Below are 288,358 nucleotides of genomic sequence, written 5' to 3'. Positions count from 1 at the left end.
ATACTCCTTAACATAAGGCGGGGGGGCCGGGATCAAGGGGGCCCCTTGTTAAAGAGGGCTTCCAGTTTCCGATAAACCAATGGCCAGGGTTGTCTGGGAGAGGCCCTTGTCCTCATCAACATGGGGACAAGGTGCTTTGGTGCCCCAAAGCAACCGTCCACCCATGTTGAGGGAATGTGGCCTGGTCCGGTTGGGGGGTGGGGAAGCACTCACTCATCTCCACCCCCTTTCCTGACCTGCCGGGCTGTGCATTCAGATAAGGCTCTGGTCTAAAAACGGCTTGCGGGATTCCCTTAAAACCCATGCCAGACCGAAGGGCCTGGTATGGTCTTGGAGGGGAACCCATGCAGTTTTTTTTTTTTTGGTGTGGAGTTCCTCCTAAAAATTCATACCGGAGACAAAATGGCTGCATTGTCGGGATCAAAGTCGGACTGATGTCGTACTTCAAGTTGCAGGGCAAAGTCGGATTCATAGTCGTACGACATGTTGTACCAGTGTGAACCCGGCCTTAATAGCCATTCAAACCCCTTTGTGTCAACTTGCGTGCATGTTATCAGGCCAAAATCACCAGGGTATGTAAACATTTGATCAGGGTCATTTCGGTTGCCATTATGATTTAAAAAGAGTAAACACAGTTGATTGATAATAAATGGCTTCAGCCAAACACTAACCGTGCGTGAAAGTAAAGTTTTTGTGTTAGCATTCATATTCTCTGAAAAATGGCTAAGAAATAAAATTCTGCCAGGGTATGTAAACTTATGAGCATGATAGATACTGTTGTAGCTTCCAAAAAATCTGTATATCAGTTCCATCTTGTCTTTTGATCCAAACACCCTGCCAGACAACACAACCTGGTCCTGGGTCGGTCAGCATATTACACTACAGTTAAAGGAAACCTGGCATAAGAGAGACATGGAGGCTGTCTAAGCCAAGCTCTCATGAAAATCCTAATATCCTGGTAGTCATGCTGAGCCTCTTGTTTCAAAACTTTTGAGTCACTGACCCAGAATAAGCATGCAAGTTAGGAAATTCAGATTTCCCTTTTCTGCATACTCGTTCCAGATTAGTGGCTCAGAAAATATTTAAGCCATTGTGTCATAATAAGCCCAGCTTATGAACCCAAGAAAGATTTGAGCAGTAGCAGCCCCTAGGTTTCTCTCAAGGCAGGTCTACTTTTAAATAATTTTGTTCAACCTAGGATCCTCACCCTGCGCCTGTGACTAGAAAAGCAGTCTCCAAACTATGGCCAGAGGGCCAGATGTGGCATGTTGCTTGTCTATATCTGGCCCTTGGGCCATCATTCCATCCACTGATTCCAACAGTGCATTATTCTTCCCACTGACACCAATTATGGGACATTATTCCTTCCATTGACACCAATGATGTCCTCTTTTGGAGGACACTGAAGTCTAACATCTGCCAGACACTGCTGAAGATGTTTTATGAGTGGTGGCCAGCACTGGGGAAGCAGGCTTAAGCCTCATACACACGATCAAATTTTCCGCAGACAAAACTTCGGACTTTTGTCCGAAGGCATGTGCCTGGATTTTGTCTTGCATACAAAAAACGGCAAGGAATTGTCAGCCAACAAACACGAACTCAGTGATGTACTACATGTTTTTTCAGCTCTTAAGCACCACCCTTTGGGCGCCTTCTGCTAATTTTGTGTTAGAAGTTTGGCGAGTGTTGATTTGCTCTTTTCATTTCACGTTTTTCAGTTTGTTTCTGAAGCGCCATTTGTCAACCAGACACGTTGCGGCATCGAAAGGAGATAACATGTTATTTATTATTGGCATTGGAGTTATTGCCAGTCCAGTAACAGGAGGAGGATTTCTTGCACCAAAAATTGGTTTCTTTTTTTACCCAATTACGTCACATGCCATTGCTGCAGGAGCTCCAGGAGAATAATCCGGATGCTCCCTGATTGTGGCTTGCATGTGGATTTTGTGGACACAAGTGGATTTTTTTGAACTAAAGTGGAGAGTTAATAACCAGGAGTTGTGCTTTGACTGCTTCTGCTTGACTGCTTCTGCTTGCAAGTGTTGTTTTTGGGGGTGTTTTATTTTCTCCCCTCCTTTATTTGATACATTTGCTAGCAGTTTTTAAAAGACCTTTTTTCTGACACTTTTTAAACAGCATTTTTTTTCCCCTCTTTCTTCCTGCCAAATTAGGGGAGGGGTTAATTGTTCACAGGTGTATAAAGGTAGTTATACAAACTCCCCCTTGAGCTTGCTCCCTGATTGTGGCTTGCATGTGGATTTTGTGGACACAAGTGGATTTTTTGAACTAAAGTGGAGAGTTAATAACCAGGAGTTGAAAACAGGAGTTAAGACAGGAGTCTCTAACCTCTATCCTACCTCCATTTTAAAGATCCCACTGCAAGGGGCAACCAGACAGCTTTCCAGAAACGTCAGGCTGACAGCAAGCCAGATTCACCGGAACCAGAGTGTTTAAAGGGGACAACCGCAGCCAGGTAAGCTTGCACCTCCACTCCCCCCCCCCCCCCAGTGATTGTTCCAGGGACTCCGTCCGACCGCCTACGGGGGTCAGGAAGGAATTTTTGCCCCACTGGTGCGTTTGGCTGCTACTGTCAGGGGGTTTTTCGCCTTCCTCTGGAACAACCATAGGTTAGCATACCCCTACCTCCGGCCTCCTTTCCATTTTTTACGCTATCCTAGGACGACTATTCCAGATCACAGCCAGACTTCTTTTCTGAGCGGAGACCTCCACCTTAAGTAAAGGTAGCTGGAACAGCCAGCAACCGAATACAACAACTCCTTCCGCATCCATATAGGCATCCCCTGATCAACTTGCGCGCTAATAGCCTCAAGCACGGCGGCAAGTCTGATACCTAGCCCCACCTCAGGATCAATACCCTGATCAGGATCATCATCTTAGGCCCATAGTACCATCAACAGCATCCACAAACCATGTGCTACTTCAAATACTCAGCTGAAGTTCTGCACAGACTAAGGAACATCAACACCACATTGCCATCTTCCATACAAAAAATACTTCAAAGAGAACAACTATTAAAAACTGGACGACAACCAGCTCCCAACCACAGGAAGACATCTACTCGACCACTACAATTAGATTGCGCCTTGATTAACGCCAGGTCTGCAGTCAAACATAGACTGGAAGTACACGACTTCATCATCGAGAACAATGTAGACTGCCTCTTCATCACCGAAAGCTGGTTAACCTCTGACTGCAACACCATCCTCACCGAATTGGTGCAGGAAAACTACAGGATCCTAACCGAACACCGGATAGGGAAAAAAGGAGGAGGCCTAGCAGTGATCTTTAAAGGTCACCTGGATCTCACTAAACCATCATCTCAGAACCCAGTTCCTTTTATGGAAACCCTGATGCTACATCTTCAACCAACACCCCATGACACCACTCATATTCTACTGTGCTACAGACCACCGGGACCAAAGTCCAATCTTCTTTCACCCCTCACAGAATCCTTTGCAATGCACACCCTAAAATTCAAAAATTTCCTGGCACTCGGAGATTTCAACCTTTGGGCAAACGAGCCTAAAGACCCCATCGCGACTGCCTGCATCAATCAACTAGAAGAACTGGGTCTACAGCAACTGATAAAGAATCCCACGCATGGGTCAGGACACACCCTGGACCTCATTTTCAAACAGAACATCGACGTCAACATACTCGACAACATAACTCTGCCATGGACGGATCACCACGCCATCAAATTCAAAATCACTACCAACATCACCAACGCAAAACGGAAACCTGTAACAACGCACTGGACCAGATCGCATAAAAAACTGTACTCCGAAGCCTTCAAAACCACTCTGTCCAAAAAGATATCTACAATAACCTTAAACCACTCTACGGAGGAAACACTCAACTCCCTGAACAAGGCATTACTGCAATCAGCAGACTCGGTAGCACCAAAACGCAGGGCACTCATCAGGAAGAAAAATGCTGGATGGTTTAATAGCTCCCTCTCCGTACTAAAGCATAAAAGCAGAAAAGCGGAAAGAACATGGAGAAGAAATCCCACCGAGGAAAACCTATTTAACTACAAAGGTCTGACAGAGAATTATCGGAAAGCAATCTTCAAAGCCAAAAAGGACCACTTCTCATATACAATCTCAACGGCCACAAACCAACCACGGGAACTGTTTAAACTGGTTAATCAATCAATCAATCCAGTGTGCCTAGAACCCCCAGAAAGTGAATCCCAGGATTACTGTGACAAACTGTCGGATTTTTTCATCGATAAAGTCAAAACCATCAGGGAAACAATTTGTCAGAAGAAAACATCCAACCTCAGCCAGCAAATACATAAAGAGGATGTCTGCACCAACATACCGCAACCGCCAAAATTTTCACTATCCCCAATTACCGTAGACACCGCAAAAAACATCATTAATAAACTGCGTGACAGTACCTCACCTATTGACATCATCCCCACAAAACTACTGAAAAAATGCTCCGACATCGTGGCTCCAACCATAACCCACCTCATAAACCGATCATTCCACGAAGGGATTGTTCCCAGCATCCTCAAACAAGGCATCGTCAAACCTCTACTCAAGAAACCAAACCTGGACCCTCAGGATCCAAACAACCGTAGGCCGATTACAAGCCTCAACACCATTTCTAAGATCATAGAGAAAGCTGTAGTACATCAGCTACAACTTCACCTGGATACTCACAAACTCCTGGACCCGCTGCAATCAGGCTTCCGCCTGGGTCATGGAACAGAAACAGCTCTCCTCAAGATTTGGGATGACGCCCTCGAAGCGGCAGATGACGGAGAGCCGTGTCTCCTCGTACTGCTAGACCTAAGTGCAGCGTTTGATACAGTAGATCACAATACTCTACTCGTCCGCCTCACAGAAGTAGCCGGAGTCCAAGACATAGATCTCCAATGGTTCGCGTCCTTCCTAGGAAATCGGTCACAGACAGTGAAACTAGGAAAATTCCTCTCCGAAACTCGGGCAGTCACCTGCGGAGTCCCTCAAGGCTCTCCGGTCACCCGTTCTCTTCAACATTTACATTCGCCCACTCCTTCAAATCATCAGATGCTCAGATCTCTGCTTCCACTCTTACGCTGACGACACGCAACTTTATTTCCGGATCAATGGAAAAAAAGATCACCAACAACAACTTGAAAACTGCCTCAAATCAATAGAGGACTGGATGACCACCAACTCCCTCCAGCTGAACCAATCAAAGACAGAGCTTCTTATCTTACACCCAAATCATAAGCCCGCAACCAAAACCTCCTGGTCTCCACCAACCGTCTTTGGGCAGACTATCTCCCCAAAGACCAAAGCGAAGAGTCTCGGGGTTATTTTAGACGCACAAATGTCAATGGATGCGCAAATAGGATCTGTAGTCAGTCGATCTCACCATCTGCTGCGCATGCTTCGCAGACTCATCCCTTTTATCCCAAAGAATGACAAAGCAGTGGTAGTTGGAACAATCATTAATTCACGACTGGACTACGCAAACTCGCTTTACATAGGATTACCACAATATCAACTTGCGCGATTACAACTGATCCAAAACACGGCGGCAAGGCTGATAACAGGAAAAAAACCCTGGGAATCCATTTCTCCTTCACTGAGGAGCTTACATTGGCTAACCGTAAAAAATCGGATCACGTTCAAGACCCTTTGCCTCACCCACAAATGCGTGCATAGAGAAGCTCCGCAATACCTAATGGAGAAAATAAATCATTACACACCAAACCGCAGTCTTCGATCAGCCAACAAAAACCTCCTCCTCGTGCCCAAAGCCCGGTATAAATCCAAGGGTGATCGGAGATTCGCTGTCCAAGGGCCTCGGCTATGGAATGCTCTACCAATCAACATCCGCCTGGAAGAAAATCACCTGGCTTTTAGGAAAAAACTCAAGACCTTCCTCTTTTAGCAGATGATCAAAGCTCGCCACAGCGCCTAGAGGCGATTCAGTTCGCATTGTGCGCTATACAAGTATTTCATTCATTCATTCATTCACGGACCCCTGCTTTCACCAACTCTTGGCATTGCTGACCCCCTATATTAACAGCTTCCCGACCAGCCGCCGCAGTTATACTGTGACAGGTTGACTCCCCTGCGCAAGCCGTCGTAGCTATACATCTGCTTGCGAGGTCGGGATAGCCTGCTGCACAGCGGGGTGCCGATGTTCATGGCCGACGATCGCGATGACTGCCGGCCACGAGCGATCATGAGCAGGAGACTCAGAACAGAGACGAGTGTGTGTAAACAGGAGCGACAGATTAAGTGTTCCTATTAGCTAGGAACCACGATCCATCACTTCCTCTAGTCAGTCCCCTTCAGTTAGAATCACCTCCAAGTGAACAGAGTCAACCCCTTGATCGCCCCCTAGTATTAACCCCTACACTGCCAGTGACATTTTTACAGTAGTCAATGCATTTTTATAACATTGATCGCTGTATTAATGCCAATGGTCCCAAAAATGTGTCAAAATTGTCCGATGTGTCTGCCATGTCGCAGTCACAATTAAAAAAAATTTAAAAAAATGCAGATCGCCGCCATTAGTAGTAAAAAAATAAAATAAAAATGCTATAATTCTATCCCCTATTTTGTAGACGCTATAACTTTTGCGCAAACCAATCAATATATGCTTATTGTGATTTTTTTTTTAACCAAAAATATGTAGCGAAATACGGTCTAAACTGAGGAAAAAATTAGCTTTAAAAAAAAAAAAAAAAAAAAAATGGGGATATTATAGCAAAAAGTACAAAATATTGTGTTTTCTTTCAAAACTGGCGCTTTTTTGTTTATAGCGCAAAAAATAAAAAAACTGCAGAGGCGATCAAATACCACCAAAAGAAAGCTCTATTTATGGGGGGGGGGGGGGGGGGAAGACATCAATTTTGTTTGGGTGCAACGTCGCACGACAGCGCAATTGTCAGTTAAAGCGACGCAGTGCCGAATCGCAAAAAAGTGCTCTGGTCAGGAAGGGGGTAAATTGACAAGGGACACCAACATAGTTTGTATCTTTGATCTTAAAAACTACGGGACAATGGTGTTGTGGTAACTTATCCAAAAAAAAAAAGAAAAAAAAAAAAGCATAAATATTATTCTTGATATCACTAGGAAAAAAAAAGCCTTTGAAAATTAGTTTGCAATAACTCCATCAGTATCACCACCAGCAATGCAGCTTCATTATGATCCCATTAAAGAAGAGAATGTGCGCTGCATTTCAAGATTTCATAATCTGCAACGTCATGAAAGTTAATTCTCCATTATGAATGCTAGTTTACAAGACCGACCGCTTCTGGCTCGTCCTTGCCTCCAAGCATGCGTGTTTGTACTTTGGCCTTTTGTCAGACGGACTAGTGTACACAAGCTCGGAAAATCAAACACACATTTGTCCGCGGAAAATTTTAAAGCCTGCCATCCAACATTTGTCTGCAGAAAATCCGACAACAATTGTCTGATGGAGTACAAACGGTCGAATGTTCCGCCAACAGCCTGTCATCACACAATTCCCATCGGAAAAATCAGATCGTGTGTACATGGTTTTAGGGTATCCGTCACCAACAAACTAATTCGTAGGCCAGTGATGTTGTTGGATTGAATTTGGAGTCGCTTACAACAGTGTTGGAGAGGAAAATGTTGTTTATGTTGCGTTCAATCTTGGACAACTCCTCCCACCCTCTCAACAATACGCTGGTCAGTTTGCGGTGCATCATCAGGGACAGATAGTTACACCCACGACGCCCCACAGATCAACACAGGAAATCATTTTTGCCTGTAGCGATCAAGATATATAAACTATTGTCTGTGAGGGCTGGAGATGAAGATTTAATTCTGGTTTATGGATTTTGTGTTTTTATAGTATGTTGGTATTGTGTTGGTTATTATTTGGGGTGGTGTTAGAGAAAGTGGTATATTATTTGTATTTGCAAGTTTGTCTGTTTTTGATCTGTGTTATTTATTGTATGCATGTTGTATTAGTAGTGTAGTTTTAATTTATTTTTTTAAATTTTTGGTGCCAATGGCTCTTATTGATAATTTTGTTGCGTTTTTGCATCTTGTTCAGATCTTGTGTTGTCTTTGTTAAGTTTTTCTGCATCGTAACAATTTCACTTTGGGATTTATAAAGTATTGTGTATTCACTGACCCCAATGAAGGGGCACTATTCCTCCCAAAATACCAGGGATGGGGCCTTTTTTACTCCCACTAGCCACAGTACGACCCTCCTAAGGTCTAAACAATAAAAGGAGTAGCCGCACACAAAATCATTTCTGTAATTTGAGTTCATCCCATATAAAAAAATAAATTAAAAAAAAGTATTGTCTTTCCCCCTCCCAATCTGTAATGCTAGCGCTAAGCAAACATTCCACAATGCTTTATTAAAGCCATAAATGGATTTAGGGCTGGGCGATTTTCCTCACCAAAAAAATCTGCGATTTCTTTTTTATAAAAAAATCTATTTACGTTTCGAAGCGATTTTCTTTTTTATTATATTAAAGTGCATCAACAAACAAAATTGCAAAGGCAAACCCTTTCTCTAAGTGAAAAGTCATTGAGCAAGTGGCACGTTAATACATATACTACAGGAGAGGGTCAGAGTGCGCAGACATACTGCAGGAGATTATCAGAGACTGTGGATATAATGCACGAGATTATCAGAGACTGTGGATATACTGCACGAGACTATCAGAGACTGTGGATATACTGCACAAGATTATCAGAGACTGTGGATATACTGCACGAGATTATCAGAGACTGTGGATATACTGCACAAGATTATCAGAGACTGTGGATATAATGCACGAGACTATCAGAGACTGTGGATATACTGCACAAGATTATCAGAGACTGTGGATATACTGCAGGAGATTATCAGAGACTGTGGATATAATGCACGAGATTATCAGACTGTGGATATAATGCACGAGAATATCAGACTGTGGATATAATGCACGAGATTATCAGAGACTGTGGATATAATGCACGAGATTATCAGAGACTGTGGATATAATGCACGAGATTATCAGAGACTGTGGATATAATGCACGAGATTATCAGAGACTGTGGATATAATGCACGAGATTATCAGAGACTGTGGATATAATGCACGAGATTATCAGAGACTGTGGATATAATGCACGAGATTATCAGAGACTGTGGATATAATGCACGAGATTATCAGAGACTGTGGATATAATGCACGAGATTATCAGAGACTGTGGATATACTGCAGGAGATTATCAGAGACTGTGGATATAATGCACGAGATTATCAGAGACTGTGGGGATATACTGCACGAGATCATCAGAGACTGTGGATATAATGCACGAGATTATCAGACTGTGGATATACTGCACGAGATTATCAGAGACTGTGGATATACTGCACGAGATTATCAGACTGTGGATATAATGCACGAGATTATCAGACTGTGGATATAATGCACGAGAATATCAGACTGTGGATATAATGCACGAGAATATCAGACTGTGGATATAATGCACGAGATTATCAGAGACTGTGGATATAATGCACGAGATTATCAGAGACTGTGGATATACTGCACGAGATTATCAGAGACTGTGGATATAATGCACGAGATTATCAGAGACTGTGGATATAATGCACGAGATTATCAGAGACTGTGGATATAATGCACGAGATTATCAGAGACTGTGGATATAATGCACGAGATTATCAGAGACTGTGGATATAATGCACGAGATTATCAGAGACTGTGGATATACTGCACGAGACTATCAGAGACTGTGGATATACTGCACAAGATTATCAGAGACTGTGGATATACTGCAGGAGATTATCAGAGACTGTGGATATACTGCACGAGATTATCAGAGACTGTGGGGATATACTGCACGAGATCATCAGAGACTGTGGATATAATGCACGAGATTATCAGACTGTGGATATACTGCACGAGATTATCAGACTGTGGATATAATGCACGAGATTATCAGACTGTGGATATAATGCACGAGATTATCAGACTGTGGATATAATGCACGAGATTATCAGACTGTGGATATAATGCACGAGAATATCAGACTGTGGATATAATGCACGAGATTATCAGAGACTGTGGATATAATGCACGAGATTATCAGAGACTGTGGATATGCTGCACAAGATTATCAGAGACTGTGGATATAATGCACGAGATTATCAGAGACTGTGGATATAATGCACGAGATTATCAGAGACTGTGGATATAATGCACGAGATTATCAGAGACTGTGGATATAATGCACGAGATTATCAGAGACTGTGGATATAATGCACGAGATTATCAGAGACTGTGGATATACTGCACGAGATTATCAGAGACTGTGGATATAATGCACGAGATTATCAGAGACTGTGGATATAATGCACGAGATTATCAGAGACTGTGGATATACTGCACAAGATTATCAGAGACTGTGGATATAATGCACGAGATTATCAGAGACTGTGGATATAATGCACGAGATTATCAGAGACTGTGGATATAATGCACGAGATTATCAGAGACTGTGGATATACTGCACGAGATTATCAGAGACTGTGGATATAATGCACGAGATTATCAGAGACTGTGGATATAATGCACGAGATTATCAGAGACTGTGGATATAATGCACGAGATTATCAGAGACTGTGGATATAATGCACGAGATTATCAGAGACTGTGGATATAATGCACGAGATTATCAGAGAGTGTGGGGATATACTGCACGAGATTATCAGAGACTGTGGGGATATACTGCACAAGATTATCCCGACCCGGTCCTGAGCTCGGTGACCGTGGCACCAGCGGACCTGATCGCAGCTGGTGTCCCACGATCGGGTCACAGAGCTGAAGAACGAGAAGAGGTCTGTGTAAACAAACCTCTCCCCGTGCTTCCTAGTGTGGCTGTCACCGACCGTCTGTTCCCTTTTATCGTCTGTTCCCTTTTATAGGGAAAGACGATCAGTGATGTCACATGCCAGGCCACGCCCCCTACAATAAAAAAAAAACACACACATAACGTCACACATAACCCCTACACTGCCCCCTAGTGGTTAACTCCTTCACTGCCAGTGTCATTTACACAGGAATCAGTGTATTTAAATAGCACTGATTGCTGTATAAATGACAATGGTCCCAAAAATGTGTCAAAAATGTCCGATGTGTCCGCCATGTCGCAGTCACAATATAAAAAATAAATAAATAATAATCACTGGTCGCCGCCATTACTAGAAAAAAAAACACGCTATAAAACTATCCCCTATTTTGTAAAAGCTATAACTTTTGCGCAAACCAATCAATAATCGCTAATTGCGATTTTTTTTTTTAACAAAAATATGTAGAAGAATATGTATCGGCCTAAACTGAGGAAAAAAAAAAAAAAAAACGCAGAGGTGATCAAATACCACGAAAAGAAAGCTCTATTTGGGGGGAAAAAAAAAGGACGCCAATTTTGTTTGGGAGCTACTTTGCACGACCGCACAATTGTCAGTTAAAGCAACGCAGTGCCAAATCGCAAAAAGGGGCCTGGTCCTTTGGCTGCAAATTGGTCCGGGGCTTAAGTGGTTAAACACAAAGTGTACTAACAAAATGCACCAGGTGACAACAGTGTGAATGTACCCTAAAATAAACCTAGGTCGCAACTGCATACATGTGCAATCATCACAAAAAATGTTTAATATGTTAGGGCTCATTCACACTCAACCCCGCAGGGGTGTGAAAGTGTGGCCCTCCACTTGTTGCAGAACTACAAACCCCATCATGCCTCTGCCTTTGGGAGTCATGCTTGTAACCATCAGCCTTGCAATGCCTCTTGGGACTTGTAGTTTGGCAACAGCTGGAGGGCCGAAGTTGGACACCTGTGCCGTACAGCATGAATAACCCTTTGTTTCGTTTTCAGTCCTAGCACTGAGCAGCATGCAGGCAGACCATATTAATGAATGGACATGCATTGACTGTATGGACTCCCCTGCACAGCCAAGTTAAAGCAGAGTTCCTGCAGCAAGATCACTCGGAAGGCCCCCCCCCGCACGCGTAGTAGGAAACCAGCTGTGACACCAAAAGGGTTTACTGACGGTTTTTCTTACAGACAATGGTGTCGGCAGCACCTGAGAGCCACTGAAAACATTGACTGGGGTGCCAACATCGCTGGATTCCAGGACAGGCAAGTGACTCATTAAAAGTCAGCGGGTACAGTATGTATAGCTGCTGACTTTTTATTTTTTGCTGGGGGGGTGGGGATTCTATGAGATTTGACCCATTTATAGGCATGCTGGTTGTACCCATGTCAATCCATCGATTGGCTTTGGTACAACTAGCCTGCAGATTTTTTACATTTGATTACTGCGGGAGGCTATAGTCCCTAGCAGTAATCATTGTGTTGTGCCAGACATGAAGGCTCCCCACACACCCCCATCTATTGGTTGCTTTAGACAGGTACACAGGGATGGGTGACCAGCACTGAATGAATAGACAGTGTGTAGGTCTCCATGCACCCACCCTTTTATCTGTCAAACTCAGCTGTGCAGGCGAGCCCGTAGAGCTGATGCACATCCATTCACTAATATGGTCTGCCTGCACTTAGCTCAACGCTAGAACAAAACAGTAAATAGGCTCTTCATGTTATACGGGGCTGAGTGTACTTCGTGTTATTTCCAATATTTATAAATTGCCAGCTCCCTAAATAAAAAAACACTGTTCAGGTACTTCATATTTTAGGGCACCACTGTCCCCGACTTCACTTAGCTCTCATGCATTGGCACCCTTTTACCTGGATTTTATTATATATTTTTTTTAAAACAAACCAGTGGTCATTTCAATATTACACCGACATTGCCCAGTTACCATCACAAACCTCTCCCAGTTGTATGGCCATGCAGCCATCACTGAAGTGCATGCAAGGGCAAGAGATCAATAGCACTGAGATATAAACCCCTCTCCTCTTCCTAAAGAATGCCATTTGGCCATATCTCAACTTAATATAGAGAAGAAGTGGTTTCAAAAGGGCTGCAGAAGATGAGCAACACTGAGATGAAAAAAAGGAAAAAACTAGTATATTTTTAAAACAATGTCATATGTTTGTGACACACCAAGCTAAAAGCAAGTGACACAAGTCAAGAGTTTACATTCAAGAAGAGCAACCAGGGTGGATAAAAAATAAAATATCGACGATTTAAAAAAAAAAAAATTCTGATTTTATTTTGATTTAACCACTTAAAGCGGGATTCCACCCTAAAGTGGAATCTCCGCTGATTGGATCCCTCCCCCCCTCCGGTGTCACAATTGACACCTTTCAGGGGGGAGGGGGGTGGAGATACCTGTCAAAGACAGGTATTTTCACCCACTTCCGGGCATAGACTCCCGTGGGAGTCTACGCCATTTCCTGCCCTACCACGCTGTCTGCTGGGACACACACGGGTCCCAGTGACAGCGCGGAGATTTCCTATTGCGCGGCGCGGCTGGCGCATGCGCAGTAGGGAACCGGGAAGTGAAGCCGATTCGCTTCACTTCCTGATTCCCTCACCTAGAATGGTGGCGGCAGCAGCCGAGAGCCGAGCGATCGATCGGCCTCGGCATCGCTGGACCCCGGGACAGGTGAGTGTCCATTTATTAAAAGTCAGCAGCTGTAGTATTTATAGCTGCTGGCTTTTAATATTTTTTTTTTTTGGTGGAATCCCTCTTTAAGCCCCAGAAGGATTTGCCCCCTTCCTGACCAGCCCATTTTTTGTGATACGGCACTGCGTCGTTTTAACTGACAATTGTGCGGTCGTGTGACATTGCACTCAAACAAAGCATATGTCATTTTTTTTTCCCCCCCACAAATAGAGCTTTCTTTTGGTGGTATTTGATCACCTCTGCGGTTTTTATCTTTTGCGCTATAAACAAAAAAAGAGCGACAATATTAAAAAATTAAATTTCTTCATCAGTTTAGGCCGATATGTAGTCTTCCACATATTTTTGGTAAAAAAAAACGCAATGAGCGTATATTGATTGGTTTGCGGAAAAGTTATATCGCCTACAAAATAGCGGATAGATTTATGGCATTTTTTTTTAAAAAATTAATTTTTACTAGTAATGGCGGTGATCTGCGATTTTTAATCGGGACTTTAACATTGTGACGAACACATTGGACACTTTTGACACTGCAGTGTCATTCATACAGCAGAGCTAAAAATAGCCACTGGATTACTGTATAAATGTCACGAAAAATATGTATAAGAATAAATATTGGCCTAAACTGATGAACAATTTTTTTTTTTTTTTTTTTTTTTAATTGGGACTATTATAGCAAAAAATTTAAAATTGTTTGTTTTTCAAAATTGTCGCTCTTTTTGTTTATAGCGCAAAAAATAAAAAAACTGCAGAGGTGATCAAATACCACAAAAGAAAGCTCTATTTGCAGAGGGGGGGGGGAAGGGCGCAAATTTAGTTTGGGTACAGCATTGCATGACCGCGCAATTGTCAGTTAAAGCAACGCAGTGCCGAATTGTAAAAAAGTGCTCTGGTCAGGAAGGAGGTAAAATCTTCCGGGGCTGAAGTGGATAAAAACGATGATTTAAATCGAGTTGATATAAATCAAGCCTTTTTTACTAGTGATTTAAAGCAAATCTACCCTGAGAACAACAGATGAGAGAAGTAAACTAGCGCGGTGCACTCCTACACATGTGCACCAAGCATGGTTAAAATGGAAAATATAATCTGCTAAATTGTAACTAGAAATCAGAGACCTCCACATCGTGTATTGTACAAGAAGATCTAAAACTAGAACACATTTTGACAAAAGTTAATTTTTTTGGAAGCTGTCTTAGCATTGTGCAATCAAATGCCAGTATCCCCATTCTACTATAAAACATTAATATTCAATACACTCAAGTTGTATGACAGGTGCACTTTAAATTACTAGTCGTTCAGTAGAAGTACTGATTGGATGATAAGGAAATCCTGTTACAGGGGGTGACATGTAACCAGCAACTCTCCAGCTGCGGCAGAACTTCCCGTCCTCCATTCCCTGTTGGCACACATTCTGCACTCTTTGGCTGCCAAGGTTTGTTGAGATCTGTAGTTCTACTCCAGCTGAAGATGTACTGGTTGCCCAGCATTGCTGTAGCAGAAGACTACCTAGAAAATCTCTCATCCCTGACTATGTTCATATATGTCCTGGAAAAATCCTTCTGAATGTGAACACTCAAGGACAAGTCTAGCAATGCTTTACCAATGCGGTTCACTCACAATGCCTGTGCAGTTCATTGCACGTCCAATGCACACTCCCAGCAATAGCAGCAGCTCTACACCTCCTCCCTGTATAAAGCCAGTGATTCTGGACTGTGTCTGTCATGTGACTCTGATGTCATGAAATACAGGGGGATGGCAGGGACAAAAACTATATGTATTCACATCTCACTGTACTGCAGTGGTCTCTGCAAAATCTAGGAGGCATTCCAAGCCAGATAAACCTGAATAGCCAACACAGAGCACGAGACGCCTGACACTTTCATTCATTCTTCATATCCAAGGGAAAATGCTTCTGCGAAAGCTTTGATAGAGAGCAACACAGACAGCATATACACAACATTATTCTGCCCATATATTTGGGGGCAATGTAGGGAGCAAGAAGAAAAAAATAAATAAAAAAAGGTCAAAGGAATGCAAGATGGTCTATAGAAAGTAATTACATGATTATGCATGATTTCTATAGCACCACAAGTTTGGGTAGCACTTTACAGAATAGTAAGTGGTACAGTTACTGTATAATTATTTCCTCTGCTAGGAAGAGCTTACACACAAACAACTGAAATTGTGCTGGGAACGGCTTCCAATCACCACAATATCAGTCAAAAGACATTTCCAATCAATTTACACCCAATAACTGATCAATTGGTCCAGAAACCAGCAAAACCATTTTTCTCAATCAAAAGCGGCCAGAAAGCATCCAAAACAGTGTATGCTCAGCATCAGAATGTGGAACCCGCAGAATTAGTGCTCATGCACACGGACGTTTTAAAAAACTGGCTGCAAAGCTAGCTCCGACGCCTGGAAAAATCGGCGTTAAAAACTCGATTCTTACCGCGTTTTTAACGTTAGCGTTAAGTAGTGTTTTTAAAGAAACACATCTCTTGGCTATAGCACTCAGAAAACAAAGAAAATATGTTGCGCGTTTATGCGCGTTTTTTAACGTTTTCCCGCAATTCGCGTTTTACAGCTCTAGCTCCGCGCCACGGAACGCACTGGTCCTGGGTTTTTTTTACAGCTTAAAAACGCCTATGCCATTTGCAGCTCAAAAACGCCTAGGTGGGCATGAAGCCATAGACTAACATGGACAGGCGTTTTTAAGCTGCAAAAAACGCTCAAAAAAGCGGCTGTAAAAACGTCCGTGTGCATGAGGCCTTAAAGTTTAAAGGAGAAAGTAGTACAGCCAAGCTTCTGCACTCCTGTCCTGTTTTCAGCAGACAGCAGGCTGATGCCCGCTGTCGGCTGACGTCATATGGTCGGGATAGGCCCACAACCCTGGACCAGCGTCTAGGCCCCGCCCCCTTCAGAGCTGGTGACTGACAGGGAGCTCTGAGAAGCTAGCAATCAGTGATGTTTGATCGCTCGGTTCCCAGTGTGAGAGCCGGCGTGGGACAGATGCACATCAGATGATGCTGCATCCACCTGCGCAAGTATGATTCCTAAACAAAACAAAACCATACTTCTCTTTTAAAAGACTCATTTCATTTTTGTTCCCAAACAGTAAGAGCTGCCTCCTACATAAGTTGTACCCGTTTAACCACTTCAGCCCTGGAAGGATTTACCCCCTTAATGACCAGGCCATTTTTTGCGATACGGCACAGCGTTACTTTACCTGACAATTGCACGAGCATGCAACGCCGTACACAAACAAAATTGACGTCTTTTTTTTCCCCCACAAATTGAGCTTTCTTTTGGTGGCATTTGAGCACCTCTGCGGGTTTTTGTTTTTTTGTACTTGAAAACCAAAAAATAAAAGGATGGCCAATTTAAAACAAAAAAAAAATAACCATTTACTTTCTGATAGAATACATATCCAAAAAAAAAAAAAAAAAAAAAAAACCTAAAACTTGTTTTTCAGTTTAGTCCAATATGTATTCTTCTACATATCTACAAAAACACACACAAGTGTATATTGATTGGTTTGTACAAAAATTATAGTGTCTACAAAATATGGGATAGATTTATGGCATATTTTTTTTTTTTTTTTTTTACTAGTAATGGCAGTAATCAGTGATTTTTAGCGGAACTGCGACATTGCGGCAGACAGATTGGACACCTGCAATTTTTGACACTTTTTGGGAACCTGTGACATTATTAGTGATCAGTGCTAAAAATATGCACTGTCATTGTACTAATGACACTGGCAGGGAAGGGGGTTAACATCAAGGTCGATCAAGGGGTTAACTGTGTTCCTTTTTATGATTATTAACTGCATGTGGGACTGTGTAACTGGCAAAACACACAGATAAGCAGGAAGACGGATCTCAGTGTCATCCCCTGACAGATGGTGAACGATCGCGGGCGGCCGGCGGATATAGAGTCTGCCGTACCCACTGGCCAATCGAAAAGATGGTGCATGAATCATCGTACTGGTACGGTGATTTGCATGACTGAGCCATCCTTGCCACAGTACATCTGCGGCGGGTGGTCAGCAAGTGGTTAACTAGAGCAGTCTTTCACATGCATCCATTCTAAGTGCAGAATTTATACAGGAGCTCTCAGATCTGAAAAACAGAGCTGAAGTTACATCAGCGAAAAGAGCTTTGAGAGCTGATTGGAGGAAACGGACACACCCCCTTCACACAGCACACAGATACAAAGTCGAGGCACAAACACAGAAATGGATTGACACAAGTACACACTAGGGATAGGATTTGTTCATATTTCATGTCTGAGGTTTAAAACCACTTTAAAGCGGAGGTCCACCCTAAAGTGGACCTTCCGCTCATTGGAACCCCCCCCCCCCTCCGGCGCCACAATTGGCACCTTTCAGGGGGGAGGGGGGTGCAGGTACCTGTACAGTACAGGTATCTGCACCCACTTCCGGCGTAGATTCTGCAGAAGGTACGCCCCTTTCCGAAGGTCCCCCGCTGCCTGCTGGGAAACACACAGATCCCAGAGGCAGCGGGTCCATCCTTATTGCGCAGCGTGACTCGCGCATGTGCAGTAGGGAACCGGGAAATGAAGCCGAAAGGCTCCACTTCCTGATTCCCATACCCAAGATGGCGGTGGCAGCACCCGAGAGACGATCGAGAGATCGGCTTCGGGTGCCATCGCGGGCGTGCTGGGCAGGTAAGTGTCCTTATTTTAAAAGTCAGCAGCTGCAGTATTTGTAGCTGCTGGCTTTAAAAAAAAAAAAAAAAAAAAAAAACGGCGGACTCCCGCTTTAACGCTTATAGCAGAGCTCCAGCACCCCCACCAAAAAAATTTAAAGTCAGCAGCTACATTGCAGCTACATTTGGCACCCAGAAAGGTGCCAAATGTGGCAGCGCAGGAAGCAAACAAGTGGAACTTCCCCTTTTGGGTGGGGCTCAGCTGTAACTTCAGGCACAAATGCAGGTATCAAAAACGATTAAAATGCAGCTAGTATAACTACATTAAATTGACTTGATATAAGCATGTTGCAGTAACCTGTACAATAGAGCTGAGACTGGGAGAGGGAGGGGCAGCACAAAGGAACCGGTCAGCTGTGATGCAGTGCTCATGGGCTTGCAAGGAACATGATGATGGGAGGAGCGAGAGCAATTACAGATTAGCTCATCAGTCTGCTTTTCCTCCTCCTAAAAGTCAGAATTACAGACATAATATAACCACCACCGACAATCTTCTCTTAAAGAAATTGAAGCTTATCAAAAGAATCGGCATCCATCATTGTGAATACCATATTTAATGAAATCAGACCGCTTTTAATTTTTGATTCGGCAGAATGTTTTACATAATAAAACAAAATGCCATAGAAAAAAAATTATGAGAATATTAACCCAATATTTTTTGTAAAACATTTAGAGGCAATCACTGCAAACAAGGAATTTCTGTAGCTCTCAATGAGATTTTCCAAGCTACCAACAGATACTTTGGCCTACTTTTGCCTATTCTTGAGCAAAGTGCTCCAGCTTGAAGGGTGCCTTCTCCAGGGGCAACATTTCAGCTCTTTCCATAGATGTACAATAGGGTTCAGATCAGGGCTCATAGAAGGCCAACTTTAGGTGCTTTCAGGTCATTATCCTGTTGGATATACCACGACCAGTGACTGAGAAGTATGTTTCACTTCCTTGGCAGATGGAGATTTCTTTGTGCCCTGCATAGATTCAAGGCGCCCTGTGCCAGACCCAAAAACATAACTGAGCCTCCTTCACGTTTCACAATAGGTAATGTGTTCTTTTCTTTGAAGTGTTGTGTTTTTTTTTTCCCCATCTGTTAGCCGATATGACTTGCCAGAAAGCTCCAATGTTGTCTCATCTGTCCAAAGGATATTCCTAGAAGCCCCGTGGCTGATCAAAAGCAGTGGCGGTAGGGTGGTTCTGGTGCACTTACCCCATCTATGGTGGGCAGCGCTTCTCCTGGGCTTCACCAGCGGTGACGGCTTTCCCTTCGCCTTGCTCTCCACGGGCATCGTAGCAGCTTTCGTTTTCTCCTTCCTCCTCGATGGCCAATTGGGACTCTTCTCTATTCGGCCAATCGGAAAATGGGTTTCAGACCTGCTTCTGACTGGCCGGATTGAGGATCAGTGTTTCAATAGCAAATATTCATTTGCTGTTGTAGCACCTGGGTGGACTCCTGGCACAATGCTCTGCGCCACAAGCCCACCCTACTTTGAAACCTATTAGAGCCTCTGGCTCTAATCAGGTGCTTCTAAAAAACAAACACAAAAAAAAACACCCCCGCCACTGTAATTCAAGGGCCGGACGCATGTGGCACAATGCAGTGTCCTGTCAGAATAGTGCCCATGGATAGAGCATGGGGGTGGTGGCCGTGGATAGAGGGAGCGGCACTCCGGTGCCCCTAATGGACAGGTTGTTACTGATCAAAAGGCATTTTGGCACATATCAGTGTGGCTTATTTATGTTTTGTTTTTTATGCAAAAGTTGAGTCTCTCCTGAGTCCTCTTCCTTTGTGCCCATTGTTGCTCAAAAAAGCAATGGATAGGGCATTCAGACACTTCTGCACCTTGATCTTAGAGTTCAGCTTGTATCACTTTAAAAGTTTTCTCTTGGCTTTTTATCCACCATTCACACTATCCTGCTGCTCAATCTGGGGTCATGTTTTCACTTGTGGCTCCATCCATAGCAGTTGGTTACCCTGGCCCTCAACATGGGAGGGGTGATTTGGGGTGGGGGGGGGCATAAAACATAACACCCAGCATCAATCTTGGATCACTTGTTTTATGCACTACAATTTTATCACCACTATAAATTTGTGGGATGGGAATATTGGCCTTAAACTTGGATGATAGCTTTCTTTTTTTTTGGGTTAGCTAGGTTTAAGATGGTTTCTATAGGGGTTACTTTTAAGTGTTAAGATTTGGGGGTTTCAGTGGTTTTGAAAACCAAAAGCTGAAGGCAGGTATAAAGTACAGATACCCTTAAATGCCCTCACATACCTACAGAAACATACCTTGTGTCTAAAATGCGGCATTGTTCTAAACCGGCAAAGCGCTGGCACTTTCAGGTAATGTTGGAGTTTGCCTGCTCCTTCCATCCCACCTCTCCACATTCTTATTGGCCAATAGCAACATGTGGCAGGCAGGAAGGGGCGGGCAAGCTCCTTCACTACCAGGAAGTGTTGGAGTTTTACCCCATTAGAAAGTTTTTGCACACTTGAAAAAGTATACTTTAAATGCAAAATATCCCAATTTGTCCAAGGTGCATCCATCAGACCCTGTGCTGAATTCAGCTTGGGCCACTAGGGAAAAAATGTCATTGTGTGTTTATGCAGCCAGTCCAGTGTCATTTATTGGTAGCTGTAAACAGTGACCAATTACTATACAAAAATTGAAATGTTTCCAATTACCCACAAGAAAATACACAGTCTGTAAAAGCAAAACAATTAAAAACTCACCAATAACTGGTTTGGGGCTGCTCAGCTTTTATCTTCACCTTAAAGGCCTGGCCACAATACTATACTGTAATTGTAGTCCAAGTATAACTGTGTCCTCTGAATCACTGGGCTAGCCTCGGCTCCAATGCTGAGGAAGGGGAGGGGAGCTGCCAACGATTCTCAGTACTTTGTGGGCATACTAACTTCCCCGTTTTCAAATATTCATGAGTTTTAAAGAAATCCAGTGACACGGGGTGATCTCTGTCAAAGCTGATGTTCTCCTCAAGCAGGAATTGGTGGTGTAGGATCCAAGGCCTGGCACACCTCTGCCCAAAAAAAATGCATGGATAGTGGGTGCTGGATAATGGCAGCATCCCACACAGCAAGGAAATATTAGCCGTATGAAGGTACTAACCATCCCGGTGGGTTCCCTTCAAATGAAAATACTGCTGACTAGATACGATACACTTTTGTATTCTCCAAGGATAGTGCTGCTGTTGCTATCTTCTTTGCCAAGCAGCTTCAGTTGACTGAAATCAAATACAGAAGAAGCTGGATATGAGCAGTGTGGAACCTGAGCATGATGGCAGAGCGCCCAGAGAGATCTAAAAACTCCTTTTGAGTAAACCGGACATAAGTGCAGACTTTCTGAAAATTCTAGTTGTCTGGCCGTAATGTTAGGCCTTTGGTTTTAGTACTTGGAGTCAATGACCCAGAACAAGTACCCAGATCAGAAAAGTCAGACATTTTTATTTGCATGCTTGTTTTGTCAGTAAGTATTGAAAGACGGATTAGCATAACAGCCAACCAAATATTTTCAGAAGGAAAAGAAATAAGTAATGGCAGTGTCTACGCACTCTTGTGAAAGGTTTCCTTTCACTTACACCCACAATAAAAGTTCTCTTAATAGGTTTTTATTTTAGTGATCCACTTTATCAATAATGCCATCACACCATAAACAAATACAAATTTTAACTCTGCTCTCTACACTGTGGTTAGTATTTAGGGAAACAATTAAATTTGACAAAGGAGTACCAGATTACAATCCGATAATGAGACTATAGGGAAACTGAAGTCATGTTACCCAAAACAAGCAACAAACAATCTGCAATGCACTCTTGGCAGGACACAGAGCTGTACTAAAGGAGAAGTTCACCGTTACAAAAAAATAATCATAATAATAATAGAAAATTTTTTGCAGGTAAACAAATTGTACATTTTTTATTTTTTTGTTAGAAGCCTGTAAAGCATTACACTCGTAACCAGCAGATTGCAGATGTAATGCCACAGTCCTGCAGAGTGTCTGTACATCTAAAACAGGCAGCTACACTCTAAGGCCCCTTTTACACTGGGGCGCTGCAGGTGTTAGTGGTAAAGTTAAAGTTAACAGTGCCCGTGTTGCGGTGCTTCGGCAGCACTGCCCATTCATTTCAATGGGCAGGCACGGTGGGTGAGCAGTGTATACACCGCCCCAAAGATACGGCTTGCAGGACTTTTCCCATCCTGCAAGTGCACCTCCCCAGTGTAAATGCACTCGGGCTTTCACACTGGGGTGGCTTGAGAGGCACTTACAGGTGATATTTTTAGCGCTAAAACACCTGAAAAGCTCCTCAGTGTGAAAGGGGTCTTACAGGAAGACTCCATGAACTATCACACTGCTCAACAGTGCCCTGGTGGTTCATTGAGAACTGCAAGTGGACAGCTACAAAGGCTGTCAGTACATTTAGTCTTCACATTCATAGAACACTGTAAATGAAGGACGCGGCCGGGTAGGGGAAGATCCCCTGCTCGCTGTCAAAGGGGGGGGAGGGGTACAGAGGCTGCTGCATCTGTAACATGTTATATGAATACGGGTGTAAAAAATGGTGAACTTCAGGCAAGCAGCTAAATACACCGATGTGATCTCCTTTACCTGACAAAGAATCTGTATTTTTGTCCATTAATTTCTGAGATTTACATTGGGTTCACACTTTTCTGTTGCGGTACATTAGAGCGCATTGCAGTGCCATTCATTTTGAGCGGCCCCCTTATACAAGAATGTAAAACACAGCTCTAACACACAAATGTTGGCTGCCTACTGTAACCCACATTAGAAAAGTGTGTATCCAACCTTACACAGTCCAGAGACTTGACTTCTCTTTACTACAATTTATTAACACATCTGGGTCAAGGTAGCTGAATAACTGGCTCTTCCCTCGGTCACATTTGCTTTCACATTTGCTTTCTCCTCCTGTCAGTATGTTCCCTGTTAGCACGTGAAAAATGCAGCACAACTGACTGGCGGATCCTATGTCGAATCAGTGTGAATCGAACCTCAAGTCGAAGTAAAGGCCAAACCTTTTTTTCTTTTTGGATAAAGCAAGGGAAAGTTATAACCTCCATAGGTTTTTTTCCCCAGCAGTGTATATTTGGGGAGACTTTCTGTCCTATAGCCAAAACAGGAAGATGAGAGAAAATCCTACCAAAGTGAGGGAATCCCTAATTGTCACCAGGATCACCAAAACCAGCGTCTCCATTAGAAGATTTCCCCGTTATTTTTCTTTTACTTTCGATGAGAATGGTGAGCCGGATAAATAGAGGGGGTCCCTAACAGCGGATACACAGCAATAAAAACCTGAAAAAGGGTTCTTATTTCTCTCTACCATAGCCAAAATTTCAAAAAACCTTATACTTTAAAATGGAACTAAGGGCTGTTAATGAAATCCATAACATGTCGATAAAATTTCCCCTAGCGTGCAAGTGCATAAAATAGGATTTTTATAACAGCTTACCTGTAAAATCCTTTTCTTTTGAAGTACATCACGGGACACAGAGCCATAGTAATTACTATGTGGAATGTCCCTGAGCAATGCCAACTGAGGGGAGGGAGACACAACCAAAGTAGGGCAACATGAGAACAGAGAATATATACTGCTACCTGCAGCACACTCCGCCCAAAGGCGACATCCTGGTCAATGCTCTTCTGGCCATAATTCCACTGTAGGTCACAGGAGTGCACTTAGTTCTGCAATTCTGTGACCCAGAAACACTGCTGACTTACATCACCGAGCCAGCGCAGGCTCTGCAGGCATCCTGACAATAAATGTTGGGATGTGCCCAGGCGACTGACCGGCAGCTGGCTCAGCCTCTCAGCACGCTGCTGGGGGGCTGAGCCAGCCTCTTCTGTCCCCTCCACAGCCTGGCACTCCAGTGAGCACTGAAGGGCCAGAGCACAGAGCTAGTGGGTATTTTACCAGCCCTTCGCTCTGCACATGCATAGTGCAGTGCGCAGCCTTTGTAAGATGATGAAACGTCGTTATGAATGTGTAGCACTCATGGCTTTTCTGTGATCAAACTAGGATGACGATGGCCGAGGAAGAAGCTTCAGAGAAGATGGAATTGCCAGCTTTGGAGTGAAAAGAGAAAGTGCAGAGTCTTCAATACTGAAGCAAAACAAATGCAGAGGTAAGTTTGCCAAATTGTGCATGTATGCCCTTCCCCCCCCCCAATCCCCACCATTAAAATACTTCAACATGTCCAATAACAGGGCACCTACAAACAGGAGAACAGCGACAATAACAGGAAGACAGTCAATCGGTGTACGAAGCAGGTGTCACAAATCCATTCTCTCGCTATGTGCTTGGGACAATAGAAATTGTGCACTAGCACATTCAATGCATTCAATGCCAGCACTGACAAGTGAAGGAGCAGTTCCAGCCGTCTCCCCTTTCACTTCATGACTGAATGGAAGAGATCGCTCATTCACAAGGCCAACATGTAAACATCAATAGCAAGTAATCAGCAGTGCACAAAACACTTTGTTGATATTTATATGATGGTCAGTAGCAGCCATAGGTTGCGTGAACAGCATACAGAGCACCTAGCACTGAAATTTAGACCCCCGATGTCATTTTATGCTGCTCAATGCAGAGAAAAATGACAGCCCTGGATGCAATTGTGTGAAGGGACCCTTAGATTTGTATACAGCTGCATAAATGACTAGACACAATATGCATCTGTAGGAAGGTTTTTAACGCCTGTTATTGAGCCCTAAACGTTTTCATATGAATGAAAAAAAAAAAAAAAACGATATGCTGAAAAAAAAAAAAAATACAAAATATCCCCTCAGCTCTGGAAACATTTTCAGAATGAGTGCTAAATCTGCAGAACATACTGTATGTTGCAATGGTAACGCTCTGATCGTAATAAATTATACCTTGGAGTGAAAATATACCATTTTCAAATGCATGTAACATATTGTACAATCCGGCCTGTTCATATCATTACTGTGCACAATCCTAAAGTGAAGTCCCGGTGCTTGGAAGTACATTACCTGCGTGAGCACGGCCTTCTATCTGCAGAGAGCTGCACTTCCCACTGCAGTGCTCACAGTCACACAGTCTGCTTTGTGGCTCCACACTAATCTGACTGAGAAAAAATCCTACTTCCCTCACTACACATATACAATTAACTGACCAGTGACCTCAAACAACTCCGTGAGCAACATTCTCTATCCCTAAATAGCCACAAGAGAAAGAGAACTGCAATTTAGAATGTGCATGCTATTATACGGTTCTTTACATCCCAGATCTCCCATCAGATTCACATGTGAATGTGCGTCTCCTACAAAACCAAAAAACGATATTCCAGTTTTGGCCGGACGACAAGCCTGTGTGCATCACAACACTTTTTTATTGGAAGTGTAATTGAAGTGTCTGGCCTCCTTCCTCTTTAGAAACCAGATATACCTGTGCTCAGATCCCAATAGCTTGTACTTGCATATAATCTACCAGGTGCTAAAGGGGTGTGACCACACATTAACACTAAAAACACTGGGTGAACCCTCTGCACACCGCTATACCCTTTCAAGCAAACGTTGCAATAAAAAAGGAGGGATATTTAGTTCACACATATTACAATACATGTTTAAGCTGACCAACTGCATCCAAGTAATTCCTCTATAGCCAGTCCTACTCTGCTCTGCCACTGCAAATGCTACTGTGGACACAATGCCAACCTGGGGCAGACAGACACAAAATGGGGGCAAGCTACACGGTTAACCACTTAAGGGCCGAGCCTCTTTTTGAGATGATGTGTTTACAAGTTAAAAACTGTTTTGTTTTTTTTTTTTGCTAGAAAATTACTTAGAACCCCCAAACATTAACTTAGAGAATAAAATGGCGGCTGTTGTAATACTTTGGCATACCTTTGCACAGCAGTCTTACAAACACACTTTTTTGGGAAAAAATACACTTTTTAATAAAAAAAAAAAAATATGGCAACAGTAAAGTTAGCCTTTTTTTTTTATATTGTGAAAGATAATGTTACGCCGAGTAGATAGATACCAAACATGTCTCAAAATTGCGCCCGCTCATGCAATGGCGACAAACTTTTATCCTTTAAAATCTCCATAGGTGACTTTTTTTTAACCACTATATCTGTATCTGTGCAGTGGCCGGGTGGGAGCTCTCTCCTGAGTGGACATTCAGGCACATCCCTCAGAAGGAAGGAGCGTGATTGCGTGCATTCCCACGCAGCGGCACAATCCCGATGCGCTCGTGTTACCCGGACATGGCGCATCTTAGATCAGCAGGAGGGCTCTGTGATTGGCCCTCCCAATCACGACGGCCGTGTCCAATCACGGCCATCATGTGATGTAAACAAACAGCCAGTTTCTAGGTGATCGGCTCTCCTCTCCTCATGCGGAAGTTGTCGCTGAGGAGAGGAGAGTGGATCTCTGCAGCCGGCTGGTGATCAGCGAGTACGAGTTGTTTTTTACAGCTTTTTACTCACTGATCACCAGTCTAGTGTCGCCACAGTAAAAACACACAAAGTAAACACACATGTCCCCAAAACATATGTCCCCACATAGTAATGATCCCCAAAACACGTCCCCCACATATATAACAGTAAAATCACATGTCCCAGTGATCATTTTCACACATATGTCCATGGTAAACTGCGCACATCTGTACATGATCATTTGCATATTAAGTGCACTCCTGTGACCTACAGTGGAATTATGGCCATACATGTCCGTGATCACGCAAACCAATTATTATACACTTAACGGGATTTTTTTTCATTTTTTTTTTACCAAAAACATGTAGCAGAATATATGTTGGCTTAAATTCATGACAAAATTAGATTTTATTGGATTTCTTTAAAAATAGAATAAAGAAAATATTGTTTTTTTTTCCAAATTTCCGCTCTTTTTTCACTTATATCGCAAAAAATAAAAAACTGAGCCGTGAATAAATACCACCAAAAGAAAGCTCTATTTGTGTGAACAAAGTGATAAAAATTTTATTTGGGTACAGCATTGCATGACCGCGCAATTCTTATTGAAAATGCAAGAACCCTGAAAGCTGAAAATTGGTCTGGGAAGGAAGGGGGCAAAAGTGCCCTGTATTGAAGTGGTTAAAATTTCTACAGGTTGCATGTTTTGAGTTACAGAGAAGGTCTAGGACACATGCGTTCACTTCTGCATGCGAGCACAATGGGACAGGATCCGAATTTTATTTTTTTCTGTGATTTATTTCAACTTTTTTAATTTTAAGATAAAAAAAAATAAAAAAATGTGTCACTTTTATTCCTATTACAAGGAGTCAAAAAGGCCGCGTTTATCTATGCCCCTCTTCCTTCAGGGGCCACGGATTCCGGCACTGACTGGCTGGAGCCACGTGACATCACTCCCGTGCATGTAGCGTCAGTCGCACTGGGGGAAGAAGGGGCACGGGGGTCCATTTCTTCACAGCGCATGCGTCGATTATGACATTGACGCACTACATGTGAAATATCTCCTTAACGGTGCACATTTAGGAGATATTTCCACTACCTATAAGTAAGCCTTATTCTAGGCTTACCTATAGATAAAGTCACACAAAAGGGTTGCACTGGTGCGAACTACACCCATAGGATAGCTTGGATTTTGATCCGTCTATGCAGTTGGAGTACAGTTCAAAATGCATCCAACTGCATCCCACTGCGTTAGGTTGACATCCCAAAAGCAGGTTGCAAAATGCAGCGCATTTGCCTAAACTGCATTACATGTGTGTAAACACCCAAGCAATCCGATTCCAGTGCATAGGAAAAAAAAAGCTGCCCTGCACCTTTTTGATGCAGCTTAAAGCGGAGGTCCACCCTAAAATGGACCTTCCGCTCATCGGAATCCAGGTAACTGCACCCACTTCCGGGATAGCTCTCTGCGGAAAGGGGCGTAGATTACGCCCCTTTCCGCAAGTGCCCGCCCCCTTCCGCAAGTGCCCCGCTGCCTGCTGGGAAACACACGGATCCCAGAGGCAGCGGGACCGTCCTTATTGCACAGCGCGACTCGCGCATGCGCAGTAGGGAACCGGGAAATGAAGCCGAAAGGCTCCATTTCCTGATTCCCATACCCAAGATGGCGGCGGCAGCACCCGAGTGACGATCTAGAGATCGGCTTCGGGTGCCGACATCGCGGGCGCGCTGGACAGGTAAGTGTCACTATTTTAAAAGTCAGCAGCTGCAGTATTTGTAGCTGCTGGCTTTTAAAAAAAAAAAAAATAAAAAAAAAAAAAAACGCGGAGTCCCGGCGGACTCCCGCTTTAAAATGAATGGGCTCAAGTTGCACGCCACAAAATTGCGTGTGATTTGCACAGTAATGTGGTGCGATTCCTGTGCAGATCACATGCGGTGTACAGTGTGAACCAGGGCCTAAAAAATTTATTGAGGTCAATGGAGGATAACAACAGGGTAAACAGCAGCACAAGGGACGCACCCTACTGATTGTAGTCATGTCCCTTGTGATGGCTTTAAAAACACATAGAATATAAAAAAAATTTAAGCAGCGAGTCTTATTTAGCACCTTTCACAGCAACATAAAGTCTGAAAATTACAGTTTCTGGTGTCAAATGATTTTTCTTTAAAAGAGATTACTAATGCAGTACCCAAGGAAAAAACATAAAAACATAAAATCACAATCGGCACTAAAGATCACTTTAACTTAAAGAGCAATTTTATTTTTTCATTATTTTAATGAAGATGTGATTTGTATATTCCATGCATCAAATCTGTTATGTTGTACAATAGACCAGCAGCTGTCTCTTTATTCCTGTTGCTTCAGACATAACAGACATTCAGAAGAATGTAGAGCATGTGAATCAAGCCTCTATTGTTTCAAAATCGAAGTTACTTTTTTTGTCTACATGAATCTGTATGTATTCTATGCACTGAGCAAAACCACAGAGTGAGTAAGGCCATCACGAGGAGATGATTAACAGTCAGTACTATTCTATGAGCGGTATCCATAAGCGTACATAAAAATAGACAGTCTCTGTGTCCACCTTCTTCATATAAATCTGATGTGTCAGCAGTTTTGAAGTCAAGTCACTGCTTTCATAGGAAAGATTGTTCACAACTTAAAGTGGAGGTTCACACAAAAATGGAACCTCCGCTTTTCAGAACCCTCCCCCCTCCGGTGTCACATTTGGCACCTTTCAGTAGGAGGGGGGTGCAGATAACTGTATAACACAGGTATTTGCACCCACTTCTGGGCACAGAGTCCCGCGGGGATTCTACGCACCCCCCCCCCCCCCCTGCTGTCTGCTGGGAAACGCACGGGTCCCAGAGACAGCAGGGACCATCCGGATTGAGCAGCATGACTCGCGCATGCGCGGTAGGGAACCGGGAAGTGAAGCCACAAGGCATCACTTCTCGATTCCCCTAACGAAAATAGCGGCGGCAGCACTCGAGAGCCGAGCAGCAGTTCAGCTTTGGGTGCCGACATCGTGGGCACCCTGGACAGGCAAGTGTCCATATTTTAAAAGTCAGCAGCTGCAGTATTTGTAGTTGCTGACTTTTAAAAAAAGGCGGGCCTCCACTTTAAAGCTGAGGATGTATATAGACAATTTAGGGCTTTAAAAACACTTTGGATATAGTGGAGAGGAATTAGAACACCTGTCATGTTTTATTGCCGCCTTTGCCCCCATTACGGAGAGTTAATCTCTCTATTTGTCCTGTTTACCATTATCATTGAAAGGGAAAGTAAAAGTAAAAAGAAAATCCCAAATTTTGGATTTTCCCCTGAAAAGTAACAGAGGGGAAGTCCTCCAATGGGGACACTAGTTCTGGTGACCTGGAGTTCCCCAAAGATTTCCCTTAATTTGCAGGAAATTCCTCTTCATGTTTGACTATGAGACAGGGAGTGAAGGGAAATCTCCCCAGTGGGACAAAAATCTGACAGAGCTTATAACCCTTCCTTTGCGATATCCAAAATGAAAAAAAATTATAAATAATAAGGTTTTGCCAATGGTTCTAATTCAAAGTTATGGGAGGGCATACAATAGGTTAAAGAAGAATTCTAGGTTTAGCTATTTTTACATAGTTATATTGGTACAGCTTGGACCAATGTAACTATGCATATAACATACATGTGGGATCCAGCTAGAAAATGGAAATCACTGTAGTATACACGTCTACTACAGTGATCTCCACTCAGTCAGTGAACAGTTAGCCATTCAGGGAACATTTTCCATTTTCTCAGTGAATACAAAGCATTCTCTGATTGGATGAGGTTGAGAGAGAGTGACCGCACCACCCTGCCTCTCCACCTCAATGATTTCCAGCTTCTAGATCCCACAGGTTCGGCATAAGCATAATCACATTAAATTGTAACCATGTAAAAATATTCACAGCTTGAATGCTTCTTTAACCACTTTCTGCCCCGCACTGTAGATGAAAGACATCTACAGCACAGGCTTCCAGTGCCAGGAGGGCATCCATAGGCAAACTTGCATGATTGAGTGAAACGCTCTCCCACAGATGGAAGGGGGGGGGGGGATAAAGGGTCAATCACAGTGGCCCTTTACTATGTCAGCCAATAACAGCTGATCACGGAAGTAACAGAAATTTCGACCCCAACAATGCCCACGGTGCTGCCCATCAGTGCCACCTATTAGTGCTGCCTATCAGTGCCTCATCAGTGTCACCTACCAGTGCCCATCAGTGCCACCTTTGTGCCACCTCTGTGTAGGCTCATCAGTGCCGCCTCATCAGTGCAACCTATCATTGCCACTTCATCAGTGCACATCAGTGAAGGAGAACAATTACCTGTTTGCAAAAATTTTTTTATTTTTCAACATTTTTTGTTTCTTTAGGAAAAAAAAAAAATCTAAAAACACAGTGGCATTTAAATAGTACCACACTCTATTTGTGTGAAAAAAATTATAAAAATTTTTGTTGGGGTACAGTGTTACATGACCTCGCAATTGTCAAAGTGTGAAAGAACCAAAAGCTGAAAATTGGCTTGGGCAGGAAGGGGGTATAGGAGCCTGATCACACTGACAGCGCAGGTGCATCAGCGGTAAAGCGCCGCTAGTTTTAGTGGCGCTTTACCATTGTTTTAGGGGCGCTTTTTGGCCACCGGCGGCCAAATAAAGGGTTAAAAAGCTGCCCATTGATTTCAATGGGAAGGGGTGCTTTTATGAGCGGTATATACAGCACCCCAACGATGCTGCTTGCAGGACTTTTTTTTTAAACGTCCTGCCAGCGTGGCGGCCGAGTGTGAAAGCACTCGGTCTTTCACACTGGGACTGCAGACGAGGAATTTTTCAGACGCTTTACAGGCGCCATTTATTAGCGCAAAAGCACCTGAAAAAGGCCTCCAGTGTGAAAGGGGTCTAAGTGCCCTGTAAGCAAGAGGTTAAGAGGACGTGATCTGGTCTAGTTTGTTTACTTGTCGACTCTTATTTGCAGGTTCAGTGCTATTCTAGACAACCTTTCTAGGTGGGAGTGCTTCATAGATTGTGAACAAGTAAGCTCAAAATTCCTTGTGTCTTTTCTATGGGTGACACACAGCACAGGGCAGCACAGTGGCTAAGTGGTTAGTGCTTCTGCCTGGCAGTACTGGGGTCATTGGTTCAAATCCCAACCATGGAGTTTGCATGTTCTCCCTGTGCCTGCATGGGTTTCCACGCACACTCCAAAGACATGCTGGTAGTTTAATTGGCTCTTGCCTAAACTGGCCCTAGTATGTGAATGTGAGTTAGGGGCCTTCTAAGTTCCTTGAGGGCAGGGACTGATGTGAATGTATAATAAATATGTACAGCATAAGTTGACGGCACTATACAAGTACCTGTAATAAATATATCAAATAAATTCCACCATGGAATATTCAAACAAGACCCTGAACTAGACAGCCCTCATACCAGAAGATGAATTGATGATTTATTTTTTAAACCTAGGATCAGAGATGCGGCACGCTCATGCGCAGTGCTGGACTTATGCTAAGATGCAGTCCCACTGGCCATGCACAGTGTTTTAGTTTTAAGCAGTTCCATAATTTATTTTTCCACTAGTTTTCAGGTTATATATGTCTTGAGGGAATGTATACACCCCCATGTTTTTATATTGGTGTGGGTACTGTGGAAGTGCAAACAACCTTCCCAAACTATAATGCCCTGTACACACGGTCAGACATTACGACAACAAAATCCGTCGGATTTTGGCCCAAACTTGTCTTGTATACACACACGCAGAAAGTTGTCGGAAAATCCGATCGTCCAGAACGAGGTGACGTACAACAAGACTATAAAGAGGCCAGTAGCCAATAGCTTTCATCTGGTAATTTATTCTGAGCATGCATGGCACTTTTTGCATTGGAATTGTCTGCACACACAATTGGAATTTAAACAATCAGATTTTGTTGTCGGAAAATTTTAGATCCAGATCTCAAAATTTGTCGGAAATTCAGACGGAAAAAAAGTCAGATGGAGTCCACACACAATCAGAATTTCCGACAACACAGTCCGATCGCACATTTTGCAACGGAAAGTCCGACCACGTGTACAGGGCATAACTGAGCAGCATATCAGGGGTTGTTCATGTTCCTTCCCACAACTGCCATGATCAGGTCATAATCCAATCTCTTAGCCCTTTCTTGCCAGTTTATCATACTTCTTAAGAAATCTTCAAATGGATACATGAGCTGGATATATTGCAGCCAGGAGGATGTATTATTGGCATTGCTTTGAATTGTTAACGAAAATTTAATGCGAGTAGATAAGGTATTACAAGAATTTCCCTTTTTAAAAGATATGTTTTTTTTAGTTATATGACTCTAAGAGCATCTTTTTTTTTTTTTTATAAGGTTCTGGTTTATTTTACATATTTTATGTCGAGTTCTGCCTTTTAAAAGATTGAGATTTGGTTACAAAGGTTAACTCGTTATTTTGGCCTCATGGCTCATATATTTTTTTTCCCCCTCCTGCTCATTGTTTGGAAACATTACAGTACTACAGTTTATATCTCATTTGCTGTAACTATTAGGCCCCTTTCACAAGGGTGGACCTGATTGGACCATCCATTGCCCTCCATGGAGCGGTGGGTGTCAATGAACGTTTGTTGACACCCGCCCAAAACCCAATCCTATCCCCCTAAAAACAGACAGCTGGGGGTCCATTCCCCATCCAGCGGATCAATAATTGGATGACTTTATCCTGTACAGTTTATGCTTGCTAGCAGTCTAGGTGTGGCTGGAGCTGGAATGGCCTAAAGCTGAATGAGGTGTGCTCTTTAGTGTTGAGAATCACACACTGTTACAATGTTACGTTGAGTTCTTAATAATGGTTTTAATCAATGGAGATTTTTTGTTCTTTGCTTTCCACCAGTAATTGTCTGGTGGTTAATGAAAATCCTGTGGATGTTTTAGGAGTCTGTGGTGGTCAGTGCTCTCCTGTATGCAGTGGCATGCTGGGGAAGTAGGCTTAGGGTTTGCCGACACCAAGACACAAACTGATTCGTAAGGCCAGTGATGTTGTTGGATTGGAATTTTTAACAACGGTGTAGGAGAGGAGAAGGTCATTCAAGGTATGTTCAATCTTGGACAACTCTTTCCACCCACTCCACAATACGCTGGTCAGTTTGCGAGTACCATCAGTGACAGATTGTTACAACCACGATGCACCAGAGAGACACAGGTAATCATTTTGCACGCGGAAGCCGCCTGTCACGGCATGACCCCTTTAGAAACGGCACAATCTGCCCTTTCTAAAGTGTGCATGCACCGTAGACATTGGCACAGGCTTATCTTAATATAGGCTTACCTGTAAGTAAAAGTGGTTGTGCAGGGTGGACAACCACTTTAAGAATTTCCCTTTGGGATTAATAAAGTATTATGTATAGACAATAGGATTTTATAAGAGCTAACCAATAAAATACTTTTCTTTGTAGTACATCACGGGACACAAAGCCATAGTAATTACTATGTGGGTTATAGGCCACCTTCAGGCGACTCCTTATATAACCCCTCTCACTTCTGGGAGTACCTAAGTTTTTGTAGCAAAGCAATACACGTGTATAACAGAAAGAGTGGAGGGACCTGTGTCCCGCGATGTACTTCAAAGAAAAGGATTTTCCAGGTAAGCTGTTATAAAAATTCTATTTTCTTAATAGTACATCACGGGACACAGAGCCATAGTAATTACTATGTGGGATGTCCCAGAGCAACGCCAACTGAGGGGAGGGAGACACAACCAAAGAAGGGCAACATGAGATCAGAGGACTTATACTCCTGCCTGCAGCACACTGCACCCAAAGGCGACATCCTCATGTCCATTTACATCCACCTGATAGAATCTGGTAAATGTATAGACTGAAGACAAAGTTGCGGCCTTGCAGATTTGAGCCATGGAGGCTTGGTGATGCACTGCCCAAGAAGCAATAACAGCCCTGGAGGAGTGCGCTTGATTTTAAAGGGTGGAGCTTTAAACCATAAGCTAGAATGATTACTTGTTGAATCCATTTAGAAATAGTAGATTTCGATGCTACCTGTCCTTTTAGGACCTTCAGGCAACACAAAACAAAACATCTGTTTTTTAGAATCTGAGCAGTCGGCTTTAAGTAGACCTTGACTGCTCTCACCACATCAAGAGAATGTAGTGATTTTTCTTCCATAGAACAGGGTTCTGGAAAATGAAGGTAAAACAACATCCTGGTTTAGATTAAAAACCTGACACTACCTTCAGTAGAAAGTTAGGATGAGGATGCAATATTACCTCATCCTTGTGAATAATATGGCCCTTTACAAGAAAGAGCAGCCAACTTCAATACCCTTCTTTCAGAAGATATGGTTACCAGAAAAAATATTTTTCTTGTCAAAAGGACCAAGAGAATATGTCGTATCGGCTCAAAAAGGCTGTTTTTGAAATTCAGGCAGAACTGAATTCAAGTCCCAAGGGTTCAGGGGTGACCTAACCAGGGGATTAAGCCACGTTACGCCCTGAAAAAAAACTACGAACCAAAGAATGCGAAGCAAGTGGTCGGTGAAACAATACCCATAAGGCCGAGACCTGGCCTTTGAAAGTACTCAAGGCCAGCTTAATTTCTAACCCCATCTGCAGAAAGTCTACCTATGACATACTGTACTTCCTGGGGTACCAACCCCTGGATTCATTCTAGGAGACATATGCCTTCCAGACTCAAAAATATGTGATTCTGGAGGCCGGCTTCCCTGCATTAACCAAGGTAGAGATACCACTGAACTCGACAGCCCACGTTTCTTCAGAATGTGGGTTTCAATAGCCAACCCGTTAACTTTAGCGTTTGTAAGGTAGGATGGCATACCAGACCTTGCGAGAGAAGGTCTGGACGTGGTGGTAGGGTCCATGGGACCCCTAACGCCATCCTTATGATCTCTGCATACCAAGATCTCCTGGGCTACAAGAATCACCGACTTCCCTTCCTGCTTGATCCTGCGAAGAAGTCGTGGAGGCATAAATCAGTGAAAACTGATTCCACGGGAACACCCAAGGCATCTGTTCCACATGCTAGCGGATCCTTTGTTCTCGACACAAAGTTGCAGATTTCTTTGTTGAACCTGGACACAAAAAGATCTACATCTGGGGACCCCCCCATCTTTGACATATTGACTGGAAGATATCGGGGAGAAGGAACCATTCTCCTGGGAACAACTGCTGGCAACTCAAGTAGTCCGCCTGTCAATCTTCTATTCCTAGAATGAAGACCGCCGATGGGCAAAGCACATTGTTTTCTGCCCAAGATAAGATATGATTAACCTCTCTTGTGCCCACTTGGTGATGGATATAGGCCATTGCTGTGGCATTGTCGGGTTGGATCCTGACAGGATAATTCCGTAAACTGAACGTTCAGGCCCTTAGGGCCAAGTGCTCTGCCGAATCTCTAGAATGTTAATGGGCAAGGTCATTTCTGATCTGCACCACTTCTCTTGGACAGTTGCCTCTTCCAGGACTGCTCCCCAACCTAAAAAAGGTTGGCATATGTTGTTACCACTACCCAGGTAACCCTTTGCAGTTTTTTTGGTTATTAACCATAAACTGAGGCTCTGGCGCACCTCTGGAGTCAGACACATTCCGAAATTCAAAGCTTGGACCTTCTTATTCCAAGCCAATAGGATACTGTTTTACAGCAGCCTCGAACGAAACTGAGCATAAGGAATGCCCTTGAATGAAGCCACTATCTTTCCCAACAACCTCATGCAATGCTGAATAGAAGGATTCTTCTTTGCTTCGACCACCTGACTCAGTTCCTTTATGGCGCTGATCTTTGCCTGGGGCAAGAATACCCTTTTCTGGGTGTAACTATGATCAGACCCTAGTATTCTAGCCTCCTTCATGGTTTTAAGGAAGATTTCTCTAGGTTAGAATCCAACCTAGGTATTCCAGGTAGTTGAATGTGGTGACCATACTTTGGTCTAAGCAGGCTACCGACTAGTCTATCAAGAGCAGATCGTCTAGGTAAACTATAATTGTTATACCTTGGGCCCTTAATCTGGCTAGAGGAGGGGCAGGAATCTTTGTAAACACTCAAGGTGCAGTAACTAGAAAGAAAAGCAGAGCTACAAACTGAAAATAAAGATGTTCTACCTTGAAAGCTAGATATTACTGGTGAGCAATTTGACGCCAGAAGTTCTCCTCCTTGTAGGATGGAGACAACTGATTGGATTGACTCCATGCGGAAAGAGAGCGGATATTCAGGAACCGGTTTAGATCTTTGAGATCCAGAATGGGTTTGACATCTCCATTCAGTTTTGGCACAGTGAAAAAAGGTTTAAACAAAACCCCAACCCCTGCTCTTTCAGGGGGACCACCATGATCACTTTTTTGCCAAAAGATGGTCCAATGCTTGAAAGAAAGACTTCCTTTTCTCTGGATCCTTAGGAACGTTGATCTGAGAAAACGAGGAGACAGGAACAATTGGAAATCCGGTTTGTACCCTGGAGCTATTGAGGAAGTTCACCATCTGTCTCGACACTCCTCCTAACAGACCCTTGAGAACTGCAGAAGTATTGCCCCCTACTCGAGTGTGCAGAAGCGCCTCCTCATAAAGGAGGCTTTAGTATTTTGTAGGTTTCCTCCCCCAAGACTTCTTTGGTCCCTGGGGTTGACCCTGAAGTTTACCTCTTGAACGTGACGGCGGAGGCCGTCATGACTGCCTGGAGGCTGATGCCCCTGGCACTGGAGTAGGAGCTTGCTTACATGAAATATGTTTACTAATTTTCTTAAATGGCAAAGGGGTACTTTTCCACTAGAAATTCTTTGTATGTATTACCCAAATCATCCCCAAACAGCCATTTCACTGCAAAAAGGAAGACTAGCCAGGAGCTTCTTGCATGTCGCTTAGCAAAAGGCAAGAGGCCTGAAGGATAGAATCTCTCATATCGACTACTTTAGACATAAATCTGCTAGTAGTTTGCCAGATCCTGGGCCTGCTGAACAGGATAACCTTGAGCAGTTTAACTGGTCTCTTAGGCTCCATGCACACTAGGAGCAGAAAAAACGTCAACGTTTTTAGCTTAAAAACGTGGCATAAAAGACACAAATTGAAAGCATGTTGGACAAAGTTTAGATGAGTCTATGAGGAGTTTAAGAGCATTTAGTTTATAGGCGTTTTTTGCACTACACACCCCTCTGAAAAAAAGCCAGGAAATTGAAATTGACAACACCCTTTTTTTTTTTTTTTTTTTTTAAATAAAAAAACATTGAAACTTGTTCAGAAGAGATAAGAGGAGTTTAGGAGAGACTGACGTTTTTACAGCTCCTAAACCTCTCCAGAAAACGTGAAAGAGAAGGTTTTTTTTTTCCTGCCTCTGAACGTCCCTGACAGAAAACGCCTGTAGTAGTCATAATGTGCAACGACACACAGAACACAATAGGAGTGCTTCTAGAGGCAGGAGAAAAAAAAAAAAAACGTCAAATGCCTGTAGAATAAACTTTTTTTTAAGTCCAGTGTACATGGAGCCTTAAGGATTGACCAATTACTGTCAGGGCAGGCTGAAACACTCAACCTAAGCATTTGAGCATTGTCTGCCGGGCAAGTCAAACTTATTCACAGAGGATGTAGCAGCGTCAATTGCTGGTATCCCCATCTTTAGTGAATTTTTTTTCCCCCCCATAGGATAAAGTGTGAAAAAAACTTTTTAGGAGGGAAAAAAATAAAAAATGCTTACCTGGGTGATCCCACTCAGATACAAAAAGGTTTTCCAGCAATAAATGAACAGGAAAGGCATGCACAGCTTGAGGAGGCTTTAGCAAACCCAAAGACTCAGTTAAGGGTAGCATAAATGTGGAGCGGACCATTCAGTAAGAAATTGCACCATCAATCTTATAGATTTTGAAGCTGATCCCTCCCATTTGACCCCTCAGAAGAGGAGTCATCAGCCTCACCACGGTCCCCTGAGGGAAGTCATCTTCTCCTGCCCCCAGTTTGAGGGTCCTGGGTAATGGAAGGGAACCAGTCGCATTTTGTCCCACACTGGGATGCGATTAAAGACGCTAACCTTTTTTTCCAATCCTATCATGGCTGAGGAAAAATACCTCTTTAGTAATATAGACAGGGGGCTGCAGTGTTGAAAACAGTCGGAAACATTTCATGGCCCCGATGCTCACTCTGACCAGCCACCCCCTCTCAGGGGAGGGTGCCATTGTAGAGATGAGTAGGCTTTCCAGAGCTTGAGAGAGACCCTTTTAACCCTTTTTTTGGACCTTAGTGGGAGGGGTTCTATAGGGAGGCAACTTCCTGTTTATGGTGTGCCAGTGTCCATCACCTGAAGGTGGCCTATAAACACACATAGTAATTACTATGGCTCGTTAAGAAGGTGTAAAAGTGGTTTAAAAAAAACAAGCCATCACTGACATCTGTAGCTGCAGGCAGTGTGGAGATATTTTGGCAATAACAAAGGGTAAAGCTGACATTATCTTAATCTTCTGCAATTTGTTTTTCCATCCTCTTTTCACTATCCTATGGTGGATGCATGGCTTGCATGGTGGATGAATGGCTTGCAGGGTCCTGCTAGGACTACTTCACATGCACGCTCACAAAATACATGCACCCCTGTCTGCGCTGGAAACACACTGGCAGCCCAGAGTGCTAGAAAGAATGACGTCACAAGAGTCCTGAAGAGACAAATCAGTGGCTTTTGTTACATGAACATGCAACTTAGGATGACATCGTATTCTAATTTGCACTCATTTGCTGTCAATTTTGATTAACATTACATTTTTTGCCATTTTCCAATATGGCGGATGTGGCGTCACAAGTCCGCCATGTTAGTTATGTCTCCATCTTCAGCTCAGATCGAGGCTTGGTTAACATTATTATGTATTTAAACATGATGCATCAGCGCATCGCCCGTACTCCAGACAATGTCATCCTATGACGAAATGCGCGTTGGGCGGCTAGGACGTGCTGACGCAATCACATTGGCACCCTGAGCGAAGGGGCACTCGTTTGCCGGCCGGCATATATGCTGTTTTCTTCCTGTGTTTTGTAAGTGTTTTTATCCATATTTATTAAAGTGGTTTAACATGTTTACACTATGGGAAGTCCCTTTTGTTTTTTTCTCGGTGACAATTGTCTCATGATTGAGAGTCTCCTCAGTCAACCATTGGGGGTTTGTGTTCCTGACCTGCTGTTTTTTTAACTTATCATATGGGATCTGCCATTGGGACCCTATCGGGGTGTTGATTGCAAGCTGGTTGAGGCTTGCCTCTTGTAAGCATGCATTCTTTATGGTGGTCAACACTTATTGGTGACAGAAGATTGCATGAATTCATCACATTCATTCACTTATTAAATTTATCACACACACATATATATATATATATATATATATATATATATATATATATATATATATATATATATATATATATATATACACATATACATATACATACAGTGCCTTGCGAAAGTATTCGGCCCCCTTGAACTTTTCAACCTTTTGCCACATTTCAGACTTCAAACATAAAGATATAAAATTTAATTTTTTGTGAAGAATCACCAACAAGTGGGACACAATTGTGAAGTGGAACGAAATCTATTGGATAATTTAAACTTTTTTATCAAATAAAAAACTGAAAAGTGGTACGTGCAAAATTATTCGGCCCCTTTACTTTCAGTGCAGCAAACTCACTCCAGTAGTTCAGCGAGGATCTCTGAATGATCCAATGTTGTCCTAAATGACTGATGGTGATAAATAGAATCCACCTGTGTGTAATCAAGTCTCTGTATAAATGCACCTGCTCTGTGATAGTCTCAGGGTTCTGTTGAAAGCGCAGAGAGCATCATGAAGACCAAGGAACACACCAGGCAGGTCCGTAATACTGTTGTGGAGAAGTTTAAAGCCGGATTTGGATACAAAAAGATTTCCCAAGCTTTAAACATCCCAAGGAGCACTGTGCAAGCGATCATTTTGAAATGGAAGGAGTATCAGACCACTGCAAATCTACCAAGACCTGGCCGTCCCTCTAAACTTTCAGCTCAGACAAGGAGAAGACTGATCAGAGATGCAGCCAAGAGGCCCATGATCACTCTGGATGAACTGCAGAGAACTACAGCTGAGGTGGGAGAGTCTGTCCATAGGACAACAATCAGTCGTACACTGCACAAATCTGGCCTTTATGGAAGAGTGGCAAGAAGAAAGCCATTTCTCAAAGATATCCATAAAAAGTCTAGTCTAAAGTTTGCCACAAGCCACCTGGGAGACACACCAAACATGTGGAAGAAGGTGCTCTTGTCAGATGAAACCAAAATCCAACTTTTTGCCCACAATGCAAAACAATATGTTTGGCGTAAAAGCAACACAGCTCATCACCCTCAACACACCATCCCCACTGTCAAACATGGTGGTGGCAGCATCATGGTTTGGGCCTGATTTTCTTCAGCAGGGACAGGGAAGATGGTTAAAATTGAGGGGAAGATGGATGCAGCCAAATACAGGACCATTCTGGATGAAAACCTGTTGGAGTCTGCAAAAGACCTCAAACTGGGACGGAGATTTATCTTCCAACAAGACAATGATCCCAAACATACAGCAAAATCTACAAAGGAATGGTTCACAAATAAACGTATCCAGGTGTTAGAATGGCCAAGTCAAAGTCCAGACCTGAATCCAATCGAGAATCTGTGGAAAGAGCTGAAAACTGCTGTTCACAAACGCTCTCCATCCAACCTCACTGAGCTCCAGCTGTTTTGCAAGGAAGAATGGGCAAGAATTTCAGTCTCTCAATGTGCAAAACTGATAGAGATATACCCCAAGCGACTTGCAGCTGTAATCGCAGCAAAAGGTGGCTCTACAAATTATTAACGCAAGGGGGCCGAATAATTTTGCACGCCCCACTTTTCATTTTTTTATTCGTTAAAAAAGTTTCAAAAATCCAATAGATTTCGTTCCACTTCACAATTGTGTCCCACTTGTTGGTGATTCTTCACAAAAAATAAAAATTTTATATCTTTATGTTTGAAGCCTGAAATGTGTCAAAAGGTTGAAAAGTTCAAGGGGGCTGAATACTTTCACAAGGCACTGTATATACACACATACATACACACACACACACACACACATATATATACATATATGACTAATATTTGATTTTTTTGTCTTTAAAGAATTTTTTACTATCACTCACATTATTTTTATTGATTTGCACATTGTTGGTATCTCACATCTGATTGATTGTATATTTATTATTTATTTACCTCTGATTTAAAAATAGGGGTGTCACTGTCAGCGCAGCTACCTTCCTTTATTTTACTGCGTTTTTTGTGTGTATCATACATAGAAGCTGCTACTATTCATGATTTTATATTTATTTAGTTAGGAGCGCAATATCTTTCCCTTTTCCATAGAATGTAAAAAACCTTGAGCCTTTACAACCACTAAGTGCTACCAGCTGATGGTAGGTGAGTGACAGAAGACCTCAAACACTACATGCTCTAACAAATATATCACTGCCTGGTGCAACTAGTTTCTGCATCCAAGCCAATGCAAGCTTTGATGTATTAGTAATCAGGGATAGTACTGCAGACGACACATTACAAGATTGTTTGTCTTAATATTTAGCAGGTTCAGCACTTCTCCGGCACCCCACACAGTACACACGCCCTCATTCCTGCTGCAAAGGCCTGAGCACATATGGCAGATCTCCGGGAATACAATAACTGGGAGCCAGGCCCAGGGTGCTGTCACTGAAAAGACAAACAGGCTGAAAAGCATGATAACCCATAAGACACAGGCTTGAGAACTTTTTCTCTGTTAAACCAACGTGCCATTGCATTACACATTCATTCTTCAAATAAATATTTAAAAGAATCTTCAAAAATAGAAGATGTAGATGTGTGTCCATCCAGACATTCTACACACAAGAAGTATATTATTATAAAACAGACACTTTCCTGACTTTGGATCTGCCTTGGTAGATTCATACCAAGGGGTATCCAAACACACGACACTGAAATTTATCTTACTAGTTTTCAATTTTTGGCTCATTCACACAGAGATCAAAAACGCACACTGTGTATAGTCTTATACACATCTGTAAGTAGAGGAATAGAAGGCTATGGGCACATTCACAAAACTGCATTGGACAGCAGAAAAACATAAATAAATCTGAATTCTGGTCCATTTTTGCTCTGTAATTTACACCATAAACATTTATGCTAAAGCTTACATGGGTACATCCTAAATAGACCCCAATGACTGGTGCTCAGAACGCCACTGCTGACTACACATTGACGTTTACATCACCCCGTGAAAATATCATGCAGCAGAGGTGCAAGCGCAAAACAACCTCAAGGTTGCATGATTGATTTTTTTCATGGGGTGATGTAAACACCAAGTGTGTAGTCAGCAGTGGCTTTCTGAGCACCAGTCATTGGGGTCTAGTTAGGATGTACCCATGTAAGCTCTAGCATAAACGAGTACAGTGTAAATTACAGACCAAAAATCAACCAGAATTTTTATTTATTTTTTTCGCTGTTGTTTTCTATGTGCCCTTGCATTGAGCCTGTGTTGCTCTATGCAGACCAACTAAGAGTGAATAATAAGCCCTACATTGGAATGATATCAGATTTCATGCAGCCCGTTCACTCTGTTTACAGCGTGATGCAAGGTTCCAAACATGCCTGTGTGGCACTGAGAATAGTAAAGACCTTGGCAGAGCAATCTTTTAGGCATATATCAGCAATTTAAAAACTTTCTCACAAAGGGCAGGGCGGCAGTGGTCAATAGTCCACTCTTTTCAAAATATACAAGCAGGCTAGTGGTAATATGAAAAAGCCTATAGAAGAGCAATTTAAAACTGTAAGGGTAGACCCAGGTGGAGACTGATGTGAAAAGATGAAAATTCTCTTGTAAAACAACAAACAACATTGCTGTATAAGAATTGGAAATAAATAATAAACAGGGTTTAAATTGGGCAGCAGAAGTTGGCACTTTGCAAACATTACCTTGGACAGTAAATTACTTTGGCCTGCCTCCGGGTTAATGGATAACTATTGAGTGATATCCATGCTCACACAAATCTTTAACACATATCTCATGGGGAAATAATGGAAAAGATTTCAATAACATATCCAAGCATCTTAACTGCAAATGGACGAGTATGATCCTGGACTATCTTCCACGGTGTGGGAATGTGGTTTTCAACTAAGAAAATGCATATAAGAGCAATTCCCTAGGAGACAATTGATCAGAGCAAGTGCTTATGGGAAATTAGAAATTAAAGAGACACTGTCACTTTGCCCAATTAGAGAGTGTCTGCACGTAGCTCTCCCCTTCAGATCTGTATACTTACCCAGCCATGCACCTTTGCAGCATTCCCGCCGGTCTAAGGCAGGCCATAGATGGTGCGGATTGCAGGTACGAAAATCACACAATTCCCTCCCACGGAGCTATTGTGTTCTTCTGGAGGGGGGCAGCGCAGAGAGCCGATCTTGCCAGGTGAACACAGTAATTATTGGTAGTGGCTATAACCGCTGGCAATAATCGCATCCTCATAATCCAACATGCTGGTTCTACCCAAGTCTATTGCTGGATCGATTTGGGTGCAATTAGTCTGCCCATACATGGTTTGAACATAAAACTAACTCTAAATATACTGGGAGGCACATCATAAGATTAGTAAACGATACTAAAGAATAAAATCGCTCAATTGCATATTTAGAAATTGTCCAATTTGGTTCTCCAATACCTTTTTTCAAAGAAATAGATAGTTGAGTGAGTACATTTACATGGAATGGAGCCTCCCCCCATTTGGCCAAAACCACGCTGTCCCACCCAAACGCGGTTGGGTGGTCTTGCACTACCTAATTTTCAGGTGCATTTTTGGGCGGCAGTCTTTTTGTCCGCCTACTGATGGGTTCAAAGTTCCTGATCAAATGCAGCTACTTGCCTGGAGGCAGCGTTCTTGGTATCATTATTGGATCTGCGCAACCTAATCAATCGAGGACCACTTTTATTCCAGGGCAACCCGTACTACCTGGAGAGTATGGAAAGCTGCCACGAGGAGATTTAATAGTCCTGGTCAGTTAACACCTGCTCAATCCCTCTGGGGCAACCCTGTGCTTCCACACCTTCGTACCATCCCGGACCCCCAATTATGGGCACGGTATGGAATTACAACCCTTAGGGACATAATGCCTGATGGTACACTCACATTTTTCACAATTGTCTCAGAGGTTTGGTCTGCCAGGCTGGATGCTATTTAGATACCATCAGCTACGTCATGCTGTTGGTGCCCAATTCCCACAGTCACCCACTCTAAAAACTGACCCCAACGAGGAAGTGCTGACCCAGGAGGCCTGGATAAACCTCACGACTCTTTGTAATGCTCTCCTCTGTGTAGACTCACCCAAGATGGAAATATTGTGGGAGTATTGGAAGGGAAATATCCCTTCCCTTAATAGGGAAGATTGTGTGCCCTAAGTTTATGATTTCTTTTAAAGATAGTAAATTATTATCACCCAATTTGGAAAAAAAAAAAGTACTTCTAGCAAGTATTGCACTTGTTTCATATGGCTTATCTTTTTGCTACAAAATATAATGCTTTATATCCAATATAAACTTTATTAGAGAGTTGCATTGGAGTATTACCTCATAAAAGAAAATAATCATCTACTGTAAATACAAGAAGGAGATGCACTCCTGAATTATGTGCATTCCAGCATACGGCCTTGTGTTTACCAACACTGATAAGAACAATTTATTAAACGATAGTAATAAGAACTTGGCTAGAAGCCAAACAAGAAGGCAATGTGAATGCAGAATCTCTTTATACTCTTGTATTGTCATACCAAAGACCATACTGACTCAAACAGCCACAAGTCAGCTTAGGTAAGAGTTTTTAATGTTTATGGCACATGCTACTAGACGTTGTTGGTTTAAAAAGTAAAAAAAAAAAAAAAAAAGTTTCCTTGAACTTAACATAATGAAGTTCTCATATAATAACCCGCTGTGCCTCTGCTTGGACTAGAGTGTGGTAACTGGAAGCACCCCTCCAAGCCTGCTGACTGGTCTCGTTACCTCCCCTAAATATTAATACGGCCAGCGCCCATGTTGTCAAGAAGTAACACAGAAGGACCCTGACACACCATAGACCAGAAAGCAGAATTGGGACCTGGACAGTGAATGGAGTCTTTGATTAGATTTAAAAAATGTGTGCATAATATATATTTTTATTTTAATGGAAATGAACAATCAAGCGAAACGTAACCTCCAAGTAGCTACTTATTGCAGCATGGACATGCTATGTCTCTTCTGTAATAATACACACTTACCTGCCTATGCACATCTTGACATGCATTCCCAGCACACTCTAGCAGTGCCAGATCAACTGAGTCCCAATCGCATTTGCAGGAAGACATCCCATACCAACCAATCGAGAGGATGAAAACCCAGCAACCGGGAGAAGATGACAGCAGCCAGCAAGGGAGGTACCCGCTGCATTGCTGGAAGGTTGAGGGGGAGTATAGTATCACTTTGACCCATTCAACACTCAGGTCAAGCTTATGCTAGTTTTCATTTCCTGTTGCACCTCCTCCTCTCTTTTTCTAAAACTTCGTCAAGAAGAGTCTAGTGGTAATTTATTAGAAATGTTTTCAATATTTTATACAGTTTCATTTATTTTTTCTGCCGTTATAGAAATAATACATTTATTTTTTGCCAGCAGATGGAGCTGCTTTTCATATGCGTCTGTATATAAGGCTACTTTCACACTGGGGCGTTGTGGGTGCTGGCGGTAAAGCGGCGCTATATTTTGCGATGCTTTACCGACGTTTTAGTGGCGCTATGCAGCTGCTAGCGGGGCAGTTTTAACCCTAGCGGCCGAAAAATGGTTAAAACCACTACGGGAAGGGGTGCTTTAGCAGTCAGAGACTCTGTTTAGAGAGATTCCTTAACTGCCTATGTGGCAAAAAAAAATAAAGAAATTGTCCCCAGGACAGGAATCTACAGACACAAAGGAAAAAATAATGGGGAATACTAGAACCTCTGACACCTTTCCTTGTCTGGTAAAACATTGTCCTCAGAGAAGAAGGCGGGGAGAAATCTCTCTAATGGTGCCTGGATAGCAGGGAAGCCAGATTGGTTCTAAGTTCTAACCCATGCCCATTCTATCCAAAACTAGATAGAACACTTGTATTATGTTATTTATTGGTAAGATATTTAGATCTAAAGTTCAATCTCAAACCCAAAGAAAATGGGGTGAAGTTGAAATGAAATGTATTCTCACTGGATCCCGTTACCAGGCCATTTATTAAAGCGTCACTAAAGGCAAAACTCTTCTAGTTATAGTTAAAGTAAAGGAGGGTTATAACCTCTGTTTGTTTTTGTGCCATCTGTGTTTGACCGGAGAGATTTCACTTTCTGCTTCATAGTCAAAACAGGTAGTGAGGGATTCCCGGTGTGTCCCCATTGGAAGATCACCCCTCTATTAGTATTCTGATATCAACCCAAAATTTGGGATTTTTTACTTTCACTTGCAAATGAATGGTAAACAGGACAGATGGAGAGAGCGAATACCCCAAATGGGGGGCACAGACCGCAATAAAACCTGCCAGGGGGTGTAATCTCTCTTCACTCCAAATAATCCAAAATAAAATAAAAATGTACTTTTAAAAAATCTATAAGAATATTTGTACATTTTATGGATGCCATTTACCTGTAAAGGCACGTGTAGACAATGAAAAGCCCTGTGACTGTTGCTGGGCGCCCCTATCTGTCAGCAGACTCCGAGCTGTCAGTCAAGTGACACTATAGAGCTACCCTTCACCCCTCCCCCAACAGTTACATAAAAGGTTATATAGGGAGGTGAGGGTAGGGTTGGAGGAGCTTGGCCAACACACACAGTAATTAAACACTCCCAGAAGGGAGGGCGCTGTTCTAGGAAATTGACTGTCAAACAAGTTCAAAGACATTGCAAGTAAATCATTTATTTTACATTTTATTGGGAATGTTTTATAGCAGAAATTAAGGAATATATATAATTATTTTTATTATTCAAAATTGCTGCTCTTCTTTTTTGTTTTATATTACAAAAATAAAAACCACAGAGGTGATTAAATACCAAAAGAGGGCTCTATTTGTGGGGGGATAAAAAAAAAAAAAGGGCGTTTTAGCTATACTCACACACTTTAAACCACATCCTACTAGCTGCAATACAGCTAAAAAAGGTGTACATATATTAAGCCCTTCTTGCCACCTTCTGGCAGTCCTTTAGATGCACTTTAGGCTCCATTTACACAACTGCAGCAAAGCGCACATTTGGATACTCAAATGTGATGCAATTCTGCCTCGATTGAGGTGCAGCACGACAAACCACACCTTTAAAAAACGCACGAAGCTCATCACCCAAAAAAGGATCAGGAGCTACTTTTCAGGGGACAAACACGGATAGAGCAACCCATTCAAGTGAATAGGCTGACAATGCGAAACACAGAATCGCATGAAAAATAAAAAGCGCTCTGTCAAATGTCAATGGGGCTTTAATGGCGGGAGGCAGCGGGGGCTTCTCCATCTTGTAAACACCGCGATTGGCTCTGCCATCCTGCTGGCTCATAATCAGAAGCTGTGAATGAGAGATGCACACTTTTCCTGGCATTGCATATATTGCATTAATCTGCGAGAGTTTAAAATAAAGTTCTACATTCCCTGTATTAAAAGAGTTGTAAAGGCGAAAAATTGTTTATCTTAATGCATTCTATGCATTAAAATAAAAAATCTTCTATGTGTAGCAGCCTCCCCCAGCACCCTCAATACTTACCTGAGCCCCATCTCTCTCCAGCAATGTCCACGAGTTTCTCTTCCTGATTGGCTTCCATGGCGGTCAAATTCAGTTAGCAATTCAGGGGAGAGAAGGGGCAATGCCAGATTGAGGCTCCGTGTCTGAATGGACACACAGCTGTGACTCGGCTCGGGTGCCCCCATAGCAAGCTGCTGGCTGTGGGGACACTCAACAGGAGAAAGGAGCGAAGATGGACCAGAGAAGAGCAGGGTCCGGGCTGCTTTGTGCAAAACCACTGCATAGAGGAGGCAAGTAAGACTTTACAATCACTTTAAAGCAGAAAGAAAAAATATATACAGTATGTCTCAAAAGTAAGTACATCCCTCACATTTTTGTAAATATTTTATTATATCTATTCATGTGACAACACTGAAAAAATGACACTTTGCTACAGTAGTGAGTGTACAGCTTGTATAACAGTGTAAATTTGCTGTCCCCTCAAAATAACTCAACACACAGCCATGTATAAACCCCTGGCAACAAAACGGAGTACACCCTTAGGTGAAAATGTTCAAATTGGGCCCAAAGTGTCAATATTTTGTGTGGCCACCATTTTTTTCCAGCATTGCTTTAACCCTCTTGGGCATGGAGTTCACCAGAGCTTCACAGGGTGCCACTGGAGTCCTCTTCCACTCCTCCATGATGACATCACAGAGCCTGTGGATGTTAGAGACCTTGCACTCCTCCACCTTCATTTGAGGATGCCCCACAGATGTTTAATAGGGCTTAGGTCTGGAAACATTCTTGGTCAGTCCATCACCTTTACCAAGGCAGTGGTCGTCTTTGAGGTGTGTTCTGGGTTGTTATGTTGAAATACTGCCCTGTGGCTCAGTCTCTGAAGGGGGAGAGTTATGCTCTGCTTCAGTATGTCACAGTACATGTTGGCATTCATGGTTCCCTTGATGAACTGTAGCTCCCCAGTGTCTGCAGCACTCATGCAGCCCCAGACCATCACACTCCCACCACCATGCTTGACTGTAGGCAAGACACACTTGTCATTGTACTCCTCACCTGGTTGCTGCCACACCCGCTTGACACCATCAGAACATAATAAGTTTATCTTGGTCTCATTAGACCACAGGACATGGTTCCAGTAATCTGTGTCCTTAGTCTGCTTGTCTTTACAAAACAGTTTGTGGACTTTCTTGTGCATCATCTTTAGAAGACGCTTCCTTCTGGGACAACAGCCATGCAGACCAATTTGATGTGCAGTTTATGGTCTGAGCACTGACATGCTGACCCCCCCCACCCCTTCAACCTCTGCAGCAATGCTGGCAGCACTCATATCTATTTCCCAAAGACAACCTCTGGATATGATGCTGAAAACGTGCACTCAACTTCTCTAGTCGACCATGGCGAGGCCTGTTCTGAGTGGAACCTGTCCTGTTAAACCCCTGTATGGTCTTGGCCACCGTGCTGCAGCTCAGTTTCAGAGTCTTGCCAATCTTCTTATAGCCTAGGCAATCTTTATGTAGAGCAGCAATTCTTTACTCAGATCCTCAGAGAGTTCTTTGCCATGAGGTGCCACGTTGAACTTCCAGTGAACAGTATGAGAGAGTGAGAGCGATAACCCCAAATTTAAAAACACACCTGCCACCCATTCATACCTGAGCTGTGCTCTGAGTGTCTAAAGACACACACAGCCCAACTTTTTTTTTTTTTTAAACCTGTACAACCTCCAACTTGAAATAGCTACACCATGGAGGTGCTTCAGGGCAGCCATTACTGGATCCCCAAAAATGTGTATACATTGCAGTCCTCACGGAAACGAAGTAGGACACAATTCACAAAGCAGCCAATCATTAGACAGCTCAGCAAAAACAGAACGTGGTGACAGATTGGGGCCTATTGCTATGACAATAACTGAATACGCACACACAAGTAAAACAAACCAGATGCAAACTAAACCCATTTCCAGACCATAAAATTATTACTGGCACAGAACATTTATATTTAAGTGGAGTTACAGCTTTTAATTAACGAGCCTACATTTCTCTCAGAAACGATTTCCTAGAAATCTATGATAGAAAATTGCTTAACACGTCTGAGGAATGAAACTCACTACATTACAGAAAGCCGCCTGCAGGCTGCAAATAGATTAATGTGTGACAAAGACATACAAAACACAAAGAGAAGCCAGAATCTACAGAAAACTAAAGCAGACTGCCTCATTCATAAGCTTATTCTGATTTTCACGGTCGTTTATTTGCTTACAGAATCCATAAATAGTCTTTGCGTTTGCATACTTTGCTTATTCAAGAGAACATATCTAAACCCAGAAACAAAACTAATACATTGCAGCCTACTATTCCTTTAAGTATGTTACCCCAACAGTTCATATTCCTGATATGTGCCTGCTGTACCATGTACTTGTATGAAAAAAGTACCCTGTTCTCTGTGTTGCTTCCCTTGTGTGAAATACCTGTTTTTCCCCAGAGAGTCCTCTGCTTTCTTATCAAAAACTGACCACACTTAGCAGGAGAAAACACCAATGGTTAGTTCTTCAGCTGTGCTGGGAACTCGGCTTGCTCTCTGCCAATGATCAGACTTGAAGCCTTTCACTGGGAAGCTTAGTGCACTGCCGTTTCTCCTCCCCCCAGCTCTTATGCAGCAGAGAAGAGAGGGTATGTGATCACTTACCCTAAAAAAATAAAATACATTACAAAATCTATACACAAATGTTGTTTTACCTTTCATTTCTATTTTAAAGTGAATGGGTTGTTTTACAAGGTGAGGGTTCACATAGAGCTGGGTGATTTTTTTATTTTATTTTTTGGAGAAAAACACACTAGAATCACGATTTGAATCAGGTATTTATTTATTTTTGATGGACACTGCATTGGTCCCGAGGAGCTGTGGGCAGGAGTTTTTAGGCGAGGCCGTGGCTTCGGCCTAGTCCGCAGCATCCGGCCTCGTCTAAAAACTCCTGCTGAAACTTTGAATTGATTTGACCTCTCGACTCGATTCAAGGTTTAAATCTATTTTTTCCCCAGCCCTAGATTCACATACTCTGTAAAGTAAAACTAGGAGACAATTAAATAAAGTGCAGTTATTTGGGGTTTTGTATACTGACCTGCTGCAAGTTGCCTTAAGGCCCTGTCAGTTTTTCCAGGCAGACCTGATCGGACCCGTGTCCACTGACACCTACTGCTATCAGATCGGATTCTGCCCACAAAAAAAAGATGATGGTCCTATTTTTCATCGGTCTGATGGAAGCAGACAGGGGGGTCCGTTTCAATCTGATTTCCCCATAAAGGAGAGCAGGGCTGTGTCCATGTCCGTTCTGCACGGCGGAGTGGACACGGACCCATCATCCACCTGCTCAGTGAACTCGCCTTAGACTCTTGTTTATACGATTGAAAAATAACTTTGGGACCGGAGCAACTGAAATCACTGTGGGCATTTTTACACCCTTACAAGCTGATCTACCAAACACCATTTAAATGCGCGCACAGGTATGTTAATAAGCATTGCGCTAAGACAGTCCATTCACTTTAATAATAAAAGTCTGACCTGCACCGTCTTTTCTAAATACAAACGTATTGGGGGATGGGGGAATACAATTAGCTAAGTATATCCCAATAAGATCCTTTTACGTACCGCTCATTTTTACGCTGCAATACATTCATGTGTGTTTTTCAATATTATAATCCATTGTTAAAGCAGGAGTCCACCGGGACTCCGCGTTTTTTTTTTTTTTTTTTTTAAAAGCCAGCAGCTACAAATACTGCAGCTGCTGACTTTTAAATAGTGACACTTACCTGTCCAGCGTGCCCGCGATGTCGGCACCCGAAGCCGATCGCTCGCTCGGCTGCCGGGTCCCGCCGCCATCTTGGGTATGGGAATCAGGAAATGGAGCCTTTCGGCTTCATTTCCCGGTTCCCTACTGCGCATGCGCGAGCCGCGCGGCGCAATCCGGACGGTCCCCGCTGCCTCTGGGAGCTGTGTGTTTCCCAGCAGGCAGCGGGGCACTTGCTGAAGGGGGCGGGCGCTTGCGGAACGGGGGCGTAACCTACGCTCGTTCCGCAGAGAGCTAGCCCGGAAGTGGGTGCAGTTACCTGGATTATCCAGGTAACTGCACCCCCCTCCCCCCTGAAAGGTGCCGATTGTGGCGCCGGAGGGGGGGGGGATTCCGATGAGCGGAGGTCCATTTTAGGGTGGACCTCCGCTTTAACAACCAAATATTCTACATAAATATAATTTTGGTGCAGAATTTATTACCCCTGCAATGTAAAAGTTTATTTTTACCCTTTGTATTTGTTTCTCATCAATCAGCACTTTATCTGGTAAATCGGTTTATCTCCATTCTGAATTTCCTTGGCAGTCACACCAGACAGAAAAGTATAAATATATTTTAGGAGGGAAGACACTGGCAATTATCTTTGTGAATTAGCTTTACATATTATATCATCCATTGTATTATTTTTATGCAAGCATTAAATTCAGCTGATCGCTGCACATTAAACTGGGCTAATGAATCCAAAACATTAGTATTCAGGAAGTACAGATAGTTTATTCTTTGGATATACTTCTTTTTGGTCACAGGAGTACATTTCTGAATATACTCCTATGACCTAAACTCAGTCAATAGTGGGCTACTGCCAGCTAATGGCTGGCAAAGCAGAGCCAGGGGACACAGAATTTTTTAAAACATTTCATTGGTTTATTCTAGGTTCTTTAGAATAAAGAGAGGGGTAAATGACAGCACAAGCACTGTGCTGTTTATCAGGATTTTTTTTTTTTTCCAGAAGATGACATGACTGTACATAACATAAATAAATAAGACATCCCCTGAAAATAAGCCCTAGTTTGTTTTTGTAGCCAAAATTAATACAAGACCCGGTCTTATATTTGGGAAAACACTGTAGTTGGTACATTTTGGGGGAAAATAAATAAATAAAAGACACCAGTCCATCGTGTGTGTGTGTATATTTGTATTGTATTTATATATATCTCAATAGTAAATCATAAATCCCTGTATGTTTTGCCCGTTAAGTTGCCCATCTAACCATTTTTTAAACTATCAACGCTCTCTGCTGATACCACTGCTTGTGGAAGAGAATTCCACATCCTTACCGCTCTTACAATAAAGAACCCTCTATGTAGTTTAAGATTAAAATGCTTCTCTTCAAATTTTAGTGAATGGCCACGTGTCTTTTTAGACTCCCTTTCGTTTTTTCCTTATGCTAGGGTCACCAGTAAGGCATTTGTAAATTGCCATCATATTCCCTTTCAAGTATCTCCTCTCTAGAGAGAATAAGTCCAATGCTTGTAGTCTTTCCCCATAGCGGAGATCTTCTAGTCCAGTGATGGTGAACCTTGGCACCCCAGATGTTTTGGAACTACATTTCCTATGATGCTCATCTACACTGCAGAGTGCATTAGCATCTTAGGAAATGTTCCAAAACATCTGGAGTGCCAAGGTTCGCCATCACTGCTCTAGTCCCTTTATTAGCTTTGTTGCCCTTCTCTGAACTCTTTCAAGTTCCAGAACATTCTTCCTGAGGACTGGTGCCCAGAACTGGACGGCATACTCAAGACGTGGCCTGAACAGAGTCTTGTAGAATGGGAGGATTATGGTTTTATCTCTGGAGTGAATCCCCTTTTTAATGCATGCCAATATTCTGCTGGCTTTGCTTTCAGTAGCTTGGCATTGCATGCCATTGCTGAGCCCATCATCTACTAAGACCCCAGGTCCTTTTCCATCCTAGATTCTTCCAGAGTTTCTTCCCCTAGCGAGTAACTTGCATTCATATTTTTAGCGCCCCAATGCATTACTTTACATTTTTCAACATTAAACCATGTAGTTGCCTACCCCATTATATTATTTAGGTCTTCTTGTAAGGTTTTCACACTAGTCATTTCCCTGCTTAACTTGACATCCTCGGCAAACATGGAGATTGATCTATTTATCCTATACTTTATATCATTTATGAACAGATTAAAGGGAATAGGTCCTAGGACAGATCCTTGGGGGGCCCCACTTTCCCCACCGGACCATTATGAGTATTTGCTATTTATCACCAATCTTTAGACTTGTCCCTGTAGCCAGGTTTCCTATCCAAGCACATACAGACAGGCCTCAGTTTATCCTGCTGAAAGAAGCCACTGCCTTCAGGGAATAGTTTCCATAAAGGGATGTACTTGGTCATCAACCGTGTTTAGGCATGTGGTATGCATCAAGTAACATCCACATGAATGGCAGAACAAAGGGCTCCCAGCAAAACACTGCCCAATACTACAGTCTGGTGCCATCTCGTCCCCAGGTAAGCAACGCACCTACCTGCACCGGGCCATCACCATGATGTCAAAGAAAATGTGATTCATCAGACCATTGCTTTGTGGTCCTGTTTTGTTGCTTATATGCCCATTGTAAGCACTTTTGGCTGTGGGCACGGGTCAGCATAAACACCCTGACCAGTCTTCAGTTACACAGCCCCAGACACAAACTGCGATGCCCATTTCCTCTGCTTTCAACACACCAACTTTTTGGACCGCAGGTTTAATTGCTGCCCAATATATCCCACTGACTTTCACATGCCACTGTGATAAGATGATCAATGTTATTCATTTAACCAGTTAATGGTTATAATGTTCTGGCTGATCGGTATATGTCCTTTTATAAGAACGGAAGGAAGGACTGAATGGTTAAAACAAAAAGAAGCTTGGAGAAGTATCCAAAATGCTACAGTTATCAGAAGTTTCTAAACTTTCCTTTCCATTGTAAATGTCGCCAAGCATAAATCATCTGAGAGACCAGGCAGTGCCAGTCTGCGAGGTCATCTGTGTGCATATAAAGCAGGGATATGCAATTAGCGGACCTCCAGCTGTTGTAGAGCTACAAATCCCATGAGGCATAGCAAGACTGACAGCCACAAGCATGACACCCATGACACCAAAAGGAAGAGGCATGATGGGACTTGTAGTTTTGCAACAGCTGGAGGTCCACTAATTGCAGATCCCTGATATAAAGGCTTCCAAAACAGCAAGTGCTCAATAGTCCGAGCTGAAAATGTACATTTATTTGACCTCTGCGCCAGATGTTATAACTAGCACAAGACTGTAAACCACATTAAAGGGGTAGTAAAGGTAAGTGTTTTTTCACCTTAATGCATGCTATGAAAAAACACCTGTCAGTGACCAGCCCCCAGCCAGGTCCCCCCCCCCCCCCAGTTTACTTACCTGAACCTTCAAACTTCTCTGCTAGTGGGGCTGTTGATTGGATAGATTGATAGCAGTGCGGCCATTGGCTCCTGCTGCCGTCAATCAGATCCAATGGCACAGCCGCCGGGGGGGGGGGGCCCAAGTCCTGCATTCTCCCAGGGGGTTATCCGATGCGGGGAGGAGCAGAGACCGCACCCGAGGGACCCCAGAAGACCAGGAACAGGGGGCCACTGTGTGCAAAATGAGCTGCACAGTGGAGGCAAGTATGATGTGTTTGTTATTGAAAAAACAAAATACCTTTAGCGGCATTGTATAATTTCAGGCAAATCATCGGGCAAAATTAAAAGAGAAGTATGGGATTTCGATTTTTTTCAATTATACTTACCTAGTCCCCCCACCAGCTCTAAGACTTGAGAACCGGGCAACCAAACCCTGCTGATCGCTCGGTTCTCAGAGCTCCGTGAGCAGAGAGCTGGGCTGTGTATGGGGTACAGCTGGCTCAAACGCTCAGTAGCTCGCTGAGAGACTGACCAAGGTTCCGGTCAGATCCGACCATATTATCACGATCTTTCCACAGCCTGGACCGGCTCTGTGACATCAGCCGACAGTGGACTTCAGCCTGCTGTCTTCAGAGAACAGGTCAAAAGGAATGCAGTTCGTTCGGCACTCCTTTTGACCTGTTTTCTGAAGACAGCAGACTGAAGTCCACTGTCGGCTGATGTCACAGAAGAAGTACAGCCAAACGAGCTGTGGCTGTACTTCTCCTTTATAGAAAACATTAAAGGCGGCTGCCATTGCTACATCTCATTCTGAAAATGTTAGTTTTCTGGTTATCATGGTTTACCCACTTGCTTATAAAAAGGAGATCTTCACTCTATTCAGCCACTTTCCATTAACCGCTTGCTGACCGCCACACACAGATGTACGCCAGCAGAATGGCACAAGCAGGTAAATGGGTGTACCTGTAGCGTGCCCGTGGGTCCCAGTAACACGATGTGGTGTGGAGAGGAAGAACGGGGAGCTGCCTATGTAAACAAGGCATTTCCCTGTTCTGCCTTGTGACATGACAGGGGTATACTGCTCCCAGTCATCAGAAGCAGGTGATCTCTGTCATGTCAAATGGTAGCCCATCCCCCCGCCCCCCCCCCCACAGTTAGAACACCTCCCTAGGACACACTTAACTCCTTGATCACCCCCTAGTGTTTAACCCCTTCCATGCCAGTGTAATTTACAGAGTAATCGGTGCATTTTTATAGCACTGATCACTGTATAAAGGACAATGGTCCCAAAATAGTGTCAAAAGTGTCCGATGTGTCCGCCGTAATGTTGAAGTCAGGATAAAAATTGCAGATCGCCACCATTACTAATAAAAAAAATAATAAAAATGCCCTAAATCTATCCCCTATTTTGTAGATGCTATAAGTTTTGGGCAAACCAATCAATATACGCTCATTGCGATTTTTTTTTTTTTACCAAAAATATGTAGAAGAATACATATCGGCCTTAATTGAGAAAGAAATGTGTTTATATCTTTTTTGGGGACATTATAGCAAAAAGTAAAAAAAATTGGATTGTTTTCCAAAATTGTTCTTTTTTGTTTATAGCGCAAAAAATAAAATTTAAAAATGAAACACCACAGAGGTGAGCAAATACCACCAAAAGAAAGCTCTATTTGTGGGTGGGGGGGGGGGGGGGGGGGGGAAGGATGTCAATTTTGTTTGGGTACAACTTCACACGACCGCGCAATTTTTATCTAAAGCGACACAGTGCCGCATCACAAAAGATGCTCTGGTCAGGAAGGGTGTAAAATCTTCTGGGGCTGAAGTGGTTAAATTACTCCCTCAGCCCTCCTTTTGACACAATTGCAGAAAATTTACTTATTTTTTAATACATTTTTCTATGCCTCACACGTCCAGATTTCTCACCTAGGCAATAATGACACCCACCCACAGCCTCCTGGGATACTTATGACTGGCGTACCAGGGGGCATCAGGATAGTCCACAGCACATGCGCATCGGTCATGGAACAACATCATCTTGCATCCAGCCCCCTGATGTTCGATGGCGTGTGTACATCATAAGGCGGCCGACTGCAAGATCCAGATAGGAACAGCTGACTCCCAATGATATGAGAAAAGAAAAAAAGTTACACTGGACTGGATATGCACCAGCAGATCACCATAGAACACCGCTTAATTTGCTGGGTCAGTGAGTATGTTTTTTTTATGGATAATAATGATAAAAAAAAAAAAGGGAACAAAACACAAATGCCTTAGGGGAAAAAAGTCCCTGAAGTTCCTGAAGCCCAAAACACAATTTCTGCTCATTTCAAAACTTTATATTTACCCCTCATTATAAATTCCCAGTGACAATGGTAATTAGAGAGAGAGGGGATCCCAGCAGGAGGACACAGACAGAGATAGAGATATATATATATATATATAGACACATACATACATACATACACATATACATATACACACACACACACACACACATATATATACACACGTATGTATATAAGTTTTGCCTTTAATTATACTTTAAAGTGGATGTAAACCCACTCTCATGCTTTCTAAACTACTGCAATATTGGTTATCTAGAAGGATATACATGCCTCCTGCATGTATACTTATCTGTCAAATGTCTCCCCTCTGTCTGCCATGAGCCCCGAAAAACTGCAGATTTTGTGGGTGGGTCGAGTCGCGATGTCAGTAGACTCCCCGCCCACCTCTACACTCCCCTTATCAACATGTATTTTCTCCTGTGTATTTCTTACACTGAACTTCTGCTATGATCACTAACATCCAGTCAAAACCCAGAAAAGTCCCCACATGACTTCAGCATGCCAAATCATGCGGAGGTGTAGAACAGCCAATCCTTGCAGAGCTGCTGAAGAAAGGAGTGGGAGGGACTAAAAAAAATAATGCATGTCTCTTAGGCTAGATGAGATATGTAAATCACCTGTCACTCACAGCAAGGGGGAGGATTGGTTTGTCAAGATTTATCTGGCTGAACAATAAAAGATGATTGCTCAGAGCTGGATTAACTCTTGGTGGCAAGACTGGGCTCAAATGATAGGAAATCTTATACTCTACATTATGACATTTATGACATAATTATGACATATTATGGGTTTACATTCACTTTAAATACATTGTGTTCTCAGAACAAGCCTCCAAATAAGAATGTACGACTTTAAAAGCACTAGAACTAAAAAGGCAAAACTTTTTTAGATATGGATAGAGTGGAGAGAGATTAGAATACCTGCTGGGTTTTTATTGCAGTGTGTTCATGTTTATGAGTTGCACCCACCCTGTGTGTTGTGTTTACCATCATCATTAAAAGTATAATAGAATCCTGAATTTTGGGTTGTCTCCAGAACAGTAATAGAGCAGAAGTCTTCCAGATACTAGTTCTGGTGGCAACCAAGGATACCCTCACTTTGGAGGGGTTTCCTCTCACTTGATATTTTGGCTATGAGGGAAGATACGAAGGGAAATTCCTTCCGAATGAGACATAGATGGAAAAAATAAAAACTGACAGGGGTTTTAACCCCTTTCTTACTCTATCCAAAAAAAAAAAAAAAAAAAGTTTTTGTCTTTAGAGATATTCAAACATGAAAAATTTTGGAGATTGCAGCAAGACAGATTAGAATATTATTACTATGACAAAAACTGACATTTGACTGGTTGGAGGAGGGTAGATGGTAAAGAGCAAGGGAACAGAGACAGGATTGTCACTGTGGAGATATCACCATTGTACACCCAGAAGATATTCTAAGTCAATGAGCCATTCAACCCAACAGTCATTACTCCAAACAGAAATATTTATAGGAGCGACACTATGGCCATACACAGCAAGTCTTCTATACTCACTGGCAAAGAGACCCTCATCTTTAACAGATTTGGCCTAAATGTTTAAAGTAGACCTAAAAGGAAAAACTCCAAAGTGAGGAAAGATCTGGTTGACACCAGAACTAGTGTCCCCACTGAAAGATTTGTTTTCTCCTGCTCTGATGACAAATCAAAATTTGGGCTTTACCTTCACTTTCACTCTCGTGATGATAGTAAACAGGACAAAAATAAAGGGTGAAACAAACATTTTTTTTTTTTAATTTGTCTTTACTTATGCTTCAAATGACCCTTTCACCACAGGATCACTTGTACAAAAAGGTCACCTATAAAAGTGTTTAATTACTTTTCTTGCAGCCCATGAATGCGAGAATTTGACCATGAGCCGTAGGTTTGCTCCCCCCGCCTGCCAGCGCGGTCCTTCCTGACAGATTGTACCTTCTCTAGTGATGAATGATGGGCCCATATGTAAAGCACAACGTATTCCTTCATAAATACACCAAAAGATTTTTATTTTCTTTGAAAAGGAGTAAACTGTAAAAGTATACTTTAAAAATTGTCCCTTATGGATAACAGTAAATCACAATTTTAATGAAATGAAACAGAGCACCAAGATTATATATATATATAATTTTACACACACACATGCATTATATGCATATACAATATATATATATATATATATACACACACACACACACACACACACACACACACACACACACACACACATACACACACACACACACACACACACACATTTATTACACATAAATATGAATGATGACACACAGGATCAAACAAGTCAGGAACAACATCAAGGTGTCAAGCTTACTACTAAAATTAACACATCACTGTAAATGTATCATCATTCTGCAATGCGAAGTGCTGTCCAACTGTGATAGGCGTATTTACAATAATTGTACTTTAATCAAGAAAGCAGTTAATTGCTCACAGATGCAATGATGAAATCATCTGTCATTAACAATAGGCATGAAGGAATAAACTGTATGCATTTGTCATTTCCAAACGCTGATCATCTGAAATCTACTGCAAACACAAGGCAAGCCTGCCAGAGCAAACACTGCAGCCCCGGCCACAACTGCACTCTACACAGCGATGTTACAGCAAACCTCTCCTTACAGCAAAGCCTACGGACAGATGTCAGAGTGTCAATACATTCTACCGGCCCTAAAAGTGGAAGAAAGAAAATACAAAATTGCAAAAAGGCAGGCTTTCTATTGCAGAAGAGACATTTAATGCAACCAAAGTATTTGTGCCTTTCATTACACTGTAAAAAATAAAAAAAATCCTTTAAGGCAGCAGCCCACAGAGTATATTCAGCCTTAGACTGGCCATACAGTATACAATTTTCCTTTAGATTTACCAAAACCATATAATAGGAGGTCAAAAGCTAAACACTTTCAATTTGTATGTAATGAAGCAGACCCTTACACTACATAGTTGAAGGTAAATCTAAAAGGAAATTGAATAAGAAAGATTGTATAATGTATGGCCAGCTTTACTGTCCCAAAACTACCGTGTGGCAAGTGAGTCAAGAAATGGAGGTTTGCATCAAAGCCTAACCACACAATGATTTGCTTTGAAACAGGGTCCCTTTAAAAGCAGAACCCATTGATTTACCAGTTTTCCAAAACATTTACATTTAAAGGCATTGGGCTTTCCTTGTCAAAATATTTTATTATGTTTTCAAAAGGTAAATTATACAAGTGTACAATATAATCTGTAATCAAATTAATGAAGCTCAATTATATAAATGCAAAGAATAGTATAGATTACCATTATATATTAAAGCGGTTCTGCACCTAAAAAAAAATTATTAAAAGCCAGCAGCCACTAATATTGCAGCTGCTGACTTAATAAAATCACACTTACCTGTCCCAGGGTCCAGCGATGTCGGAGGCAGATGACGAGCGATCGCTCGTCTCTCTGCTGCCCCCGCCGCCATCCTCTGTCAGGGAATCGGGAAGTGAAGCATTGTGGCTTCACTGCCCGGTTCCCACATGCGCGAGTCGTGCTGCGCGTCTCTTCTGGTCCCCGCTGTGTCCTGGGAACTGTGTGTTTGCCAGAACACAACGGGGGGGCGGGGCGTCTGCGGCGGTTTGTCCCGGAAGTGGGTGCAGATACCTGGATTATCCAGGTAACTGCACCCCCCTCCCCCTGAAAGGTGCCGATTGTGGCACCGGAGGGGGGAGGGATCAGATTAGCGGAACTTCCCCTTTAGGGTGGAGAACCGCTTTCAATAAAAGTAATAAAGTTATAAGCAACTGTTGATCTGTATTTGAATGAAATATCTTAATTTATACAGTTACAATTATAACTGTAAAAATTCTATATGATCATAGGTAGCATATGTGGGAGCTTCCAAATTCAAGAAGTAAATATGGATATAAATAAAGATAAGAAGGGTAGAAGGAAAGAGGGATGTATAGAGAGGGTAATGTGTTCCGCAGGGTTTGGTCGGGAGACACCACAACGTCCTTGAACAACCATATTTGAAACGAAACCTATCAAATTTACTACTATGGTAATAGTACTCTGTTATCAAATGTTGATGGCAAAGAAAAATTCTATCCGAAGGTTGCCATATTTTTTTGTATTTAGAGATTTGGTCCGTTTCAAGAGCGAACATTTTCGCTTGTATCATAGTATTTGTTTGCGCTTTCAACCAAAATGCCAAACCATCCAATGTCTGGTGTCATAAGTGATCACATGGGCAGCACCCTGCCATCTTCAGATCACACAGGGGCCAAGATAGCAGCTTCCTTGGCTATAAAAGGACAGGATGGTTTAGTTCCACATTAAAGTCCTCCATTATGTAGCCAACCATACACAAAGGAAATCACAAAAGGATTTTGTGTACTCTTATGCAGTAATTTCCATGTGTTGCACTGGTGACTGGTTTCAGACTTGGCAGGTTTTTTTTTTTCTTTTTCTCTCTCTTTTGGCTGATGCACTGTTCACCTTCTGATATTGCAGAGATGACTTTCCCCCATCACCACCCCCCAAACTAGACAGCCACTGTCCTCACATGCTGAATACCTGGCCTTCAATACCATGCTGGGCACCATAAGAGAAAATATCATGCAAATAAACCACCACAAAGATGAGGCAACACATTCTAAGTAATGACACCTCCTTTTATCACATACGACTGAGCCCGCGGTCACACCGGTGTGACTTGTCATGCGATTTGACAGTTTCAAATAACACACGTTACACCCCAATTTCCGCATTGGAAGCAATCAAATTGGTCTGTCGGAGTCGCACCAATTATGAAAGTAGTTCCTGCACTACTTTTTGTGAGTTCTGCTGCGACTTGCATAGAGATCTGTGTATGGAGTCGCACAGATGTCTTCCAACTCGCACCTGAAGTAGCAGCAGGGCCATTCGCACTCCATTCACAATGAATTCCATATTTTCAGAGCAATTTGAATTTGAGTCAGTCAAAAATTGATTGACCGATTTGAATTCTGTGTGAATAGCAGCTGGCTGTTAAGGAGTAGGCCGGCAATGTAAACAAAAGAATGCATACAATGAACGCCACCCCCCCCCCCCCCCAACGCATACCAGGCCCTTTGGGTCTAGTATGAAATGAATTTTTAAGGGGAACCCCTTGCCAAAATTGGAAAAAAAAAAAACGCTGTGGGGTCCCCTCTTAAAGGTCAGCTCATCTTGCTATGTTACATTGCTTTCAGAGTGCTGACCATTCCTTTTCAAGTCTGGTTAGATTCACACTTGCGTGTTGCAGGAACAAATGCAAAAATCGCACACGTTTCTACAATGCACAAAAACGTGCAGCTCTTTTGCAGACACACAACGGTGCCATTGATTCTTAATGGCACCCTCACAAAACTTGCTAAAACACATAAGTACTGTGCATTTCGGCATGCGCGATTTTTAAAAAGGGTCATGCATTTCTTAGTTTTTTGTGCATAGAGACCAATCAGTATGAAGGTGCTACTGCACACAGCATTAGATGAAGCTATTATCAAGTTTCAGTTATTTATGACAGTTCCATTTTAAGATAAATGTAATAGTTTTTATCTATACAACACACTTTTATGACATGTTTTATTATACATGCTTACGTTCAGCTTGGCACCACAGAAGAAAACACACGGCACATACACAGCTTTGTGCTGTAACTTTCATTTTGAACATTGCCTCTATAAACCAGTGCATGTCTGTTTTCCCCTGCATTTTATTGCATTGGCAGCCCATTCAAAACAACTCTATACGCAATGCACATCACAACACCCGTTATTGTGCCACAGCATATAGGTCCGAATAGCCCTTTAAAGCAGAACTATAGCAAAAGCCCCAAAAATGTGCTTCTTCATGATAGAGAATGGCCAGAAATTCCACCTCCAATCACATTATGCACATGCTTGTCCTTGGACAAGGCCCCTCTCTGCTGCACAGTGTGAACCACGACAAAGCCAGAGAAAGACACAGATCACACACAGCACAGAGAACAAAGCAGTCACCCAAACCCAGTAGGTATTCGGTATTCAGTGCAACATTGTTGTGTGCGTACTTTTTTTATTGCTTTATAGATAATGAAGAATTCATGTAAAAGAAGCAACATCCCTCTCCCCTTTGGCTGTGGTCCCAACAATAATTGCGCCATTGTTCCAAAGCTCACAAATAAATGGCCCACAAACTAGTCTGCTGCATATTTGGCAATCTGCTAAGTCTAACCATTTGCAACCAAGGGATCTTTTAAGACATTTCAATGCATATTTCAAAATGACTGAAAGATTATTCTCCTTAGCTGAAAAGAGCTTAAAAAAAAAAGCCTGCAGTGAGTAAATATGCTTAAAGGAAAGCACCTCAAAACAGAATTATAATGCTTTATAGGAATAAAACTTAAAACACTAAAGTGTTACTAAACCCACAACAGTAAAATAAGTCTGTGTATGCAGTAAAGCATGCTTGTTATACTCACTGTGGAACCTAAAGGGTTAATCCTCCGCTTTGTATAAAAAGGCTGCTTGATCTTGTATGCATAGATAGGGGGCAGAGCTGAGCCCTTCCTGTACCGAGGGGAAGTGATGTCACGAGCCCAGGCACTGAAGGAGGCAGATTACGAGGGACCCCCTAGCAACAGCCATTTAGAGGCGAGTAAAAAAATTTTTTTGCATAGAATAAAGATCACAATTGTCTCACGATTCTTGTGGCATAACATCTTTCACATTATACAGAAAAATTGAGCTAACTTTACGGTATAGTTTTTTTTTAATTTATTTTTTCCAAAAATATTGCATTTGAAAAAAGCTGCGCAAATACAGTGCGACTTAAAATATTGCAACTATCGCCATTTTATTCTCTAGGGTCTCTGCTAAAATTCTCTCTCTCTCTATCTCTCTCTCTCTCTCACACACACACACACATATATATATATTGGGGGGGGGGGGGGGGTTTCTACAACATTTTCTAGCAAAAAATGACTGAATTTAAATTGTAAGCAACAAGTGTCAGCAAAAGGTTTAGTCTTTAAGTTGTTAAACTGCCTTCATCTACAGACAGAAGTTTATTCCTTTGATCTGAAAGAAGAAGACGTGTTACAATTTTTTTAGTTTTTTTATGACAGCTGTCAGCTTGAGCAGAGAACTCTGCACTGAATCAAGGTAGTGCTGTGTTAAGATTGCGAGGGGGTAGAACCGCAATCTCGATTCTTTAATGATTAATCGTCCAGCTCTAAGTGGATGTAAACTCTTCTATTGTTCTCAGCCAAGGAAGCTGCCATCTTGGCCTGTTTAATCTCTAGCTGCCATTATGCTGCACATGATCAGTTATACTGGCCATTGAATGGTTACACAGTTTGGTTGAGAGCCCAACCAATGTGACAGTTACATTTCCTTCATGTGCCAGGAATGCAACGGTTTTATCAATGGGTATACTTCTGCTTTAACCTGGTGTAGGGTGAGCTGTGGGGGGGCTGTGTTGGGGGTTCAGGTGAGACGAGTATAATTTTATAAACACTGGCAGTATGAATTCAAAGTTTGCCATGTGATCTGTAAATACAAGTTAAACAAAAAGAGGACTTCCACATTTGGATCCAACCCCTTTCATGCAATGTGAGGCCTTAAAGCGGCTCTTCACTCTGGATGTCAGCAGCTACAAATTCTGTAGCTGCTGACATTTAATAAAGGGACACTTACCTAACCAGGCATCCAGCGCCATCCTCACTCAGGCTAGTCCTTCACTAGCCTTCATTGTTCTCGTTCTTCACTGTGCCCACTGCGCATGTGCCAGCCATGCTTAACGAATGGCCCCACAGTCTTCTCTGACGTGTCCTAGAAGACTGCAGGGAGGGAGGGCTAGAGAGGAACTGGGTGAGAGCAGGTACCTGTCAAAACTAAGTATTTGCCACCCCCCCCCCCCCCCCCGAAAAAAGTTACTTGTTACTCCTCATTGGCTGAAACAGCAGCGCAGTGCCATTGGCTCCCACTGCTGGTAATCAAAGTCAGCCAATCAGGAGTGAAAGGCGGTGAGGTGGGGCCGGGCCACAGCTCCGTGTCTGGATGGACCGAGCTGTGGCTCGGCTCAGGTGCCCCCATAGCAAGCTGCTTGGTGTGGGGGCACTCAACAGGAGAGAGGGGCCAGGAGAGCCGAAGAGGGACCGAGAAGAGGAGGATCTGGGCTGCTCTGTGCAAATCCACTGCACGGAGCAAGTATGACATTTTGTTATTTTTTAAAAACAAAAACACAGACTTTACAATCACTTTAAACCGGAAATCCACCTTTTGGGCGACGCTCTACTATAAAATAGAACTAAGGGCAAAATGTTTTTTTCCATTTTGGATAGAGTAAGGGAGGGTTATAACCCCTGTAAGTTTCTTTTTTGCCGCGTGTCCTATTAGGGCAATTTACCTTCATGTCCTGTTCCATAGGAAGGAAGAGGAAAACCTTTCAAAAGTGAAAAAATCCCTTGCCAACCCCCCCCCCCCCCTCCCCCGGTCACCATTGGAAGATTCCCCCTCCATTTCTTTTCTGGAGATCATCCAAAATATGGGATTTTATTTTACTTTTAATGATAATGGTAAACAGGACAAATAGTTTGTATTACTCTATCAGGTGTTCTAATCTCTCTCCACTCTATCCAACCCAAAAAAAAAATTAAATTGCATTTAGTTATACTTTAACAAATGTTCATTAACTTGAAGATCTAAAGTTCAAACCGCACAAGGGTTTATTCTTGAAGTAGAGCCTCAGCCAGAACCTTTTTCCTAGACATGGGTGGGTGGAATGGGGAAGGTGAGAACCACGGCCAGGATTTGTTGCCATCGGTGGCCCCACAATCAACTTTCCCCATTTGCCATACTGACTGTTGTCACTGGTACAGAAAATAAAAAGGAACTTTAGAACTTGCAGTTTTGACTGAACAACTGTGTTTCAGCGACAGCTCTAAAAAAAATTGATTTCTCCACAATCTGCAGGGATTTCCATTTCTTCTTGTGTCTCTAGAACAGAAGTGAAAGACAAAAAAAAAAAAAACTTGACAGATGTGATTACTTTTCCTCAGTGTTCAAATACAAAAAAAATAAAGTCCTCTGAAAGGAAACGTACTTATATCTCCGTAGGTGGACAAAGTGGGCTATCCAAAAAAAAAAAAAAAAAAAAAAATCTCAAAATCTGCTTATATAGTGAATGACGGTCACTGTGTGTTTGAGCCCAACTCCAACCTAAACTTTGGTTGTTGTGTAGTGTGTAGAAGAGTAAGAACTTTTGTCAGGTTTGAATGTGTAGAGTATGTGACTTTAGGAGGGAAGACTTCCCCGCAGTTGTATCCCTGTACCACAGCAGCAAGAAATTTAGGCTGGCCATACAGAGTCAGTTTTTTTTTTTCCATTCAAACAGCGTGCTGAACAAGAAAAACTGACCTGATTACCCCCGTCCACACATTCGAGGTAGATGGGGGGTGGGGGGAGTTAATACTTACTGCTGTGTCATTGTAATCTAACAGTTAGGAGATTTCCCTGACTTCAAAACACACCGATAAGTGCTGCAGTCTATAGCCTGTACCACTGATCAAGCTGAAATTGTTCAGGGCAGTTTAACAGAAATCAATCGGCAGATGAAAAATCTGCCAAAATGTTTATCAACATTCCTTAGCACTGAGAAATAGAGAAGAGTTCAAAAGGAAAAAGTTTGGTCTGTAAATGAGGTCAGTTTAACCACTGGAAGACTAAACCCCTATTTTGACATTTGTTGCTTACCAGTTAAAAATCTTCACTGGCCTCACAATTCGATTATCCTGTCCACAATGCGATCACGTGATGCAGCACGATTACTACGCGTGGTTTTCATCCAAAAAATTCAAGCAGTCAAAACAACTCAATTTTTAAAAATGTTATCTGTTCTAAAAAAAATAAATAAATAAAAAAAACAACACTCCCTTCATGTAGCAAAGTGTAAACACAGCAGACAGCTTAAAGAGGAGACTGCAGACATGATACAGGAGATGGTCAGAAACTGCAGACATTAGAGCTGCACAATTCTAACCTAAAAATGAGAATCACGATTTTTTGCTTAGTGTAAAAAGATCACGATTCTCACAACGTAAAATCGTTCACATTATACAAAAAAAAATTGGCTAACTTTACGGGTTATGTATTTATTTTTTTTCTAAAGTAATTTTCTTTTAAAAAATTGCATTTGAAAGACCGCTGCACAAATACAGTGTGACATAAAATATTGCAACAACCACCATTTTATTCTCTAGGGTGTCCACTAAATAATATAATAAATATATATATATAAAAAATGTTTGGGAGTTCTAAGTAATTTTCTAGCAAAAAAAATGATTTTAACTTGAAACCAACAAATGTCAAAAAAAGGCTTAGTGTTTAAGTGGTTAAACTTTTTTCACTTACACAAAGTCTATTCCATTGAAAAATTATTACAATGTTTATAGTTTATACTTAAAGCGGGAGTCCGCGTTTTTTTTTTTTTTTTTTTAAAGCCAGCAGCTACAAATACTGCAACTGCTGACTTTTAAAATAGTGACACTTACCTGCCCAGCACGCCAGCGATGTCGGCACCCGAAGCCGATCTCTCGATCGTCTCTCGGGTGCTGCCGCCACCATCTTGGGTATGGGAATCAGGAAGTGGAGCCTTTCGGCTTCATTTCCCGGTTCCCTACTGCGCATGCGCGAGTCGCGCTGCGCAATAAGGATGGACCCGCTGCCTCTGGGATCTGTGTGTTTCCCAGAAGGCAGTGGGGGACTTTTGGAAAGGGGCGTAATCTACGCCCCTTTCCGCAGAGAGCAATCCTGGAAGTGGGTGCAGATACCTGCACCCCCCTCCCCCCTGAAAGGTGCCAATTGTGGCGCCGGGGGGGGGGGGATTCCAATGAGCGGAAGGTCCACTTTAGGGTGGACCTCCGCTTTAAGTTCAACTGATAAAGAATGTTTGATTCTTGGCAGATTGCCCAGTTTTGCTCTTCCTTGCTTTTGAGGGCTGTGGCTTCATTAGAGAGAATTCTTTGCATAGAAAGAATTGTGAAACACTTTAGTCAAGATCTCAATTACGATTCTTGACAATTGTGCAGCTCTAGCAGACACGACACGGGAGACGGGTCAGAGACTGCAGACACGACACGGGAGACGGGTCAGAGACTGCAGACACGACACGGGAGACGGGTCAGAGACTGCAGACACGACACGGGAGACGGGTCAGAGACTGCAGACACGACACGGGAGACGGGTCAGAGACTGCAGACACGACACGGGAGACGGGTCAGAGACTGCAGACACGACACGGGAGACGGGTCAGAGACTGCAGACACGACACGGGAGACGGGTCAGAGACTGCAGACACGACACGGGAGACGGGTCAGAGACTGCAGACATGACACGGGAGACGGGTCAGAGACTGCAGACACGATATACAAGCGAGGGTCAGAGACTGCAGACATGACACGGGAGACTGCGCATATTATATAGCGCTAAAAATAGCGCCTGTAAAGTGCCTCTCCTGTCACGCCAATGTGAAAGCCTGAGGGCTTTCACACTGGTGTGGTGCGCTCGCAGGCAAAAAAAAAAAAGTCCTGCTAGCAGCTTGAGGCACTTTAGGAATGGTGTATACACCATTCCTAAAGCGCCCCTGCACACTGAAATCGATGGGCAGCACCAGCAAATCGTCACTGCAGCAGCGCTTTTAACCCTTTTTCGGTCGCTAGCAGGGGTTAAAAGCACCCTGCTAGTGGCTAAGGATAAGCTCCGGTGTGTTAGCACAGCCCACGTGCACAGCCCACCAAGAAGTCGGCACTGCGCTGCGCTAATCACAGGCAGTGAGACATTGTCCCGATGCACGGCTTCAGAGATCGGTAAATGTCTCACTGCCTGTGATTAGCGCATTGCCGACTTCCTGACAGGCTCTGCACGTGAGCTGTGTGAACACGCCGGAGCTCATCCTTACTAGTGGCCGAAAAGCACTGCTAAAAATAGTGTGTGTGTGTGTGTGTGTGTGTAAAAGGTCAATGAGTTTCTGGACTCCTAACAGACCCTTGCATCTTTCATCCAGAGCTGCGCTGCCATTTCTGGATTATGAGTCATGGGGAAAGTAAAAGAATTGTCAAAGGATCTGCTGGAAAAGGTAGTTGAACTGTATAAAAACAGGAAATGGATATAAAAAAAGGTATCCAAGGAATTGAGAATGCCAATCAGCAGTGTTCAAACTCTAATCAAGAAGTGGAAAATGAGGGGCACTGTTGAAACCAAACCACGGTCAGGTAGACCAACTAAAATTCAGCCACAACTGTCAGGAACCTTTTTCGGGATGCAAAGAAAAACCCACATATAACTTCAGGTGAAATACAGGACTCTGAAAACATGTGGTGAGGCTGTTACAAGATACACAATAAGGAGGCACTTGAAGAAAGATGGGCTGCATGGCTGAGTCACCAGACGAAAGCCATTACTACGCAATTGCCACAAAGTATCCCGCTTACAATATGCAAAACAGCACAGAGACAAGCCCCAAACTTTCTGGCACAAAGTCGTTTGGAGTGATGAGACCAAAATGTAGCTTTTTGGCCACAACAATAAAACGCTACATTTGGAGAGGAGTCAACAAGACCTATGATGAAAGGTACACCATTCCTACTGTGAAACACGGAGGTGGATCGCTGATGTTCTGGGGATGTGTGAGCTATAAAAGGCACAAGAAATTTGGTTAAAATTGATGGCAAGATGACTGCAGTATGTTATCAAAAAATACTGGAGGAACATTTGCATTCATCAGCCAGGAAGCTGCGCATTGGAATGTACTTGGACATTCCAACATGACAATGATCCAAAACACAAGGCCGAGTCGACCTGTCATTGGCTACAGCAGAATAAAGTGAAGGTTCTGGAGTGTCCATCTCAGTCTCCTGACCTCAATATCATTGTGCCAAAAAGAATGGGCAGCTTTACCATCTGAGAAGATAAAGGGCCTCATCCACAAAAAAGACTTCAAGCTGTCATCAATGTTAAAGGGGGCAATACGCAGTATTAATAACTGACTGGGGTATGTAAACTTTTGATCAGGGTAATTTGGGTAGTTTCCGTTGCCATTATGATTCAAAAAAAGAGTAAACACAGTTGAATGATAATAAATGGATTCAGCCAAACACTAATCATTAAAGTTAAAGTTAAAGTAAAGTTTTTGTGTCATTCATATTCTCTGAAAAATGGACAAGAAATCATAACTTCTGCAGGGTATGTAAACTTATGGAGTGTGTGTGTGTGTGCGCGCATTTTCCAGCAGGACTTGGCACCTGCCCACACTGGCAAAAGTACCAATACCTGGTTTCAGGTATCACTGCTTGAGTGGCCAGCAAACTCGCCAGACCTAAACCCCATAGAGAATCTGTGGGGTATTGTCAAGAGGAAGATGAGAGACACCAGACTCAACAATGCAGATGAGCTGAAGGTAGCTATAAGCAACCTGGGCTTCCATAACACCTCAGCAGTACCACAGGCTGATCATCTCCATGCCACGCCACATTGTGTAGTAATTCATGCAAAAGGAGCACAGACCAAGTATTGAGTACATACTATACTGTACATGGACATACTTTCAATAAGCCAACATTTCTGCATTAAAAATACTTTCTTTTATTGGTCTTCTGTAATATTCTAATATACTGAATTTGGGGTTTTCACTAGCTGTAAGCCATGATCAACAAAATTAAAAGAAAGAAATGCTTGAACTATATCCCTCTGTGTGTAAGGCATCTATATAAAATATGAGTTGCACGTTTTTAATTGAATTACTGAAATAACGTAACTTTTTGATGATATTCAAATTTTACGAGATGCACCTGTATATATGTCTACATTGGAGGTGAGCAAGTAATTTATGTGGTGGTGGAGCACTTGTATGTTAGATCTTGGGCAAGAACATCGTGAAGTGACTAGAAGTATCAGCACATCGTTTTTCCATTTATCAAAATGATTTGTGTTGGGATACAAACACTTTGAATTACTATTGGATGTTTATATACAATTATGTGCATATTTTTGTTTTTTAATATAATGGTGGTGGGGGTGTTATTTTGTAATTTTTTTGATTTGTTTAAGGCCCCTTTCACACTGTCGGACCGTTCAGGTCCACCTGTCAGTTTTGTGGCGGCGGACCTGATCGGGCACTCCATGCTGGTCTATGGAGCGACGGATGTCAGCGGTGACATATCCGCTGTCATCCGACCCTGTCCAGTCCGCCAAAAGCAGACAGATGGCCCTACGTCCGGATCAGTCGCTGGCGGATTGCGTGAGATTGCATGAAATGAGGTCCGATCTCTCTATAGAAACCAGCGGCGCTCGACAAGCCCCTCCCCGCTCAGTAAGCAGAGAGGGACCTGTCATTCGCCGGTGTTCTGCCGTATAATGTCCGGCCATCATATAGCGTCCGCCCCGTACTGCGTATGCGCAGTACGGAGCAGACGAAGCTTCGGAAAATTTCCGAAGCTGAACGGCGCCTGCGCCGTGAGTGGAGGTGGTAGCCCCACCATCCAAGCGGACATAGGGTTGTGAGTATTAAAGGGCCCCTTGCTTCGGGCTCGAACCTCGCTGCGCTCGGCTCTTTTTTTATTCCTACTCCATGTCCACTTGGATAGTGGGGATAGAACCTGGACTCATGGCGCAGGCGCCGTTCATCCTCGGCAATTTTCGGAATCTGTGTTGCTGTGTACTGCGCATGCGCAGTACACAGCGGACACTATCCGATGGAGGACGTTATTAGACAAGACACCGGCTCAGCGGAGATCAATGGAGAGATCTCCCGCTGAGCTGGCGGACAGAGGCGGACTCCGAGGCAGCAGATCCGCCTCATGGGAATGGAGCCTAATACTGTGATGCTCACTACAATTGACAGGAGATATATGAGCAGCGCAGCCTTATTATCTGTGTACCTGTTATTTTAATGGACCACCTGCCTGCAGTGTACTGCGGACAGGACTCCCATACAGGAAAAGCAACGTACTGGTACATGGCATGCATGCACGCCAACCCTGTGATTATACACAGGAGTCAATCAACACAGGGCTCTGTACAGAGGGAGTGATCTCTGTTTCTTATCCATGCAAAGCAGTGACAGTCTATAGTATAAACACTGAACACTGTATTAGTGTCACTGGCATTTAGTCAGTTCCCACTCAGTGTCAGCCTGCCGCGCTCCCACAGTCCCATTCCAAGTCACTGAAATATAATATATTATATCAAAGTTTGTAGATGCTATAACTTTCACGCAAACCAAACATACACTTATTGGGATTATTTTTTATTTCACCAAAGACATGTAGCAGAATCAATTTTTGCCTAAATTCATGGAGAAATTTGATTTTATTTATTGTTGGATATGTTTTATAGCAGAAATAAGTAAGTAAGTAAGTAAAAAAAATAAAAATAAAATACCACAAAAAATAAAAAATAATAATAAAAAAGCTCAATTTGTGTGAAAAAAAAAATGATGATATAAATTGTTTGTGTACAATGTTGCATGACTGAGCAATTACCAGTGAACCGCTTGGCTACCACCCGCCGCAGTTATACTGCGGCAAGGTGGCTCGGCTGTGCAAATCGCCTTACTGTTAAGGTGATTTGTGCACTAGATTCTGTGGGCGCGCATGCCCCAATTGGCCAGCGAGGGAGCCAATCAGCAGATCCGATGGACTCAACGTCCACCGGCCACCTGCGATCATTCCCTGCAGAGACAGAAAGGGGATCTGCCAAAGTAAACAAGGCAGATCTCCGTTCTGACAGGGAATTACACTGAGATCTTGTCTTTCTTCTATGCAGGAAGACGTATCTCTGTGTTATCCCAGGCAGCCCATACAGTTAGTAAACACGCCCAGGGAACACAGTCAGTTAGGTGTCCGATCTCTCCACCACAATCCCACTAAAAATCACTGATCCCGCAATTACTAGTAAAAAAAAAAAAAAAACATAAATCTATCCCCTATTTTGTAGACGCTATAACTTTTGCGCAAACCAATCAATATTTACGCTTATTGGTGTTTTTTTACCAAAAACATGAAGCAGAATACATATTGGCCTAAATTGATGAAGAAATTAGATTATAATTTTTTTTTTAATTACTGGAAATGTTTTATAGCAGAAAATATTTTTTTTTTTTTTCAAGGGCAAAAAATAAAAACCGTAGAGGTGATCAAATACCACCAAAAGAAAGCACTATTGATGGGGGAAAAAAATGAATTTTTTTTTATGGTACAGCATGGCACGACGTGCAACTGTATCTAAAAAAATGGCCTGGTCATTAAGGGGGTACATCATTCCGAAGCTGAAGTGGTTAAAGTAGCACAGCCATGAATAGCAAAAAATGACCTGGTCATGAATGCGGTAAAATCTTCTGGAGCGGAAGTGGTTAAATAAAGGCATCTGAACAAGTCAATGATTTTCTAAAACATTCATAAACGAACAATAGCTGCATTGCTGTACAAGAGCAAATATAAAAAAAAAAAAAAAAACGCAAAATTAAGCAACAATTACAGAAAATTAGCGATTGTACAGGGCGTTTGAAAGAGACAGACAGCGGAAGCTTTGTATAGCGGAGGAAATCGGAGTAAAATATACAAGACGCAGACAAGCTACAAACATCAACAGCCTGTAAGACCTGGCACAGACGTTTACTCAACACTTAAGCTGAAATAGCAACTAATGCAATCTACAGCTTCTTAAAATACCACGGCACATCACAGAGCATTGCATCCAAAGGAAAAAAAAAAAAAAAAGACAGCAATCCGGGGTAAATATAGTGACACGGCTTAACATGATCAGGCAATCAATATGCCATTAGAGCCCACATGACATGGCCAGTTGAGTTCACCTGAATGGACAGGACATATTTAATAGACAGTACCCTACAATGCTAATCAGAAATCCAGACACAGGTGACATGTACCACACAGCCTGACAATCTGCAATCCAAGGTCTTTCAGACTCTCCAATATTAGCTGAAGATAATCTGCAGTATAAATGGTTATGCTCCACTCATCGCCGTAACAGCCAGTGAGAGAACCAGACCAAAGGGAAAAAAAATAAAAAAAAATAAAAAAGAAGAGGGCAGGAGTATGGAGAAAGGCCAGACAAATCCATCCCTGACAAGAGGAAACACAGGAAGGGGTTTACAATAGCAACAAAGAAAGGTGAGAGCGCAAAATCCAACTATCCGGCTTATGAAATTATTGCAATGCAAAGAGCAGCAAGACGAGCAAATGGCAGGAGTGAAAGGCAACCACTTAGAAATAATCTGTCACAGAAGTTTCCGGCTTCTTGCTACGGGTCATGTATACAAATAGATAAACAGATGTATTCAGTAAAGAGTGCAAGAGGCTAACTGCTAGGTTCACTAAAATCATTTTTGGACATTTGCTATGTAAAAAGAAAATTGCCTCAAATGATGTGTGCAAGGTGTAGCAATAGGTAATATTTGTTTCATTCATCCCGGACACTACTGCAAGGGGTAGGTGCGCAGGGGGTGCTGTGCTGTGTCGATTCCCCCCACTGCCCGCCCCTCCCCCCCCATGGCAGTGCTCCTGGCTTCTCTCCCTCCGGCTGCTGCAGAGGATGTTTCAGGGTAGATAGTGGGGGAAGGGGCTAATCAATATGACATTTACCAGCCCTTTCCTTTTCCAAATGAACACAGTAAACACTTATTGTGTTCGATCATAACGAAAGCATAGTAAACGGTTTACTATGCTTCAGTTTGTGAATGAACAGGAAGCCGCTCAGCACGGTGCACTTCTCATTCATTTATTGCCCAGTGCAGTTGAGGCTGCAGAGAAAGGCATGGGTATTTGAGCTTTGAGGTGCACATCCTAACGCAATAGGCTGTGCACACCTATGGGCAAAATACGGTTTCAGCTCTCAAAGTAAACGAGCACAGTAAACGAGCCACTCGCTCTCCACCTCATCCTGTGAATGGACGAGTGGAGATACTGACATTCCACCAGCCCTCCTCTCCTCCATTCACAAAAGCCTTGAGTGTCATAATAATATTACAAGATGTTTTGTGAATGGAGGAGGGTAGAGAGCGAACAGCATCCTTCACTGTACTAGAACTACAAGTCTCAGCTTCAGATGTTCAGCATTTACAACAGTGTTGGTGATGAATAAAACAAATAGTTTTACATAACACAGCACACCCACCACAAATGTTATTCTTGCCGGGTCAAATTCCTCTGCGTTGACACATTCAGAGTACCTAATTGATGCCTAGATGAACAGGGGCTGATTTACTAAAACTGGAGAGTTCAAAATCTGGTGCAGCTGTGCATGGTAGCCAATCAGCTTCTAACTTCAGTTTTTCCAATAAACTTTGACAATATTAACCAGAAGCTGATTGGTTTCTATGCAGAGCTGCACTTTCCAGTTCTAGTAAATCAACCACAGGGTGTTTTCCAGCTCTTAGTGATCATTTCTATGAAGCCATTTAAATTGAATGTAGCTTAACACTGAATTAGTAGAGTGACAAGTTTTACCCAAAATGGTGTCATTGCTCAGAGCAAGCAATCAGCTTCTTTTATTCTTTCCCTAGAAAATGAACATTTAAAGCGGTTGTATAGTCTTTTTTTTTTTTTTTTTTTTATACTTTTACCTACAGGTAAGCCTATAATGAGGCTTACCTATAGGTACAAAAAATATCTCCTAAACCTGTATGGTTTGGTTTAGGAGATATCCCCCTCGCAATGAGCCGCTGACTTCAACGGCACATGTGCACAGGGGGGATTCTCGGCTGGAAGCCCGGCAGACGCCGGACCCTGCCGGAAAGAAATCTCCCACACGCATGCGCGGGAGCGACGATATCGCTGCTCCGGTCACTCACAGCGCCAGAGCCGTGATATCCGGAAATACACGCCGAGGGAACATGTCAGCTCCCTCGGCGTGTATCGGTGCATACTAGCTCATTATGCCTTATCTCTTACAGGTCTGAAAAAAAACAAAAAAACAATTTTCAGCGGGTTTACTCCCGCTTTAAAAAGCAACTCCAGAACAGGTAAAAGTTTTTGCTTGCAGTGGGGTGTCCAATAAAAAGGTAAAAAGCCGCTTTTTCTGATCCCCAGTATCCCTGGCTAATGATGCTCCCCTATGCTCTGACAGTGGACTGTCCCTTGCTGTACTCATGTCCAATACAGCACTGTGATCCCTGCACTGGTCTTGCACTGTCGGAGGGCAGGGTTGAAGTGGTGCACTGACCCATCTAGCAGCATGAAGGAAGCTGTGGGAGCAGAGGATCTGCTAAGTAGAGCCCCTTTATCCAGTCCCATTAGACAAACTAACAGTTAACCCTTGCATTGCAGGTGAAGGACATACTTTACTGGGTAAAAGTTAATTGGTCGTGCTCCAGTTGAGACAAAGCCGATACAACATCTATCTCTGGTAAATAGGGGGGGGGGGGGGGGGGTTGGGACTTTAAATGAAGCCTGGATAGATATTTTATATGGAATCATTTATTCTATTATGAATTAATTATTGAACTATATATCAACTATTTTCAGTGGATGCATACTTACCATGTGGGTACACTTATCGATGTCGGGCTTGCTGTCATGGGCACCACCATGCCACTTCATTTATTCACTGCATTTACCATTGTCAAATGTTGTTATGTGGATACTATATATTGTGTTTTTATTGTATTGATGCCTATATATATTATGAATTTGTCCTATTATTATAATTTATGGTTTTCTACTGAACAATCAATAAAACTCTAAATATGGTTAAAACTCACCTCCACTATCCAAGTGCTTCATTTAATTAAAGTCCCAAACTCCCCTTTTTACATGTATCTATCTCTGGTACTTTATTATTTCCCAAAAATCTGAATTATACCATTACAAATCATTCAATTGTGTTTAAAAATGCCCTACAGATGACTGCAGGTCACTGAACAAGGTCTTATATTGTCACTGGGATGTGTCACACCTGTAGGCTGGAAACATTGGTTTAAACTAAATGGCCCCAATGTCTGTATGAAGTCTGTTTTTAAAGAGACCCTACTAAATAAAGTGGAGAAGGGGAGCAAAATAATAAACAAAATATTGAAAATTGTTATATAAACGTGACATTACATTTATAGAAATAGTAATAACAGCATAAATGGACAGAATCATGATAACATATGAAATAAATGCTTTAATAAGCTTAGGCCCCTTTCACACATTCTATCTGATTAGGTCCACCTGTCCGTTTTTCAGGTGGACCTGATTGGACGCTCCATGCACCTCTATAGAGTGACAGATAAAAGCTGTGACATGTCCGCTGAAATCCGGCGGATCGGATGAAAAACGGACAGGCGGATCCGTCTTTATCCAATCTCCCCACAGAGAAGAGGGGGGCTCTGATGGGTCCGTCTCTGTACAGTGAGCGGAGAGACACGGACCTGTCATCTGTCTGCTCAGTGGAGATCAAAGGATCGACCCCAGCTGAACAAGCGGAGTCTGTCAAAACGGACCCTAATAAGGCTGGGTTCACACCGGAGCGATGCGGGAACGCCGCAAATCCGCAGCGTTTTCCCGCATCGCATGCCTCCCGCCGGCAATCTTAATGACACCCCCAGATCAGTTCGCATATCGCAGTGCGATCTGCAAACTCAGACAGGAATCGGATCGCATGGTGTGAACACCCATGCGATCCGATTCTGCTGCGGACCAAAAAAAGGGTCCTGTGCGAGTTTGCGGCGGGTGCGATGCGAATTCAGCCATACTATCTGTATGGCTGAACTCGCATCGCACAGAGATCGGATGTGATTTGCACTGCAGTGCGGTGCGAATCACATCCGGGTCTCCCAGCCGCAGCGGTGTGAACCCAGCCTAATTCTATGTACAGCCAAAACTTTCTTTTGAACAGACTTAAAGTGGAACTAATTTCATTGATTTAACAGTTTCAAAAAACAGTTTGACTCCCGACACATGCAGAATGATAACTGTCACATTGGTTGAGCTCTCACCAAAACTGTCAAACCATCCAATGGCTGGTATAATAACCGATCACATGTGCAGCATCATGGCAGTTGCAGATCAAACAGAGGCCAAGATGGCAGCTTCCTTGGCTGAAAGTGATAGGAAGGTTTAGTTCTGCATTAAGCTGGCCATACATGGGTTGAAATTCGGGCAGTCCAACAAGGACAATGTTGATCCTTGTTCGGCCACTGCAACAAAATTTGGTCTGCCGATTGACTTCTGTTCAACCGCCCTGACAGATAAAAGCCACCTGATTAGTGGCTACATCGCTGATCTGTGTAATCTGACGAGGTGGGGGGGGGGGGGTATCCTTGCTGTCAGACTACAATACTGCGGAGGGGGGGGGGGGGGCAATCGGTCTAGTATTTTTTCTTTTTTGTTCAGCTTGTTGGCTAAATGAGAAAAACAGTTTTCACGGTCTGCATTTTGTTGGAGAGATTTCTCCTCATTTCTTCACCTGGAGATAACAAGTGAGAAAGGCCTTTACAAAGTGAGGGAAAATCCTCACTAAGGATGAGAAGCTGCAGGCTGAATGCCGTATCTGGATGCCGCAGCCCTCTGTGCCACAGTCACATCTACAATAGACTATTAGCTGCAACCAATTTGTTAAAGGACAGAAAAAAATGACTCTGGACGCAAAGTTCCTGTTCAGAGTCCTCAATCGCATGTAACCAGAACAAGTATGAGTCATGCCGCGTACACATGGTCGAACTGTTTGAAGTACTTAGTCCGTTGAAACACATTTCAGCGGACAATCCGCTCGTGTGTGGGCTTCAGCGGACTTTTTCAGCGTGCAGTCCGGAGTACTAAGAATTTCGGTTTTTCCAAAAATCTGTCCGCCGTACTTTGGTTTCAGCGGACAATACGGTCGTCAGTATGCTAGTCCAACGGACTAAGAATGGCGCATGCCCAGAAAGGATTTACAGGGCTTTGCTGTGTCTTGGACTTCCTATTTCTAGTCCCGTCGTACGTGCTGTACGTCATCGCGCAAGCTTTCGTCGGACTGTTTGGGTATCCGTGTGTGGTCAAGTCCGTTCAGTGGAAAGTACGCCGGATTGTATGACGGACTAAGTACGTCAAACAGTTCGACCGTGTGTACGCGGCATCAGACTCACTTCAATAACATCAGATCCAACCAGGCTTTACCGAACCCAAATCTCTGCGACCAGGACCACATACATGTAAAACACAGGGCCAGTTCACACCAGATGCAGTTCTGTGCTCAATTTTTTTTTCACTAAAAAAGCATGCACAGTGTTTTCCATATATTCCAATGGCTCAAGTTCACACCAGTGCAGTCAGTCCCGGTGCAGAAACTGACTGCATTGGTGTGAACTAGAGCCATTGGAATTCATGGAAAACACTGTGCATGCATTTTTAGTGCAGAAAAAAAAAAAAAAAAAAATCAGTGACACATCCAGTTTTCCTTTATCCCTTGGATGAGCAGATAATTGTGAACAGCAGCCGTGTCAGCCACTGATTTCTACCAGATACAAATCTGGCCGCAGCTGTTCGCACACTGTGTGCACGGGCCCTTAGACAGCTGTCAACATAGCATGGCCCCCACCAGAAAATATTCCCTCCTCTTCTGTTCTGGAGTCTACAGTAATATTTTGCACTGGATTCACTTGCGGCCTCATGGACAAGAGTAACCAGGTATAAATGGAGAAGCTGAATCTATCCAGTTGGAACACTCCAAGAAATAAGTTGTGCTTATACAGAACAGTGAGGCCATCCAGCCATCCACATCCAGCGCCATCTTTTCACCCGCTGAAGAGAGGTTGCTGAAGAGGCTGCTTTCAGGTATTGGCGTTTCAGCTTTCAGACATATTTAGAAATCATTCTTTTGAAAGATCAGCCCACCCAAAACTTGAAAAGGGAACTAAACCCATCAATTTAATGGTTTCCCAAAACAGTTAGGCCTCTTTCACATGGGACGGATCTGTGATGATCCGCCGCGTGGACATCCACTTGACAGGTCTGTCTCTGCACACTGTACAGGGACGGACCTGTCAGAGCGCCGCTCTCCCCTATGGGGGATTTGAGGAGGACGGACCATAGAGTCCGTTATCACCCAATCCGATGACAGATGGAAAAGTAGGGTTTTCCTCCGTCACACTTTTTCGGATCAGAGCGGGTCGTATGTCAGCGGACATGTCACTGCTGACATCCAGCGTTCCATAGACCTCTATGGAGCATCCGTTCAGGTCCGCCTAAAAAACTGGCAGGCGGACCTGAGCGGATCGTTCGTCTTAAAGAGGCCTTACATTCAAGGCATACCAGCAATGAGAACTGTCACAGTTGCTTTTTTCTTCTCTCAACTGAACTGCCAAACCATCAGGTGTCTGGTGTCATATCTGATCACATGTGCAGCACCATGGCAACTGCAGATCAAACTGAGGCTAAGGTGGCAGCTTCCTTGGACAGGAGGGTTTAGTTCTGCTTTATTAATTGTTTTTGGACAGTTAAAGTGGTTGTAAATCCTTCGACATAGCCAGTGAAGTGATTCGTTTTCAGGTGATACACAGAGATTAAATAAATCATCCTACATAATTTGTACATGTTTATCTGCAGTGTTTTCTTCTCTACAGCCATTCAAAGTTCAGAATTTATAAAGCTTGTCTGAGCCGTCAGAAAACTGGGGGCAGAGAGCTGAAGTATTACCCCACGGAGCTCCGTGAGAGGTGCTCCGAGAGCTGCTTGGAGGAAAGGGACATACACACCCTGACACAGCAACAGAGCTGAGACTGTCAGTCTTATGCTGGCCATACACCATTCGAAAAATCATCCAGAATTCAGTCATTTTTTTGGCCAGTTAATGGGCACAAAATCGATAATCGTTTTGACATTTTGTAGCCGAAAAAAGGACAAGTTTGAAACTGTTCTGCCAAACGAATGATAAACTGAAAAGTTAATGTGTTTCCCGCCCAAACTGTCTGCACTAGATATATGTAAAAAAAATGAACAAAACACGCATTCATTTATGTCCACTGAACGATCAGTAATTACATGATGGCACTATCGTTTGCACTCACGGCCGAATGTTTGTTTTTTGAAAGTGGATTCGGACGATTTTTTCATATAGTGTATGGCCAGCAAAAGGCTGCGTGCTGGAGGTCCCTCCACTGTCACCTTTCTTCTCTTGGTGTCAGGAAAACTTGTCAGAAGTAATTCATGCTGACAGCAGAAGAACAAAGCAACAGACAGAAATGACACTTAGTGCTCTTAATTTTGATAAGTACACAATATAGAGGGATATGCTTTGCCGATATCTCACGTCTCAGGTTTAGAACCATTTTAAATGGCCGAGCATTTTCTTTTAGACTCCATTGGTGAGATCTCTGTGTGGCGTTCCAAGGTCTGCACACCATCTGACAAAGAGGGGCTCCCACCATCCCTTATATTCTGGAGATAACAGCGAAGGCAGTCACGAACATCCACAACTCCCAGAGGAAGAAGGGAGCGAGATCTCACTGCTGGTGTATCCAAGAGAAGGGGCTGACCACCAAATTCTACATTTCACCAGAATATCAGTTGGGGGACTGGCCCTTGAAAACAGTAAAACCAATTACAAGTAGAAACACCATAAAACGGGCTACTGTACAGGTGAGCCCGAACGTGATAAAACCAGGACATACCATGAAGATATATAGGACAGAACGTGTGGTGGGACATCAGTGCAGAACAGGAAAAAGTGAATGACACAAAGCTAACCAAAAGATGTCCAGAAGAGCGTGAGCAGCACAGGGAAGCAGCCAGGAGGCACACAGCCATGGAATAGGGTTCCCCATAAGGACACAGATAAGGCAGTAGATGTACAAAGACAAACCAAAATAAGATTACCCAAAGTGCCACCAGCCTAGAAATCAGGGAGTCCCAAAGGCTGCCAGTTTGAGAGGCGAGCAACCTATAATGGAATCTAGATCGAGAGACAGCTCATAAAAGCATCCATCCTGCAACCCATAAAAAGACAACCTGTGCACTTGTGGCAGGCCATAAAGACTGCCAGGCTGCATGTCAACCAGGCCCTCCGGACAGCGAGTCAAGCAGCACCCCCCCCCCCAGGGCCCGCCGGACAGCGAGTCAAGCAGCACCCCCCCCCCAGGGCCCGCCGGACAGCGAGTCAAGCAGCACCCCCCCCCCCCCCAGGGCCCGTCGGACAGCGAGTCAAGCAGGCCACCCCCCCCCCAGGGCCCGCCGGACAGCGAGTCAAGCAGGCCACCCCCCCCCCCAGGGCCCGCCGGACAGCGAGTCAAGCAGGCCACCCCCCCCCAGGGCCCGCCGGACAGCGAGTCAAGCAGGCCACCCCCCCCCCAGGGCCCGCCGGACAGCGAGTCAAGCAGGCCACCCCCCCCCCAGGGCCCGCCGGACAGCGAGTCAAGCAGGCCACCCCCCCCCCCCAGGGCCCGCCGGACAGCGAGTCAAGCAGGCCACCCCCCCCCCAGGGCCCGCCGGACAGCGAGTCAAGCAGGCCACCCCCCCCCCCCCAGGGCCCGCCGGACAGCGAGTCAAGCAGGCCACCCCCCCCCCCAGGGCCCGCCGGACAGCGAGTCAAGCAGGCCACCCCCCCCCAGGGCCCGCCGGACAGCGAGTCAAGCAGGCCACCCCCCCCCCAGGGCCCGCCGGACAGCGAGTCAAGCAGGCCACCCCCCCCCCAGGGCCCGCCGGACAGCGAGTCAAGCAGGCCACCCCCCCCCCAGGGCCCGCCGGACAGCGAGTCAAGCAGGCCACCCCCCCCCCAGGGCCCGCCGGACAGCGAGTCAAGCAGGCCACCCCCCCCCCAGGGCCCGCCGGACAGCGAGTCAAGCAGGCCACCCCCCCCCCAGGGCCCGCCGGACAGCGAGTCAAGCAGGCCACCCCCCCCCAGGGCCCGCCGGACAGCGAGTCAAGCAGGCCACCCCCCCCCAGGGCCCGCCGGACAGCGAGTCAAGCAGGCCACCCCCCCCCAGGGCCCGCCGGACAGCGAGTCAAGCAGGCCACCCCCCCCAGGGCCCGCCGGACAGCGAGTCAAGCAGGCCACCCCCCCCCCAGGGCCCGCCGGACAGCGAGTCAAGCAGGCCACCCCCCCCCAGGGCCCGCCGGACAGCGAGTCAAGCAGGCCACCCCCCCCCAGGGCCCGCCGGACAGCGAGTCAAGCAGGCCACCCCCCCCCCAGGGCCCGCCGGACAGCGAGTCAAGCAGGCCACCCCCCCCCCAGGGCCCGCCGGACAGCGAGTCAAGCAGGCCAACCCCCCCCCAGGGCCCGCCGGACAGCGAGTCAAGCAGGCCACCCCCCCCCCCCCAGGGCCCGCCGGACAGCAATTCAAGCAGGCCCTCCTGAGGACTCGCCGAACAGCGAGACAATGTGCTCGCTGGGCAGCGAGTCATGCCACCCCCCCAAGGCTTCGCCGGACAGCGAGACAATGTGCTCGCTGGGCAGCGAGTCATGCCACCCCCCCCAAGGCCTCGCCGGACAGCGAGACAATGTGCTCGTTGGGCAGCGAGTCATGCCACCCCCCCAAGGCCTCGCCGGACAGCGAGACAATGCGCTCGCCGGGCAGCGAGTCATGCCACCCCCCAAGGGCTCGCCGGGACAGCGAGACAATGCGCTCGCCGGGCAGCGAGTCATGCCACCCCCCAAGGGCTCGCCGGGACAGCGAGACAATGCGCTCGCCGGGCAGCGAGTAATGCCACCCCCCCAAGGGCTCGCCGGGACAGCGAGACAATGCGCTCGCCGGGCAGCGAGTAATGCCACCCCCCCAAGGGCTCGCCGGACAGCGAGACAATGCGCTCGCCGGTCAGCGAGTCATGCCACCCCCCCCCCCCCCCCCAAGGGCTCGCCGGACAGCGAGACAATGCGCTCGCCGGGCAGCGAGTCATGCCACCCCCCAAGGGCTCGCCGGGACAGCGAGACAATGCGCTCGCCGGGCAGCGAGTCATGCCACCCCCCAAGGGCTCGCCGGGACAGCGAGACAATGCGCTCGCCGGGCAGCGAGTAATGCCACCCCCCCAAGGGCTCGCCGGGACAGCGAGACAATGCGCTCGCCGGGCAGCGAGTAATGCCACCCCCCCAAGGGCTCGCCGGACAGCGAGACAATGCGCTCGCCGGTCAGCGAGTCATGCCACCCCCCCCCCCCCCCCCAAGGGCTCGCCGGACAGTGATTCAAGCAGGCCCCCCAGACAGAGAGATGGTCACTCAGACTGCTGGCTTTTCAGTGCTGTCTGGTGGGCCTGTACACCTGACTGCCAGGTGGGCACCCCCTGAGGCCCACCAGGCAGCAGACTGAGCACAGTGACCCATAATGGCCCCAGCCTGAGGGTCAGGCAGATGGTACAGGCAGTCCTCCTTCCTGCTGGATACATTCAATCAGCAGACGTGTGGCAGAGCATAGAGAAGCCGGGCACACAGCCCATAGAATGCAGGGAGCGGGCCCCGGGCTCTGGTGCCAGCTGTGCTCCCCGTATATCCGGGCAGTGTGCTCAGACAATACACACACAGGACAGCTATGGCAGGGTGTGGGGGATATACACAGAGGGGGAGGGGGACACTGTTTCACACACCGTACCTACCAGGGCGGACGTCCCGTCCTCGGCCTCCCCTGCCCGGGCCGACCGGTTCCTCTCCCCAGTCACCGTCCGCCTCACACTCTCCCTGCGCCCTGCACCTCTGCGGCCATCGCACGGCTCCTCCCCCCGGTCCCGCCTCCAGCGCCTCATCCACTAGCCGGCCCGTGTGACGTCACCGCCCCACAACGCAGCCGAGGCGCCTGAGAGCTGTGCGGGGTCGTGACGTCACTCTGTGCTAGTTCTGCTTGTGTGTAGCGCGGAGTATGGATGTGTATGGAGAGGGATCATTACACCTAGGAATGTCATCATTACCATGTCACTATCTATGCTACAAGCGAGATCTGGCTACATTGTGAATTTCACTAAAGAAATAAAAAGTATAAACAAACTTTAGGCCTCGTACACAATGGGGGGCTCATCCCCTGAGCCTCAGACTTCAGTCATGGTACCAGTGGCAGCTGGTGCTCAAAATGTTTGGGGGGCGCAAACTAAAAATTTCTGAAAAAAAACATGAATTGCAGCCTCACTGTGCCCATCAAATGCACCCACTGTGCCCATCAAACGCAGTAGCCACGGTGCCAATCAAACGCAGCCACTGTGCCATCAAACGCAGCTACTGTGCCAATCAAACGCAGCCACTGTGACATCAAACACAGCCACTGTGCCATCAAACGCAGCCACTGTGCCAATCAAACGCAGCCACTGTGCCCATCAAATGCAGCTGCTGTGCCCATCAAATGTAGCCACTGTGCCATCAAACGCAGCCACTGTGCCCATTAAACGCAGCCACTTTGCCATCAAACGCAGCCACTGAGCCCATCAAACGCAGCCACTGAGCCCATCAAACGCAGCCACTGTGCCATCAAATGCAGCCACTGTGCCATCAAACACAGATACTGTGCCCATCAAACGCAGCCACTGTGCCAATCAAACGCAGCCACTGTGCCCATCAAACGCAGCCACTGTGCCCATCAAACGCAGGCACTGTGCCCATCAAACGCAGCCACTGTGCCAATCAAACGCAGCCACTGTGCCATCAAACGCAGCCACTGTGCCATCAAACGCAGCCACTGTGCCCATCAAACGCAGCCACTGTGCCATCAAACGCAGCCACTGTGCCCATCAAACGCAGCCACTGTGCCATCAAACGCAGCCACTGTGCCCATCAAACGCAGCCACTGTGCCATCAAACGCAGCCACTGTGCCCATCAAACGCAGCCACTGTGCCCATCAAACGCAGCCACTGTGCCAATCAAACGCAGCCACTGTGCCAATCAAACGCAGCCACTGTGTCAGTCAAACTCAGCCACTGTTCCAATCAAATGCAGCCACTGTGCCATCAAACGCAGCCACTGTGCCATCAAACACAGATACTGTGCCCATCAAACGCAGCCACTGTGCCAATCAAACGTAGCCACTGTGCCCATCAAACGCAGGCACTGTGCCAATCAAACGCAGCCACTGTGCCAATCAAACGCAGCCACTGTGCCATCAAACGCAGCCACTGTGCCATCAAACGCAGCCACTGTGTCCATCAAACGCAGCCACTGTGCCATCAAACGCAGCCACTGTGCCCATCAAACGCAGCCACTGTGCCATCAAACGCAGCCACTGTGCCCATAAAACGCAGCCACTGTGCCATCAAACGCAGCCACTGTGCCCATCAAACGCAGCCACTGTGCCATCAAACGCAGCCACTGTGCCATCAAACGCAGCCACTGTGCCCATCAAACGCAGCCACTGTGCCCATCAAACGCAGCCACTGTGCCAATCAAACGCAGCCACTGTGTCAGTCAAACTCAGCCACTGTTCCAATCAAATGCAGCCACTGTGCCATCAAACGCAGCCACTGTGCCATCAAACGCAGATACTGTGCCCATCAAACGCAGCCACTGTGCCAATCAAACGCAGCCACTGTGCCCATCAAACGCAGGCACTGTGCCCATCAAACGCAGCCACTGTGTCAATCAAACGCAGCCACTGTGCCATCAAACGCAGCCACTGTGCCATCAAACGCAGCCACTGTGCCCATAAAACGCAGGCACTGTGCCCATCAAACGCAGCCATTGTGTCATCAAACGCAGCCACTGTGCCAATCAAACGCAGCCACTGTGCCATCAAACGCAGCCACTGTGTCAGTCAAACTCAGCCACTGTTCCCATCAAATGCAGCCACTGTGCCATCAAACGCAGCCACCGTGTCCATCAAAAGTGCCACTGTGACCCTCCCGTCCGCTTGCTGTCTGCCCGGCACTTACCCTGTCTCAGTGGCGGGTCAAGCAGTGGGTGGTGGTGGCGAGCGGTGGGACCTTGCAGCGGGTCAGACAGCAGCTCCTGTGTCCTCCATGCGTCTCCTTCCCTCCTCCTGATAGAGAGGCGGTTCAGTGTTAGGAAAGCGAATATTCACGTCTCTAACACCTGGGTGGACTGCGAGTGCAATGCTTTCAGCTCTGAGTTCACCTTTTTTGAAGCCTATTAGAGCCTATGGCTATGGCTCTAATCAGGTACTTCAAAAATACACCCCTGTCGCTGAATAGGGGATGGTGGCGGCGGCCATGGATAGATTCATGCAATGCGTGAATCTATCCATTATACACAGAGGGGGGTTGCTTGAGAGAGGGGGCAGCGCCCGTGCACCATTAATGGACGCACCGCCACTGCTTGGTACACTATATTACCAAAAGTATTGAGACTCCTGCCTTTACACACACATGAACTTTATTGGCATCCCAGTCTTAGTCTGTAGGGTTCAATATTGGGAAGGTTGTCCGCAAGGTTTTGGAGTGTATCTATGGGAATGTTTGACCATTCTTCCAGAAGCGCATTTGTGAGGTCAGGCACTGATGTTGGACAAGAAGGCCTGGCTCACAGTCTCTGCTCTAATTCATCCGAAAGGTGTTCTATCGGGTTGAGATCAGCATTCTGTGCAGGCCAGTCAAGTTCCTCCACCCCAAACTCACTCATCCATGTCTTTATGGACCTTGCTTTGTGCACTGGTGGGCAGTCATGTTGGAACAGGAAAGAGCCAGCCTCAAACTGTTCCCACAAAATTGGAAGCAGGAAATTGCAGAGCAGCGCTATTCATTTGAATGGGTCTTGTTGAACAGGGGCATAATTTATGCCATGGCTGCAAAACATAGCATCTGTTGCTAAAGGGGGTAATGGTTGATAGGCGGTAAAAGCACAGCTGAAACATGGGATCTTACCACCCCTCAACCTCACATATGAATGAGTGCTACAGATTCATTCACACATTACTCTGGCTGTGTGAAAGAATGAATTGTTCATGTGGCTGGACCTGCCTGTTACTCTTATGCCTGATACACACAACGAGATTATCGTCTGTTTTTTTTTGCATGCTAATCTCAGATCGAGTCACAAAAATTCTCGTACGACAGAATAAAAATTCGGAAGTGATGTCATGTGTTGTAGTGTATTTGTGTTGCATTTTCCAACGACAGCTGTACTGATTAATTGAAAATCATATGATCTTATATGGTACGAAAATAAAATTTGCGCATGTCCGATCAAATAATATCGGACGAACTATCGGCACCCCGGCGATCGGCTCCTTTTTTCTCAAACACAGCTCTGTGAGTGTAAACTGTTAAGCAGGGAATGACAACTAGATCCCCAGTAAAAGCAGCACACAGTGCACACATAAACACTTGTTTGGCACACATTTAACCCCTTGATCGCCCTAGAAATTAACCCCTTCCTGACCAGTGTCATTAGTACAGTAACAGTGCATATTATTAGCACTGATCACTTTAATAAAGGCACTGGTGGCAGTTAGTTTGTTCCCTTCAGTGTCAGTTTGTGTCAGATAGCCTGCCGCAATATCGCAGTCCCTTTAAAAATTGAGCATCACCACCATTACTAGTATAAAAAAAAAACAACAAAAAAAAAACATAGTTTGTAGACGTTTTAACTTTCAGGTAAACCAATCAATAAACACATTATTTCAACCAGTGATTCCCTCACTTTGCAGGGATTTCCTCTCACTTTATGTTTTTTTTTTTTTTTTTGTGGTTGAACTGGATGGACTTTTTTCAACCTGACTAACTATGTAACTATGTAACTATGTTTTAGCTATGAGACAGGAATTGAAGAAAAATCTCCCCAATGGGACACAAAAGGCACAAATCACTCAGTCAGCCTTCTCAGCCATTGGCCACTGGTAGGGAGCTGGTCAGCAGACCTTTTTCAATTATGACCCTTCGACAGAAGCTGGCCGAATGGCTGTCTTCTGTTCGACTGGGTGTCATAAACATGGGCCAAATGTCGGCCGGTTTCGATGGCCGATGCCACCTGACATTCGTTCCTGTGTAGTAGGCTTAACTAACATGTGTGTAAGTATGACATGAACGCATCTCCTGCAGCCTGCGCAGAGGGTGTGCCGGGTGGGCCTGGGCACCCCTTAATCACCTTGTGCTACTCAGATTCCCTCTGCTGATATTTCACCAAAGCCCTCCAATGGGGCTCCTAAAAAAAAACACCACTGACACTGTCCACTGCCCCTTCTGACACCCTCCACTGCCCTACTATCACTAACCTCTGCCCTACTGACAAGTGCACTGCTTTACTGACACCATCAACTGCCCTAATCAGGCCGTCCTTGTTTTAATAATTTTTTTGTGCACACCCTAATGCAACAAGCTGCGCACACCTGCCAACATGATAGATCCCAGAAAGCAATGACATGTGAATAGACACCGGGGGTTATTTACGAAGGGCAAATCCATTTTGCAGTACAAGTGAAAAGTGCACTTAAAATTGCATTTAAAGTGCACTTGGAAGTAAAGTCACTGTAGATCCGAGGGGGACATGCACAGAAAATAAAATAACAGCATTTTAGATTGCACATCATTGGATGATAAAATCAGCAGAGCTTCCCCTCATTTCAGATCTACCCCTCACATTTACAGCGACTGCTCTTCCAAGTGAACTTTCAGTGCAATTTCAAGTGTACTTTGCACTTGTAGTTTGCACTTGTAGTGCAAAGTGGATTTGCCTTTTGTAAATAACCCCCAATGTACTAGATCTCTGCCTGTGGATTTGCAACATTTGGTGGTATTGGCGACAAGGGATGTGACTGAAAGAACCAGGAAGAGACAGCCAACTCCCCATGACATAAAATTGATGGCAGCCTGGGACGGGACCTGCAGTAGGAGAACAATGTAATGCTGCGTACACACGGTCGGAATTCTCATCGGAAAAAGCTCTGATGGTTTTCCCGTCGGAATTCTGACAGAATTTCTCTCAAACTGTCTTGCCTACACACGGTCACACCAAATTCCGACGGTCAATAACACCGCGACATACAACACGTTCAACAGCACTATAAAAGGGAAGTTTAATGCTTCTGAGCATGCGTCAAATTGTTTCTGAGCATGTGTTGGAATTTTGCGTGTTTTAATTGCATACACACGATCGAAAAATCCGATAGAAAGGTTTTCCGTCTGAAAAATTAAAAACAGGCTCTCAATCTAAAGACCGTCGGAAATGCCGACAGAAAAAGACAGATGGGCATACACACGGTCGGAAAATCTGATGAAAAGCTCCCATCGGACTGTTTCTATTGGAAATTCCGGCCGCGTGTACGCGGCATAAGAGAAGAGGACCCTGGATCCGCTGGGCTTGTAAGCATACAGTAATTATGCAGCATAAAGGGGAGCAAGGGTAAAGAGTAAATAAACTGTATTTTTGGGGGATTGGGAAAAGTTCCTCTTTGATAAGCTGAGGTCCAAAAATCATCAGGAATGGTAAGACCAAGGAGGAAAAAAATATCAGTAAAAAAAATAGCATATCATTATGGTAGTAAATTGACGGCAATAAAAAAGGCTCATAGTAATCTTAGTGTATGCAGTATGTGATTGCTTTTATTTTATGTAAGGCACAATAAATTTTAACCAGTGACTTTATTGCTATGTTTAACATATTTATTGAATCATAAAGTAATCATATAAAATGAAGCTATATGTAGTTCATCATTGTAAAATAATCAGACTAATTTGTTTTGTTTCTTACATCTCTTCTTTCTCCTTTATTTATCCTCGTACTCCTTCTTGATGTTTTTGCTTTGCATGTATGTACCATTTTCCCAGTTGCACCCCAGGATTTTATAAGTATAACAAGTGTAGCACCGCTTGTTAGGGACCCCCAGACATCTGGTAAGTCTAGCATCTCAAACCTCAGGGTGGAAATTTTGACTCTTTGGGGGTTATTTACGAAAGGCAAATCCAGTTTGCACTGAAAGTGCGCTTGGAAGTGCAGTTGCTCTAAATCTAAGGGGTAGATCTGAAATGAGGGGAAGCTCTGCTGATTTTATCATCCAATCATGTGCAAGCTAAAATGCTGTTTTTCATTTTCCTTGCATGTACCCCTCGGATTTACAGCGACTTTACTTCCAAGTGCACTTTCAGTACAAAGTGGATTTTCCTTAAGTAAATAATCCCATTTGTGTGGTAGAAGAAATTGGGCACCAGTCATTTTGGAACATATTAGAGAGTTTTTTTAAGGCACCATAAACTCAGGATAGAGGGTTAGGGCGCGGGATATCGAAAAAGCAACTAAAATACAACTCTAGACTTCTAATCACAGACAATACAAAGATAAGGGCCTTCAAGATGAAACCGGCAGTCTGTACTCTTCAGACTATAAAGGGATAACTCACTGGGTTGCTCAGCACCGTACAGCATGAAGAGCTGTTTGCTTCTTTTTCGGTACCTACAATGAACTGCATAAAGGCAGCCAACATACCTGAATGGGCATGCATCAGCTGTTTGGACTCATACAGCTCAGGCTCTGCTCTCTGAGTGCTTATGTGAATAAGCCCCAAAATGTGCAGCACTAAATGCCTGTATTGTCCAATGGCAGCAAGTTTCCCCACAAGATGCTTTATACATGCAACATGCACCAGTGGCAATACATCTCCTGGTGGTTGGCCAGGGAAGCAAAAAATCATAACTCAGCAATATTGTTTTTTATTACACTATCTTCGGAGGTCCAGTACACAATTTTAAAGGGATTATACACTTTCAAATGGCTTGTTGACCATTCTTTTTATTTATTTTAGAGTAAAGCTGCAGATTTCTGGTGTGGGGCTTCAATCCAGACTTTTTTCCCCCCCCTCTGGCAGTGGCCAGTCCTGCACAGGACGATGGTCATGTAATGATGTGTTAGCGCTGTTCTGTTAGCAGTGCTGTAGGCCCAGGCCAGTGTGCTGATGCATCAACAGGGGGTGTGTCCATGACAGCCTGGACTCGGAGGAAGTAGGTTGAGCAACATTCAAGCTGGGAGAATGGCAAGAGCTGGAGGACATAGAGAACTTCTACAGGGGCAGCACCAGAGAGAAGGTGAGCATTTGGTTGCATTGTTTATTGTTGAAAGTCAAATGCACTTATCTTAATGGAGCTGCTAACAGGAGCATTGCAGAATCTTTTGCTAGTGAGGGATTGACATCTTGCTGGTCTAGGTACTGAAGAAGCAATGCCATAGGGGAAGGTTTATGGTCTTTTAGTGATCTTGACAGGATTGCTTGTTTGATATCCCCCTAAGTGTGACTATTAAAGCGGAGTTCCACACAAAAATGCAACTCCCGCTTTAAGCACTCCTCGCCCCCTTACATGCCACATTTGGCATATAATTTTTTTTGGGGGGGAGTGGGGGCTTCATTAGGAGGGGGACTTCCTGTCCCACTTCCTCCTTCCGCCCAGGGACCACCTAGGGGACTCCTCCTTTTTCCTAAGGCGGCCCCTCCCTCTAGGCGATCTCCTTGGACACGTGACAGGTCCCAGGAGATCGCCTGTCCACTCTGGGAGCACAGCACGACTCACGCATGCGCACACATGCAAAACTAACATTTACTTCCAGCAAGGCTTTTTTTTAAAACACCTAGACATTTTCAAAAAACATTATCAAAAAATATGGGGATTTGGTCACACCATATTGCTATATGGTGCTTAAGCCCACTTACTGCGACAAAGTACCCCATGATTAGTGGGCCCTACACTATCCATAAATTGGGAGAACCTGCTTCTCTGAACCATGGGAGCTATACTCCTCTATATGGGAGAACATGAGGCCTTGCTGGAGGTAAATGTTAGTTTTGCATGTGTGCGCTGTAATATTTTTGTTCTGTTGTATGGTCTTATGGCAGCACCATCTTTATGATTTTTTATTAGGGTGTGCCCCCCAAATATCTTGTTTGAAGTGGTTAAGGGGCACTGTGTTGTACTAAGGGGCACTGTACTATGTTAAGTAGCACTGTGTTGTGTTATGGAACACTGTCCTATTAAAGGGGCACTGAGTTGTGTTAAGGGGCACTGTGATGTTTTAGAAGGCACTGTGTTGTGTTAAGGGGTACTGTGTTGTGTTAAGGGGCACTGTGTTATGTTAGGAGGACTGTGTTGTGTTAAGAGACCCTGTGTTGTATTAAGGAGCACTGTGCTGTCTTAAAGGGCACTGTGTTGTATTAAGGAGCACTGTGTTGTGTTAAGGAGCACTGTGCTATATCAATGGACACTATGATATGTTATAAAGGGGCAGTGTGATGTGTAAAGGGGGACTGCAATATGAAGGGGAACTAAGGACACTGTAAGACTACTTTACAGAGGGGACTGTGATGTAAAGGGGACTATGATGTGAAAGGTACGCTGAGGATGATGATGTATGGGGCGATCGTGATGTGTTATAGTGATTCGGACCTCTGGCGGAAAGAAATTTTGCTGACCGGTTCCTTAGAGACACCATGAATTAACATTTCTTCAGAAAAAAAAAAAATAGTCTAAAGGGGTGTCAAAATACCAAATAATTCAGCAATTTTGTTTGAGAAGGACGGGGCAGTGAGGTTGTACAGAAAATACTGCAAGAAATAACAGATAAATATCTGCCCATAGTGAATTTTTCAGAGCAGGTAAGAAAATAAAGTAGTTACCTGCTTACTTACTATAAATCTACCCTGGCACCTCCAACACCTTTTTAATCGTCTGATTGTGGAGGAGAAAATAACACAATGTACTCTACCTGTCTGTCAATTTTTTTTATCTTACTTCCCATAATAAAAGCAGTTTGTGCTGGACCGTTTTGGTTTTCCAAGTTTCCTCTGGTTACTAAGTAAGTTTTTGCTGTGACAATTTTAAACAGGAAAAGACCAGACAAAATGACTTTCTTCATTCTTGCTTAGGGTATAATGTGAAATGTGTTTTTTTGAAGTTACAGAAAAACGAAAGAAGAAAATGTGAGGAACAATACTGATTAAAGAGGAAATAAACCCTGATGGGTTTACTTCCTCTTTGTCTCCCTGCAAAGGCAAAGCATAATGGACTACTATGCATCGCATAGTAGCCCATTATGTGTCACTTACCTGACACAGGACCCATCAATGTCACCGCTGTCCCCTGTAGGATGGAGCGTCCATCTTCTTCTTGGTATTGCTGCTCCGGCCACTCACAGCCCCGGAGCAGCGATGACATCATTCCTGCGCAAGCGCACGGGAGCCTCTACTAACGGCATATCCTGCTAACGGCGATAGTGCACCTGAGCGCATGCACTGTAGACAGCGGTGCCTATCTTTTAGTAAGTATCTCCTAAACCGTGTAGGTTTAGGAGATATTTCTTGGACCTACAGGTAAGCCTTAATCTAGGCTTACCTGTAGGGCAAAGTGGTTTGTAAGGGTTTGCAACCACTTTAACCTCCCTAGCGGTAATCCCGAGCCTCGGGTTGGGATTTCAGCACCACGAGCGGTAACCCCGAGCCAGACTCGGGATCGCATCGCTGGATGCAGGGAGGACACAGGGAGAGTTACTTACCTTGTCCCTTGTATCGAGCGATGTCCTCCATGCTGTGTGATCGAGCCGTCCTCCACTCGATTCACATAGTGGCGAATGCCGCCGAGCTCCGTTCCCTGCGACGTTATGGCGCACGGGAGCGGAGATCGACGCCAAATTCAAAAAAGTAAAAAGACAAAAAACACACACAGTAGTACTGTATAAAAAATTACACACCCCCTTTGTCCCTAGTGGTCTGTGCAGTGCCCTGCATGCACTTTTATATTATAAATACTGTTTTTTCTGTCTGAGATTTGGAGATTGTCCATAGCAACCAAAAAGTGTCCCCTTTTCAGTGTTTTAGGATTTGATTACATTATTGAATAATTTTTATTATTCTTTATTATATTATAAACTTTATCATACCCGGGATGTCTACTAGACTTTGAACAGATTTAAGAGAGTTATTCCTAAGAATTACAGGACTACAATATAAATCGCCAAATTTCCATGCAAAATAATTGTACCGCTTTCAGCACCTAAAACCAGAATGAATCATACCGCCAGGGAGGTTAATAGACATTTGTCCCAGTCAGAACTGGATTTTTGCATAGACATGTAGACTGTAGAAGACTGTGGCCTAAACCGACAGGGCTGCCAGGAGTGGCACAAAACCGCAGACACGGGATTACATTGCTGCCATCAGTAACACATTTCTGTGTATTATAATCAGGGCAGGACTTAGGGTGGTGGGGGCCCCTGGGCTTGAGTCACTTTCGGGCCCTACCTTCTATATATTACTTTAAATAGAACAAAATGATACATACACAAACTATGTATTAGAGCTACACAATTCAGGATAAACTGAGAAAAAAAATAGAAATCACAATTCTGAACAAACAACTAAACAAAATTACATAATTTATGTTAATTACTGAAGTCTATTAAAAATGTTAAATTAATCTGAAAATTAAGATTTTTTTTTCACAAAATTGTCATTGTAATAGGTTATTTCTCTCACATGGCATGTGTATACCACAAATTACACCCCAAAATGCACTCTGGTACTCCTCCTGAGTATTACGATACCACATGTGTGGGACTTTTTCACAGCCTGGCCACTTAGAGAGGCCCAACATGCAGGGAGCGCCGTCACATGTTCTAGGAGCATAAATTACACATCTAACTTGTTGACTACCTATTAGACTTTTGAAGGCCCTGGAGCACCAGGACAATGACACGTGACGCTGACGTGGCACTGTTGACTGATGGCACTGATACGTGAAACTGATGTGGCACTGATGACAGATGGTACAAATACGTGGCACCGATGACACGTGACACTGATGACAGATAGCACTAATATGTGGCACTGACACATGGCACTGATGACACGTGGCACTAATACGTAGCACTGATGACAGATGACACTAATACGTGACACTGATGACACTTATATGTGGCACTAATGACAGATGGCACTTATACGTGGCACTGGGGACAGATGGCACTGACAGGTGGCACTGGGGACAAATGGCACTTACAGGAGGCACTGGGGACAGATGGCACTGACAGTTGGCACTGGGGACAGATGGCACTGACAGTTGGCACTGGGGACAGATGGCACTGGGGACAGGTGGCACTGACAGATGGTACTGTGAGCACTTTATTTTCCCCTTTATTTTTTTTTATTTTTTTACCTTGACGTTTCAGCCGTTCACTCTCCCCTCCTCACACGATGTCTCTGTGTGAGGAGGGAGAGCCGGAAACTGGAGATGATCTCATGTTTGCATATGAGATCATCTCCCATTGGACACTGAGACTGAGTGCTAAATGGCCACTGTGTTTGGCCATTTAGCACGATCTGTGATTGGCTGTGTCCAAGGGACATGGCCAACACAGAACTTCCCCGATGCAATCCCGCGGCGGCGTGCATTGGGGAAGTAAACAGGAGGATGTCCAGGGACATCCTCCCGGCATTTGGAGTCCGCACTGCAGCCGTCTTTCGGCTATAGTGTGGATGCCTAGTGTTTAAAACGTAAACAGAGGGGGCCGGCGGGGCCCCCTATTGGGCGGGGTCCATGGGCTTGAACCCAGTCAAGCCCAATGGTAAGTCCAGTCCTGATTATAATGATCCAGAATCCTGCTTTGCATGTCAGTTCAATTCAGCCAGGTCTAACTGTACACATACCTCCCAGATTTTTGAGATGGGAATGAGGGACACCTATCAACAAAAGTATGCAGGCATAGAACACACCCCTTGTCACGCCCCCTTAAAGGAGAATTGTACAAAAAATAAAAGATTGCTTAAAACCAAAAATGTTTTTTTTTACCCTTTACTATTCCTTTATATTGGCTTTTGGAATATACAAATGCAGCAATTTAGAAATCAAGTGAAAGGTTTAGCACTGGAAAACACTTTTTGATAGATAAAAAGTACATTTTATATACATCTATACAGATCAGACCAAAATGAGGGACAAATGAGGGGGAATGAGGGACAGAGGGACATTGCTCCAAATCAGGGACAGTAGGGAGCTATGCTGTACAGTAGTTTGTAGTTTGTGCATTGTGTCAGAACAGTGTACAGAATTCTGTATACACCTAGAACTTATAGCAGAACTAAAAAAAAAAAAAAAAAGTGCGCTCTTCATTGCAGCTGAGACATGCTCTGGGGTTGATTTACTAAAGGGAAAAAGACTGTGCACTCTGCAAGTGTAGTTGCTCCAGAGCTTAGTAAATGAGCAGAAACTCTGCTGACTTCCATCATCCAATCATGCGCAAGCAAAAATGTTTTTTTCTATTTTCCTTGCACATGCTTGGATGCAAAGTGAAGCCTGACCTCATTTACTAACCACTGGAGCAACTAAAGTCTATTTGCCTTTCGTAAATCAATCCCTGTGGGTATGGGGGTTATTTACCAAAGGAAAATCCACTTTGCACTGCATATGCACTTGGAAGTGCAGTCACTGTAGATCCGAGGGGGACATGCAAGGAAAATAAAAAACAGAATTTTAGCACATGATTGGATGATAAAATCAGCAGAGCTTCCCCTCATTTCAGATCTACCCCTTAGATTTAGAGCGACTGCACTTCCAAGTGCATTTTAAGTGCAAAATGGATTTGCCTTTCATAAATAACTATGTCTCTTCTGTAATAAAATAATCCTATTTAATACACTATTTAAAGCACTCTGCTATCTGATTTTATATATTATTCCAGCAGCTACAGATTATAAAATGCATAAAGCAACTCAGCTACAACAAATCATTAAAAGTAGAAGTCCAGGCTATTCCTAACTATACTTTAACCTGCGACCACCCCCCTTCTTACACCTATTCTAATGACCCTGTGAAAGGAAGATGCCTTAACTTACCTATTCTGGTCCTGTACCCTGATCTCCCCAGTGGGTGGCATCCATTGTAAGCTGTCCCTCCTCTTCCCTGAAGCTGGCCGTTCAGAATAGGTATTTATTAGCTTTCTTCTACTACAGGGTAGTTAGTATAAAAGTTGGAAGGGGGATGGGAGCAGGTTTGAGCTTAATTAGGAAAGGCCTGGAATTCTACTTTAACAAAATCTGCAGAGCTTATACTCTTATATTTCCCTATATCTGTAATAAACATTAACCACTTAAGCCCCAGATCATTTTGCAGCTAAAGGACCAGGCCCCTTTTTGCGATTCGGCACTGCGCTACTTTAACTGAGAATTGCGCGGTCGTGCGACGTGGATCCCAAACAAAATTGGCGTCCTTTTTTTCCTACAAATAGAGCTTTCTTTTGGTGGTATTTGATCACCCCTGCGGTTTTTTTTTTTTGCGCTATAAACAAAAATAGAGCGACAATTTTGAAAAAATTGCAATATATTTTACTTTTTGTTATAATATATATCCCTAAAAAATATATAAAAAACATTTTTTCCTCAGTTTAGGCCGATACGTATTCTTCTACATATTTTTGGTAAAAAAAAATCGTAATAAGCTTTTATTGATTGGTTTGCGCAAAAGTTATAGCATCTACAAAATAGGGGATCGTTTTATGGCATTTTTATTATTCATTTTTTTTTAAACTAGTAATGGCGGCGATCAGCGATTTTTATTGTGACTGTGACATTATGGCGGGCACGTCAGACAATTTTGACACATTTTTGGGACCATTGGCATTAATACAGCGATCAGTGCGTTACTGTAAAAATGTCACTGGCAGTGAAGGGGTTAACACTAGGGGGCAGTGTGTGTTTCTTACTGTAGGGGGACGTGGCTTGGCGTGTGACATCACTGATTGTCGTTCCCTATGACAGGGAACAGACGATCAGTGACAGGCTCACTAAGAAGCACGGGGAGAGGTTTGTTTACACTTGCCTCTCCCCGTTCTTCAGCTCTGTGACCCGATCGCGGGACACTGGCGCCGATCGATTCCACGGGTCCCGCGGGCGCGGTCATGGAGCTCAGGACCAGGCAGGAAAAATGCAACATGTTCTACTTCTTTTTTCTGGAACTGAAAGCACTGGTGAGAACTGTGCCATTGAACACCATATAACCTACTTTCCATGCGTTTTTGATGCAGAAAAAAATGCACTGGACTGAATGTGGTGTGAACCGCCCCTTATTTCAATTTGATTTGTTCACTTATAAAACTGACTTTTCTTTTGGGTACGTGAATATTTGTAAAGTATAATGAGATCCCTGGTGAATAAATACAGTTGTGCTTGCTCTGGCTCAGTATTGGAGACTCTTGAGTAGCATAGTAGAGGTCAGCATTGGCAGCCTGCATATTTCTCTCATTATAGGTTTCCTTACCTAGACCTGTAATGCACATGTTTAGCATCATATATGGACCTGTTGAATGGGCATTGTGATAAATACATTTAGCCCAGAATACCATAGTAAATCATGCCAATTGGCATTCTGCAGCGATATCAGTTTCCACCAGAGGACAGAAGTCGAACTGGTGATTTGCTATTAGCAGAGCTGATTGACAAGATAAATATACAATCTGAAGTGTCCTGTGAGTGCAGACACATGTATTGGTCACTCAGGTATGTGACCGCAATCACCTTAGCAAACAGCAAATATATAGCCTTAGGGGATCTCCTGTCTTGTTATCTTAGTCAAATCTAAGACAGCAATGAAATGCATATTATTATTATGTGCATTTTCAAACAGGTCCATGTGGTTGGTGTTAACCACTTGACCTCCAGAAGATTTACCCCCTTTCATGACCAGGCCCTTTTTTCTGCGTTTGACAATAACGTGGTTATGCGACACTCTACCCAAATAACACTTATGTCCTTTTTTTCCAATAAATAGAGCTTTCTTTTGGTGGTAGTTGATCATTCTATTTTTTGCACTTTAACCACTTAAGCCCCGGACCGTTTTGCAGGCCAAAGACCAGAGCACTTTTTGCGATTTGGCACTACGATGCTTTAACTGACAATTGCATGGTCGTGCGACGTGGCTCCCAAACAAAATTGACGTCCTTTTTTTCCCACAAATAGAGCTTTCTTTTGGTGGTATTTGATCACCCCTGCGGATTTTATGTTTTGCGCTATAAACAAAAAAAGAGCGACAATTTTGAAAAAAACTAATTATTTTTTACTTTTTGCTATAGTAAATATCCCCCAAAAATGTATAAAAAAACTATTTTTTTCCTCAGTTCAGGCCGATACGTATTCTTCTACATATTTTTGTTAAAAAAAATAGTAATAAGCGATTATTGATTGGTTTGCGCAAAAGTTATAGCGTTTACAAAATAGGGGATAGTTTTATGACATTTTTATTAATTATTTTTTTTATTAGTAATGGCGGTGATCAGCAATTTGTATTGTGACTGCGACATTATGGCGGACACATCGGACATTTTTGACACATTTTTGAGACCATTGTCATTTATACAGCAATCAGTGCTATACAAATGCACTGATTCCTGTGTAAATGACACTGGCAGTGAAGGGGTTAACCGCTAGGTGGCAGTGTAGGGGTTAAGCGTGTTCTAGGGGCGTGTTGCTAACTGTGGGGGGCGTGGCTGTGATTTACAAATCACTGCTCTCTGCTTCAATCACAGGGATCAGAGATCAGTGTCACTGTTGCTAGGCAGAAACGGGGAGACACTTGTTTACTTTAGCATCTCCCCATTCTTCCTCTCCCCGTTCTTCCTCCCCGTGAGATGATTGCGGGTATCCCCGCGGCGATCGAGTCCGCGGGAACCGCGATCGGACTTACGGAGGTCCCGACTGGCGTGCTTGCGCCGCCGGTGGCGCGCACCCGATGGCACAGTGGCAAATTTAAAGGGATCTACCTGTACGCCCATTTGCCTGTCAGTGCCATTCTGCCGACGTACATTGGTGTGCGCCGGTCGGAAAGTGGTTAAATAAAAAAAGAACGACAATTTAAAAAAAACAAAAAAAACTATATTTTCTACTAGCGGTTAAAGACACCATAAAGGATGTCCTTTTTCTCCAAAAAGAATCCATATACACTTCCACTACCTAATCTCTATGTAAAAGTGACCCTAAAGGATATTCTTATTCTCCAAAAATAATCCATACAAACAAAAAAGACACTGTCTATTGCTCTAATGACACTATCCACTGCCCTACTGACATCATCCTGTACATACTATACACCACCATATACTCCACACTCTTCTTCTGCACACACTACCCACTGCCATATGCTCTGCACTTCTCTCCATTAGTTGATCATTATATTAGTGTCAAAATTGATGTCAAAATGGTTGTAAACCCCTTACAACCACTTTAACCTACAGGTAAGCCTATGTAGCGCTCCTAATGAGTACGCGCTATGTCTTTAAATTTCATTTTGCTCAAAACTATAGTAAGTGTTGGGGTTAATTGTGCTAAATTGTACTTTGGCATAAGTTTGGCTGGACTGTATAGAAGTTCTGCCTGGTCATAGTTGGGGTTGTACACCTGTGGGAGGCTTTAGAACGCAGTCTGGTTGGACGCATTGGGTACCAATCTCCATCTCAGAGCCAATCAGTGGGTGCATTTGTCTCACTGCGTAATCCGGGAGAGGGTACTTAAGGTGCCGAAGTCACGTGGTTCTGGGTTCTGGTCCAGAAGTTGTTGCTGACTCTGTGGTCCTGGTCCTCCTGACCATCCCCCAGGGGCTCTCATGGCTTGGGGTGCAGATCCATCAGTTTCCGAGCCTCAGAACTGGCTAGTTCGAGGCATAGTATTCCCAACTTAGAGACTGAGTTTGTTCAATTGTTTTATGCAAAATAAAAATCCTAACAAGGAATTCAAGTGTCGGTCTCTACATTTACTGGGTCATCAACCCTGGGAACCCCTAGACAAGGACAACGAGTATGAGCTGGAGGAGGTAATCGGTAAGCCCAGGAAAATTCAGCAGCTCCTTCGGGGGGTTAGTGCTACACCTAGATTAAGGCTTACCTGTAGGTGCAAGAAATATCTCCCAAACCTAAAAGGTTTAGAAGATATTTGCAAGAATATCGGCACAGATGTCTACGGCGCATGCACCGTAGACATCGGACACAGGCGCACTGAGCGTGCCGTTTCTAACGGCGCTCATGCCATTAGTGGCGGCACCAGCACGCTGTGACTGGCCAGAGACGCGATATCCGGAAGTCACTCCGGGTAACATGGCCGCGACGGAGGTGGTGACCGAGGATCACTGCGGGGGCTTCGATCTCAGGTAAGTAATTCATAATGAGCTAGTATGCTATGCATACTAGCTCATTATGCCTTTGCCTTGCAGGGTATCTTTTTATCTTTTTTACTTAAGAGGCTTTACTTCCTCTTTAAGCAAGCCATAGATGAATAGAATCTTCCCTGGTTTAACAGGACCCAGCTAAGATTCCAACCATCTATGGATGCACCTAAACTCTGCACATAGCGCACCCCTGAACTCTGCACTGTGTACATAGCGCACTTCTGAGCTTTTTTGGTAAGAATAAAATACAAAATATGCATTGAAATTTTTTTTTTCTCTATTTTCTTAACATTTGGTAGTCATATCCCCATAAATTCTAAGAAGTATCTTTTTTTTTTTTAATCTCATGGAAGAAATGTAAGAACTAACGTATATATATATCATACAATCATTCCATAAACATACATACATTGCATTTATCATTTGAGAGAAACATTTGTCAATAAAAAAAAACAAAATACGTCCCCGGATTTCATTTTAAAAATCGAGTCGCCTTAAGTTATTATAGATATACTTTAATCAATCAGTTGTGTGATAGGACAGGGGGCGTGTCCTATGCCCACATACATTTGCTAGTAGGTGTCCCTCATTCCCATCTAAAAATATTGGGAGGTATGGTAAATTGCTCCCTTCTGTATATGGCACAGGAAACTACAGGGGGTGTGTCAGGGAATACTATTACAAAAAAGTAAGAAATAAAGGGATCTCAGGCTGGTGCACTTCACCAATGAAGTCCTGAGAAGGTAGACTGGGATCTGCCTATATATATATTTCATGGTTTAAACTTAAAGCTGAACTCCGCACGCAAAAACGTTTATTTAAACATGTTGCTCCAAAGCTGCAAAAGATATAAATCCACTTTGTGTGCACCAAATGCCTTTCCAATCTCAGATAATACCTTGTAAAAGTAACAGTGACATCATCACTAGGCTGTACACAGCCTGTGCAGAAAGCAGAGTTGTGGGAGGGACCCAGCAGGCCCCACCTACCACAGGCTACCTGCTGAAAACTCCAAGAGGGGGCGGAGACAAGACTGGTCACCCTGCACAAGGACATAGAGCAGCAGTGACCAGTCTTTATTACAGGAAGCTCCTGCACAGAGGCAAAGTTTCACACTGGTGTAGCGGCCAAAACCCTTGCTGGGCGGCCTTGACTTATTGGGCTTACCAGTTACCTTCTCTTGGCCTGCTCTTCCACGTCTAGGGGTTCCCAGGGTAGATACCCAACAATTTGAACACTGACACAGATGAAGTCCTTTAACAAAAGGTTTTATTTTGCAGTGCTAACATCCAATAACAAAGTCTCTTATGGGAACAGAGGGCACGGTGAAGAACTCGGGCACCTTGAACTGCAGGTCTAGCAAAGTCTCTAATTCTACCCAGAGAGTAGCCACTCGCAGCTGGGTACTTCAAGGCTAAACAGATCTCTAGCCAGAGATCATGGCAGTCAGCACGTTGACTCAAAACTTGAAGCAATCGTATGAACATGTACAAGTTGTAACTAAGGGTGAACAGGAACCTTTTCCTCAGTACCTGGAACGTTTCCTGTCTCCTCAATGGTACTGGAAAAATGTGAATTCGTCAATGTCCTTCCCAACTCAGTAACCAGGCACTTCCCAGGATGCCACTTGCCGGCCCTCCTCCGAAGAGTCCTCCCCCGGTCACTTCCACAAGCTGTGGTGTCTCTCCAAGCAGAGAGCACACCCGGACACCTTGAATCCTCCCTCAGTTACAGCGCCCCGAACCAGCAGGTTCCGAGACTCGGAAACAGATGGATCCCTACCCCAGACCAGGGGCCTCTAACAGGAACATGTTGCAGGATGTCGAATACCCCGTGACTGGGACCCCTCACGGGGCTACCCCGGTCCTGGAACCAGAACAGACCACACGTGTCTCATGAACTCCTCTCCCTGAACACGTGACCCACACCTCTTAAGTACCCTTCCCCAGAATCCTCAGCGGGTCCCGGCACTCCCACTGATTGGTTCTGGCCTGTCATGTGCACCTCACCGTTCACATGACCAGGCAGAACTTCCAAACACAGCCTGGCCAGACTGATGTTAAGGCCTACCTATACAATTAACCCTCAGAACCCCTGCTGTTCTGAGGCAAAAACTACATTTACATGCGTGTGACATTTTGTCCAAAATGTCATCCGCTACACTGGATTGCTGCACAGAGCTGAAAGAAAAACACAAAGCACACCAAGATTACAGTAATAATATAAATGCCCCTGGAATTTAGACAATATTTGTTTAGTTGCGGAGTTCAGCTTTAAATGGAGTTCAGCTTTTTAATGGAATTGTACAGGCGGTATGGTATAAAGATACTTGTGGATTTTTGCTTAGGGCACAATATTTTCTAATTACACCTCTGTTCCTTAGAAATACACCAATGTCACACCAGGTGACACCAGATGTAGAATTGAAACATCATATTTCTACATTACTACATAATATTTAGGTGTGAAGAATTTGGCCCGAAGCCACACTACAAATAGGCACACCTAGTTTACACAGGACATTCTGCAGCTTTACCAGTTATTTAAAGCCCTATTATCACACATACACCGTACAATTATCCTCACCTGTATTCAACTTGCCTTGCTGTACCTTACTATTTTTAATTTTGCTGTGGACATATACACCGCAGGGTACAAATGTGTTATTAGTGAATAGAGAGCTAGTTGATGCTCACAGCTACCATGCAGAATATTCAAATACATAAAAAAGGCATAGGGCATCTTTTGAAAAAAAAAAAAGAAATTTCTCCCACTTTAAGAAAATAAAAAAAAATGTGCATTTATTATGTTTTTGCATTATAGACTGCAGAGCAACTATGATCAGTGCATAATGCATTGCATGTACAAAACACTGGTTCCTGCTTCCTGCTGACACCTAACATAGCCAGAAATCTGTACAAGAGGTACTAACCTACCGTTAGAATGCTGGAGGAAAGAATCCGTGGAATACAAGAAATCACACTTTTGGCAGATGGGTGGCAAATGGGAATTGTGGTCTTCCATTCACAGTCCCACCAAAAGTAAAACAGATGTTTTTTTAAAAATGTATTAGCCCTTGTACAGACAGTCGGAAATTCCGACCACAAAATCCAACGGATTTTGTCCGAAACTGGTGTTGCATACACACGGTCGGACAAAGTTGTCGGAAAATCCGATCATTCGGAACGTAATGACGTTCATTTGTTCTGAAGGGACCATGTTTAGCCTAGTAGCCAATAGCTTTCTCTCGTACTTTGTTCTGAGCATGCGTGGCACTTTGTCTGATTGGAATTCTCTACAAACAATCGGACAAAGTCCGTTCGGGTCATGTTGTCGGAAAATTTTATATCCAGCTCTCAAACTTTGTTGGTCGGAGATTCCGACGGAAAAAGTCAGATGGAGCCCACACACGGTCGGATTATCCGACAACACGGTCCGATCGGACATTTTCCATCGGAATGTCTGACCGTGTGTACAAGGGCTTACAGGTACTTATAGAGCGCTTTACATATATATGGTACATTCTGATTAGCTCCTGCCCTCAAGGAGCTTACAATCTAAGGTCCCTAGCTCACATTCATACATACACATCCTGTAGGAATGTAGTCACCTTCTCTTGCTTGCTCCCACGATGGGCTAGGGACCTTGAACTATGGGGCGTGTAGATAGTGTGCACCACTAATGTGCACTGCTCATTCCAAACAAATGCAAATGAGAGAGTAAAGAAGAGGTTCTGGAGCTTGCAGGGGACTTTACAAGGAAGCAGAAAAACATTTAATTCAATATTATCGATGTAATGAGGGCATCTGTGAGCTACCCTTGAGAAGAAAGGGTAGCGGAATGAAGGGCCCTATTTGTTGGCCCAGTATGTGTTGAGGAATCCAATGTACATAATGATAATCAGAAAATGTCTATTTGCTTATGTGTATACATGTTCCTATGCTCCTTACTTATTATATAGTATACAGATTGACCCTGTTCTGTGGAGCCAAGATGGCGTCTACACCCTACATCCCACGCGTGCAGAAGAATGCATTCGAGATAACAGAACCAGCTTCAACCAAGCTTCAAGCATCAAGTTTCTTCATTTTTTTGTATTGTAACCAATAAGATGTACCAATTAGACTGACATAGTAATGACGTATCTTTCTGTATAAAATATTAACACCGCCCACGAATAAATCAGTATTTAGAAGTAGCCTGAGCTGAACATATCTCAGAGAGTGTTTACTTCTAATGTGCATGCACATTTATACTTTTAATTAGGAATAGCAGCAGATAACCAAGAACTAATTTATAGTTCTCATCCATCACAACTGGCGCCCTAATCTGTGGGGCAGCTTTCAGGTTTCAATCGAAGGGAGACCGCATTCCAGGACTGAACGGCTGGCCAGACCAGAGAAGGGGGTTAAGCGCGCAGCCCTAACAGTACGGTAAGCATATTTATCCTTACCATTTGTACGACTTCTCTGATTGGGCCCGTTGATTTTGTCTTGTTGGCTCCTTTTGATTGTTCAAAGAGGCAGGTAACTTATTTCTCACCTGAAGCTGTTTTAACGAACCTGCTAATGGTTTTCTGCTGACTATTATCTGTTCAGTGTCTGTCATTCTGAAGGGCTGCAAATTTAGCAGACTAAAAGTGCAGCTGCAGGCGTATGTCCATCCTCACCCCTAGATTGTGTCTCTGGTGGTGGGGTGGAATTCTGCAGGCATTTATAGACGGGGTTACTCGAGGTTGGCTGTGTAGGACCTCTGAGGGTTAATCTCAAACTGTGAATTAGGGCAGTTTGAAAGAAGGCTTGCGGATGTGGCAGTCTTGCAACCGTCTATGAATGTTCTGCTCGGGAAAGCGTTCCTGAGGGTTTATCTCAAACTGTGAATTAGGGCAGTTTGAAAGAAGGCTAGCTGGAATTTGGCAGTCTTGTGACTCAGGTGAGCTTTTCCCGAGAGCTATCTTTGCAGTTCAAAGAGTGTCAGGGGTAATGTCCTGTACTGAGTGTGTTTGTGGTTTACTGTTCGCTATACACGAGAGGGGTTGGGGATTGGTGAAGGTGATAGAAGGTGGCTACCTGAAGGATCAGTTGGGCCATAAGCCACTGCTCCCCACCACCCCTGACCTCCTAGTTTTGAGATTAAATGTACATTATCCAGTGAAAGGGGGGTTTGGGCAGACCCTCGAAGAGATAGAACAGAGAGCCACGCAGGAGGGTTATCAAGTTATCAGTTGTCCTCACTCCCCCCTCAAACCGTCGGCCGAGACTGCTGTAGAAGAGCAGAACAGAGTAAAAGACAGTGGTTACGTGTTGGGAGGCCCAAAGAGGGGAGGGGGAGATGGGTCAGAAGAACACTAAGCCGGAGAAAGGAATGCTAGCTTGTGATATTGTGAAGGGGAGGGAGGGCAGTGAAGCAGTTAAAAGGTTGTCCAAGATAGCGAAGGTTTGTGATTTAAAAAACTGTGCTGCTAGACTACAAGCAGAGGAATGGCGTGTGCTGATAAGAGAACGAAGGGGCACTCTGTGTGATAACGGCTTATTGGATGTGGCAGAAGCATGGTACAGGACGGCAAGGGCATTGCACAAAGAAGGTTGGATAGAAGAGGAAATCAAGAAAGATGCAAATTGTACTATGTATGTTTACCACAGAGTTGATAATGCGGCTGTACCGCCCCCATATACAAAAAACTGGAACGAAGGCGGGGAGGGACAATCCTGCTATCCGCCTAACGCCCGCCCCCTTCTCACCACCCCAACCCGAGCACAACCCACTGTGACCACTCCCAGCGGCAGCCATCTTGGTACACCCAAGCCCACGCTTCAAGCACAGCCCAGTGCACTTCCTGCCGGCGGCCATCTTGGTACACCCAAGCCCACACTTCAGGCACAGCCCTGTGCACTTCCTGCCGGCGGCCATCTTGGTACACCCAATAGGCCCAGCCATGGCCTATACCCAGTTCTTCCTGTTTTAAACCAGGATGGTTCCTACCACACACCTGTCTTCCCTAATATGGAAGCACTACCTTCACTTGCCGGATATGTTAATGATGAAGAAGCATCCGAGTGGGAAGACCAACAACAGGCAGCAAGGCCACCTGCTGATTTAACCCCTAATCCGGCTCCAGCCTCACAGTTCCGGGAGGATCTCAAACGTATGCTGACAACCATAAAGAACAGTGCCCCTTCCCTGCCCCAACACCAGTCTCGGTTACCAGAAGGGGCACCGGTGATGTATGTCGCTTTTACCCCATCACAAGCAGCAACCTTAGTGACAAGTCTGCCTGACCCAGAGAAACAGCCAATGCCCTTCTACCGCAGGATAGTGCAGATACAAGAAACTTACTCAGCTGCCTGGAGAGACTTGATCAGCCTATGCCAAATTAAAGCAGGACATGTCTTTTGGCCAGTCATGCAGACAGCCTTCAATGATGCCTGCCTGGCAAGTGCCACTTCTTATACCTCAGGCTTGGAGTTCTGTGCACAACTCCGCGACTGGGCAAAGGAGAAATTGGCAGATCAGACCACCACAATCCAAGATATTGCCCAAGATAAAGGGGAGTCTGTGGAGAAGTATCATGCTAGACTCATACAGGCCTTTGATGATCTGGGCTTCTCCCTCTATGAAAAGACACACACACACATGTTATCATCTGCTTTTGTCTCAGGACTCAGAGAGGATATCAGAAAAAGCCTGATGGTGGCCCGCCCTGAATATCGCGCAATGAAAATGTCCGATTTATTGTTGGTGGCCAGAGGGATAGAAAACCAAAAGGGGAAAAAAACAACGCCCCTCATGGTAACACAAGATGAAGATCCCGCCTACACTCGTCCTCCACCACTGCCCAATACCAGGGAGAAGATCATCTGTTACAACTGTGGAAAGCGGGGTCACATCAGAAGAGTATGCAGAGCCCCAAGATATCCGGGACAAGACAGGGATCCCCGCGAAGGGCAACGTGGAAATGAACCTCCACCACCACGCCCCAACTCACGCTAGGAAATGGGCAAACCCGTGTCACCCCTTATGACAGTGTCCTCAAATGAGACTGGAGGACCCCTAGCAAAGGTCACGTTACCTATACAAGGAAAACCTACCACTTTTCTCATTGACACGGGTGCAGCCAGGAGTGTGTTGAGAGCTGAGGACCTGCCTGATAATTCTTTCCTTTCCACTATGGATGTTTCCTGCGTGGGAGTGGATGGGGTGCCCCGCTCCAGTCCACTCACTGAGCCTCTCCAAGTGGGGACATTTCCCGATTTGCTTACCAGATTTGTGGTGTCCTCTACATGTCCCTTGAATCTACTAGGAGCTGATGTGCTGTCCAGACTACAGGCTTCAATCATTTTCACACCTGAAGGGGGGGTGAAGTTACATACTCCCTTATCCTTGGAAGACTCATCTGCCTTGTGTTCTCTGCCTCTTATGATGACACTTCATGAAGCAATAACTCCAAGTTCAATACCACAGGAAGTACTAGACAGAATTCCTGCGTGTCTATGGTCCACAGGCCCGGAAGACATTGGTCACTTAAAAGTGCCACCAGTTTCAGTCAAGCTCAAAGAGGGCGCATCATTGCCCCGCAAACCACAATACCCACTTAAGTTGGCGCAATCAGAAGCTATCTCGAAACATGTAGCTGCCTTGGTCCAGAATGGGGCTTTGATCCCCTGTACCTCACCATGTAATACACCTCTTTTTCCTGTCAAGAAGAAAACACCTAAGGGAGAACCTGACAGATACAGGATGGTGCAGGATCTGCGAGCAATTAACGAAGTCACAGTGTTGGACACCCCAATTGTGCCAAATCCACATACTATATTATCAGCTGTACCTCCAATGGCTGAGTACTTCACTGTGGTGGACCTGGCAAATGCATTTTACAGTGTACCCCTGCATCCTTCCTGCAGGTACCTCTTTGCCTTCTCCCACGAAAAGAAACAGTATACCTGGGCAGTTATGCCACAAGGGGCGCAAAATTCTCCAAGCCAGTTTGCCAAAGCCATAGCCTCCATACTTGATACATGGCAAAAAGAACACCCTGCAGTGACTCTCCTCATATATGTGGACGATCTTCTCCTCTGCGCAGATGACCAATATGCTGCAGAAGACAATTCAGAAAGTCTACTATGCTACCTTGCGGAACAAGGCTGTAAAGCCTCCAAAGACAAACTGCAGTGGTGTTGCAAGACAGTCACCTTTTTGGGCCACTGCATTTCCAAGGGCGCAAGACATCTCACATCGGACCGAGTAGCTGCAATCCAGAAGATTCCCCAACCAAAAGCAACTAAACAACTGCATGCCTTTCTTGGACTCATATCTTACTGTAGGGCATGGATCCCGGATGCATCGATCCTTATGCAACCACTCTATAATGCCCTTAAGTCTGTGCCATTTACCCTGTCAAGCGAGGCCCTGGACAATTTTATTCTGCTGAAGCATGCAATATCCACGGCTCCTGCTTTAGGCCTTCCAGATTATGGGAAGCCCTTCAAACTGTTTGTGTCAGAAAAGAAAGGCCACGCCACAGGGGTCCTAGCTCAAGAACATGGAGGACGAACTAGACCCATTGGGTACTATTCTTGCCACTTGGATCCCGTGGCTAGGGGTGGCCCATCCTGTTTAAGAGCTGTCTTTGCTGCCCAAGCACTGCTGGACAAAACTTCAGACCTTGTTTTAGCACATCCCTTGCTTCTTCTGGCACCGCATGACATTGCTGCCATCCTGAATCAGGTGCAACCCCGACACTTGTCCACAGCCAGACACCTGAGATTGCACATCTCCCTCCTCCTTCCTGACAATGTGACCCTTCAAAGGTGTCTCACTCTTAACCCGGCCACCCTTCTGCCATTTTTTGAGGGGGGGCATGAAGAAGATGAAGAAGGAGACCCCTGTACTACTCCACATGACTGCCTTGAAATGATGCGCATGGAAACCACACATTTCCCTACAGTGAGTGAAACTCCACTGGAGAACCCCGATTACACACTTTTTGTGGATGGCTCCAGATATGCAGATGAAGGAGGCAAGTACCACACGGGTTATGCTGTGACCTCTGAATTTGAAATCCTACAAGCAGGAGCATTACCACCAACTGTATCTGCTCAGGAAGCAGAGATCCAAGCCCTCACTACAGCATGTAAGATAGCGGAAGGTAAAAGAGTCAACATCTATACAGACTCGAGGTACGCCCTTGGAGTGGCTCATGACTTCGGTATCATCTGGAGGGCCAGAGGATTTCTGACAGCGGCCGGAACACCGGTGAAACACGGTCCAGCCATCAAGGAGTTAATGGATGCACTACTCCTGCCCGACCAAGTGGCTGTCTTGAAGGTTAAAGCGCACGGCAAACTGAATTCTCAAGAAGCCAGAGGGAATCACTTGGCAGATATAACTGCTAAATAAGCAGCGAAAAGCCAACAAAAAACGGCTGAAGTGGCCAAAGAGGAAAATGAATCGCCAGCCCAAATGCCTTTGGCAGTGCATGTGCCATCTGATAAACAATACCTAACCTCTATGCAAGGTGCTGCTCACACAGAAGAAAAGTTGGGATGGATTAACAAAGGAGCGGCCCACGATGGAGATCTGTATTCGATGAGAGGGAAAACTTGTTTACCAAGATATATGTATCCAGCAGTTGTCCAATGGGCGCATGGACCTGCGCATCTCTCTAAGAATTTAATGAATTCACTGATTAGTAAATATTACTGGGCCCCAGGGATAACCATCTTAACCAGAAATTACTGTGCTTCCTGTGCAGTATGTGCAAAATGCAATCCGGGGAGAACGGAAAGGACACCACAGAAGCATTTGGCAAAACCCCTCTATCCATTCCAGAGGATACAGATTGATCATATACAGATGCCAAGAAGTGGTCGATATGAATACGCTTTAGTAGTGGTGGACATGTTCTCTTGCTGGCCAGAAGCCTATGCCGTTACAAACATGACAGCCAAGACCACGGCTAAGAAACTGCTGAATGAGATAGTATGTAGATTTGGGGTCCCAGAGGTGATAGAGAGCGATCAGGGCCCAGCTTTCACAGCAACCCTTACAAAAGAGATATGGGCAGCACTGGGGGTTCAGTTGGCTCTACATACCCCTTACCACCCTCAAAGCAGTGGGAAGGTAGAAAGGATGAATGGTACACTAAAAAACAGGATGTTAAAGATGGCCCAAGAGACTAACATGAGTTGGCCAGACAGTTTGCCCATTGCCCTGTTCAGTGTCAGACACACACCCCGGGGGAAACATGCCCTATCCCCTTATGAAATTTTGTTTGGATCAGCCCCTAGACTTGGTTGTTATTTTCCACAACAGTTACAGTTGCAATCTGATGTGTTAACTAGCTATGTCACACGTTTGTCCAGGGAATTAACCAATATCCATTCTCGAGTATTTTCCTCCATTCCAGATCCAGAGGCAGACTCGGGGACGCACAGTCTTCAGCCAGGAGACTGGGTGTTAGTAAAGAAATTCTCAAGGAAAAACTCACTTGATCCAAGATATGATGGACCATTTCAGGTGCTGCTGACCACAGCTACATCAGTCAAGCTAGAAGGGAAAAGCACCTGGATACACGCCTCTCACTGCAAGAAAGCCCCATCTCCTGAAGATAAGACTCTGCCTGCACCACAATGACCGTGTTTTATATCCTTTTCCTAATAAGTTTAATTAAAGCTCAGCAGATAGTTATAACCAAAACAGGTACTCAACAGGCAGCCATCACAAAAATGAATGGCATCACCACATTTTGGTACAATTCATCCAACACACAAGTGGTTGCGTTTACTTTTGATTTCTGTAGTATAATACCCAGATATTGCAACAGGTATGGAACAGGTTGGGCAAAGCGGGCTTGCATGGCGATCAGCTCAGATCAGATATACATATGTATAACGGATGATTTTTGGGGGCAAAACTGTGATTATTGGGAATCAGTGGGGTGGAGTACTGGAGCAGGCTGGGGGTATCAACCACAGAGCGCTTTAAAAAAGAAAGATCACATGGGCAAACCCCTCATTAAACGTATGTCTATATGGAAGTCAGGGTGTAGTGATGACGGAGAGAGACTCGTTTTAAACATTGAGAATCCCACCCCTGGTGATGCAGGACTTTACTGGTTGGGCAGGTACCCATCAAAAGGTGTTCCTATAGCAAAGTTTTACCTAAAAGACATGTATAATGTATCAAAATCAATAACGAATCCCCTCAAACCTTCCACCATTGCTATAAAAGACATGATAGCGATGGCAAACCCAACCTTTGAAGAGACAATGGCAGCTGAAACTGGGTTCTCTGACACTAATCTGTGGCTTGAGTGGATGAGATTCAGTGCAAACCAACATAACAGAAGCAATTGCTATGTTTGTGGTAGTGCTAGGCCACATTTGGGGACAGTCCCTCTCCAGATCCCACAAGACAGTGAGGAATGTTTCCTTAGCCTGTTCACCAATACCTCCACCAATCACTCTGCGTGTGAAATGTGGAAAAAGGAGTATCCTATAGTTACCAAAACCCCGAAGCCTGGAGAGGGCATCACCATATATCCCGGGAATTACACCTGTTACTCTAATTACCAGGGTAAGGGAAGGTTCTTGGGTAATTTCACCAAAGGATACTGCTCTACCTACAGTGAGGTCCCGGGGAAGTTAACACAGAACCAAATCCAGTCACTTGGTGATGTGTATTGGATTTGTGGGGACCTAAAAATCAGGACCAGATTGGAGGGAACCTGGACAGGTGAATGTGCCCTTGCAAAGGTCATTATGCCCCTTCATATCCTAGCAGAAGATACTCCTGATACACACACTGACCCAGCACACAGTCAGAGGAGGAAGCGAGCAGCTCTCTCCGGAAGCTTTGACCCTCATGTGTACATCGATGCTATAGGAGTTCCAAGGGGGGTCCCTGATGAATTCAAAGCCAGGGATCAGGTAAAAGCTGGTTTTGAGTCTTTGATCCCCATAATAACTGTGAACAAGAATGTAGATTGGATCAATTACATATACTACAACCAACAAAGATTTGTGAATTACACTAAAGATGCCCTCCAGGGAATTGCTGACCAGTTAGCCCCCACTTCCTACATGACATTCCAGAACCGGATGGCCTTAGACATGGTGTTAGCTGAGAAAGGAGGTGTCTGTAAAATGATAGAAAAAACGGGAACCTGTTGCACCTACATTCCTGATAATACCGGCCCAAATGGTAAAGTAACTTTAGCTATAAAGAAATTAGAGGATCTGTCATTGGAATTGAAGAAGAACTCCGGTATTACAGACCCATGGGATCAATATTTTAGCTGGATGAGTGGGTGGCAGAAGGTGCTCGCCCAGATAGGGGTAACGGTACTAATAATCCTGGTTCTTTTAGCCCTGATTGTATGCTGTATTCTACCTTTCGTAAAGAAGTTAATGAGCAAGGCTGTAGACAACAGCACACCTACATTTCTCCACCAAGAAGAAGAGGACCCTCTTATGATGGAGAATGACAAACCCTTCACTCCTCTACAGTCACTCCCTGTCCAAAATCTCACAATCCTATAGGGGTTATAGGGATAGATAGCACCTGATTGCCCTTCTCCAGCTGTATCGAGGGGGGTAGTGAACTAGTTGCTGCCTAACTCTATATACAGCTTAAAAAGAGTTGCTGAGGAGAATGGGCCAGGTGAGTAGGACCTTTAGATGAGGGACAGAAGAAAATAGCCATTTTAGGGGGGACTGTTGAGGAATCCAATGTACATAATGGTAATCAGAAAATGTCTATTTGCTTATGTGTATACATGTTCCTATGCTCCTTACTTATTATATAGTATACAGATTGACCCTGTTCTGTGGAGCCAAGATGGCGTCTACACCCTACATCCCACGCGTGCAGAAGAATGCATTCGAGATAACAGAACCAGCTTCAACCAAGCTTCAAGCATCAAGTTTCTTAATTTTTTTGTATTGTAACCAATAAGATGTACCAATTAGACTGACATAGTAATGACGTATCTTTCTGTATAAAATATTAACACCGCCCACAAATAAATCAGTATTTAGAAGTAGCCTGAGCTGAACATATCTCAGAGAGTGTTTACTTCTAATGTGCATACACATTTATACTTTTAATTAGGAATAGCAGCAGATAACCAAGAACTAATTTATAGTTCTCATCCATCACATATGTAGCCCTGGTTTAGTTCTACAGGAAGCAACTAGTTTTCCACACAGGAATAGTCCCGCCCTAAGGTTGGAGCGCTCCCTGTCACTCATGAATGTTATGGTGAGTGTATAGTACTGTATAAGTGTGGGTAGCACCCCAGGACAAGGACTTGAGAACCATCTACTGCTATGGAGGGAGGATGGCAATACTTTTTATGTGACTCATGTGGTCAGTCAATGTAGTCACAATGAGCAGCCCAGAGTGTGCATTCCGTTTTAAGGGAAAAGGTGAACTAGCACCCTACAGCCTCCCTACCCTTCAGTCCATTCTACTCTTACCTCTGTGGGTGATTAGCTATCACTGTCCACGCAGCTGGTGCAGCAGTCCAGGGATTTGAAAGTTGTGCTCTTTTTTCTATGTCTTTCCTTTGGGCTTCCAGGACAGATCAGAGCGATGCTGGCACATGACCACTTTGACCATTCTGATCTGTCCCAGAAGCATTAACTGCTTGCCGACCGCCTCACGCCGATATACGTCGGCAGAAGGGCTTGTACAGGCAGAATCATGTACCTGTACGTTGCCCTTTAAGAAGCGGCCAGTGGACACGCGCCCGCGGTAAGCTCTGTGAGTTTGGTCACGGACTCAATTGCCACGGGGATACCTGCAATTGCCACACGGGGAGGAAGAACGGGGGAAATGCTAATGTAAACAAGCATCTCCCCGTTCTGCCCAGTGAGAATGTCACTGATCTCTGCTCCCTGTGATCGGAGCAGAGATCAGTGACCAGTCACACACAGCCACGCCCCCCCCCACAGTTAGAAACAAGCCCCAGGACACACTTAACCCCTACACTGCCACCTAGTGGTTAACCCCTTCACTGTCAGTGTCATTTACACAGGAATCAGTGTATTTGTATAGCACTGATTGCTGTATAAATGACAGTGATCTCAAAAATGTCTGAAGTGTCCTCCATAATGTCGCAGTCACAATAAAAATCGCTGATCGCTGCCATTTAAAACATTTTTTATAAAAATGCCATAAAACTATCCCCTATTTTGTAAACGCTATAACTTTTGCGCAAACCAAGAAGAATACGTATCGGCCTAAACTGAGGGGAAAAAAAACGTTTTTATATATATTTTTGGGGGATATTTATTATAGAAAAATGTAAAAAATAATGCGTTTTGTTTCAAAATTGTCGCTCTTTTTTTGTTTATAGCGCAAAAAATAAAAACTGCAGTGGTGATAAAATACCACCAAAAGAAAGCTCTATTTGTGGGAAAAAAAGGGCGTCAATTTTGTTTGGGAGCCATCTCGCATGACCATGCAATTGTCAGTTAAAGCGACGCAGTGCCAAATCGCAAAAAGTACTCTGGTCAGGAAGGGGGTAAATTCTTCCGTGGCTGAAGTGGTTAAGGAAAGATGTAGAACAAAGAGCACGGCCTTCAAATCCCCAGACCACTGCACCAGCTGCATGGGGAGTGACAGCTAATCACTCATGGAAATACTGTAAGTGTTGCAAGGACTGGAGGTTGGGGAAGGTATAAGGTTATAGTTCATAGAATTGGGGTATCCCCGCGCTACCATATACAGATCTCACTATATACTAGGGGTGGGTTGCAGCAGAACACCGACAGCGGTATAAACCCTACCACTGAAAAAATGTGTGACAAAAATCAAATAGGTGATGTTGCGCTCCCTTAAAGTGAATAAACAACTCTCAGCTGCATACTCAGTTTCATACAAAGTTACATATACCAATATTATAAATCCAACTAACGTGTCAGACCGTAGTCCGTAAGTAAAGTGTCAATTGCTAAATAATAAGCTAAGAGTATGATATAAAAGTGTCCAAGTGCTTAATAAAAATCACATAAAATCTAAGGTGCCTAATAGTTGTAAAGTGCCTAATAATTACATACACAGGTACATATGACTATACAGTAATGTGAAAAAGTGGTCCGTAAATAAAGTGTCAAATATTACAAATTGCATAAAAAATAAACAGCATCTACACAATAGGAGTGTCCAGTGTCTCCAAAAAACGCATACACCAGTGAAAATATGTCATGCACGTAAACTAATTAATCCAAAGACGTAGCAAACTGTATTAATAATAACATAAACGTGAATCACACAGTGCAATTAAAGCATAAAGACTCAAGAGAAGAAAAAACAACAGTCTCTTAGGCAGCATATAAAGTGCCACGTGCTTTATATAGTGCTTCTCCAGATATAAGGTGCCAGATGAACCCGTGTATATACACTCCTGTGCCTCTTCAGTGTCCCACACGCATCAAATGAAATGGCCCCTTACCTTACTGCTGTAAGGTAAACAGCAGAAAAACAGGGATCTCAGGCTATCCAGGTGGTGTACCCCTACTTCCAGGTTATGGAAACTGTCCCCACATCGGTTAGTACAAATGGCAGGATTATATCTCCGAGGGATATATCTTTCAGGCGCTACAGTGCTTAAAATAGCGCCTGTGTAGCGCCTGAAAAAACCGGCCCCTTTCACTCCAGTGTGAAAGCCCTCTGGCTTTCACACCGGAGTGGTGCGCTAGCAAGACGGTAAAAAAAGTCCTGCTAGCCGCATTTTTGGAGTGGTGAAAGGAGCGGTGTATTCATCGCTCCTAAACCGCTCCTACCCATTGAAATCAATGGGACAGCGTGGCTATACCCTTTTTCGGCCGCTAGTGGGGGTTAAAACCACCCCGCTAGCGGCCGCAGACCACCGCTAAAATAACGGTAAGGCCCCTTTCACACTGGGGCGGTTTTCAGGCGCTACAGCGCTAAAAATAGCGCCTGTGTAGCACCTGAAAAAACTGGCCCCTTTCACTCCAGTGTGAAAGCCCTCCGGCTTTCACACTGGAGAGGTGCGCTAGCAGGACGGTGAAAAAAGTCCTGCTAGCCGCATCATTGGAGCGGTGAAAAGAGTGGTGTATTCACTGCCCCTAATCTGCTCCTACCCATTGAAATCAATGGGGCAGCGCGGCTATACCCCCGGCAAAGCGCTGCTGCAGCGGCGCTTTGCAGGTGGTTTTAACCCTTTTTCAGCCGCTAGCGGGGGTTAAAACCAGACCGCCGCTAAAACGACGGTAAAGCTCTGTTAAAAATGGCTGCGCTTTACCGCCGACGCCCGCACCGCCCCGGTGTGAAAGGGGCCTAAAGCGCTGCTAAAAATAGCGGCGCTTTACTGCCGATGCCCCCATCGCCCCAGTGTGAAAGGGGCCTTAGAATGGTGCTACCATTATCCTCCATGGCTGATTGTTCATTTAATGCTGCTCAGTAATGGCAAGCACAAGAGTCTGGCATGGACTGTTTATTCTGTACCATTGTACCTATGGACATGGAATTGTGGCCAGAACTGAACCAAGACCAGCAGGCAGAATAAGTTGGACAGAGGACTCGGGTTCTTGTCAGGCTAGGCTGGGTCACCCACAGGGTGTCTAGGTTTCTTCCGGTAATTCCCAAGCTGTTTGGGAAAGAGTTAAGTTACATTACATGCATGTAGTCCCATTACATTACAAAAGTAAGAACCCCTTTTAAACAATTGAAACTATAAAATGTGCAAACTTTAACCAGATAAGCTTTGTTCCCACTGCCTTATAGGTGACTGTGCCAGCTGAGTGTTGTTCAAAGCCTGTTCCTGTGGGCAAATGCTTTACCTTTGAGCGGGAGGTCTGTATATTCTCCTGCTACAAAGAACACGGCTTTTCATCCTCATATTTTCTACAGTAAAGGGACTGTCATCATATCCGATGTGAGTGACACTTTCTATGGTGTTGCTGATTAAAAAAGGTTGTAAGGAGCGGAGGTTGAGTCATCCTGTGCCCAGATAATATTACAGTTCAGTACTTGAATTCACTTGTTGGATTTTTTTTTTTAGTTATTGAGATACTAAATATTATGCTGCCTACAGTCACCATCACTGATCTTTGGTATTGACCTTTGGCATTAGGTAAAATTGCATGTTTATGCCTATGGAAAATGAAAAGGAGCAATGACATGTTTTCTGAAGCAAGGGCCAGGGAGTGTCCACTAGGGTCCTGAAAGGGCCTACAAACATACTAACATTTCCCAATCCCCACCCCACGTTGCCTTAAATGTTCTCTGTTTGTAGGAACCTTGAGTTTGTGTTGCTGTATTATTGTAATCTGAAATTAAGAAACTATTGAAATTTTGTAGTCTTCCTATTTCTGCCCCAAAAAAAAAATACATTACAGATTACCGGAACAATGACCTTGTTTTCTACAGGAAGCCACTTTATTTCTGTAGCAGTTTACATTCAGTTTCCTATGCTGGGCTGCACTGCTTTATATTTGCTAACACTATGAATTATTAAGCATATACCCATGTGAGGGTCGCGTTTTGCCTTCAGGGGATGCACAGGTGTTCCGTGCATCCCTATTCAATCAGTCTTATTTATGTCATTTGGGATACAGTAGCCGTGCAGACACAGAGGTTGCTCCTAATATGACTTCTGTGTGGGTGCGTGTTCTTGAACACACACTGTCTGCGTTCAGAAACATGCGCCCACACAGATTTTCAGCCACTGCGTCCCAATTAAGACTAATGGGACTGCCTACACGAGGATGCATGGAACATCTGTGCATCCTGTGCAAGCAAAACACAGCCATCAAATGGGTGTACACTTAAAGTGATTGCAAAGAATACATTTTTCTTTTAAATAACAAACATTTTTATACTTACCTGCTCTCTTACCTGTCCTCCATTGGCACGCCTGGCTCCTCCTCTCTATCCAGTGCCCCCATGGGAAGCCGCTTCCCATGAGGGCAATTGTGCGTGCTCACTCTAGGTTTGATTGACAGCACCAGGAGCCAATGGCTCCAGCAAAGCCAGTAGTGAGCCACCCAAAAGAGCCACCCAAAAATGGAACTTCCGCTGTCTGGACCCCCCCCCCCCCCCTCCGGTGTCACATTTGACACCATTCAGGGGGGAGAGGGGAGCAGATACCTGTCTAATATAGGTATTTGCTTCCAGTTCTGGCAAAAGATTGCTGCAGTATGCGGCCTTTCCTCTGCCCCCCCCCCTGCTGTCTTCTGGAAGACACATAGAAGAACGTGCACCACGACTCATGCATGCCCAATAGGGAACCAGGCTGTGAAGCCTCAAGGCTTCACTTCCTGATTCACTTACTAGCAATGGCTGCGCCTCCACCCAGAGCTGAGGGATGGGTCAGCTTCGGATGAGAACATTGCGGGCGCTGGTGGCCTTATTTTAAAGGTCAGCAGCTGCAATATTTGTAGCTACTGAGTTTTAATTTTATTTTTAATGTAGCACCGACTCCTGAAGAGCATGTGCTATATGTTTTGAAATTTAAAGTTACACCTAAGCTGCAGTTTGGTTTGGGTATAATTGTTCCAAATTTTGACCTCCGCATCAGTCTGACTGGACTATAGGGTGTTCAGCCTGGCCATAGGGGGGCAATGTCTCTTCTGGCAGGTATAGAAACATAGTCTGGTTGGGTGCTTTAAGGTTACTTTCTCTAGGAACCAGCCCAGTGGGAGGGTCACTCTTGCTGTGCTTTCTGGGAGAGGGTACTTAAGATGCGGATGTCACATAGTTCGGGGTTCCGGTCCAGAAGTATGTTCTGACTCCAGGAAGGCTATGGCCTGGGGTGCGGATCCACCTGACTTTATGTCTCGGGGCTGGCTAGCCCAAGGCAGGGAAACTAAGGAAAGGATTCAGAGGTGATCCGGTCGCGGAGAGGCACAGCGACTTCATAGCTATCCAGGGGATGACTCTTCAGAAGAAGGCCACGCATGGGTTGGCTTCTTAGCAAGAGCCTGGTAGGGCTGAAGTACCTAAGTGAATCCAGTTTCGTGGGTATCGCCAAACTGGCTGAAAGATACTGGTACCACACGAGTGTTCTACAAGTCCTAGTTTCCTATGTGTTCTACAACAAAGTCTGTGGCAGAGACTTATTCCTACATGTTTTACAACAACGTCTGTGGCAGAGACTTATTCCTGATTTAAGCAACTTGAGTGAACATCCAGCTGTGAATGGCTATTCTCTGGATTTAGTCAAAGTAAGCAAGTTCTTTATTATTGACTATGACACTAAGACGGCTTTCACACTGCCGCGCTAATAGCGTCGGCGGTAAAACGCCGCTATTTTTAGCGGCGTTTTACCGTCGGATTTGTGGTGCATTTTGGCTGCTAGTGGGGCGCTTTTACCCCCGCTAGCGCCCGAGAAAGGGTTAAAACCACCTGCAATATGCTGCAATAGCGGCGTTTTGCCAGCAGTATAGCCACGATGCCCCATTGATTTCAATGGGGAGCAGCGGTGAAGGAGCGTTAAACACACCGCTCCTTCACCGCTCCAAAGAAGCTGCTGGCAGGACTTTTCCTGACGTCCTGCCAGCGCAACGCTCCAGTGTAAAACCCATCTACCACGGGAAACCTCTAGACGCAAATCGAGGTGAAGAAGGTAATGGTAAGCCCAATCAAACCAGCAGCTCCTTCGGAGGTTAGTGCTACATTACGGTAAAAAATGTTTGGGCCTTAAAACCACCCTTAGTACGCCTGTGTGAATGCTGATTTTTACAACTATGATAACAGTTAAATTAAACCTCTAAAAAAAATCCTCTAAAACCACCCCAAGCCTAGTGTATGGGTCTTTGCACACTGTAAGGCATGCCCCATGGCCCCATGTAATAGTATTGGGGCCAGGGAAATGGCTACTTAGGCCCCAAGCAATGTATGTTGAGATGACAAGGGGTTTAACACTGGGATTGTTACTGAGTGGCAGCAGGGACACATATTCCAAGAGCAACACTGTTGACTGGAACATGGTGTTGGATCCTCTTGAGAGCCAGGGCGCTGCTTTTTGTGAGGGATCTGCTCTCTCAGCACAACATAGTATAGCCATTGCTGCAAAACATAAAATGACACTAAACAATATCCTTATCCTCCAAAAATAATCCATACACATCCAATACATAATGGTGCTCTAATCTAGCAGTGCATATTAGTTGCTGTCATGTGCACTGCTCTATGCACACCACAAATCCCAGAGCTCCTAATCCATCTTGGGAGCGATCAAGAGAGGGTGAAATTTTTGCAGCCATCATCTAACAGGATATATATATATATATATATATATATATATATATATATATATATATATATATATATATGTGTAGCGCCCTGGGGTTTAGTCAGGGAGCTCCTCACCAAATTCCTTTTCAGGAGTAGCTACTGTAAGGATCCTAAGGATTACTAAGGATCCATTGACTTCTCCCTAAGTTTGGCCTGGTTGTACTTTCCTTTTCTACCAGGTGGCCAGGCACTTGGAGGTGATAGGTTGAGAAGGACAACTCAAGGTTTGGTTATGGGTATATGGGGTATCTCAGCCAATGGGCGGGGATTTTGTTGAATCCCTTGGCCTGCTAGGAGACCCTATATATTTGGGTGAGGTCAGGTGATTCGTGTTCTTGTGTGCCACCCAGACCGCCATCTGGGCAGACGTGTGTCTTTCCCCCCTGGGCTGCTAGGCTGGAGATTGGGCCTATCCCGGGGGCATCAGGCTGCCAGGCTTTGTGAGGGCCTATCCAGAAGTAAGAGGGCAGCGCAGGGTTGGGATTGTGGCTTGCAGTCCAACCAAAAGTGACGGGCGGAGAACCAGTCAGTGGTCGGAGGTAGGAGGGAAGCAGTCGCTACAAAGGGACCAAGTACCCGAACAGTATTCTCACCGAATGGGCATGGTGGAGAATTGGGAATCTTTAGGTGATAATCAAGTCAGGGACCCAACCACCGGAGGTGACGCTTGCAGAGTAGCCTTGTGTGTCAAACTACCGAGCCAGGGACCCCCCCTAGCTGGTCAGCAGGGGATCTCTGGCATCCTGTACTATATATATATATATATATATATATATAAATAAGAAGTGTTCCAATGCCAAACAGCACTGCATCATGTAAATACCCAAGGCATTCTGCTATTTGATTTGTGAGCGAATTTATAATTTTTCTTCTAAATGACCTGTCTATGCTACAAATCAAGGATAAACATTCTTCAATGTTTCAAATATATAGCCATAAACAAATGATATCAACATAACATCCTTATCAAAGTCTTTATTGAAGTCAGTAAACCGGGCAGAACACTCTGTATCTATTCCTTCCCAGATCGGCTTAGCTCAGACTTTAAGTGATGCAGATTGGAATGCACAGCCTCACCGCACAGCCCAATCTTGCCAGCTGACAACGGCTTGATATACTGAATAAAAAAACCTGGTTTTAACTTTTGTAGGAATATTGCAGTGTAACGAGCAAGCTATTTATTGAGCTGATTTATAAAGAACCAGTAGGGCCCAAACACTGCTTTTTTACTAAAGTTGCCCCCTCCCATTAAGGCTTTTTTCATAAGTGTGATGGTGACTACCACCCCCCCTGAAAATGCAGTAGTGGCCTTTCAGAGGATGGTGAAAAAGAGGTTTGCAGGTGTTCAGGAAGCAATGCTGCTGCTTTTTTTTTTTTTAATGTGCAATTTTGTATCTTAGAACTGTTTCGCAACTGCAAACCAAGCATTTGGCTTGTAGTTGCAACGCGGCCCCCCCATCCACTTACATGGGGGGGGGGGGTTTGAAAGGTGTCGCCACCTTTTCAAACTCGGCATGTAGAGTTAAAATTGCCACACTGATGTGTACCTCTCACGTATCTAACAACTTTTTCAGATGAGAACGAGGGACACCTATTAGAAAAAGTATGTAGACTTAGAACACACCTCCTGACCACACCCCCTTTAAAGATGGGTTTTACTTTCTCTTTTTTCTCCTGCTTTCCTCTGCAAGGTAAAAGCATAATGGGCTAGTATGCATCGCATACTAGCCCAGTATGTAGCACTTACCTGCAAACAAAGCCCGCGTTGTCTCCGCTGGTAGCCACATCCATCTTCGCCCCTCTTCCTCCTGGGGCCGCATATTCCGGCTTTGTGACTGGCGGGAACTATGTGATGTCACTCCCGCGCATGCTTGTGGGAACCATCATTCACAAGCTAGTTGCTAGTGAAGAAACATCACGGATGACGTTGGCGCAAGCGTATATGGTAAATATATGGTACATGTAAGCGTATGTGGTAAATATCTCCTAAACCGTGCAGGTTTAGAAGATATTTACAGTACCTACAAGTAAACCTTGTTATAGGGTTACCTGTAGGTACAAGTGGTGTAACTAGGTTTACAACCACTTTAGGAGAATTATGCCAAATAAATGATTAGTTAAACTCACAAGTGCTTTTTATTTACCACTACTATTCCTTTATACTGGCTTTTAAAATGTACAAATACAGTAATTTAGAAATTCAATGAAAGGTTTAGCACTGGGAAACACTTTTTGAAAGATAAAAAGTGCATTTTATAAACAACTGTATGGATCAGACAAAAATGAGGGACAAACAAGGATGAAAGAAGGACAGAGGGACATTGTTACAAATCAGGGAGAGTCTCTTGAAATCAGGGACAGTTGGGAGCTATGAATTCAGAGCAGGACCATGTCCCACTTGTAAGGCTGCTTTCACACTGGGGCGGTATTCAGGCGTTACAGCGCTAAAAATAGCGCCTGTGTAGCGCCTGAAAAAAACCGGCCCCTTTCACTCCAGTGTGAAAGCCGGAGGGCTTTCACACTGGAGCGATGCGCTGGCAGGACTGTGAAAAAAGTCCTGCTAGCCGCATCTTTGGAGCGGTGAAGGAGCGGTGTATTCACGGCTCCTAAACCGCTCCTACCCATTGAAATCAATGGGACACCGCGGTATTACCGCCGGCAAAGCGCCGCTGCTGGTTTAACCCTGGTTTAACCCTTTTTCGGCCGCTAGCGGGGGTTAAAACCACCCCGCTAGCGCCCGCAGACCGCCGCTAAAACGACGGTAAAGCGCCGCTAAAAATAGCGGCGCTTTACCGCCGACGCCGCTCCCACCCCAGTGTGAAAGCAGCCTAAGTGGGCGGTCGAGGTTGCAGATCAACTTCTTTTTTTTACCGCCCCCCTGGCCACCTGTGTGAAAGGAACCTCATAGTATGGCTGCATCCTTCATAAATATACTACAGCCTTCGGGGAAGAAGAACGCTGTTACATGGCCTAAAACAAGTCATGTAACAGTACCACAAATGTTTTCTGCACCACAGGACATTTCGCTCCACGCTATCCCCTATTCTTTATAAATAAAATGTAAAATGTGATGAAGTTTGTAACATTGTCCTACGGTGTGTGGATTGGAGACACCACACTTCATTAAAGCCCAGTACACACAGGCCGAATGTCGGGACACATTGTCTGGTTAAGGCCGGGTTCACACCGCTGCGATGCGGGAACGCCGCGAATCCGCGGCGTTTTCCCGCATCGCACGACTCCCGCCGGCAGTTCACACTGCCCTATGCGAATGGCTGGGAGTGTCAATGATATGTTAATGACACCCCCAGATCCGATCGCATATCGCAGTGCGATCTGCCGACTCGCACAAGAATCGGATCGCATGGTGTGAATGCCCATGCGATCCGATTCTGTCGCGGACGAAAAAAAGGGTCCCGTGCGAGTTTGCTGCGGGACCGCTGCGAGTTCAGCCATACTATCTGTATGGCTGAACTCGCAGCGCTACGGAGATCGGATGTGATTTGCGGTGCGAATCACATCCGGATCTCCCCCCGCAGCAGTGTGAACCCAGCCTAAAATAAAAACAGGCTGCCATTTGGCCGTGTGTATGTTGGTCGGAAAACCAGCAGCCAACCGACTCCCGATCAGCGATCTCAGTCAATGGCAGCGTTTCCCTGTCAGAACACGACAGCAGGGGAGATCACTGTGCTAACTTTTCATAATTAGTACAGCGGCTCCGACCAGAGCTGACAGTTTTTTACTCATAGTATGTACCAGGCATACGGCTACTAAGTGTGATGTCAGTTCTGAATTAAAGTTTGGGTTTTGTCTTCGGATGCGCCTCACAGCAGGGGTCCGATGCATCCCCGTTCTCCGTTTTTAAGGGACGAATCAGGCCCAAATGTTTGCCTGAATTTGGACCTGAAACAGAGCCAAAGACGCACCGGACTGCATTGCAATCGGCTCCGCAGCCACCCTGGAGGTGTGTGAACCGGCTCCATTGAGAGCGGGTCACAGTCTCCTGTCATTCGAATTGGATGCAGGGAAATCCACATCCAATTTGCAACAGTGTGAACCCAGCCTAATATCTAGGCCTGACACTTTGCAGAGCTATGAGCATTAACTGGTAAAACAGTTTAAAAAGTATAGCAATAGTTTCCTTGAAACTATGGTTGCTTAGCTATCTGTCTGTGTGGCGGGTCCCATGACCTAATTAGAGGAAGTACTGCATGTGCCTAAAATTACTTTCCCTTTCCTCGAAAGGAAAAAGAATAGGCTGTTTTGACCAACTAGAAAATCTCTGTGAGCTGTAATGAGCATTTCTGATATTGAAAGTCCACAGTACTGGCAGGAGAGGAGCAGCTGCACAGATCAGGCTTTCAGACTTAGGCTGGGTTCACACTGCTGCGGGGGGAGAACCGGATGTGATTCGCACCGCAAATCACATCCGATCTTCGTAGCGATGCGAGTTCAGCCATACAGATAGTATGGCTGAATTCGCAGCGCTCCCGCAGCAAACTCGCACGGGACCCTTTTTTTGGTCCGCAACAGAATCGGATCGCATGGTGGTTCACACCATGCGATCCGATTCCTGTGCGAGTCGGCAGATCGCACTGCGATATGCGGACGGATCTGGGGGTGTCATTAACATAACATTGACACTCCCAGCCGTTCGCATAGGGCAGTGTGAACTGCCGGCGGGAGCTGTGCGATGCGGGAAAACGCCGCGGATTCGCGGCATTCCCGCATCGCAGCGGTGTGAACCCGGCCTTAGGCCAGGTTCACACCGCTGCGATGCGGGAACGCCGCGAATCCGCGGCATTTTCCCGCATCGCACGACTCCCGCCGGCAGTTCACACTGCCCTATGCGAACGGCTGGGAGTGTCAATGATATGTTAATGACACCCCCAGATCCGATCGCATATCGCAGTGCGATCTGCCGACTCGCACAAGAATCGGATCGCATGGTGTGAACGCCCATGCGATCCGATTCTGTTGCGGACGAAAAAAAGGGTCCCGTGCGAGTTTGCTGCGGGACCGCTGCGAGTTCAGCCATACTATCTGTATGGCTGAACTCGCAGCGCTACGGAGATCGGATGTGATTTGCGGTGCGAATCACATCCGAAACTCCCCCCGCAGCAGTGTGAACCCAGCCTTACACTGATACTGCAGCTGCCTACTAAGGTTTCATGTACACCCTGCCTACATTTACTGAGGCTGCAGGAAAATGCAAACGCGGCAAAACCGTGGCATAAACGGACCATTTTGTGTTTTCCCGCAGCTGTCGGTCAAAACGTTCCTATCCTGGACACAATATTTCTGCATTTAGGAGAGGGAGATTGAAGCTCTCCTAACCGCGGCAGCTCCTAAACTCTGCTAAAAGCCTATGTGTACATTGACACATGGAGTTGAGTTTAGGAGCTTTTGGCAAACAAAAACGCACCTAAACTAAAGTTTAGGAGCTGCCAGTGTACATGAAGCCTAAGGGCAATCTCAGAGAGGATGTGTTGGAACACACACAGTGTAGCGGGCAGCTGTTGGGTTATTTTGCCACAGTGTCAGGGATGCTGAGAGACTGAGTAGTGGACATTTCCAGATTGGTGGGAACACCACTGTCAAGTAGAGAGGACGTCACTGCAGATGACATTGATAAGCCCCGAACAGAAGGTGGGAGGAGACAGGCCATCACCCTAGGAATTGGTGAGAGTCAGCTAGCTATACCCTACCACACCCTACATAAAGTGGTTCTAAAGTCAATGGTTTTTTGCCCTAATGCATTATGCATTTAAGTGGTTGTTAAGCCACTCAATGATATTCCTACAATCCCCTCTGCTATATTAAATAATGTCCTCAGTGTATGCTTTTATGTCACCGGCAGCCTCTCTCCTCTCTCAATCTGACAGCTACAGCTAACAGAGCTGAGAAACACCTACTGACATCAGCCAGGAGGATGAGAGGAGAGGAGTAGAAAGGTGGCCGGTCACATGAGCGCAGATCGGCACTATGAAATAAGGTACACAGCGGCATTTAAAAAAAAAACACATACACTGGGGACATTATTTAATACAGCAGAGGGTACAGTAGGACTGCCATTGCATTATGATAGCAGCAGGTGGGGAGCAGATCGGCACTAACACAGAGCTGACAGGCAGGGAGAGGACAGGGGAGAGAGGACAGAGGAGAGCTGTGGAAGACAGAGGCATGTAAACTGACCACCGTGTCAGGGCTCAGCAGCCATGATAAACTGTCAGTTTACTGGGGGGATGGCAGCACCAGGCAGGATCAGCCAGGTATTTTAGGTGATAGAAAGAGTCAAATTACACAGCACAAGAGCTGTGATGTATAACATGCATTAAAGGAACAGGATCCATTTTTTTTTTAGGGTAACAAACGCTTTAAGGTGAAAACCCTTCCAATTGCTACCTGAATACTTACATCGATTTACATTGAGCCAAAGCTGTGTCTTTCTGCAAGTCTTCTCTCTCCTCTCTCAGGTTCTCACAAGCTTGGCTGAAAGCAGCAGGAGCCATACTGTATGTAACAAATCAAATGGAAGTGTTGCTGCTAGCAACTGTCAAATGTTTCCACATCAAGATATATAATACGATAAAGTACTGCGCAGCAAAAGATACAAAACAAACATGAGTATGTGTAAAAATATGTATATATAATTTTTTTTTTTTTGCACATACACATGCTTGTTTTGTATCTTTTGTTGCGCAGTACTTTATTGTATTATATATCTTCTCATCTATTTTAATGAAAAAAAAAGCCTTTAAAACCTCTGTAAGGGAACAACCGCATTGCTTACCGGGAACACTGTGCTGGCACCTATACCTGGGTTAAAAGGAACTTAATACACAAGATCCAACGTAAGATTTGTGCCCCAACATACTGATCAGCAGGGGAAGACCAAGGGGTCAGTCACTGATCTGATTAATTATTACTAAGGCCCCATTCACATGGCTATATTGCTGCAATAAACAACTAAGGCCCCATTCACACCTGAGCATAGCGTTTTCAGGCAGAAAATCACGCGATTTTGCCGCTTTTTTTGTGGCGTTTTTACTGAGATTTTGCAGCATTTTTAAATGTGTTTTGCTGCGATTTTGTACAGGGCAAAAGGTCACCAATGTAAAAAGAAGAAAAACACCCAAATCTTCCCGATTTGAACGACAAAAAAGGGTCCAGAACTTATTTGAGCTTCAGGCGTTTGGCTTCAGGCGACTTGGAGTGGAGATGTGAACCATCTCCATTGAGAATAATAGATTTTTTCCCCTCCAGCGTTTTGTAGCTTCAGGCTTCAAGCTACAAAACGCTCAGGTGTGAATGGGGCCTAAGTGTACTGAATATATTATTTTTCAACTGTTTAGAATAATACTTGTTGAAGTGTTTATTGCCATTCCATGCTTTGATTGTTTAATTTTTCTGTATTGCTGCAATAAACATCCACCCTTCAGCCCTGGTATTTTGGAGAACATGGTGCTGCTTACAGAGTTGTGGGCATTGGGAACAGTGGACCCGGGAAAACAGTGGCTCCTTCGGTGGTAATTGCTAAACGTGGCAGGAGAGAGGAGGAACTGTAGCTGTGTCAGGGAATCAACTCTTCCTGGAGTTTTGCAAGTGAGTAAAAATTGTTTATGGAAATGGAAAATGCTATAAGTAAGCATTAAAAAAAAAAAACTTGATTTTTCAGTACTTTTATCTGCAATTTGTTAAGTTGGTTAATGGGTTTTGGGGATACAGGGCATGAGGTAAATTGTTCAGGGCTTTTTTGCAAAGTGGTGCAACATACTGCATATAATATATAATATATATATATATATATATATATATATATATATATATATATATATATATATATATATATATATATATATATAATTGAAAAATAAATCAACTAATGATGATCTTCAGATTGTGGTTTTGTTCTGTGTTCCTTTTGTTTAGAAGACCATGTATAGATTATTCTGGTTGTACACTAGAGGAACCCTCTGTACAGAATGTGACTTTGAAATGTTTTTTGGCAGCAGGATACATTTTAAAGGATGACTATACATAAATGAACAGAGGCAGGTACTTATCAAAAGGTAACAATACTGTCTGAATAGGAAATGTCCTTGGCTGGCAGACATTGGCAGGTATTTTCATTTTCAGAATTCTGCTGAAGGTCCTCTTCTCTAGAAATTTGTCATTAAACTATTATGCTTCAAGGATAAAACAAAAAAAAAAATTATGGAATTGTTCAATAACAATATGTTCATGTTTGAATGTAGAATGAGGGCCATCCAGTATATCAAAGCTCTGACTTTAAAAGCTATTGCTTGGAAAAATTAAAGAAAATCTATTCTCAGGTAGCCAGATAGGGGGGCTACATCAACTTGGAAAAAGAGACAATGTCCTCTGTTGCTCTACTTTTACTGTAATGCTAATATGATGCTGCATTTCCCCCTCCAATCAGCAGGGGAAACCCATAGGCAAACCAGCCCACAGACTTTTATTCAGAGCGCTGTAAATCATGGAAGTTGTAGTCCAAGACTGCAGCCATACAGTGGGGTCAGTAGACTCTTTACACTACAATTATTAAGTGGCACTGAGGAGCATGGCGAGGGGCAAGAGAGCTTTTACTGGACTGCCTTAGAATATATTTCTCTCTTAACGCAACGGACACAGGAAGTGCATATCTGCAGCCACAGTCAGACTGTTGTCAGGCCGGTCCAGGATAGAGTGAGCGGGAGGCCCAGGAGAAAAGAGGGAGATGCCCTTGCTGTCCAACACAGACTACAATGATCATTTTGCACCATTGCCGCAGAAGGACCAGAGTGTCCTTTCACTGGCTGCTTCCAACAGCTGGACTTCTGAGGAACCTCAGAGAGAGAGAGAAAGAGCTGGGCCATATTCTAAGGGAAGCACTTAGCTTCATCACAGGGACAAGTGAGAGGACTCCCTTCCAAACATAAGATCTGTTAGCAGGAACTGAGCTATTTAATGCAGGACACTAAGCATACCACATCACACCTGCACCTTACCTATTCTGCACTTATTCACCCCTTCCTCAGATATTACATCTGCACCATCCTTTTTGCATCTCCACCACCCTATACTGCATGCTGGTTTACTAGGACTGCCAACGAGTGCACCAATTTTTTCTTAATGCGCCCCAACGATAGCTGGCATTGGCAGAAGAAATATTCAGCACTGTACTTTAACTCGTAATTGCACGTTCATGCAACACTATACACAAATCACATTTATATACTGTATATAGGCCACTATATACATGAAAAAAGACAAAAGTTTAAAAAAGAACTCTATTTTTTATTGTAAAACATATCCAATATAATCACATTTCCTCATAAATTTTGGCCAAATGTATTCCACTACATGTCTTTGGTAAGAAAAAATTCCAATAAGTATATGTTTGTGGCTGGTGTCTGGTGTCTGGTGTGGCGATCAGGGATGCTGACTGGTGATAGTATGTAAAAACAATTATTCTTTATAAAATTTTTTTTTTTTTACTTTTTTTACCTTTGTTTTTGTACATCCTGTCATCAGAGTAGTTCAGTGTCAACATAGTGAACATTGTATATGATCAGAGATTTTTGTTTATACTGTTATTGCTTATGCAGCGATAATCACTGTATAAGCAATAGTTTTAGGCCCCTTTCACACTGGGGCGGGGCGGGCGTCGGTAAAGTGCCGATATTTTTAGCGGCGCTTTACCGTCATTTTAGTGGCGGTCTGCGGCTTTTAACCCCCGCTAGCGGCCGAAAAAGGGTTTAAACCACCCGCAAAGCTTTGCCGGCAGGATAGCTGCGCTGCCCCATTGATTTCAATGGGTAGGAGCGGTTTACAAGCGGTGAATACACTGCTCCTTTCACCGCTCCAAAGATGTGGCTAGCAGGACTGTTTTCACCGTCCTGCTAGCGCACCGCTCCAGCCCCTCGGGCTTTCACACTGGAGTGAAAGGGGGCAGTTTTTTCAGGCACTACACAGGCGCTATTATTAGCGCTCTAGCGCCTAAAAACCACCCCAGTGTGAAAGGGGCCTTAGCTTTTATGAATATATATATGAAAATAGCTCAATTCTAATGGGGAATTGGAGACATTATCCACATCCCTAATAAAGCATCGAAACAGCAAAACAGGAACCCTCTAGTGGGACTTTAAAAGGCAACGATGTAAAAAATGATGTGTGTAGACAATAGATATAAAAATTAATATAAGTTTAAAAGTACAAATTCAAAAAACATAGCTACATGGAAAATTTGTATCACAAGCTTACAAGTTCAATGGTATGTATCCACATGAGATCATGGAAAACCACCTATTTTGCACAAGTGAGTGATATAAAATAGGTGGTTTTCCATGATCTCATGTGGATACATACCATTGAACTTGTAAACGTTTGATATACATTTTCCATGTATCTATGTATTTAGAATTTGTACCATTAAACTTATATTCATTTTTATATCTATTGTCTACACACATAATTTTTGGAGTCATTGCCTTTTAAAGTCCCGCTAGAGGGTTCCTATTTTGTTGTTTCTATCTTTTATGAATGGGTTAACATTCATGAACAGCTTTCTTATGGTTGTGATCTGTCATTGGCTAGAGCTAATAACATGGTACAGATAGCCAGGTACCATGTGATTGCTGTGGGTCAATCACCGATCACAGTTGTAAGCAAGCTGTTCATGAATGCAAATCCATGCACAACAGTTTTGTTTACATTATTATCTTGTGATCGCTATGACCAATCGTGGCAATCCCATGATACCCGATACGTGGTAATTGTAATCTGCTCTGTCCAGCGCAGGAGTAACGTGTTACACACCCCTAATCCGGAACAGGCTGGATGACATACAGGTACTATATCCAGCCTGCCTCTGCCGCCTGCCTGCAGCAAATGTACTGCGGGCAGTCTGGAAGTGGTTAAAATATTGCCCCTCCCATTGAATAACCCTACACAACCCCTTTTTGTTCCTTGTCCATTACCACCATTTTCTTCTCAGTGCATACCAGTTAGTCTAGGCTTAGAATCGCCAACATTAATGCACTCTAATGCAGTATAGTTCCTATACTTGGTAGCTTAATGTCGCGTACACACGATCGGAATTTCAGCCAGCAAAAGACCGATGAGAGCTTTTCATCGGAAAATGCGACTGTGTGTATGCTCCATCAGAATTTAGCTGGCCGAATTCCCGCCAGCAAAAATTTGATAGCATGTTCTCAATTTTACCGATGGAAAAACTTTCTATCGGAAATTCCGATCATGCGTATGCAATTCTTTTTTTTTTTTTTTTTTTTTTTTTTTTTTTTTTTTTTATTTTGCTACTTCAGCGAATTAATCAGCGAGGTATCAATCAACTCAACGTTCATTATAATTTACCTCGACTTAACATCACATCATTGTAGCTCTTCTTTTTAGTAAACCTTTTCAGTCAAAAACTTTATTCATTTATACGTTAAAAGAGCCAAAAGAAGGGGACAACAACCAAGTCATTCTATAATATCTCTTTAAAATATACCCCTTAACTTCCTTCACATATAACTTCACTTAAATTTATTCCCGTCCCCCCTAACCCTCTCCCTTTTTCCACCTTTATTATGGATACAAAGAGAGGAGGTACACGACCCGCAACCAACGGCAAGACATCAAACCCAAATCTCGTTCGTATCTCCTCCTCTCCTTGTACCCCCAAACTCTCTTTTACCCCCTCCCTCCCCCCTCCCTGTTCCTGGTTTCTATCCTTCAGGGTTCTACTTTAAACCTTACTTCCACTATACCTTTCCCATATTTATACCTGCGTTATTTCCTCCACGTATCGCCAAGATTTTTTAAATTTTTCCCATAGATCCCATTTCCTGCCCCTCTCCTCCTTTATGGCTACTACCTCATCTCCGCCCTCATCAATTTCCATGTATTGAATTTCGGTTACCCGGCGAATCCAATCCTGGATTTTAGGGCTTTCTTTTTCTCTCCATTTTCTCGGGATAAGGTTTTTTGCGACGTCTAGTAAAATAGGAACTAATGATGTTTTGTATTGGTTAATTGTGTCCTCTGTCCCATGAAATAACACAGTCCATGGGTCCTCTCTGATCGTTTTTCCCGTGACCACCTTTATTAGTTCTATTATCTTTTTCCAATAATCTCGTATTTTGGGGCAATCCCACCATATATGGCCCATACTCCCAATTGACTTACATCCTCGCCAGCACTCCGGCGATTGATCGTTTCTAAACCTACTGAGTTTATCAGGGGTGGCATACCACCTTGCTATACATTTATAATTTGTTTCTATTAATTTATTCCCTCCCCCCGCAAAGTGAATTAAAGTTAATATTTTCTTTCTAATTTGGGTATTACATTGTACCCCCAAATCCTTTTCCCACTTTTTAAAGAATGCCGGTTCCTCCAGTTCATCCCCCTCTGAAAATATTTTATAAATCGAACCAATATTTTTTCTTTTTTTTTTTGTTGTTTTGTCCTGCTGACATAGTTGTTCGAAGGGTCCCAGTTCTTCCTTACTCCGTAAAGGATGGGGAAGCTTTAAGACAAATGTTCTTAACTGGAGGTACCGCCATTCATCCAACCTCATTAAATCTGTGTCTTCTCTTAGTGCTTGAAATGTGATTAAATTATCATCAACTAATATATCTTTTAATTGTGCATTATCTTTTAAAATCCAATTTCCCCCTATCTCTCGTTGTCCTGGAGGAAAATAAACATTGTCTTTCAAATAGATCAACGGTGAATTATAATTCCACTTTTTTTGTGTGTACAATTGGTCCCATAGTTTGAAAACTAATCGTGTAATCTTGTGAGTGTTTAAACCTAAAATCCTATATCGTGGCGGATTCCAGATTATTCTTCCTAAAAGTGTTTGTGAAAGTGTATTTTCAATACCTACCCACCTTTTATCCTTTGCCGCTTTCACCCAATCTACCACCCGTGACAAAACTATAGCCTTATAATATCTTTTTAAATCTGGGGCTGCCACCCCCCCTTGATCTTTCCCTCTCCTTAATACCGCGTATGAAATTCTCGGTTTTTTATTTTGCCAAATGAACTTCGATATAATCTTCCTTAAAACTGAAAAATAAGTCGCAGGGAGTGCAATGGGCATCATTTGAAATTTATATGTTATCTTTGGAACTAAGATCATTTTTACCACATTTATCCGGCCTAACCACGAAAGATGGCTAGCTGAGATTTTCTTTATTTCGCTCTTGATTTCGTCTAATAAAGGGATATAGTTTTTTAGGTATAGTTTTCTTAAATTATTCAACAGGAGGACCCCCAGATATTTAATTTCTTTACGCCAGGGAAAGAAGAATTGTGCTCTTAATCTCTCCTCTTCTTGTTTGCAGATATTTATGTTTAAAGCTTCTGATTTACCGAGGTTAATTTTTAAATTGGAAATCTGTCCAAACTCTTCCAGTATTTTTAACAGATTCGGGATCGTAATCCTGGGATTTGTGATAAAGAAGAGCACATCGTCCGCATAAGCAGCTAATTTGTGTTCCTCTTGCCCTATTCTAATCCCTGTGATATCTGAGTTATTACGAATTGCAGCCAGCAGGGGTTCAAGGGAGATCACAAACAATAAGGGCGACAATGGACACCCTTGTCTGGTCCCATTGCTCATTTGCAGCAGAGTCGAAGATTCTCCATTGACCTTGACCGTCGCTTGTGGGTTCTTATATAATGCCTTGATCCAATAGATCATCCTCGGGCCCACCCCCATCTCTTCTAGTGTTTCTAGCATGAGTCCCCAGTCTACCCTGTCAAATGCTTTTTCAGCATCAATTGACAGGAATAGACCTGGGGACCCACTATCTTTTAAAGCTTGGGTAAGGAGTAAGGCCCTTATTCCGTTATCCCTGCCCTCTCTCTCAGGGACAAACCCGACTTGGTCCGGATGGATCAGTTTTGTCATGTTTCTTTTTAATCTTGCGGCTATTACTTTAGCGTATAATTTTACGTCCGTATTTAGGAGCGCAATAGGCCTGTAACTACCGCAAAGAGTCTGATCTTTCCCCTCTTTCGGAATTAAAGTAATCGCTGCCCGTAATGATTCCCTCCCTATATCGAAGTCAGTACCTAATCCATTAAAATATTTACACAAGTGGGGGACTAAGAGTTCCTTAAATTTTTTATAATACGAAATTACGAACCCATCCGGACCCGGGCTCTTCCCTGAGGCTGTCTCTTTTAAGGCCTTATAAATTTCTTCTTCAATGATGGGACTCTCCATATCCTCCCTCTCCCCATCTGTTAAACAGGGCATTTTGGCTTTCCTCAAAAACTCTTTCGTTTTCTCTTTTTGCCCTGTTCCCTGTTCTCCTCTCTTTTCTACATTGTACAAGGCCTCATAATATTGTTTGAATACTTCAGCTATTTTCCCAGACGTGTATACCATTTTACCCTTCTTATCCTTTATTTTGTCGATGAAATTGACCCCTCTTTGGCTTTTCACTTGTCTCGCTAAATTTTTTCCTATTTTATTTTCCCAGTAGTACCTTTCTCTGGCTTTACCTAAAAATGCCCTTCTAGTTTCTTCCTCATAGATATCCTTTAGTTCCTCTCTCTTATTGATCAGTCTATGGAAGGTCTCCTGTTGTTGGCCCCCTTGCATTTTATGCTTCTGCTCCAGACTATAGACCTCTCTCATTAACTTCTCCTTTTCTTCTTTTTTTTCCTTTTTTTTTCTGGACCCTATAGCTATAAGGATACCCCTGACATATGCCTTATGGCCCTCCCATAGGGCAGCTCCCGATACCTCTTCTGTACTATTTGTTCTAAAGTAGAATTCAATCTCTTTCTGTATGATATCCACCACTTTCTTATCACAAAAGAGCTCCTCATTTAACCTCCAAGAGTAGGAGCGTCTCTGTGTCCCAGGTATCTTCAACATCATAACAACTGGGGAATGATCTGAGAAAGTTGCAATTTCTATTTTCGTTTCTGAAACCCACTCCAGTAACCTATGATCGACCAAGAAATAATCCAGCCTGGTATACGTCCCGTGCACTGGGGAAAAAAACGTGTAATCATTTGTTTTTTCATGCTGTATCCTCCATACATCTATCAGTTGACTACACCTCAACTGAGATTTTACTTTTTTTATATTTTTCACATTCCTCCCCCTTGCACCGGACGTACTATCAACGGCTGGATCCAAGCAAAAGTTAAGGTCCCCTGCTACTATTACCTCTCCTTTCTTGAACTCCGCAAGCCTCCCCAACATTTGCATCAAATATCTCTCTGGGTTTTTGTTTGGGCAATATAAGTTAGCTAGGGTAATCTTTCTATCTCCTATTGTCCCGTTCAAAAATAGATATCGCCCCTCTGGGTCAATCAGCCTGTCACAGACCTCATATTTAATGCCCTTCTTAAACCCAATCGCCACTCCCTTAGCCCTCTTAATTGGTGAATCTCCGTAAATCCAGGTTGGATAGTTCGCGGAGTACAATTTTACATTTGTGTCTTGTGTTAAGTGCGTCTCTTGAAGAAAAATTATTTCTGCATTAAGTTGTTGTAATTCTTTTAAGAGCTTAAACCTCTTATCTGGCGAATTCAGACCCTTAACATTGTATGACACTAGTTTTATCTCAGCCATCCGGGCCTTTTTTGGGAACCCTTACTCCACGCCTTTTGGTAAATCTTGATGCCCCCCCAGGAACAATTCCCCCCCCTCACCCCTCTCCCTCCCCAACCCACTCTCCCCTCCCTACCCACCCTCCCTGCCCATTCCGGGCTTCTGCTTTGCATAATGAGTATTACTCCCTTTGCAAGCCCAATCACCTAGGGTATGACCTTGACTGCGTCCCTCCTCCTTCCACCTCCCCAAAGACCCCGGTCCCCCTCCCTCCCCCTCCACCGCACCCCCCCCCCCCACCCCAAGATCAACAAAACAAAAAACAACATTGGGAAAAACAGGCAGAGGACCATTGAACCACTACTGAGTTGCCTACAGTTCCCCCTTCCTGGGCATCTTCATCCATACACCTCCCAAGGATCTAATGGGAACAGTGGGATTGGGATTCCTATTTTATTGCAAAAATCCTCAGTTTCATCTAGGGTTTTGAGCTTAAGCGTCCTCCCCTCCCTCTGTACTACAAGGGCTGCTGGGAAACCCCAGCTATATTTTACATTTGCGTTTCTCAGTTGATCTAATAAGGGCTTTAATCTTCTTCTGCGAGCCAGGGTTCCCGGAGCCAGGTCCTGGAAAATCTGTAACGCTGCACCATCATATTGAATTGGGGCCAGGCCTCTCAGCTTACTCCAGATCTTCGCCTTATCTTCATATTGCTGAAACTTTATTATTACGTCTCTAGGAGTTTCTTCCCTCAGCCCTTGAGGTTTCCTTATTCTAAGTACGCGTTCTAACTTTAACTCTGACCCTTCTTCTTTTCCCAATAAGGGGTTAAATATCTTTCCCATTTTTATGCCCAGATCTTCTCCCGATTTTTCCGGCAATGATCTAATTCTCAGATTTTGTCTTCTGCTTTGATTTTCCTGTTCCTCTAACTTATACCGGGTCTCTCTATGCGCTTCCTGCGATTTCTTTACTTGTATTTTTAATTCCATTATTTCCCTGGCCTGTCTTCCAGTTTGGTCCTCCATTTCTTCTACTCGCTTCAATAAGTACCCCATGTCCTTCCTTACAGTTAGGATCTCGGCTTTAATTGTATTTTCTAATTTTAAGAACATTTCCTGCATTTCTCCCTTTGTGGGTATCTGAGATGGGGTCTCATCTTGCTTTCGTCCACTCTCCTGATCCCCCTCTTCTCCCGAAGAGTCTCCTCTTGCCTCCTCCGGTTTTCCAACTTCCCTCCTCCGTTCTCTCCCCCCTCTCTGAAGTCCCTCCAGACCTGGGCTTTTTTGGCTGGTTTCTTTTAAATATTTTTGAATTGAACTGGAATTCAAGCTCTCCCTTGAGTTTTTAGGCTCATTCGTTCTCGTATTTTTTCCCTTCATGTTTCCCTTCGTCCTTCTTTTCCCCAGGATTTCTCCGGGACCGCTTTCCCAGTGGTTCTCTTCTTAGGGATTACTCTTGTCTTATTACCGTGCTACCTCAGGTTTTACCCTCCCAGGCTCGTAATAGAGGTGGCTTGCCTAAAAACCGGCACCGACCTTTTAACTACTTTTGCTCCTTCTTTGCCATATAATTGGGCCAAAATCAGGGGAGAAAAAAAAAAAAAATAACAAAATTCCTGAGTCCCAACTTTATTATTCGCTTGTCATATGTCTCCTTATCTATATCCAGTTCAATACGCTTTTATTTGTTTATCTTTCCTTTTTTTCCTTTTTTTCTTTTTTTTTTCTTTTTCCCCCCTATTCTTTTTCTTTCTTTCTTCCCCTTCCTTCTTCTGACCGTTCCTACTTTGGAGTCAGCTTGCGGTAATTACACTATTGAACTTCAAACTTGCAAACGTTGTCTGCCAAAGTTATTAGTACTCTTGGTTGAAGATACACTGTACAAAAGGATACCGTCCCCTTAAATCACTTCAACAAACCATGAAGAAAAGAAAGAGAATAAGAGAGGGAGAGAGGGGGGGATATTGGGACCATTACACACCGTTGGGACAGGTAGACGCAGCGAGATTTTCATACAGGTGCAAACAAGTTTTCAAGCAGGAACCATCAGTCAGACCCTTATATATTTATCCTGCCATTTTCAGGGAACGGGATCTGCATTACCCATTTAACTGCTTCTTTCTTTGAAGGCTTCAGCAGAACCTTATCTCTTATGCCATATCACAGTCTATCCAATATTGCATTGTAATTGTAAACGTATTCCATCACAATAAAAAATTAGGCAATAAGGAACAGTCTGACCTTATCATCCCCTCCTCTGTGTCCTCATCGAGGAGAACGGGGATCGTTACAGGTTAACCGGGATTCCGGCGCGAGCTCCGCTGTCTCTAAGAGAGAGTCTCCGATCTTACCCCTCATTCGGCTGCTCTCCTCCCGCTCTCCAGCCCTGCTCTCACCAACGCTGGAGGTTGTTCGGGCTGAGCAGCTGAGCAGCCCCTTATCCGTCATTCGCCGCTGTTCGCTGAAGTCGATCTGGGGGGGGGGGGGGACGAAGCTGGAAATCGGCGCGGTCGGTCGTTTCTCACGCCGGGGCAGAGCACCCTCTCACTGCGCTCGCCTCCGGTTCTCTCCTCGGGGCCTCCACCATCTCCCACGAGGACGCCGCAGTCAGGCCCCTCCCCTCACCTCTCTCACATCCGCCCCATGTCAGGTGATGCGTATGCAATTCTGATGTGCAAAAACTCACGCATGCTCAGATTCAACTACGAGATGGAAGCTATTGGCTACTAGGTATTGAACTTCCTTTTCTAGTCCCGTTGTATGTGTTGTACGCCACCGCGTTCTTGGAGGTCGGAATTTGGTATGACCGTGTACAGGCAAGACAGTTTGAGCGTAACTCCGTAGGAATTCAGACGGGAAAACCATCAGAGCTTTTTCAGACGAGAATTCCGATGGTGTGTACTCGGCATAAGTCCTATTACTGCTCAGTGCTGTGCCTAAGGTTGCCTTGCTACTGTTTATGCTGACCTGGAAACCAAATGTCATCTTATACTTAGTCTCTATCACTCATCATTTATTACACTAAGCCCTTGTACACACTATCGGACATTCCGACAACAAAATCCGTCGGATTTTGTCCGAAACTGGTGTTGCATACACACGGTCGGACAAAGTTGTCAGAAAATCCGATCGTTCATAACGTGATGACGTTATTTCGTTACGACGGGACTACGCTCAGGCTAGTAGCCAATAGCTTTGGTCTAGGAATTTGATCTGAGCATGCGTGGCACTTTGTCCAATCGGAATTCTCTACAAACGATCGGACGAAGTCCGATCAGATCATGTTGTCGGAAAATTTCATAGCCCAGCTCCAAAACTTTGTCGGTCGGATATTCCGACGGAAACAGTCCGATGGAACCCACACATGGTCAGATTATCCGACAACACGGTCTGATCTAACATTTTCCGTCGGAATGTCCGACCGTATGTACAAGGGCAAAGAGTGTTACTACCATTGTTGATTCAGCCTTGTGCTGCTAGGTTATCAACCTTGTTTAGTGGTAATGTATGCTTTTACTGATTTGTTTAATGTCTGCCTCTTTGACAAGGTATTACCGTTCATTGCCAAGTGTTACTTCCAGGGAGTTTTCTGTGTCATTGCAAGTTTATGAATTCATCCTAGAGTGTCAGAGGGGCTGAGGTTCATGGGGAGGTTGAGGCAAAGATCAAGGGACCCATTCTATCCAGTGGTTCCAACGAGGGAAGCGTGACACTCAATTTTAATGTAAAGCCTAAAGTGGACCTGTACTCAAAAAGCGAAGATTTACAATGCTGTATGACAAGTTAGAAATGTTAGCTGTGCCCAAGTAGTCTTGAATTCCCCCAGATACATACACAGCAGTGCACTTCTTGGTATCTGCAGTGTGAGATGTAAGACACCACTATACAGTGGTGTGAAAAAGTGTTTGCCCCCTTCCTCATTTCCTGTTCCTTTGCATGTTTGTCACACTTAAGTGTTTCGGAACATCAAACCAATTTAAACAATAGTCAAGGACAACACAAGTAAACACAAAATGCAATTTGTAAATAAAGGTGTTTATTATTAAAGGTGAAAAAAAATCCAAACCATAATGGCCCTGTGTGAAAAAGTGATTGCCCCCTAAACCTAATAACTGGTTGGGCCACCCTTAGCAGCAACAACTGCAACCAAGCGTTTGCGATAACGTGCAATGAGGCTTTTACAGCGTCCTGGAGGAATTTTGGCCCACTCATCTTTGCAGAATTGTCCTAATTCAGTTACATTAGAGGGTTTTCGAGCATGAACGGCCTTTTTAAGGTCATACCACAACATCTCAATAGGATTCAGGTCAGGACTTTGTCTAGGCCACTCCAAAGTCTTCATTTTGTTTTTCTTCAGCCATTCGGTGGTGGACTTGCTGGTGTGTTTAGGATCATTGTCCTGCTGCAGAACCCAAGTTCGTTTCAGCTTGAGTACACGAACAGATGGTCGGACATTCTCCTTCAGGATCTCTTGGTAGACAGCAGAATTCATAGTTCCTTTTATCACGGCAAGTCTTCCAGGTCCTGAAGCAGCAAAACAGCCCCAGACCATCACACTACCACCACCATATTTTACTGTTGGTATAATGTTCTTTTTATGAAATGCAGTGTTCCTTCTACGCCAGATATACTTGGACACACACCTTCCAAAGAGTTCCACTTTTGTCTCATCGGTCCACAGAATGTTGTCCCAAAAGTCTTGGGGATCATCAAGATGTGTTGTGGAGAAATTGAGACGAGCTTTGATTTGAGTCTTTTCCTGATGGTGGAGGCATGAACGCTGACCTTAACTGAGGCAAGTGAGGCCTGCAGTTCCTTGGACGTTGTTGTGGGGTCTTTTGTGACCTCTTGGATGAGTCGTCGCTGCGCTCTTGGGGTAATTTTGGGCGGCCAGCCACTCCTAGGAAGGTTCACCACTGTTCCATGTCTTCGCCATTTGTGGATAATGGCTCTCACTGTGGTTCGCTGGATTCCCAAAGCTTTGGAAATGGCTTTATAACCCTTTCCAGACTGATAGATCTCAATTAGTTTCTTTCTCAATTGTTCCTGAATTTCTTTGGGTCTCGGCATGATGTGTAGCTTTTAAGGATCTTCTGGTGGACCTTACTGTGTCAAGCAGCTCCTATTTAAGTGATGCCTTGATTGTGAACAGGTGTGGCAATAATCAGGCCTGGGTGTGGCTAGAGAAATTGAACTCAGGTGTGGACAACCACAGTTATAGTATGTTTTAACAAGGGGGGCAATCACTTTTTCACACAGGGCCATGATGGTTTGGATTTTTTTTCACCTTTAATAATAAACACCTTCATTTACAAATTGCATTTTGTGTTTACTTGTGTTGTCCTTGACTATTGTTTAAATTGGTTTGATGTTCCGAAACACTTAAGTGTGACAAACATGCAAAGGAACAGGAAATGAGGAAGGGGGCAAACACTTTTTCACACCACTGTATGTGACTACAATGCTCAGCAGTCATCTGCACTGAGATTTGGTAATGTCACTACTGTGTTGCCCACTGTTCTTTTTGTTAGAAGCTCTGACATGAGGAAGCAAAGCCCTCCCACTACCAAGATGGCTTCCTCAACACCAGAAACATGCAGAACAAGATATGGTATGTCAGTAATGGGAAAAGGCCAGGGACACCACAGGAATTGCTGATGTCCAGTCCCTTTTTGGGTACATTTTCCAGAGTTCCAGCAATGTATACTGGGCTCCACTGCCTCCTCTGCAGGCCTGGAAAAGCCATGGCGGGTGTTAGCAGCAGAGCAGAGGGAGATCAGCAAACATCAGCTTGCTCATTGGCCATCTGGTGAAAACAGTGGAAGTGACTGGTTCTCTCTAATGAGACATCAGTGATCTATGAGCTTATTGGTTCACAGTGGCTGGGGGGATGACAGTGCTGAACCCAGAAGTGACTAAATTATTCTCGCTTCTGGGATTAGTGCTGTCATTCCCACCGGTGATGTGGCCATGAGGAAGCTAATAGATCCCTGATGTCTAGTTAAAGAAAACCTGTAAATACCATTGTGCTATCACATGGGGGCTTGTCAGCTCCCATTGTGATAGCAAAAACATTAAATTAGAACAAAAGGCAAAGCTTTTTTTTTTTTCATTTTTGATAGAGCAAGGAAGGGTCATTTTTTATTTTTTTTTACCATCTGTGTCCCATTGCGGAGATTTCCCTTCACTTCCTGTCCCATAGCCAAACAGGAAATTAGAGGAAATGCCTGCAAATTAGGGGAATTTCTTGAAGACACCCAAGTCACCAGAACTAGCGTCCATTTTGGAAGATTTCCTCTCTATTACTTTTCTGGGGACAACCTAAAATGTGGGATTTTCTTTTACTTTCACTTTCAGTAATAATGACAGGACAAATAGAGAGGGTGAATCTCAGAAAAACTGAGTGTTCTAATCCCTCTGCACTCTATTCAAATAAAAAAAAAGTTTTGCCTTCAGTTATACTTTAAGTTACCGTATATACTCGAGTATAAGCCGAGATTTTCAGCCTCTTTTTTGAGGCTGAAAGTGCCCCCCTCGGCTTATACTCGAGTCATCGCCGTCTGACTGCTCGATCAGCGTATCGAGCAGACAGACAGCGGACATACTACAATTTGAAAGCCGCGCCTCCTTCTCCGCCTCCGCCTGTGATAGGCGGAACACTGAATTTCCCAGCAGCCTGTGTTCCGCCTATCACGGACATCGTCTCATCCTCGTCCGTAGTACGAGGATGAGACGATATCGGTGATAGGCGGAACACAGGCTGCTGGGAAATTCAGTGTTCCGCCTATCACAGGCGGAGGCGGAGGCGGGGCTTTTGAATTTTAGAATGGCCGCCGAGGCGATCCTGGCAAGGCACGGGACGGAGGCAAGGCAAGGCACGGCACGGGACGGGACGGAGGCAAGGCACGACACGACACGGGACGGAGGCAAGGAGGCAAGGCACGGCACGGGACGGAGGCAAGGAGGCAAGGCACGGCACGGGACGGAGGCAAGGAGGCAAGGAGGCAAGGCACGGGACGGAGGCTCGGGACACAGGTAGGCTGGACACACACACACACACACACACACACACACGGACACACACACATGGACACACACACACAGGGATGGATGGATGGAGACACACACACACAGGGATGGATGGAGACACACACACACAGGGATGGATGGATGGATGGAGACACACACACACAGGGATGGATGGATGGAGACACACACACACAGGGATGGATGGATGGATGGACACACACACACACAGGGATGGATGGATGGATGGACACACACACACACAGGGATGGATGGATGGATGGACACACACACACACAGGGATGGACGGACACACAGGGACGGACACACACACAGGGATGGACAGGCATGTCTCACCCTCGGCTTATACACGAGTCAATAAGTTTGCCAGTTTTTTTGGGGGTAAATTGGGGGCCTCGGCTTATATTCGGGTCGGCCTATACTCGAGTATATACGGTAAGTAACCTTTGTTAGTTTGGATTTTTCCGTTTTATTTGCTATTTCGTTATTATTCATTATTAAAGGGGTTGTAAAGGTACGTGTTTTTTCACCTTAATGCTTCCTATGCATTAAGGTGAAAAAACACCTGGCAGTCACCGGCCCCCTAGCCCCCCCCCCTTGTTTTACTTACCTGAGCCCCGAATTTCCGTTGGCATGTCCCCGCCGTCCCTCTCTCTATGGGATCCCGGCTCTTGATTGGATAGATTGATAGCAGCGCAGCCATTGGCTCCTGCTGCTGTCATTCAAATTCAATCACGTGGGTGCCGGGAGGCAGGGCCGAGTCCTGCATCCGGCCTCTATGGATGCCGAATGCTGGACTCAGGAGCGTGCACGCAAGGTAACTCCCTTGAGAGAGTGCTTCTCCAAAAGGGTTATCTGATGCAGGGAGGAGCCGCAAGAGCCGCTAACGGACCCCAGAAACGGATATTCAGGCCCACAACAAGCTGCACAGTGGAGATAAGTATGACATGTTCGTTATTTAAAAAAAATAAAAAACAATCCTTTAGTATCACTTTAAATTGGGATTAATTTAGTAGGCCTCACACAGCTACTAGCACATGTATTTAAAGAACAAAAATGCAATCATTATTTCTTTATATTCAGCGATAACAAATAGTCGAAAAGAACGAAAATACAAAAAAAAAAATTATTGAAATGTAATTGATTCTTTAAACTCGTAGGTTGAATCGATTTTCGTTCTTTGTTTTCGTCTCCCTCATGTACACACGCATACCAATGTTGGACACATCTCCCTCATGCACACACGCATACCAATGTTGGATGTGTCTCCCTCATGTACACACTCCTACCAATGTTGGATGTGTCTCCCTCATGTACACACACATACCAATGTTGGACATGTCTCCCTCATGTACACACACATACCAATGTTGCGTTTCCCTCATGTACACACGCATACCAATTTTGGATGTGTCTCCCTCATGTACACACGCATACCAATGTTGGACGCGTCTCCCTCATGTACACACGTATAATAATGTTGGATGCGTCTCCCTCATGTACACACGCATACCAATATTGGATGTGTCTCCCTCATGTACACACGCATACCAATGTTGGATGCGTCTACATATGATAATGATGATTGCGCTACACAAATTAGGTATTGCCAGTATATAAGTTTAAAGCGGGAGTCCGCCGTTTTTTTTTTTTTAAAAGCCAGCAGCTACAAATACTGCAGCTGCTGACTTTTAAAATAGTGACACTTACCCGCCCAGCGCGCCCGCGATGTCGGCACCCGAAGCCGATCTCTCGATCGTCTCTTGGGTATGGGAATCAGGAAGTGGAGCCTTTCGGCTTCATTTCCCGGTTCCCTACTGCGCATGCGCGAGTCGCGCTGCGCAATAAGGATGGTCCCCGCTGTCTCTGGGATCCGTGTGTTTACCAGCAGGCAGCGGGGGACTTTCGGAAAGGGGCGTAGATTCTGCGGAAAGGGGCGTACCTTCTGCAGAATCTATGCCGGAAGTGGGTGCAGATACCTGTACTGTACAGGTACCTGCACCCCCCTCCCCCCTGAAAGGTGCCAATTGTGGCGCCGGAGGGGGTGAGGATTCCAATGAGCGGAAGGTCCACTTTAGGGTGGACCTCCGCTTTAATTAAGGCAATACATAATATAGTATACATAATCTCTGTTGAAGATCAACCAGTGTGAGCTTTGATCCTTGCCTTCAGCAGAGACCACAGGACCAAATAAATAGGCTTTCACTTAGTCATGTACAGTAAGTAGCAGTACACAAATGCAGATTCCCATTTACTTTAGTGACATGGCCTTTTGCTATGATTTGTGTTTGAACCTTTGTGTTTGAGCAGTGCTGAATTCAAATTTATTAGGCAGCGTTTGACAACAATACTCGTCTACTCAAGCCTTAAGCCCTTGTACACACAGTCGAACTTTCCGACGGAAAATGTTCGATCGGACCGTCTTGTCGGATAATCCGACGTGTGTGGGCTCCATCGGACTGTTTCCGTCGGAATATCCGACTGACAATGTTTTAGAGCTGGGCTATAAAATTTTCCGACAACATGATCCGATTGGACTTTGTCCGATCTTTTGTAGAGAATTCCGATCGGAACAAAGTGCCACACATGCTCAGATCAATTTCCTAGACCAAAGCTATCGGCTACTAGCCTGAGCGTAGTCCCGTAGTAACGAAAAAACGTCATCACGTTCAGAACGATTGGATTTTCCCACAACTTTGTCCGACCGTGTGTATGCAACACCGGTTTCGGACAAAATCCGACGGATTTTGTTGTCGGATGTCCAACCGTGTGTACAAGGGCTTACAGTTGTCACAATACTGCTGTGATTGCTGAGAATGTATAATCAATTTACCAAATGTAGGACTGCTACATAAAGAGAAAATACGTTCTCTTTTGTAGATCTAGATTGCTAGCCTTGGGGAGAGGACGTGGGCGAGCGTTATCTTTGACCCTGAATGTTAATTTTCACTTTTAGTTAGATTACTGCAATGGAATCTTGTGCTCTTTATAATATTATATTACTATTCCAGTATATTGGCCTTTTCGAAAATTTACAGATGCAGCCATTTAGAAATTGGATGAAAGATTTAGCTCTGGGAAACAATTTTTGAAAGATAAAAAGCGCATTTTATATACAACTATATAGATCGGACCAAAATGAGGGACAAATGAGAGATAAAGAGGGACAGAGGGACTTTGTTCCAAATCAGGGACAGTCCCTGGAAACCAGGGACAGTTGGGAGCTATGGTATATGACTGGCACAGAAAAAGGCAAAGGTGTCTGATATAAAGGCTGTCATTTAAAGTTGTAATCCAGGAATTATCTATATTACATACTTGCATTGGTCCAGCTTGGCACAATTGAAGTATACACTACTACACTAATAGCTGTTATCTTCTACAGCTTTCCCTTTGCATACAGAACAGGGGAGGATATCCATTGAATGCTTCCCCAGCAAATCATCAGGCATGAGAGTAAAATATCTTTCAAAAACCTTCATTTTAAGAATGTTTGTTCGATTTTTTAGTTGATCGTTAGGTCAAACTGATGTTCATTTTTGACAGCAGTGACAATAAAATTTGAAGGAACAGGACAGAATTTTTCTCCAGCAAACTGATTTCTTCAATGTTTGAGAAATTACATTCATTCCAAAATCAAATGTTAAAAGCAAAAGATATTTTGAAGTACTTTTGAACGACATTTGTCAAGTCATCAAATGTACTGAAAATGTCCATAATAATATTTGTACAAACGTTCGTTGTGCTACAGTGTTATATTTCTAGGAGTATCGGTTTTTATTTCATGCAAAAAAAAAAAAAAAGATTTAAAAAAAAAAGTAAAGTGTACCCCTGGTACACTAATACAAATATTATTTCATATCTACTATCCAGTGAAATAATCCAGTCCAGATCTGGGTCTACTTGTATTGAATTTCTCATATCTGCAAATAACCAAAAAGAGTAACATACTGCAGTCTATTTGAAATCGAATTGTTTTCAAATGGCGCCATCTAGTAACAAACAAAGAGAATTACATTTATAAATAAAAAGTGTTATGAATAAAGCATGTTTATTATTTTATCATTTTCTTTAGGTTAAATTTAACAGATAGACGTGAAATAATTTGCACACATAAATTATTTGACAAGTATGTTTAACTCCTTCACGCCTAAATGTAAAATAAATCTTAATGCCTAAGCACAATTTTGCAACTTTGACATGTGTTAGTAAAACCATACATATCATCACAACTACTTTGAGCATACAAGTGAATTATTTCTTGTGTTTTTCAGGACAAATTGGGCTTTCATTTTGGTAGTAAATGGTTATGGATAATTCCTGATTTTTTTTACTGTCAAAGGAAAACTAGCCCAAAATAGTGGAAAAAAAAAAAAAAACTTTTTAGAAAAAATGTAGCTGTATATTTCTTGTTACTACTGTACCATAAAAAATAAACTTTCCTGCTCCTAGCGTTCGCAGCGATACCACATATGTGTATGTTATTTGTTATTTGTACCCGTAGTACAGCCCAAAAGCAATAGTGCGCATTTTGGGGTTTTTTTTGTCCTACCTAAAACACACTGACACTGATGCTAATTTAACCACTTCAGCCCCAGAAGTATTTACCCCCTTCCTGACAAGAGAATTTTTTGAGATACGGCACTGCGTTGCTTTAACTGACAATTGCGCAGTTGTGCGACGTTGCACCAACACAAAATTGACGTCCATTTTTCCCCCACAAATGGAGTGGTTTGGGGTTTTTATTTTTTGCAATAATTTCAATAATTTTGAAAAAAGGGATTAAGTGTGTCCTAGGGGGTGATTCTAACTGTATGGGGAATTGTGAGGGGAACATGACAGAGATCGCTGCTTCCGATGACAGGGAGCAGTAGATCTCTGTCATGTTGCTAGGCAGAACAGGGAAATGCCTTGTTTACAAAGGCATCTCCCCATTCTGCCGCTCCGTGACATGATTGCAGGCCCCCTGGCGGACATCGAATCTGCGTGACCCGTGTGCATGCTCACAGAGTACGCGGTGGGCGTGAGTGCCCACTATGCCGTGATTTAAAGGGGACATACCTGTACGCCCATTTGCCCAGCCGTGCCATTGTACCAACGTATATCGTGGGCTGGTCGGCAATATGCTGCCCAAAATATGCTGATGTTGACCCTTATTTGACCCAAGCACTAACCCTGGCACTAGCCTAGATCACATCTTGATCTGGGTATTTTTTATTTTATTCTTTATTTTTACACACACTTTATTTTTTCCTCTCTGCAAGGAAAAAGGAAGATACCGTGGAGGAGATTTAATAAACCCGGTGCAGTTCTGCATAGAAACCAATCAGCTACTATCTTCAGCTTGTTCAATTAGGCTTTGGCAATAAAACCTGGCTTATATTGCAGCCATCACCGACAATCACGCTAGGTCTTATTTTCGGGGAAACAGGGTAAGTTGCCATATTGCATTGGATTATACAGAAAATGACAGCTTGAAAAGGAAAGGTCATTTGTAACAATAAATTACACTATGACTCGTGTAGTTAATGCATGTGCTACATTATCTTTGTTTTATTTGCTTTATCTTTTGCCTACAAAAGTGGGCACCCTTTAAAGTGTTACTAAACCCGCAACAGTAAAATCAGTCTGTATATACAGTAAAGCATGCTTGTTATACTCACTGTGGAACTTGTGTAAAAAGGCTGTTTGATCCTGTCTTCTCTGGTCCTCTCCTTCTCCCACTGTCCCCAATCAATCTCCTGATAGTACAGAGCCTTTGGAGTCACTCTGCACATGCTCAGTTTGGTGTGTATTGTTAGAGAGTTATTTTTTTCTTGGGAGAGTGCATGTGATCAGCACAGGGCCAATCAGAACTGTCCAGACAGAGTCGGGGGTCCTGCAGCCTCATAGGACAGTCAGAGTAGAATGAAAACTCCTCCTACAAGCTTTAAGCAAACACTGATATAAATCATAAGACTGCCATATACTGCTGATGATAAAAGGTATTTAGCAGTTTATATTTACTAAAACAATCGCATTTCCATGTCCTGTGTACCGTGGGAGACCAAATATAGGGAATGCAAGGTCCGCCAGTTAGTGCCCACCAGTGCCACCAGTCAGTGCCCATCAGTGCCGCCTATCAGTGCCCGTCAGCGAAGGAGAAAACAAAATTTTATAACCGAAACGAAGAAAAACTTTTTTTTCAAAAATTTTGTTTTTTTTATAGTTTATTTAGCAAAAAATAAAAAGCGCAGAAGTGACCAAATACCACCAAAAGAAAGCTCTATTTGTTGGAACAAAATGATAAAAATTTCATTTGGGTACAGTGTTGTATGACCGCGCAATTGTCATTCAAAGTGTGACAGCGCTGAAAGCTGAAAACATTTTGCGATCAACTCCCATCCTAATTATAATACCCAGGAGGAGCCGAACCAGAAATCCTAAGAGCTCTGTCTATAATGATGCAGGGTCGTTCAGGTAGGTGCGTGCATGTGTATGTATGTGTGTGTATATGTGTGTGTGTGTGTGTGTATATGTGTGTAAGTGTATATATGTGTGTGTATGTGTATATGTGTGTGTGCGTGTGTGTATATGTGTGTATATGTGTGTGTGTGTATATGTGTGTATCTATGTGTGTGTATGTGTGTATCTATGTGTGTGCGTGTGTGTGTGTGTGTATGTGTGTGTATGTCTGTGTATGTATGTATGTATATGTGTGTATATGTGTGTGTATATATGTGTGTGTATATGTGTGTGTATATGTGTGTGTATGTGTGTGTGTATATGTGGCAGTAGTGCTGGTGAGGAGGATATGGCGGGATTTTACTATATGGGGTGGTTGGATTTGATTCAAGCATTTTCCCAATGTATGACCATCTTGCTGTTTGACATCCCATGATTTTTAACAATAAAACATTATCTAATTTTCTTGAGATTTTGGACTACTGGATACATTTTCCTAACAGCAGGACATTTGTGCTCATTTACCACCCACTTGGCCTTTCACATTGAAGTGTCTTTGCTCACACTTACACATTGGATTTATATACAGTATATTAACCCTTTCACAATTTTTTATTACACATTTATTACCCTGGAGGGTGTTTACTGTCACATTTTGAACATTATTGATTTATGCTGATAAGATTATATATTATTCTAGGCTATAGTACCTTTTGTGTGCACGTACATAGTGGGGTTGCATTACACTAGGGCTTATTACCCTAGATTTTTGATTATTTTATGTTCTATTTTTTGTATCTACAATTACTTTTGCTATTTATTCGATTGCCTTTAGTATTCATCATTTGTGGTTTAGGAATAGTTTTTGCCCATTCTTGATTTTTGACCGGGGGGGAGGGGGGCTTGACACCCCTGTAGGGTGTTTATTGTTTTACTCATTTTTTTTTAGCTCTATTGAGCAGCACAGCCTCATAAAATTGTATCTTGTTGCCTTGCTGCATTCTACCTCATTCACACGAGTGTACCTGTCTGTATACCTGTGAAGGGCCGTCTTACTCTTTACCAGGGCAGGACTTACCATTGGACTTGACTGGGCTCAAGCCTATGGGCCCCAAGTAGGGGGCCCCGCCGAGATACATATTCGTGTGCACTCAGCTCGGCTCCGCTCACAGTTACGCTCAGTCCCGCCCTATGATGGACATAACACAAGGACTGGGCGTGACTGTGAGCCAAGCCGAGTACACTCTGCTACTCGCTGCTCTGCTCGGGACTGCGACAGGACCCGAAAACCTGCCGAGAGGACCGAGAGCCGCCGAGATACACAGGACTCTGAATCTCGATGGCGCCATTTTTAAACTTCAAGACTGCAATGACAAAGCTGCAAATGACACTGGGGCAAGGCTGCAAATGACAAGGCTACACTGACAAGGCTGTAAATGACACTGACGTGGCTGCAATGACACTGGACAAGGCTGCGGATGGACACTGATAAGGGTGCATTGATGGGCATTTAAATGTAATTTTTTTTCCTTAAAATCCCCTCCTAAACTTCGGGTGCGTGCTATATGCCGGTGCATGTTATACGCCTATAAAGCCAATAATGTATAGAAGGTAGGGCCCAAAAGTGACTCAAGCCCAGGGGCCCCCACCACCCTAAGTCCTGCCCTGCTCTTTACGCACATAGAATGGACAGGTGCTCTGTGTAGCGGCGCGCAGACAGTCTATTTCATATCTATAAGAATGCAGTTTTTAGAGTAAGGTCTTTAACATTTATAACTTTTGCCCCAGACACAGTCCTATTAGGTCACCCTGGATACATCTCATGGAAAGTGTACATTTTGTCATTCTTATGACCTAGAAAAATGTCTAAATATAGTATTTTTTTTTATAGTAATGAACAGCTTCCTGACAAATCCCACCTTAAAAACCCCCATCCTTTTTTTTTCTTTCTTCTTTTTTTCTGCTCATTTCATTTGTTTCTTTTTTTATTTCTTTTCTTTTTTATTATACTTGTATAATTATTCTCTATATTTTGTTGTGGTCTTTGATACACCTCAACATGTATAACTTTTTTGGTTTATGGATTACATAACCTATTGATTATTGCCTATCCATATGTCTCTTTTCCAATTCGCTTAAATTTGACGTACATCATCTCCACTGAGTGTATCACAATATTCCCTTCATTGACGAAAATGCTTTTGTCATAGTTTTCATCAGCTGCATGTTTTCAGTGACAAAAACGAAACAAAAATAAAATTATTTTTTAATTAAGATGACTATCATACGACTAAAACTAAAATGGCATTTTAATCAAAAGACTATGACTAAAACTAAATCTAAATTTGACGTAAAATTTGACACTGGTCAAAAAGCAATATTCTTGTTTGTTTACGAAACTTGGTTTTATTTATAAAGAGGTTACTTGATACTTGTTTTCATTATTAACAGAAAACTGTAAGGCTTCATGTACACGGGACGTTTTACAACCTCTCCTAAACTATTTAACTTGACAGATTGTAACCGATGTTTAAAAACGTCAGTTTTGCCACGTTTAGCCGTGTTTGCGTTTTGAAGCGTTTCTTTTTTCAAATAGCCATAAATTAAAAATACCTCTAAACGAACACGAGTTACCATGTTTACACAGGTTTACAAGCTATTACAGGCTTTTGGTGTTTCAAATGCCTCTGAACATCTGTCCTGAATGTATTTTTTTGCTTTACAAAAAATGCTTTTAAACTCAACTGCCTAGAAATGACTATAAATGACCCTGTGTACATGTACTGATAAGATAACACAGAGGAGAGTTAAAAAAAACGCCCAACTGCTCCTAAACATCCATTTGCCAGGAGCAGTGCACATGAAGCCTTAAAGTTTTTATATTGTGCAATGGCATTACAGCCAATAGAGTTTACATTTTTTTTTATAAATTGCACTTCTGTTTGTCAAAAAGCAATACTTTTGTTTGTTTATGATACTAAAGATTTTAGTCAACTAAAATGTACTGGAGATTTTAGTCGACTAAAATACAATTGAAACTGAAATAATTAAGATGACTACAATATGACTGAAACTAAAATGGCATTTTAGTCAAAAGACAATGACTAATACTATTCGGCCTTCAGACGAAGTCGGAAATGACGAAACGCATCAGGGACATAACCAACCGGAAGTGACGCTTGCGCCTCATTCCTGCGTTCCACGAGCTGGAGAAGTAGGAAGTGACCCGCTGACGTACACAGCGAACGCTTTACCTTTTTCCAGCAATCAGGATCGAAAACCGGCACAGTGCACTTTATCTTAACGCTTTTATACTTGTGATTTCTGGTACGCTTAATGTATTTTGGGGGGCCTTTGTATAAATAAAATTGTGAAATAGGATTACACTATGGTACTATTCTTTATTCCTTTTGCATGGTATACTGGAGCCCTAGCCTGCTAATACTGACATCTAGTGGAGGAGGAGAAACTAATAAAGGATTGATTACCTTTTGAAGGCCTATTATTACAGGTGTTCTGGTGAGTGCATCCCCAAAGGGGAATCCCAAGCCACATGTGGGGAAACTTTGGTGGAAGCTTTCTTTCTCAGTCACAATAAAGACCTGTTATTACACCTACCACGTTTTTATATTCTTGGCGGATTTGAATTCAGATATGAACTTTTTTCATTTGGAGACAAGTGATGAGCGCTGCTACAATATATGAAGTGGACTTTATTTAGTATCAATTTTTATATTGTTTTTTTACAAATGACTAATACTAAATTGGGCATCAAAATAACACAGAGCCTAAATTAATTTTTGTTTTTTTGTTTTTTGTAAATCTTGCCAAAGAACCTGTTTCTTATTTGGTACACTTTTGAAATTTGTACTGGTTTAGTAAAGTTATATAATAAAGCAAGATTATCTTCCTCCCGCTGATTTGATCTCTCCTTATGTTTTTTTTATTTTGTTATTGCTTTTGTACATTTTTTTTATCATTTAATAAAAATATATTGTTATAGGAATGCAGTGGCTGTTTGGATGCATGTCCCCGAATGCATACTGTTTGCATTCAGTGACCCGCACAGCTGTCATATTGGGACCAGCAGCTGTGTCCATGCAACCACTGCATCCCTGTAGATATGAATACCTCTGCATTCAATGCCGGTGTTCTGTTGAGAAATGCCCCCCATCGGATAGTGCCCAGGCTGAAGGGCGCATGCGCAATACGTAACAGCAGCTGTTTTTAACATCAGCTGTTGTGACGGCAAGACCACGCAGCCGCACAATAGCTGACAGAATTTTTATTTTCTGGCAGATTGTGCCCCCGTGGCGAGTTCATGTCCATAATGGGTGGATTTCTACACGTTGTGAGTGGATTGTGGGTGGAATTAGGTGGCCAGTGCAGCAAAAAAAAAACTTTGTGATGATTCCGCCCACAAGAAATGCCCCCCATCGGATAGAAATGTAAAAATCCGGCCATCACAAAGTTATATATTTTTGAAGCCCTGCCCATCTAATTTTGCCCACAACATGTAGAATTCCGCCCATCATGGACAGGAACTCACCACGGGAGCACAGGGCACAATGTGACAGAAAATAAAAATTCTGTCGGCTATTCTGCGCCTGCGCGGTCTCGCCGTCACAACAGTTGATGTTAAAATCAGCTGTTGTGCCGTTACGTACTGCGCATGTGCCCTTCAGCCCGGGCACTATCTGATGGGGGCACTTCTCGACAGAACACCTGCAAAGATGGCCCTTCGCACGGGTTTATGGGTAGGTATGCTCGTGTGAATGAGGTCTTACACAACTTGTAACAGCATGTCAGAAAACCCTCTAGAACTCAAGTTCACATCTATATACAGTATTCAAGGAGTTCAATGACGGCACAATTGAACACTGCAGAATGGGGCAGTGTTTAATAAATAATAGGCGATAATCTGAGTGGTAATGTTTCTACAGAATGGGGATGTAATTATTAATCTTCGTTCTGTGCCTTTGAGAAATGCATTCAGCAATCCAGACAACATTCCGACATTCCTGTTCCTTCAGCTTCACATAAGCGTAGAAGACACCAAAGTGGAACTGATTGTTGAACGCCAGCACATTCATTTTAACCTTTAAAACAGAAAAAAAAAAAAACATGTATACAGGCTGTAAATTATATACAAACAGTTTAAAATGTTCCTTTAAAACAATCCTAAACTGAAACAATGAAACACTTCACCCATGGTGTCACTGTCAAGTGGTGCTTTACACTATCAATTTTGCATGTTTACTTTATGACTGCGCAATGTTCACACTGATCCGACACGGAAGTCGCACAACTTCTCATCTGAATTTGCCCTGAGACTTCAGGTCTGATTTCCATGCAGGGTTGCCAGCCTCCTGCAGCATTTTTTACTGACAAAACATGGAAAATTTACTGGTGGAGCACAATTTTTACTGGCAACCAGAGAAATGACAGAACTGCTATTGAAAACTAACAACGTGAATATTTAAACAGTATAAACATTATATGGAAACAATGACAATACCTATAAACAAATTAATTTGCTTGATTTACACTTAAAAAGTCAACACAGCATGAAATGATCAGTAACTGTCAGTAAATTTACTGGCAGTTTGCAACCCTGTTTCCATGCAACGTCAATGATCCAATTTTGATCTGACTTTGAGATGATTGCGACCTCCAATCAAAACAATTCCTTTGGCTCTGGCATGAAACCTCATGCCAAATTTATAAAAAAAAAAAGGAGTGGAGTCCCCCCCCCCCCCCCGGGCCGTGTTAATAGCATCATGGGCCCCAGGGCAAAGTAATGCTCTGGGGCCCCTACAATGGAGACAGCGCAGGTAAACAGATATCAAGTAGGTAGGAGGCGCGGAGCCTCCCCTTTTGGGTGGAGCTCCGCATTAACTACATCAACAATCATTCTGTACAGCAAAGAAACAGTGAGAAAATATCACATACATAAAGTAACAAAGCTGTCCTGTGCATATAATATATCTGGCAGATTGATGCCTCCCCAGCACTATGGCCCCTCTACACCCCAGATATCCCTCCAGCACTCTGATCCCTCTACATCCAAGATATTCCCCCCAGGACTCTGACCCCTCTACACCACAGATTTCCCCCCCAGGACACTCACCCCTCTACACCCCAGATATCCCCCAGCACTCTAACCCCTCTACACCCCAGATATCCCCCAGCACTCTGACCCCTCTACACCCCAGATATCCTCCCAGCACTCTCACCCCTCTACACCCCAGATATCCCCCCAGCACTCTGACCCCTCTACATCCAAGATATCCCCCCAGCACTCTGACCCCTCTATACCACAGATTCCCCCCCAGGACTCTGATCCCTCTATACCCCAGATATCCCCCCAGCACTCAGGCACCTCTACACCCCAGATATCCCCCCAGCACTCAGACACCTCTACACCCCAGATATCCCCCAGCACTCTGACCCCTCTACACCCCAGATATCCCCCAGCACTCTGACCCCTCTACACCCCAGATATCCTCCCAGCACTCTCACCCCTCTACACCCCAGATATCCCCCCAGCACTCTGACCCCTCTACATCCAAGATATCCCCCCAGCACTCTGACCCCTCTATACCACAGATTCCCCCCAGGACTCTGATCCCTCTATACCCCAGATATCCCCCCAGCACTCAGGCACCTCTACACCCCAGATATCCCCCCAGCACTCAGACACCTCTACACCCCAGATATCCCCCCAGCACTCAGACGCCTCTACACCCCAGATACCCCCCAGCACTCAGACGCCTCTATACCCCAGATACCCCCCAGCACTATGGCCCCTCTACATCCCAGATATCCCCCCAGCACTCTGACCCCTCTAAACCCCAGATATCCAACTATTATTCCATCCATGTAGCAGCCCCTTTTCCAGTGGAGATACAGTGCATGCAAACTTTTGGCTATGTGCCCACCTCCAGCACTGGACTCACCTATACCAATCAAGCAGGCAGAAGGAGTGGCAGAGGAAGGAGCATCCCTCCGGGCATTCCAAGCCCTTCGGTGCAAACACTGCTGAACATCTGGACTCGCCATGTCACCATCCACGATGCTACTTCCGCAGGTGGGCTCTCAGTGCTGCCGAGTCAGCAGCTCCCACTCCAGTTCCTACCTGAGCATTGTGAGCATTCAAGCTGCATAGGGCGGGTCAGAGCATCCCTGGCGCTTCGGCCCTGCCCCTACCTGCTGGCTGTGAAATAATAGGTATCGCTCTGCACAGTACAGCTCACTGCTGCCAGCCTGCCTCCCATGTGTATCCATCCCTCTCCGTGCCATCATGGGGCCCCCCAATTTTGGGGCAGCAAGGGCTCAAGGACCAGCTGCTTTGGGGAAAGTGCAGGGGCCTCCCATGCAGCTGGGGCCCCTGGGCAGTGCCTACTCACTAAGACAGCCCTCCCCCAAATCCATATCAGGCCCTTTGGGTCCACTTTTCTTTAATTTTTAGAGCATTTGATGCAATTAAAGGTGATTGTTAATTGGCTACTTCTGATCATTTCATGTTGGGCATTGCCTTATTGAAGCTGAACATCAGCAGAGCTAAATACACGGATGAAATAGTCCTGTTATTTACACAATTCTGCCACACAATATAGACCTGCTACAGTTAATAAACACAAGTCTTGCCCTCCCCCAGCATGCAACTGGATGTGAAATGAGAAGCAGCAGACAAATGAGCTCATCTCTCTGTCACCCTGCTCTCCTCCTATCAGTATATTCCATAATAGCATATGCGCATGGGTGACTGGTTCTTTGTGTTGTTTCTCCCTCTCTCAGTCTGAGGACTACTGTACAAGGGATTGGTACATCCCAAGTCAAATGACACTTCTTCAATAAAATATACATGTACTATTATTATTATTATTGTATTCATAAATACAGAGCTAAATTAATTTGTGTCTTTTATATTTGCCTGTACTTCAGCTTTAAAAAAAAGGCAACGGACTTTGGAAAATAAAGAAATAAATTGCAACAAATTTCCGTCTTTGTAGGTAATTCTACAAAATTCTACATTATGTGACTGAAATATGTTGCAATTTCCAGCAATTTGAAACCTTTTTAGGAAATGACACTTTCAGGGAGTAGACCAGCCATAGATCTGCTATGTATCAGAAAATACTTGTATTCCTACATTGACTAGATTGGGCCGTGTCATTAGTAAAATATTTCAGAGATGTTAGGTGTTTTTTTCCTTTAATGTTGATCTTCAAACAGCGGAAGGAAAACAACCAAACAGCACAACATTTAATACAGTTCTGCAATAATTACAATTTTAAATCTAGGAATTCCAGTCTGTAAAAAATAAATAAATAAATAAATAAATAAAAGTCAGCACCTACAAATACTCCCACCCTGCGATTCTAGCGAATCGGCTTTCCGAACCCAGAAAGAAGACCAGATAGGGACGAAGCAGCGGCGTCGACAGCCCAGGGGAGCTCCACCGCATGGGTAAGTGTGGACCTGGAGGGGGTCGCCCCCACCCTCCCAAAATGCTCCAGAACCAGCCACCACTGAGGGGGAGTGTGTCCAGTTTTCCAGTACCAGATCGCCCCCCCCCCACCTCTGCAAGCTCTCCCAGGATTGGCTGCTCCTCGCCTCCGCATTATTAGCCATGCTGAAGTCATGTGGTGCCTTCCCTGAGTTCTGATTGGTACTCGTGAAGAGGAGTTTTCAGAAAAAAAAAAGTATACTGCTTTGCTAGACATAGACTTCTGCTGTTTAGGATCAAATTCCTCACCATTTTCTATTTTGCCAAGCCATATTTTCTGATTTCTATGAATCAGCTGTCAAAAGCTCCAGGATTTCTCATACACACAAGTGATGGGTAGCTTTGACATGCACGCATTGAGGAGACTGTGAGCACTCTCTGCTCACTTTCCTATGTCTGTCGGTTGGGTGGGTCTGGTTCACTTACCACATCTATGGTGGGCATCGCTTCTCCTGGGCTTCACTGGCGGCTTCCCTTGCTCAGCGACAGTGACTGCTTTCACTTCTTCTGCTCTCCACGGGCATCTCTCTGGCTTCCATTTCCTCTCTCTTCCTTGGCAGCCAATTGGGATTCTTCTCTTTTCGGCCAATCGGAAAATGGGTCTCAGACCTGCTTCTGACAGGCCAAATTGAGGCTAAGTGTTTCAATAGAGAATATTCATTCGCTGTTGTAACACCTGGGTGAGCTCCTGGCGCAATGCTCTGCGCCATGACCCCTCCCTATTTTGAAGCCTATTAGAGCCTCTGGTTCTAATCAGGTGCTTCAAAAAAACACCCGCGCCGCTATAATTCACACTCCCGGCTTTCTGAAACTGGACCGGACGCATAAATAGGGGGTGGCAAAATAGCAGCTGTGGATAAAGCATGGGGGTGGTGGCCATGGATAGAGGGGGCGGTGCTCCAGTGCCACTGCCGAGAGGAGAGTAGAGATGGGCGGGGAGTCCTGTGACGTCATGACTCCACCTCCCAAGTTCCGGCATTGAGACCCTTCCACCCATATCTGATGTTACAGGTCTCATACAGGCACATAGAAAAATAATTGGAAGGTAAAAATACAAAGATTCAATTTGGAGATGTGGGCACTTTACTATGGTGCCTTTGTTTTATATTACATACCCTGAGGGTTTGCAACCACTTTAAATATTACTAAAACCTTCACTTTCTTTCTTTAATTCTTTCCAAGCTTTTAAACATACCTTGGTGCATTTCAGTCCCTCAGTGTGCCGCAAAACTTACGTACTTTCTATTATCACCTATGATGACTCCATGTTTCAGAGTGGTGCGTCCCCAAGTTCATAGCTCCCAACTGTCCCTGATTTTCAGCAATGTCCCTCTGTCCCTCATTCCTCCTCATTTGTCCCTCATTTTGCTCTGATCTATATAGATGTATATAAAATGCACTTTATATCTATCAAAACATGTTTTCCAGCACTAAACATTTCATCTGATTTCTAAATGGCTGCATTTGTAAATTCCAAAAGCCAATATAAAGGAATAGCAGTGGTAAAAAAAAAAGCACTTGTGTATTTAACTAACCTTGTTTTTTTGTACAATTCTCCTTTAAGGGGCGTGACAAAGGGTGTGTCCTATGCCTGCATTCTTTTGCTGATAGGTATCCCTCATTCCCATCTAAAAAAATTGGGAGGTATGCAAGCTTCCGGTGCCCGTGCCCTGTGCACTTCACAGGTATTGTTCAGAAAGAACAGCACAGGTGCAAGGAGGGGGAGCAGGGTAGTGGCTTATTGCTGGTGCCGCCCAGGAATGGCAAGCTGGGGAGCGACCTTTTCAGAGGAGGTGTTAATTGTACAGCAGACATGAAAACATGTTATGTGCTATGGTCTGCAGCACTATAAGCATTTTTTTATGAGGGTTTGGTAGCACTTTAAAAGAGAGAGGAACCTCTAGCCAAAAAACAATTTGACTCAGCAAGAAATGAAATTCTCACATGGATTCCTGCTTTTTGATCCTGTATGCAGAGAAAAAAGAGCCATGATACATCACATAACTCTCTACCCAACGCACACAACACAGATTTTGGTTTACTATAGTAGATGCAGCAAACTCAGGTAGGGATGGGTGTCATAAAGGGTTGCCTTATTGGGAAACCCTTACAGCACAGTATGGTTAGGTATATAGTAGGTACACTTCACCCAGGTGAGATATTATACATTTCAAAGAACAGGTACTTTATTACAGCTACACAGATTTTGTAATTTCTCAATTAGTTGGGAAACCTCTTACTTCATGCTCAAAAAACTTGTCTTCCAATGTCTTCTCTCCAGCTCCATTTCCAATCCCTTCAAACATAGCTCTATACTCCTGAAAGGGAAACCAGTGTTCTGTTATACAGAAGGTAGCCTTGTTTGCTATATGTTCATTCATATTCAAATCATAATATAGTGGCCTTAGAAATGCAAGCATGTATTGAAGCAATCAGCCTGTGCAGAATACACAGTATCTCACAAAACTAAGTACACCCCTCACATTTTTGTAAATATTTTATTATAACTTTTCATGTGACAACACTGAAGAAATTACACTTTGCTACAATGTAAAGTAATGAATGTACAGCTTGTATAACAGTGTAAATTTGCTGTCCCCTCAAAATAACGGAACACACAACCATTAATGTCTAAACCTCTGGCAAAAAAGTAAGTACACCCCAAATTGGGCCCGATTAGCCATTTTTCCTCCCCGGTATCATGTGACTCATTAGTGTTACAAGGTTTCAGGTACATCCTGTAAAATGTACCAATGTCTACAAAGTGTAAATGCCTAAGGCCTCATGTACACTGCTGCTGGTAAACGGACGTTTAGGAGCAGTTGGGCATGTTTTTCAACTGCTCCTGAACTCTCCTCTGTTATCTTATCAGTATATGTACACAGGGTCGTTTACAGTAGTTTCTAGGCAGTTGAGTTTAGAGGCTTTGATGTAAACAAAAGCCCAGTAATAGTTTTTTTTTCCTCCTCACACTGACAGCGTGAGGAGAAAAAAAGCCGATCACCGGCTTATCTGCAAGGGACATCGGTCCCGAAGAGTAAGAGGCTATTCTGCCTCATCTGTGCCCAACAGTACCCCCTTCCAGTACCACCTGCCATTCCCACCTGCCAGTGCCCACCAGTGCCACCTATCAATGCCCATGAGTTCCACCTATCAATTCCCACAACTGCCACCTATCAATGCCCACCAGTGGTGCCAATCAGTGCCCCCTAGCAGTGCTGCCTATCAGTGTAACCAAACAGTGCCGATCAGTGCCCATTATTGCCACCCATCAGTACCCATCACTGCCCCCCATCAGTGCCCATCACTGCCACCTACCAGTGCCCATCTGTTCCGCCTCATCAGCATACATCAATGAAGGAGAAAAATTACCCATTTTCAAAATTTAACAACAAAATATAAAACTTTTTTTTTTAAATCGGTCTTTTAAAATTTTTTAACAAAAAATAAAAACCGCAGAGGTGATCAAATACCACCAAAAGAAAGCTCTATTTGTGGGAAAAAATTATTAAAATTTCATTTGGGTACAATGTTGTATGACTGCGCAATTGTCATTCAAAGTGCATCAGTGCTGAAAGATGAAAATTGGTCTGGACAGGAGGGGGGGGGGGTTTAAGTGCCCAGTAAGCAAGTGGTTAATGAACATTAATATACAAGCAGGCAGGTATTCACCCCAAAAAAATGTTGATACATTTTGCAATGGGTCAAAATCAGCTACCATCAAGCCAACAATATACATTGTAGATGGTAGTTGGATGTTAGCATGTGTTCAAACCACCAAACAATCTGTCTTATTCTATTCAGCAAGCACTTAGGCCCCATTCACACCTCTGCAATTTGTAGCTTGAAGCTCCAAAACACTAGAGGAGAAAAAAAATCTATTCTCTATGGAGTTGGTTCACATCTCCAATCCAAGTTGCCTAAAACCAAATGCCTGAAACTCCAAAAAGTTCTGGAGCTTTTTTTGTAGCTCAAATTAGGCAGATTTGTGTGTTTTTGCCACATTTTTATGAATGGAAACACATGATTTGAAATGAATGGAAACACATGATTTGTGCATTTTTGTGCACTTTCGCATTTTGTCGTGCATTTTTTGTGAGATTTTCTGCTCAAAAGAAAGAAACTAAAATATATAAAAAAAAATTTATTAACATATGAATACATAAATGTAAAATTATTACACAAATAACTAAAAATAATCATAAATAAATCAAATAATGAATAATATGTAATAATAAATACATAAATAATAAATAGCCCCAACCTTAAAAAAAGACAAAGAAAAAAGAAATATAAATACATACACACATTTTATATATATATATATATATATATATATATATATATATATATATATATATATAATTATTACAAATAATAATAGTAATTATATATATATATATATAAACACCCAGACCTAGAGAAAAAAAATTTATTAATAATATTAGTAATAATAATACTAATAATACATGTATTTATTTTGTGTTAAGGTTTGTTATTTTATTAGGTTTTTTAAGGGTTAGGGATTAATTATCTTTTTATTTATTATAGTATAATATTAACTTATTGTATTAAAAAAAAAAAGAAAGGGTAGGTGGGACTTTAAATTAGGTTGTCGACATTGTGGAGGTATGTTGAGAAAGTTTAAATTTATTGGTCATAAAGATTGTATATATAGAAGCATAACAATGTTAGAGACCCCATTCACAGTAAGTATATACATTAATGTTCTTCTCATGAGCTAGCGGCCGGTGCTGTGTTGGTCTTGGGGGGATTCAGTATGTTACGCTTTGCTGCATGTGACCGTTGTGGATCGATATTACCTCAGATCCCGGGAGTGACATTTGGTGGGTCCTTGACCTTGTGTTCGCCGCATTTCAATCCCATTGGACCCAATGTAAGTACTCAGGATGGGCCAATTAGCCTTTTTCTGCCATTATTCACAGTTAAACTAATTTTATCTTATTATACCTTATACATGAAATGCGTCGGGCCTATATGATGCCGATACATGTCTTTAATAGCCTTACCAATTTTGATCTTATTGGGCCTATATGATGCCGATACATGTCTGTAATAGCCTTATTAATTTTATTTTTATTTTATTTTATTCATCTACTAAATATGGTTCTAATGTCTTCTACATTGCTATTTTGTCGCTAGTGCTGCTTATATTGTATATGTACTTATATGAATTCATGTAGTGTATTCATGTACATGTATGAATTCAGTAGTAGTATTAATGTCCTAACCCTGTAGTATTAACGTCCTAAACCTAACAAAAAAATACAAATAAAAATAATAATAAGATAATAAATAAAATATTAACCCATAACTCAAGCCCTAACCCCTAATCCTAACTCTATTAACTCTAACCCTAACCTTAACTCTAGCCCCTTACCTTAACAAAAAAATTTATAATAATAATAATAATAATAATAATAAAAAAGAAATAAAATCTGATGGAAAAGCTAAAAAAGCTGCAAAAACCTAGCAACAAATGATGCAACAGATAGTTTTCTCTATTGGCTGATAAAAAACAAAAAACGTGTGAAAGAACGCTGTAAAAACACTCAAAGATGCTATGCTCAGGTGTGAATGCAGCCGTAAACATGCATTCTGTATACTATTCGTGCAGGATAAAGAATGGATTTCAGTAAAGCTGGAAGAGGACCAAACAATTCCTGGACTAAAAACAAAAACTTGTTCACAGTCTTGCTAAACTTTGATCCCTTTGAGTATTTAAGCCAAACAATGAAATATAGGTGGCATTTTCAGGTGGTTCAGGATGCATACTTACTGCTATAACAGTATATATAAGATATATACATTAGTGAAGGTGTATGCACTTACAGCATAATATTCAGCTGTGCTTTTCACTTGCTCGTAGTCTTCAGCGTTGGCGAGTAATCCCAGCCCCTCTGGGTACAGCTTCCCACATGTTGGGTACAAGGTCTTTCTGTCCTCCTTGTTAAGCTCAGTGCCAAAAGAGTTTATAGTGATAATAAATGCCCGTCTATCTGCTTCAAACTAGAGTAGGAAACAAGTGAAATATATCTTTATAAAGAAAAAAGATTTAGCGTGGCAAAAATACATCTATCAGAACCCAAATGGTACAAACATGCTCCAGGGTTACAATGCAGGCACCTCTAACTAGCTCTACTGAAACCAGAACCTTTGCCCAATAAGAATGTTCATCTTAAACATTGTGAATCAGCACATTTTCAACCAATGCACAAACTCCGACAAAGAGCAGACACAGATATTATTACTGAATGTTATCCTGTCTTGAATTCAGTTTTTTTTTTAGCATTCTTGAGCTATAGAGGACTGCAGTGTCTGTCAATATGAAGAAAGAATTCATTTTTTAGTCACTGGTACAACAGAAAACACACAGCTCAGTACATTTCTAATGGTGTTTGGTGTGGACTGATGACATCTAGTGGCCAGAAGCTTCATTTACTTTTGCTATTTCATAAGTCGCACTTTTGGAAAAATCTTTGTTGGCAGTTACATTTTGAAACTCACGTGCCAGTAATTATAAGGTACCATTATGAGAGAGACTGGTTGTTTTGTATTGCAAGAATATCTTTGTGGCCTTTCATACAGCAGGGATGGGCATTTGTTCAGGCTTCTCCTTGTTCAGGCTCTAGAACTTAGAGGCCCATTTATAGTAGATAACGATTAGGGATGAGCTTCGTGTTCGAGTCGAACGTATGTTCGACTCGAACATTGGCTGTTCGGCCGTTCGGCGAATTCCGAACGTTTTGGCCGTTCGCGTCAAAATTCGAGTGACGCGCGCGCGGACCACAATGCACTGCGTTGGCGCAGTGCATTGCTGCCCGATGATTGGCCAAGCATGCACTGTGACCCCGCATGCTTGGCAAATCGCAGCGCCGGCAGCGAGGAGAGCCATGATTGGCCACAGGCATCCTGCCTGTGGCCAATCATAGCTCAGGCTGTGTAGTGCACGCCCCACACTATATAAGGCCGCCTTTAAGGCGGCCTTCTGTAGTGTGTTACTTTGCATCTGAAGCAGTGGGTGTTCTGTGTACCTTCAACACAGTACACACCAATCGTTTTTGGCTGATTTCCTATCTTGCTGCTGTGTAGTGGTTGTTGTCTGTGCCCTGACTGCAGTATACACCACTATATTCACCTCACCTATATAGCTAGTGATCTAGCTTTAACCACTTAACAACTGCCCATTGCCGATTAACGGCTTCAGGGCGGTTGTTTAACTCAGAGAGGCCGTTAATTAACGGCCTCCCAGAATTCTGCTCTCGCGTGCCCCGAGGTGTGCGCACTCGAGAGCATCCGTGACCGCCGGGTCCATAGGACCCGGCGCATCACGGTAAACGGCCGCTCATAGCGGCCGTTTACCACGTGATTGCTCCGTCAAATGACGGAGTGATCACTTGGAAACAAACCGGCGTTAAGTTATGACGCCTGTTCCTCCCTCCCCTCTCTGTACCGATCGGTACAGCGGAGGGGAAAGAGATCGGTGTCAGCAGCGATGTGGGCTGCATCTGCAGTGCCCACATCGCTGCTCACCGAATTTAACCCCTCAATTCCCTGCCAATACTCTGCAATACCAGTGCATACTCTGCAGTACGCTGCCATTACTCTGCAGTACCCCGCCATTACTCTGCAGTACCCCGCCATTACTCTGCAGTGCAGTACCCTGCCATTACTCTGCAGTACCCCGCCATTACTCTGCAGTACCCCGCCATTACTCTGCAGTGCAGTACCCCGCCATTACTCTGCAGTGCAGTACCCTGCCATTACTCTGCAGTGCAGTACCCTGCCATTACTCTGCAGTACCCCGCCATTACTCTGCAGTACCCCGCCATTACTCTGCAGTGCAGTACCCCGCCATTACTCTGCAGTGCAGTACCCTGCCATTACTCTGCAGTACCCCCCATTACTCTGCAGTAACCCCCATTACTCTGCAGTACCCCCCAATACTCTGCAGTACCCGCCATTACTCTGCAGTACCCCCAATACTCTGCAGTACCCTGCTATTACTCTGTAGTACCCCGCCAATACCCCGCCAATACTCTGTAATACCCTGCCATAAATTGCCATACCCAGCCATACTCAGAGATACCCAGCCATACTCGGTGATACCCTGAAATACCCAGCCATAGACGCCCCCCACCCCTCACCGCCCTCCGGTGCTTCTACCAACTCGCCAGTACGATCAAAGCCAGAATCTTTTTTTTATTTTTTATTTCAGGCTTCCCAGCCTAGAGGTGAGATGTGGGGTCATATTGACCCCCCAGATTTCACTGTAAAGAGGACCTGTCACCCCATATTCCTATTACAAGGGATGTTTACATTTCTTGTAATAGGAATAAAAGTGATCAAAAATATATTTTTGGGAAAAAAAATGTCAAACTAAAATAAATAAAGTAAAATGAACAATAAAAAAATAAAATAAAAATTAAAGCGCCCATGTCCCCATGTGCTCGCATGTGCCACACATGTGAGGTATCGCCGAGAATGTTAGAGCGAGAGCAATAATTCTAGTCCTAGACCTCCTCTGCAACTCAAAACATGTAACCAGTAAAAAAATATTTAAAGCGTCGCCTATGGGGATTTTTTAAGTAGCGACGTTTGGCGCCATTCCACGGGCATGTGCAATTTTGAAGAGTGACATGTTTGATATCTATTTACTCAGCATAACTTCATCTTTCACTTTATGCAAACATTGGGCTAACAAGTGGTTAATAATAGAGCTTGCAGTCAGTAGTGTTAGGAGATAGTGCGTGCTGTCTGCGTGCTCTGTACCCAGTACATACCGCTATAATATAGGGCAGGCCCCTACTTTCAAACATCCAACTTACAAACATCTCCTACTTGCAAACGCAAGGAGACAGCAGCAAGTGAGATGAAAAAAGATGGACGACAAAACAAATTATACAGGGGTGATAACCCTTCCCTATGTTTTCCAAAAAGCTTAAAGATAGTTTTTTTGACTGGAGCTACACTTTAAAAATGTACCGGTTGAAAATGACAAACAGATTCAACTTAACACAACAAACCTACACAGTCCCTGTCTTGTTTGCACCGCCTGTATACTGCTGTTCTGAGTATATAGGGCCTGGGGGCCACACGCATTTCCTTTTTTTAATATGGGTACGGGGTTCCCCTTAATATGCGTACAAGACCCAAATAGGCTGGTAATGGGCAGGGAGGGCTACCCATGCCATGTTTCTCAATGATTTTCAACCATATTGCAGGAACCAGATATAACATTAAAACCGCAAGCAGTTTTAAATGGTGTTATTTCCGTTTAATGTAATTTTGTGCAGGGACTGTTCTAAACACGGGAAACACGTGGCACTTCACAGGCATACTACAGACACCCCGCAGGCACCATATTTAAAGGAATATTTCACTTTTTTTTTTCACTTTAATCGTCATTAAAATCAGTGCTCCCGCCAAAACGGTAGTTTTTAAAACTTTTTTTTGCAGTGACCCATGTCCCCTGAGGCAGGAGGCAGGTCGCCAAACCCTTTTTAGCACACTACCTTGCATATTAGCCGTTAAAATGAGCACTTTCCAATTCGAACGTTCGAGTCCCATAGACTTCAATAGGGTTCTAACATTCGTACCGAACGCGGGGGTCGTTCGCAAGTTCTGGTGCGAACCGAACCGGGGGGTGTTCGGCTCATCCCTAATAACGATCAATTGAGCTCTGGGATTCCTTCCGTTGTCACCTAGACCCGGACACTGCTTGCCTCTAGGGAAAGTGGGATGCAGGAATTATTCTTCATGGTGCCCCAACTTCATAGCTCCCAACTGTTCCTGATTTTGAGGGACTGTCCCTGATTTGGAACAAAGTCCCTCTGTCCCTCATTCCTCCTCATTTGTCCCTCATTTCGGTCTGATCTATATAATTGTATATAAAATGTGCTTTTTATCTATCAAAAAGTGTTTCCCGGTGCTAAATCTTTCATCTGTTTTCTAAATTGCTAAATTTGTAAATTCCAAAAGCCAGTATAAAGGATATATATAAAAAAATATATAAAAAAACATTTTTTTCCCTCAGTTAAGGCCGATTCGTATTCTTCTACATATTTTTGGTAAAAAAAAAATCACAATAAGCGTGTATTGATTGGTTTGCGCAAAAGTTATAGCATTTACAAAATAGGGGATAGTTTTATGGTATTTTTATTAATAATTTTTTTTTTACTAGTTATGGCGGTGATCAGAGATTTTTATCATGACTGCGACATTATGGAGGACACATCGAACATTTTTGACACATTTTTGCGACCATTGTCATTTATACAGCAATCAGTGCTTTACAAATGCACCGATTCCTGTGTAAATTGCACTGGCAGTGAAGGGGTTAACCACTAGGTGGCAGTGTAGGGGTTAAGTATGTCCTGGGGAGTGATTCTAACTGTGGGATGGCGTGGCTATGTGTGGCACGTCACTGATCTCTGCTCCTGATCATAGGGAGCAGAGATCAGTGACACTGTCACTAGGCAGAACGGGGAGATGCTTGTTTACATTAGCATCTCCCAGTTCTTCCTCTCCGTAAGGCGATTGCGGGCATCCCCACGGACAAATGGACCCGACTCACAGAGCTTGCCGCGGGCGCGTGCGCACCTGCAGGCCGCCTCTTAAAGGGCAACGTACAGGTACGTTAGTTTGCCTGTACAAGCCATTTTGCCGACGTATATCGGCGTGAGGCGGCCGGCAAGTGGTTAAGGGGGCGTGGCACGGGGTGTGTCCTATGCCTGCATAATTTTTCTGATAGGTGTCCCTCACGCCTGTTTAAAAAAAAATAATCTGATCACTTTTATTGCTGTCACAAGGGATGTAAACATCCCTTGTGACAGTAATAGGTGGTGACAGGTACTCTTTATGGAGGATCTGGGTCTAAAAGACCCCAAATCCCTCCTTTGTACTTAAAAGTATTCAAAACGTCAAAAAAATGGTTTCTATGCAGAAGTGAGCCTGATTTTACACTTCCCAGCTTTAGTAAATAAACCATTATGTACTTAAAAGTGGGGTATGCCTGTATTTACTAAAGATCTCTTTGTTTCTCCTCCCTGCTTTGCAGAGCCCAGTGTTAATTGTACATGCACGCACCCTGAACCTGGAAACATTGACATACAAGTACATTGATTTACAGGCCATTTGCCTACCAGAACACCCAGATCCTTCTCCACCATTGACTCCACTAGTTCCAATATAAATCTTTATTTAGCTTTATTAGTGATTCAGCAAACCCATATTATATGTGATATTCCAAAAGGAATATCTAGGGGTTGTCAGTCCTTCTCTCATTGCTGTTACTAGAACCATTGTACCCAGGTAAAAATACTAAATCCAGACCAGTGGGGATTTATAAGTGTCTTAAGTATTCCTTTGTATACATTTTTTGTGCTTGATCAGCCACTTGGTATAGTCATAGTTAAAGTGGTTGTATAGTCAATTTTGGGACTTTTACCTACAGAAAAGCCTATAATAAGGCTTATCCGTAGGTAAAAAAAAAAATCTCCTAAACCTGTACAGTTTAGGAGATATTCCCCTCGCAAAGCACCACTGACTGCAGCGGCGCATACGCACAGGGGATTCCCGGCTGAAAGTCCGGCAGACGCCGGACCCTGTCAAGAAGAAATCTCCTGTGCGTGTGCACGGGAGTGACGATATCGCAGCTCCGGCCACTCACAGCGCCAGAGCCGCAGTACCCGGAAGAAACGCAGAGGGAACATGTCAGCTCCCTCAGCGTGGATCGGGCCAGATGTCGGGGCCTCGTTCTAAGGTAAGTATTTCATAATGAGCTAGTATGCGGTGCATACTAGCTCATTATGCCTTTTCCTTTGCAGGTGAGTAAAAAATAAAAATAAATTCAGCGGGTATACAACCACTTTAATTAACTAATTAATATGCAAGACACACTGATGATGCAATGTCTAAGATCACCTCCTCCAGTCCACTGTAACATTTTCTGAGACCTGTTCCCCAGTCTTCTGTTCCTTCATATGAAGGTCATAATGACACCACAGAGTCTGATTTGGAAATGTTCTCTTGGTGCTATGTGTCCTGGGCTACTATCCAGATCATCTCTAACATAATCTAGTCTTATAATACTGACCCACCTAAAGAATCAACCACTAAGCTTAGAGCTCTATCTGGCATCCATGATCCTTGGCATACATGAATAATGAACCTTTTCATACAGACATCACTTTTTTCATCCCTAACTAGGTTGTCTGTTGATAAATATGAAATGTAAATCTTGAATACTTTGGAACAACGTGATTCATAAACAGAGCTCCCACTGTTCACTATTCTGCAGGCTACAGAAGGAGATGGATGCCACTTGAGCTACTGTATGATCTTGGGACTCCTCTAGTTGGCCCCTGCTATGTCTGCATCAGTTCTGCTGGATTTACCCACAAGCATCCATAAAGACCAATCCAAACATTGGGGGTTATTTACGAAAGGCAAATCCACTTTGCACTACAAATGCAAACTACAAGTACACTTGAAATTGCACTGAAAGTTCACTTGGAAGTGCAGTCGCTGTAAATCTGAGGGGTAGATCTGAAATGAGGGGAAGCTCTGCTGATTTTATTATCCAATCAGGTGCAAGCTAAAATGATGTGTTTTATTTTCCTTGCATGTCCCCCTCAGATCTACAGCGACTTTACTTCCATGTGCACTTTCATTGCAATTTCAAGTGCACTTTGCACTTGTAGTTTGCACTTGTAGTGAAAAGTGGTTTTGCCTTTTAAAAATTAACCCCCATTGTGTGTGTAACATTGTGGTGCTGCCCCATACTCACTTTTATTTTTGTTTTCTTATATATCGTTTTACTGATTTCAAGAAAATTGTACAACTATTAGACCATAACATCAAGAAAAGTATTGAGCTTGCAGGCTCAATATATTTGGGTACATTCATTGCCTGACAGTCCAAAAACAAATTGCCTTGAACAAGTAACTTAACAATAGGAAAAAAAAAAGTGTTAGGTAAAGGGAACAGGAATTTAAAAACAATGGATATCCTGGCATGCATATAAGCTTTAGCTTTTGTGTGTGCATATAGACATTGCAGGTGGTGTTTGGCAGAGAGAATGGTCAAAGTCTCCATCACTATGCTCAACCATCAGCGCTAACAGAAGCACAAAGTTACACAGAAAGGATACATAATCATCTATCCTAAACAATTAGGTCTCACGCACATTGGACGTTTTTGCAACAGCTGTTTTTGGCTGTATACAGGCATACCTCACTTTTAAGTACACAATGGGGTTTATTTACTAAAGCTGCGAAGTGCAAAATCAGGCTCACTTCTGTATAGAAGCCAATGAGCTTCTAACCTTGGCTTGTTCAATTAAGCTTCGGTAATAAAACCTGGAAGCTCATTGGTTTCTATGCAAAAGTGAGCCTAATTTTGCACTTTCCAGCTTTAGTAAATAAACCCCATTGTGTATTTAAAAGTGGGGTATGCCTGTACGTTTTTTCTCTACAGTCATTAAACTCTCCATCATGTTATCCTATGTGTCCATGCACAAATAGGTGTTATCAGCAGTTTTGGGCATTGGCGTTTTTGAGCAGTAAAAAAAAACCCCAAAAAACTAGTGGGTTCTAAGAGACTTTGTTTAGCTGTAAAAACGCTCTAACGCCGATAAACTTTGATAAATGTCGATAAATGCTCAAAAACGTCGCTCACTAGCTTTTTTTTAAAGTTTTTGATCCATTGAAAAAAAAAAACGCTAATGCAGAAAAATGCTAAAAAACCATAATAAACACTAAAAAAATCTATTGCAAAAAAGTTGAAAAAGGTTGGAAAACTCACTGCAAAGCTACTGGAGTTTTTATAACGTTACTTTAATGTCCAGTGTGCACGAGGCCTTAATTAATTACAAGTAGTCCCGCAGACAGATAACTTTCTGCAGATTCAAATGCCAACCAACATGCCCAAGACTGAGAGCATTTAGGCCTCATGCACACTGGACCTTATAAAAAAAAGCCAATAGCATTAGCTGTAGAAAGCTGTAGCTATAGAATGAGTTTTTCATTGTTTTTGCAGTAGCCTTTTTCGGCGTTTTTTTAGCTGTAGAGTTTTTTTCGCTTTTTTTAAACAAAATTATACTCCCACAAAAGCTTATGGCTCAAAAATGCTGATAAACGCTGAATTGCTGCTTTTTTCAGCTTTTGTTTGGCATTTTTAAGCTTTATTCAGAGTTAGAGGGTTTTTACAGTTGAAAAACTCCTCTCAAAACTCACTATTTTTGTGTTTTTTTTTTCCACCTGCAAAATGCCCCAGCCAAAAACTGCTGTTAACAGCTCATGTGTGCACGGACACATAGGATAACATGCTGGGGAGTTTATTGGCTGCAGAAAAAAAAAACATCTGAAGCCAAAAACAGCAGCTTTAAAAATGTCCAGTGTGGATGAGGCCTTAGAATGTGCAGCTCATGTACTATGTCTTCCATAAGGCAGTACAGTATTGGTCTTCTGTTGGTCTATCATTCCCGCATAGACAGTGCAGACAATAACTGCTCTTATGATACTGCTGTAGGTATTGGTGGACAAATGCAATATGAAAAAAATAGACCATAAAAATATCCATGTGAAATGAATGTTAAAAGATAGGGTAGTTTTTAGTTTTGCTGTATGTCATACACATATGTTTGTACCTCGAGAATAGGACACATAATTTCTTCGGTCGTCCCTCCGAGACCTTTGCAGAACTTGTAAAATGCTTCCAGATAAGACTGGCAGAGAAAACAAATTCATTAGAGTCTATACAGAGCATACACCTAAGATTACCTTGTTTTAAGCATATATTACACTAATATAATATATATATATATATATATATATATATATATATATATATATATATATATATATATATATATATATATATATATATATTTACACACATTTTTTATATTTACTTTTGTTAAATAGCTCTTTTGTCGATGTTTGTCTATTTTGATAAAAACAAAACAATATTTTTTACTTTCTGCTATAAACCACATCCAATAAAAAATTGTAAAAAAATACCAAATTTCTCCATCAGTTTAGGCCAATATATATTCTGCTACATATTTTTGGTAAAAAAGAGTGAAGCAAACAAGAAAGGGTGGCTATGTTCCTACATACAGTGGGACCATGGAGAACCAACTAACCAACCTCTAAAAGGAAGTAAATAGCAATAGAAAGGACTTTTTGGAATTAAGAATACATATTTGAATTTTATTAACAAGAGTTTAGTGTCACTTTAACCACTTGACCACTGGGCACTTAAACACCCTTAATAACCAGACCAATTTTCAGCTTTCGGTGCTCTCACATTTTGAATGACAATTACTCAGTCATGCAACACTGGACCTATATGAAATTTTTGTCCTTTTTTTCACACAAATGGAGCTTTCTTTTGGTGGTATTTAATCACCGCTTGGTTTTTTATTTTTTGTGCTATAAAAGAAAAAATACAGAAAATTCTGTAAAAAAAATGAATTTTTCTTTGTTTCTGTTATAAAATTTAGCAGATTAGTAATTTTTTCTTCATAAATTTTGGCCAAAATTTATACTACTACATATCTTTGGTAAAAATAAGTACAAATTGGTGGATATTATTTGGTCTTTGTGAAAGTTATAGAGTCCACAAGCTATGGTGCCAATATCTGAAAATTGATCACACCTGAAGTACTGACGTCCTATTTCAATTCTTGAGACCCTAACATGCCAGAAAAGTACAAATAGCCCCCAAATGACCCCTTTTTGGAAAGAAGACATTCCAAGGTATTTAGTAAGAGGCATGATGAGTTTTTTGAAGTTGTCATTTTTTCCCACAATTCTTTGCAAAATCAAGATTTTTTTTACTTTTTTTTTTTTTCACAAAATTGTCATATTATCAGTTTATTTCTCACACAGCATATGCATACCACATATTACACCCCAAAACACATTCTGCTATTACTCCCGAGTACAGCGATACCACATGTGTGAGACTTTTACACAGTGTGGCCACATACAGAGGCCCAACATGCAGGGAGCGCCATCAGGCGTTCTGGAGCACCCAGGACAATTCTGACATTTCTCTCCTACATGTAAAAATCATCATTTATTTGCTAGAAAATTACATAGAATCCCAAAACATTATATATATTTTTTTAGCAAAGACCCTGGAGAATACAATGGTGGTCGTTGCAACTTTTTATCTCTTTAAATAGATACCTAACATGTCACTCTTCAAAATTGCACAGGCTCGTGGAATGGCGCCAAACGTTGCTACTTAAAAATCCCCATAGGCGACGATTACATTTTTTTTTACTGGTTATATGTTTTGAGTTACAGAGGAGGTCTAGGGCTAGAATTATTGCTCTCGCTCTAACGTTTGCAGCGATACCTCACATGTGTGGTTTGAACACCGTTTTCATATGTGGGCGGGACTTACGTATGCGTTCGCTTCTGCATGCGAGCACATGGGGACAGGGGCGCTTTAAAAAAAACTATTTTTTTTTATTGTTCATTTTACTTTATTTATTTTAGTTTGACATTTTTTTCCCCAAAAATAATTTTTTTGATCACTTTTATTCCTATTACAAGGAATGTAAACATCCCTTGTAATAGGAATATGGCATGACAGGTCCTCTTTACAGTGAGATATGGGGTCAATAAGACCCCGCATCTCACCTCTAAGCTGGGAAGCCTGAAAAAAAAAAAAAGATTCTGGATTTGATCGTATTGGCGAGTCGGTAGAAGCACCGGAGGGCGGCGGGAGGAGGGGGGTGTCTATGGCTGGGTATTGCAGGGTATCACCGACTATGGCTGGGTATCTCAGAGTATGGCTGGGTATCTCAGAGTATGGCGTTGCAGAGTATTGCGTTGCAGAGCATTACAGGATATTGGCGGGTGTTGCAGAGCATTGCAGAGTGTTGCAGGGTATTGGCGGGTGTTGCAGAGCATTGCAGAGTGTTGCAGGGTATTGGTGGGTGTTGCAGAGCATTGCAGAGTGTTGCAGGGTATTGGCGGGTGTTGCAGAGCATTGCAGAGTGTTGCAGGGTATTGGCGGGTGTTGCAGAGCATTGCAGAGCGTTGCAGGGTATTGCAGAGTGTTACAGGGTATTGCAGAGTGTTGCAGAGTATTGCAGAGTATTGCAGGGTATTGCAGAGTATTGCAGAGTATTGCAGGGTAATGCAGAGTATTGCAGAGTATTGCAGGGTATTGCAGGGTAATGCAGAGTATTGCAGGGTAATGCAGAGTATTGCAGGGTATTGCAGGGTATTGCAGAGTATTGCAGAGTATTGCAGAGTATTGCAGAGTAATGCAGGGTATTGCAGAGTAATGCAGAGTAATGCAGAGTAATGCAGAGTAATGCAGAGTATTGCAGAGTAATGCAGGGTATTGCAGAGTAATGCAGGGTATTGCAGAGTAATGCAGAGTAATGGCAGGGTATTGCAGAGTATTGGCAGGGAATTGAGGGGTTAATTTTCGGTGAGCAGCGATGTGGGCACTGCAGATGCAGCCCACATCGCTGCTGACACCGATCTCTTCCCCCTCCGCTGTTCCGATCGGTACAGAGAGGGGGAGGGAGGAACCGGCGTCATAACATGACGCCGGTTTGTTTACAAGTGATCACTCCGTCATTTGACGGAGCGATCACGTGGTAAACGGCCGCTATGAGCGGCCGTTTACCGTGATCCGTGGACCCGGCGGTCACGGATGCTCTCAAGTGCGCGCCCCAGAGTTAAGAAACCGCCCTGTAGCCGTCATTTGGCTATAGGGCGGTTGTTAAGTGGTTAAACTCTTAGCTGTCCCTTTTTTTTAAGGGCATGGTTCTGTCTGGACTACATATCCCAACCCCAGCTTCTTATTTACTTTACTGCTGAAATTTTTACATACTAAAATAAAATAATACACAATCAGGCTGGGTTCACACCTATGCGAATTGGATGTGGATTTCTGAGAGGAGATTATGACCTGCTCTGGTTCACATATCTTCGTTGCGGCTTTCACAGAACGCTGTGCATCTGTGGCTCCATTTCAGGGCTGAATTCAAGCAAAAATTCAGCCCTGATTGGTCCCTGAAACGGAGAACAGGGACGCACCAGACTCCTCTTGAACCCAGTCTCAAAGTAATTGATTAATTAAACTTGTGCTCCATTTTAGGCTCTGCTCACACCATGGCGTTCTGGATCGCAGATTCCGGAACTTCTTTTGGGTGACAGGCGTCCTGCGATTCTTTTTGCGTGATTTTCCACGATTCGTCAAACGATTGGGATGCCATTGAAAGTAACGGGAATCGCAAGAACATCCCATGCTTTGTGGCAAATCGGAATCTTGGGCAGAATCATGGTGATTTCGCCTGCGATCCAGTACACCGTGATGTGAATGGAGCCTTACAGCTGTAGTTCATTTTGTTTTGTTCTTCTGTTGCATTTTAACTATTTACAGAGGGCTTATCTGTTCAGTATTTATATACTTTTGTGGTTTTTTTTTTTTACTTTTTTATTTATTAATTTCTTTATTATCAAGAGCATCTACTTTACTTTTTTTTTTTTTTTTTTTAATGTATGGTACTAAACACCTCTTCTGCAATGTATTTACTATTTGTGTATTGTTTCTATTAAAGCTGAAGTGTATTCTCCTTATATTTTGCTCCACTGGTTCTGCCTTTCTCCATCAACATGCTAATAAAATTTTGAATTAAAAACTTTTTTGCCTATTTTTTGAAAATAGGAGAGTTTTAGTGAAACCAATTTAGCTCAAAATCCATATCTTTCTTTTGTTAACCCCTTCCCACCGAGCGTACGCAGATCTGCGTACTCGGCTTCCGGGGGGTATACCGGGATGATGCCCGCACCTGCAGGCATCATCCCGGTACCGTTTTCTTCAGCAGCCAATTGGCTTTCCAGCCATAACAACCGATGCGGCTAAAAGCCGCTCGGCTGTTATGCCGGAGGAGCGGGATGGGACGTACCCCCTCCCGCCGCCTCCCGCCTCTGTTACCGGTGCTCCCGTTCGATCGGGAGCACCGATTCTGTGTGCGATGCCTCCGCCCGCTGGGGAGGAACTGGAACGAAGCCGTAATCGGCTTCCTTCCAGTCTCCTCTTAGTAAACACGGAAGCAACGTCATGACGTCACTTCCCATTTACTCGGCTGCAAATGGCGCCGGTTTTAAAAATATATACGGTATTCAGAATCGCCGTTTTCAGCGATCTGAATACATTGAAGTGTAAAGGAGGGGTGGGGGGTCTTTTAGACCCCCGAACCCTCCATAAAGAGTACCTGTCACCACCTATTACTGTCACAAGGGATGTTTACATTCCTTGTGACAGCAATAAAAGTGATCACATTTTTTTTTTTAAACAATTTAGACATTTTAAAATAAATAAAATAATTAAAAAATAAAAAAAAATGTTGTTAAAGTGCCCGCCGTCCCCGCGAGCTCGCGAAGCAAAGAAAACGCATACGGAAGTCGCGCCCACGTATGTAAACGGTGTTTAAATCACACATGTGAGGTATCGCCGCGATCGTCAGAGCGAGAGCAATAATTCTAGCACTAGACCTCCTCTGTAATGCTAACCTGGTAACCGTAAAAAAAAATTAAAACGTCGCCTATTGAAATTTTTAGGTACCGTACTTTGTCGTCAATCCACAAGTGCGTGCGATTATAAAGTGTGACATGTTTGGTATCTATTTACTCAGCGTAACATCATCTTTCAAATTTTTTTTTTAATTCATGAAAGTGTCCCTTTTCCCAAAAAGTTGCGTTTAAAACACTGCTGCGCAAATACCGTGTGACATAAAATATTGCAACAATCGCTGTTTTATTCTCTAGAGTCTCTGCTAAAAAAATATATATAATGTTTGGGGGTTCCAAGTAATTTTCTAGCAAAAAATATGGATTTTAACTTGTAAACACCAAATGCCAAAAATAGGCTTAGTCATGAAAGGGTTAAGCTGGCCGTACACTAAACATTATAGTTCTTTTTTTAATCAACTTCATGCAGGCTGAACAAAGAGAATCTGATCAATTCCTCCATTCACGCTAGGGACAGACAAATCGTTTACGGCAACTGTTGAGACTGTCGAAATATCATCAGGAACCAGACAAAATTCTTTCCATGTATGGCCAGTTTTAGTTTTTGGGTTTATTAAAAAAAAAAGCATACATACAAAAACATTATAGGTTTGATTTACTAAAGGAAAATTGTGAACCGTCTATTTGCCTTTAGTAAATCAACTCCTATACAGTTTTCTGGTTCTTTGTATGTTGTTACACAAGGGGGGTAGTTTACGAAAGGCAAATCCACTTTGCACTACAAGTGCACTGCAAGAGCACTGAAAGTGCACTTGGAAGTGCAGTTGCTGTAGATCTGAGGGGAAGATCTGAAATGAGTGGAAGCTCTGCTGAATTTATCATCCAAACACGTGCAAAAGCTAAAATTCAGTTTTTTTGTTTTCCTTGCATGTTCCCCTTAGATCTACAGGGATCTGCACTTACAAGTACATGTGCAGTGCACTTGTAGTGCAAAGTGGATTTGCCTTTTGTAAATAACCCCCATGGTCTTCTACTGTCATATGTGGCAGATCATACCTTGTAAAGCTTGTTGCGCATAATTTCAATGTTCATCTCATCCATGTCATTTTCTGACAAGCAGTCTTGGAAAAATTCAGCTACAATTACAACACAACACAGTATTAATTATAAAATCCGAAAATATTTACAACAGCTTTATGGTGGTACGGATCACCAAGTGCATATGAGCATCAAACATGGCTTAGGCAGTGGTGTATTTAGGTTTTAAACTCATGCACCCTCTAACTTAAATATGATACACACCTTCCTGTCAAGGCCAGACCTCTTCCTGCTTAAGACCAACCCTGTCATCTGTAAACCACACCCCTTCCTCTATAGGCCCCACATTTTCCTCCTAAAGCTCACCCTCCAGTCTATTGGAAGGCAAACTCTGCATGAAGCACAGGTAAATGCAGGTCAGAATGAGGACCTGTCAGTGGATTTTGAATGAGCACTGAAACATCTCAAACTGATGTCAGAACAAATGCCAGTGCTAAGTGATTACAAAGGCAATTTGTTGTGTTGGAAGTGCTCTTATTCACCTGTTTAAATACTGCTAAATTACATCACATTGGGCCAGAAGATAGGGTTGGGTTAAATCCATATTTGTGTATTATTGGACATACAATGGTGATCTGACAACACAGGTACAGCTTTTGGCTGTCGGTGCCACTTATTCCAGGAGGAACACTGAGGATGGGGACTTGCCCAGCTAATGTTCCATTTGATGGTGGTCATGTAAAATTCACAAACTGGTTTCATAGTTAAAGAATTAGGACTCAATCAGGCCAAAAATAACCCCAAAATATGTCAACACACAGACTGAATGATCTTTAACCTGTGTATGTTTAATTGCAATACATTTTGCTAAATAAAATAGGAGTAACTGGCATAAAGATGTTCCTATAGAGAAAAACCTAAGACAAATTAGCAGGTTGCAAAAACCATGAGCGAAAAAAGTACACTAAAAGTGTAGGGTATTCCAGTGGGGACTCTTTTCATGTGGGAGCCAGGAGGAGGCTGTTTTTTTTTGTGCGGGGGGCAGCAAAAAAGCAAAGTATTGCCCTAGGCCTGGGCCTTGTTGGCCTAGGCCAGGATACAGCATTGGGCTTAGGTCTAAGTTGTGCCACATTGTGCAGGTTGGGCCGAATTTAGCTCTTTGAATACTGAATGTAATTACACCCACATGGTTGAGTACAGTATTAAAATATACCTTAGGGGACACTCACTCCACAGGGGGTATTCCTGTGTCTAACTAAGTATGACAACCTAATAATTCTTGTGTTCCAGAGTTCTAGGAAAAAATTAAGATATTTTATTGAGAATTTTTTAAAAGGGGCAACCTAATTTTTCTGATTTCATAATGAGTGGGAGTATTTGAACTGTCAGGTCCCCATACATTAGAGCAGGGGTCTCCACGCTTTCTGAACAAAGGGCCAGTTTACTGTCCTTCACACTTTGAGGGGGCCGGACTGTGGCCAGCGGGAATAGAAAATCTCCTGGCTTCAATGGGAGTAAAGAATGGCTCATCATTGGTATTAGTGGGAGGAATTTTACTGCCTTGTTGGTATTAGGGGAAGAAATAGTGCCCCATCATTGGTGTCATTGGGAGGAATAGTGCCCATTGTTGGTATCAAGGGAATGCATTGTGCCCCGTCATTGGTATCAGTGGGAAGAATAGGGCCCTGCAGTTGGTACCAGTAGGAGGAATAGTGTTCAAACATTGGTGTCAGTGGGAAGAATAGTGCCCCATTGTTGGTGTAGAAGGAACAGTGTATTTTTTCAGTGTGAAGAATAGTGTCCCAAGGGCCTGATAAAGACAAGCAAAGGCCCACATCTGGCCTCCCTTGGCTGCCGTTTGGAGACCACTGCATTAGAATATAATGCTCATTGGGTGCCCCAAAAAAGGTTATTGAGCTGAAGAGTTGAATATGGATGACAAATCAACAATGTCTGTTTTGCTCCAAGCTGAAATCAATGTTGGATCCAATGCATTCCGTATAACCACTGCAGGGTTTGTTCTTCCTAGGCTCTACTTCTCAGGAATATTTCTAAATGTGGGCTATCGCTAGATATTTAGAAAGCACATTTGCATAATATATCCCCTGATCCCTGCCCTCTATAGCGTATTTTAACTGTGATCGCACACAGGAGAAGGTAAAAATTAAGTACTTTCTGTATTCTAGCACCCAAGTGTTGATAATAGCCAAATATATCAAGCTAAATACAAAAATGACCATCATGGCTTCTTCAAGAGAATGGGCCACAATCAAAAGCTTGCTGGAAGCAACACCGAGCATAACTAATAAACTGACCCTGGGTACGCCAGGAAGTAGAAACCCAAGAGTGGACGTAACAATTACTTCTCCTTTAAACACAAGGCCCCTTATGTGTTTCAGCTAGTGCGGGTTTGTGTTGGGGTTCACAGATACCATGGGTTTTCAAATTGTAAACTTTTGCCAGAAAAGTTTTCTGGTTTGTCACCAGAAAAGAAAGAATCTTTAAAGCAATGTAAAGTCCTTAGTCAGCCGATTCACAACAGCCAATAGTTTGAAGGAATGGATAACCCAGCCATAAAAAGTCTGGAGTGTCAGACTTGGTCTTGGCACCTAATGGCTATAAAAGAATAACTATTCAATATGTAATTGCATTATTTTATACTTACCCAACTAAAAAAAAAAAGATGCAAAATGTCTTCAAACATTGTATTTATTACTGCCGAACAAAAAGCATAAATACAAAAATATATGGAGAAGTACTGTCACTCTCTTTTATTTCTTATACATGCACTTGTTAAACAATTTTAAAGTCTATAGATCTCTTTCATGATTTTACACTTTCTTACCCAGAGGAGTGTCCACAATTATAGCATTGAAGAGATCTGCAGGAGTTTGAGCAATGCTGACTGCTTCCATCTGCTCAAAGTTGCCCAGGGGATGGCACTTGGGAACTAGTTCAGAAATGGGTCTGTGGTGTAAGGTTCCTGTGATCAGCAAGATGATATTATCAATCATGTAGCTGTACCTGTAAGAACAAAAGGGAAGAGATACATACAGTAAAGGCAGCAATGTTCACCACACACTAGAATTTAGTTATTACAATTGTAGTGGAAATCGTCTTATCTTTTATGCTTGCTAGTGAATATATATAATGGAGAATATGGAAGCACTATTGACCTTTGTAAAATATGATATAAAGTGGATGTAAACCTGATTCATTAAATTTGACCTTGGCACATGTGTATCTGCAGTGTTTTCTTATCATTCTCCAAAGTCACGAGTCCTGTGTCTTAGTGCTGCTCTGTTCTTCTGTTATCAGCATGATAACTTCTGACAAGTTCCTGGGGGGGGGGGAGTGGACAAGGTCTGGGGAAAGGGAGCAGCCAGTAAGTCAGTGTAGTGGTCAGTTTAGTGTGTAGTGGTCAGTGTAGTATGTAGTGGTCAGTATAGTGTGTAGTGTAGTGTGTAGTGTAGTGGTCAGTTTAGTGTGTAGTGGTCAGTGTAATGGTCAGTTTAGTATATATTGGTCAGTGTAGTGTGTAGTGGTCAGTGTAGTGTAGTGGTCAGTGTAGTGTAGTGGACAGTGTAGTGTCTGGTCATGTGTGTAGTGTAGTGGTCAGTGTAGGGGACAGTGTAGTGGACAGTGTAGTGTAGTGGTGTGTGTAGTGTAATGGACAGTGTAGTCTAGTGGTCAGTGGGGTGTGTAGTTGTCAGTGTAGTGGTCAGTGTAGTGTGTAGAGGTCAGTGTAGTGTGGTGGTCAATATAGTGGACAGTGTAGTGTAGTGTAGATGTTCAGTGTAGTGTAGTGGTTAGTGTAGTGAACAGTGTAGTTGACAGTGTAGTTGACAGTGTAGTGTAGTGGTCAGTGTGGTGTAGTAGACAGTGTAGTGTAGTAGACAGTGTAGTGTAGTGTGTATTGGACAGTGTAGTGTAGTGGACAGTGTAGTGTGTAGTGGTCAGTGTAGTGTAGTCGACAGTGTAGTGTAGTAGTCAGTGTAGTGTGTAGTTGTTAGTGTAATGTTCAGTGTACTGTAGTGGTCAGCGTAGTGTGTAGTGGACAATGTAGTGTAGTGTAGTGGACAGTGCAGTGTAGTGAACAGTGTAGTGTAGTGTAGTGGTCAGTGTAGTGTGTAGTGGACAGTGTAGTGTAGTAGACAGTGTAGTGTAGTGGTCAGTGTAGTGTGTAGTGTAGCGGTCAGTGTAGTGTGTAATGTCGTGGTCAGTGTAGTGTAGTGGTCAGTGTAGTGTAGTGAACAGTGTAGTGTAGTGGTCAGTGTAGTGTGTAGTGGAAAGTGTAGTGGACAGTGTAGTGGTCAGTGTAGTGTGTAGTGGACAGTGTAGTGTGTAGTGGACAGTATAGTGTGTAGTGGGCAGTGTAGTGGTCAGTGTAGTATAGTGGACAGTGTAGTGTAGTGTAGTAGTCAATGTAGGTCAGTGTAGGAATCAGGTAGGTCAGTGTAGTGTAGTGTAGAGTGTAATGGACAGTGTAGTATAGTGATCGGTGTAGTGGACAGTGTAGTGTAGTGTAGTGTTTAGTGTAGTGGACAGTGTAGTGCAGCGAACAGTGCAGTGTAGTGGTCAGTGTAGTAGACAGTGTAGTGAAGTGTAGTGGTCAGTGTAGTGTGAAGTGGACAGTTTAGTAAAGTGGACAGTGTAGTGTGTAGTGGACAGTATAGTGGTCAGCATAGTGTAGTGGTCAGCGTAGTGTAGTGAACAATGTAGGTCAGTGTAGGAATCAGGTAGGTCAGTGTAGTGTGTAGTGTAGACTGTAGTGGACAGTGTAGTGTAGTGGTCAGTGTAGTGGACAGTGTGGTAGACAGTGTAGTGTGTAGTGGACAGTGTAGTGTGTTGTGAACAGTGTAGTGGTCAGTGTAGTGTAATGGACAGTGTACTGTAGTGGGAAGTGTAGTGTAGTGGGCAGTGTAGTGTAGTGGGCAGTGTAGTGTAGTGGTCAATGTAGGTCAGTGTAGGTATCAGGTAGGTCAGTGTAGTGTAGTGTGTAGTGTAGCGTGCAGTGTAGTGTGTAGTGTAGTGTGTAGTGTAGCGGACGGTGGAGCGGACAGTGTAGTATAGTGGTCAGTGTATTGGACAGTGTAGTGTAGTGTAGCGGACAGTGTAGTATAGTGGTTAGTGTATTGGACAGTGTAGTGTAGTGCAGTGATTTATGCATCCCAAATAGGGTTGCCACAGTTTCTTCAAGTTAAAACCGGACACTTTAGCGGCACAGAGCAATTTTTTTATAGTATAACCCCTTGCTGCCGAGCGTACGCAGATGTGCGTACTCGGCTTCCGGTGGTTATACCGGGATGATGCCCGGACCTGCAGGCATCATCCCGGTACCGTTTTTCAGAGCGGGCGATTGGCTTTCCAGCCATAACAACCGATGCGGCTGTTATGCCGGAGGAGTGGGAGGGGACATCCCCCCCTCCCACCGCCTCCCGCCGCTCTTTTCGGTGCTCCCGTTCAATCGGGGAGCACAGATCGCACATTCGCCGCTTCCATTGGCTAGGGAGGGACTGATCTTTTAGACACCCGATCCCTCCATAAAGAGTACCTGTCACCACCTATTACTGTCACAAGGGATGTTTACATTCCTTGTGACAGCAATAAAATTATTTTATTTTTTTTTTTTAAAACAATTTATTAATTTTAAAATAAATAAAATAAATAAGGAAAAAAAATTTTTTAAAGCGCCCCCCGTCGCCGCGAGCTCGTGCAGCAAAGAAAACGCATACGGAAGTCGCGCCCGCATATGTAAACGGTGTTCAAATCACACATGTGAGGTATCGCCGCGATCGCCAGAGCGAGAGCAATAATTCTAGCACTAGACCTCCTCTGTAACTCTAACCTGGTAACCGGAGACATTTTTTTTTAAACCGTCGCCTATTGAGATTTTTAGGTACCGTAGTTTGTCGTCATTCCATGAGTGCGTGCAATTATAAAGTTTGACATGTTTGGTATCTATTTACTCGGCGTAACATTATCTTTCACATTTTGCAAAAAAATTGGGCTAATTTTACTGTTTCGTCTTTTTAAAATTCATGAAAGTGTCCCTTTTCCCAAAAAGTTGCGTTTAAAACACTGCTGCGCAAATACTGTGTGACATAAAATATTGCAACAATCGCCGTTTTATTCTCTAGAGTCTCTACTTAAAAAATATATATAATGTTTGGGGGTTCCAAGTAATTTTCTATCAAAAAATATGTATTTTAACTTGTAAACACCAAATGTCAAAAATAGGCTTAGTCATGAAAGGGTTAAACCATAGATTAAATAACATTTCTAATCATATGAAGTCAATCACAAGAGTCCCCCTTTTACATCAGAATTCTCAGTGTTCTTCTTTAAATCAGGTTTCCTAGAGCATCCCTTCTGTGTCAGGGTTCCAGGAGTTTTCCCTTACATCAGAGCCCACAGAGTTACCCTTTTAATCTGAATCCACGGTCATGCTTTTACATCTAAACTCATAGAGTTCCCTTACACTGTAAGGGGGGACTCTACAGACTCTGATGCAAGGGAGAACTGTGGGGACCCTGACATAAGGGATACTCTGTGAATCCTGATTCAAGGGGGAAAACTAGGAAGTCCGATGTACGGAGAGGACTCCGATGTAAGGGGGTACACTGCGGCCTCTGGTGTAAAGGAGAACTTTGATGAAAGGGGTGCTCTGAGAACCCTGATTTACCTTAATGCACTCACTCAGAGGCAGGAGAGAGAAGGGGGGAGACTTCAGTCGCAGACAGGGATGGATGGTCCATTCACTCATCCCTTGGCAGTCAGCACCTCTCATCCAGGTGTATCTGTTGCCAGTGGGGTTCAAATTTCCCACCCTCACTTTCCTTTTCTGAGGCACAGCACCGGGGATTGGAGTGTGGGCAGACACAGAGGGGTAGGAGCGGGAGGAAGAGGAGCAGATCAAGCCCTCTGTCCTCTCCCATCTGTGTGTGTGTATGTGTGTGGGGATTGTTAGTGCTGGCTTTGGGCAGTGCTTAGACAACTGAAGCCATAGTACAATCTGAATAATGTGTCCGGGTTTTAGGTGGTCTGAAACCTGGACGCATGATTCAAAACCTGAACTGTCCGGGTAAATCCCAGACAGGTGGCAACCCTAATCCCAACCCCCCCTCCCCCTTTAGTTCTGAATCAATGTTGGGGAGATGGGGGGAGGTGGAAGCAGACATGGCAAAACAAAAGGACTGCTGTTAGAAATCACAGGACCCCATACAGCCATGGAGCGACATAGATTTATCATTTATCATTACTTTCTCTACAGCCTCAGCTACACAGATGAATGCATAGGAAGTGCTCTGAGGCCTCCTGCTCATTCACAAACTAAAGTTTACTATGCTTCAATGATGAATGGACACAGGAGTGGTTGGTACCAATCGCTCACTGTGTTCATTCAGGAAAGGAAGGGGCCAGTAAATGGCATCCCTCTGTGTGCCCACAGCAGCTGCCAGCAGAAGAAGTGGGAAGCCAGCAGTGCTGTAGGAGAAAGGGGTACACAGGGGGGCCCAGCCAGGTGATAGAAGGGGCACATGTGCTAGAACCAATCCCCTTGCAGTGCAGCTGGAGGGAGGGAGAGAAAGAGAAGCTGGCAGTGTTGCAGAGGGAGACAGAAGAGGATCAGTGTCTGCAATAAGCCGGCACAGCTGGCCCACCTGCTCAACAGATGCTTGGGCCCCCCTTTTGAACTGATGGAGCCCAGGCCCAGTAGAGGAGGGATGACTGTACTGCCTTATCAGCGGCCCTGGCTTTGCCTATTCTTGCCCAATTCCCCAAGCCAGGGGCGGATCCGTGGGGGGGGAGCAATGGGGCAACGGGGCAATTTCCCACTCCGAGAATGTGAGTGAGAGGGTGGGCAGCCGTCGCCGCAGGTGAGAGAGCCAGCGGGCAGCTCGGGTGGTGAGCAGCTGTGCGGCTCGGTGACAGTGTGTGAGCGGGCTGCTGGCCAATCAGGGAGCAGGCAGGCAGGGGAGCATAGAGATGACATCTTCTCTCACCGCCCGGTACCCGCATGGGACATGGCAAGTGACAATCTGCATCGTGTGGCATGGGATGTGGCAAGTGACAATCTGCAATGTGCGGCATGGGACGTGGCAAGTGACAATCTGCAATGTGGGGCATGGGACGTGGCAAGTGACAATCTGCATCGTGTGTCATGGGACGTGGCAAGTGACAATCTGCAACGTGTGGCATGGGACGTGGCAAGTGACAATCTGCATCTGGTGAGAGGTGACATGGCAAGTGACAATCTGCAACATGTGGCATGGGACGTGGCAAGTGACAATCTAAAAAGAGCGGCATGGGACGCGGCAAGTGACAAACTGCAACGTGTGACCTGGGACGTGGCAAGTGACAATCTGCATTTGGTGACGTGACAAGTGACGATCTGCATCCGATGACAGGAGACGTGGCAAGTGACAATCCACAATGTGTGGCAGGCGACGTGACAGGTGACACGCTCGGGGCTCCCACTGATTTTGCATTATGGTGAGTTGAAACATTAAATTTTTTATAACAATGTAATAATAGTAATAATGCGCTTCAATCATCCTGAGACCATAATAACCATGGCACCATGATGATTGAAGCGCCAACACCAGCCATTTCCCCGATAAATTTACCCCAAAAAACATATTTTCTGGCAGTGCCCCTCCCGAGACTAGGCTCTGGATCCACCCCTGCTCCAAGCAAAAAAGAATTTATACCTGCCAGAGTCTATAGGTGCCTGAGAAGTTATGTGAAACTGAGGCTCACTTATATTTATTTATAGTGAGAAGTAAGGTGTAGTGAACCTATTTTGAACCAAACATCTAATTATGTACAGGCTATTTAAAAAATATAACATATTTGAATGAAAAGTCAAAAAAAAAAAAGTTTACACTTTACAACTGGGCTCACGTTTCCTTGACCTAACCTCACTGCACCTCACTTCTTCAGTAAACCTGCGCTTTTCCTTTCTGTAGTAATCATTTTAAACTTTCTTCTTCAATTCTTACGTAATGAAGTTCAGGAAAGTGGCCAGTGGCTCGAAGGAATGGTTCCTGAAGTAGTGGAACTCCGCCATTAGCTTCTCTTTTAGCTTTCCATCAATGGTGGGCACTGTGAGTTGACCCGTCTCGTTGGCCAGGAAGCTTCCATAGTCTGTGGACTGCAAATGCAATTTCAAGTCTAAAAATAGAAGACAGATTATTAGATCAAAGAGAAAAAAACGAGTGTAGGGTTAGAAATGGTTCTAGTAAAGGGCTTATATTGTATGTCCAGCTTTAGAATAAGGGCTTTAACCACTTCAGCTCCAGAAGGTTTCCTGACCAGGCCATTTTTTGCGATACTACACTGCGTTGTTTTTAACTGACAATTGCGAGGTCGTGCGACAATGTACCCAATTAAAATTGATGTAATTTTTTTCCCCACAAATAGAGCTTTATATATATATATATATATATATATATATATATATATATATATATATATATTTACTTTCTGCTATTAAACATATCCAATAAAAAAGTAAAAAATCTAATTTCTTCATAAATAAATGGCAGGCTGTATTCTACTACATGTTTCTGGTACAAAAAAAATCACAATAAGCATATATCGATTGGTTTGCGCAAAAGTTATAGCATCTACAAACTATGGGATAGATTTATGGACTTTTTTTTTTTTTTTTTTTTACTAGTAATGGCGGTGATCAGTGATTTTTTGCAGGACTGCGACATTGCGCCAGACAAATCTGACACTAAGACCCCTTTCACACTGAGGTGCTTTACAGGCGCTACAGCGCTAAAAATAGTGCCTGCATAGCGCCTGTAAAGCGCCTCTCCTGTGTCTCCAGTGTGAAAGACGGAGGGCTCTCACACTGGATCGGTGCACTGGCAGGACGCTAAAAAAAGTCCTGCAAGCCACATCTTTGGTGTATACACCTCTCCTGCCCATTGAAATGAATGGGTACCGCTACAGAACCGCCACTGCAGCGGCATTTTGCAGGTTCTTTTAATCCTTTTTCGGCTGCTACCGGAGGGTTAAAACTGCCCCACTAGCAGCCGAAAACCACTGCAAAAACTACGGTGGCCCCGATACCCCAGTGTAAAAGGGGTCTAAGTGACACTTTTTGGGGACCAGTGACACCAATACAGTGATCAGTGCAAAAAAATGCACTGTCACTGCACTAATGACACTGGCAGGGAAGGGGTTAACATCAGGGGCAAGCAAAGGGTTAACTGTGTTCCCTGGGAGTGATTTCTGATTCTGAAGAAAGACAGAGATCCGTGTTCCTGCTTAGCAAAAACACAAGATCTCTGTCTTTCTTACTTGCAGAACAGCGATCTGCCTTGTTTACTCAGAATGATCGCTGGGTTTCCGATGGACAGCGGATCTGTCGGACCCGCTGATTGGCTCCTGCTATCTCCAATTACAGTGGGAGCGGGGCTCTGGCAGTGTGCGAGCCCCAGAGCCGAAGAAAGGAATCACGTACAGGTACGTGATTTTGTGCTTAAAGCGGAGGTCCACCCTAAAGTGGACCTTCCGCTCATCGGAACCCTCCCCCCCTCCGGCGCCACAATTGGCACCTTTCAGGGGGGAGGGGGGTGCAGATACCTGTACAGTACAGGTATCTGCACCCACTTCCGGGATAGCTCTCTGCGGAAAGGGGCGTAGATTACGCCCCTTTCCGCAAGTGCCCACCTCTTTCCGCAAGTGCCCCGCTGCCTGCTGGGAAACACACAGATCCCAGAGGCAGCGGGGACCGTCCTTGTTGCGCAGCGCAACTCGCGCATGCGCAGTAGGGAACCGGGAAATTAAGCCGAAAGGCTCCATTTCCTGATTCCCATACCCAAGATGGCGGCGGCAGGACCCGAGAGACGATCTAGAGATCGGCTTCGGGTGCCGACATCGCGGGCGTGCTGGACAGGTAAGTGTCACTATTTTAAAAGTCAGCAGCTGCAGTATTTGTAGCTGCTGGCTTTAAAAAAAAAAAAAAACGCGGAGTCCCGGCGGACTCCCGCTTTAAGGGCCGCCCTGCCGCAGTATATGTACATGGGGCGTCCCGTAAGCAGGTAAAGAGTAACTCCACTTTCATGGGGAAAAAAAATAGCAAAGAAAAAATAATATACTGTATACAATTGCGACGTAAGTCATATTGCAATTGAATCCTAATACAAATGACCTTTACTTTTCAATTTGCTGCAAATATGGCTCCCTGGAGTTGTTCTGTACACAGAATGTGTACTGACCACCCAGAAGAAACATCATTTCCTGCTTGTGTGATTGGCTCACTGATTTTCCCAGAAGTCTGCACTAAGATACAAGTCAGATTTCAGGTATCCCCTGCAACAAAAATTTTATTTTTAGTGAGATACTCCCAATAGGAAATCACGTTCAAAGGGTTGCAGGCCCAGCAGGTTTCCTCATCAGAGCCCTACAGGTACAGCTGCTGCTTGATAATTATGAAACCTCTCCCATTATTTTCACTTCCCCACATCTTGTTATTCTTCAGAATAACAAAAGGTTGGAATCAACAACAATGTTTTTTTTAAATCTTTGTAATGTACATCGATCACCCAGAGGGAAATGTTTTTTTACCAGCAAAAGTGCAGTTACGCTTTAAAATTAGACTTAAGCCACGTACACATGATGGGACTGTTAACCATCAAAACCGTGGAATTTTTTCCGAAGGGCGTTGGCCCAAACTTGTCTTGCATACACAAGGTCACACAATTGTTGGCCAACAGTTACGAACGTAGTGACGTACTAGACGTACTATGTGGTTTTTCAGCTCTTTAGCACCACCCTTATGCTAATTTTGTGTTAGTAGAAGTTTGGTGAGTGTTTATTCGCTCTTTTCTTTTTGCGTTTTTCAGTTTGTTTCTGAACAGCAGCTCATCAACCAGACGTGTTGCAGAATTGGTGGAGATAATGCGTTATTTATTATTGGCCTTGGAGTTATTGCTTTGACATTGGGGGCCAAAGTGGGTTGGGGAGTACCAACCCAGGGTTTTTTAATGGTATCAGATCAGCAAAGTATGCAATCAACTGGTAATTGCTAAAAAAAAAATTATTTAACCAACATCCATCAATGGTATACAAAACTAAATTATACAATCATAAAAACCACTAGTGAGGCCGGATTAGGTATCAAACATCTCCAGAGTTACTCCATTTTGGTACATAAAAGCATAAATGCTACGCTGCGATTATTCAGCATGTTTCGCTCATAGCTCGAGCTTCATCAGGAATTAGCACAGCGGCAGATTATAACAATTGCATCAGAGTCCCACAGGTCTGTGAATATGTTTGCCGTTAGTGGTAGGTAAGTAAAGAGTTGAAAGGAAGGTGCAATCAATGCACCTACTGACCGATAAATGCACAGACTGGATAGTGACGCGTCAACCAGAAATCTAGTCTGGATAATTGAATCAATCTTAGTGCAGACTGGTTTCAAAAGGCCAGTATGAAGAAATGCCACCAGATGAATTATTAGTAAGCACTGTCAATATGTATATAGAGACACCACTAGCGGGATAGCCAATTCAGCAGTTTATCCTCCGTCAATTGCCAACGTTGGGATTTCTGGTTGACGTGCAGTGCTGAATAATCGCAGCGTAGCATTTATGCTTTTATAGTACCAAAGTGGGGTAACTCTGCAGATGTTTGATACCTAATCCGGCCTCACTAGTGGTTTTTATGATTGTATAATTTAGTTTTGTATACCATTGATGGATGTTGGTTAAATAAAAACATTTTTAGCAATTACCAGTTGATTGCATACTTTGCTGATCTGATACCGTTAAAAATCCCTGGGTTGGTACTCCACAACCCGCTTTGGCCCCCTCCTCTCTTTTTGTCTCATAGAATTTTGGGATGTGGTATCCTCGTTTTTTCAATCCTTTCTTCTTAATCTCTCATGTATTGCTTTGACATTGTTTTTTTGGTTGAATAATGATTTGATTTAGTATATTTTCTATATTTTGGATGCATAGAATGCACTTTTTGGTTAAGTTCTATAGGCAGATAGCATGTATAATTTTATGTGTTTATGCACAATAAAAAAATTGTGTAGAATAATACTTAGCTATGTGTTTTGCTTCAAATGGCAGTTTGGGAGTAGGCAGTTACATTTAAAAAAATACAATGTAAAATTGACAAGGGACACCAACATAGTTGTATCTTTGATCTTAAAAACCACGGGATAATGGTGTTGTGGTAACTTGCCCCCAAAAAAAACAAAAAAGCAAAAAAACAATAATATTATTCTTGATATCACTAAAAAAAAAAGCCTTTGAGAATTAGTTTGCAATAACTCCATCAGTATCACCAGCAAAGCAGCTCCATTATTATACCATAGAAGAAATGGGCGCTGCATTTCGAGATTTCATAATTTGCCGTGTCACGAATGTTAATTCTCCATTATGAACGCTAGTTTGCTGACCGCTTCCGGCTCGTCCTTGCTTCCGAGCATGCGTGTTTGTACTTTGGACTTTTGTTCGACGGACTTGTGTACACACGATTAGAAAATCCGACAACAGACATTTGTCCGCAGAAAATTTTAAAACCTGCCATCCAACATTTGTCCACGGAAAATTTGACAACAATTGTCCGATGGAGCATACACACGGTTGGATCTACCGCCAACAGCCTGTCATCACACATTTCCCATTAGAAAGTTTGATCGTGTGTACGAGGCTTAACAGACAGGACACTGGAATTTTCAAAGGTTTCAAAATTCAGCAATAGCAACCTATAGTATGTAATTGTTAAGTCCAGGTTTCCTTTCAGCTGACACCACAAGCATTGCATTACTTTAGTTTTTCCAAGAAATGAATGGAAACCATGCTATAATTTCCAGGGAATGAATGTGTCATGAACGACGACGTCTTTTATGATTACTAAACTTAGTATTCACATGACAGAGGATGTGATTTATTGACTCATTTATTGTCTCCGGAAGGTTGAATCCACTGTTGAAATCGTTTTTCCTGTTCTCTGGTTGACCTGTTGATGATTACCAGCGCAGAATATGTAAATGAAACCGAAGACTGCTTGTTACTATAGATACACTGATTTTGTCAGGCACCCAAGAGAACATCTGTCTGTGTCCCTCTATCAGGGAAAGTCAGACTTTTTGAGAATTATATGGAATAAAATACTCCTTGCAAGAGCCCCTGTCCCCAGACCATTCATTTCAAAATAGATTATAACCCAATAGATTATATGTGCATTGAACACATTTAATGCACGTTATTTACCTGTAAGTCTCCCTTGTGGAGACATCCAAATGTCACTTAAGTGATACTCTATAGCCGGGGTCATCAAACTTTCTAAACAAAGGGCCAGTTTACTGTCCTTCAGACTTTAGGGGGGTGGACTGTGGCCACTGGGAGTACAAAATGTCCCAATATCAATGGAAATAAACAATCCCTCATTAATGGTGTCAGTGGGAGGAATTGTGTGCCATCATTGGTGTCATTGGGCTCTATTGTTGTTGTCATTGGGAGGAATTGTGCCTCATCATTGGGCCCTATTGTTGGTGTCATTGTGAGGAATTGTGCCCCATCATTGGTGTTATTGGGCCCTATTGTTGTCATTGGGAGGAATTGTGCCCCATCATTGGTGTCATTAGGCCCTATTGTTGTTGTCATTGGAAGGATTTGTGCCCCATCATTGGTGTCATTGGGCCCTATTGCTGGTGTCATTGGGAGGAATGTGCCCCATCATTGGTGTCATTGACTAATGACTAAGCGCACATGAAGTGTGCAAAATGTGTCTACCCAGCATTCTAATGAATGTAATCTTTGTGAAGTCCAAATAAATAGGATTTTGATCTACAGTGGTGTACAGCAATTTCTTCTAATTTCATTGGTGTCATCAGGCCCTATTGTTGGTGTCATTGGGAGGATTGGATTGTGTCCCACCATTGGTGTTTTTGGGCCCATTGTTGTTGTCATTGGGAGGAATTGTGCCCCATCATTGGTGTCATTGGGCCCTATTGTTGGTGTCATTGGGAGGAATTGTAACCCACCATTGGTGTTTTTGGGTCCCATTATTGGTGTCATTGAGAAGAATTGTGCCCCATCATTGGTATTGGGCTCCATTCTTGGTGTCATTGGGAGGAATTGTGTCCCATCATTTGGTGTCATTAAGCCCCATTGATGGTGTAAACTGTAGAACCACTTTAGGATAACAGAATAAGAGGGAATTTGAAAGACCAAATCAGCAATAGCAACTTTCATATTTCTATCCTCCCAGGTAACATTTAGGTGCACGGAATGAAAAAAACTCAACCGATTCCCCCATCCACACAATCAAGGTGGATGGGGGAATCTTCCCCGCTCCGCTATTGGATTCTGCAGCTGCTGATCAAGCACTCTCAAGAGGCCTATTCAACAGAAGTCAATCGATGGGTCATCTTCTGTTGATCGACAGTGGCCACACATGGATCAAAATTTGATCGTTCCCTGCTAAACTGGATGAATTTCTATCAATGTATGGCCAGCTGTAGCGTATATTCTCATGCAAAATTGTGCGCTTTCCCGAAACGCACAGAAATGCGGAACCCTTTAACAGATATGCAGTGATGCCATTAATTCCAGCACCCCTATGCATCTTCTAAGTTTGTGTCTTTACATGTGAATGCAGATCAATGCACAATTTCACAAAAGGGTCAGGGATGTCTTTTGTGCGTTTCGCTCATCCGTGTCTTTATGTACCTTGCTTTAAAGTTTATGTGTGTGTGTAAAGGCAGGTGTCCCAATACTTTTGAATATATCTATATATATATATCTATATATATATATCTATATATATAGATATATATATATATATCTATATATATAGATATATATATATATCTATATATATATATATACACACACACACAGTATACGGTATATTTCTGCTTCCTTAGCTGCCTTTCTAAATAGGAGAAGTTTCTCCGTCAAGCTTTCATCTGGGGCTTCTACTACAAAAGTAATTTTTCTGATCAATGCATATACAAATAAGCCCCATAAAACCGAGAATCTGACAAAAGGTTTATTTTTGAAGGTCAGTCAGATGATAAAGCAAGTCAGGATTTCTTCAGATTCCTCCGAGCCGAGCTGAACAGTACCAGCATGAACTGCCTGAGTGCAGAGAGATGTTTGTCCTCACACAGGACACGCCGACTGTTGCCAAAACACAGGAAAGGTCACAGTGCTGGAGATGCCTGGGAGTAGAGACAGAGCTGATGCACAACGTTCTGTGTCATTAAGCAGAAACATTCATTGGAAAATATAGACGACCCTCCATGGGCTATGACTGTGTTTTGTGTCACTGAGGGCCCACTCACACTTGTGTGTTGTGACACGGTATTCTAAAATGCACGCGTTTAACGCATGTTGCCATAAGGCACTGCAACACAACATAGCTACGTATGTGCAATAGGAATGAGCCCGGGATTTCTAGACGAATGTAAGTTCGACTTGAACTTCTAGCATTTAGTATACTCTGCGTTTAGTGTAGACTAGATATTCAGTATAGACTTTATAGTCAGTCAGTGCAGGCAGTGTAGTATATATAACACAGTGTATTGAAGTGGTTAAGGTTCAGGGGAACAAATGTAAAAAAAAAAAATGACGTGGGCCCCCCCCCCCCCCCAAAATCCATACCAGGCCCTTCAGGTCTGGTGTGGATTTTAAGGGGAACCCCGCAACAAATAATAAAAAAAAAACTGGGGGTCCCCCCAAAATCCATACCAGACCCTTATCCAAGCATGCAACATGGCAGACCAGGATGGGGGGGGGATGAGCAAGCGTATATATGTATATATAACACAGGGTATTGAAGTGGTTAAGGTTAAGGGCAACCCTGCACCAAATAAAAGAAATGGTGTGGGGGTCCCCCCAAAATCCATACCCAGACCCTTATTCGAGCATGCAACATGGCCAGGATGGGGGGGGGGGGCGAGCGTACCCCATACCCCAATGTACCCCATACACATTCACATGGGGGGGCTGGGATCCAGATTGTGATAAGCCCCCACCAGAGGACTCCCACAACCTCCGGGTAAGGGGAGATGAGGCCCTTGCAACCCCCATGTTGAGGGCATATGGCCTGGTATGGTTCAGGGGGGGAGGGGCCCGCTTGCTTTTTTTTTTACATTTTGTTTTTACATTTTGGTGTGGGGTTCCCCATGCCGTTTGTTTTTTTAGATTTTTGCATGGAGTTCCCCTTAATATCCATACCAGACTCAAAGGGCCTAATATGGACTGGGGGGGGGGGGGCGCACATAGTTTTTTCTATATTAATGGGAGCCGACAATACATTGCAGCTGCGAGCAATTTTAAATGACATTTTTTCCTTTAGAAATGTCATTTTGCTGCAGGACTGTAAAACACATCAGAAAGATGCGTTACTTTACAGGCAAAGTGGACCCCCCAGGCACGATATTTAAAGGAATATTTAATTTTTATTGTTTCACTTTAAGCATTATTAAAATCACTGCTCCTTAAAGAGGAAGTAAACCCTGATGGGTTTACTTCCTCTTTTTTTCCCTGCAAAGGTAAAGCATAATGGACTACTATGCATCGCATAGTAGCTCATTATGTGTCACTTACCTGACACAGGAGCCAGCGAAGTCGCCGCTGTCCCCTGTAGTCCGCCGCATCCATGTTGCTTGTGGCGTCTCGCAGCTCCGACGAATCACAGCGGCGCAACCGCGATGACGTCACTCCCGCGCATGCGCACGGGAGTCGCGCCTCGCAGCTCCGCCGCTGTCATACGGCGAAGCCGCGATGACGTCACTCCCGCGCATGCGCACGGGAGTCGACAAATTTGGCAAATCCATTCTTGGATTTGCCGCATTTAGTGCGCCTGCGCGCCGCTGTCTACGGCGCATGCGCCGTAGACAGCGGTGCCCATTTTCGGGCAAATATCTCATAAACCATATAGGTTTAGGAGATATTGCTTGGACCTACAGGTAAGCCTTAATCTAGGCTTACCTATAGGTCCAAGTTGTTTGGAAGGGTTTACTTCCTCTTTAAAAACTGTAGTTTTAAAACCCTTTTTTTTTGCATTGTCCCCTGGGGCAGGACCCGGGTCCCCATACATTTTTTATGCAATAACTTGAATATAAGCCTTTAAAATTAGCACTTTAGATTTTTCCTGTTCGTATCCCATAGACTTTAATGGTGTTCGCATGTTCGCACTCATTTTCTGCCTATTTGCTGTTCTGGTGTGAACCGAACCTGGGGGGGTGTTCGGCTCATCCCTAATGTGCAATGTTTTGCTGCACCATTCATAGTAAATGGCATCCCAGAGCATTGTACAGTAGAGCTCAATGCACTGCAGCGCAGCACGCCACAACGCATATACCACGTGTTATGGTAAGCTGTGTTTTGAAAAAAAGGGTCATGTACAGTTTTTCATTCATTGTTGCGTGTTGGCATCACTTTTTAATGCAGCACACATTAACCTTCCAATCATGTGCAAGCAAAAACATTTTTTTTTCTTCCTTGTACGTGATTGGATATTTTTTGCAAAATTAATCTTTACCTCATTTACTAAGCTCTGGACCAACTGCACTATTTGTCTTTAGTAAATCAACCCCATAATATCTAGCCTATCATGCGAATCTGTGAGATTGAAAACGCATCCAGAATCGCATATGTATGAACCAAAGCGGCTCCATTCACACCTGGGAATTATGGGATAGTTGAGATTCTGCTCGTGGTGGCAAATTGCAGGTTAAGGTGCCATTACTTTCAATGGCACCTAAAATGTCAAGCCTTTTTGCCGTGATTGTCGCGCGGCAAGTTGTATCTCATGAAACTTGTTGCCCAAAAGTAGCTCCTCCTTTTTTAGGCCACAAGTTTCACGCAATGCGAATTGCGATGCAGTAAATCACACAACAGTCACACAACAATCACAGCAAATTGCATTGCGTGAAGCTGGGCGCCCAAGCGAAACTCCTGCTCCTTTTTGGGTCACAAGCTTCACACAATGTGATTCGCTGCAGCACATGAACCTGCGTTTTGTGATTGTATTGCATTTTAAGATTGCGGGCAGAATCTCAATTGTCAGGCATCCAATCATAGGAGAGGATGGGAGGAGAGGATGGGAGAAGACATTGAGGACATGGAGGACACTGCCCGCCGCTGTCACCCGTTGCCCCACCAAGACAGGCTAAGTGCCGGGCAGACGGCAAGCGGGCTGGGGCACAGTGGCAGCATTCGATGGGCACAGGGGCAGCATTTGATAGCACAGTGGGAGCATTTGATGGGCACAGCGGCAGCATTTGATGGGCACAGTGGCAGCATTTGATGGCACTGGCACAGTGGCTGCATTTGATGGGCACAGTAGCAGCGTTTGATGGCACAGTGGCAGCATTTGATGGGCACAGTGGCTACGTTTGATGGACACACTGGCTGCAATTGATGGGCACAGTGGCCACGTATGATAGCTATAGTGGCTGCGTTTGATGGCACAATAGCTGCGTTTGATGGCACAGTGACTGCTTTTGATGGGCACAGTGGCGGCAATTGATGGGCACAGTCACTGAGTTTAATGGCACAGTGGCTGCATTTGATGGGCACAGTCAGGCTGCAATTGATGTTTTTTTTTTTTCAGAATTTTTCAGGTTGTTTGCGCCCTCCCAAAAAATTTTGAGCACCAGCTGCCACTGGTGTCTCAGCTGCCCATAACTCTCCTTCCTCACTGGCTGAGATGACAGCATGGCGCCTTTTGCTCTCGCTGCTGTCAATCAAATTCAGTGAGCCAATGAGGAGAGATGGGACCAGGTCGCAGCTCCTTGTCTGAATGTACACAGGGAGCTGCGGCTCGGCTCAGGTGTCCCCATAGCAAGCTGCTTCCTGTGGAGGCACTCAACAGGAGGGAGGGGCCAGGGAAGCCAAAGCGGGACCCCATGAAGAGGAAGATCTGGGCTGCTCTGTGCAAATCCACTACACAGAGCAAGTGAGTATAACATGTTTATTATTTTTAACAAAAAAAATACTAAAATAAACAAGACTTTATAATCGCTTTAATACACATGCACCTAATGTGAAAAACATCTTTGATTCTTTTAACCACACTGCACACTTTAAGTTAACCTGAATTTTGAACATATTGGCAAAGTAACAGATGCAGTTTGAGGGCCACAAGTTGCCCAATGCAGTCCTAACCTAAGAATAAAGTATTTTAGGTCATGTCCTTGGTTTCAGTTTCAACGTGCTGGCATTTTCGAAGCCCCACAAACACCTGTCAATATTATGTGCATTGCAGTGGCCAGTGGACATCACTTTGTGTTGTGTCGCACAAAAATTGATCCGACGTGTCATTATACTGACTTTACTGAACCCAAATGCTTCTATTGATATCAATGTAAATGTGCTAGTGGTGCGCCGAATGGAAATTTTGGTGGCCGAAAACTGAAACTGAAAATTAAAATGTTTTAAAAATATTTATATTTATACATATATAATTGTAGCATATTCAACTTTTTAATTAATATCATGAATTTAAATTTGTTGGGTCCCAACGCTAGTCGTTTTTGTCCAATCGGATGAGCAGATCTTCCTACTTTAACATTGATTGTAACTTGTTTGTTTACGGTTATTTTGCTCTGTAAATATTGTTTTATTAATGTATTATTTACTTCATAGACCAGTCCTCCTGAAGAAGCAGTTTATACCACGAAACCGGTAGAGGAAACATCCTATACTCCACTCCAATAGAAACTCGCCAGTGGTTGGTTATATGTGTTGTATATTTTGTTAACACGTCTGTTTGTTGTCTATGTGATAAAATTTTAATTTTACCATAATAATTTTGTCATTGTATAAGTACCGAGACAGTCCATTCAATTATCTTAGGTGGTTATATGTATTGGTCAGCTTCAGCAACTGCCCACATATTTCCACCTCCCCAATCTTTGTATGAATTTAAATTTATTGACTGCCCTTATTGGCACCTTTAGTGCAAGAAAAGCTCAAGAAAAATATATTCCTTTAACCTCCCTGGAGGTATTCCCAAGTGTGGCTCGGGGTGAATTTTCAGTACCAAAAGTGGTAACCCCGAGCCACACTCGGGATCGCAATGCAGGATCCAGGCAAAGTTACTTACCTTGTCCCCAGGATACTGCCATATCCCCCCGCTGTGTGTGCAGGCTCTGTCCTCCACCCAATACATAATCACAGTGCTGGGCTCCGTTCCCTGCAAGCGCTGTGACGCACGGGGACAGTGCCCGGCACCAAATTCAAAAAGATAAACACACAATACATTACTGTATCAATTTATTTCACCTCCCTTTTGTCCCTAATACTTTGTTCAATGCCCTGCATGTAGTTTTATATTATATATACTGTTCTTTCTGCCTGTAAACTTGAGAATGTCCATAGCAACCATAAAGTGTTCCTTTACATCAAAAGCGGTTTTAGACCAGCTAGAAAACAGCGATAATAAATGAGAATCACTTGCAGAATTGAGCGATAATGATTTGTGGGTATATTAGTCATCAAACAGCGAGGCTCAATCTGACAAGTTCCCCTGCTGTTTGCATAGCGTCGGATAATGCCTCTGACGTCACGCCAGCATATCAACATATCAGCTGGAGTGACAATTGGTACTGTGCAAGCACAGACCCATAGGGGGCATTTTTCAATGGCAGAAATTTCTCGATAGAACACCAGCAGGGGACCCGAGAAGAGGAGGATACGGGCCACTATGAGCAAAACCACTGCATAGAGCAGGTGTTATTTTAATGAAAAAAAAAATTTAAGCTTTACAATCACTTTAAATTCTATGTCTTCACACTGGTCTGTTGTGCTTCCATTGTGCTGTTAGGCTGGGTTCACACTAGTGCAATGCCAGACATTGCTGTACACGTCACGTCTGTGTGATGAGAATTCAGCCATACAGTTTGTATGGGTGAAATCACATTACATTCACACGAAAAGGGTGCAGGACCCTTTTTGGGTCCGCACTGGAATTGGATTGCATCAGAGACATGCAATCAGGGGAGGCAAAGCCTCACATGCCATGAACATGAAAAAAGCAATAAAATACCAAAAAAAAAACCTGAATAAAAAATAAAATGATCGAGCATCGAGGGTTGTAGCTTGGCGACCTGGGGTCATAGAGACCCCAAATTTGGGGGGTAGGTAGCTGAAGGCTCCTGCCACCTAGAGTTTTGGAGATACGATTCTTGTGCAGCCTGTCAGAAGCTACATACAGAGCGGCCAGTTCAAATACAAGCTGGCACACTCTCTTTGCAGCAGACTGAGAGGATGAGCTCAGAGTGCCTCTTCTCACTTCTTGTCAGAGGCACTTTGGGGTTGATTTACTAAAGGCAACTCCACTCTGCACTACAAGTGCACTTGGAAGTGCAGTCACTGTAGATCTGAGAGGAAGATCTGAAATGAGGGGAAGCTCTGCTGGATTTTATCATCCAATTATGTAGAAGCGAAAATACTGTTTTTTATTTTCCTTGCATGTCCCCCTCAGATCTACAGCAGCTGCACTTCCAAGTGCACTTGTAGTGCAAAGTGGATTTCCCTTTAGTAAACAAACCCCTGAGCTCAATGGACAGCTTGGAGCCTTGTGTGAGAAAACACTGCATGTAATTCGCACCGCAATCCTGTACATATCACATGCGATTTCTGTGCAGTCTGATTTCAGCAAAACAGTTTATATGGCTGAAATCGGCATTGCATCCGCACCAAAATGGTGCAGGACCCATGCAATGCAATTCTGGCAAATGCACTGTGTTTTGCCATTTGTTTTTTGGGGGTGTCGTTAAGATAACATTGACACCCGCAGCACATCACATGGACGCCATGCGATTGCTTAGAGTGTGATGCAATGTGGGGAAAAGCATTGTGCATCTCCTGCATCTAATTAGTGTGACATGACCTATGAAAGACAAACATAAGCACAGTAAAATCTTGGTAAAGTCACAGCGAATTTGCATCCAAATCATGTGCGTTTTTGGCACCATTATTGGTACCGCCATTTTAACTGATATGTTTCCACAGCTGAAATTTCAGTGCATCTCTAAGCCCTTGTACACACGGTCAGACATTCTGACGGAAAATGTCCGATCGGACCGTGTTGTTGGATAATCTGACCGTGTGTGTGCTCCATTGGACTTTTTCCGTCGGAATGTCCGACCAACAAAGTTTGAGAGCTGGATATAAAATATTCCAACAACATGATCCGATCGGACTTTGTCCGATCGTTTGTAGAGAGTTCCGATCGGACAAAGTGCCACACATGCTCAAATCAAATTACGAGACCAAAGCTATTGGCTACTAGCCGCAACGTAGTCCCGTTGCAACGACCAAACGTCATCACATTCCAAGCGATCGGTTTTTCTGACAACTTTGTCCGACTGTGTGTATGCAACACCACTTTCAGACAAAATCAGTTGGAAAAAATCAGACGGATTTTGTTGTCGAAATGTCCGACCGTGTGTACAAGGGCTTAAATGTGCTGCAAAGGCACCTCAAACGCCCCTATGATTTTTAAAGCGTGTTTGACAAGCGTTTAGAACGTGTTAGTAGCCGAGATGATAGTACAAGAATCTATGCAATAGAAAAACAACACAGAGCAGTCTGGAAAACATTATTTAAGGCAATGCAAATACCTTTAAAAATGCATAAAAAACACGTCCAAGCACAAAAAGTATGTTGATTGGCGTTCAAATTGCAAAGCATATGTATATGGGGCCTAAGCATAAATACATACAGATCATTGCACTGATTATTCTGTAATAAGGACATAAAGAAAACATTCTTTACCTTCCAGGGTTTCACACTGCGACAAGTTGATGTAGTCGCCAGCTTTCAGGATCCCGCCTTTAAATCCTCGGACTAATCCCTCCAGGTAGCCGCTGTCCACATTGAAGTAGAACTCGGAGGCCGGCATGTCTGATGGGGTCCCTGACTCGTCCTATTCTGTACTAGAACTGCTGTATGTCTCACACAGTCTGTCCTCTAACAGGCAATTATTTCCAGCAGGTCACAGACTGGGGAATTTCTGGAGACTATCTTCCTCTTTCATTGCTTTATAAACAGATCTCTTTTGTTTATTGTGAAAACAGCAGCCTGAAAACTGCAGAAAACCTGCTGCGACTGCTGCCGAGGCGAGGAGGCGTGCTGTATACAACGCTAGTAATATCTGATATACAAGCTCTGTGTTTAAAGCAAAACTTTTCTTTTTTTTTTTTTTTTTTTTTTAGTTTGGATAGTGGAGAGGGATTAGAACACCTGTCAGGTTTTTATTGCCGTCTGTGTTCACGTTACAGAGATTCACCATCTCAACTTGTCCTGTTTACCAGTATCATTGACAGCAAAAATAAATCCTACATTTCCGGTTGACCTTACAACAGGAATTAAGGGGAAATCTTTCAATGGGAACTCTAGTCCTGGTGACAACCATGGATTTCCTCTCACTTCCTATTTTGACTATGGGATAGGAAGTGCCCCCCCCCAAAAAAAAAAAAAACTGACTGGAGTTATATCCTTTCTTTGCTCTGTCCAAAATGAAAAAAGTTTTGCCTATAGCTCTACTACTGTATGATTGAAGAAAACCTGCCATGAGAAAAAAGTACAGGTTGCCACTGGTGACCATATAGGAAAATGCTATTTGTCTGGCTATCATACTGATGCTTTGGCTCCAGCACTTTCCAAGTCACCTGGAACAAGAATAGAGATGCAGACTTTTTCACTTTTTGCATGCTTATTCTTATTATTGTCATTGTGAAAGACAGACAGATAACTACCCTGTTTCCCTCGAAAATAAGACCTAGCGTGATTGTCGGTGATGGCTGCAATAAAAGCCCTACCCCCCAAATAAGCCCTGATTAAAGTCCTTGTAGGTCTTATTTTCAGGGTAGGGCTTATTTTAGGGGAAACAGGGTAGTGTTTTCAGAAGGATTTTCAATAATGATATCACATTTCTCTCATGATGTGTACTTTAAAGTCTACCAACATTCTTCCCCTCTCCCCAACCTATCCTGCCATTCATTCATTTAAAAAAACTTCACCCGCGTCTGTCATCACATGATCCTCACTGGCAGGGCCAGAACAAGGGGTGACCAGGAGGGGTGGCTTCCCTGGGCGTTGTGGTGCAATGAGAGGTGGGGAGTGCCTATCTACAAGCTGGCAGTGGCAGGTGTACGGGAACAGAGGGAATTTTTGTTTGTGGAAGATTTCGGTTTGCAAAGGGAATTTATGCTTGGGGGTAAACATGCAGATTAGTGCTAAAAAAAATTTGGTGGGGAGGAAGGGGATCTTTGCTGACACATAATGCTCAAGCATTTTGTGGAGGGGGCACCGTTTGGCATCTTTTCCCTGGGCACTAGATAACCTTGTCCCGGCACTCCTCACTGGTGCTTCTTCTGGGAGTGAAGACTGGTAATCCTCCTCTCCAGGCTATCTGCACCTAGGATTGGTCTTGTTACTGACTCCCTTCAAGCGTCATTATACTGCTGGAGTCTTTAGGATCCTGACAATTGACAGCCAAAAAAAGTGTTCATGTCAACAATTAAGCAAGCTGCATTCTAGAAAATAGAAGACTCAGGACCCAGCAAGTCACAAGAGTTCAGATTAAGTGATGTATTATGCTCTTTTATTTTGTCTTTTTTATAATTACTGTGATTAGGTAGAGATGCGGAACCTGGGCCCAAAAAATCCCCTAGCACAGGGATATGCAATTAGCGGACCTCCAGCTGTTGCAGAACTACTAGTCCCATGAGGCATAACATGACACTGACAGCCACAAGCATGACACCCAGAGGCAGAGGCATGATGGGACTTGTAGTTTTGAAACATGCCAGTATATGCACTGTTGAGCTATATTTTTGTGTTTGTAATCCGCTTTGATAGACGAAAGCCATTTACATATGGAGAGCACTATGGGTCTTCTTTTGTATTTTATGTACACCTAAGCTTTTTGACGAATGGTTCTTGTTGTCACTAAACTGGTTAGCAGTTATTGGCATTAAGGTATGGTGACTCACACTTAACACTTACAGTATACTACAGGGATACATCAAGCATTATTGGCATTAAGGTATGGTGACTTACACTTAACACTTATACTACAGGGATACATCAAGCAGAGAACAATATCAGCATTAGCAGTATCAAATAAAGAAACCTTTAGCAAAACTGTGGTTCTTGTCAGTAGCCAACATCCCGAAATGCCCTTGGCATGCAGCTCACAAGAGGGTGTCCCTAGATGTGGACAAACTCCTTAGGTTTTTTCCTTAGGGCAGTCACTACTCAATTTACTTTTTTCTGTTTTTGCTCTTAATCTTCTTCTGGCTATTTGAAGGGGCCTAGTCTGTAAGGTGATACATGTAATTATTATCCCGTTAAGGTTCTGCAGCAGTTAATGCTCCTTAGTAAAGATCAGTTTCCCTCTGCTAGGCATGGTAATGTAATCACAACAAGCGGCCACCCACCAGTCCTGTGCACTTGGCAGGCTCCAGCTTAGATGCTTGGTAGCCAGGAACTCCTTTGGTTCTACTCTTAGTATAAATCTCTTCGCTGCAACTCCCGCTTCTAGCCACTGAAGAACCAGCTTGCAGCTCAAGGAGAAGGCGCCTCTGCTAGCCACACACACAGCGACCGACATATGTACCATTCTGGTCATTCCATAGAAAAGAGAAAGTCCAAACTCACACAGTCTGGGCTGCTCTCTCCCTTCCCCTTATACACCTCTTTAATGGGGATTGTAGTCCAAGATTTCATTCATTTGCATAACATAAATAAGTCCTTTCCGTGAACTGCTCCCATAGTCCAGTGCATTCTGCATCAATGGACATTCCCAGGGCAGGACTTAGGGTGGTGGGGGCCCCTGGGCTTGAGTCACTTTCGGGCCCTACCTTCTATACATTACCGTATTTATTAGCGTATAACACGCACTGGCCTATAACATGCACCCCAAGTTTAGGAGGGAATTTTAAGGAAAAAAACTTTTAGGAGAGAAGTTTAAGGAAAAAAACTTACATTTAAATGCCCATCAATGCAGCCTTATCAGTGTCCATCCCCAGCCTTACCCATCCATCTGCAGCCATGTCCACTGTCATTTGCAGCCTTGTCAGTGTAGCCTTGTCATTTGCAGCCTTGCCCCAGTGTCATTTGCAGCCTTGTCATTGCAATCTTGAAGATTAAAAATGGCGCCTCCGAGATACAGAGTCCTGTGTATCTCGGCGGCTCCCGGATACTCTCGCAGTCCCGAGCGGAGAGTAGCCGTGTATACTCGCCTTGGCTCACAGTCACACCCGGTCCCTGTGTTATGTCCATCATAGGGCGGGATTGGGTGTGACTGTGAGTGGAGCCGAGCCGAGTACACTCGCTATGTATCTCGGCGGGGCCCCCTATTGGGAGGGGCCCATGGGCTTGAGCCCAGTCAAGCCCAATGGTAAGTCCAGCCCTGGACATTCCAATTCTTCATGCCCCACTGGGTCTCTCAAGTGGTGAAACAGCATCGACTATGTCAATATAGGAGTCCTGCATGAACATTTAGAGAAACTTCAGCACAGTGTTTGTAGTTGCCTCCTTCTGGGGAAGCTAAGTACCTGGCTACACAGGTAAAAAATCTCATGCACTGACAGAAATGAAGATGCCCACAATTGTAAATACCATATTTATCGGCGTATAACACGCGCCGGCGTATAACACGCACCCCAATTTAAGAGGGAAGTTTCAGGCAAAAGTTATTTTTTTCAAATTAACCACTTTGAAGCAAAATAATGGTCAGTGCCAATCAATGCAGCCTGATTAGTGCCCATCTGCAGCCACAATGCAGCCTCTGTGCCCATATGCAACCTGATCTGTGCCCATCCAATGCACCCTGATGCCTATCTGCAGCCACAATGCAGCCTCTGTGCCCATCTGCAGCCTGATCTGTGCCCATTCAATGCAGCCTGATGCCTATCTGCAGCCTCACCATTTCTCATGCAGTGCAGGAAATCAGGAGGGGGACGAGCGCCGCCGGAATCACCGAGCCACCATCTTCTGTTTACAGTACTCAGCTCTCACACACACACATACGTTCCGCCTCCGCCATGGCCATTGGACCAGCTCCTGTGATTGATAGAACACTACTCCAATGCCGGTGGCAGAGGCAGGATGTGTGTGTGTGTGAAAGCCGAGTACTGTAAACAGAAGATGACGGCTCTATGATTCTGGTGGCGCTTGTGAACTAGACATGGCGGCTCAGTTATTCCAGCGGCGCTCATCCCCCTCCTTCTCCAAGGTACGCTATCGGCATATAACACGCACCCCTGATTTTCCCCCTATATTCAGGGGGAAAAAGTGCATCTTATACGCCGATAAATACGGTAGGTGACTCATTTTAAACCCGTAAAGCTCATCCATTTAGAATTTTCCTTTGGCGCATATGGAGAAGTCTAATATATATCGTTTGTGTGCGTCTTATTGCGCGTATGTGGATTTTACATGTATGCATGTGTGGACTTTTTTATTTTTTGTTTTATTTATTATTATTTTTATTATCTGATTTCATTTTAAATATGCTTTACTTTTTGAATTATACTTTGTTAATGTCACAGGGTGGGTGCACAGCTATTGATTACCCTGTTTTTATGGCTTTGTCAGTGGCAATGTAAGGTTAAAGGTTGTAATTGGTAAGTACATGTGTGCAAATATGAACTTGTGTCCACTTACGCCTCCTTTTCTTTAGCAAATCATCGTTTAGCACCTTGAAACAGGTCACAAGGGTGTGTGAGGCAGGGTTGTTGACTGGCCTATATTTTAGCGATCTTAAAGAGGAAATGAAGCTGTGTTTTAAAAGAAAAAAAGAAGACATACAGAGGGCAAAGGTCTAGTCAGCAATATTGCCTTTGATTTCTCTGCAGTTGATCTTGGAAAAATGTGTTTAATTTAATTTTGGATTGGTCCGTTAGGTCAATAACTTTGTTCTGTCGTATTCGTTATGTTAGAATCATTCCTTTTTGGAGTTTGTCCCGTATATAGTCTGATTCATTTAGTATATTTGTTAATTTGAATTTCAGAAGACAGCTATATTCATTCTATTTTATTCTTTTTTTTTTTTTTTTTTTTTATTCTTTATTTTCAGATTTTTCAAAATATACAAACATAAACTATTCAACATAATGATAAGTACAGCAGCATTTCTTTAAGAATAATCCACCTTATCCCTCCCTCCCCTCCCCTCTCACTCGGTCCCTACCCCGGGCCTTTTCCATTTTTTCCCTCTCTTCCTTGTTTTTTCCCTCTTTCTGCTTTTTCCCTTCTTCTTTACTAACAGTCAAGCAGCTTTAAATAACCTTCAGTTTTTCCGAATTGTATCCACAGTCGCCATTTATATTGATATCTCCCTTCTAAGTTATCCAATTTATAGATTGTCTCTTCAATATTTCGTGTCCTTTCTAACCTTTCTACCCACTCCTTCATCGAGGGAGGGTCGGGTTTCCTCCATCTACGTGGGATCAGTGCCTTAGCGGAGTTCAGTAGACCAGGAACCAGGGAGTGCCCATACTCTCTCTCTCCTTTTTCCGAGTCGTGGAATAAGCAAACCCATGGGTCTCTTCTAATCCCTTCCCCTGTAATTTCAAAGATAGCTTTTATAATTTTCTCCCAAAATATCTGTATCTTAGGGCACTCCCACCATATATGGGCGAAGGTCCCCACCGCTGAGCAACCTCTCCAGCATGTTGAGGGGGGTCTCACTGATGATTTTATTTCCTTGCTGTGGAGTTATATACCACCTTGTTAAAAGTTTGTATGACATCTCTCTAGTTTGAAGGTCTTTGGCCACCGAGTACGTTCGTCTAATAATCCTGTTTCTATGGAGGTCATTATTCAGCGGTCCCAGTTCATTTTCCCACTTCTTCATATAGGGGGGGTATTCTTGCTCTTCTACCTCTATTAAAATTTCATATATTTTTGAGATCCTTTTTACCAAGCATTGGGGGTTCCCTATCAATTTCTCCAGAGGTCTAAGTTGCTCCTGTCCTCGTAGTGGTTGTGTTAAAGACTGAATAAAATAATATAATTGTGAATATCTCCACTTATCTAAAGGCTTGTGCCCCCACTTTTCTATTATTTCCTCATATGTGCATACCCTATTCCCTTCCATAACCTCTTGTAATTTAATTTTATCTTTCTTGGCCCATCTGCTATAATATACATATTCCTCTTGCCCTGGTAAAAAAATTTTTGTGTCTAGTAATGGCATAAATGGTGAATTGTGCTCCCACTTGTGTCTCTCATTTATTGTGTCCCATATTCGCAGTGACCCTTTTGTCAATAAATTTGTGCTAATCCCTAATTCTCTATATTTTGCGGGTATCCATATTATCTCCCCTAATTCCCTTCTGCTTAACTTCATTTCTAATTCCACCCAGTCCTTCCCCTTTTTGTTGTGTGTCCAGTCTGTGATTCGTGAGATTGCTATAGCCTCGTAGTACTTTTTGAAATCGGGCATTGCTAATCCTCCTCTGTCTTTACTTCTTATTTTATTCTATTCTATTCTATTGTTTCCTCTCCTCTCCAGCCAAAGTATCATCTTATTTCACTTTTATACCTTTTTGTATTTATTGCAATAGGTTTCCATTCCAAATTCAAATTCATATTTGAATTCAAATAAATTTTCTCATTAATTTGCCAATTTAATTCAATTTTTGAATTCAAATTCAGATAATTAGTTTCGTAAAAATGTATTTCGGATTCGTTGAAACTCGTTACTAGTGTGATTTAGAAATTTGGATACATCCAAATCTCCAAATAAATTTGGACCAAATTTTGATTCGTAATGAAACGAATCACACATGTCTAACTTACAATGCATTGCTATGCACTGGGTCTCTATGCAAATGGAGCCAAATTGGAGGAGATACAGTAGTACAGTATTGAAAAGTACAGTAGGTAAAGGAATTACACAATTCACATTTCTAGATGTTCCCTATAACATAGCAAATCTTCAGTTTTTGAGTTCAGGTACACTTTAAGGTCCATGTTTTACCTTGAAACAGTGGCCTTAGTGGGCATGCAGAATGGTTCTATTGCACGTAAAGCAGGTATGTATTTTTTATTATTTCTGTCATTTCCTTTAACCTTCAATTAGACTGCTAAAGGTCAGCCTATGACTGCCTGCCATAAAAGTTAAGACCACTGTGAGCCCTTGTACACACGGTCGGAGAATCTGTCGGAATGAATCTTATCGGACCGTGTCGTCAGATAATCCGACTGTGTGTGGTATGCATCGGACTGATTCCATCCGAATCTCCGTCCGACCCAATTTTCCAACATGTTGGAAATATTTCCCGACCAACTGGGCCAGACAGACCTAATCCGATCATGTGTAGAGCATTTTGATCGGACCAAGTGCCACGCATGCTCAGATCAAATTCCTACATCAAAGCTATTGGCTACTAGCCTGAATGTAGTCCCATCGTAACTAAATTACGTCATCACGTTCTGAAAGATCGGATTTTTCGCCAACTTGGCCCGACCGTGTGTATGCAACAGTTTCGGACACAATCGGTCGGACTAAATCCGACGGGCAAAATCCGACGGATTTTGTTGGCAAAATCTCCGACCGTGTGTACGTGGGCTCAGACTTTTATTGCCACATAAATAAATCAGTGACTTTTGTTACAATATCCACAGATTTGGGGTCTGGGTAAAATTTGCGTGGTATTATCTGTGGGCTTCCATCCTGGGCATGAGGTTGTACCCCCATGAGTGAGACAAATAATTTGGACAAGGTGGCTAGGGTTACTTGCAAGTATATGTATATATATATATTAGGCCTGAGAAAATTAAAGATTAATTCCTCCATTAATCGTTAATTTGTCACCTCTCCGCCGGCTTCCGGGTCTTCAGGGAGTTCCGTCGGAGATCCGGTGACATCACAGACATCGACGTCACCGGACTCCTCCCCCCTTCCCCAAGTGCCCCCATCTGCTAACGAAGGGAAGAGAGGAGGAGTCCGGTGACATCGATGTCCGTGATGTCACTGGACAGCCTGGACAGTGATGGTAAATATGGATGTGGTTAGCTGGGATCATTCAGTGAGCTAAGTGTTGGCAAATTTGATAACCTCCTTTTAAAAAAACAAAACAAACAACAAAATGTAAACACTCTGGTATGTCTGCGTGACTGGCTAAAGTGATGCCTACTTGCCTACTATAAAGTGACTGACAGTAATTATACTAGATAAGTTTTATAATTAAAGTTAAACTAACTTTCTACATTTTTCTCTCTAGTTTAATAAAAAAAATTACGTCAGTGCTACAGTTTGAATTTAAAATGTATTTGTGTGAACTGTGAAGTTAAGTCATGGGTTGTGGAAACTAACTAGTGTCGGGTGATTGTATATAGTGTATACCACATTTACCACAGACTAATGCAGAGTTGCAATGCAAGGAGATCAGCTAAAAGTAGTTGGATCTGTATGTGCATTATAATTAATCGAAATTAGTCGATTAATCGATTAAAAAAAAATCGAACACACATTTTTTAATCAGCAACACACACACACACACACACACATATATATATATATATATATATATATATATATATATAAAACAACAACTATATGACAACAACTATATTATATAGTTTTCAGTTGAATGATTGTTATAACTACATTATTTATATCTTTTAAATACCTATTATACTCTATTGTTCACATTTTCCCAAAAAAGTAAAAAGTGAACAGAATGAGTCCCTACTACGATTCAATTTCCACCATTAAAGTAGGCATGCTGCATGCAATATCTGACTACTACCTTTACATTTGATTTTATATATGGGTTTGTTTTTACCCAGTGGATGTTTTGTCCTGTTTTAAAGATATATTGTATGTAATGAAAACCTTCTTTTATATGAACCAATTGTGTATATCTAGTGATACTGTACATATCAGGAGACCATCGCTCAATGCCCCCCATTGCATATACCTTTCTGGTTTTTAAGAGTTCCTTTCACTGGAATTAAGGGGCTAAGCCCAAACATCCTGAAAAACAACCCCACACCATACCCCCCCTCCACCAAATGATTTTGACCAGTGCACAAAGCAAGGTCCATAAATATATGGATGAGTGAGTTTGGGTGTGGAGGAACTTGACTGGCCTGCCCTTAACACGATAGAACACCTTTGGGATGAATTAGAGTGGAGACTGCGAGCCAGGCTTTCTCATCCACATCAGTGCTTGACCTCACAAAGACGCTTCTGGAAGAATGGTCAAACATTCCCATAGACACACTCCTAAACCTTGTGGACAGCCTTCCCAGAAGAGTTGAAGCTGTTATATGCTCAGTATTGAACCCTACGGACTAAGACTGGGATGCCATTAAAGTTCATGTGCGTGTGAAGGCAGGCGTCCCAATACTATTGGTAATATAGTGTATATTAATTTTCTTTAGAGTTGGTCATCAAAATAACCAATTTTTATTATTTGTGCCTAAATCTTGATTCCCTCACCCTTTGTACATCAGCTAAAATAGCAAATTAAAAATGCAGTGGAAACTACGTTTTTGGAAGAGTTTTCTTTGCATCTGATATCCGTCTTCCTTCGTCTGAACAGGTTACGTTATCCACAGTATAGTCCTCATAGGATTATATTTTGCTAAAGTAAGTGAACATTTCACAATCAACATTATCCCATAATAGAATAAGGAAATGTTTATTTTGACCATTTATAAATAGGCTACTTTGTCAATGACAGTTTAGACAATTTAATTTGCATAAACCTGATTATGCATTCAGAAGCAATTAGCAGTGTACTGGAAAAGGTAAGTAATTAGCACTGTGATACAAATACACAACTTGATTGAACTAGGTCTTAATTATCACTTGTGTCAGAGCTTATGTGGTATTCATCTCATTAAATCATGAATCGACACTTAAGATTGTAGTATTTAATGGCTCTGAACTCTAGGCATATATATATAAAAAAAAACATCAATACATGCAGTTTTGTATTGGTTAAGATATCAGAAAATCAAGTGAGTGTAACTAAATATGTCTTGCTATCTGTGTCCTATAATCTCCTGTACAGCAGCTCTCCGACTGGGAGAGGAGAAGACAGCACTAATGCCCCATACACATGAGCGGAATTTCCGCCGGAAAAATCTTGGATGGTTTTTCTGATGGAATTCCGCTCAAGTTTGGCTTGCATATACACGGCCACGCGAAAGTTCGCTGAACTTTCGACCATCAAGAATGCGGTGACGTACAACACTACAACAAGCCGAGAAAATGAAGTTCAATGCTTCCGAGCATGCGTCGAATTGTTCCCAAGTATGCATAGGAATTTTGCACGTTGGAATTGGTACAGACGATCGGAATCTCAGATCGAAACTTTTTCTGAACCTGCTCTCAATCTTTTGCTGGCCAAAATTCCGCCAGCAAAAGTCCGCACCCGAACCTGCGAACAGACCTAAACTTCGTGTGAACTTTAGAACCCTATTAAAGTCTATGGGACTCGAATTTTTAAAATCAAAAGTGCTAATTTTAAAGGCTAATATGCAAGTTATTGTCATAAAAAATGACCCAGGGGACATGTCTCAATGCAAAAAAAAGTTTTAAAAACTGACGTTTTTTCTGGAACAGTGATTTTAATAATGCTTAAAGTGAAACAATAAAAGTGTAATATTACTTTAAATTTCGTACCTGGGGGGTGTGTATGCCTGTAAAGGGGCACATGTGTCCCGTGCTTAGAACTGTCCCTGCACAAAGTGTAATTTCTGCAGGAAAAAAGTAATTTAAAATCACTTGCGGCTATAATGAATTGTCGGCTTCCCGTAATACAGAGAACAGTCATTGAAAGTCATTGATAAAAAAAAAAAAAGCGTGGGGTTCCCCCAAATTCAATTACCAGGCCCTTCAGGTCTGGTATGGATATTAAGGGATAAGCCCCCCGCCCGCAGACCACCACAACCACCGGCCAGGGTTGTGGGGATGAGGCCCTTGTCCTCATCAACATGGGGACAAGGTGCTTTGGGGGGGACCCCAAAGATTTCCTCCCAATGTTGAGGGCATGTGGCCTGGTACGGTTCAGGAAGGGGGGGGCTCTCTTGTCCCCCCTCTTTTCCTGCGGCCTGCCAGGTTGCGTGCTCGGATAAAGGGTCTGGTATGGATTTTTAGGGGGAACTCTACACCATTTTTTTTAAACACTTGTCAAATGGCATGTTAAAACTAACCAGTGTGATACTAGGCCTCCATACTTCTCTTTAAATTGAACAAGCTGAAGTTAGGAGCTGATTGACTACCATGCACAGCTGCACCAGATTTTGGACTTTCTCCAATTTTAGTGAATCAACCTCTTTAAGTCTACAAATGGCCACCGCTTCCCAATGCTAGAAAAAGATGACAGTAGTTTGACAATTAACATTATAGTAATAACTGCAGCTTACAATATGTTGTTCTTGGGAACAGATTCATAAGAAAACATTTTATGAAGTATTCAGTTACAAAAGTATATAAGCAAGTTTAGGTTTTATCTACTGGAGAACATCCAGGGGTCCCATTCATTTTGCCAACTTGGTCCAAATAATGTAAGTTTTACATGCTAGAGAGAAATACACAGAAATTATTTTGGTTTGGGTTTGGGTTGCAAACAGCGTCAACAATCTTTAAATTTGCAAATTTTGCAGCAAACTCAATTCAAGTTCAAGGCAGATGAATCTTTTTATTCAATTCTGGCTATTTGTTGGGCTAATAACCAAGTTATTGCCAAACAAAAAGTACGGAAAGCCAGACACCATCCAATGAAGGACATGCTCCAATGCAAAAAAAATAAAATAAAGCATATTTCCTTTTACATAACTTTCAGTACTCCCTAAGAGCTTGAACACACATAGCTGTTGTGACCCAAGCAATTAATAGAAAGGAGTATGGACTATCTCTTCCTTCCAATTATTGGCTCTTGTGATCAGCACAAAGGCAATGTAGTGCATTAAAGTGGTTTTAAAGGAAGAAGGTTTCTTAGCTTAGCGCAGGGGTGCCCAACCTTTTGAAGAGTGAGGGCCACTTAAGCAACTTGGTAACTAGCCACAGGCCACAATGAGTGGGCGGATGACAGGTCCAAGTGCACTCCGCATATGCAGAGCTGACACAGACATAGCCCGGATCGCCCATCCCCCCCAGCCCCCGCGCCTTCTGTCTTTTTTTTCTTCTATCGGATTGGAGGTAGGTGGGCGTAAATGGCCACAAGCCGTTTACATCTGTGGTTCACTAGAGGTGAACGGAGGTTCTGATTCTGCTTTAACACTGACGCGCTGTTGTTTACCCACACTGAGGGTGCAGCGCAGTGCACCTGTGGCTTAGCTGTACTTTGCCATAGACTTCTATTATATCCTGCAGGGGTGGTGCACTTTCTGAAGTGCACCAAACCCGCAGGTAATAGCAGAAGTCTATAGCTCAGTGCAGGTAACCTGCAGGGGTTCTGCGCTGCACCTGCGGATCAGTTTGAAAGCAGCCCAGATATGCCCATATACACACACTGATTTTAGTAATAAACTTACCTTTAACAACTGTCTTCCATTCAGGTCAGCTCATGCAGCTCTGCTCCGCAACCACTTGCTTCCTCTACTGCTGGCTTCATTCACAACACTCTTGCTATGGGATGGTGGGTCGGCAACCCACAATCTGGACTTGCCAACCCACCATCCCAGAGCAGGAGGTCCCGGGCCACATCAGAGGGCTCCATGGGCCACATGTGGCCCCCGGGCCACTGGTTGGGCACCCCTGGCTTAGTGCATTCTATGCATTAAGATAAAAAAACCTTCTATGTGCAGCTCCCCCCCCCCCCCCTCAGCCCCCCTAATACTTACCTGAGTGGGTGGAATAGTTCAACTCTAGTGGGGTATAGGATAAATTGCTCACATCCCTAATATGAACCAGAAAACAAGGAGAGACGCTCTGTTGGGACTTTAAAGGGCAATGACTCCAATTAGGCATAGACCAATTGAATAAGTAAAATCTTGATTTTAATGATGCAAAAAATATAAAATAAGACACAGAATTATCTATGTCAAGCAAAATACAAGTAGACAAAATACATAAATAATGTGTAGCATAATACTCATGAAATCAAACCACTATTTAGAATCACTATTGTACTAGTGAACAGAGTGATACCCAACACGTCCTCTTGATCCAGCAATGTTGAAAGAGCGTCTCGGCTGTCTCCCTACTCATTGGCTGATACAACAGTGTTTGCCATTGGCTCCTGCTGCTGTCAATCAAAGTCAGTGGGCCAATGAGAAGAGATAGGGGTTGGGCCAAGCTGTGGCTCCTTGTCTGAATGGACACACCGAGCAGTGGCTTGGCTCTGGTGGCCTCATAGCAAGCTGCTTGCTGTGGGGGCACTCGGCAGGAGGGAGGGTCCAGGAGCGCCGAAGTGTGACCCGAGGAGAGGAGGATCAGGGCTGCTCTCTGGAGGTAAGTATAACATGTTTGTTATTTTTAAACAAAAAATAAAACTAGATTTAATATCACTTTAAAGGTCGTTGCATTTTTTGAGAGTGAACCTGCAAAGTTTTCAGCCAAAAAGTTTGCAATTCATTAAGATTACGAATCCCCTAAATTCACCGCAAACCTATACAAAAGATGAACCAGAACCTCACCCTTGACAAAACCAATTTTTGAATTCTTTACATTAATTAGCAGTCCAAGCGCTCTCATGTACCCCCCCCCCCCCATATGAAAGACAGCAGGGAAAACCTACAGATTCAATACTTGAAAACTATGCAAACTAAATTTTGTGGTGTACACATTTGAGGGTATAGACATGTAAAACATCCCAGCAATAATAAAATGAATATAATGAATGAATAAAATGAATACGGCTACAGCATGGAGGTGTGGGCTTTTAGGGGTTAAAACAGGGACATAACGCCTCCTCACCTCTTGAAATGCCATATTGAAGAGCAATCCACCACAGATCTCTCTTCAGTGGGCTAATAAACCCTTAGGAGCTTTGAACAAAAAGGCAAGGAAAACACACACTGCTGTTGTACATAGACAGTAGCCAATGGCAGATGAGTAATTTACAGATCTGTAATGCTTTAAACCAAACTGATTGCCTGCTTTTGATCTGTATTCTTAAATAAGCCAGGCAAAGTTGATCTAGATATAGTGAATTCTCTCTCACTTGCCACAAACAGACATGCTAATAAATTGTTTTGTACAGTTTGTTTTTCCACTTCTTTGGGATTAATGAGAAATCACAATGTGTATTTGTGTGACTTCCTCTTATTTGTTCCCCACAGTGTCTGTACAGCTGTCCGGGTTTCATACAGTTCTCCTCTAATCTCCTCCTTGCTGGGAATTGTCCTATTTTGTCTGTGGGCTACCAATACTCAAACAGTCTACAGTAATCAGAGATGGTCTCAGCTGAAAGAGAACCTGTTACCGTATATAAATATATGTGGCCTAGTGCTGTATACCTTGACAAAGCCTTATTTCTGAGATAATATGCTCCTCAATCCTGACGCAGAGGGACGTAGAATTCAACAAAGACTAGACCTCGTACATTTTGTGTGTTGGTGATGCCGCTGGTATTGAAGCTTAAGCTAAGGCAGACAAGAAAAGCAGAATACTTTAGCTAAGGACTCCGGAAAATAGATGCCGAGCACTTCTTAATGATTCTCTTAAATACCGAAAGTTCTGATAGTTTACCAGATTTTTACTAAATTTTTGTATTAGGAAGTGGTACCTACTTATTTAATTCACATATTTTACTCATTAACTCTTTAGTAAAAGGCAGAAGATTTATACGATCTGAAGAGAAACCAGAGTATATTAGAAAATTACTTTGAATATTCTAAAAAAAAAATTCTAACACCCTAGAGAATAAAATGGCGGTTGTTGCAATACTTTCTGTCACACTGTATTTACACAGCGGTCTTACAAGCACACTTTTTTTTGGAAAAAATAAACTTTTTTGAATTAAAAAATAAGACAACACTAAAATGAGCCCATTTTTTTTTTTATATTGTGAAAGCTAATATTACGGCAAGTAAATTGACACCCAACATGTCACGCTTCAAAACTGCAGCCGCTCGTGGAATGGCGACAAACTTTTATCCTTAAAGATCTCCATTGGCAACATTTAAAAACTTCTACAGGTTGCATGTTTGAAGTTACAGAGGAGATCTAGAGCTAGAATTATTGCTCTCACTCTACCGATTGTGGCGATTCCTCACATATGTGTTTGCTTCTGCACGCAAGCACAGCAGGACAGGGCGCGTTTAAAAAAAACACCTTTTCCCTTATTTATTTTAGCTTTTTTTTTTTTTTTTCCTGTTTAAAAAAAAAAAAACGGTGTCACTTTTATTCCTAAACATCCCTTGTAATAGAAAAAAGCATGACAGGACCTCTTAAATATGAGATCTGGGGTCAAAAAGACCTCAGATTTCATATTTACACTTAAATGCAACAGTATATATATATATATATATATATATATATATATATATATATATATATATATAAAATAAATTCTGCCTGTGGGCGGGAGTGTGTTTTTTTAACGTGCTTCCTCCCTGCATCGTTATGGAGATGGGTGGGGGCCATCTTCCCCTCCCTCTCAATTCCCAGCCAAGGTGAAGTTCAGTAAGCAGCGGAGGGCACCAGAGCACCGAGGGGGGGGGGGGGGTCCTTCTCCTGTGCCGATAAAAGTAGTCTCGTGGCAAATCCGCCGTAGAGACCACTCATCAGAAACCAGACCGCCTTCCGAACATGAGGATACTGGGGTTATGGCAAGTAACTTCTAATATATCCCATCAAAGTTAGGACGTATATGGCCGCGCGGCGGTCCAGAAGTAGTTAATGAGAACAGAACATTTCAATGCAGCTGCTGTGGTCAGTCCATGTCACGTATTCTGTGGATTACTAAGCAAATGTCCAACCTTTTAACTGTCTTATCCTGATTTGTTTCTAATCTATGGATATTAACTGTGCTGAATTCCCAGTTATTATTAGACCTTAATCATTATTGATACAGTCAATTTATAGAAAACCACCTCTATCTTTTATAGGTCTGTACAGAATAATGCATGGACATAGAGGGACAGTTTTTCAGACATTACAACATGCTTATTTATACGGCAGTAAGCAGAGTTATTTTTATGGTATATACATGACTGTGCATATGTGTGCGTGTGTAGGCAGGTGCAGTCCATTTTCTCCACTGCAGGTAGCGCTCGTTCATTGTGGCAACGCATTGTTAAACAAACTTCTATATAAATGTATACCCGTGCAAGTACCCAACAATTTAGATATATTAAAATAGCAAACTAAATCTGTAATATGTGTAGAAATGTATTTGCTCGGGTAGCCAGTCACATATTACTGTGGAAACATTGTGCTTGAGTGCTGTTTTTAGCACAAGGGGCTCTTCATGATATTCATGTAGGCAGGTGCAGTCTACTTTCTCTACTGCAGGTGGGGCTCTTCTGCAACGGCACTGCAGTTGGAGAGGAAGTTAAGACAAACGTAGTTCCTCTTTGGTTTCCTGGGTCATTGGGGAAACATCCAATTGATTTCTGCCGCTTCATGTGACTTTGGCAGCCATCTTGGGTCAGGTGTAGGCTATTTAAGGCCCTGGCTCCCTGGTTTGGCACGTATTTGTGAGTCAATAGAGTAGAGACAGGTACCCCACCTAGTAGGGACAGTACAGGCAGCAGGGAAAGGTTCCTGACAAGGAAGGAAAACGCAGGGCTTGCAACTTCTCTGTACTCCTGCCTATTTAGGCACAAAATGGCAAGGCCGCATTCTGCCCTCTCTACAGTTTGACTGCATTCCACTTTCTACATGCTTATGGAACTGTGAGTGATCCTGATTGGGTTGCCTTCTTACTGGGTTATTTATGAACTGTCTCTGCATTATTTCAGCACAAGTTATTTCATTGAACCAGAACTGAGTGTGTTGTCTTGCCGCACTGCACTCCACCCTACCTGTTGTACATTTGTAATTGTAAAGCCTTGTACACATGATCGGACTTTGTACAAACTTTCCTGTGGATTTTTGTACAAAGGGCGTTGGCTGTAAATTTGTATTGCATACACACGATCAGACTTTTTAGGCAACAAACACAAATGTAGTGACCTTTCAACGTACTGACAACACTTCAAAAGAGGACATTCAATTACTCCGGCACAACCCATTGGTCAACTTCTGTATTGTCAGATTTTTTGCATTGGTTCTGAGCATGCGTGTTTGTACTTTGTACAAAAGTCCAATGGTTTTCTGTACGTACGATCGGACTTTGCTCCATCAGACTTATGTTGTCAAAAAGTTTGTCCATCCCTATAATAGGGATGCGCAATTAAAAGACATCATAAGTAAAGGTAAAATCTGTTCTTTTCAGGAACTTAGGGTTAAAAAAGAGTTGTTAGATATAAATTGGTGGCAGTATGCACAGCTGAAACACTTTGTGGAATCCCTCCCCTGCCCGATCAGGTCGGCAGACAGCCTGCGACCATTTGAGCGGCTGTGTGTGGCGACGGACGGAAGAAGAGGGATTTCGAAGATCTATAAAATTTTGATGGGATTCAAAATATCGGAGCCCCCCTTATATAGAAAAATGAGATTGGGACAGGTAGTACAGAGGCAGAAGTTAATAAAATACTAATGCCCCGTACACACGAGCGGACTTTTCAACATCCAAAGTCCGAAGGACCGAGTCCGTCAGACTATCCGATCGTGTGTGGGCTGCAACGGACTTTTGATTCGCCAAAGTCTGACGGACTTTAGAAATGAAGCATGCTTCAAATTTTCCCGAAGGAACTCCGCCGGACCCGGTCCCCTTCGAAAACTCCGCTCGTGTGTATGCTACTCCGACGGACTAAAACCGACGCTAGGGCAGCTATTGGCTACTGGCTATGAACTTCCTTATTCGAGTCAGGTCGTACGTCATCACGTTCGAATCCGTCGGAGTTTAGTGTGATCGTGTGTGGCCAAGTCCGTTCGGCCGAAAAGTCTGTCAGAACTCCGTCGGAACTCCGTCGGAACTCCGTCGGAACTCCGGCGGAACTCCTTTGGAAGTCTGTCGGACATAAGTCCTCTCGTGAGTACGGGGCATTAGGATGCCTCATGCAATTTCACCAGATCTTCTGGAAATTAACTACAAATGTATGGCTCGGTGGTATTTAACCCCAGACAAAGCACACCACTTTCAAAGAGAGGTCTCTAATTTATGTTGGCGAAGATGTTCAGAAATAGGATCTATGATCCATATATGGTGGACATGCCCCAAAATTAGAGAATTCTGGAAAGAGGTAATCTTAACAACCGAGGAGATTACGGGCCTAAAAATACCAGAAGAGCCAAGGGCGTGTTTGCTTCACGGAGCTACGTCGCACATTAAACAATATAGGAAAACATTGATTGCTTACTAAATGCCGCAAAGAGTTTAATTCCTTGGATGTGGAAAAACCCAGAAAGTCCCTCTTTGAAAAATTGGTTTTGTAACATCATTAAAATTTACAAACTAGAGTATTTAAACTTTAGTGGAGAAATAGTGGGGTTCGTAACGAGATGGAAAGACTAGGAAAAATATAAGCAATCATCGAGATATGCCAAAAAGATGGCCGCAGTAGCACAATATGACTTGGGGCCGAAAGAGTAGGATGTTAGATATTTGGAGAGACCGAGGGTGGGCTGTGGGTGGGGGGTTGGCTTAGGCGGGATATTATTTGGTATATATTGTATATTGTGAAAGCTTAAGCCGCGTACACACGGGCAGACTGTCTGGCCAACTAAGTCCGTCAGACAATCCGACAGACAGTCCCTCCTACTTTCGAATGAACGGACTTGACCACACACGATGAACAGACAGTACGCGCTCTGGCATTCCCCGGTCCTGATCCCTCTCCGCTACTTCAAAACGATTGATAAAATTTTGAATACGTTTATTTGGGGCTCCTCTAGGCACAAGCTGGCGTGGACCACGCTTAAGAACCCATCGAACTCGGGAGGGGTGGCCCTCCCGGACTTTCGGAGTTACTATTTGGCGGCACAGCTGTCGCATTTCTATCACCTGCACAGATTGGATGGGACCAGATACCAGACATTGGTGGGTGGCGGAGAGGGCTTACACACTCATACCCCCCTGCAGATGCTCTTTCGAGCCGGGAGGGCGGGAGCTGTCCAGACCCCTATGCTGTCCTACCATAGGAAGATCTGGAAGTCAGCGTTGGGTGTTGTTGGAGCTGATTTTTTCCATTCGCACACCCCCCTGTGGTGCAACACTGATTTGAAGGAATTACTAGCGGTCCCAGGGGCCGCACTATGGGCCGCTAGGGGCGTTATCTTTTTATACCAAGTCATGTCCCCCCTTGGCATTCGTGATTTTCCTATGTTACAGGCGGAATTTGACCTACCCCAATCCATGTATTTCCGGTATTTGCAATTGCGACACGCACTTAGAGCCCAATTTGCTGACGGCCCCCCTAACGTCCAGACCTTGCCTTTGGTTGACCTGCTGCTTGGTGACACCTCGGCCCAGTTGATTTCCACATTCTACAATTTATTGAGGGCGAGGGAGTCGGCTCTGATCTCGGAGAGGGCCAGGCTTAGATGGGAGGAGGATATGGGGCCACTGGAGGGGTCAGACTGGGAGGACTTGCTTGAAAATGTTAAACAGGTATCATTGAAAATCCCAGACCGCCTTACGCAACTATACGTAATTCATAGGTCGTACCTGACCCCTGTCAGGTTGGCGAAATTCCGGCCTGACCATAGTCTGGGGTGCCCCATGTGCTCATGCATCTCTGGAACCTTATACCACCTAGTGTGGTTGTGTCCTAAGATTCAGTCCTATTGGATACACATAATTAATTTTCTGCATGACCACATGGGGTCGCCCTTACAACTTGACCCGAAAGTATGTATACTGGGAATGTTCCCGGACGTGGCTATGGATACGTACCTTACTACATTCCTACAGTCTACCCTATTTACCGCTAGAAAGTTGATAGCGAAACATTGGATGCGACCTGCTCCTCCTCGGGTCCGGGACTGGATTATAGAAATTAATAATACATTACCGTATATACAATTGGTGTATAGTCATCGTGGTTGCCCTGCCAAGTACAATAAAGTGTGGGATAGATGGTTGAATGCAGTTGAGACTTGCGTCCGCTGATGCGGTGACGCATGGTACTCGTGTCTTGGGACAGTGGGGGGGGGGTGGGCGGGAAGCTCCCATGTTTGTACTATTCGGTTGTGTGGATTATCTCTCCTCACTGCGTTGGGGATGAACATATGCTGGTATTTGTTTACTTTACAAATTGTGTGGTTGCACCCACTAATTTTTTTTCTGTAACATTTTTGCATGATTAATAAACCTGCGTTTGTTTAAAAAAAAAGTTGGACAGACAGTCCGCCCGTGTGTACGCGGCCTTAGTTTGCAGCCCAAGTGGCAAAAAAAAGAAAGAAAGAGAAAATACCACACTCTAGGGAATAATCTTTGCTACGAAGATGTTGAAACGGGTTGAGATGAACGGAAGAGTTGATTTAAGTCTCCCAAAAGGATTCACTGAGGTGGCAAAAAAAATAAATAAATAAAGTTTGTCCATTCACACAGCCAACAAAAGTCAGATGAAAACCGAAAAAGTTTGTCCGATGAAGCGTACACACGGTCGGATGTTGCCTTAAAATAGCTAATTTGCATGTTTGTTGTCAAAAAGTCAGATCGTGTGTATGGCCCTTAAATCTTCCACTGTGTGGCCAGCAGAAACACAATGACAATCATTTATTATAGCACAGAGCAGTAACCAAAGGCCAGTAACCAATATCAACAGATCATTTTTCATAAATCTGGCTTCACTAAATTTTCTACTGTTTTATCTAACAAACCAGATAGAGTCAACCGCTAGGGACTGCTTGGGAACTGCACAGTTGAGTTCACTACTATTTACAAAAGTGACCATGTGTCATTCATACACACACAGGTAAGCTAAGCTGTCTGAGAATTTTCCCTCGAAGCTGCTTGCAGCCCTTTCTGAAGAACATTTGGTATTTACAGTGATGGCTAAATCTGAAATAAAAAAAAAAAAATGGGGGATGCATTAGGTCTGCCAGGCACTAAGAGTGTTCTGGAAATAGTAGAGTTTCATGGACTCACTATTGCATTCTTTATATCCAAGCAGATTATTTCTCTACCTTAAAATCTGTGTGCTGCCCAATACTGCCATATGTAGAGGCAGAGAAAGTCTAAAACAACTTCTTTTCTTCTTTTTTTCAGCAGATAATTACATGTATAAACAAGAACAATTTATTCTGCAACTCTGCAATGGATAATAAAGCCAGAACTATGCTTTAATTACTATTCGTAAGTCAAAAAAAGGTCTTACTAATGTCTTTCTAAGGTGATATATGTTGTTCTTAGACTGCCTCCCCTTAGTAACATGTATGTGTCACAAAGAAGGGGCTGAGCTCGGAGTGTAGGAGGATACAATAAGCTGCTCATGAGAATTTCTGTCCTTTTTTGTGTCAGGTTACCTGGATGTGTAATGGGTCCCTGTCCTCTGGCTGTGCTCTTCAGTCCCCTATCCTCCTGAGATGGGGTGTGGAGCAAGCAGTAAGGTGCTCCCAGAGTCTATGGAACCTCCATTAAAGAAGAACCCTTACTATGTCAAACTGATCCGTGCTATGGTTCCAGTCCAGTTCTGCAACGAGCCAGTAAAATGCAAAGCTGAATTCTGGGGGCTACAAGAGGAAACCAAAAAAGATCGAGACATGGAGGCAAAGAATATTCAAGTCGCCAGATACCGTGCAAAGTTTGACCCAAGAGTTACAGCCAGGTAAGTTTTTACTGCAGAGATTAATTGTAGATCTGGGATCAGACACAGGTAGATTGAAAAACTTTATAAGTATGGGCTCATGTACTCCAACATCTTTTACGAAGCATAACAAAGTGTATAAATGGAACATGTGACTACTCAGATGAGTATTTGACCGAATATTTTTGTGCAAGTTTACTATTGCTTTTTAAATGCTAATATGCATACCCTTTCATCTTTGTCTACCCTGTAATTATATAATACATGTTACCACAAAGTGTACACACTACAATTACATGTTTTGAGGAAAAAAAAATCACCCTACTTGCATACCACATACAAATAGATACGGGACACAACAGATGAACTTCTGTGTCGTGGAAAACATTTGTTGACTCACTTTGTAGTATCAAAGAACATTGGTTTAAAATACTCCCCTATAAAAAGCTCTAAAATCTCACATTATTAAAAATAATCAGTAACCTTCAACCCAGAGCATTCATATAGGTCTGCGTTGCATCATTGCATTATGTTGTACTTGTTGTTGCCATACAGTGAGCGCCACACTCTACAGCTCAAAGGCGGCTATATGGAGCGAGTGAAGGTTGCAACGCCTGCACATATGAAGTGAACATTGAAGGACAGGTTAACGCAAGCATTGTTCGCATTCCTTCATCATAAGTTTTATCCACAATGTGTGTACAGGGAGTGTGAGCTTTAGGGATAAGGTGGCGTTTTCTGCTATCAGTTTGCGAAAAGTCACAAGAGCAAACAGTTTTCCCGGCCCCCTTTATACAAAAGGTGGTCTCCAAACAGTCACATTGTCAGTGTATGTTGTAGATGTTAGGAAGAACTGGCAGTTCTGTTTAGGGCTACTGATTTTGTTTATTTATTTAATTTGGTATTGGCATATGCCCCCCAAGGCATTTCCCAGCTTCTTATGCCTTGGAATAACAAGCTTTGCCCATATAGACTTCAATGGGGTTTGTTGTTCAAGCAAGATTTGTTAAACAGTTTGCGAACTAACCAAAAACCCAGGCAGATTTACTCATCCCTAGTGATCTTCAACATCATTTGACAGTTGAGGTGCACTACTTTTACCACGCAAAAGTCACAACCAACTGCAACGCAAAACAGATGCCTGTGTGCATACAACGCTACTTTTCTTAACTTTGGTTTCTCCAAATTTGTGATGATCCCAACTACAAACAGCAAGTCTCACATCTTCCATTTTTGTTGATGACAGGTCTGAACGTCTGCTGGTCACAAAGAGATGTGTTTTTGCCATTAAATAGGAGATACACTAAATTACCAAAAGTATTGGGATATCCACCTTTACACCCACATGAACTTTAAAGGCATCCCAGTCTTAGGCCGCGTACACACGGGCAGATTGTCTGTCCAACTTAGTCCGCTGAACCGTGTTTCAGCGGACAATCCGCTCGTGTGTGGGCTTCAGCTGACTTTTTCAGCGGACAATCTGACGAACAAAGTCTTACGGAATTTCCGTAAGACAGTCCGTTCAAACTTGGTTTTGTCCGTCCAAACTTGGTTTCAGCGGACAGTCCGCTCGTGTGTAGGCAAGTTGGACGGACTAAGTATGGTGCATGCTCAGAAAGGGTTTACGCGGCCGAAGGTTGCATTGCAGTGTATAGGACGTTGTTTTTCTAGTCCCGTTGTACGTGCTGTACACGTCATTACGCACGCTTTCAGTGGACTGTCTGCTCATCGTGTGTGGTCAAGTCCGTTCATGCTCATTTTGAACAGACTGTCTGTCGGATTGTCTGCCGAACTTAGTTGGGCAGACAATCCGCCCGTGTGTGTACGCGGCCTTAGTCTGCAGGTTTCAATATGGAGTTGGCCCACCCTTTGCAGCTATAACAGCGTCAACTCTTCTGGGAAGGCTGTCCACAAGGTTTAGGAGTGTGTCTATGGGAATGTTTGACCATTCTTCCAGAAGTGGATTTGTGAGGTCAGGCACTGATGTTGACGGGAAGGCCTGGCTCACATTCTGCACTCTAATGCTTTCCAAAGGTGTTCTATCGGGTTGAGATCAGGACTCTGTACAGGCTAATCAAGTTCCTCCACCCCAAACTCGCTCATCCATGTCTTTATGGACTTTACGCTGTGCACTGGTGCAGAGTCATTTTGGAACAGGAAGAGGCCACCCCCAAACTGTTCCCACAAAGTTAGGAGCATGAAATTGTCCAAAATGTCTTGGTATGCTGATGCCTTAAGAGTCCCTTCACTGGAACTAAGAGGCCAAGCCCAAACATTTCCATAGACACATTTCTAAACCTTGTGGCGAGCCTTCCCAAAAGAGTTGAAGCTGTTATAGCTGCAAAGGGTGGGACAACTCAATATTGAACCCTACAGACTAAGACTGGGATGCTGTTAAAGTTCATATTTGTGTAAAGGCAGGTGTCTCAATACTTTTGGTAATATAGTGTAGCTTTCAATGGGGCTCGCTGTTCAAGCAAGAATCATGAAACATTTTGCGAACCAAAAACCCAGGTAGATTTACTCATCCCTAGTGATCTTTAATATCATTTGACAGTTGAGATGCACTACTTTTACCATGCAACAGTCACAACTAGTGATGGCCGAACGGTTCGCCCGGCGGTCGTTTCGCGGCGAATTTCGGTCGTTCGCGGTCCGCTCGTTCGCTCGCCTTTTCCCGTCGTTCGCCCCGGCGGACTTACGTGTTTAATGTGTAAAAGAACTTTGACCTATGATGACACGTCTATCATGGGGTACAGGACAGCCAATTGAGACATGACAGCACATGGACACTTGGACATTCCCCCTAACCTATAAATACACCCGATCCGGTGGCCATTTTACATTCTTTCTTCTGTCACTATAGGGAAAGGTTGCTGTGTGGAGTAGGGACAGATAAAACGCTAGCTATTTGGTACACAAAAGTTCTTTTCAGGACTGGTATAGGTGTTAGGTGTATATAGGTTTGCTGTGCTACTGATTCTTGCAGCAGCCTGAGTGTCTTTTGTCAGTTTAGAGAAAGGGAAAGGACGGTGTGTGCTACAGGGACAGCCAGATTAGTCTTTCATCATCATCATCATCATCATCATCATCATCATTAGCTGTTACTATCAGGTCCACAAAATAGCTGTTCCAGTAACTACTAATCGTTCCAGTCTACTCTTTTTTGCCACTTTGTATAGGGACAGGAAGGAAGCAGTGTTGTCAGGCAGTGAGGGTCAGTTTAAAGACTTGCTGTTACTATTAGTTCCACAAAAGTTCTTTTCAGGACTGGTATAGGTGTTAGGTGTATATAGGTTTGCTGTGCTACTGATTCTTGCAGCAGCCTGAGTGTCTTTTGTCAGTTTAGAGAAAGGGAAAGGACGGTGTGTGCTACAGGGACAGCCAGATTAGTCTTTCATCATCATCATCATCATCATCATCATCATCATTAGCTGTTACTATCAGGTCCACAAAAGAGCTGTTCCAGTAACCACTAATCGTTCCAGTGTACTCTTTTTTGCCACTTTGTATAGGGACAGGAAGGAAGCAGTGTTGTCAGGCAGTGAGGGTCAGTTTAAAGACTTGCTGTTACTATTAGTTCCACAAAGGTTCTTTTCAGGACTGGTATCAGTGGTACGGTAATAGGCTTGTACACGTATAATATTCTTTCTTCCAAATATAGAAAGAATATTATACTTGACTGCTGCCCTTCTGCTGCAGTCTGCTAATCATTCACAACTCACTTGTTCCACAAAGCTCTTTATCAGGACTGGTAACTTGGTCTGTGTAGGGTGCTACAGTACATAGGGTTGAGTGCAGTACAGTCTGCTGTTCTGTAAGGACCGCTATCGGTCCACAATAGATAGGGTTGAGGTGCACCACTGCTGACCGCTGCCCTATACTGCAGCAGTCCTTCAGCAGTATAGGGACTGACGTACAGTCTGCTAATCACTAACACACAACCTGCTTGGTCCACAAAAGTTCCTATAAGGACTGGTAACTTGGTCTAGGGTGCTACAGTACATAGGGTTGAGTGCGGTACAGTCTGCTGTTCTGTAAGGACCGCTATCAGTCCACAATAGATAGGGTTGAGGTGCACCACTGCTGACCGCTGCCCTATACTGCAGCAGTCCTTCAGCAGTATAGGGACTGACGTACAGTCTGCTAATCACTAACACACAACCTGCTTGGTCCACAAAAGTTCCTATAAGGACTGGTAACTTGGTCTAGGGTGCTACAGTACATAGGGTTTAGTGCGGTACAGTCTGCTGTTCTGTAAGGACCGCTATCGGTCCACAATAGATAGGGTTGAGGTGCACTACTGCTGACTGCTGCCCTATACTGCAGCAGTCCTTCATTGGTATAGGGACTGACGTACAGTCTGCTAATCACTAACACACAACCTGCTTGGCCCACAAAAGTTCTTATAAGGACTGGTAACTTGGTCTAGGGTGCTACAGTACATAGGGTTGAGTGCGGTACAGTCTGCTGTTCTGTAAGGACCACTATCGGTCCACAATAGATAGGGTTGGGGTGCACTACTGCTGACTGCTGCCCTATACTGCAGCAGTCCTTCATTGGTATAGGGACTGACGTACAGTCTGCTAATCACTAACACACAACCTGCTTGGTCCACAAAAGTTCTTATAAGGACTGGTAACTTGGTCTAGGGTGCTACAGTACATAGGGTTGAGTGAGGTACAGTCTGCTATTCTATAAGGACTGTTATCGGTCCACAATACATAGGGTTGAGGTGCACTACTGCTGACTGCTGCCCTATACTGCAGCAGTCCTTCATTGGTATAGGGACTAGGAGTTTTGTCACAGGGTGATTAAAAAAATTACAGGCAGAGGAAGAGGCAGGCCCTTCCGCAGGGGTGGTAGGGGTAGGGCAGGAGCAACAGCCTTGAGCCAAAGTGGGAAGTTGCAGAAGGTGCGTTCAATTACTTTAAAGGACGCACCAGACTTGGTTGAGTGGCTCACTCAGCCTTACTCTTCTGCACCCTCCTCATCCTCTCGATCTGCACCCTCTTCTTCACTCTCTGCTATGTGCACCCCCAAAGACACTACCACCAACAACACCACCACCACCACATACCTTCCGCTTGAGTCACAGGAATTATTTTCCGATCCATATCAAGAGGACATTTCTGATGCGCAGCCACTCTTGGTATTGGATCAGGAAGAGGAGGTAGCAACAACCGCTACTCAGCAGTCTGATGACAGTACCCAGATCAGCCCAAGGAGGAGGTTGGTCCCCGGTGTTGCTGCCTACTCCGAGATCTCTACTTATAGGGGTGATGAAGGTGACGTTGATGATGACATGTCTAGTGATGTCACGTGGGTGCCCACAAGAGAGGAAGAGGAGGGGAGTTCAGAGGGAGATATGGACCAGCAGATAGGGAGGAGAAGCAGGAATAACTTACATTGCACAGGAGGGACAAAGCAGACTGCAAATGTATCAGGAGCGAGTCATCGACCATGTACGGTCACATCTGGCGCTCCCAGGACACCGGCACATGGCTCCGCAGTGTGGGCTTTTTTTAACGTGTCCGCTGCTGACAATAGCGTTGCCATCTGCAATCTTTGCAGTCAACGCATTAGTCGCGGTAAGCCCAACACTCACCTAGGGACGACCGCCTTAAGAAGGCACATGAGCAGCCATCACCGAGCCCAGTGGGAGCAACGGAACACACAAAGGCACACTGCAGGCTCTCACCGTCCAGCCTCGTCTTCTACTTCTCCTTTTCCTCTCTCCTCACAATTGTCCTCCACTCCACCTTCCATCACGCCAAGCTCACGTTTTTCTGCAAAAAGGCAGGCTTCCGTGGGCCTAATGTTCGAGCGTAAAAAAATGATGACGCCGGATAACCCTCTTGCCCAACGGTTGACGGCTGGCTTGTCAGAACTGATAGCCCGCCAACTACTGCCATATAAACTGGTGGACTCGGAGGCCTTTCGCAAATTTGTGGCCATTGGAACACCACAATGGAAGGTCCCAGGAAGGAAGTATTTCTCAGAGAAGGGCATCCCAGAGCTATATGGCCATGTTCAGCGGCAAGTGAATGTATCTCTGGCACACAGTGTCAGTGCCAAGATACATCTGACCACAGACACGTGGTCTAGCAAACACGGGCAGGGAAGGTATATCACTTTTACTGCCCACTGGGTGAACCTTCTGACGGCCGTCAAGCATGTAACCCGTGGCACCCGTGTAGATTTGGTTTTACCGCCACGGATTGCATGCTTCTCCTCCTCCTCCTACTCCATCCTCCTCCCTCTCTTCCTCAGCTGCCTCCTCCTTTTCCGCTGCTAGCGTCTCTTCCGCTGCACCGCCCAAGCTCCCCAGAACCTATTCCACATGCCAGGTGAGACGTTGCCATGCCGTGCTGCGTCTGTTGTGCCTGGAAGCCAAGAGCCACACTGGCCCGGCACTCCTTTCAGCTTTGCGTTCACAGGCAGATCAGTGGCTAACACCGCTCAATTTGACAGTTGGTAAAGTGGTGTGTGACAACGGTGCCAATCTGCTTAGCGCATTGAAACAGGGCAAAATCACGCACGTGCCATGCATGGCACACGTCTTAAACTTGGTCGTGCAGCGATTCCTTGTCAAATACCCTGATGTCCAGGACATCTTGCGTCAGGCAAGGAAAATCTCGGCCCATTTCAGAAGATCTTACACGGCCATGGCTCGCCTTGCTGACATTCAGCGGCGACACCATCTGCCGGTCAGACGTCTTATTTGCGATTGCCCGACGCGATGGAACTCAACCTTCTATATGCTTGATAGGCTGCTCCAGCAGAAATGTGCAGTTAACGTCTACCTGTATGAACTCTGCGAAAGAAACGGTTCTGGGGAGCTGGGGTTTTTTTCACCGCGCCAGTGGCTGCTCATGCGCGACGCATGCAGACTTCTGCGGCCATTTGAGGAGATCACCAAACTGGTCAGTCGCAGCCATGGCGCCATCAGTGACATGGTACCTTATGCCCTCTTTATGGAGCGTGCATTGCGTCGTGTCATTGATCAGGCTGTGGAGGAGCAGGAGCGGGAAGATGAGGAAGTCGCAATGCTGGATGAATTCCCAGGGGGGGCTACTCTATCTGAGACAACAGGAGTCTGAAGAGGAGTCAGAGGAGGATGGTGCCGGGGCGGATGAGGAGGAGCAAGAAGAGCGTGCTTTAAACCTTTCTGGGATCCCTGTTGTGCGTGGATGGGGAGAGGAGAATGAAGAGGACGACATTATCCTGGATGATGAGCAGGAGCCAGGCCACCACACCGCTTCCACTTTAGTGCAAATGGGGGCCTTCATGCTCCAGTGTTTTAATAGGGACCCCCGTATAAAAAGCATAAGGGTCAAGGACCAGTACTGGGTGGCAACGTACTTAGACCCCCGGTATAAACACAAAATGGCGGAAATGTTACCGCCGTCGCAGAGGGCTGTCAGAATGCAGCACTTCCAGGCCTTGCTTCGAGAAATGCTGCATTCTGCTTTTGCGTGCGCTGGCAGAGGAGCAATTCCCACTCCCAGAGAAGGATTTGCGGGTACCAATCCAACAGCGCCTGCAAGAAGAGGCCGGTTTGAAGATGTGTTGGTGACTTCGGATATGAGGTCATTCTTTCAGCTGACCCATCGACAGGTGTCATCCGGATCCAGCATCAGGGAACGCCTAGACCGTCAGGTGTCCGACTACATTGGGTTAACGGCCGATGTGGACGCTCTGAGGAGTGATGAACCCCTGGACTACTGGGTGGGCAGGCTTGACCTCTGGCCAGAGCTTGCCCAATTTGCAATCGAACTGTTGGCTTGCCCCTCATCCAGTGTCCTGTCCGTAAGGACGTTCAGCGCAGCAGGGGGGATCGTGACCGATAAGCGTACTCGCCTAGCTCACGACAGTGTTAACTACCTCACATTTATAAAAATGAATGAGGCATGGATCTCGGAGGAATTCAACACATGTGACCAGTAGACCATGTATATGTCTATAAACTATTTTTTTAATCAAGCACACAGACCTTCTTTCTTCATTTGGCTCACTTCCTTGTCCCAAAAAAGCACACCGTACTATATGCCCCTACCATCCTCTTTGAAGAGGTTGAGCGGTGTCATATTTCTACTGGGGCTGCTTATGATATCCCTGTGCTGTGCTGACTTCCTCCTGGGGGTTCTTATTATGAGGGGATCACACCATCCCTGTGCTGTGCTGAGTTTCTCCTGGGCCTGCTTACTATGAGGGGATCACACCATCCCTGTGCTGTGCTGACTTCCTCCTGGGGGTTCTTATTATGAGGGGATCACAACATCCCTGTGCTGTGCTAAGTTTCTCCTGGGCCTGCTTACTATGAGGGGATCACACCATCCCTGTGCTGTGCTGACTTCCTCCTGGGGGTTCTTATTATGAGGGGATCACACCATCCCTGTGCTGTGCTCAGTTTCTCCTGGGCCTGCTTACTATGAGGGGATCACACCATCCCTGTGCTGTGCTGACTTCCTCTTGGGGGTTCTTCTTATGAGGGGATCACACCATCCCTGTGCTGTGCTGAGTTTCTCCTGGGCCTGCTTACTATGAGGGGATCACACCATCCCTGTGCTGTGCTGACTTCCTCCTGGGGGTTCTTATTATGAGGGGATCACACCATCCCTGTGCTGTGCTGACTTACTCCTGGGGCTGCTTACTATGAGGGGATCACACCATCCCTGTGCTGTGCTGACTTCTTCCTGGGGGTTCTTATTATGAGGGGATCACACCATCCCTGTGCTGTGCTGACTTACTCCTGGGGCTGCTTACGGTGCTGCTGTCAGTGCTGTATATCACGGTGCTGGTGTGAGTGCTTAATGTCACGGTGCTGCTGTCAGTGCTGTATATCATTGTGCTGATGTCAGTGCTGTATGTCACGCTTCTGATGTCAGTGCCCTCTATCACGGTGCTGCTGTCAGTGCTGTATATCACGGTGCTGATGTCAGTGCTTAATGTCACGCTTCTGATGTCAGTACTCTCTACCACGGTGCTGCTGTCAGTGCTGTATATCACTGTGCTGGTGTTAATGCTTTATGTCACGCTTCTGATGTCAGTACTCTCTATCACGGTGCTGCTGTCAGTGCTGTATATCACGGTGCTGATGTCAGTGCTGTATGTCACGCTTCTGATGTCAGTGCCCTCTATCACGGTGCTGCTGTCAGTGCTGTATATCACGGTGCTGATGTCAGTGCTTAATGTCACGCTTCTGATGTCAGTGCTGTATATCACGGTGTTGCTGTCAATGCTGTATGTCACGGTGCTGGTGTTAATGCTTTATGTCACGCTTCTGATGTCAGTACTCTCTATCACGGTGCTGCTGTCAGTGCTGTATATCACTGTGCTGATGTCAGTGCTTAATGTCACGCTTCTGATGTCAGTACTCTCTATCACGGTGCTGCTGTCAGTGCTGTATATCACGGTGCTGATGTCAGTGCTGTATGTCACGCTTCTGATGTCAGTGCCCTCTATCACGGTGCTGATGTCAGTGCTTAATGTCACGCTTCTGATGTCAGCACTCTCTATCACGGTGTTGCTGTCAATGCTGTATGTCACGGTGCTGGTGTTAATGCTTTATGTCACGCTGCTGATGTCAGTGCCCTCTATCACGGTGCTGTTGTCAGATGCCTCTATCACGGTGCATGTGTCATTGCTGTATGTGACGCTGCTGGTGATCATCTCCTGCACCCTCTTCTTTGCCTACCCTGGTCCCTGACCTTCCCTCTCCTCCATTGCCTTCATGCGCTCCACAGTCCTGAATTGTCAGAACAATTTTCCAAATAAAAAAAGAATGCTTGTAGTTATCGATCCCAAATTCACCTCATACATGTATTATGTCATTGGCCAGGTGGTGGGACTATGTTTTCCCTGCTAATAATTACCTCGTGGCTGCAAATTCGACCTAAAGGTTTGAAACGTTCGCCTCCCATTGAAGTCAATGGGGCCCGCGGCGAACGTTCGGTTTCGCGAACGGTCGGCCTCGTTCGCGGTTTGCGTTCGCGAAACGTCCCGTCGGAGGTTCAGGCCATCACTAGTCACAACTAACTGCAACGCATAACAGATGCCTGAGTTCATACAATGATGCTTTTCTTAAAGTGGAGTTCCAGCTTGGTCTCTCCAACTTTGTGATGATCCCAACTACAAACAGCAAGTCTCACATCTTCCATTTTTGTCGATGACAACTCTGAACATCCGTTGGTTACAAAGGGTTGTGTTTTTGTCATTAAACCAGACCTTGAGTAATTTTTTCAGCTTTCCATCTATTAAATCTCCCTCTCTGTTTTAACTTTGGATAGTAACACATTTTTTTCTGCCAGTAAATACCTTATACAGCCCACTTCTTGTTTCCTGTCTGGTAAAAAGCCTAGGCTTATGACATCATGCTCAGCTCTCTTTCTCACTCTGGTGAGAGTTTTCCAGAAAGGGAGGGGGGATGAGTCATAAGAGAGCCAATGAGAGCTGCAGGGCTGGAGGTGTGCCTCTGTGTGTCTGTGAAAATCCAGGAAGTGAACAGGCAGCAGCTTCAGCTGCCCTCAGCTAAAATGGCTGCAGCTAGACTTAGTGGAAGGAGATTTCTGCAGCATATTTGGCAAGTACAGAATCACAGTATATATAAAATAATATGCAAAGTGGTTGGAGGGAAGCTTCAGAATGGCAAAGATGCTTTTTTACAAATGATGTGAGCAAACTGCAGTTCCTCTTTAAATAAAAAAGATATGTGGTTAAATGAGCTTGTTTATAAGAAGCATGCAGAAGTGGTGAATAGGTATAGAAATCCTACACTGTAATATCCATATATCTAGTGGGTGATATACCTGAGCACACCTGAGCCTTGCTTGTTCCTTCACATCCTTTGAATTGGTTATGTGGAGAGTTTAGAGGACCTGCATAGAAAAATATATGCAGAATTAAAGTGTTTGTTACCCCCAACACTTCATAATTCTGATATGTGCTTGCTGTTTGCTGTATCGTGTACTTGTATGAGAAAGTATCCTGTTCTCTTTCTATTGCTTCCTTCATGTGAAATCCTTGTCATTCCTGCTTGTCCCCTTGTTTTCCTATTAAAAACTGACCACACTAAGCAAGAGAGCACAACCTGGTCAGTTCTCTAGCTATGCTTAGAACACAGCGTGCTCTCCTCCAATGATCAAACTTGTCCTGACATGCCCTCCGCTGCACAGCAATTCACTGGGAAGCTCAGTGTACTGCTGCTTCTCCTCCCCCCAGCTCTTATGCAGCTGAGAACAGAGGGAATGTAATCACTTATACAAAAGGGAAAAAAGGTATTTATAATGTTTTATTTGTATTTTTTTATATCTATACAAAAATGTTTTTTATTTAATTTCTATTTTTAACTGAATGGGTCATTTTACAAGGCGATTGTTTACAATTATTTTTACCCCTTGTTCACATTGATGCTACTTTGAATGAAATCATGCTACTTCACTTGAAGTAGTATGATTTCAAAATAGCAGGTCAGCGCGATTTCAGGTGCTACTTGGCTGACATCTGTGCCACTTCATGTACAGATGTCTGTGCAAGTCACACCTGAAATCGCAAAAAATAGTGCAGGGAACTTGTTTTTTCAAATCGGGGGGCACCGTAAAGTCGGAGTCACACCAATTTGATTGGTTCCTTTGCTAACAATAGGGTGTGGCTTACCATAGGTTCTGGAAATGTCAAATTGCATGACAAGTCCCTCTGGAGTGAACGGGGGGCTAAAGCTCATGCCCCATTGACACCATGATATAAAACAGGAGCTAATTACGATGAATCGTAATACTTGTTTAGAAATTTGTGTGTAAATTCCTTCTGGCGCTGTAAATATTATTTTTGCTGACGCTACAAATTGTCATATTTTTGTATAGGATTGGGTACAAAAGGGTGATATTTCAACCTAGAATGCCTGTCACATACCATTTTGCAGGAGTTTTGCAAGTGCTTTCCTACATATTCAGAGATGGACATTAACAAGGTGGTTTTACTTCCTCTTTATTTGCTTGCAAAGGCAAAGTATAATGGGCTAGTATGCATTACATACTAGCCCATTATGTGTCACTTACCTGAAAACAAAGCCTACAATGTCACCGCTGTCCCCGCTGGCTGGAAGCGTCCATCTTCACCCCTCTTCCTTCCGGGGCCGCGGACTCTGACTCTGTGACTGACTGGTGTCACGTGACGTCACTCCCATGCATGTACGTGGGAGCCACCGGTCACAGCATGATCCCTTTAGAAACGACACGATCGCTCCCTTTCTAAAGTGCGCATGCTCCGATGACATCAGCGCACACGTATATTGTAAATATCTCCTAAACCGTACAGGCTTACCTGTAGGTAAACCTTAACATAGGCTTGCCTGTAGGTAAAAGTGGTTGGGCAGAGTTTACAGCCACATTAAAGAAATCTTCTAAGGAAAGGTCCCCAGTCAGTACATGGACACTGGACCAGTTAGTACATAGTACTTTTCACATGTCAGTGTAGCTCCCTGCTCCTGATGAGCAGACTTTATTGTTTTTTTCAAATTTAATTGTCTGAAGCTGTAGTTTTACTCAGACTAATTTCTCTAAAAGTTCTGGTTTCTGTACCAGTCCAGCTGGGTTGCACTGATTCCCAACCTGACCGTAGGTGTCGCTGTCACCGTCGATGGGTGTGGAATAGCAGCAGGCTGGATGCATTGAATGCCACCTCTTGCTTGGAAATGGTTCAGTGGGTGTGGTTTCACTGATATGCATTCTGGGAGAGGGTATTTAAGGTACCGGCGCCATATTTTTTGGTTCGTTTTCCGGGGTCTGTGATCCCAACCCCAGGGCCCTCCTGGCCTGGGGCCCTTCCGCCTTGGGGCCGGCTGGCCCGAGGCTTCGCAACCGAGAGTGTAGGCCCAGGAATGTCTTGGGGCCTACTGATCCAGGGGTGGTCCTGTGCTGTCTCGCCTGCAGGGAGAAGCAAAGAAATGCTGGAGGATCCAAGGGAGGACTTTTCCAGTGGAGGACCGAGCGCAAGGCTGGTGTCTCTGGAGGAGCCTGGAAACTCAGTTTGAGGACGCAACCCGGATCAATATCCTTACAGTATCGCCGGGTCAGCTGAAAGAATCTGGTACTGTATGGTAGTTCTTCCTAGTTCTTCCTAAAAACTCTCAAAAATCTCTAAGTACTTCAGTTAACAAGTCTGTGGCAGAGACTTTGTTGAGCATCTACTCTCAAAACCACTAAGTTCAATTAACAAGTCTGTGGCAGAGACTTTATTTGGCATATCATCGGCTGCTAGGTCAAGTGAGAGGGGCCTATCCGGTGACTGCTGGATCCAGTCTGTGGAGCTGTTTGTCCTCTGGATCTGACTGATACTTCTAACCCGCAATTACTAAGTGCCTGAACTCCCCTTATCCTCTAACCCTCTATTGAAGGACTGTGTCTTGTGTCTTTCTTTGGTGTTACCCCTAAATAAATCTTCAAAAAGGACCATGTGTCTGATCTATCATCATTTGGGCTACTTTCCACGGGACTCCCCTAAAATGAAGAGGCGAACAGGTGAGGTAACGGTAAGCCCGAATAAAACCAGCAGCTCGTTCCGGGGTTAGTGCTACATCAGTCTCTTAACTGATCCTACATAGTCATTTTTCTAACTCTGCAAATGGCAGACTTCTAATCACGCTGTATAATTATTGTACATGTTATGTGTATACAAGCAAACAATAACTTTGGTGATGGAAGATTAGACATGTGCAATTTGTTTTGTTTCAGAATTCATTTTTTAATGAATTTCAGCAAATTTGTTAATTCGGAAATATCCGAATTAACAAAAACCTGTTTAACAAATTTTTCCGAATATTCGTAAATTTGAATATTCGTAAATTCGTAAAATTAAAAAATTTGGAAATTCGAAAATCCGAAACCCTTGAAAATTTGAACATTTAAAATAATAACTAACTAATAATAACTATTACTAACTATTAAATTATAGGTATTGTAATTTCCTTTCAAATTTGGCTGTTAGTAAACATAACGAATACGAATTTATTCAAAGTTAGGAATTATCCGAAATAAGGAATGCCTTATCTAAATGAATGGAACGTTTCGAATTAATAATAATAATTAATAATAATAAATAACAATAATATTAATAATAAAACCTTTTTATTATTATTTATTAATTCTTTACGTTCCATTTGTTTAGATAAGGCATTCTTTATTAATTTATTATAATTGGTAACTTCGTATTCGTTATATTTACTAACAGCCAAATTTGAAAGTGGATTCCAATACCTATAATTTAATAGTTATTATTAGTTAGTTAATCGAATTTTAAGATTTTCTTTCTTATTTTCAGACTTTTGAATTTACAAATTTACGAATTTTCGTATTGCAATCATTACGAATAACCCGAAAAACAAAAAGAAACCAAAAAAAAAAACGAATGAAACAAATACGAACACATTTTTCGGCAGTGCACATCTACCGAAGATAGGACCTGAAAATGTAAAACTTGACAAGGTCCACTTTTTGGTTTTTAATTAGTACTGATTTTTAGTTTACAGGGAAAGCTGTGAAAGAAACTCGCCTCTAATAATGCTTGCTAAGCATGCATTGTAATAAGTTTATCTGTTGGCATTTGTTGCTAAGCATTTATGGCTGGTTAATGTTTCAGGGAACATTGCACGCAGTGTCTATTTTAACACAGTGATCTGCTATTCAAACATTTCACCTAGATCCTTGTTAGTAACAGGCCATTGACCAATGCTGATCATATGTACGCAATGTCTGATAGAGTGCTAAATGCTTAATTTGAATACCTTTGTATATTCAGCCTAACACTGCAACATTCTCCGAAGGCAACATTCTAGATGTGCCAAAAATAAACATGACAAGAATGATAAACCTACAGATTTCCCCTCTAGTGAAATTTTGCCAAATCAGAAACTCTCTGTTCCGTTCACTGAGCCAATTAGTCGGAATGTTCTTAAAAATAAAATCTACTTCTTTTTTATTTAATGGGTGTGGATTTTCAGGGTCTATTTACTGTAGTTTATTTATTCCAGTGCTCTATGTTTTTATTTTTTTTATTGTGCATGTGATTAGTACTCGTGTACTGATTTTTTTTATATTATTTATTTCTCTTCTTTTGCTGTTTTTTTTGTGTGTAAATAATTAGGCTTATTGGGGGGGGGGGGGGGGGCAGTTTTTGGTACAAGAATAAGTTCAGCATAGTTAAGAAGAGCTTATGTAACTCTCAAGAGCCAGATAAAGCCCATTGCACCCTTAAAGTGGTTGTAAACCCTTACAAACCACTTTGACCTACAGGTAAGCCTAGATTAAGGCTTACCTGTAGGTCCAAGAAATATCTCCTAAACCTACACGGTTTAGGATATATTTAGTAAAAGACAATGACAGCTGTCTACGGCGCCGTAGACAGCGGCACGCAGGCGCACTATCGCTGTTATCAGCATGCCGCTGCTAACGGCGATATGCCGTTAGTGGCGGCTCCCGTGCGCATGCGCGGGAGTGACGTCATCGCTGCTCCGGCGCTGTGAGTGGCCGGAGCAGCGACACCCAGAAGAAGATGGACGCTCCGGACTACAGGGGACAGCGGTGACATCGCTGGCTCCTGTGTCAGGTAAGTGACACATAATGTGCTTTACCTTTGCAGGGAGACAAAGAGGAAGTAAACCCATCAGGGTTTCACATTCTTGTTGTATGTAAAAGTTTCAGTATTTTAGTTAAGATTTTAGGATAAGTTCTTTATACTACAATATTTCTTGATTAGGATATTAATAAGAACATTGGGTTTCCAATGAATATATATATATATATATATATATATATATATATATATATATATATATATATACATACATATATATATATATGTGTGTGTGTGTGTGTGTGTGTGTGTGTGTGTGTAGTTTTGATCTTATGTTAAAGGAAACATATTATATACGTTAAATGGTTTCACACATTGTTCATGCCCACTCCTTAGAAATGTCAATGCATGGAGACTGAACAACCCCCATCCTTGCATGAGAGGTGGGAGGGAAGCTATGTCTCATTAGAAGAGTTTGTGGAACTATAAGATTAAACCAGCCTTTTTAGGAGAAGATTTTGCTGGCAGACACGACACATCACGAGACATTAAAGGAAGCTGGTACAGCTTCACACAGACACACGTCTGATTCAATCTTCATTTTAAGAATATAATATATTATTGTATATTTTTATATTTTAAATTTTAATATTATTCTTGTAATATTTTGCTATTTTATTATTAAATCAATTTTTTACTTTTTATAGAAGAACTAAACTGACTTTCTTGGAACTTTCCTCATCAATATAATTTATAGAATATCAATATAAATACCATGAAAACAATATTTTAACAGCTGTAGAAACCTTCTACATAGGGAGCTATGGTTAGGGAAAGCAAGGTTTCCCTGAATGTGGGCATGGGTTGGATGCCATTGTTGCACGATGGGTATTGCCTGGTGAATATTGCACTTCAGTAAATAAAAGCAAGAAAACTCTTATTTACGTTGTCTATGGCCTATTCCTGGTGAACTGAGTATGTACCTAGCTCAGTCAGATAGGGGATAACACATGGGGGACATTTTTTTGGGCCTGAGACCCAACAGCTTCAGGGGCTTGGTGTGTAATATGGCCAAGAGGACTGTTCAAAATTGTGTTCTTTATGGGAGTGTGGGTTCAGGGTAGCCCGATGGAGGCTTGGAGCCTGCCAGTGGTTCCTGGAGCAAATTATGATATTCCTGCATAAAGGCGGTCCATCATATATGCTGCTATATGGCCATATTAGTAAATATTCCTTTTCTGGGATCTCTTATAACCTATGCAACAACAAACTGTCTGATAGAAGTGTTCCTGTTGCTCATAACAACCCATGTGATTATTTTCATATTGTCACAGAAGAAAGAAAAGTGGAATCTGTTATTATAATATGTTATTTTTCTTTTGGAAGCTCACTTGGGAATCAATAAATGTTTGCTTCTTTGTTAAATTTGATAGGCAGTATTGCTCTATATTATATAATATAATTATATATTATAGAATCATCCTTGTGTAGAAAAACATTCAGAGTCCATTCACACAGGGGCAACACGACTTCCATCGAGACTTTGGGAAGCAACTTGGACACGACTTGAGTATGAATCACAACACGACTTGAGGCAACTTACAAGGCAACTTGAAATTGCCTCAGGACAGGGGACTTTGCCAGTGGCCAATCATATAATAATAAGCTCTGTGGGAGGGAGGGGTTTGCCCAGAAAACTATTTTTACTTCCTCGAAAGTTGCTTCTTTTGAAATCAATGGGTACAATTTGCTTAGAAGTCGGATTGAAGTAGTACAGGAACCTTTTCTGAATTTCGTCATTAAGACGGCTCTCATTCACTTACATTGATTTTATCATGTTGCCGACTTGAGGCAACTTGGGACGACTTCAAGTCGGATCCAAAGTTGCCCCTGTGTGAAAGGACTCTCACTGTCAGAATTCATTATTATGTCAGTGTAAATTGGTAAATTTGTAAATTTAAAACAAAAACATTAGGCTCAAAGACCTTACACTTTTTTCTTATTTGTGGTAAATATCAGTAACTGCAATAGGAGAACTGCCAGGGTTATTACTATGCCCCATTAAAAGAGACTACTACTTGTAAATAATACATATGCATTGCTCTTTCCCTGCTCTAATGCTGGCCATACACTATACGAAAAATCGTCCGAACCCATTTTCGAAAAACGAACATTCGGCTGTGAGCGCAAACTATAGTGCCATCATGTAATGACAGATAAATCGTTCAGTGGACATAAATGAATGCATTTTTTGTTTGTTTTTTTACATATGGCTAGTGCAGACAGTTCGGACGGGAAACACATTAACCTTTCAATTTATCATTCATTCAGCAGAACATTTCCAAGCGTATCCTTTGTTTTTTCGGCTCAAAAACGTCCCAACGATTTTCGATTTTGTGCCCATTAATTGGCCAAAAAACGACTGAGCTGTCCAAGTGACCGAATTTCAGCCGATTTTTCGTATAGTGTATAGCCAGCATTACATAATACACCTGCACATTTTTCACACAACAATCAGAAATGCAGTGGTGCTGTCAAATGGTAACACAAGGATGTCTCGGGTCACCTAACAGACTTTTTCTTCTTTCTGTTCCTAAGTCATGGAACCATGAACATATAAGAATAATGACAGAAGAAAGAATATTTTATCTGATGGATTGGTTATACAAGTCCAGACAAGTGCAGTTTTCCAGCATCTCATCTTCTAAATATAAACTTTTTATGTAAATTATATTGAAAGCAAGAGCTGTCATGCATAACTTATGCTGATTTACATCTTCATTTAGCTGAGTTAATCAACACTTATAAAGGTCATACATAGCACTGCTTCGTCTTCACAGAAGCCCAGAGAAGAGAATATTATACCCTGGGGTCATTTTTTCTGATATGCCAATACACTAAACATGAAATTATGTTTAAAGTGATTGTAATCGATCACCATGTAAAGCAAACTATTCATTTTAAAATAGAAATTAAAAGCAAAACATTTGTGTAAAGCTATAAAAAAAAATGCCCTTTTCCCCTTTTTTTTATAAGTGATCACATTCCCTCTGTTCTCAGTTGCATAAGAGCTGGGGGAGGAGAAGCAACAGGACACAGAGCTTCCCAGAGAATGGCTGTGCAGGGTGGGCATGTCAGGGCAAGCCTGATCATTGGAGGAGCGTAGGCTAAGTTTGCAGCACAGCTAAAGAACTGACCATGCTGTGCCCTCCTGCTTGGTGTGATCAGTTTTTATTAGGAAGCAAAGGGACTGGCAGGAATAGGATACTTTTTTTATACAAGTACATGATACAGCAGACACATATCAGGAATATGAAATGTTGGGTTTACATACTATTTAATACTCCTTTGTGACCATATTGTTATTTAGAGTGTAACATTAAACATTGTCACTTTTTCCAATCCCAAACTATTCATCTACTTCATCTTTTTCCTGCATCCTGGTTGGTGTTCATAACACAAAAAAAGTACTTTCAGTTGCTCTCAGCTGCCTCCAAAAAGCTCAAAATCTTTACAGCAGGCACAAATCGGAAATATGAAAGGGGTTTACATCCTTTTAAAAAAGGTTGTAAACTCAAAAAAATAAAAAAATCAACATGCAAAACAAAGGCATAATGAGCTAGTATGCATCACATGCTAGCTCATGAAATACTTTCCTTAGATGTGTACTTACCTCCCCGTACACCGATGTGACCAGCGACATGTCTCTCAGAGTTATTTCCGGGATCGAGGGCTACGGCGCTGTGATTGGCTGGAGCTGCGATGACGTCACTCCCGTGCATGCGCGCGGGAGCCGCCGGTGATGGCACAGCTCCGGATGGAATGGCACGAGCGAGCCGTTTCTTCAGTGCGCATGTGCCGATAACATTGGCACATGTGGATACAGGGGATATATCCTAAACAGTGCAAGTTTAGGAGATATTCACAGTACCTACAGGTAAGCCTTATTATAGGCTTACCTGTAGGTTAAAGTAGTGTACCAAGGTTTACAAACACTTTAAGTATAAATGCAAAGAGTTGACAGTGGCAGCGTTGGCCATAGGATTGGATAAACCAACAGAAGGCTGATGAAGTAGAAAGGGAATAATGCTCTCATGACAATGCTTATTTGGCAGATGAAAGTCAGAAATTTGTTTACGCAGATATCTGATCCCCCCCAATAGACTTACTTACCTTTGCTCTATTTAGCCACCTAAAGAAAAGAAAATACCAGTACTTACTGTACGTATAGCAAGTGACTTACTATGCTTCTCCCACAATACAGAGCTGGGTATCTAGTTAGTCAATCATTAGGCAGCAACTTTGTCATATATCATAAAAATAAATAACATATAATATAATAATAATTGGCAATGCTGATTTACACAAATATCTGAAACATACAAAAATTGTGACCAAAATCCCATTGCTGTAAGACAGATCAAAAATCTTATGCAATGTGCTTAAATAATAGCCAATACTAATTATTAAAAATATTTGAAAAGTTCAAAGAAAATTTGTGACCAAAATCCCAGTGCTGTAAGACAAATTAAAATTCTCATGCAATATATGTACACTATATTGACAAAAGTATTGAGACGCCTGCCTTTACACACACATGAACTTTGAACCCACATATGTTGAAGGCAGAATCTCACCTCAAATATGGACCACCAGCGATCATAACATGAATTTTTGCACTCTGGGGGATATGTAGGCCTCTTGGGTTTAGTGTCTCCTTTAATTAATCATTTAGGTGTTTTCCCTTTAAAGCTCTTACTCCAAGGAGGTGAAATGTGCATGTTCAAAATTGAAACGCATCCGCCATAGTGTAGTATGATACAATAATAGTTTTATTAAATGTTTCCAAATAAATTCACTAAGGCTGCTTTCACACTGGGGCGGGAGCAGCGTCGGCGGTAAAGCGCCGCTATTTTTAGCGGCGCTTTACCGTCGTTTTAGCGGCGGTGTGTGGGCCGAAAAGGGGTTAAACCCGCCCGCAAAGCGCCGGTGCAGCGGCGCTTTGCCGGCGGTATTGCCGCGGTGTCCCATTGATTTCAATGGGTAGGAGCGGTATAGGAGCGGTGAATACACCGCTCCTTCACCGCTGCAAAGATGCGGCTAGCAGGACTTTTTTCACCGTCCTGCCAGCGCATCGCTCCAGTGTGAAAGCCCTCCGGCTTTCACACTGGAGTTAAAGGGGCCGGTTTTTTTCAGGCGTTACACAGGCGCTATTTTTAGCGATGTAACGCCTGAATACCGCCCCAGTGTGAAAGCAGCCTAAGTGGAACGTGAGCTTCAAAACAAACTCCACTGACCACTTTAGCTGTAGGCACTGTGGGGGCTATTCATCTTCACAGTTCACAGCAAAAGCAAAGGGCACCTAGACGTTTGGCAACAGGATGGTTGAAAACAAACACCAAAGGTCAAGTAATTAGTATTCATTTATTGAATTGATACTTTACTGTACTAATTTATTTGAGGTGCATTCAAACAGATCTGCATTTGTTGTCTTAGGAGGAATGGGCAAGAATGTCAGTCTCTCGATGTGCAAAACTGATAGAGACATACCCCAAGCGACTTGCAGCTGTAATCGCAGCAAAAGGTGGCTCTACAAAGTATTAACGCAAGGGGGCCGAATAATTTTGCACGCCCCACTTTTCAGTTTTTTATTTGCTAAAAAAGTTTAAAATATCCAATAGATTTCGTTCCACTTCACAATTGTGTCCCACTTGTTGGTGATTCTTCACAAAAAATTTTAATATATTTATGTTTGAAGCCTGAAATGTGGCAAAAGGTTGAAAAGTTCAAGGGGGCCGAATACTTTCGCAAGGCACTGTACCAGCATACACATACATATGCTGAGATTAGTTCATAGGACAAAATTGGTGTACCAGACCCTATTTGGGCCTGCTGCACCAGTAATGTCCTAGTTAAGTTATAACTAAAGGCAAAACATTTTTTTACATTTGGTAAGGAAAGATCTTTATTTCTTCCCTTCATTAAGTGGGTCTCTTTCTCATGTCGAAATTCCGGAAATGCTTCTTAAAGATATTTTGATACTCCCATTAATGAACCCATCTCTCTATCAGGTCCCACCTTGACCACTGTCTCTCCTAGCCAACATAAGTGCCTGACCTTGCAAATGCGCTTCTGGGAGAATGGTCAAACATTCCCATAGACACACTACCAAACCTTGTGGACAGCCTTCCCAGAAGATGAACGAAGGGGCGTTGGGCGCAACTGGCCGCAAAACCCCTTTAAACCCAGTCATGTAATTCCTGCATCTATGCCTTTGTCTTTCATATTCTAGGTCTAAGGCCGTGTACACACGAGAGGATTGTCCGTCCAACTAAGTCCGTCAGACAATCCGACAGACAGTCCGTCCTACTTTTGAATGAACGGACTTGACCACACACGATGAACAGACAGTCCGCTGAAAGCTTGCGCGATGACGTGTACAGCACGTACGACGGGACTAGAAATACGACGTCCAATACACTGCAATGCAACCTTCGGCCGTGTAAATCCTTTCTGAGCATGTGCCATACTTAGTCCGTCCAACTAGCCTACTCACGAGCGGACTGTCCGCTGAAACCAAAGTTGGACGGACAATATTACGGAAATTCCGAAAGACTTAGTCCGCCAGACTGTCCGCTGAAAAAGTCCGCTGAAGCCCACACACGAGCGGACTGTCCGCTGAAACACGTTTCAGCGGACTAAGTTGGACAGACAATCCTCTCGTGTGTACGCGGCCTAACTTTTTCTGGAATAAAATTCAACCTAACTCTAAGCAAAGTATACATAACATGTCCTCTTGTATTGTTTATAGAAAGAAAGATTGCATTAATGCCTCATCTGTTCCATCAGGCAAATAATCCAGATTCAGTAGGACTTTAATGTATTCTCTTGTTTTTAAACACGAATTCTAGTTTAAAAACAGGATATTTTCTAAAAATGGAACTGACACTAACCCTTATTATCACTTGAATTCTCCTTCTTGCAGTAAATTAGCATAGCAAGTAGAAAAGCTGCAGCAGGTCCCAGCAGCATGCTATTAAAATTATCTGACAGCTGTAAGACTAATCATGAAAACCTAATTTTACTGGAATATAGAAGGCAATGTGTTTCTAATACTAAAGGCTATAGTATTAGGAGGTTCTAATAAGATATGTTTTTTCTCTTGCAGATATGATATTAAGGCTCTAATTGGCAGGGGCAGTTTTAGCAGAGTTGTGAGAGTTGAGCATAGAGCCACCAGACAACCATTTGCCATTAAAATGATCGAAACAAGAGCCAATGAAGGCAAAGAAGTCTGCGAGTCTGAACTCAACATCCTCCGAAGAGTCAGCCATCATAATATCATCCAGCTCATCGAAGTGTTTGAAGCTCACGACAGAGTTTATATGGTCATGGAGCTGGCCACTGGAGGAGAGCTCTTTGATCGAATCATCGCTAAAGGGTCCTTCACAGAACGGGATGCCACCAAGGTGCTTCAGATGGTTCTTGATGGCATAAACTATCTTCACGGACTAGGCATTACACACAGAGACCTAAAACCAGAAAATCTACTCTATTACCATCCAGGAGCAGACTCAAAGATATTAGTCACAGATTTTGGATTGGCAAATGCTGGAAATGGTAAATGTGGAGAATGGTCAATGAGGACCATTTGTGGCACGCCTGAATACATTGCACCTGAAATTATACTGAGAAAACCTTACAGTAATGCAGTGGACATGTGGGCTCTTGGTGTCATCGCTTATATTTTGCTCAGTGGATCTATGCCTTTCGAGGATGAAAACCGTACAAGACTTTATCGACTGATTATTAAGGGAAAATATAGCTACTTAGGGGATGTAAGTATATGTGGCTGTTTATTTTTAATTACATCCTAACAGTGATCATTAATCTGTACAGTAAGGCCCAAGGCTCTGTTAGCTTGTTTTTAAGTATCTTTAAATACTCCCACAGGCTAATAGGTTTTGGGACAAATGCTAGTCTGACCAAAAGGTGGAAAATTTCTCTTACATGGGCACCCTCAGAAAAAAAAAAATTGTGGCACAGCTAAAGCCCTCCAGTAGATCATGCTGATTGATAGTGCAACTGATGCAGGTTCAAACCAAGGAGAGCTTTGTTTCCATCACAGGCTAGAAAATTACTGCTAGGCCAAAGTGCTACCCACTACACCACTGTGCCGCCCTAAATTCCAAGGGGGTAACAGCAAACAATCACTAGGCCTCTACTCATTGTGTCTGCATACACTTGGATACCCCCTGTACAATATTGGCTAGACACTAAAGTGTGAATCTCCGGGCTGAATCGTAAATGCAGCCTTCTGCTTGGCTCTGAGCTGCTTCCAAGAAGATAGGTCCCCAGCTTCAGCATAGGTAGGACCGCTGAGATTTCTCTGCAGGCTTCAGCTGATTTGCCTAGAAGGGATCTCCTCTTCCAGAGAAAATAAACTTGCTGCTCTTACAATCTAAAAAGGGTCAATTGATACAAAAGGTAATAGCTGTGGGGGGATGAGCTGATGAAGAAAGTAAAAACAGTGTTAATTTGAAGCAGGATAGGCTTCTTTGAAGAGAAGGGTTTTCAGGGATCGCCTAAAGATGGATAGATTAGGGGACAGTCAGACAGATTGGGGTAGGGAGTTCCAAAGGATGGGAGAAGCTCTGGAGAAATCCTGGAGGCGAGCATGGGAGGAGGTGACAAGGGAGCTAGAGAGCAGGAGGTCTTGGGATGACCGAAGAGAGTGGCTTGGTTTGTATTTTGGGACTAGGTTAGTGATGTAACTAGGGGAAGAGTTATGGATGGCTTTGTAAATTATCGTTAGGGCGAATTTTATTCGTTGGGTGAGTGGAAGCCAGGGAGAGTGGCTTGGTGGTGTCATTGGTTAAAAAGGAGCGTAGTCTGGAAATGTTGCAGAGGCTAAAGCGGCATGATTTGGACAGAGATTGTATGTGGGCCTGAAAGGACAGTTCAGAGTCTAAGGTTACCCCTAGCCAGCTGGCATTTGGGGACGGACTGATAGATGTGTCATTGATCTTGACAGAGAAGTCAGGGGAAGGGATCCGTGGGTGAGGAAATATTAAGAGCTCGGTTTTAGATAGATTACGTTTTAGGAAGTGGTGTGACATCTAGGCTGATACGTCTGTTAGTAGATCAGTGATGCGTGAGGAGATTGATGGGGTGAGCTGAGGGGCAGAGAGATAGATTTGGGTGTCATCAGCATATAAATGGTAGTGAAAGCAATGGGAGGCTATCAGCTGACCCAGGGAGGACATGTAGATCGGGAATAGTAAAGGTCCAAGGACAGAACCTTGGGGGACCCCAATGGAAAGGGGAGTTGGAGAAGAGGAAGTGGAGTTGTAAGTGACACTGAAGGTGCGATGAGATAGGTACGATTCAAACCAATGGAGAGTGCAGCCATGGAGACCAAGCAAATTGAGTTTTTTGAGGAGCAGGGCGTGGTCAACTGTATCAAAGGCAGCAGAAAGGTCCAAGAGTAAGAGTATGGAATAATGACTGTTGGTTTTGGCTGTTAGTAAGTCATTTGTGAGTTTTAGGAGGGCAGTTTCTGTGGAGTGCTGTGGGCGAAATCCAGACTGAAGAAGTTCGAGAAGGTCATTCTCACTGAGGTGGTCGCTCAGTCAGTTGTAGACTAAACGTTCAAGGAGTTTGGAGGCAAAGGGGAGTAAGGAGATGGGTTTTCAGTTGTTAAAATTGGTGGGGTCTGAGGCCTTTTTTGGTATCAGAGTGACTAGTGCATGTTTTAGATGGTTGGGGAAGATGCCAGTAGAGAGTGAGAGGTTGAAGATATGAGTTAAGGAGTATAGGATTGAGTCAGGAGTATAGGATTGAGTCAGATGGTGACTGTAGTAATTAAGAAGGAACAGGGTCCAGGGGGCAGGAGGTTAGGTGGGCATTAGAAAAAAGTTTAGTGACTTCCTCTATAGTAGCTGGGTTAAAAGAGGGAAGTATTGATTGTGCAGGAGGACAAGGAGTGCAAAGTGAGGGAGATGTCTGTAGAGTGGAGATCTCGAGACGAATCTTATTTTTTAAGTGATAAGCAATCTCCTGGGCAGTGAATAAGTTAGTGGGTGGGGGTAGTGGAGGACGAAGTAGAGTGGTAAAGGTAGAAAAGAGTTGACGGGGACTGCGTGAGAGGGTGTTAATGAGAGTGATAAAGTAGGTCTGTTTGGCAGCGTGCAGGCAGGAATGGTATTTTTGGAGGGCAGCTTTATATTGGCTGAAATCTTGCTATTTTTTGAGGCTTCTGGTATTGTCTGTCTACCAGGGTTGTAGCCATCGGGGCCTGATTCTGTGCGTATTGAGGGGGGCGAAGGTATCCAGGGTGGATGGCAGTGAACTGCTGTAGACAGAAGTAGCCAAGTTGGGGCAGGACAAGGATGTGATTTTGTTGTAGAGACAATCTGTAGCAGAAAAAGAAGAGCAGGGTTAAGATGGCGAAGGTTTCTACGGGTAATAGTTTGGTAGTTGGAAGGCAAGGAGGAGGCAGACAAGGAGAGTGTGAAACTAATAAGGTGGTGATCAGATAGAGGAAAAGGAATATTGGAGAGGGTGTGCGGTGTGCATAGGTAGGAGAATATGAGGTCAAGGCAGTTGCCAACAGAGTGAGTATAAGCACTTGTCCATTGTTTTAGATCAAAAGAGGAGGTTAGGCTCAGCAGTTTAGAAGTAACAGGGATGTTGAAGTCACCAAGAATGATTGTTGGAATTTCAGAGGAGAGAAAGTAGGATAGCCAGGCAGTAAAGTCGTCAAGGAAGTTTGATACCGGTCCAGGGGGGCGATAGATCACAGCAATTCTCAATGAAACTGGAGAAAATAGACAAATACAGTGAGCTTCAAATGAAGAGAGGGACGGGGGGGTTGGATGAAGAACCTGAAAAGTGCTTTGAGGGGATAGGAGGATTCCAACGCCACCTCCTTTCCGTCCACTAGGCCTGGGAGAGTGAGTCCACAGGAGGTCACCATAGGAGAGAGAAGCAGGAGAAGGAAGGTCAGATTCTTGAATCCAGGTCTCAGTAATCGCAAGTAGGTTCAGGGAGTTAGTGATAAATAGATCATGGACGGTGGTTAGTTTGTTACAAACAGAGCGGGTATTCCAAAGGGCACAGGAGAAGGGGAGGCTGGCTCTAGGCTGGAGAGGAATAGAAATGAGATTGTGTGGATTGCAGCTGCTATCGGAGGATGGGTTGTGCTGGGTATGTTGGCCGAAGGTAAATGATGGTGGTCCAGGATTTGGGGAAAGATCTTCAGAAGTTAGGAGAAGCAGAAGGGTGAGAGAGGTGATATGGGAGTGTGACTTATGTGGAGGGACACGCCCCAGTGTTCTGCAGGTTTTATTGGTGTATGTGTTCAGAATTAGCAGGAGCTGATGAGTGCAGTAATAAGGTGAAGACAGGAGTGATGGTGATATATATAAGCTGTGGGGTGGAGAAGGCGGGTGAAGGAGTGAGAATTTAAGCAGAGAGGATGCAACTGTTAGAAGGAAAAGAATGGAGTGCATGATACAGAGTGGTGAAATTGAGAGGAAGCCTGAATGAGAGAGGAAAAAGTTTGGAGAATCAAGTCACCTGTAGTCTGTTTACATTTCTGCAAAAGTCTGTTGTGTATTTTCACTTTGTGCACTCGCTGAAGTGCTGAGCGGAAGTGCAATACTTAATCCAATATGAATACTTTATCCGAGATGATAGTTGGCAATGCAATCCCTGCCTGTGCAAACCCCTGCCTTATATGCACCTTAACGCATGCTTGCAGTGGTGAAGAAGCCCAACAAGGAGCGTGATTAGGGTGTGCTGAAAGCAGCCTCCATGGTCATTAATTTGTGAGCTGATTTGTTTCATACAGAAGGAGGGGAAACAAAATGTTCTGCTCCTGCATTATTTTTTTGTTTTATGTTTTTTTTAAATTGTCCAGTGTATACTTTAGAAACCAGAACCCCTAAATGTTAAATTAAAGCCTTCTCCTTTCCCCACTTTTTACTTGCTTAGGCCTGATTCACACCTATGCAGTTTTAGTGCTTTTTGCAGATTTGAACTACAGAACGTGTTCCATAGGAGACCATGTTAAATGTACTGTAGTGCAAAACTGCAAAACGAAAAAGCACTAAAACTGCATTGGTGTGAATCAGGCCTAAGCAAGTAAAAAGTGGGGAAAGGAGAAGGCTTTAATTTTAACATTTAGGGGTTCTGGTTTCTAAAGTATACACTGGACAATTTAAAGAAAACATAAAACAAAAAAATAAAAACACATTTAGTATGCAGTGCTGTCAGCCCTGCCTAGTTCTCTTCATCTGGACTACAGAACACCTCCCCCTCTCCATAACAGTGGCTTTCTGTAGTCCTGCAGGGGAGAACTCCCGCAGGCCTGACAACACTGCTTTGGATTTCAGTGCAGCAGAGGCACTGTGTTTATGGCAGTTATGCCGGCCATACACGGTTCGAATTTCGAAATAATTTTCTTTCGAAAATCGTATCTAAGAATTTTTGTATGAATTTCGCACCATTAGTGGGCTGCAGCAACAGCCGATTTTCGTGCGGAAATAAAATTTGAGGAATTGGACATGTTGGAAATTTTTAGAAAAACGAATGATTTTCAAATCAATGATGGGAGAATCGTACGAGAAACGTAATAAGAAAAGAAAATGTACGGAGATAAAAGAAAATGTACGGAGATAAAAGAAAATTTACGGAGAGAAAAGAAGATTCCCAGCCAAGAAAATTATTTTCTGTAGCAACATGAGGTGAAATTGAAGGCTTGGTCGGCCGAATTTCGAAAATCAATGGTGGCATCATTGGATCACAAAAAAAACGAATTTTCTGATTTTGAAAGGAAAATTCGTTCGAAATTCGACCGTGTATGGCCTGCATTAGAAGAACTTTAGATGTTAAGGCTAGGTTTCTACTATTGTGACCCCAAAGTCGCATGATTTACAGTGTGACTTTGCAATACGATTTTTTATGCAATGTCATGCGACTTGTGAGAACCATGCGAGAACAAGTCTCACTGAAGTCTGAACAAAGTAGTGAAAAAAACTTTTTTGGAGTCGCTGCGTCTTGAGTTGCACCAATTACAATGGGGACCATTGAAATGCATGGATTTTGACTTGTCAAGTGACTTCACATGTGTCATTTTTAAAGGGAAAGAATATAGGGAAATGTGAATGTATTTCAGAGATGTACTGAATAGGTCTATATTTACTTTGCCCAAACATACACTTTAAGCCATGGGTCTTCAAACTATGGCCCTCCAGTTGTTCATGAACTACAATTCCCATCATGCCTAGCTATGTCTGTGAATGTCAGAGTTTTACAATGCCTCATGGGATGTGTAGTTTCGCAACAGCTGGAGGGCCGTAGTTTGAAGACCCCTGCTTTAAGCCCTTGTACACACGGTCGGAGAATCCGTCGGAATGTGTCCTATCGGACCGTGTTGTCGGATAATCCGACTGTGTGTGGTATGCATCGGACTGATTCCGTCGGAATATCCGTCGGACCCAATTTTACAACTTGTTGGAAATATTTGCCGACCAACTGGGCCGATCGGACATACTCCGATCATGTGTAGAGAATTTTGATCGGACCAAGTGCCACGCATGCTCAGATCAAATTCCTACATCAAAGCTATTGGCTACTAGCCTGAATGTAGTCCCATCGTAACGAAATTACGTCATCACGTTCTGAAAGATCGGATTTTTCAACAACTTTGTCCGACCGTGTGTATGCAACAGTTTCGGACAAGATCCGTTGGACAAAATCCGACGGATTTGGTTGTCGAAATCTCCGACCGTGTGTACAGGGGCTAAGACTTGTTTCTACATACTTAGAATAGGTGTAGAGCCTCATGCCCGCTGAGCGTCACAAACGCTTCTTTTGAGGACGTTTGACTCTTATTCTGCCTCTAAACGCACTTCCATGTTAGCCTATGTTTGGATAAACACATAGGCGTTTACAGGTGTTTAGGTGGCAGACAGAAAAAAATCACTGGCGCATTTAGGAGAGGAGAATCTTGGCAGAAAAAATGCCTGACGCTAATAAATGCTAGGTGCATTTAGTGCATTCATTTCAATGACCATAATAAATTCAAATTCTGGCCCATGGAATGAATGAACGCCCAAAGGCTTAAAGTGTTTGCTACCCCAACATTTCATATTCCCAATATATGCCTGCTGTACCATGTACTTGTATGATAAAGTATCCTCTTTGTATTGCTTCTTTTGTGTGAAATCCCTGGTATTTCTGCTAGTCCCTCTGCTTTACTATTAAAAACTGACTAAGCAGGAGAACGCGTCATGGTCAGTTCTCTAGCTGTGCTGGGAACTTAAGTCTCGTACACACGACTGGATTTTACGACGGGAAATATGTGATGACAGGCTGTTGGTGGAAAATCTGACCATTTGTACGCTCCATTGGGCAATTGCCGTATTTTCCGCAGACAAATATTGGATAGCAGGCTTTAAAATTTTCCGCGGACAAATGTCTGTTGTCAGATTTTCCGATTGTGTGTACACAAGTCCGTCAGACAAATGTCCAAAGTACAAACACGCATACTCGGAAGCAAGGACAAGCCAGAAGCGGTCGGTCTTGCAAACTAGCATTCGTAGTGGAGAATTAACATTCGTGATGTGGCAAATTATGAAATCTGGAAATGCAGGCTGACAATTCCTTACCGTTTGCATGCAAGACAAAATCCAGGCACACACCTTTGGACAAAAATCAGAGGTTTTTTCTGCGGATCGTGTGTACGAGGCTTTAGATTGCTTTCCTCCAATGATCAAACTTGTCCTGGTACGCCTTCCCTGCATAGCCATTCACTGGGAGGCTCAGTGTACTGTTGCTTCTCCTCCCCCCAGTTCTTTTGCAGCTGAGAACAGAGGGAATTTAAATATAGCTATACAGAAATGATTTGCCTTTCATTTAAATTTTAAATTGAATGGGTTGTTTTACAAGGCGATCGTTTATAATCACTTTAACAAGCATAAACATGTTTGCAAAATGTGGCTTTAGGCTCGGTTCACACAGGGGCGGCACGGCTTGCAGCGCCGCGACCTGCACACGATCAGCGGCGACTTGCAAAACGACTTCTGTATAGAAGTCAATGCAAGTCGCCCGAAGTCGCCGCAAAAGTAGTACAGGAACCTTTTTTCTAAGTCGGAGCGACTTGAGTCGCTCCTATTAGAACGGATCCATAGTACAGAACGGAGCGCGACTTGTCAGGCGGCGAAGTCGCCTGGACAAGTCGCCCCTGTGTGAACCGAGCCTTAGGTGCAGGTTTTACACTGCTTTCTCCTGCCAGGTAGAGCTGGGCAAACGCTCAGTGTGCGTGAGGAATAAGTATTATTGTTGTTATTATTATTATTATTATTATATTATAATATAACATAAGCAGTGAAATCAAAAGGTGGAATGATTATCTACTCAATCATTATTAATAGTTCACCAAGCCGTGAATAGTACTAATTAACTATATTTATATCCAGAATGGGGTTATTTTTTTTATGGAAGCAAGAAATTGCCTTTACATTGCAGGGGACTGATAATTATCACTACAGGACGCATGGATGAGTTTGCTGCTTTCTCCTTACTTGAATTGCTTTTTGGCATTTTAATGAACTGTGCTGAGTTATACTTAAACTTTACTAAGCAGCATTTAAATGTATTACAGAAAACATACAGATACTATATAAAATGCAATACACACTCATATGTGCTTGCCTATTTTAATAAACGTTTGTGCTTACTAGTACATTTTTTTATAAATAACTATATTATAATAAACAATATCTTATTATATATATATATATATACACAGTACTGTGCAATAGTTTTAGGCAAGTGTGAAAAAAACCTGTAAATAATGCTTTCAGAGATAGAAGTGTTAATACTTTATTTTTTATCAGTTAACAAAATGGAAAATAAATACATGGAAGATAAATCCAAATAGAATCAATATTTGGTGTGACCACCCTTTGCCTTCAAAACAGCATAAATTGTTATATATAGGTACACTTACACACAGGGGGTTATTTACGACAGGCAAATCCACTTTGCACTACAAGTGCAAACTACAAGTGCAAAGTGCACTTGGAAGTGCAGTCGCTGTAAATCTGAGGGGAAGATCTGAAATGAGGGGAAGCTCTGCTGATTTTATCATCCAATCATGTGTAAGCTAAAATGCTGTTTTTTATTTCCCACCCTCGGATCCAGAGACTGCACTTCCAAGTGCACTTTCAGTGCAATTTCAAGTGCACTTTGCACTTGTAGTGCAAAATGAATTTGCCTTTCGTAAATAACCCCCACAGTTTTTGAAGGAACTGGGAAGGTCGGTTGTTCCAAATATCTTGGAGAACTAACCAGATCTTCTGTGGATGTAGGCTTCCTCAGATCCTTCTGTCTCTTCATGTAAATTGTAGTTATACCCTTGGCTAGGGCCGCTGTTTTAATGTCCTAGGTTCTATTCCCACTAGTGCAGCAGCCAGACAAACAGCAACTTCACACTCTGATTGCAGAAACCATAGTCCATAAGGTTTGGCTTTTTCAAGTTTATTGCAATAATAACATGGATGGGGATCATGGAGCTGTGGGGTACTCCACATTACTAACAGGAACAATAAGGACACTCTTCCTTGTAGTAGCTCTGCTGAAAAGTCCCTTTAAACAGTGTGACATTGAATGGACAGCACTGGGGTACCAATAGCAATGACCTTGGCCAGGCACTTTGTGCAGCACGTGTGATAAAAGCGATAGTTACTTAAATTCTTCCCCCTTTTGGGTCAGTACTTACAGTGTTCTTCCAGTTTAGAATGTTACTCTCTGATTCCAAAAGACAGGCTCACCCTGTGATCTCCCTAGGTAGGTCTTCAGTGGAGCCCCTCTTTAGTCCCTAAAGCAGTTTGTGACTGAGCAGGCCCTATCAGCATGGCTGGGATCCTGATGAACAGCCTGGACCTTCAGCAAGACAGCCAGAAGGCAGGCAGCCCTCCCTAGCTGGGAACTTCTCCTCCAAACAAGAACCCTGGCCTCTGAGCTCCAGACTATTTATACACTTTGCAATTACCTTCTGGTCACCACTCTCCAGGGATTGGCTAGGGTTGCATAAATATTCTGGCTGTCTATCTGACTCTTCCACCCACTATATTCTAGAACGCTGAAGCCCACAGGACCCAGTGCAGCCCAGTGCAATCAGTTCTGCGCTGCTGATAACAGGAAAAGGCAAAAGATAAATTTGCCTTAAAAAAGAGAACCAAGCAGCCTAGCAGGAGGGTGCTACAAACCATACACCTAATCCTACAAAATCTCAGATTTTGTGTATCAACAGTGATTCTCAACCAGGGTTCCTCCAAAGACTGCTAGGGGTTCCTTCAGCATTGGGCAATTTCTGCCTCTCAGATAAGTTCCCACCGACACCATTGATCTTTTTAGCTATCTGTAAGGAGGTAATTCTTCCCAATGACCACAAGTGTAAGCACCATTCCTCCCACTGACCATCACACTATTGTATCACAAGTTGCAAATTTCTCATTTTTAGCAGGGGTTCCCCGAGACTGGAGAACTCAAGGGTTCCTCTAAGTTGAAAAGTTTGAGAAAGCCTGGTATAAAGTGTGCAAGTGTAAAAATGGATCCTGGTTTGAAGCCAAAGGGTAGTCACACTAAATATTGATTTGATTTTGATTTTTCTTCCGTTCGCTCACTTGCATTTTGTAAATTGATAAAAATAAATAATTAAAATATATATATATTTTGGAAAGCATTCTTAGGCCTCATTCACAGCTGATCAATTTGTAGCTTGAAGCTCTAAACTCCAAAAATCTCAACATGTATTACATTGGTGCTTGTACACAAATGAATGCTCATACTCCTGTGGCTCAAAGCCTAATGCCTCATACACACAATTGGATTGTTGGCCAACAAAACTGTGGAATTTTGTCCGAAGGGTGTTGGTCCAAACTTATCTGACATACAAATTGCACACAATTGTTGGCCAACAATTACGAACGTAGTGACGAGTGATGTAAGTAACTGAGTTCAAATAAACGTAACGCAGTTACTTTAGAGGGTAACAAGTAATCTAACTGATTACTCTTCCCCTCATGGTAACTCAGTTCCCATTACTTTGGCAGAGTTACCTCAATTACATCGACTGCCCAGGAGGCCCCGCCGTGGCCGCTCTGCCTGGCCGTTCGTTCCGCCGTGGGGAGGGGGGCTTTCACCCGCTGATCTGAGAAGAGGCTGAGACTCAGAGAGACTGTCTGGACCGCCCCATCTCACCCCGCCTATCCAGAGAGAGAATGTAGGGAGGCGGGGTGGAAATGAAGTCAGCTGACACCAATCAAGTAAAGGGGAGGGTCTCTCTCTCTCCCCATGAGGAAAGGCATCCCTGGAGGCATTCAAGTAAGTGACTCAGCAATCGATCCATACCAAGTTCTCCACCACCTCTGCTTCTTACTGATCCCATCCCTACCCACCCACCATCACTTCTATAACAGAGGTGATGGGGGGGATAGGGTAGGGATGAGATCAGTGGTGGTGGGGGATGGGATCAGTAAGAGGCAGAGGTGGGGATGGTGGGAGAGGATGGCACCACCACCGCTGCCAACCCCCCCAAGTACCATGCTGCCTGCCACCCCCTCCAGTACACCACCGCTGCCGCCCCCCAAAGTACCACATTGCCACCTCCCCAAGTACACCACCACCACTGCCACCTCCTCAAGTACCACCGCTGCCACCCCTCAAGTACCACCGCTGCCACCCCCTCAAGTACCACTGCTGCCACCCCTCAAGTACCACCGCTGCCACCACCCTCAACATTTGGGTTCAAATAAATACCAAATGTTCTAAAATACTGTATATAGTGTTTTTATTCTTCAATCAGTTAATATAAACATGTTATAGAACGTAATTGCATTATAGAATATTTAAAAAAAGTCAGTTACTTTGCTGAGTAACTAATTACTTTTCCAATGTAGTAATTGAATTACTAACGCAATTACTTTTTGGGAGAAGTAATTTGTAACTTAAAGCGGGATTTCACTGTGGAAAAAAATATTAAAAGCCAGCAGCTACAAATACTGCAACTGCTGACTTTTAATAAATGGACACTCACCTGTCCCGGGGTCCAGCGATGCCGGCAGCCGAGGCCAATCGATTGCTCGGCTCTCGGCTGCTGCCGCCACCATTCTAGGTGAGGGAATCAGGAAGTGAAGTGCTACGGCTTCACTTCCCGGTTCCCTACTGAGCATGCGCGAGTCGCGCAGCGCAATAGGAATTGTCCGCGCTGTCTCTGGGACCCGTGTGTGTCCCAGCAGACAGCGCGCAGGGACAGGAAGAGGCATAGACTCCAGTGGGAGTCTATGCCCGAAAGTGGGTGTAAATGCCTGTCTTTGACAGGTATCTGCACCCCCCTCCCCCCTGAAAGGTGCCAATTGTGACACCGGAGGGGGGGAGGGTTCCGATGAGCGGAAGTTCCACTTTAGGGTGGAACCCCGCTTTAACGAATTACTTTTTTAAAGTAAGACGACCAACACTGCATACTACATTGTTTTTCAGCTCTTTAGCGCCAGCCTTTGGGCTCCTTCTGCTAATTTCGTGTTAGTAGAAGTTTGGCGAGTGTTGATTTGCACTTTTCATTTTTCATTTTGCACTTTTCATTTTTCGCTATTCAGTTCGTTTCTGAACGGCCGTTCATGAACCAGCCATGTTGCGGAGGAGATAACGTGTTATATATTACTGGCCTTGGAGTTATTGCTTTGACATGATTTGATTTGTTATATTTTCGATATTTTTGGATGCATAGAATGCACTTTTTGTTCTATTGGCAGATAGCATGTCTAATTTTATTTGTTTTCTTTTTTTAATGCACACTTGTGGAGAATAATACTTGGCTATGTGTTTTACTTCAAATGACAGTTTGGGAGTAGGCAGTTACACTGATAAAAATACAATGTAAAATTGACAAGGCACACCGACATGGTTGTATCTTTGATCTTAAAAACTAGGGGATAATGGTGTTGTGGTATCTTGGAAAATTTGTTTGCAATAACTCCATCAGTATCACCAGCAAAGCAGCGTTCCCATTAAAGAAGAAGAGAATTGTGCGCTGCATTTTGAGATTTCATAATATGCCACGTCACAAATGTTAATTCTCCATTACGAGTGCTAGTTTACAAGACCGACCGCTTCTGGCTCGTCCCTTCTTCCGACAACACACATTTGTTGGTGGAAAATTTGAAAATCCGACAACAGTTGTCAGATGGAGCATACACAGGGTCGGATTTACCACCAACAGGCTGCCATCAAACATTTCCAGTCCTAAAGTCTGATCGTGTACGAGGCATAAGGCTGGGTTCACACCTATGCGACTTGGATGCGAGTTTCCTTGCATCCAATTCGCATTACAGGAGAGTGTGATCAGCTCTCAATGGAGCCAGTTCACACATGTCCAGGGTGGCCGCAAGCTGCATTTAATAAGGGTCCTGTGCATCTTTCAGGTGCGAATTCAAGAAAATTTCGGACCTGATTCGCACCTGAATCGGTAAGCAGGGATGCACCGGAACCTATGCCACGAACTGCGGTGGAAGCACATATGAACCCAGCCTAAAGCTCCAAATACTGCATGAGCTAATTTTGAGGCAGATTTGGGTGATTTTGGCCCCATAGACTCCAATGGGAATGGCTGAAAACCTTGGAATCAAGCATTTTTGTTCTTTTAGGTGCATTTCAAGCATTTTTGAACCTGTAAGAACTGGTCTCCTCCCCTTAGCAAAAGTGACCCAAATTAAAACAAAAAATAATTCCCTTTACCATACTAGATACTAAATATATATGATTAAATTCTAATATTTTGTGTTAGCAGTGGCGGAATTATCAGGGTCGCACCAGTCGCATATGCGACTGGGCCCTTGAGTTTCGCCACTGTAGGGGGGCCCGCCGCCGCCCGGGATATAGTCATTTACACGTAGAGTCCCGGTAAGCTCCGCCCATTGTTTCCGGCTGCTCCGCCCATCCTCCTCGCCCATCCTCTGCTACCGCACTCACTGGGACAGTCCCCGCCCGCTTCACCCATCCTCTCTGCCCGCACAGTCTCCGCCCATCTTCTCTGTCCCCGCCTGCTCCGCCCATGTTCTCCAGCCACACCTTCACTCACAGGCTCTGCCCAGCCTCTCTGCTCTCCCAACCAAGACCAAGCAAGGAGGAGGAATGAAGTGATCTGCAAGTGAGTGGCACCCATCGCTTAATAACAACACTGCCACTGATACCCCCCACTCCCACCACAGCTGGCACTGATACCCCCCACACCACCACAACTGCCACTGATACCCTCTACGCCACCGCTACTGCCACTGATACCCCCCTCACCACCGCTACTGCCACTGATACCCCCCACACACCACCGCTACTGCCACTGATACCCCCCCACACACCACCATTACTGCCACTGATACCCCCACACCACCACAACTGCCACTGACACCCCCCACACCACCACTACTGCCACTGGCACCCCCCACACCACCACTACTGCCACTGATACCCCCCACACACCACCGCTACTGCCACTGATACCCCCCACACCACCGCTACTGCCACTGATACCCCCACACACACCACCATTACTGCCATTGATACCCCCCACACCACCACAACTGCCACTGACACCCCCCACACCACCACTACTGCCACTGATACCCCCCACACACCACCACTACTGCCACTGATACCCCCCACACACCACCACTACTGCCACTGATACCCCCCACACACCACCACTACTGCCACTGATACCCCCCACATACCACCATTACTGCCACTGATACCCCCACACACCACCACTACTGCCGTCTGCCACTGATACCCCACAGGCCACCATTACTGCCACTGATAACCCCCACACACCACCACTACTGCCACTGATACCCCCCACATACCACCACTACTGCCACTGATACCCCCCACACACCACCACTACTGCCGTCTGCCACTGATACCCCACACACCACCATTACTGCCACTGATACCCCACACACCACCATTACTGCCACTGATACCCCCCACCCCACACCACAGCTACTGCAACTGATACCCCCACAACACACTACTGCCACTGATACCCCCCACACCACCACTACTGCCACTAATACCCCCACCCCCCACACCACCACTACTGCCACTGATACCCCCTCCCCCCACACCACCACCACTAATACCCCCCACACCACCACAACCACTGATCCACCCCACGATGACCACTACTGCCACTGATCCACCCCACCATGACCACTGCTGCCACTGATCCCATCCTTGCCACTGATACCATTCCCCTCCCCACCACTCATCCCAACCCACCCCCCCAACCACCACCCTCACCACAGATCCCATCCTCCCACCACCACTGCCACTCATCCCATTCCATCTCCCTCCATCCCCCTCCAACCATCACCCTTTCCACTGATCCCATTCCCACCACCACATCTGCCACTCATCCCATTCAACCTCCCCTATCACTGATCCCACCCCCCAACCACAACCCTTGCCACTGATCCCATCCCCCCTCACCACTGCCACTGATCCCATTCCCCCACCACCATCGCTACTACTGATCCAATCCCCACCCAACCACCACTGCTGCCACTGATGCCATCCTCCCCACCGCTGCCACTCATCCCATCCCCCACCAAAGATGCCACTGATCCTATCCCTCCTCAACCACCACTGCTGCCAATAATCTCATCCCCCCACCACCACCACTGGCACTCATCCCAGGGGCGTAATCACAGGGGTCATAATTGCCCCTAAACACCTGGATGGGGGAGGGGGCATTTAGAGGAACAAATTCCCTCAATTCTTCTCCTGCAGCCACTAAAAGTCTGCTTCTCCTCCTGTCCCTCTGATAGGCATTAAATGACTGCAGGAGGAAAATGGAGGGGATTTGTTCCCCCTCCGATCCAGGTCCTGGTGCCCCCAGGATCATTGGGAAGATCTCTGGCTGGAGGTCGGGGGGGGGCCCTCCATGGTTTCTTGCATCGGGGGCCCTGAAGGTTCTAGTTACGCCACTGTGTGTTAGCTTTAGATTTGTTAGAGTTCATTTACTAAAGGCAATTAGACTGTTCGCTTTACAGAAGAAGGTGCACTTTGCAAGCACATTTTCCAGCAGACCTTAGTGAATGAGGTGAAGCTCTGCTAGCTTTCACCATTCAATCATGTGCAAGAAAAAAATGCTGTCTTTTATTTTATTTCCATGTGATTGGGCATTCTTTGATAAACTGAAATTTCACCACATTCAGTAATCTCTGGAAAAAAATCCCCTGCAATAGGCAACTTCCATTGCAAAGTAAACAGCCTATTTGCTGTTGCTATAGTAAATCAACCCCGTTGTTTTTCATTTGAATGAAAAAAAGAAGTACAGTAGCCAGTTAATATACTAAAAATATAACCATACCACAACAGTAAAATGGTCACTAGAGTGTCCCCTTATATTGGTAGAAATACCCCCTTAGATTGTTGATGCCTCTTTATGTTGGTGGTCAGTGATAATCTGCCCTGTTAAACTGGCATAAATGATAAAGGGGCTTTTTACATTCAGCGTCGCTAATAAGGGGTTACAACAGGTCCTCCTGTAGGGGGTCTGGGCAAATAGGGGGGCATGGGCACTCAGGGGGACCTGGGCACACAGGAAGGCCCAGACAGCAAGGGAAATCAGATGTGGGCAGGACAGGGAGGGGGATCAGTGTGGTGGGGTGGAAATTACAGGAACAATGCCCTGTGCGGCTCTCTGCAGCAGCCAAAAGCTGGTTTCTCCCCTTCTCCCTCCCACTGGCTTTCACCTGTTACAGAGAGATACACAGAGGGAATTTTTCCTGTAATCCACCACTCCCCCTCCCTCCACCACACGGATCCTCTTCCCTGTCCACATCTGATTCCCCTTGCTGTGTGGCCGTCACCCCCCACCCTCTTCCCAACCACCAAAAGTGCTGCTGGCTTCACCCTCCTGGGCACACAGGGGGATGTTCAGAATGGAGAGCCCATTTACCTTCCTTTTCTGTATGAACACAGTGAATGATTGCTAACAATCACACAGATTCTCTTGCACATACAGTGTAACTGAGTGGCTTGTTTGTGCGGCTGGAGCGATCTGTTACCCTATGAGGATACAGTGGCTGTATGAACACAGCCGCAGATGCTAATTTGATACTTTAAGTGTGCAGGTATTGGTGAGGGCCCCCAAATACACACTGTCAGTGTTCAGGGGCCATACATCTACATCCATGTGCCTGTCAAATTAGGACCTGTGGCTGTGTTTGTACAGCTGCTGCATCCCCCTAGTATAGCATAGGCTGCCTGCACATAGCAATAGCCACATTAAAAATAAACACTGACTCACACTCTACAGATCACAGCACCTATGTGAATGAGCCCCAAGACCTCATTTACACACAGAAATGTATTAATTAATCCAATGCAATTTTATCTTTTAGATTCACCAGGGATCTAGTAAGTTATGGTATGTTTGTGTTCGCTAATAGTGATTTTAGTGTACTTTTTGTGATTCGGGGGAGGGGGTGGTTGCCCTATCAGGTAATCTGTATGGAGCCCCATGATTTCTAACAGCAGCCTTGTTTGCATTAGTGCCAGTTGTGCCCTATTTTGTTGATGGGCAGTGGAAGCGAAATAGATAATTGATGTTTGTGAGTTACTTACCTAAGAGAAAAGACATTCCCTATCCTGCGCTGCTGGCTCTGTGGAGTGAAGCCACAATCAGAACTATGCAGGGAGCATCAGGTATAAGATCAATATGCTCGATTGTGCCCGCACTGCACCTCTTGTTTTTTGATACTTCTTTTTTTTGTCACCCTGTCCTTGGTATACCACTGCCTTAAATATATTGAAATGATTGAATTTGTTAATTTTATTGCATTTAGTAAACAAAACGATTGTGTTTTTCAGCCTTGGCCTAGTGTTTCCAATCTTGCAAAGGACTTTATAGACCGTTTGCTCAATGTGGACTCCAATGACCGACTGACAGCTAGAGATGCCATACAACACCCTTGGATCAAAACTATGGCTGCATCTTCTTCCATGAAGAATCTACACAGGTCTATCTCTCAAAACCTGAGAAGAAGAGTCTCCTCACGTTGTCAGAGCTCCAAGTCAGAGCACTCCATGAGATCGGGTCATTCCAACAAGTCTCGGCGTATGAGAGAAATGATGGAACGTAACTTACGTTACCAAGCACATGTTGTGAGCAGTGATGTAATTTAATCAGGGTTACCACTCACCATTTTACAGTTGTCATTGTTTAGGGCCAATCCTGGTTTGTATTACCCTTCATCCTACACTTCTCATGCACTTTATTATGGAGATATCTATTCAGTCATTTGTGTCCCCACCTTATCCTACAAACTTATAAAGTAGGGGTTACGCTCTCCCATTTGATCCGCAATTATTTATTTACTCTACATTGTGGAGAGTTTATCAAAAGAGCATGATTCCATCATTTAACTCTTTGCCTCTTGGTGGAACTCAGAATACAAGGGAATCGATCACACTTTTGGAGGACTTGAGAGATCTAAAAAGCCACCAGGCCACAATCTTCCCAACAACCACACAAAACTGAAATTTTACTTTTGAGTAGAGCTGGCCTTGAAAATTGAAAGATATTTTAATAGATATATCTAGTTTACTTTCCACAGTTGTCTTGATGCATCTCAAGTCTCAAACCAAACTGGGACAGATTTATATAAAATGTACATAAGGAAATTAGGAAAACTGTTGCATGGCAACCAATAACATTCCAGTAAAGCATGTTTGAACTCTGTTTGCAATGGGCTACAAGGATACATTCTTTCACATACCATATGTAACAGCATAAAAGTTACACGAATCGCTTATTTTCAAGCAGACTTTGAAGTTTGATTTACAGTGTTTTGAAAAAGTACCCCTTAAAATTTTCTACATTTTGTCACGTTACAACCAAAAATTTAAATGTATTTTATTGGGATTTTATGTGCTAGACCAGTGATGGCGAACCTTGGCACTCCAGATGTTTTGGAACTACATTTCCCATGTTGCTCAACTACACTGCAGAGTGCATGAGCATCATGGGAAATGTAGTTCCAAAACATCTGGGGTGCCAAGGTTTGCCATCACTGTGCTAGACCAACACAAAGTCGCACATAATTGTGAAGTGGTAGGAAAATGATAAATGGTTTTACAATTCGATCGTGTATGGGCTTCATCGGACCCTTTCTGTCGAAAAATCTGATGGACTTTAGAAATAGAACAGGTTTCAAATCTTTCCGCTGGAACCCCGCTGGAACCAGTTCCTATCGAGAAAACCTCTCGTCTGTATGCAGGTCTGACGGACCAACAACGATGCAAGTGCAGCTATTGGCTACTGAACTTCTTTTTTCTAGTCCCGTCGTACGTCATGAAGTAAAATGATCGGACTTTGGTGTCATCGCGTGTAGGCAAGACTGTTTCAACGAACTCCACCGAAAAGTCAGTCGAAAAGTCCATCAGAGTTCATTCCGATGGAAAGTCCGGTCATGTGTATGTGGCATAAGACTGCCCTGTATTTGGCTTCATCCATCTTCCCATCAACTCTGGCCAGCTTTCCTGTCCCTGCTGAAGAAAGGCATCCAAACAACACGATGATGCCACCACCATGTTTCACGATGGGGATGGTGTGTTCAGGGTGATGTGCAGTGTTAGTTTTCCGACACACATAGCGCTTTGCTTTTAGGCCAAAAAGTTCAATTTTGGTCTCATCTGACCAGAGCACCTTCTTTCACATGTTTGCTGTGTCCGACATATGGCTTCTCACAAACTGAAAATGGGACTTTTTATGGCTTTCTTTCAACAATGGCTTTCTTCTTGCCACAATCCCATAAAGACTGGTTTAGAGGAGTGCACAACTAATAGTTGTCCTGTGGACAGATTCTCCCACCTGAGCTGTGGTTCTCTGTAGCACCTTCAGAGTTACCATGGGCTGCTTGGCTGCTTCTCTAATTAACCACTTCAGAGTAAAGGGGACTGAATACAAATGGCCACCACACATATTTGTAAAATAATAAAAAAAAAAATTAATTTTCCTTCCACTTCACAATTATGTTCCACTATCATTGTTCTATCACATAAAATCTCTATAAAATACATTTACGTTTTTGGTTGTAACATGACAAAATGTGGAAAATTGCAAGAGGTATGAATACTTTTTCAAGGCACTATACCTGTGCAGCAATAAGGCTGCTTCAATTGTGTATAATGCTGCACCACAAGGGTTGCAAACCTTCTAGAAATGTATAAATGTGCAGCCTTATTAAAGGTTTTCTGAGTCCTTGAAAAGCACTAACATCCTTTTCAGCGAGTCGTAATGTTTTTTTAATAACAGAGGTAAAGTCTCTACATGTCAGAGACAGTGGCGGCCCGCCCATAGGGGGCGCCCGGGCGCCGCCCCCCCTCTCCCTAGGTGTAAAAAAAAAAAAAGTAAAAAAAAAAAAAACGGGCCCTTTAAGACATTTAAAAAAAAAAAAAAAAATGTCATTTAACAATTTAACATAGTGTACTGTGGCGCCGGTCACAGTGCACTATGAGAAGCGCCACGTCCATGCAATCACAAGATTGCATTCATGGCGATTCATTTGCGGGTTAAAAACCCGCCTTGCGGCGCACAGCAGAACGCCGACTAGCTTCCGCCCGTAAAATCACTGTGATTCTACGGGCGGGAGCATTGTCACTCTTAGACAGGCAGTCACTTCCGGCTTTCGGCTGCTTCACGAAACCCGGAAGTGACGTAGGCAGCTCCGTTCCTTAGCCCGAGCGGAGCTGCCAGACAGTGAGAGGTGAGTCACCGCATAAAGGCTTTCTAGCCTCTACTTTGTGGAGAATGTTCGTGCATTTAGCTGAATGAATGCAAAAAGCTTTCACAGCCAGAAAGGTTTCCCCAGGCCTCGTCCCCACCCCCTTTCCTGGCCGGCCGGGTAGCGTGCTCGGATAAGGGTCTGGTGTGGATCTGGGGGGGAACCCCACGCCGTTTTTTCGGCGTAGGGGGTTCCCCTTGGAATCCATACCAGACCTAAGGGCCTGGTATGCTCTCGGAGGGGGAACCCACGTCAAATTTTTTTTCCGATTACATAAGGGGCGTGTTTTATGAGAAGTGGGAGGGGCCAAAATGGTGGGCGGGGTCATGATGGGCGGGGTCTGGCGCCCCCCCATCCAAAAACTTCACCAGCCGCCACTGGTCAGAGAACTCTCTGCAGCAGCCTTTCTCAACCTTTTCAACACAGAGGAACCCTTGAAATAGTTCTCCAGTCTCGGGGGAACCCCTTCTATAAATTTTAAATCTACAACTCATGATACATTAGTGTGACGGTCAGCGAGAAGAATGGTCCTTACACTTGTGGTCATTGGGAAGAATTACCTCCTTACAGATAGCTAAAAAGATCAATGGTGCGAGTGGACTTATCTGAGAGGCAAAAATTGTCCAATGCTGAAGGAACCCCTAGTAACCTCTGGAGGAACTCTGGTTGAGAATCACTGCTCTACAGTGTCATATCATGCTGCCTGAATCTTTCTTGTATTACACACATTCATTGAATCCCCCATTTAGACTGCCACTGTGTTCACACTCAGGGGCGGACTGACCATTTGGCCACTCGGGCACTGCCCAAGGGCCCCAGGCCACTAGGGGCCCCATCAGGGTTGCCAGCCTCAGTAAAACCAGGGACAGTGTGTAAAAATCCAGATTACCTGGGGGCCCCATAATCTCCTATTGCCCGGGGGCCCCATGAGTTGTCAGTCCGCCCCCGTTCACACTTCCTCCATGTTCTCAAGTTAAAAGGGACTTGCCTCCTTACACATTTAGAGCCAGGTTGTCTCATGAGAACTCTCTCAACTTGGCATAGATACTGGCTGACTGAAGTGGGGGTACCATGGTAGGACTTTGTGCGGTGTATAGATTATACATTTTTACTCATTTAATTGTATGCTTTGTATTTAGTTTAACGCAGTTTTGTAGACGCTAAATTAACTTTTGCTTTTTCAACAAGGAAAATTAAATATAAAAGTTCCACTTGTCTTCTTTTTTATTTGCATTTCCTAAAATATTGATAGGCATGAGATTTTGGGGCCCCACAAATATGCAGGGGCTATGAATTTCAATAATATGACCAACCTTGACTATCAACATAAGGAAACTACTACTACAACTTTGACATATCATCTATTCTAGTATAGGGGGAGAACTATACAGTCTTAGATCACTAAACCCTACGTTCACACCTATGTGATTTTTAGTGCGTTTTGCAGTTTGCAGAAATGCACTACAGTCCATTTAACATTCACATCTATGTGTTTTGTAGCCAGTGAGTTTTTGGAAAGGATCGGAGACTGTTTTCCCCGCATTTTGTGTGTAATAGACTTCAATGGGGTCACACCAGAAAGCAAGTGTTGTGTTTGTGAGATTATTCTTGATGCGTTTTGTTATTTTTTTTTTTCTTTAAAAACACTGTTTATAGCTGGTTGCTAGGGAGTGGGCCGGGAAGCTGGCCGCTTTGTCCTTAATGGCCAATGGGTCATCAGCAGTCAGTGATAGTGAAAAAAATTGCTAGCAAAAATAAATTGTGAAAAAAGTGGCGTGGGGTCCTAGGTCCATACCGGTCTTCTCCAGGACAAGGTGCTTTGGGGTGGGTGGAGGGCAGAGCCTTCCTGCCCCAAAGCACCCCTCCTATGTTGAGGGAATGCAGCCTGGTAGGGTTCGGGTGGGGGGGGGCGCTCACTCATCCCTTTCCTTTTCTAACAGGCCAGGCTGTATGCTCGGATAAGGGTCTGGTATGAATTTTGTGGGGGAACCCACACCATTTAAAAACAAATGTTGCCATGGGGGTGTCCCCTCCAAATCCATATCAGACCTTAAGGTATGGACCTGAGGGGGACCCTGCGCCGTTTTTTCAACAATTTTTTATTTTGCCAGCAATTTTTTTTACATTTAGCTGTCAGCGGGGATCCCTGCTGACAGCTGATGGCTCATCAGTTGTTAAGGACACCTTGGATATGCCTTAGCAACTAGTTATATACAGTGTGTTTACAATGTGTTTAAAGAGAAGACAAAAAAGAAAATGGAAAATGCATAAAAACTGCATGCAAAAGTGTCAGCTGGGAGTGTTGATAATTAAAATGGGAAGTGGTACTGACATAAACACACACATCCACAAAGGTTTAACTGAATGGAGTGGTGTCTTCATTAAACTTACCAACCATGTAACATTCTAACATCCAAGAACTGGATAATTGCAAGCCCCATGTCTAATTCACCAAAACCCAGTCTATCAAAGAATGCCAACATTACCATAAAGCCAACATTCTTTGTGTATACAGTATACCACATATATATATATATATATATATATATATATGTATGTATATATATATATATATATATATATATATATATAGTGACGGCTGGTGCTCAAAATTTTTGGGGGGCGCAAACAAACTAACAAACAAAAATACTGGAACCCCCCCATCAATTGCAGCAACTGGTGCCCATCAAATGCAGCCATTGTGCCCATCAAACGCAGCCACTGTGCCCATCATGTGCAGCCACTTGTGCCCATCATATGTAGCCACTGTGCCCATCATATGCAGCCAATTGTGCCCATCATATGCAGCCACTTGTGTCCATCATATGCAGTCACTTTGACCCATCATATGCAGCTACTTGTGCCTGTCATATGCAGCCTCTTGTGCCCATCATATGCAGCCACTGTGCCCATCATTGCAGCCACTTGTGCCAATTAAATGCAGCCACTTGTGCCCACCATATGCAGCCATTTGTGCCCATCAAATGCAGCCAGGCGCGTTCCCCGGCTTGGCTGTCACTTCCTAGTGACGGGGCTTCCCACTCCTCTTCTGTAGTGGCAGGAAGTGGCAGCTGCGGGTCTCCTGTGTCTGCTCGGCTCCCCAGGCTTCCTACTGTGCTAAAAATTAGGTTGAGCTGACATCAAATTTTTACCCATTACCCATTCCACTGGACCCAGTTCATTGAACTTCTGACTAGTTCCCTCTTGGTTTTGCAGAGCACTCAATGCTCCCTCATCACCATCCCTGCAGGAAACCAAACCTCTGGTAAGCAGTTTGAGTGGGATTACACTTTTAGAACAATGGGGCAAGATTCCCTTCCCTTCTGTGATGTTATAGCCCTCATTGGGAAGTACTGTAATATTTAGCAATTATATTGGATATTGGAGGGAGGAAGATGCTATGCACTGTGGTTGCCACCTTTTTGTCTGTGAAATAGTGAATAGATGTAGGGGGGAAGTGTTAAGCCTAGTACACACAGGCTGAATGTAGCACAATGTTCAATAGAAACAGGGCTGACATTCGGCCCATGTGTATGGCAGGCGGTCCAACGGAAGCCGGTTGAAGAAGAAGGCTCATGACAAGAAAAAATCTGCCGACCGACTCTTACTCCAAGCTCTCAGCCAATGGCTGAGAGCGCTGACCAAAGTGTTCTAGCGAGGGGGGCACCCACCTTTCAGAACACAATAGCACAGCAGGAGAGATCGCTACACTAACATTGGATTGTTAGTACATGGGCTCCGACCTGAGCTGTCCGATTTTTTTTTGTTCAACCCACTGGGTTGAATAAAAAAAAAAATAGTGGTGTGTACAAGGCTTTAGTAGCAAAAGTGGGTGTGAAATTCAACTGCTTTCCACCCGCCCACCGTCAAATAAAGGCGGAGCGGTGCAGCTCTGGTTCTGGGATGACGTCATATGATGGCGTCCCAAAACGGCCGTTCTCGGCAATTGTGGCTGCGCCGTGTTGCTAGGACATGGCACGACCCCGATCTCTGGAAAGAGCTGCATGTGCAGCTCTTTAACCATGTGATCGGCTGTGTCCAATCACAGCCGGTCACATGTAAACAAGGAAGTTCCGGTAATCGGCCCTCCTCGCCTCACACTGACAGAGTGTGTGGAGAGGAGAACCCATCAGCGGCATCTCCACGCAGGGGGACATCTAGGAATGTAATCAGGGCACTGATCATCTGTGCCCTGATTACAATATTGCAAAATAGTGTCACAAATCAGTGCCCACCATTGCCAGTTCTCAGTGCCCACCAGTGGCAGCAATCAGTGCCCACCACTGTCTACAAGTGTCACTAATCAGTGCCCATTAGTGATGCCAGTCAGTGCTGGCAATCAGTGCCGCCTATCAGTGCTGGTAATCAGTGCTGGCCATCAATGGCCATCACTGCTGTCAATCAATGCCCATTAGTGCCACCCATCAATGCCCATCAGTGCCCATCAGTACCGCCTATCCGTGCTATCTATCAGTGCCCACCAGTGTCGTCTATCAGTGCCGCCTATTAGTGCCCATCAGTGCCACCTAACAATGCCCATGAGTGCTACCTATCAATGCTTATCAGTGCCACATATCAGTGCCACCTATCAGTGCCCATAAGTGTGGCATATTAGTGCCTCCTCATCAGTGCCATAAAATCAGTGCCCACCAGTTCAGCCTATCAGTGCCATTCAGTGCAGCCTCACCAGTGCACATCAGTGAAGGAGAAAAATTACTTAGTTACTAAATTTACTGACAGAAAAAAGGAAAAAACATGTTTTTTTCTACATTTTTGGTCCAGCAGTGATTAAACACCACCAAAAAAGAAAGCTCTATTTGTGTGAAAAAAATGATAAAGAATTTGTTCGGGTACAGTGTAGCGTGACCGCGCAATTGTCATTCAAAGTGCGACATCGCTGAAAGCTGAGAAATGGCTTAGGCAGGAAGGGGATGTAAGTGCCCGGTAGGCAAGTGATTAAAGCATGTATGACTAAATAGGCATGAATGCCGCAGTGTAACTATAGCTTCATAGGAGATGATTATGATTTCAGTAAGTATGTAGGAAATCCAAAACGCAATGCATGCAGTCATATCATACCTGCCTGCAGAACAGCAAACACTGGACAATGTTTAGCTCTTTGACAAAATCAGGCTACTATTTAAAACAGGATTGTTCAATGGTAACCCTACTGTGTACTCTGCTATTGGAAATGTTGACTGGTAAGTGAAGTTGACCTTACCAGTTTACAAAATGAGTGGAGTAAATTGGTGATCCATGGAGAACATTTGAATGTAGGTGTGCATGAACGTTATTATCCATCCCTGCAGAATATAACTCCACCTACAACACATCATACTGCATTTTTCCACTTCCAAGGGAGCTAGAACATGCATCCCAGTAACCCGGCAAGAAAATCTATGGTCTGATGTGCAAAATTTTAAATGACAGAATTATTGAAGAGGAAAAAGTGATTTTAATCACCTTGGGGACATTTTTTATTTGTGAACAGCAAACTCATCAAATCATCTGGATAGTTAGCTTGAAAAAGCTAGATAACCCCACTTGATGTATGAACAGGTAATTACACTCTTAAATTAAATGCTTTGACATTGTTCTGCACAGGAGCTAATCTTTAAAAGAGACTGGATTTAGAGCACAGGCTGTTCCTGGAATATATTATTGATTAAGTGATTAGCCTTTATAATGAGAATTGATGATTTAGAAGTCAAACCACAGTCTTAGGAAACTGAGGGCAAGCTGATGGCTTTTCAACAATGTTAAGGCATTAATTTCCAGCATTAATTACCTGTAACAACTGGCCCAAGATGTATGTAGGTTTTAGGAGAAAAGGGGATCCAGGTGTCAAACACGTTTTGAACAGTCTCTCAATATGGCTTAAGTAAATGAGCAGTGCCAGTATATACCCTATATTACCAAAAGTATTGGGACGACTACCTTTACATGCACCTGAACTTTAATAGCATCCGAGTCTTAGTCCACTGATAGCTGGCATTGGTGGGCAATATTAAGTTGGCCCACCCTTTGCAGCTATAACAGCTTCAACTCTTCTGGGAAGGCTGTCCACAAGGTTTAGGAGTGTGTCTATGGGAATGTTTGACCGTTCTTCCAGAAGCGCAATTGTGAGGTCAGACACTGATGTCAGATGAGAAGGCCTGGCTCGCATTCTCCACTCTATTTCATCCCAAAGATGTTCTATCGGGTTGAGGTCAGAACTCTGTGTAGGTCAGTCATGTTCCTCCACCTCAAACTCGCTTATCCATGTCTTTATGGACAGTTGGCAAGTATGATGTAATGCAAGGTTATCATAGGGACCCCATGCAGCTGGGGTCCCTGGGCAGTGCCCAGGGTTGCCCATGCATTAAGATAGTCCTGGCTGCAGGGACCAGTCTAGCAGCACAGAGGAGCCTGCAGTAAATGGGGATCAGGTTAGTTAACCGACTTTACTGGGTCCTCCTAGACATAAACGAGCAATTATCTGCTACAATGCAGATGCAGCCCCAGTGCAAGAGAGGACTACATTTCTCAGAGTTCAGCTTTAAAAGTGGTTGCAAAGTCAGAAGGTTGTTTTATCTTAACTACTTGCTAATCAGCTGCTGTCATTACACAAAAAATGTATAATACAAAAGCCATAAATATATGCCCTATTTTGTAGATGCTATAACTTTTGCGCAAACCAATCAATATACACTTATTGCAATTTTTTAACAAAAATATGTAGAATACATATTGGCCTTAACTGAAGAAAATTCGTTTTTTTTTGGATGTTTATTATGGTAAAAAGTAAAAAATATTGGGTGTTTTTCAAAATTGTCGCTTTTTTTGTTTATAGTGCAAAAAATAAAAACCGCATCAAATGCCACCAAAAGAAAGCTGCGCCATATTGCAAAAAATGGCCTGGTCATTAAGGGGGCAAATCTTCCAGTCCTTAAGTGGTTAATGCATTCTATACATTAAAATAAAAAGCCTTCTGTGGGGGGCAGCAGCCCCCCTACTACTTACCTGAGCCCCCTCTCTCTCCAGCGATGTCCACAAGTGCTTTGGCTGTCCAGGACTCTCTCTCTCCTGTTTGGCCGAGACAGCAGCGGCTCCTTTGGCTCCCACTGCTGTCAATCAAACTCAGTTAGCCAATCAGGAGAGAGAGGGAATGTGGCTGAATGGCAGCTCCGTGTCTGAATGGATACACGGAGCTGCAGCTTGGCTCAGGTGCCCCCATAGCAAGCTGTTTCCTGTGGAGGCACTCAACAGGAGGGAGGGAGCAGGAGTTCCAGCCAGGGACCCGAGAAGGGGAGGATCCCAGCTGCCCTGTAAAAAACCATTACACAGAGCAGGTAAGTATAATATATTTGTTATTTTATTTTAAAAAAAATGAGACCTTACAATCACTTTAATAATTTTTAGAACAAGTATCACTATAGGTATAAAGGTGTACTTTTATGAAGCAGTGAAATCTATTCACTGCTTTATTCTCGGGCATTCACGGAGAAGATCTTTCTCCTCTATGTGCCAGTTTATGAAGCGGAGTAGATCGCTTCACCCTTGGAGGAGTGAAGTGATCTACAAACGCTTCTAACACTGGAGAACGGCCCCTAATACTGGAATCTTGTGAGACTTTACAAGATTACAGTACTAGAAATTCACCAAAAGACAGAGATGTCAGTTTATTAAGCAGTGATAAATTATAACCGCTCAGTACACTGACAGACAGCGTGATTAATGTTAGTAAAATAAATAATAATCCCCCTACATAATATATACATGTATACACACACGCACACACACACACACATTACATATACATGTATATACACACACATTATATATATACTGTATATATACCTATACATGTTATATATATATATATATATATATATATATATATATATATATATATATATATACACATACATATGACAGGGGAACATGGTTACTGTCTTGGGGGGTCTGAACGAGGCATAAGGAAGTTAATTATCTTCCTCTTTCCTCCTCAGATCCCCCCAGATTCTCTCTTCACTCCCCGATTCTCCACCTCTGAGATGGTGAATCGGGGAGTGTGAATTCTGACACAGATCGCCAGTGAAGCGCCAAGATCGCAGCTTCATAAACTGGCCGTTACTGTGTCAGTCTATGAGAATTCTCAGTGTGCGGAGATAATCGGCGGGAGAACAAGTTCAAACACTTCTCCCCCGATTATCTCTGGTTCATAAACTGTTTATGGGCTGTGATCATCGGTGATCCTCGGGATCTCTGCTGATCACCGCTTCATAAACGGACACCATAGTACTGATTTTATTCTGTGGTTTGTACTGTGAATCACAACATCATTATTTTCATAGTACAGAGTATGGCAAAGTTATTTACACCTCAAATTAAGACTTTCTTTTTTAATTTTGCCTACATGCATTATTTACACTTACAATACAAAAACATACGACATGAAATAAATAAAACATCAAAGTAAATTACCTAAAGTGTCTGTAAAAGTAAAATATATACAAACTTTAGCTTGCACTATCGATCATATACTCTTACAAAATATTTTTAAAGTAACCAAATATCAAAAACAGTTCAAAGTAACATAAATAGTTCCAAAAAAAACAAAAACACATAACTGTGTGCGCTAAAAGTCACCACTAATGTCCATATCTTCAATGATAAATATCAATCTTCATGCAGGGCCGGTGCAAGGATTTTTGACACCCTGGGCGAAACCTCATTTTGCTGACCCCCCCCCCCCCCATTTGCTCCACCCTTAACTCCACCCCATTTTCCCTGCTCATGTATACCCCACCTTTTTAATGAAGCACCCATCAAATTCAGCCCACCAGCGCCCATCAATGCAGGCTCACCAGCGCCCATCAAATGCAGCCTACCAGCACCCATCAATACATGCTCACCAGTGCTCATCAAATGCAGCCTACCAGTGCCCATCAATGAATGTTTGCTTGCTTTTATTTTTTTGGGAGTTGGGACACAGACACAGTCCTCCGCCACCACTGTGCCTCTGAAACTAAGTGCGAATAGAGCGGCGGCAGCCTTCTGATGCTGAGACTTAGTTGCTTGCTGCAGAGAGAGAGGAGAGAAGGAACACCAGTGGCCAGGCACCCCCTAGGCAGCATTGCACCCTAGGTGGCTGCCTAGTTTGCCTGATGGTAGCCTGTCTTCATGCAGTGCTCGTGACAACCACTCTGATAGAGTAGACTGAATGAACTCACCAAAAATCAATGCCTCATATCAAAGATGATTGGCATATAACACTTTTAATGACGAAAATCAGCTCCCAGCTTTCCCAGGATCCTCCTGCCTTAGGCATTCACATCTCCTTATAGACTCTCAAACCAACACCCATAAAAGCGAAAGGGTCACAATAGTGCAGTAATGTATAAACAACTAATTTATTTAAAAACCATTAAAATCACTCCCAAAAGTTTTATAAAACATTGCCTTCTATCACTCATCCATCAGTATGCCCACTTCCCATATTTCAGCTGGGTTCCCAGTGTCTCACCACCTCTGCATGTCAGGACACTGCCGCACGCTGGAGACGATGTGGCTCAAGCACGCTAATCTGGAATTGACACTGTGCTTGGTTAATACAGCCACAAGGTGGTGAGACGCTGGGAACCCAGCTGAGATACAGGAAGATGGAATACTGATCGATGAGTGTTTGAAAGAAGGCAATGTTTTATATACATTTTGTGAGTGGTTTTAATGTTTTTTTTTTTTTTTTGGGGTTTTAATGGTTTTTAAATAAATTAGTTGTTGTTACTTTACTGTACTTTTGTGTCCCTTTTTCTTTTATGGTCGAGTGTTGGATGGAGAGTCTATAAGGGGATGTGAATCCCTTTTAGCACACACTTATGTGTTTTTGGGAACAATTTATGTAACTGTTTTTGATATTTGGTCACTTTTTTTTTTTTTTTTAAAATATTTTGTAAGAGGATATGATGTGTAGCGCCACCTAATGTTTATATATTTTGCTTTTACAGACACTTTATGTAATTAGCTGAGTTTTTAAAGGGGCAGCAGCATTTTTTTTTGTGGAAGGAATATTTGATTCACTATTTGTTTTAGTGGGAACAATTATTTTGTTTGGTGTGGTGAAATTGCGATTTATTATCAAAAAGAATTGCTTCAATAATTACTATATAACAAAGAAAAGATACAATGTAATTGGCGGTTCCTGACAGCTGCAGCTAATACAATGTATCAGATAATCAGTAGAAGAAGAGCTGATGACAAAAGCTCTGCTACACAGATTGGGGCTATCCAACAGGCAGGGCCATCTTAATGAGAGGGAACACCTGGGCACTGCCCAGGGGCCCCAGCTGCATGGGAGGCCCCTGCACTTTCCCCAAACTAGCTGCTCCTTGAGCACACGCTGCCTAGATATTGGGGGCCCTATGATGGCACTGATAGTGATGTATACACAGGGGAGGCAGGTTGCAGCAGTGCACCGTGCTGTGCAGAACGATACCAATTTCACAGCCCACAGGGAGGGGCAGGACCTGAGCTCCAGTGATGCTCTGACCCCGCCCCATGCAGCTTGAATGCTCGGGACTCAGAGGCCATGGGGTAGGAGCTGGAGTGGGAGCTGCTGAGTCGGCAGCACTGAGAGCCCCGCCTGTGGAAGTGGTATTGTAGATGGTGTCATGGTAAGCCCAGCTGTCTAGCACTGTTTGCACCGATGGCCTTGGAATGCCCGGAGGGATGCTCCCTCCTCTGCCCCTCCTTCTGCCTGCATGACTTGATTGGTATGGGTGAGTCCGTTTCCCAGTGCTGGAGGTGGGCACATAGCCAAAAGTTCACATGCACTGTATCTCCACTGGAAAAGGAGGTACTACATGGAAGGAATAATGGTGCTGGGGGATATCAAGGGTGTATGGGGGAAAACAATGCCGAGGGGGATCTGGAATGTATAGGAGGTAGCAATGCTTGGGGTATTTTGGGTGGCTATAGTTCTAGAGGTATTATGGATGTAGAAAGGCAACAGTGTAGGGGATATCAGGGATGTAGTGGGGTTACAATACAAGGGGTATCTTATGGTATATGATAACAGTGCTGGGGGAATATCTAGGGTGCAGAGAGGGATCATAGTGCTGGGGGGATATCTGGGGTGTAGAGGGGTCAGAGTGCTGTGAGGATATGTGAGGTGCAGAGAGGGACCAGAGTGCTGGGGGGGGGGGGGATATCCGGGGTGTAGAGGGATCTGAGTGCTGGGGGGATATCTGGGGTGTAGAGGGGTCTGAGTGCTGGGGGGAAATGGGGGTGCAGAGAAGGATCAGCGTGTTGGGGGATATGTGGGGTGCAGAGAGGGATCAGAGTGCTGTGGGGGATATCTGGGGTGTAGAGGGGTCTGAGTGCTGGGGGGAAATGGGGGCGCAGAGAAGGATCAGAGTGCTGTGGGGGATATGTGGGGTGCAGAGAGGGATCAGAGTGCTGGGGGGATATCTGGGGTGTAGAGCGGGATCAGAGTGCTGGGGGGGGTGATATGTGGGGTGCAGAGAGGGATCAGAGTGCTGGGGGGGATATGTGGGGTGCAGAGAGGGATCAGAGTGCTGGGGGGATATGTGGGGTGCAGAGAGGGATCAGAGTGCTGGGGGGATATCTGGGGTGTAGAGCGGGATCAGAGTGCTGGGGGGGTGATATGTGGGGTGCAGAGAGGGATCAGAGTGCTGGGGGGGATATGTGGGGTGCAGAGAGGGATCAGAGTGCTGGGGGGATATGTGGGGTGCAGAGAGGGATCAGTGTGCTGGGGGGATATCTGGGGTGTAGATGGATCAGAGTGCTGGGGGATATCTGGGGTGTAGAGGGGTCAGAGTGCTGGGGAGTTATTTATTTGGGGTTGAAAATCTAGGGGAGTGGAGATGGTAACAGGATAACAATGGTAGGTGTGTGTGTGTGTGTGGGGGGGGGGGGGGTGTAGTGGTTGGGTGGAGGTAGCAGTGCTGGAGGTATATAAGGTGTAGAGGGGTTACATTGTTTTAAACTTTAAAGGTGTTGTAGTTTACAGACTGTTCAGATGACATCACAGATAAACACACGTCATTTCACTTGAAAAACATGTTGCTCTTGCGTTGCCATTATTATTAATGTGGCAAAAAAGGCTGCGCAGTTTTTAGGTGGAAAAAAAATGCATCTCAGATGTGTGGTTAAAAAAAATGTATGAAGCTCAAGACTCAAAAAGGTGCATGAGCTAATTATTTTTAAATTTATTTTGGGTACCTATAGAGCACCCTCAATTTACATTCACATCAGTTTGCCTTGTTTGTCACATGTAGGGCAATCCATTTAAACAAATTGGCTACAAAATGCGTTTGGCGCAAAAATGTGTACATTCATGCTATGATTGAGCTCACATTCACAAAATATTAAATGTGAATGAAAGCTTAGGGTTTAGATCTTTTTAAAAACCTTTACCCTATATTATTTGGAAATATTGTTTTGGTTTACCAAATTTTGCCACTAGATGGAGCTGAGACCTAACACAACATTAATGCATAACACTCCAGCGCACAGTGGGATAAATGAAACAATAGTTGTTTCAGACAAATGTCCTTCTTGTCACATGAATGCACACAGAATGTCAGGAAGAAGGCCAAGATGAAAAATACAATGCTAGTTACTTTTGCTGCTCTTCCAATAGCTTCTTCCTAAACACAGACATGACGTCCAAGTGTATTTATAGTAGACACAGTGAGCAAATGATCAGAGGAAGCAGCTCGCAGTAGTAGTTCATGACTTTGCGGCCCCTTCCCCTCTGGGAAGTTTAATAGAAGGACATTTGAAGTTCATCCAGAGTTCTTCACGCCTCCTGAGAAGCAACTCAGTCTTGCTGTTCTTTGAAGATGACTTACTGTAATAAAAAGACTGAATGAGTATTGTGTACTTCCCGATGTGACGCCGGTCAAAGAATATGAAATAAGTGCACATTCTTCCTTTTACCATCAAATGTATTTAAAATGTATCATATAGAGATATAATGACTGATTATGTAAGATATTTTGGTGGCTGTACAGGGTCTCTGGTGGCTATGCAGGCTCTCTGGTGGCTGTGCATGGTCTCTGGGGGCTGTGTGGGGTCTCTGGTGGCTGTGTGGGGTCTCTAGTGGCTGTGTGGGGTCTCTGGTGACTATGCAGGCTCTCTGGTGGCTGTGCATGGTCTCTGGTGGCTGTGTGGGGTCTCTGGTGGCTGTGTGGGGTCTCTGGTGACTATGCAGGCTCTCTGGTGGATGTGCAGGGTCTCTGGTGGCAGTATGGGGTCTCTGGAGGCTATGTGGGGTCTCTGATGGCTATGCAGGGTTTTTGGTGGGGTATCTGGTGGCTGTGTGGGCTCTCTGGTGGCTATAAATGGGAAAAAAAATATCAATCCAGCGCCAAGAGACAAAATCTTTCCATCAAAAGCCAAGTAAGGGATAGACAGTACTAGTAAGCAGTGAATCCTCTCAGGAAGAGAGAAAATTAAAAGGAAAAATTAGTTAGGACAGGAAGTGAGAAGAAAAAAACGGGCCGGGGGCTGCACCAAGTACATTGTTTTGAAACTATATCAGTTAGGATGGTGAATTCAAGATTAGGGCATTTCCTTATGTGGGATCCCATAGGACTTGGACGCGGTCTATCAGTGTCAATTGCTACTAGTTGTTCAGGCACATAATGGCAATGATGGTTTCAACACAGTCTGCTGAAGTGGGGACCAAGTTAGACCCCTTTAACTGCTAGCGCTTTCCAGGCGGTACAGCACTAAAAATAGCGCTTGTATAGCGCCTGAAAAAAGCGTCTCCATTCTCTCCAGTGTGAAAGTCCGAGGGCTTTCACACTGGAGTGTTGTGCTGGCAGAAAAAGTCCTGCCGGCAGCTTCTTTGGAGCGGTGAAGGAGCGGTGAACTCACCGCTATTCCACCGCTCCTCCACCACTGCTCCCCATTGAAATCAATGGGACAGCGCTGCTCTGGCGGCATTTTGTGGATGTATTTAACCCCTTTTTGGCCACTAGCGGGGGGTTAAAACTGCCCCGCTAGTGGCTGAACAGTGCCGCTAAAATTACAGAAAGGCTGCGCTTAAAATAATGCCGCTTTACTGCCAACCCCCGAGACGGCTCGGTGTGAAAGTCCATTTAGAAATTCAATGTGACTCCCTGTTTGTTATATTCTTGGTGGAACCGGTCAATGTTTCATGCAAGCAAATTTGTGATAGAGAACTAAGCCTAGAATTCTTCTTCCACCTTGATCGCATAAATAATTGGCAATATGGTTTAACTTTTGTAGGTATGCTCTTGGTAAAGAATTATGGATTATTTGGAATAGGTATAGCAATTTGGGCAAAGTGTTCACTTTAAATACATCTGTTCTACCAAACCAAGATAAAGGGAGAGAAGACTAGGCCAAAAGATCTAAATGAATAGAGTTAACCTCCCTGGCGGTACGATTATTTCAGATTTTTGGTGCTGAAAGCGGTACAATTATTTTGCAGGGAAATTTGGCGTTTTATATTGTAGTCCTGTAATTCTTAGGAATAACTCGCTTAAATCTGTCCAAACCAGAGTCTAGTAGACATCCCAGGTATGATAAAGTTTGAAAAATGAAATCATAAATTATAATAATAATAAATAACTATAAATAATTATACCAAATAATAATATAATAATAATAAAAATTATTCAATAATGGAATCAAATCAAAAACACTGAAATTTGCTCAGTTGCAGAATTGTCGCTGTCATTACTTTTCAGTGTTTGATGACGGATCTCCCCACAAATCACTCTCGCTCAATTCTGCGAGTGATTACAATTTATTATCACTGTTTTGTAGCCGGTCTAAAATCACTTTTGATGTAACGGTTTTGGTTGCTATGGATGTGACAGGTTTGGTTGCTATGGGCAATCTCTAGTTTCCAGGCAGAAAGAACAGTTTTTATAATATAAAACTACATGCAGGGCACTGGAGAAACCACAAGGGACAAAAGGGAGGTGAAATAATTACATACAGTAATGTAATCTGGAGGATTACAGTGTACTGTATGTAATGTGTGTGTTTAACTTTTTGAATTTGGCACCGTTCTCCGTCCCCGTGCGTTGCAACGCTCGCAGGGAACGGAGCTTGGCTGCATGCTGACTCGAGCGGAGAACGAGCCGCTCACACTGCGGGGAGGACATCGCTGGATCCAGGGGACTAGGTAAGTAAACTCTTCCTGGATCCTGCGATGCGACCCTGAGTCTGGCTCGGGGTTGCCGCTTTTGGTTCTGAAATTCCACCCGAGCCAGACTCGGGAATACCGCTAAGAAAGTTAAAGTGTATGTAAACCCAGCAGTTCATATTCCTGATATGTGCCTGCTGTACTATGTACTTGTATGAAAAATTGTCCTGTTCTCTTTTTATTGCTTCCTTTGTGTGAAATCCCTGGTGTTCCTGCTAGTTTCTCTGCTTTCTTAAATAAAAACTGACCATGAGCATGAGAACACAGCATGGTCAGTGTTCTGGCTGTGCTGAGAACTCAGCCTTCTCTCCTGCAATGACTTGACATCCTCCCCTCTGCAAAGCCATTTACTGGGAAGACCAGTATCCTGCTGTTTCTCCTCTCCATCTCTCTGAGCTCCTTATACAGCTGAGAACAGAGGGTATCTGATCACTTATTGAAAAAAGATGTTTATAATGTTTTTTTAAATCAATTCACAAATGTTTTGCCTTTCATTTCCATTTTAAATTGAATGGGTTGTTTTACAAGGTGAGAGTTTACATATACTTAAAGAAATTACATTTCATGGATTTGTACCCCTAGATATTCCAAGGAAATATGCTGCACATTGAAAGAGAAAGAAGTCTGTATGTATGTGACTACAGAGGATGAGAGTGTTCTATTTAAATTGTGTCTTACAGTATACAAATTTTCATGTTATGAATCACCTTCCAGTCCTTCCCATTGTTAAAGAGGAAGTAAACTCTCCCAATCTTGCTTCTTTTCATTTAGTCCATTATAATAAGTCATTACCAGACTATAGCTTCTGTAATCCAGGCAAATCGCATAAACTTGCTTCCAGGGGTTAGGCAGCACCATCTTAAGTATTGTTTTCTGAGTCCACCGTGGAGTGTATTTCCGCCCTTACATTGAGCACTTCCTGTACTGTTAACCAAGCCTCCTTCTCAATCCAACGTTTCTATGGCAACCCTGCTTCCCTGTTCATAGCTTACTTGTTTATTTCATAGTATTTACTTGTGCCAATGTCTAATGTTTCCCTTTGTCAGACTTATCAGCTTCAGCTGATAAGACTGCAGTAATGGCCAAGTTTAGACTGTATGTCATGTCACATAGTCCTAGGTGTGTAGGAGGAAGCTCTGAGTGATTAGCTGAGTTCAGTGCTGTGCCGTAGGAAGTCCTGATAACAGATAGATAAGACATAGAGAGTGTGCCGTAAATCAGGGGAGATCTGGGCATGCTCAGTGACTTCATTCTACAGAACAACAAGGATTACAACAATACTAAGCAAGTAAGGAGATATCTACAAGCAGTGTCCATTAGGGTTTTTTTATGCTGATTTACATGGGACAAAGTTGTGGGGGAGGGTTTACAACCACTTTAACAATTTTCCTGCCTGTTGCATACCTCCCAACTTTGTGAGATGGGGGCGGGGGACACTTATTAGCACATGTATGTAGGAATAGGACACACCCATGCCACGACCCTTTAAAAGAGAATTAAGCCCCGTACACACTATCAGATTGTCTGCTGAGTTTTTCCTTCAGATTTACCAAAACCATGTAGTAGAAGGGCCTGCCTGATTGCATACACATTGAAACTCCTAAGGTTTGACCTCATATTATATGGTTTTGGTAAATCTGAAGGAAAAACTCAGCAGACAATCTGATAGTGTGTACGGGGCTTAAAACAAAAATGTGTTTAAATGTTTTTTTTTTTCACAACTACTATTACTTTATACTGGCTTTTGAAATTTACAAATACAACAATTTAGAAATTGGATGAAAGGTTTAACACTTTAAAACACTTTTTGTTAAGTAGTGCATTTTATATACTATATAGATCAGACCAACATGAGAGACAAATGAGGAGGAAAGAGGAACAGAGGGACTTTGTTACAAATCAGGGACAGTTGGGAGCTATGCTGTTGATTAAGGGGATATTTTAAAAGAAACATATTGGGATAGGGCCTATCCTGGTGAGGTCCTTCATGCATAGAAGGGTTTCATTGTTCATTCTCTACATTTAAAACAAAACAAAACACAAAAACACTTTAATGATCATTATCTAATCTATGACATATACCCCAGCAGTGTTATAATCTGCATTCTGATGAACTGGTAAATCCCCACATATTAAAATCTTTAGCCACCTTTATAAATAAATACAACTACGGTATGTTTTTCTATAGTGTTACATACTCAGCTTATTATACAGTATAATCATTGGTGGGAACTTTACAGCTCTTGGCCGGAGTTGCCTGGCTAATTGGCATGATTACTGAAACTCTACCCACCTGGCTCTACTTTCTGGCACACCTGCTGACTAAAAGGAGTGATGCCACGGTCATCCTGCAGTCAGAGTAGGGACCAGGACAGCTGCTGGATGAAGGAGAGAACCAGGGAGGAGAAGGATTATGC

At 43.6% G+C, this 288,358-nt stretch overlaps 3 protein-coding genes across 5 annotated transcripts in view; 1 reads left to right on the top strand and 2 right to left on the bottom strand.

Annotated features, from left to right (window-relative positions):
• The window catches only part of WWP1 (WW domain containing E3 ubiquitin protein ligase 1), a 263,487-nt gene extending 177,670 nt beyond the window's left edge, over positions 1–85,817 (bottom strand). The window contains exon 1 of one of the 3 annotated variants that reach the window (XM_077492977.1): positions 85,665–85,817. The gene's annotated coding sequence lies outside the window, so the exon portion shown is untranslated. Of the gene's footprint in view, positions 1–15,228; positions 15,288–85,660 lie in introns of those variants that run through there. The other 2 variants (XM_077492978.1, XM_077492979.1) reach the window with 2 other exon arrangements.
• A 64,966-nt stretch (positions 85,818–150,783) lies between these two features.
• Positions 150,784–205,645, bottom strand: ATP6V0D2 (ATPase H+ transporting V0 subunit d2). Its single transcript, XM_077492975.1, has 8 exons — positions 205,323–205,645; positions 190,554–190,725; positions 184,397–184,575; positions 181,570–181,649; positions 175,653–175,730; positions 166,835–167,011; positions 163,222–163,299; positions 150,784–157,568 (listed from the first exon to the last, which is right to left on the bottom strand). The coding sequence occupies exons 1-8, from the start codon at positions 205,447–205,449 to the stop codon at positions 157,407–157,409; spliced, it is 1,053 nt and encodes a 350-aa protein (XP_077349101.1). The 5' UTR covers positions 205,450–205,645; the 3' UTR covers positions 150,784–157,406.
• A 21,393-nt stretch (positions 205,646–227,038) lies between these two features.
• PSKH2 (protein serine kinase H2) lies at positions 227,039–268,919 on the top strand. The gene is made up of 3 exons (XM_077492974.1): positions 227,039–227,342; positions 250,060–250,729; positions 267,837–268,919. The coding sequence occupies exons 1-3, from the start codon at positions 227,101–227,103 to the stop codon at positions 268,149–268,151; spliced, it is 1,227 nt and encodes a 408-aa protein (XP_077349100.1). The 5' UTR covers positions 227,039–227,100; the 3' UTR covers positions 268,152–268,919.
• Positions 268,920–288,358: the final 19,439 nt, after the last annotated feature.

The sequence above is a fragment of the Lithobates pipiens genome, unplaced genomic scaffold (genome assembly GCF_037356315.1).
Source record: "Lithobates pipiens isolate NorthernLeopardFrog02 unplaced genomic scaffold, aLitPip1_a1.2 Scaffold_19, whole genome shotgun sequence".
Taxonomy (NCBI): Eukaryota; Metazoa; Chordata; class Amphibia; order Anura; family Ranidae; genus Lithobates; species Lithobates pipiens.
This window is presented reverse-complemented; position numbering and strand designations above follow the sequence as displayed.

Bases quoted from the DNA above. Each gene is read 5' to 3' on its own strand.
- ATP6V0D2 (XM_077492975.1), bottom strand. From the start codon at position 205,449: ATGCCGGCCTCCGAGTTCTACTTCAATGTGGACAGCGGCTACCTGGAG. The intron at 181,650-184,396 runs GTAAGAAAGTGT...TTGTAATTGTAG, and splicing joins AATTGTGGACACTCCTCTGG to CTGAATTTTTCCAAGACTGC. The intron at 167,012-175,652 runs GTACAAACATAT...TTCCTACTCTAG, and splicing joins TTATGTGTCCTATTCTCGAG to TTTGAAGCAGATAGACGGGC.
- PSKH2 (XM_077492974.1), top strand. From the start codon at position 227,101: ATGGGGTGTGGAGCAAGCAGTAAGGTGCTCCCAGAGTCTATGGAACCT. The intron at 227,343-250,059 runs GTAAGTTTTTAC...TTTCTCTTGCAG, and splicing joins GACCCAAGAGTTACAGCCAG to ATATGATATTAAGGCTCTAA. The intron at 250,730-267,836 runs GTAAGTATATGT...TGTGTTTTTCAG, and splicing joins AATATAGCTACTTAGGGGAT to CCTTGGCCTAGTGTTTCCAA.